This window comes from Salvelinus fontinalis, chromosome 4 (assembly GCF_029448725.1).
Source record: "Salvelinus fontinalis isolate EN_2023a chromosome 4, ASM2944872v1, whole genome shotgun sequence".
Classification (NCBI taxonomy): domain Eukaryota; kingdom Metazoa; phylum Chordata; class Actinopteri; order Salmoniformes; family Salmonidae; genus Salvelinus; species Salvelinus fontinalis.
The window spans coordinates 35282564-35525184 of record NC_074668.1 but is presented as its reverse complement, the minus strand read 5'-3'; the positions used below and the strand labels follow the sequence as shown (position 1 = coordinate 35525184).

Sequence of the window (242621 nt, the reverse complement as noted above, 5' to 3'; positions counted from 1 at the left end):
CATGAGGTGATGGTGGCAGATGAATGGCAAGACAATGGGCCTCCAGGATCTCGTATCTCTGTGCATTCAAATTGCCATCGATAAAATTCAATTGTGTTTGTTGTCCGTAGCTTATGCCTGCCCATTCCATAACCCCAAAGCCACCATGGGGCACTGTGTTCACAATGTTGACATCAGTAAACTGCTCGCCCACATGACGCCATTCACGTGGTCTGCGGTAGTGAGGCCAGTTGTACCTACTGCCTACATCTCTAAAACGATGTTGGAGGTGGCTTATGGTAGGGAAATTAACATTATATGCTCTGGTGGACATTGCTGCAGTCAACATGCCAATTGCACGCTCCCTCAAATCTTGTGGCATTGTGTTGTGTGACAAAACTGCACATTTTAGTGGCCTTTTATTGTCCCCAGCACAAGGTGCACCTGTGTGATGATCATGCTGTCATGCTTCTTGATATGCCCCACCTGTAAGGTAGATGGATTATATTGGCAAAGTAGAAATGCACACTAACAAGGATGTAAACAAATTTGTGCACAACATTTGAGAGAAAAAAGCTTTTGGTGCGTATGTAAAATTTCTGGGATCTTTTATTTCAGCTCATGAAACATTGGACCAACACATTATCTCTGAGCTGTACCCACTAAATCTATAAGCTGCCTAGAGTGACTGGGGAGGGTGGATAAGCTAAACCACTAAATTCTATGGTTGGTTTGTCGACTGGAACCCAAATCTTGTTTGCAGTGCTGTGCTCAGTCTTACCAGCATTGGGTTGAAAAACTTAGATACATTCATATTCCTCATACCACGCACACAGTATAGGCGACTACATTGAGCAGCCTGTGAAGGATGGCATGATAATGTCTTCTCTGAGAATTTTCAGGATTTGTTATTTGGTATTAAGGTGTAGTTTCTGTGAGTGATAAAGAACTATCTTCATATTGTTGACACTGAAGTGTTATTACCATAATTATAATTATTGAACCTTTGTTATTTTACTTTGCTACTACCAGTGTGTATGATATTGATCAGGCTGTTATAATGAATGTCTCACACAAGGAGCTGGCCAGAGATGCTGTGTTATCAGAGCAGTGCAGCTGGGGCTGGAGTGATAATTACGAGCGGATCCGGAGTCAATGCTGATCAGTGTTTCATTCTTTCTCTCCACACTGCAGCTGGCTGTGGACATTATCACTGATATTGACTTCATCCTCACTGTGGTGTCTCTTACCTGTGTGTATGTGTGTGCGATAGTGAGAGTGGCGGGGTTGTATGAGGTAAGGTTTATAAAACACATTCTGTTTCTGTTCAGTGCCTGAACTAAGCTACAGGACTGTTTCTCTCGCACAGACTGGAATATGATCCGGTATTCATCCGTTGTCATTGAGGAGTTTACCACATCACTCACCGTCTTAATTAATAAGTGCATCGTCGACATCCTCCCCACAGTGACTGTATGTATGTACCTATCCCAACCAGAAGGCATGGACTACAGGCAACATCCGCACTGAGCTAAAGGCTAGCGCTGCAGCTTTCAAGGAGCGGGACACTAATCCAGACACTTATAAGAAATCCCGTCAATACAGGACCAAGATAGAATCCACTACACCGGCTCTGACGTACGTCGAATGTGGCAGGGATTGCAAACTATTACGGACTACAAAGGGAAACCCAGCCGCGAGCTGTCCAGTGACGCGAGACTACCAGACAAGCTAAATATTTTCTATGCTCACTTTGAGGCAAGCAACACTGAACGATGCATAAGAGCACCAGCTGTTCCAGATGACAGTGTGGTCACGCTCTCCGTAGCCGATGCGGGTAATACCTTTAAACAGGTTAACCTTCACAAGGCCGCAGGGCCAGACGGATTACCAGGACGAGTACTCAGAGCATGCACTGATCAGCTGGCAAGTATCTTCACTGACATTTTCAACCTCTTCCTGACCCAGTATGTAATACCTACATGTTTCAAGCAGGCCACCCAGCTAGCAATGAGGAATTGGCCCAGAAGTGTCCCTCTTCTGGACGGCCGGAACTGATTGTATTTTCTTATCACAAACAATGAGAAAATATGTAAAAATAAATAATGAAATGTTAATTATATAAAGCAGCCCGTGTAATCATCTGCCAGAGAGTAGCCCCAATCGGCCAAGGCCCAAATAATACATTTGGGACAGATAACTGACACAGGAATTGGCCCCATATCCTAGCCATAAATAATACTGCTGAAAGCGGCCCAGACTCGGGCCACAAGACGTCGGCCGAGTCTGACTCTCAGCCGAGTGCCCCGACTCTCTGCCGGAATCCACTGTGCTAGCTGGGCACCATAGTCCCTGTGCCCAAGAATTCCAAGGTAACCTGTCTAAATGACTACCGCCTTGTAGCACTCACATCTGTAGCCATGAAATGCTTTGAAAGGTTGGTCATGGTTCACATCAACACCATCATCCCAGACCCACTCCAATTCGCATACCGCCCCAACAGATCCACAGATGATGCAATCTCTATTGCACACTGCCCTTTTCCACCTGGACAAAAGGAACACCTACAGTATGTGAGAATGCTGTTCATTCACTACAGCTCAGCATTCAACACCATCGTGCCCACGATGCTCATCACTAGGGACCCTGGGATTAAGCACATCCCTCTGGATCCTGGACTTCCTGTCGGGCCTCCCCCAGGTGATGAGGATAGGCAACAACACATCTGCCACGTTAACCTTCAACATGGGGCCCCTCAGGGGTGCATGCTTATTCCCCTCTTGTACTCCCTGTTCACCCAGACTGTGTGGCCACACACAACTCCAACACCGTCATTAAGTTTGCAGGGGACATGAAGGTGATGGGCCTGATCACCAATGACAATGAGACAACCTACATAGAGGAGGTCAGAGACCTGGCAGTGTGGTTGCAGAGAAGTATGAATCGCATATCACCGTAAATGCTGCAATGCTAATGCAGATGACAGATTGACCATGCAGCGCCTTTAATTGTCTGGCTGGCACCAAACTCCTTCACTGTGTACCACATGAGTCGCGTCATCCAGGCTAGCTGCATAAAGGCCTGTACCTAGAACGCTTTGATGGAAATAAATTAAATGAATACATTACGTTAACTGTCACTATTTTAGGACTTTGGCAAATCTAATGATTTTACATAAAAATAAAGACATTGATGCCATGAACTTTGAAATAAGTGTTGCAACATGTATTTCAAGCGATTCGCTGATTCTGTTGGACACATTTCCTACTGATAATTGTGAAGAACTGTTTTGGCATGACTATTTTCTGTGTAGGTTGGTCGATATACTTTTACTGATTTAATTGACTTTGACATCATTGAGCTTTACATGAACCTCACTGAAGCTATATTGTAAATTATAGTCTATTTGTAATCCCCTAAACAGCCCAAAATATGGAATTCTTTCGTTTTTAACAATGAGGTGACTTAAAATTGGTCGATGCAACAAGAACACACTGTGCTCACCTGGATCAGTTTATTGAGTGTCTCTCTCTGCATCCAACACTGAAATGGCAGCACATTATTGTCAACCTCCCTCTTGTTTCTGTGAATTCATACAGACAAATGGTGATGACACAGTGTTTAATTTGAGGCTAAATATTAATGCAAGGGAATCATACATTTTATGACCACTCTTGCTTTAGGAGCAAGTATACGAGATGTGCCTCATAGGTGTGTACTAAGGTGTAGTATAATGGTGTAGTATAATAAATCATGTGTGACACCTTAATTGCCACCCAAGGTATTGCTATTGATAGGTACCCATGTTTCATCCATCCATCAATCAATTGTGCTTCAGCCTTACTCTCAATGGAAGTGTAAATGCAACATGCTGCCTCTTCATTGGAACCTCCTTTGAGGAAAAACATTGAAATATAAATTTGGTAGACACGTCACCGTCCATCATTCGTGCTTCAATTGGAAATACTTGCCCTCTAAATGTTTTGCTCATTACACAAGATCTAAGCACGACTGTCATGGTTATTGGTAACACACACATAAATACATGTTAAATATGACAAAAAGCGTACACATTAAATCACGCACCTACGCACGCACGCACATATATATACACACAAGGCACGCCTAGCAGACACGCCAGTGCGCAGGGGAGATGCATTTATTTCATGCCCTTGCAGCAGTGGGTCGTCTGTCTCTGTTTTTGGATTGTTTTTCCCCTAAATTATTAACTGTGTCTTCTGTCATCGTGAAGAACAGATTATGCTCATTCATTCCAGAGCACGTGGGAATATATCCGTAGCTACGGGGCTGGTGAATTATAGCGTGCCTCTCCAATTGGCTTTGGTGAACGCAAGGATTCAGTTGTATTGGTGCATCTGCTGGGGAAGAGTGAGAGATGCGAAGATAATAATTGTACAGACTGAAGAACCGCAAGAAAAGCATTAATGGCCTAGTTTATATTGAGACGAGTCATACAGTGAGTGGGATTTTGTACCTGTGGAAATTACGAGGACGGATTTTGCGCCCCCTCGTAGTGTAAGAGGCTGTGGGAGGTTGTTCCCCAAAGTTGCGAACAGTTTTTTCCTCTCCCTATGGAATACGTAGATGCGTAATATGTCTAGTTTCAGGTGACTGTTATGTTTTTTTTTAAGTACTCTAAATTGGTTTCAACGGGGAAATATTATACACTCACGGCTAAGGGACCGTCTTAAAAGTGCAATCAGCAGAACCGAGTGTTCAAGTTATAAAGTATGAATAAGCCTATCATCTTCAGTAATTCCCCTATGATTTTTTTCTGCAGTGGTGGCAAGGGTAGGGGTGGGGGAGTTCTTGGCTGGGGGAGTTTGGGTGGGGGTTTAATAGAATGACCATGACAATGTCACTTCTGGTGATTTACAAAAATACATTCTACTTCAATATTTAATTATGTTGACACCATCTGAAATATAACTGATACGGGCCACTGCACTGTAGGGAGATGAGCAAGTTGTGGCTGTACGCTCATGGCTCTCATTCAAACCACTGCTCGCTCTGTTTGTTACAAATATATATGTTGTAACTTGCCATTTTTTTATTAAGTTAAGTCTAACTTTCAATACCTTCCTATCCATTTGAGCTACAGACCTACAAACAGGTGTGGTGGTTGTCTATACCTCTCGTATGAAAGGTAGAGCTTGTTGCAGACAAAATGCTGTGTGTGATGACGTAGTGCACATAATAAGAACTTTTGCAGCTAAATTCCTGTGTACCGAATAAAAAATAAAAGTTAAATGGGTTTCCATCGCAAAACCATCAACTCTACTGATGGTTTTGTTACAAAATGTTGCATTATAGAGCGAATGTGTCCACTCTGGCGCTTTAGTCAACAGCTCGCAGACATAGTGTGGGTATAGCCTACATGATGAAATTATTATGGACAAAATAGCAACAATATTTTTATTTGTCAAACGGCAGCCAAGCATCAATCATCATGTCACCAGAATAAGACCCTTGATAGTTATTGGAAAGGAGCATCAAGCTCATCACCGTGCACTTTCATCACTCTGTGAAATTTATCATAACTTACTGTATTTCATCTGTAGCATAATAAACGGCATGCTTTCCCAAGTCGTAGTAGGAGGACCACGCACCATATCATCATATGACTCCAAGTTTATTTCGATATGATGGTTATTTTAGAAATATTTGCAGGTAAAAGCATTTCCACTGCCATTTCTCGCATAATTCATTTTACAGACACAAAAAGGTCCCACCTTGTCTAGCGTATTTTGTTTTGTCAACATTTGGAAGGTTTACTGAGAAATTACAGTAGCTGTTTCCATCAGGCCTATCATGACTTTTATGTCATGGCACAATGTCGTAGGCACATTACCCAATCAACCCCTAGAACCCATGCCCTATGCACTTGTGGAGATTAAAGCTTGTGAAGATTGGTATACAGATGTAGGATCTGAATTTGAGCCAGTTTACTACAGCAGGAAAATAATCTTGCAGCAACAGGTAATGTGAATTATTATGTGTATTATAATAACTGGATATTTTTTAGTAGGGGTTGATACATTTTTCTTTAGGGCAAATCAAGCCTGACATTTTAAAGTGGAAATTACACATTTTAGAAGCCTTTTTAAACTTTGAATACACTACACGTTTGCGTTTCCTGCTGTGCAGGAAAATTGTTAGCCACAAATGAGTGATCAAATTAAGATCTACATCTGTAAGCAGTTTGTTTAAACTTCCAATTAGCCTATAAGAGGGCAAGTTGGATCTATTGCCATATTACTTACACCTGTCAAATCCACTCAGATCTCCACAAGTGCATAGGGTGTATGGGATTTAGGATTGGGCTGTATACCACTTACAGGAACATTTGGTGTGTAATACCACATTTCTAACCATATAGGATAGGCGACACAGTTCATTTCATGCAGAGACAAGCCAGCATTTGGGGTGAAGGGATTTAATATTGCAGAGTGGTAATCAAGTTATCAAATTTTATTTGTCACATACACATGGTTAGCAGATGTTAATGCGAGTGTAGCGAAATGCTTGTGCTTCTAGTTCCGACAATGCAGTAATAACCAACGAGTAATCTAAACTAACAATTTCACAACAACTACCTTATACACACAAGTGTAAAGGGATGAAGAATATGTACATAAAAATACATTACCTTAAATTTTGAAGTGTTAGTTTTCAAATGTGGAAAGAAGTGAAAGGCGCTCAACCAATGTGAGTAAAGGTGCAAAACAATTATTAGATCAGCATAGAAAACTAAAGGCGCAAAAGCTTGCTCACTACAAAAATATTTTTATTTCGGGCTTAATAAATGGCTTTCATCAAAACAATGACACAGATGGAATGGGCAAGTACATACAAGTACAAAGTGTGACCAATTTGGGTTTTATTTTGGGAGCGCTGTGCGAAAAAATCCAATAAAAAATTAAATGCGTAACAAGATTTTTCTGCAACACTCTTCTCTACATGGCTCAAACAAGACAGGCTGAAACCTCACCTGTCACTCAACAGGCAGGTAGCACACGGACAGTTTCTACACACTGCCTGTTTCTCTCAGCATGCACTCAACAGATTCTTCCAAAGCAGCAACGATACTGTTTTCCATGTTGCATCAAAATATGAATCCACATGTTTTCTCTATTATAATATTAGTTTGTTTATCTTGCTCTTTGCAAAACGAAAGTTAGTTAGTCTAAGGAAGCCGGTATGTGCCTAAAGCTAATCGCTAACTAGCTAGCTGGCTAGCTAAATACCCTTTAGCCAAATGCACTAGCTAAGGCAAAGCAAACGTTAGCTCTTGTACAGGTTGCTACCAGTGATGGTCTATATCAGCATGTTGTTTGTGCAATGACATGTTCTTAATCAGATAGCCTATTCTAAAATATTTGTCTAAATGTAACATCTATGCATCTATTCAAATGCTATTAAGGTCCCCTGAGAAACAATGACCAGCACTTTGATTCCTCCCCTGTCATTAGTCCTACCTGTTCATTTGTTGTCATGCCAAACAACACCAACCATAGAATTCGAATAATAATTATATGTCTATGATTCCAGCAGTTCACCCAAGTGTTTTGATCTATATCGCAAGTCAAATTGCAATATATTGTTGAAAAATCACAATTCGATTTTTTCCCCCATATTGCCTAACAACCTGGTTGCCTTACCATTATGCAAGCATTTGGTGGCACAGAAAGACAGGGAAAAGGATATATTCTTCAAGAGATGTGCTGCTAAAGCAAGTAGGATTCATATAGGCCAATGTAGGCTATATCTCAATCAATTAAAAATATATATTTGTCTGGTGCTCCTAAAATGTTTATGTTAGGAGCACCAGTGCTACCAATGGACATTCATTTCGAGCCATGAGAACATAGGTCATTGGGATAAGGGAAGACAATGAGCAAGGAAATTATTCAACCAGCAGTGCCAATGAGAGGTGTGGCTGTCAATTCAAGTAGGTCCACAGGGTAAGAGGTACCGTGGTCAATGGCTCCACCTAGTGGAATATATGTTAAATATGCGCTATATTGAAAATAATTTAAACCATCTGGATATAGAGCTACGGAAAATGATCTGTATGTGAACAAATAATCCCAACTGTAATAGCATAAATATTTGCAAAAAAATACAACGGTAGGAAGTTGGAAAAAATGAAAGGTGTACCTTTTCATAAGAGCGCTAAATTAACCCACCACACTTGTTTGTAGATCTGTAACTCATATGGATCGTGAGTTATTGAAAATAAAACCCATAACTGGAAATACACATATAAAATCAGTGCAATGGAAAATGGAGATTGTAATGGGTGGACTATGGATGAGGGAGGTCTGTGACCAAACATCAAGGGGGTTTACAGGTATATGTAATTTGGATAATAAAGTATTGAAAATTAGATATGTACTTGAACAAATAACCCCAGCTGTAATAGGATAAATATTTGTAGAAAATCAAAGGGGAGGAATGTAGAAAAAATAAAAGGTGTACCTTTCATAAGAGAGGCAAAGGAACCCAATGCCCTTGTCTGTAGTTCTGTTGTTTATATGGATAGGAAGGTATTGCAATTTAGACCTGTAACAAGAAATGCCTATAAAATCAGAGAAGTGGTGATCTGGAAATATTATTAATATAGTATGGATGAGGGGGTCAGTGACTTCACATGGATAGGAAGCTTCAAATATAGCACCCTTAGTAAGAGAGGTAACTAATTAAATGGTGCCTTCAGCGACTGGAGGCCCTATGCAGTGTGTGTAATCTTCATATAGGTCTAACCCTCCTGAATGGGAACGAATCCCCTTTTTTTGTTGCCTACACACAATCACCATTATTGCACTTTTGTGACGGTCCCTAAACCACGGAGCGCAAGAAAACAGTATATTGCCTCCTTTTTGGCTCTGTTAAGGGAAGATTTCGACTACCGGTAAAAACAAAAGATGTACCTTGCTCTCTACCATAATCTGATTCTAGATATATCACTCTCATCATCCTAGGACCTTCTATCGGAGAGCTATTGACGAGCAAACTCTGAATATAACAAATTTACTGCTGTCTATTGATAACGGAGGACTGTTTCGACCTTTCTTTCGCTAAATAAGGTTTAACTAATGCCATACTTAAAAAATAAAAAAGTGTTTACTTAGAGTTAAAAGAACTGTGGACTTTGACCCGTGTCAGAACAGCAGCAGCAACATTCACAGGAAACAAAACAGCTGCGAGGACAATCTTTGTGGAGTTGCAAATTGGTTTGTTGTCGCTGTCCATGGTGCTGATGTTCCAGGAATGGTGGAGACGCTAAGTATCGCCGTTATCGGAGCTCCCGGAGTCGGGAAAACTTCCATAATCCGTCAATTTATTCATAATGACTTCTCAGAGGTTTACACTCCAACCAGAGACAGGTATGTGTACAGACCCTCTGTAATTTTGAACGGTAACATGTACGACCTGAAGATTTTGGATGTCCCGCCAATTTCGTCGTTCCCCTCCAGCTCGAGCCAGGTAAGATAGAAGGTAACCTTCCATTTGGGTTTCGATTTTTTTTATTTAGTAAAGGGAATAGCATTCTCTAAGGGTTAGCGTCATTGTCTTTGATTTACCCTTTGTCAGAACCATTCCTATAGGTTTTCACAAACAGTTTTCAAAACTAAAACTAAATGTGGGCATCAAGTCCCTCGAAAATAGTTAGAGCGCGGAGACATTATGTTACCATCCATAAATGCACTGACAGCTCGCGCTGTTCTTCAAAGTAAACGCATCCTTTAGATTTTTTTTCATAATCCGATGCCATTTAGAGCAGTAGTTGCTATGGAAACTTGATTTATGACTTCAGTGGCAAGCCTAGGCTATAGGCTACATGATGTATTTGGTGTTTTAAAACACACACACACACACACACACACACACACACACACACACACACACACACACACACACACACACACACACACACACACACACACACACACACACACAATCTCTCTCTCTCTAGACTCCCCACTACATGACATTGCCTTTGCCTCAGGCACAAGGAAGGACGTTTATGTAATATTGAATGTATCCTTATGTTCTGCTTCTATGACTTCATAAGTACGTCCTTATTGGCTATTTGCTCCTAGACCCCTGACCAGAGCGCACCCAGCTGCCAAGCCTCAGGGCACATGAGCCTGGCCAGGGTGATGGAGACTGTCTGCCTGGCTCCTGGCAGGCCTGAGGGGAGTGATGTGTGCTCTTATCAGAGGATGGAACTGGAAGCACAAGTGCTTTGACTTTGTTAGATCTGGCAGACAGATTCACAGCCCATTACAACCCATAAGTGCTACAATTCCACATTGAATCATCAACTCTGAATAGATGGCAAATGGTTTAACTTACTGCTGCTAAAAACAGCATGCTTCAACATAATCACCAATGTATTAAGTGAGAAAAAGCAGACTTGGAGCTTCACTTAGTGACCTTATAAGCTATACCTCCATAAATACGCTCCTGGCGATAGCAGGGAATGTCAGATGAAACACCATAGTTTCAATTAAGCACTTTTTTCATTGACTGCCAGTGGTTTGATCAACATATTTTCTCAAAGCTGTTCTGCTTTCAGACATGACATGCACCAGTTTCCTGCTCTCTGTATCTCCTTGTCCTCTCCTCACCTTAGATGAGTGACATCAGCTCCAAATACAATAAGAGTACATCTCAATCAGGTCCTTGTGTCTGTTCTGTTCTGGCCCTGTTCCAGAGCGCTAGATGAGTGACATACACATGCATATACTAAAAAAGAGTGTGTGTATGTACATGATTGTAAGCGTGCTTAAGGGTGTTGCTGAATGTCTAATGAAATAGCTCTCTTGACCTCCTCACTGGTCCTCAGGAAGCCTGTCTTTTTTTCCCTCCCTGGTGTTGCCTGCTGGGGCTCTAAATGGGATCTCCAAGGTTACTACGGAGCTGGCTGAGACTGGCGTGAAGCACTGATCTTACTGATAGTTGCTATTTGTTATTTACTGAGGGAACGCATCGCAGCCATCGCCTCCACAGCAAGAACTGTATTTTTCTACACAGGGGAGCTGCCACTGAGAAAATGAGATCAGGCCATGGAGGAGCTGGTGCAGCCGACCAGAAAGCCCCCTGAAGTGGGCATGCACTGTGTTTCCTGTAAACATAGTCTACGATCCAACACACTGAGGAGCAAACAGCCTCAACCCAGCCAGGCACAGCCAGGCAGAGCCAGCAGGAGAGCAGGGGAGAATTCAGGATTCTTGCAGTGTCTAGGAGAGAGAAAGCAAAGAGGAGAATATGACAACAATCTCTTAGTATGTGTTAAGAGGTCTGCAGTGCACTTTATTTTCTCCAATCCACGGAGCGCAGCAACACAAGCAATCTGATTTAATTTGCTCTTTCTTTAGCTAAATGGCGCTTAACCCCCATTAGAGCACACATTCTGGCAAGTGCAAACAGCAGGGAGAAGATAGGACGGATCACATTATAGAGGCTGGGAGGTTGCTTGTGTATGTGTGTGTGTGTGTGTGTGTATGTGTGTGTGTGTGTGTGTGTGTGTGTGTGTGTGTGTGTGTGTGTGTGTGTGTGTGTGTGTGTGTGTGTGTGTGTGTGTGTGTGCCCATGTTAGATAGTGAATCCCCCCAGGCCCTCGTCACATAAAAACATGAAACGTCCACATCTGTTCTCTGACTCCTATGGTGTACGTAATGCTGCATGAGCATTGTTGCTCCATTTCACACATTACAGCAACAGGATTCATTACATCTGCCTATAGATTAGTCATATCAGTAAACACTTTTATACTTACATTTAGAATATCTCAGTTGAAATGGTAGGAATTGAGATACTTACATATCAGCCTCAACCTCTTCAGGGAGTCTAGTTTAAGACATCTGTATACAGTTTTTAACCAACAGACAGAGACAGCTCTACCAGTACTTTGTCTTAGGTATAGCCAGGGAAAGTCATTCGTTGAGTGCAACAAGAGCACTGCTATCAGGCAGATTGATGGTCAATTTCCTCAGGAATGGCTCTGAGAGCAGCAGCCGTACCATCTCCCCTTCTGTCCTCTGTGTTTTGTTCTATATTCCAGCCTCTGACCCACACTGGCTAGTCATTCTTTACTGACTGTGACGGGGTGGTGAGGCATTCCCGCTCTCCACTCCGAGCAAGCACTCTCCTCTCCTTTTTTTCCTTCCATATTTAATGAGCCAGCAGCTGGCCCATGGTGGGCTTCAGAGGGGAGGCTGGCTGGGTCAGGGTCACAGGACAGAGTGCTCTGGAACAGGGCCAGAACAGAACAGACACAAGGACCTGATTGAGATGTACTCTTATTGTATTTGGAGCTGATTGGATTAAAACACAGTGCCCTGCTGAAGGACTAGAGAGAGTAAAGAGACTAATAGAGATGAGAGCTGCTGCAGTAGAGTCTAATGGCCACCATAGAAAGACAGATTCACTAAATGAGTTTCCTCTTCCCCTACATGGTACCTGGGTGGGGAGGAAGATGAGTACTCCTCCATGCTTATGCAACGAGGCCAGGTTTCTGTTAGGTAATTGCGTGTTGTAAAGGATGTAGTACTGTACTTGTACTTTGGCTCTGGTCCATCATTTAGACTGAGGCTGTGCTTATTTAGGTCTCTTTAGGCAGCAAGGGCAGACGCCACTACATTATTTACCTTGGGGGACTCTGGTGGTAAAAAATAATTGATGTGCAGGCGGGGCTGCTGTCTGTGTTAATGTGTTGCTGTTTGCATTCTCAGAGCATCTGTCACAGTTTGTCGATAGGATTTGATGACGAGATGGACTTACCGTAAGCCTGATAGTGACAGTGTATCCAATTCCTATTTTTCCCTGTTCTTTTTTTCCATCTTCTCATAGTGTAACATATCACCATGACTTCCTCCCACACATGTTCTCTCTCTCTCTCTCTCTCTCTCTCTCTCTCTCTCTCTCTCTCTCTCTCTCTCTCTCTCTCTCTCTCTCTCTCTCTCTCTCTCTCTCTCTCTCTCTCTCTCTCTCTCTCTCTCTCTCTCTCTCTCTCTCTCTCTCTCTCTCTCTCTCTCTCTCTCTCTGCTCTCTGTTTTTCATTTGCTTATCTCTCCCCTACATATATGGAATAAAATGGATCACTTTTACTGTTCATTGCATCAGAGGAATCAAACATTTAGTCTTTTTTCTGGATACGCTCTCTTGGCCCTTTGTCAGCCTCTGCAGATAGGCTCTGTCACACACACTGGCAGAGTTGTCAGAGATGTGTGTGTGTGTGTGTTAAAAAGCCCGGGCGCTATCATCAGGCAGCTGGAGGAGACGACAGATCAATACCCAGTGGAACCCCAATGTTAATAATAAACCCTGTGAACACTCACAGGTGTAATGTGGCTCTCCCTTCTGTACAGCACATCAATAAGTAACGAGAAGCTCAATCCCAAAGGGAAAGAAGATGTTTTATTAACATTTCAACAGTGTCTGAGGTATGTCTCCAGTAATCATCCATTCACATTCATGACCATGTTCTCTACTCTCTGGTGTAAAAGTATTCATCTGACACCATTACCCTGCTATCATTGGGAGCAGTGGGATGCCAGCTCTATCAGGGCCTGGTAAAAAGTGACCAAGGACTTGGGTTGTCAGGCACTTGAATGGAACGGGCTGAGCTGCTGTCTTTTTGCAGAGGTTTCAAAGGACCAACTGGAGAAAGCAGTATACAAGAGCTCTCCAACCCGGTTCCTGAAGAGTTACCCCCCTGTAGGTTTTCGCTACAACCCCAGTTGTAATTAACCTGATTCAGCTTTTCAACCAGCTAATTATTAGAATCAGGTGTGTTGATAGAGGTTGGAGCAAAAAACCTACAGGATGGTAGCTCTCAAGGAACAGGGTTGGAGAGCCTTGCTCTATACACACACACACACACACACACACACACACACACACACACACACACACACACACACACACACACACACACACACACACACACACACACACACACACACACACACACACACACACACACAGAGTTTTCGTGTATTTACTTTATATCACTCCAGTCTTGAAGCTCCTTTCCACTGCCTCTTTTCTGTCTCTCTCTCTAGTGTTATCCTATACTATTTTAAGCATACCGAATATGGGGGTGCATTTAAAGCACCTAGATAGGGAGGGATGTGATCATGTTGCGTTATACTGCATATTGTCTATGTGGTACTTCTACTACTACTATGGTCAAGTCTTGCATTTAGGATGACTAAGTCATTCAGTTAAGAATTATGTAAGAAGAAGCAGGAGAGGAACACAGATATCAGCATGGGCTTCAAACTAATACATCATTAGCAGTAGATGTGATTGAATGTATGATAAAGTATAATGAAGCATATTTATTATTTATTAAAGAGGTTGAACGGGATCTTGAGCACTTACAAATTCGTAACATATTGTACGAATTGGAATTCGTAACATATACAGTTGAAGTCAGAAGTTTACATACACCTTAGCCAAATTCATTTAAACTCAGTTTTTCACAATTCTTGACATTTAATCCTAGTAAAAATTCCCTGTCCTAGGTTAGGATCACCACTTTATTTTAAGAATGTGAAATGTCAGAATAATAGTAGAGAGAAGGATTTATTTCAGCTTTTATTTCTTTCATCACATTCTCAGTGGGTCAGAAGTTTACATACACTCAATTAGTATTTGGTAGCATTGCCTTTAAATTATTTAACTTGAGTCAAACGGTTCGGGTAGCCTTCCACAAGCTTCCCACAATAAGTTATAGCTTCCCACAATAAATGAATTTTGGTTCATTCCTCCTGACAGAGCAGGTGTAACTGAGTCAGGTGGGTAGGCCTCCTTACTCACACAAGCTTTTTCAGTTCTGCCCGCAAATGTTCTATAGGATTGAGGTCAGGGCTTTGTGATGGCCACTCCAATACCTTGATTTTGTTGTCCTTAAGCCATTTTGTCACAATTTTGGAAGTATTATTGGGGTCATTGTCCATTTGGAAGACCCATTTGCGACCAAGCTTTAACTTCTTGACTGATGTCTTGAGATGTTGCTTCAATATATCCACATAATATTCCTTCCTCATGATGTCATCTATTCGGTGAAGTACACCATTCCCTCCTGCAGCAAAGCACCCCCACAACATGATGCTGCCACCCCCATGCTTCACGGTTGGGATGGTGTTCTTTGGCTTGCAAGCCTCCCCCTTTTTCCTCCAAACATAACGACGGTCATTATGGCCAAACAGTTATATTTTTGTTTCATCAGACCAGAGGACATTTCTCCAAAAAGTACGATCTTTGTCCCCATGTGCACTTGCAAACCGTAGTCTGGCACTTTTATGGCGGTTTTGGAGCAGTGGCTTCTTCCTTGCTGAGCGGCCTTTCAGGTTATGTCGATATACGACTTGTTTTACTGTGGATTTAGATACTTTTGTACCTCCAGCATCTTCACAAGGTCCATTGCTGTTGTTCTGTGATTGATTTGCACTTTTCGCACCAAATAATGTTCATCTCTAGGAGACCTTCCTGAGCGATATGACAGCTGCGTGGTCCCATGGTGTTTATACTTGCGTACTATTGTTTGTACAGATGAACGTGGAACCTTCAGGCGTTTGGAAATTGCTGCCAAGGATGAACCAGACTTGTGGAGGTTTACAATTTTTTTTCTGAGGTCTTGGCTGATTTCTTTTGATTTTCCCATGATGTCAAGCAAAGAGGCACTGAGTTTGAAGGTAGGCCTTGAAATACATCCACAGGTACACCTCCAATTGACTCATAATGATGTCAATTAGCCTATCAAAAGCTTCTAAAGCCATGACATCATTTTCTGGAATTTTCCAAGCTGTTTAAAGGCACAGTCAACTTGGTGTATGTAAACTTCTGACCCACTGGAATTGTGATAGAGTGAATTATAAGTGAAATAATCTGTCTGTAAAAAATTGTTGGGAAAATTACTTGTGTCATGCACAAAGTCGATGTCCTAACCGACTTGCCAAAACTATAGTTCGTTAACAAGAAATTTGTGGAGTGGTTGAAAAACGAGTTTTAATGATTCCAACCTAAGTGTATGTAAATGTCCGACTTCAACTGTACGACTTGCAGAAGAACAAAAAGTAATACTTATTTGCAGGACGTAACATATCATACGAAATGGATGACGTTTTCGGTGACCCGTTTTGGCTTGTGAGCGCTACTTTCAAAACTACTGGCTGAAATGATACAAAACCTTTATAATGCATCTTTAACACTCATTCTCCACTTCTTGGGTGCACTGTACTGAGGTGCTTAAACAGTAAAAGGAGATAACACCCTCTGGAAATAGGAATTGATGTGTTGGAAATGGAGGGTGGGTGGTTTACGAAAACGCTGAGACAGAAAGAGGAGAGATGGTAGAGGAATGCTGAGGATGTGTCATTTCTGATCCCTAGCCCCCGTAATTCCTCCTGGAAACAGACTGCATCAATCTGCAGGGAGAAAAGGCAATAACAGGAAACATGTACAGAATTGAATCTCCCTACTTGCTGCATTGTCTTCACGGTCAACCATTATATTTTTTGTCCTCCCTCTCCTCCTCCTCCTCATTCTCTCACTCCCACCTTTGTGTGTAATGATCTCGGTGCCACAGTGTTTGCCTCCATGGCTGATCGCACTCATTATCTTTCTGTGTGAGACTCTCCCTCTCTCACACACATATGTAGTTGTTTTGCCCTTGAGCTGTACTTGTCTATTCATGTTCTGTATTATGTCATGTTTAATGTTTTTTTTTGGACCCCAGGAAGAGTAGCTACTGCTTTTGCAACAACTAATGGGGATCCAAATAAAATAACAAAATCACACGCACACGCACACGCACACGCACACGCACACACACACACACAGACACAGACACAGACACACACACACACACACACACACACACACACACACACACACACACACACACACACACACACACACACACACACACACACACACACACACACACACACACACACACACACACACACACACACACACACAAACTCACTGGTGCTGCAAATCACTCTAAATTAGATTAAGGCAATTATTCCCTGTCGACATGGATATGTTACCATTGTCATCATTACAGCTCACATTGATCACTATCTGCTCTCGGATTCTGCCCCATTACTGCATCTGATTCCCCACCAAAATAACTTATTGACAAACTCCCTGTTTAGACCTATCTACAGAATACAGGATACATTTAGATTACTCCTCCAGTGTTATCCTGTTGATTCTCATTACTGCAATTATATTCAGATCTCCTTGCCATATTGATTTCTTATAGTCTGTTTAGTAAGCTTGTGTTGGGGGTGAGTGAAGGGGAATGCTTGTGCATTGCGCCATCTCACCAACTCCTCCACCCACTGCCTGTCAGCCTGGTGGGGCTCAGTCCAAGGGTTACATTCACACCCTGTTTGTTCATCCATCGCTCTACCCTTCCCTCCCCTGTCCATCCACCTGCTGCTCTTTAATCTCTCTACTTCTCTCTCTCTCCCTGAGAGACAGCGGTTTCTCCCTCTATACCTCCCTCTCCAATCACCCTCTTCCCTTTCGCTCTCCCTCCCCCTCCCCCCTCTTTCACCATCTCTCCTTCTCCCTCTCCCAGCTAGCAGAACCACTTATAGATTCAGCTCACACAGGTTAAGCTGGCGACATAGAGAGAGAATGAGAGAGCGTGTGAGAGGATGAGAGTGTGTGTGTGAGAGAGAGAGAGAAACAGAGAAAGCTGGAGGGAGGAGATTGGGTCACTGTGTTATGGCTGAAGCAATTGCCTCAATGGCCATAGCAAATCACTCCCATTGTGCTGTGTCTTTTAAATATTGTTAGCAAATCATTACTTTTCAATGAAAGCCACTGTTTGCCTTCCTGTCAGTGTGTACAGTAGGGCCTGTGTGTTTCTAGTGTTGCACTTGACAGGAGACTGGCCCTGTTCCTGCTCTGCCAAGGCTTTGTTACTCTGTTTTTTGCCTTAGCCACGTGCAGACCAGAGCAGTGTGCTGGGCCTGCATTTTGCACGAAGCAGGCAGAGTCAGACAACATGTTTTATAGCTTCAGCCTGGTTTATACCAGGACTATCTATCTGACTGACTCAGAGATGTCTTAAAGACCCATTTGACACCACACAATTTCAATTTCAATCTAGTGAAGAGAGCAAAACATCCTGAGAGCTTTTGAATAATTGAACATCCATCCTCTGTTAAAAAACCTGGTCAAAGAACACGCTAGATAGCAGCTATAAGCATATGGACTATCCTCACAAGCCTTACTGTTTTAGGGGAGATATGGGAACAGAACAAATGCCATTTGAAGATTTTATTTTGGTTCTTGAGATATAACTCATTAAATAAATCTGTTTCACCTGTCAGATCATTGGCAAGTGAAACAATATGTCTTCAATATCCTTCCCATCATTTGACCTTCGTGTGTCTGTAGTGAGTGATGTAGTTGTTTGTTTAGGGATCACTCATGTTTCCCCTCTATCTGTCTGTCTCTGTCTGTCAGGAGTGGCTGGACCTGCGTTGCAGAGGGGTGCGTAATGCCAATGCTTACATCCTGGTCTATGACATATGCTGTGTGGAGAGCTTTGAGTATGTCAAGATGATCCGCCAGCAGATCGTGGAGCACAGGTAGGGGGACACCAGAACACAGTGACACACATGGACCAGTTAGGTAAAACACATGATGAGAGATCCATTAAACGCCACAGAAGACCAGCAGTCATATATGAAACATCCAGCTGATCTGCTTGAAGGACTGCTGTGTCCTGACATCCATACAAGACCTCAGGAATGACAGCATGCAATCACACTGTCATATACATCAATACAAATACACATTCAATCTGTGTGAAAACAGTGACAAAGGAGCCACTTGTGGTTTTAATTCGGTAGTCTCCCCCTGCCCAGCATTCTGACAGCTCACTAATGAGGTGACATTTGTATTTGACAATGATGGGTGAGGGCGAGTACAAGGCGAGTGAAGTCCTGATGATGTAGAAGAGAAGAAGGACAAAATATCTCCTGTTATTCTGACTGTAGGCATCTGCACCTGCTACATTTGCATATTGATAGGAGGAATGGGTGGCCCTCATTTGTTGAGCTCTAAAGAGGTTCACCTCTTTGCAGCTCTGTGACGTAACCGGCCTTCAGACTGCAGAGCACCATTCCTTCCACTGTGCTTCTCCTGAGCTTCCATGAGGTTATCCTGATCTGGCCTGATCTATCCTGATCTGTCAGGCTGGGTGACTGGCTTGGTGACTGGCTTGGTGGGTGGGTGGCTGGCTGGCTGGCTGACTGGCTGGCTGGGTGTGGGGCTGGCTGGCTGGCTGGCTGGCTGGGTGGGTGGCTGGGTGGCTGACTGGCTGGTTGGCTGACTGGCTAGTTAACTAGCTGGGTGGGGGGATAGCTGGCTGGCTGGCTGGGTGGCTTTTTGGGTGGGTGGGTGGTTGACTGGCTGACTTGCTAGCTGGCTGGCTGGCTGGCTGGCTGACTGACTGGCTGACTGGGTGGGTGGGTGGCTGACTGGCTGGCTGGGTGGGTGGGTGGCTGACTGGCTGGCCCGTAGCAGAGCTGTCTGTTTATGGCCCATGACAGGACATGCATTATTTAGAGCAGAAAGGGATAGAGAGGGTAAATAGAGCGAAAACTAGAGTAGGAAAGAGACGCGAGGGAGCGATAACAGACTGATAGATATGAGAGAGAGGGATGAGAGGGAGGAAAGCATAAGGACATGTTGAGGGAGATAGGGATGATAGAGGGATGGATGCGTGTCCTCATGAATAAAATCGGAGTAATCGAGGTGTCATCCAGGCTCAGGTTATTGAGATTTGTGTGGGCTAGCAGAGCGGAAAGATGCCTGGGAGGAATTGCCCCTGTCTTTCTTCTGCTGCTTACTCCACCCACTCCAAAACAAACACACAGGAACACACACTATACCTCACCCAGAATAATCCCTGCCTTGTCAGTTTTCTGGCTGTTGTTGCTTCCTGACGAAAAGCCCATCCTTTGATGTAATTAAGCCTCTGACACACACACACACACACACACACACTCTATCGTCTAACCCACTGCTCCTGAGACCTTCAGGCCTGAGTGGGTATTTGAGAGGATAGCAGCCTGCTTGATGTTGGGATTAATGTTTTTTATCACCCTACAGCCTCATTACTAAGTTGAATATAAACCTCTCAGTGCAACTAGTTCAGAATGTGTTCATATGGATGTGTTAAGGTCTGTCAACCAATGCATAAGTCATCATCACATCTCAAATAGATGCAGGGTAATCTCAAACGTACAAATGAAATTGAGCTTTCTTGTTGGTCAAGTTGTTTTTGTAGTATTGTCAATTTCCCTTTCAATTCTTAAATATTTGCTAAACTATATGTCTTTGCATGAATTAATTATAGACTGAACAAAAATATAAACACATGTATAGTGGTGGTTTCATGAGCTGAAATATTTTTTATTCTTTCTATTTAATTTAACTAGGCAAGTCAGTTAATTCTTATTTACAATGACGGCCTACCCTGGCCAAACCTGGACGACGCTGGGCCAATTGTGCGCCGCCCTATGGGACTCCCAATCACAACCGGATGTGATACAGCCTGGAATCGAACCAGGGACTGTAGTGATGCCTCTTGCATTGAAATGCTATGCCTTAGACTTCTGTGCCTCTCGGGAGCACCCAATAAAGGATCCCAGAAAAGTTCCATATGCATAGAGAACTTGGCATTACGTCCAACCGGTCTCACAACCGTAGCCCATGTGTAACCACACCAGTCCAGTACCTTCACCTGCAGGATCATCTGAAACCAGCCAACTGGACAGCTGATGAAACTATGGGTTTGCACAACCGAATAATTTCTGCACAAACTGTCAGAAACTTTCGCAGTGAAGCTCATCTGTGTGCTCGTCGTCCTCATCAGGGTCTTGACCTGACTGCAGTTCGGCGTCGTAACCGACTTCAGTGAACAAATGCTCACCTTCTATGGCCACTGGCACACTGGAGAAGAGTGCTCTTCACGGATGAATCCCGGACAACAAAAACAATAGAATTTTATCGATGAAAATTTGAATGTACAGAGATACAATGACAAGATCCTGAGGCCTATTGTCGTGCCATTCATCCTCCACCATCACCTCATGTTCCAGCATGATAATGCATGTCGCAAGGAACTGTACACAATTCCTGGAAGCTGAAAATGTCCCAATTCTTCCATGGCCTGCATACTCACCAGACATATCACCTATAGAGAATGTTTGGGAAGCTCTGGATCGACATGTATGACAGCGTGTTCCATTTCCCGCCAATATTCATCAACTTCGCACAGCCATTGAAGAGAGGTGGGACAACATTCCACAGGCCACAATCAACAGCCTGATCAACTCTATATGAAGAAGATGTGTCGCACTGAATGAGGCAAATGGTGGTCACACCAGATACTGACTGGTTTTCTGATCCACGCCCCTACTTTTTTAAAAGTTATCTGTGACCAACAGATACGTATCTGTATTCCCAGTCATGTGCAATCCATAGATTAGGGACTAATTCATTTATTTCAATTGACTGATTTCCTTATATGAACTATAACTGAGTAACATCTTTGAAATTGTTGCATGTACAGATATGCATCTATAGGGAGGAGGTCAGAGACCTGGAAGTGTGTCGCCAAGACAACAACCTCTCCCTCAACGTGATCAAGACAAAGGAGATGATTGCGGACTACAGGAAAAGGAGGGCTGGTTACGCCCCCATTCTCATCAACGAGGCTGTAGTGGAGCAGGTTGAGAGCTTCAAGTTCCTTGGTGTCCACATCACTGTCATGACTGTCACGTGAGGATCAAAATGGGTCAGATCAGCTTGGCAATGAATGACAATAACCAGACCCTCTCTCACCCACAGAGGGGTGACATCTCACGCCCTGTTGTAAATCAAGGAGAGAGAATATCCCTCTCCAAATTCACACAGGAATGTTCCTTTGTCTACACAGACGTTTCCCGCTGAAACTCTAACACGCTCTAAAGCGAATACTGGAACAATATTTCTAAAATAGAAATTGGGAATGGTCAGAGGCGATCTAAAGAGTAATAATGTTATATAGGTTGTTATTTTGTGATGTCATTAAAAAGGTCATAAAGGAAATACTGTAACTTGAAAGTATATGCACTACATGTACAAAGTCTCCAACCTTAACATTATATATGAAATATGAACAATTATGAAAGTATTTTGTTACGATAGGAATGTGATTTTAGGAGCCATAAGATATAATTTGTCTCCTATAAACGTTGCACAGTAAGTAGCCACGCCCGAGTGAGGTCAGAGAGCGTGTCAGCCTGACGGAACCGTACCTTTCGTCCAGAGTGCATAAATGGATTGGTAAAGAAATTAACATTCAGACCAGAGAGGCGTGTAGCTGCACCTCACGTCCAAAGTAGTTTGAATTCTGAATATCAACACGAGGTAGAGACGATAACGTCACCTCCCGGACAATCACTGGTACAGCTGATTAGCTGTCCTAAGTAAAGTATCTAGAAAAGCAAATTTAAGTAGGACCATTCTACTACTCTTCAAACCAATGTATTCTACTACTCTCATCACCACTGAGAACCATCTACACGGCTGGCTAGCCTATATTTAAATACGCAGCTTCAGGAGCGAATGGAAAGTAGAATAAACTATGTAGTTCTGTTCAGGACTGCACGACAAGTCAACGGATAGAGGAGAGCAACAGTAGAAGAGACGGGTGGGGACCCTTTTGTGCAATGAAAGCATTACAAGTCCCAATCCAATATCCCTTTCTAAGTAGGCTTGGTTCTGACAGAGATACACGGCGAACGAAGACATTGCCATGTAGATATATTCATGATTTCTTACTCCAAATGGGCGGCGGTTCGTGTGCAAAATATATGATGACTATGAGAGTGGTTCCTAAAATGTATCAACGATTAGTGTCTCTTTCTCTCTCTCTCTCTCTCCCTCCCACTCCTCTCCTTTGTAACAAGCCGACAAATGTTGTGTCAGTCCGCTAGGGACCTTTTTATAATGTATTAAGTGTGTATGTTTATCCTGTGTTATCATTTAGTTAGGTAGTAAATAAATAATTAAACCAATTTGTGTAGTACTGAATCATAAGTAAGGCTGTTTTTTTTGCAGATGTTAGAGGTTATGAATAATACGTTGACTGTTTTATGGATGTGATAGGTAAAGAGTTTAATTCGGGAGATGCTAACACTTTAAACAACCGCTCTCGTGATGCCCCAAATTCCTAATGAGTTAATTGTTACATGATTAATTTAATTGGGTAACAATTAAACATAGTTAGTTGATTAGATAAATAACAGTCATCAGATGAATGAAAGTAAAGTCACGACATCACCACCAAACTATCATGGTCCAAACACACCAAGACAGTCGTGAAGAGGGCACGACAACGCCTATTCCCCCTCAGGAGACTGAAAAGATTTGGCATGGGTCCTCAGATCCTGAAAAAGTTCTACAGCTGCACCATCGAGAGCATCCTGACTGGTTGCATCATCGCCTAGTATGGCAACTGTTCGGCCTCCGACCACTAGGCGCTACAGAGGGTAGTGCGTACGGCCCAGTACATCACTGGGGCCAAGCTTCCTGCCATCCAGGACCTCTATAACAGATGGTGCCAGATGAAGGCCGTAAAAATTGCCAAAGACTCCAGCCACTCTAGTCATAGTGTCACGTTCCTGACCTATTTATGTTAGTTTGTTATGTGTGTTAGTTGGTCAGGACGTGAGGTTGGGTGGGCATTCTATGTTTTCTGTTTCTGTGTTGGTTTTGGGTTGCCTGGTATGGCTCTTAATTAGAGGCAGGTGTTTGGCGTTCCTCTAATTAAGAGTCATATTTAGGTAGGCGTTGTCACAGTGTTCGTTGTGGGTGATTGTCTTCCGTGTCTGTGTAATTGTTTGCACCATACGGGACTGTGTACGGTTTGTTCGGTTTGTGTAGTCTAAATGTCCTATTCGTGCGTTCTTCTTATTTTATGTGAGTTCGTCGTATAGGTTTGTCTACACCGTTTGTTATTTTTGTTAGTTTATTCAAGTTCGTGTTTTTTCGTTAATAAAAATGTCATTTCACTACGCTGCGCCTTGGTTCCCTCAATACTCCTCCTCTTCCGAAGATGAAGAGGAGAAGGACCGCCGTTACACATAGACTGTTCTCTCTGCTAGCACACGGAAAGCAGTACTCTGTACAGGTACCCCCTGTATATAGCCTCGTTATTGTTATTTAGGTGTTGCCTTTTTATTTTTTACTTTCATTTATTTAGTGAATATTTTTCTTGACTTTTATTTTTCTTAAAACTGCATTGTTGTTTGCGGGCTTGTAAGTAAGCATTTCATGGTATGGTCTACACCTGTTGAATTTGGCACATGTGACAAATACAATTACATTTTATTTTATTTGATGTTGCGTTTATGTTTTTGTTCAGTCTAAATTATATTTTTGTGTTTTGGGGAGGGAGTCTTTGTAAGTATGTGTGTCTGTCTGTGTTCTTCCATTAAATCGTTGCATTTTCAACTCAACATGCTAGCATTGAATCAAGGTCTGAGCTTATTGTTCACAATAGCATTACTGTCAGCCTCACTTGAATCATCACTGCTTTAGCCCAGGTTGCAGCCTGCCATACATCTTCCCAATCCAATGTTCTGTGAGAAACATTTCCCTCTACATTTAGTCTCTGCCGATACAAAGTGTGGAGGAAGGCTCCTAGGGCCCCAATGCTCTGATCCACCGCCACACACCTCCAATCCAGGCAGAGGAATCAACGCACACACACACACACACACACACACACACACACACACACACACACACACACACACACACACACACACACACACACACACACACACACACACACACACACACACACACACACACACACACACACACACACACACACACACACAGTAGACACTGCACAAGCCCCCGCACGCACAGAGACACACTCATACTGCAGAAATCCTCACACACAAACACCCAGTGACCACTCTGGAAGGTGTCTCCAGTCTCCCTGTCACGCTACTGACCTTCACAATGTTAAGAAGAAGAGGGGGGAGAATGAGAAGGCTGTCTTACTCACGAACCAGGGGACTCTTCATGTCAATGCAGTCACCTTTAAATTTGTATTCGTACACAGGATGTGTGGAGAATAGAGATTATGCGACTGGGATTTCTTTGCTGCTATTGCACCACATACAGTATTTGTTAGCTAACCACAGTATGCCTGTTTGATTGCAATTCTTTCTCACCTTTACCCTTCATCTCTCTATCTCCATTCCTTCCCGTGTCCCTGTAGGGAGGGCAGCAGCAGTGAGGTTCCCATCCTGGTAGTGGGAAGTAAGAGGGACCTGCAGCGCCAGCGCTTCACCCCTCGCAGGGCTGTCTCTGTACTCGTCAAGAAGACCTGGAAGTGTGGCTATGTGGAGTGCTCTGCCAAGTTCAACTGGCACGTGGTCCTGCTCTTCAAAGAGCTGCTGGGCATCGCTGTGGCACGCGGCATGAAACATAACCACACCCCAGGGATCCGCCTACAAGGGGCGCTGCAGAGGAACCGCTGCGCCGTCATGTGACCCAGTGGACTCCCCCCGGTGTAGGTTGAAGTTGCCCCTAGGCACTAATTTGGTGTCAGTTTCACTTTCCCCCCAGTGATGGCTAAGGTTAGGGTTGAGAAAGGGGAACATGATCCTAGATCTATACCTAAGGGAGACTTCACCCCGGAACAGTTCCTCCTCACCTATGTCAGAGCCATAAGAGCCTCACAGTCACACCTCAGGGAGAATAATAGGTATATGGAGAAGATGACTTCAATGTAAACGGCTGGAAAACACACCGAGGCCTCCTGCTTTACAGAGCTGATTTTCTTATGAGGTTTATGTGACTACTGCGCTGTAGCTACTAGGACTGACCTTTGGCCCAGTATAAGAAGTATATCTTTATCACCTATCAGAACACTCCAGTTCTGTCTCAATGTTCCTATTGAGAGAAAGGAAGAAGAGGAAGAGGATGAAGAAGAGGGTTTGTTTATGGATTTAGAGAAGTCGAGCAGCTACTTCACTTCCATAGCTCTGGTCAAAGTTACACACACAATTATCACCACACCACCAGGTGTGGTACTGAGCTCCCCAGATCACAAGGCAACAGCTCCTCATACTGATGGTTATCTGCTGGTTTGAGAGCTTGGGGGACTGTGTGCATCTAGTGGAAATAGGTACCATTACTAACATGACTGGATATTTTCTCTCCATATTAGCTTATACATGTGAAGGAATGCAACTTCTTTAAAAGTCTTCCTTTTTCAAACCGTGTGTCGTAGTGTCATGTGAGGTAGATAAATGCCCTAGCTGTCGTACTTGAAATTGCATTATTCTAATGGCGATAGATGTAGAGTAGGAAAGCCTAGGTTAGAGGGGGAGTGTGGTAACTGGTAAACATAGGTGAGTCAACAAGATGGATGGCCTACTCTTGGTTTACCACATGCACATCCTATGTGCAGAATAATACGAAATGCTCCGAGGCCAGGTTGAGTGGTACTGTAGCAGGACCAGAAACCCTTCTTTTTTTTTATTTTTAATTTTAATTTTTATCCCCTTTTCTCCCCAATTTTCGTGGTATCCAATCGCTAGTAATTACTATCTTGTCTCATCGCTACAACTCCCGTACGGGCTCGGGAGAGACGAAGGTCGAAAGTCATGCGTCCTCCGATGCACAACCCAACCAGCCGTACTGCTTCTTAACACAGTGTGCCTCCAACCCGGAAGCCAGCCGCACCAATGTGTCGGAGGAAACACCGTGCACCTGGCCCCCTTGGCTAGCAAGCACTGCGCCCAGCCCGCCACAGGAGTCGCTGGAGCGCGATGAGACAAGGAAATCCCTACCGGCCAAACCCTCCCTAACCCGGACGACGCTAGCCCAATTGTGCGTCGCCCCACGGACCTCCCGGTCGTGGCCGGCTGCGACAGAGCCTGGGGGCGAACCCAGAGACTCTGGTGGCGCAGTTAGCACTGCGATGCAGTGCCCTAGACCACTGCGCCACCCGGGAGGCCAGAAACCCTTCTTAAGACAATATAGTCCTCCAAAACGCACACACTAAGCAGTTAACCATTTGATGTCTTGCAGGTCACTTTTTTCAAGAATTTAACAAACACTCACTAATCACAGGAGGCTGCTGAGGGGAGAACGGTTCATAATAATGTCTGGAAAGGAGTAAATGGAATGTTATCAAACACATGGAAACCATGTGTTTGATGTATTTGATACCATTCCACTTATTGTCACTGATTGTGATTGTTATGAAATTGTAGTACTGTCACTCCCTCTTCTCATTTAAAGTATATTGTTTAGAGGAGGATGTGAGGTTCTCTTGCAGCAAAAAACACTGCAGTCGTTAATCCGCTACCTCCCCCCCTCCCTCCCTCCCTCCCTACCTCCCTCTCCTCGTCCTTTAGCTGTGTGTTTCTGATGAATACATTATATCCATGGTGCTCTGGGGCCTGCAAGGCGCTCTGGTGCAACCTGAAGAGGCAGTGGTATAGACATTAAATGTGAGGCGGGGATAGTGGGTAGGGGGTGTTTTTTTGGAGAATACGTGGGATGATTTTGAAATGCTTGTCATGTTATGCACAGGTTGATGGGCAGGGTTAGTGAAACAGAATGACAATGGAAGAAGAGAGAGGTAGTGACTTTGTTGTGGGGAGCAATAAGCTGCAGAGCACCTTGACCAGCCTGACAAGCTGTCTCCAACCACAGACATCCTGCACTAAACTAGAACACCTCACATAGAATGTATAAAACCTCCCTCCTCTTGGATATACCCAGACCACACACAAGGTAGGAGACACCCATAGCATACTATGTATTGGCATCCTACCACTCAAACACGCATAATACTTTCTGGAAATTTCAAAGCAATGTCTGAATTGTGCAATATATTTTTAATGTTTGAGAATGTGGTAAAAATGTGCCCTATGATTACAGACACCCTGTGACAATGTTTGCACTGAAAATGAGTACCTGTACTGTATATACGTACGTGCATCATTGATTTGCATGCTTTTGCTGCCAAGCCTGCAGGTCAGAGTTTAATTGCACTGGTGTAATTATGTGTAGCTGTAATTTATTTACCTGTGTGTACACTATCTATACAAAAGTATGTGGACATCCCTTCAAATTAGTGGATTTGGCTATTTCAGCCACACCCATTGCTGACAGGTGTATAAAATCGAGCACACCGCCATGCAATCTCCATTGACAAACACTGGCAGTAGAATTGCCTTACTGAAGAGCTCAGTGATTTTCAACGTGGCACCGTCATAGGATGCCACCTTTCCAACAAGTCAGTTCATCAAATTTCTGCCCTGCTAGAGCTGCCCCATATGTAATGCCAAGGAGTGTTGTAAAGCTCGCCACCATTGAACTCTGGAGCAATGGAAACGTGTTCTCTGGAGTGATGAATCACCCTTCACCGTCTGGCAGTCCGATGGACAAATATGGCTTTGGCGGATGCCAAGAGAACGCTACCTGCCCCAATGCATAGTGTCAACTGTAAAGTTTTGTGGAGGAGGAATAATGGTCTGGGGCTGTTTTTCATGGTTCGGGCTAGGCCCCTTAGTTCAAGTGAAGGGAAATCTTAATGCCAAAGCATACAATGACATTGTAGACAATTCTGTGCTTCCAACTTTGTGGCCCTTTCCTGTTTCAGCATGGCAATGCACCCATCCACAAAGTGACGTCCATAAAGATATAGTTTATCGAGATCGGTGTAGAAGAACTTGACCGGCCTGCACAGAGCCCTGACCTCAACCCCATCGAAAACCTTAGGGATGAAATGGAACGCCGACTGCGAACCAGGCGTAATCGCCCAACATCAGTGCTCGACCTCATTAATGCTCTTGTGGCTGAATGGAAGTATGTCCCAACAGCAATGTTCCAACATCTAGTAGAAAGCCTTCCCAGAAGAGTGGAGGCTTTTATAGCAGCAAATGGGGGACTTTGAATTAGATTTTGAACGAGCAGTTGTCCACATACTTTTGGTCATGTAGTGTATATGGTTATTATCAGAGACAGTCAAAATCAGCTGAGAGATGTGTGTGTGTGTGTGTGTGTGTGTGTGTGTGTGTGTGTGTGTGTGTGTGTGTGTTACATACCTCAGCAGCTGCATGTAGGCTCAGTTTTTCTGAAATTATATTTAAATGGTTTAGGCCTTTATATTAGGACTGGGCGCTGTGTTTATTTTTATTTTTAAAGAAAGTTTATGTAGCATCTGTATGAGATTCTATGGAGATAGCAATGGTTGTTTCTTGAGTTTGTAGCATGAGTGTCCACCCATTTAAACTAGACTGTTTGTGTGAGTGTGTCGTATACAACATGAAGGGCTACATTTCTCTAACAGAAACATCACTTGTATTTATTTTTTAATAGTACGTGTTAGATGTTTTGTTTTTGACTATGGTAAAATAAAATCTGTTTTGCACAATAATTGGCCTTTTTGTCTCTTCAGTCAGTGTTTTTTCATACGCTGCTTATATTATGCCATATGTCTCAATGCATCGGTTGTTGCACAGAACACTCACCAGTGATGCTACTCGAATTCTCATGAACGTGACAATGTCGCCACCGTGTGGAAAACAAGTGTCATATTGAAACGTGTGTATATCTTGGTAAATAAACTCAGCAAAAAAACAAATGTCCTCTCACTGTCAACTGCGTTTATTTTCAGCAAACTTAACATGTGTAAATATTTGTATGAACATAACAAGATTCAACAACTGAGACATAAACTGAACAGGTCCCACAGACATGTGACTAACAGAAATGCAATAATGTGTCCCTGAACAAAGGTGGGGTATAAATCAAAAGTAACAGTCAGTATCTGGTGTGGCCATCAGGTGCATTAAGTTCTGCAGTGCATCTCCTCCTCATGGACTGCACCAGATTTGCCAGTTCTTGCTGTGAGATGTTACCTCACTCTTCCACCAAGGCACCTGCAAGTTCCCAGACATTTCTGGGGGGAATGGCCCTAGCCCTCACCCTCCGATCCAACAGGTCCCAGACGTGCTCAATGGGATTGAGATCCGGGCTCTTCGCTGGCCATGGCAGAACACTGACATTCCTGTCTTGCAGGAACTCACGCACAGAACGAGCAGTATGGCTGGTGGCATTGATATGCTGGAGGGTCATGTCAGGATGAGCCTGCAGGAAGGGTACCACATGAGGGAGGAGGATCTCTTCCCTTTAACGCACAGCGTTGAGATTGCCTGCAATGACAACAAGCTCTCAGTCCGATGATGCTGTGACACACTGCCCCAGACCATGACGGACCCTCCACCTCCAAATCGATCCCGCTCCAGAGTACAGGCTTCGGTGTAATGCTCAGTTCTTCGACAATAAACGTGAATCCGACCATCACCCCTGGTGAGACAAAACCGCGACTCATCAGTGAAGAGCACTTTTTGCCAGCTCTGTCTGGTCCAGCGACGGTGGGCCTGTGCCCATAGGCAACGTTGTTTCCGGTGATGTCTGGTGAGGACCTGCCTTACAACATGCATACAAGCCCTCAGTCCAGCCTCTCTCAGCCTATTGCAGACAGTCTGAGCACTGATGGAGGGATTGTGCGTTCCTGGTGTAACTAGGGTAGTTGTTATTGCCATCCTGTACTTGTCCCGCAGGTGTGATGTTCAGATGCACCGATCCTGTGCAGGTGTTGTTACACGTGTTCTGCCACTGCGAGGACGATCAGCTGTCCATCCTGTCTCCCTGTAGAGCTGTCTTAGGCATCTCACAGTACGGACATTGCAATTTATTGCCCTGGCCACATCTGCAGTCCTCATGCCTCCTTGCAGCATGCCTAAGGCATGTTCATGCAGACGAGCAGGGACCCTAGCCATCTTTTTTTTGGTGTTTTTAAGAGTCAATAGAAAGGCCTCATTAGTGTCCTAAGTTTTCATAACTGTGACCTTAATTGCTTACCGTCTGTAAGCTGTTACTGTCTTAATGTCCGTTCCACAGGTCATGTTCATTCATTGTTTATGGTTCATTGAACAAGGATGGGAAACAGTGTTTAAACCCTTTACAATGAAGATCTGTGAAGTTATTTGGATTTTTACAAATTATCTTTGAAAGACAGGGTCCTGAAAAAGGGACGTTTCTTTTTTTGCTGAGTTTACATATGGTGCATTCATGACAAGTAAGTTATTTGCATAGAGCTTTCTATTGGTTAATTCTGATACTTTCCAAGTGGGAAACTATCTTTCTACAACAAATTTTCAAGTCAGAGTTTCTGAGTTACGAGTTGTCTTGAAAGCAGCAATAGGCCAGGGCTTATAGTACAAAAATTTCCCAAGGTCAAATAGGATTGCTTAAACTTGATTTAGAAACCAAACAATTCTAAATTATTCGCCAGATGATGGACAAATCTATAAACACATTCTACCTTCATCTGCCAAATGTCAGCATCTGTGTAGATTCTAATTTTGCATGTTAAATGTAAAAAAGAAACCACAGTAATGAAGTTCAAAGCAAATAACACACTTGCTATTGCGCCGACACCCCTAGAGGGCGTAGTTCTTCCTGACATCATTTCTTACCTCTATGTGTCAAAGTGATCACCCCAGCCGGAATAGACTTGTGTCCCCATGCGACTAGTTCATACATAATACATCCTCCTATCAGGCTGCAAAGGTGTCTGTTTTCTCTTTAACTCAATTTAATGTGGGGGCAGCCGAAAATATAACGTACTGTCTTAATAAAACACAATTTTACACCACTTCTGGATGTTGTGTACAGCAAGAGCAACCCATAATAGTCTAAACCCTGTCTAAACCGGTTCTACTAACCTATAAGGACCATTTTTAGGTCATACCAAGATAATTTTTCTATTTGGTTCTGAATTTTAATGCCCCTTGAAGTATCCCCAAAAATATTTAAAAAAAAACGTTTTGATGAAATTTGGCCTTATGCTATTAGCCCATACAAACACTTTGAATAACAGATTCACTACATTGAACAACAACAAAAAACAAAGGAAGTTTGTTCTGAAGTGTCCGTCATATATCTGAGAGGTATAAGAAAGATCAGGAAACATTTGTTATTTTTTTGACATGTATTATAAAAATATTTTGTTGTTGTTGTTGTTGTTGTACTTTTACTTTTTCGTGATATCCAATTGGTAGATACAGTATTGTCCCATCGCTGCAACTCCCCTACGGACTCGGGTGAGGCGAAGGTCGAGAGCCATGTGTCCTTCAAAACACAAGCTTGCCAAGCCGCACTGCTTCTTGACACACTGCTCGCTTAACCTGGAAGCCAGCCGCACCAATATGTCCGAGGAAGAACTGTCCAACTGGCGACCGGAGTCAGCTTGTAGGTGCCCGGCCAGCTACAAAGAGTCACTAAGGCAAGATGGGACAAGGAAATCCCGGCCGGCCAAACCATCCCCTAACCCGGATGATGCTGGGCCAATTGTGTGCCGCCTCATGGGTCTCCCGGTCACAGCCGGCTGGGACACAGCCTGGGATCGAACCCAGGGCTGTAGTAATGCCTCAAGCACTTAGACCGCTCCACCACTCGGGAGGCTTGACATATGTATTTAACCCCTTATTTTTGGCACTAAACGGTCTCCATATATACTGTATTTCAATTCATTTTTTTCAACTGAGCTTCAGACAAGTCTTGTGAGGCCTGTGGGCATCCTAGAGCAAAATCGACATGTACATGTTCTTGAGTCTTAACTTTGTGTGTAGCCCGAACTGTTTGAGTGGATTGAGATGCCTCCAATGCAAAAAACAGATATCTCAAACTGCAAATTTTTATGGCGATTTTTTAAATGCTAATTCGTTTTCGTGCTTTATTAAGACAGTACGCATATGTTCCCCGTTTTTTTTCAGAACCACGGCATTAAAACTAGATAAGGAGGAAACAAATGCCTTTGCTGTCTGAATGGAGGATGTTTTATGTACTCGATGGTCACTGATTTCAGCACCCAAAGAATAGCCCACAATTACACACGACATTGTTACGACATTAGCCTCTGTAATGTTCCCAATTTATCAGTTATTGCAAAAATATTCAGTATGTCAATATTTATCCCCCTCAAAAATACAAATACATTTTATTTGATCACAAGGTCATACAAAGGTACAAAAATGTATATGAAGAGCTTACATATATATATATATATATATATATATATATATATATATATATATATATATATATATATATAAATAAAAAAATGTAAGCTCTTCATATACATTTTTGTACCTTTGTATGACCTTGTGATCAAATAAAATGTATATATATACAGTATAAACAATGTAAAATATCAACAGAAATAGTTAGATACTAACTGATTTGTATATCAAGGTGGATTAGTATACAAGAAAGGAAAGGGAAAAAAGGATAGTCCCTTATGGCAGAGCATTAGTATTTAAAAAAACAGTAATAGATAGAGATCTTTTTCCTTTTTATACTGTCTTTGCTATTCCAGAACTACCAGTGGTTGTCCCAAAGGTAGCTATCAGTCGATCAGGACATACATACCGAACAAAAATATAAACTCAACATACAACTATTTTTTTTATATACTGAGATACAGTTCATATGAGGAAATCAGTCAATTGAAATAGATTCATTAGGCCCGAATCTATGGATTTCACATGACTGGGCAGGGGCGCAGCCATGGGGGGGCCTGGGAGGGTTTAGGCTCAGCCATTTGGAAGCCAGGCCCAGCCACTAGGGAGCCAGGCCCAGCCAATCAGAATGAGTTTTTCTCCACAGAAGGGCTTTATTACAGACAGAAATACTCCTCAGTTTCATCAACTGTCGGAGTGGCTGGTCTCAGCCGATCCAGCAGGTGATGAAGCCGGATGTGGAGGTCCTGGGCTGGCGTGGTTACACATGGTCTGTGGTTATGTGGCCGGTTGGACGTACTGTCAAATTCTCTAAAATGACGTTGGAGGCGGCTTATGGTAGAGAAATTAACATTAAATTATCTGACAATAGCTCTGGTGGTCATTCCTGCAGTCAGCATGCCAATTGTACACTCCCTCAAATCTTGAGACATCTGTGGCATTGTGTTAATAAACTGGACATTTTAGAATGGCCTTTTATTGTCTCCAGCACAAAGTGCACCTGTGTAACAATCATGCTGTTTAAACAGCTTCTTGATATTCCACACCTGTCAGGTGTGGAATAAGCTTAGAAATAAGTTTTTTGTGCATATGGAACATTTCTGGGATCTTTCATTTCAGCTCATGAAACATGGGACTAACATTTTACAAGTTTATATTTTTGTTCAGTATAGATACTTGTGTTATATTGGATGTTGCATTAAAAATACCATCCCAATAGCCTTTTCGTTTCGGGTACAACCAGAACATACACTTATTGTATAAAACATCAGGAACACCTTCATACTGTAATATTGAGTTGCATCAATGCTGGCCCATGTTGACTCCAATGTATCCCACAGTTCTGTCAAGTTGACTGGATGTTATTTGGCTGGTGGACCATTTTTGATACACAACACCCAGGAAACTGTTGAGCGTGAAAAACCCAGCAGCAGTGCAGTTCTTGACGCACTCATACCGGTGCACCTGGCACCTACTACCATACCCCATTCAAAGGCACTTCAATCTTTTGCCTTGCCCATTCACCCTCTGAATGGCACACATACACAATCCATGTCTCAATTGTCTCAAGGCTTACAAGTCCTTCTTAAACCTGTCTCCTCCCCTTCATGTACACTGATTGAAGTGGATTTAACAAGTGATATCAATAAAGGATGATTCATTTCACCTGGATTCAACTGGTTAGTCTATCCATGGCATGGGAAGAGCAGGTGTTCCTAATGTTTTGTACACTCCGTGTATGTGCATGAGTTGCAGTGTTATGTTGGCATTGTTCACATTTGGGGTCAACTTGGGAGTAGAATTTAGCCAGCTTGGTATTTGTGTAGTGACTTCTGTGTATCACTTTAACGTGTATAGCAACATGCCTGGTACATATAGAAGGGATAAAAAAAAGGTGTTTAAAATCCTGTTCCATAGTTGATCTCCGTGATTGTAGGCATGGACTGCCAGCAATTGATTTTTTTGAATACACAGCTGATAGACACCCTTTTGCATTTGGGGTTGGTTTTGAAGATATTCTTCAATATGGTGTGAGATGGTAGGCCTACCTGTGGAAATCATTTGTACATTTTTGGGACCAATCTCGGCTTTTAAGTAACGTTATTTAAAGAAATGTGCATTTCGAATATTGAACGTAGGGGAGAGCATATGACAGCTCTTAACGACGTGGCCATACAGGATTTTGATTCTATGATTGCCCATGTTACAGGTGTGACGAATGCCCTTAAATTACTTCGCATGCTTTTCCTTTTTGTTTTGTATTTTAAAATTGAAGAAATTGAAGAAATGGGCGGGGTTTACGACTTTGTGGCTGTGGTAACTAGTGACAACCAGTTCCTCCTTCGCATCAGTTTTCAACCTTCCCCTGTTTCCAGTGTAATGTGAAAGGGACGCCTAGTGTTTATCTCGCTCTCTCTGGTCTGGACCCTCCCCCGCACTCATCGGCGGTAGGTGTATATATGGGGAGAGCAGGATAGTGTTATTCGTTTGCGCGGTCCCTTGTTTATCCGGCTGCACACCGCAATCTGCAGCGGAGCTGAGGATGAGCGACCAGGGAAAGGGTTCGGCATCCACTCCTACAGGGGCCCTAGCGCCGGGGTCGGATACGTACAAAGGCTGGCTTTTTAAATGGACTAACTATTTGAAAGGGTATCAACGCCGATGGTTCGTCCTCAGCAATGGCCTTCTGTCGTATTACAGGTAAACACGCTGACACTAGTAGCGGAGCTAATTACAGTGTAATAACAGTATCAGCATGTGTAATAATATTACAATATATTTGTATAAGCCATAATTACAGGCTAACTACATGGTCTGGTATTGCAACTGCAAGTGTTAAACGAACACGAATGATGATGACAGCTACAGTACAGAGACAGTTGTGCCAACTTCTTGACATCAATTTAAGACAAACCCCATCATGTAACTTGTGTTGAAACTGTTCAGTGGGTGCTATTCTCACAGATAGCTAGCTAGGTAATACATGACATTATGCCAAGCCCTTTAAACTTAGCTAAGCAATGAAATCACTCTTTTAAAAAACATGTTATGTGTTATTTAGAATGTTCAAATCATGTACCTACTGTACAGAATGACAGAATGCAAGTGGCTCAGCTGGCATGAGCTAGCTGTCACTGAAGCTAGCTAGAAATGGTTAGCTCTAACCAGGTTTTGCATATAATGCTACACAGTAAAATCGCAAGAGTTAATTAAACTCCTATGGAGTCTAATTTAATGGTCCCACACCCATTTTGTGTTATAAGGGTACAAAGTCTTATTTGAATATTTCTTAATGTGTCACATTATGGAATTTTGCAATGTGATATCCAATCTCTTTTGGAATCCCACTAACAGGAAGATATCCAGCACTTTTACATCACCCACAACTTGTATTTAGAATGCCTGTCATAGGGTGCATTCGTAAATTGCCTCCAGTGTGTCAGTGTGCTCAGGGTCGTTTGTAAATTCAGAGTTTTGTCAGATTGTCTGTTCAGAAATTCAGAGCATTTCGCTCTCGGAGCGTTCAGAGCGCACACTGGACGCTCTGGCGGAAGAGTAAAGTTGATCTGAACATTCTGTCACTCACAACGGCAGTCAAGCACCCAAGCTAACTGGCTAAAGTTGGATAGCTTGCTAGCTACACACAGACACAAATGAGAGAACAGCTCACTCTGACTATTTAACTTGCCCTAGCAGAACTGGTTTGGCTGCTTTCATGTTATCTAGAGCGTTAGTGACTGTAACTGTGCTGCTGGCAACAATTGAATTACTTTAAAAAATACTTAACTGACACCGCGCAACACATGTTGAATTTTACCGTTCTTAAATTCATCAGTTATTCTGCGGTCTGGCACATTCAGATGAGATTGCTCTGAAATCGTAGTAGATAGCCAGAGTGAATTTACGTACATAGTAGTGAAGAAAATAGAGTATATGGAGACTACCTACACCATGTCAACTGGAACAACTATCTCACTAACGATTGCTAGAAAAAATTATATGTCTTAACTTTGTGTAGCATGACATAAAAAAACGATCAATGTACATGTGAAAACACAGATATTGAAACAAACAATTTGTAAATCAACCTGCAACAGAGCATGCTGGGAAATATAACCTCCCACATCTGCGGATAACTCCATAGATTGAACTCCCTGTCTCTGGTTACTCTAAATGGAGTTAAAAGTACTCCATCCCCATCAACTCCAGCTATCAACACTAACTCCAGAGAGCATATCACTCTCTCGAGGGTTAAGCTAAATCCCAGTAGAGTCAATTGAACCCACATTTTTTTAACACTGTGATTTCAACTGTCGTTGATTTACTGTGTAGCTAGGTATACGTGTCAAGTCTTTGTTGATACTGGAACTTAGTCTAGTAGGAATAAATGATCATGTATTCAGTTTAATGTTGGGCTAGCAAAATAATTAAATAATTATTTGGCCAGCTAGCTTGCTACTGTTAGCACAAATATAATTTGTTAGCAAGATAGCTAGCTCAATAACTAGTCTCCCTGTCACCACAGTTCTTCTCTGCCACCCAAATTATTTAGTTAGCTACATATAATACACACCCAGATGATTGCATTTAGAATTTAACAGAAATGCACTCCACTGTATGTTGTCCCTGGGAGCAAACAAACATTGACGTGTAGAATGCAAGCATCTTCTCTCCCCACAGTAAACAGGTGCCACCTGTGTGCTGCTTATACTAATAACACCTGTGGCTCAGGTGCTTCCTGAATCGGAATCAAGTTTCCTATGGGGGCTGGGCAGCCTTCTGAACAGGAGGACAGAGGGTAACAATGGAGGAGGAGGGTGGGGGAGTTACATGTAACAACTGTTGTTCACCCAACCCAATTTTACTGTGCTTAATTATTTAACAGAAAGTGGGAATATTCCTCTGAGGTCCTCCAAATGAGGTCCATCCAGAAACATCAGAGTTAAAAATGTTGACAATTTTGTTTGCTGTAGAAAGGGAGTGTAATTGGCTCCTAAAACCAGCGTAGGGGTTTTTAAGCCACTCAGTTTATGGGGTTCATGCTAGCAGGGTTTTGTCAAGGGCAGAGACAGCTCATGTGCTATATAGAGTATATATATATATAAAAATGTGTCACTTCAACCTACAATTATTTAAAGTCTCAAATGTTTGTTTTGACCTCACTGGAGGAAACAAGTACCTCTCCCATCAGGCCAAAATGTAGGCTAACTACCAGTAGTAGGCCTAGTGTCTGAAGGAGTCAGAGGGGATGGGGCCTGGTGGACACCAAACACATCTTAACCATTCTATAACATGCATATGGCCACACCTTCACACACAAAGAGCCCTGTTGTCCTTTTGCCAGTGAGTGAGGGGTTAGTGGAAACTGAGACAAGGGAGCCAAAGTCCCACTCCTGTTTGTGCTGATGGTGAAAGGAAAGAACTCTGTCCCCTCAGTCTTCCCTCTATTAATAGTCATTATGTTGGAAGGTGACTGCTGTCTGATGTAACGGTAGCCTGTCGACATCTGAGCACAGAGGCAGTGGAGCGCACAGGTTCCCCACAAAAGAAAGCCAGAGTAATGCCCCCCTCATCTCCTCTCTGCCAGGCAGAGCTCTCTGTGTGTGTCTGGCTGGAGGCTTTGTTTGTGCCTGCCTGCATGTGTAGAAGCTGTCTGTCTGCCTGTCTGCATTTTAAAGGGGTTCTAAATTAAAGCAGTAGCCCCTAACATGCCAATTATGTGTCTTCTCCATACCTGGAGGTTCTTACCGTACCTTTGATGTCTCCCACTCTGATGTACCACCATGATTTGCAAAACATCATTGGCTCAGCAGCACTGAGGTGGAGGCATTGCATGCATCACTATGTCTAGGCTCACTCCCACTCCCTTCATCCCATCCCCCCTTTCTCATTATTCTAGAGTCAAAGAGGGGAAGCAATGTTCTGTGTCAGTGCTCCAGTAGGTTGCAGCTGTGTCACCCTGTTTTAGAGAGATGTAACAGACATAATTCTCTATGTGGCTGCGGTCAATTTGTACCATTGAAACATGCAGTGTTCCAATCATGGATACTTCATCTGCTCTGAGCAGCAGTCAGTTCCCTTTTTCTTGTTTGTGTTATGTTTTCATGGTATTACTGTGTCAGACATGCATACTGTGCAGGCCTATAAGTATGACTGTAGTATGACTACGCAGCATTGATTACATGACAAGTTGTAGATGGATGCACGTTTAAGCCAGAATGACTCACTTCACAGGCATCACAACATGCACTGATCAGTTGTTGTGGACTATGCAATCGATTTTGTTGCCCTTTTCAAAAGCAGGGATGACTAGTTATCCCTAAAGGGTGAGTCGATACCCACTTGACCAATGTCACTCGCTAATTTGACCCCAATGATGTTCAATGATCCCCGTTTCCCAGCCTAGTTGTACCAAAGTCAGGGCTTGGTCGAAAAAAGCTGGTAGTGGCTGTGAAAGGCCAGTAGCGGACTATAATCTCTGGTCTGCAGCGTAGCTGACACATGACACACTCAGCATTTTGAGCCAGTTAAAATGTAACGGGGGTTTATAGAGATGCAACGTTTCACTTGCTCCATTGACTCGTCTTTGGTCTGACACGGCATCTCTGCTCAGGCTGCAGCCTCTCTTTTCCTCCACGTCAGCCTCCTTCCCCCACCATCTTCTGGTGTTCTACTCACCAGGCGGGTAGTGTAAATCACTGAGGTAAACAAGCACCATTATCTCACGGCAATGTGTGACATGGCCTCTTCCCTCCTCTTCTCCACCTATTTCATTTTTCATTTCTTAATTGACTTTTCCTCCCGGCTTTAACACGCTCGTCACAGCTTACTCACCTCGGAGAGGAAATCCGACTGAGTGATTTAGTAAAGATTACAAGACATTAGTCTGGAGCCCTGCTATCACTGCCTTCCTCAGACAGAGGCAGGTTCTGGGCTAGAAATGATGGAGAGGGGGAAAGGAGGGAACCTGTGATCTAACCACATTAATGGGCTCCTTGGGCTCAGCACCAGGTCACTGAATGTGTGTGTGATAGAAAATGCACAATATGAAACACTTGGAGGTATTTAATATCCTCAGCTTCATTTTTTCAGCAGGTCATGTCATACTGTACGTGCCTTGGTGTGCTTGTCTCATGTTTTCATTAGGCCTACTCTCTCCCTCCTTAGTCACTACATGTCCCTTAGTGTTTTCCTCCTATCTCTACTTGTATAATGTGCTGTGCTCCCTTCTAACCATGCTGTATATTTCTCACTATCTTTACTCCTGTGTGTGTGTGTCTATCTGTAAAATGTATCTCCTGTGTGTTTGTCTCTGTATAGGATATCTCCTGTGTGTCTGTCTCTGTATAGGATATCTCCTGTGTGTCTGTCTCTGTATAGGATATCTCCTGTGTGTCTGTCTCTGTATAATATATCTCCTGTGTGTCTGTCTCTGTATAATATATCTCCTGTGTGTCTGTCTCTGTATAGGATATCTCCTGTGTGTCTGTCTCTGTATAGGATATCTCCTGTGTGTCTGTCTCTGTATAATATATCTCCTGTGTGTCTGTCTCTGTATAATATATCTCCTGTGTGTCTGTCTCTGTATAATATATCTCCTGTGTGTCTGTCTCTGTATAATATATCTCCTGTGTGTCTGTCTCTGTATAATATACCTCCTGTGTATCCTGTGTGTCTGCTAATGCCTGTGGCAGCCAGTCTCTCTAGTGTGTTGAGACGCTGTTTTGTTTCATTACACGCCCCAGATCGGTGGATCTGTGTTTTGTCAGGATGTGTGGTGCTCAGGGGAATGACAGGTAAAATCCCCTTAATGCTTAACCAGCAAAGCACTACACAACACAACATACAGCACCTGCTGGCCCTCGCACTCCCTCTCTATCGGTCACTCTCTCTTCCCACTCTCTTTACTGTCCCTCCCTATCTTTGATTCCTCTCTGTCTCTCCTCTCTCTGTGGAATTCCATGGTAACGGAATAGCACCTACACTCAAAACCATTGATTTCAAAGTTTAACAAGGCCTACTTTTAACAATTTATGCATAACATTTTTCAAAAACACATTTACTGGAAATATTGTACAGATGCAAAGTTTGGTAACAGAATTTTAGTAAAATCTCCCACATTTACAAAAACTCTGCTTTGACACGACACATTGACTTTAAACAAATCTATTTTGGTTATTGAACTACAGTAAGTGAAGTGGATTTACAACCGCTAACGGAATTGCGATGACGGAATTTCATCATTGTTACCTTAGAAAAGAAATGCATAATTATGGATAGGTATGTCATTCTCTTCACAGTGATGTATCCTAAATAGGTACACAAAGGTATACATATGCAATATCCTCCTTTGCATGTTTGGGTATTATTCTACACACTGGTTATGATTTTAATGAGCTTTGCCCCCAATCCATATTTGGTTGGTCCAGACCTGACCAAATCTGAACCAATCATAGACGTCTATGTTTCATAAGTTTGGACATCAAAGTACAGCACGGTAGAGTACAGTAGAGAACAACACCGCACAGTACAGTAGAGTTCAGCACAGTACAGTAGAGTTCAGCACAGTACAGTAGAGTTCAGTACAGTACAGTAGAGAACAACACCGCACAATACAGTAGAGTTCAGTACAGTACAGTAGAGTTCAGCACAGTACAGTAGAGTTCAGTACAGTGCAGTAGAGTTCAGTACAGTGCAGTAGAGTTCAGTACAGTGCAGTAGAGTTCAGCACAGTACAGTAGAGTTCAGTACAGTACAGTAGTCTTCAGTACAGTACAGTAGAGAACAACACCGCACAGTGCAGTAGAGTTCAGTACAGTACAGTAGAGTTCAGCACAGTACAGTAGAGTTCAGTACAGTACAGTAGTCTTCAGTACAGTACAGTAGAGAACAACACCGCACAGTGCAGTAGAGTTCAGTACAGTACAGTAGAGTTCAGCACAGTACAGTAGAGAACAACACCGCACAGTGCAGTAGAGTTCAGTACAGTACAGTAGAGTTCAGCACAGTACAGTAGAGTTCAGTACAGTACAGTAGAGTTCAGTACAGTACAGTAGAGAACAACACCGCACAGTACAGTAGAGTTCAGTACAGTACAGTAGAGTTCAGCACAGTACAGTAGAGAACAACACCGCACAGTGCAGTAGAGTTCAGTACAGTACAGTAGAGTTCAGCACAGTACAGTAGAGTTCAGTACAGTACAGTAGAGTTCAGTACAATACAGTAGAGTTCAGTACAATACAGTAGAGTTCAGCACAGTACAGTACAGTAGAGTTCAGCACAGTACAGTAGAGTAGAGTTCAGTACAATACAGTAGAGTTCAGCACAGTACAGTAGAGTTCAGTACAGTAGAGTAGAGTTCAGTACAATACAGTAGAGTTCAGCACAGTACAGTACAGTAGAGTTCAGTACAATACAGTAGAGTTCAGCACAGTACAGTAGAGTTCAGTACAATACAGTAGAGTTCAGTACAGTACAGTAGAGTTCAGCACAGTACAGTACAGTAGAGTTCAGTACAGTACAGTAGAGTTCAGTACAGTAGAGTAGAGTTCAGTACAATACAGTAGAGTTCAGTACAGTAGAGTAGAGTTCAGTACAGTACAGTAGAGTTCAGTACAATACAGTAGAGTTCAGTACAGTACAGTAGAGTTCAGTACAGTACAGTAGAGTTCAGTACAATACAGTACATTTGTGTACTCAACTCTAGTGTGCTCTGTTGTGTACTGTTCTGAACTCTACTCTACTGAACTATACTCACATTTTCTTTACTGAACTCTGCTCTATTGTAGAGTACTGCAAGGGTCTGCGTTTTTCACATAATAAATATCTTGTTGCGTTTTGTAAACGCAGCTCTAAAATGCTTCTTATTGTAGTTTCTGCTCGGCATCAGACTCATTTTGTGCTTCAGTTGCGCTTTTCAATTCAGATGAGAATTCACAAACGGCATTCATTCAGGAGCCAGCGCTTTGACTAATGTCTAGCTACTTTTCCTCTGGTTCTTTTCTTGGTGTTGCCAACTTTTCTTCAGTAAAATGCATTAACTTCAAGGAAAACATTAGGAAATGTAGCTGGCTCCATTTTTGTCGTTGTTGTTGTTGTACTTTTACCCCTTTTTTGTGATATCCATTTGGTAGTTACAGTCGTTTCCCATCGCTGCAACTCCCGTATGGAGTCAGGAGAGACGAAGGTCAAGAGCCATGCATCCTCCAAAACACGATCTTGCCAAGCTGCACTGCTTCTTGACACACTGCTCGATTAACCCGGACTCCAGCCGCACCAATGTGTCGGAGGAAATACTGTCCAACTGGTGACCGAAATCAGCTTGCAGGCGCCCGGCCCATCACAAGGAGTCACTAGAGCGCAATAGGACAAGGAAATCCCGGCCTGCCAACCCCTCGCCTAACCTGGACGATGCTGGACCATTTGTGCTCCGCCTCGTGAGTCTCCTGGTCATGGCCGGCTGTGACACAGCCTGGGATCGAACCCGGGTTTGTAGTGAGGCCTCAAGCACTGCGATGCAGTGCCTTAGACCTCTGCGCCACTCAGGAGGCGAGCTCAGTGACTTTCAATGTGCCACTGTCATAGGATGCCACCTTTCCAACAAGTTAGTTCGCCAAATGTCTGCCCTGCTAGAGCTGCCCCGGTCAACTGTAAGTGCTGTTATTGTGAAGTGGAAACGTCTAGGAGCAACAACGACTTAGCAGCGAAGTGATAGACCACACAAGCTCACAGAACGGAGCCGCCCGGGCGCTGAATCGCGGAGTAACGTCAGCACAATAACTGTTCCTCGGGAGCTTCATGAAATGGTTTTCCATGATCGAGCAGCCTCACAAGTCTAAGATCACCATGCTCAATGCCAAGCGTTGGCTGGAGGGGTGTAAAGCTCGCCGCTATTGGACTCCGGAGCAGTGGAAATGCGTTCCCTGGAGTGATGAATCACGCTTCACCATTTCACTATTCCGACGTACAAATCTGGGCTTGGTGGATGCCAGGAGAACACGACCTGCCCGAATGCATAGCGCCAACTGTAAAGTTTGGTGGAGGAGGAATAATGATCTGGGGCTGTTTTTCATGGTTCGGGCTAGGCCCATTAGTTCCAGTGAAGGAAATCTTAACGCTACACCATACAATGACATTCTAGACAATTCTGTGCTTCAAACTTTGTGGCAACAGTTTGGGGAAGGCCCTTTCCTGTTTTAGCCTGACATTGCCTCCATGCACGAAGCGAGGCCCATACAAAAATGGTTTGTCGAGATCGTTGTGGAAGAACTTGACTGGCCTGCACAGAGCTCTCACCTCAACCCCATTGAACACCTTCGGGATGAATTGGAACGCCAACTGCGAGCCAAGCCTAATCGCCAAAAATTGGTGCCCGACGTAACTAATGTTCTTGTGGCTGAATGGAAGCAAGACCCCGCAGCAATGTTCCTACATCTAGTGGAAGGCCTTCCCAGAAGAGTGGAGGCTGTTATAGCAGCAAAGGGGGGACCAACTCCATATTAATGCCCATGGAATGAGATGTTCGATGAGCAGGTGTCCACATACTTTTGGTCATGTAGTGTATGATGGCCATGTATCGAATTTGCAAAAAATACCTTGCTTTTTCATTGTAAGCTAATTTACTTGTGTAGCTGCCAGCCAAATAGCGAAATGTAACTGTTAGTTGTCAGGGGTCTTTATATCAACATTATTGTGTTTTGAATGATGTATTTCTAATAACTTTTAAGGCTTTTTCTAGTATGTGTTTTCTAAGACCCCTTTTCCATCTGTTTGATCAGAAATCAAAGCACTTGCTTATTCCACATTTTTAGTCTGGAAAATATTTTTTTGTATGCCTTAATTAAAAAAAAAAAAATAGACTCTTTGCTTTCATTTGACACCAGATTTTATATGTTCCTATGGACTTCAATTTTTGGTGCTTATGGGTCCTTTTACATGGAAATGACCGTTCTCTCTCTTACTCTCTTACTCCCCCATCTATTTCTGTCCTTATCTCTCTCTCTCAGCTTCTGCTGTGCCTTGACTCTGTAATTCCTGGGCCGTTGCATGGCCTTGCCTCCCCACAGGGCAGAGAGATCAGCATGGATCTTGACTTGCTCATCAGCAGACTCACAGTGGTGTGACCCAGTTATAGCTGGAGCTCTGGGCCGCTGGTGCTCGCTGTAGGCTGGGCTGTTGACTAACACTTCTCTTCCTGTGGCTTTGCATGACTGTGTCCCTATCCGGCCTAAAGTGGAGCCAGGGAAAAGTTTCCCCAAAGTGCTTGTTTAGGATGAGCTTTACCTTTTAATCTCGGAACCCAGAACTAAATCCTACGTGTACGCTGGCCGGCTACTCATGGCTGGGGTAAACGTGAGAGACTAGCTTTACGTAGGCCAAAGTTGAACCAGTTGGAGCAGTGATGCTGAACTGATCCTGAGGCAGAGCTTAGAGACAGGAACTCTAAACTTTCCTCAGAGCCCAAAAGTGAGTTTTCGGTCATTTCAGGACAGAGACCCTGAATATGATAGTGTTCAGTTAAGGCCTGCCAATGTCTCTGGTGGTGTGTGTGTGTGTGTGTGTGTGTGTGTGTGTGTGTGTGTGTGTGTGTGTGTGTGTGTGTGTGTGTGTGTGTGTGTGTGTGTGTGTGTGTGTGTGTGTGTGTGTGTGTGTGTGTGTGTGTGTGTGTGTGTGTTTGTTGGTGCAATTGGCAGAATACTGCTGTGAGAGCTGGTTCTGGCAGTGGGGGCCAGGGGTCAATGAGGATGGATGTTGGGGACACATTTCGCTACACACACACACACACACACCACAGGGCGTGTGTTGTATTAATCCCTCAGAAGCTGCTTGAGCTTAGCTGTTCTCACCATTACAGGAGGTCAGTGATCTGACATATCACCAGGGAACTGCAACAGATACTAAGTAACTTATGTCTGGGACTTGGACAACGGTGTACAACCAGATAGCCTACACACAGCCCATCCCTTCCCTGTGGAAATGTCTGTTGTGCTCTGAGTGTGTTCACATTCAAATGCGCCTTATTCGGTTGCTGAGGATAAAGGCTGTGAGCTGTCACTGATCTGCTGCTCTGCTCAACAGCTTGTCTGCCCTCAGTGAGGGGTTAGACAAACACCCTGGTCCTACCACACGACCTAAGAAATACTAAGAAGACTGAATTATCCCAAGACAACTATTTGTTTGGTTAATCATATGACTCTTCTTCTGAGAATTTTAAAGATGTCATTCACCTCTGTCTGTTCTCTGATGATAGGCCAGCAGCTACAGTTTGCTCATACTAATGATGATTATTGTAAATGTGGAAATGAATTGGTCCAAGCAAGGCAATTCTCTTCCCGTTTCTCTCTCTCTTTCTCACTGTCGTCTCTCTCCCTTTTTCTCTCTCTCTCACCCACCCTTTTTTTTCTCTCTCTTTCTCTCTGTCCTTTGTCCTCAGTGTTATTCATTGTTTGGTTTTGTCCATTTATAGGGGCTTGGAGTCACACAATGGCCTCGTTATCCAACATTCTGTGGCCCAATCAAAGTGCAACACTAGTTCCTCTGCCCAGGACACACACAGTCACTCCCTTAGCACAGCCACCAGAACATGTCGAGTGATTGACGATACTGTTCTCTAGTTTGTGTATGTTTGAATGTGTACACATACACCGTGCTGGCTGTATGTGGAAATATGTGCAGTGTGCACATGCTGGGGACAGAAAACACTGTTACACAGAAGGATAAAATGGGCTAGAGACAGTAAGCCAAGGAAGGCTCTTGACTGTTTCATGCCTTTCAAAGCCACTATCTTTTAACTTCCCACTGCATGTGTTCCTATTTCTGTCTCTATCCCTCCGCCTCCTCCCTGCCCTGCTTGATAGCCTCTTCCCGCCTGTACCTGTACCTGAGCCTGTACCTGTACCTGAGCCTGGCCACATCGCCACATATCTAAATAATGAGGTGTTTTGTCATGTTTATCAAGCCACAAGTATGAAGCGACTGCATACAGGAAGGACATTTGCACTTCAGTGTCTAGTCAGACATACAGTAGGCTAGTGGTAGAGACAACGCATTAAGATTTCACTACTAATCAGCCTTTCTCTCTGTTTCTGTTTTTGTCCCCGTCTCTGTCCCTGTGTTTCCATATCTGTTTCTGTGATTTGTTCTGTGATTTGGTGTATCTGTGTCTCGTCTCTGTCTGTCCCTGTGTCTTTTCCTGGTCTCTGTCTGTCTCTGTGTCTTTGCCCCATCTCTCTCTGTCTCTGTGTCTTGGCCCCGTGTCTCTGTCTGTGTCTTGGCCCCGTCTCTCTCTGTCTCTGTGTCTTGGCCCCGTCTCTCTTTCTGTCTGTCTCTGTGTATTGGCCCTGTCTGTCTCTCTCTGTCTGTCTGCGTCTTGGCCCTGTCTCTGTCTCTGTCTGTCTGTCTGTGTCTTGGCCCCGTGTCTGTCTGTGTCTTGGCCCCGTCTCTCTCTCTGTCTGTCTCTGTGTCTTGGCCCCGTCTCTCTGTCTGTCTCTGTGTATTGGCCCCGTCTCTCTCTCTGTCTGTCTCTGTCTTGTCCCCGTCTCTCTCTGTCTGTCTGGGTGTCCCCCTGCAGGACTCAGGCAGAGATGGCCCATACATGTCGTGGCACTATCAACCTGGCCACAGCCCATATCGACACGGAGGATGCCTGTAACATTGTCCTGAGCAGCGGCGGTCGCACCTACCACCTGAAGGCCAGCACTGAGGTGGAGCGCCAGAGATGGGTCACAGCGTTGGAGCTGGCCAAGGCTAAAGCCATCCGCATGATGAACGACCAGTCTGGTAAGAAGACGTGTTGTTTAATAATGTTATGATGATTTAATATAAAGGGACTTCCCGCTGTGAGTCCTGTATTTGTATTTCATTATTTAGACCATCATTGTAGAAGAGAGTTTACTTTCAATTTGTTTAACTAGGCAAGTCAGTTAAGAACAAATTCTTATTTACAGTGACAGCCTACCTCGGCCAAACTCTCCCCTAACAACGTTGGGCCCATTGTGAGCTGCCCTAAGGGACTCCCGATCACAGCCGGTTGTGATACAGCCCGGGATCGAACCAGGGTCTGTAGTGACATATCTAACACTGCAATGCAGTGCCTTAGACCGCTTCGCCACCCGGGAGTCCTAAGAGGATAAATAAAGGTGAAGTAGATAGATTACTTTGCAAAGGAATGGGAGAAGGAGGTTATATCATTGTTTACAGAGAGCGGGCTTATGTATTGTGTGTCTTGTTGACAGGTATGTTAGTTTAGTTGAACAAATTCACAGTCGGTTAAAGGTATGTCACTCACTTTATGGTCCAACATGTTCAGAATGTCACTCTGCCCCGACAGACGGGCTATGCTCTGGTCTCCAGTGTCCACTGGTATTTGTGCCGGACGTTTTGGTCAACAATCTTACTAGAAAACTCTTTGGGGTCTCCATTGTGGCCACATGGGGGCAGTGTGGTCCTCTCTCTCAATAAGGAGGTTGGAACGTGGAAGACAGACTACTACTGTATGCTGCTACCGTTACCGTGAGAACCAGCCGCTCATTCAGTCTCTTGACAACAGAACTCTCTCCTTTCCAAAAGGACTCATTCTTGTTGCTTGTGATTGGTGTCTGTGGTCAAAAGGCTGTGGGAAAAGCCTGGGAGGGCCTTTCTTCACATTTAACCATGACTGGCAGTAGCCCAACCCCTGCCTGCTCTAGTCTAGTCTACTAACTACAGTGCACAGTGTCCCTAGAAAGACAGGCTATATATTCCCCTGACCTCCATTTTAAAGTCAGCTCTCTAATTTTAGAGTGATCGCGTGAAACGGGGAGAGAGGCAGGGAGGGAGAGAGAGAGAGAGAATGTGAATACAACTTATCACTTATCACTCACAATTAGACAGGCACAGGTTTGAAAAAGTTTTAACTGTGTGTTTTGTGTGTTTACAACATTAGGCTCTACCCTGTGTGTTTGTGTAGCCAGCCCTGAGTGTTTGTCTCTGAGTGTGTCTAGTGCATAGGTCCCCTCAGTCTCAGGTGTGGTAATGGAGCCGTCTCTGCTGTCTGTCTGTCTGTGTCTGTCTGTCTGTCTGTCTGTCTGTCTGTCTGTCTGTCTGTCTGTCTGAGGCTGAGCCCAGGGTGGGTGGTGAGTAGTAGACACCAACACAGCGCTCCCCTGTAGACTCATTAACCAGGCAGGAGAGGAGAGCCAGTGAAACTCGGCGCGCGACACACACTCTTAGAAAATAGGGATCCAAAAGGGTTCTTCGGCTGTCCCTAGGAGAACCCTTTTTGGTTCCAGGTAGAATCCTTTTTGGTTCCAGGTAGAATCCTTTTTGGTCCCAGGTAGAATACTTTTTGGTTCCAGGTAGAACCCTTTTTGGTTCCAGGTAGAACCCTTTTTGGTTCCAGGTAGAACCCTTTTGGGCTCCATGTAGAACCATCTGTAGAAAGAGTTCTACATGGAACCCTATAGGGTTCTACCTGCAACCAAAAAGGGTTATTCAGACGATTCTCCTATGGGAACAGCCAGAGAACCCTTTAAGGTTTTTCCTTAGAGTGCACAAACATACACACATAGATAGAGACCCACACACAGATATAAAATCAGTGGTCAGTTTATTAGGTACACCCGATTAGTACTGGGTCGGACCCCCCTTTGCCTCCAGAACAGCCTGAACTCTTCGGGGCATAGAAACGTTGGTATCAAGGGACCTAACGTGTGCCGGGAAGACATTCCTCATGCCATTACGCCACCACCACCAGCCTGTACCGTTGACACTAGGCAGGATGGAGTCATGCTTTTTACGTCAAATCCTGATTCTGTCATCAGCATAACGCAACAGGAACCCGGGATTCGTTGGACGAGGCAATGTTTATTCACTCCTCAATATTGTCCAGTGTTGGTGATTGTGTGCCCACTGGATCAGCTTCTTCTTGTTTTTAGCTGATAGCGGTGGATCCCGGTTTGGTCGCCTGCTGCAATAGCCCATCCGTGACCAGGACCGACAAGTTGTGCGTTCCGTGATGCCATTCTGCACACCACTGTTGTACTGCGCCATTATTTGCCTGTTTGTGGCCCGCCTGTTAGCTTCCATGATTCTTGCCATTCTCCTTCGACCTCTCATCAACGAGCTGTTTTCGCCCACAGGACTGCCACTGACCGGATGGTTTGTGTTTGTAGCACCATTCTCGGTAAACCCTAGACACTGTTCAAGTTCAGTCAGGAAGGCTGGTCTGATTGGCTTGTCACTTTTAAGTCATCTAGTAAACACATATAATTCACATCTCTTCCTATCTCACTCATCAGCATAGTATTTATATAGTAGTGTTTATAATAATAACTCATCAGTATAGTATTTATATAGTAGTGTCTATAATAATAACTCATCAGTATAGTATTTATATAGTAGTGTTTATAATAATAACTCGTCAGCATAGTATTTATAAAGTAGTGTTTATAATAATAACTCATCAGCATAGTATTTATATAGTAGTGTTTATAATAATAACTCATCAGTATAGTATTTATATAGTAGTGTTTATAATAATAACTCATCAGTATAGTATTTATATAGTAGTGTCTATAATAATAACTCATCAGCATAGTATTTATAAAGTAGTGTTTATAATAATAACTCATCAGTATAGTATTTATATAGTAGTGTTTATAATAATAACTCATCAGTATAGTATTTATATAGTAGTGTTTATAATAATAACTCCACAGCATAGTATTTATATAGTAGTGTTTATAATAACTCATCAGTATAGTATTTATATAGTAGTGTTTATAATAATAACTCATCAGTATAGTATTTATATAGTAGTGTTTATAATAATAACTCATCAGCATAGTATTTATATAGTAGTGTTTATAATAATAACTCATCAGCATAGTATTTATATAGTAGTGTTTATAATAATAACTCATCAGTATAGTATTTATATAGTAGTGTTTATAATAACTCATCAGCATAGTATTTATATAGTAGTGTTTATAATAATAACTCATAAGCATAGTATTTATATAGTAGTGTTTATAATAATAACTCATCAGCATTGTATTTATATAGTAGTGTTTATAATAATAACTCATCAGCATAGTATTTATATAGTAGTGTTTATAATAACTCATCAGTATAGTATTTATATAGTAGTGTTTATAATAATAACTCATCAGCATAGTATTTATATAGTAGTGTTTATAATAATAACTCATCAGCATAGTATTTATATAGTAGTGTTTATAATAATAACTCATCAGCATAGTATTTATATAGTAGTGTTTATAATAATAACTCATCAGCATAGTATTTATAAAGTAGTGTTTATAATAATAACTCATCAGTATAGTATTTATATAGTAGTGTCTATAATAATAACTCATCAGTATAGTATTTATATAGTAGTGTTTATAATAATAACTCATCAGCATAGTATTTATAAAGTAGTGTTTATAATAATAACTCATCAGCATAGTATTTATATAGTAGTGTTTATAATAATAACTCATCAGCATAGTATTTATATAGTAGTGTTTATAATAATAACTCATCAGCATAGTATTTATATAGTAGTGTCTATAATAATAACTCATCAGTATAGTATTTATATAGTAGTGTTTATTTATTTATTTATTTATTTATTTATTTATTTAACCTTTATTTAACCAGGTAGGCAAATTGAGAACACGTTCTCATTTACAATTGCGACCTGGCCAAGATAAAGCAAAGCAGTTCGACACATACAACAACACATAGTTACACATGGTGTAAAAACAAACATATAGTCAATAATACAGTGAAAAAAAAAAATAAGTCTATATACAATGTGAGCAAGTGAGGTGAGATAAGGGAGGTGAAGGCAAACAGATATATGTATAAATAAATAAAAATATAAAAGGCCATGGAGGCGAAGTGAGTACAACACAGCAAGTAAAATAAAAACTAAAAAAAAACACTGGAATGGTTGGTTTGCATTGGAAGAAAGTGCAAAGTAGAGACAGAAATAATGGGGTGCAAAGGAGCAAAATAAATTAATAAATAAATACAGTAGGTAAAGAGGTAGTTGTTTGAGCTAAATTGTAGATGGGTTATGTACAGGTGCAGTAATCTATGAGCTGCTCTGACAGCTGGTGCTTAAAGCTAGTGAGGGAGATAGGTGTTTCCAGTTTCAGAGATTTTTGTAGTTCGTTCCAGTCATTGGCAGCAGAGAACTGGAAGGAGAGGCGTCCAAAGGAAGAATTGGTTTTGGGGGTGACTAGAGAGATATACCTGCTGGAGCGCGTGCTACAGGTAGGTGCTGCTATGGTGACCAGCGAGCTGAGATAAGGGGGGACTTTACCTAGCAGGGTCTTGTAGATGACCTGGTGGGTTTGGCGACGAGTATGAAGCGAGGGCCAGCCAACGAGAGTGTACAGGTCGCAGTGGTGGGTAGTATATGGGGCTTTGGTGACAAAACGGATGGCACTGTGATAGACTGCATCCAATTTATTGAGTAGGGTTTTGGAGGCTATTTTGTAAATGACATCACCGAAGTCGAGGATTGGTAGGATGGTCAGTTTTACAAGGGTATGTTTGGCAGCATGAGTAAAGGATGCTTTGTTGCGGAATAGGAAGCCAATTCTAGATTTGACTTTGGATTGGAGATGTTTGATGTGGGTCTGGAAGGAGAGTTTACAGTCTAACCAGACACCTAGGTATTTGTAGTTGTCCACATATTCTAAGTCAGAGCCGTCCAAAGTAGTGATGTTGGACAGGCGGGCAGGAGCAGGCAGCGATCGGTTGAAGAGCATGCATTTGGTTTTACTTGTATTTAAGAGCAGTTGGAGGCCACGGAAGGAGAGTTGTATGGCATTGAAGCTCGCCTGGAGGGTTGTTAACACAGTGTCAAAAGAAGGGCCAGAAGTATACAGAATAGTGTCGTCTGCGTAGAGGTGGATCAGAGAATCACCAGCAGCAAGAGCGACATCATTGATGTAAACAGAGAAGAGAGTCGGTCCAAGAATTGAACCCTGTGGCACCCCCATAGAGACTGCCAGAGGCCCGGACAACAGACCCTCCGATTTGACACACTGAACTCTATCAGAGAAGTAGTTGGTGATCCAGGCGAGGCAATCATTAGAGAAACCAAGGCTGTCGAGTCTGCCAATGAGGATGTGGTGATTGACAGAGTCAAAAGCCTTGGCCAGGTCAATGAATACGGCTGCACAGTATTGTTTCCTATCGATGGCGGTTACGATATCGTTTATGACCTTGAGCGTGGCTGAGGTGCACCCATGACCAGCTCTGAAACCAGATTGCATAGCGGAGAAGGTGTGGTGTGATTCGAAATGGTCGGTAATCTGTTTGTTGACTTGGCTTTCGAAGACCTTAGAAAGGCAGGGTAGGATAGATGTAGGTCTGTAGCAGTTAGGGTCAAGGGTGTCCCCCCCTTTGAAGAGGGGGATAACCGCAGCTGCTTTCCAATCTTTGGGGATCTCAGACGACACGAAAGAGAGGTTGAAGAGGCTAGTAATAGGGGTGGCAACAATTTCAGCAGATAGTTTTAGAAAGAAAGGGTCCAGATTATCTAGCCCGGCTGATTTGTAAGGGTCCAGATTTTGCAGCTCATTAAGAACATCAGCTGACTGTATTTGGGAGAAAGAGAAATGGGGAAGGCTTGGGCGAGTAGCAGAGGGGAGGGCAGTGCTGTTGTCCGGGGTAGGGGTAGCCAGGTGGAAAGCATGGCCAGCCGTAGAAAAATGCTTATTGAAATTCTCAATTATAGTGGATTTGTCGGTGGTGACAGTGTTTCCTATCTTCAGAGCGGTTGGAAGCTGGGAGGAGGTGTTCTTATTCTCCATGGACTTTACGGTGTCCCAGAACTTTTTTGAATTTGTGTTGCAGGAAGCAAATTTCTGCTTGAAAAAGCTAGCCTTGGCTGTTCTAACTGCCTGTGTATATTGGTTTCTGGCTTCCCTGAAAAGTTGCATATCACGGGGGCTGTTCGATGCTAATGCAGAACGCCATAGGATGTTTTTCTGTTGGTTAAGGGCAGTCAGGTCAGGAGAGAACCAAGGGCTATATCTGTTCCTGGTTCTAAATTTCTTGAATGGGGCATGCTTATTCAAGATGGTGAGGAAGGCATTTTTAAAAAATGACCAGGCATCCTCTACTGACGGGATGAGATCAATATCCTTCCAGGATACCCCGGCCAGGTCGATTAGGAAGGCCTGCTCGCTGAAGTGTTTCAGGGAGCGTTTGACAGTGATGAGTGGAGGTCGTTTGACCGCTGACCCATTACGGATGCAGGCAATGAGGCAGTGATCGCTGAGATCTTGGTTGAAAACAGCAGAGGTGTATTTGGAGGGCAAGTTTGTTAGGATGATATCTATGAGGGTACCCGTGTTTACGGAATTGGGGTGGTACCTGGTAGGTTCATTGATAATTTGTGTGAGATTGAGGGCATCAAGCTTAGATTGTAGGGTGGCTGGGGTGTTGAGCATGTTCAAATTTAGGTCGCCTAGCAGCACGAGCTCTGAAGATAGATGGGGGGCAATCAGTTCACATATAGTGTCCAGAGCACAGCTGGGGGCAGAGGGTGGTCTATAGCAGGCGGCAACGGTGAGAGACTTGTTTTTAGAGAGGTGGATTTTTAAAAGTAGAAGTTCAAATTGTTTGGGAACAGACCTGGATAGTATAACAGAACTCTGGAGGCAGTCTTTGCAGTAGATTGCAACACCGCCCCCTTTGGCCGTTCTATCTTGTCTGAAAATATTGTAATTGGGGATAAAAATGTCTGAATTTTTGGTGGTCTTTCTAAGCCAGGATTCAGACACGGCTAAAACATCCGGGTTGGTAGAGTGTGCTAAAGCAGTGAACAAAACAAACTTAGGGAGGAGGCTTCTAATGTTAACATGCATGAAGCCAAGGCTATTACGGTTACAGAAGTCATCAAAAGAGAGCGCCTGGGGAATAGGAGTGGAGCCAGGTACTGCAGGGCCTGGATTCACCTCTACATCACCAGAGGAACAGAGGAGAAGTAGGATAAGGGTACGGCTAAAAGCTATGAGAATTGGTCGCCTAGAGCTACTAGAGCAGAGAGTAAAAGGAAGTTTCTGGGGGCGATAAAATAGTTTAAAGGAACAATGTACAGACAAAGGTATGGTAGGATGTGAATACAGTGAGAGAGTGAGAGAGATCTTGTCTCTAGAAACATCATTGAAACCAGGTGATGTCATCGCATATGTGGGTGGTGGAACTGAGAGGTTGGATATGGTATAGAGAGCAGGGCTAGAATCTCTACAGTGAAATAAGCCAATAAACACTAACCAGAACAGCAATGGACAAGGCATATTTACATTAAGGAGAGGCATGCTTAATTGAGTGATCAATAAGGGTCCAGTGAGTAGAGGTTGGTTGGGGTCGTGGCGATCCAGACAGCTGGCCGGGTATATGGCTATCGGTAGCAGCATAGGATGGAGGTCTGTTTGTAGATACCTCGTGCGTTTCCGTCGGTAGGTTCCGTGTAGTGGGGTTTTGTTCAGATAGCAGCCGATAAGACAGCTAACGATTAGCGGGCCTCAGATGAGCGTTCAGGTAACGTCGGGACGGAGGTGCCGGTTGGATAAATCCCTCGGGCAGATAACGTCGGCAGTCAGTCGTGAAGGCCCGGTGGGGTTCCGTATCTGCAGCAGCAACAAAAGAAACGGGTCCGGATGGTGATGGAACTCCTCAGCTGGCTAGCTCCAGCATGATTTGAGTTTGCTCCGGGGTCGACGTAAGCCAATAGTCACACGGTATGCAGCTAGCTAGCTGCGAAATCAAGGTGCAAGTGTCCAGAGCCTGCGGTTGGAATCCGGGGAAACTGAGAGAAAAAAAAAGGCCCGGAATGCTCCGGTCCGAGTCGCGTTGCACAAAAGTGCCGGTAGATTATCGAGCTAAAGGAATAGCTGATGACCGCAAAACGTGGGCAGCTGAAACACCAACGCTAGCCAGCAAACCGGCTAATTTCGGGGCAGCTACAGATTAGCTTCTGGCTAGCTATCGGAGTAGCTTCTGGTTAGCTTTCAGGCTAGCTTCTGAATTAGCCCCTGGCTATCTTCCACGATGGATTTTCAGATTGAGGTAAATAATACTTATTGTAATTGGTGAAGCGGGTTGCAGGAAAGCTTTTGCAGGAAAGCTTTTGTAGTTGAGTTCTTGGATAATAAAATAAATAAAAGATATGTGAAGAAAAGGTGTAAATATATATATATATAGGACACGACACGACAATACGGAAAAAGACGTCTGAACTGCTAAGCCACCTTATAATAATAACTCATCAGCATAGTATTTATAAAGTAGTGTTTATAATAATAACTCATCAGCATAGTATTTATATAGTAGTGTTTATAATAACTCATCAGCATAGTATTTATATAGTAGTGTCTATAATAATAACTCATCAGCATAGTATTTATATAGTAGTGTTTATAATAATAACTCATCAGCATAGTATTTATATAGTAGTGTTTATAATAATAACTCATCAGCATAGTATTTATATAGTAGTGTCTATAATAATAACTCATCAGTATAGTATTTATATAGTAGTGTTTATAATAATAACTCATCAGCATAGTATTTATAAAGTAGTGTTTATAATAATAACTCATCAGCATAGTATTTATATAGTAGTGTTTATAGTAATAACTCCACAGCATAGTATTTATATAGTAGTGTCTATAATAATAACTCCACAGCATAGTATTTATATAGTAGTGTTTATAATAATAACTCATCAGCATAGTATTTATATAGTAGTGTTTATAATAATAACTCATCAGCATAGTATTTATATAGTAGTGTTTATAATAATAACTCATCAGCATAGTATTTATATAGTAGTGTTTATAATAATAACTCATCAGTATAGTATTTATATAGTAGTGTTTATAATAATAACTCACCAGCATAGTATTTATAAAGTAGTGTTTATAATAATAACTCACCAGCAAAGTATTTATATAGTAGTGTTTATAGTAATAACTCATCAGTATAGTATTTATATAGTAGTGTTTATAATAATAACTCACCAGCATAGTATTTATATAGTAGTGTTTATAATAATAACTCATCAGTATAGTATTTATATAGTAGTGTTTATAATAATAACTCATCAGCATAGTATTTATATAGTAGTGTTTATAGTAATAACTCCACAGCATAGTATTTATATAGTAGTGTTTATAATAATAACTCATCAGCATAGTATTTATATAGTAGTGTTTATAATAATAACTCATCAGCATAGTATTTATATAGTAGTGTTTATAATAATAACTCACCAGCAAAGTATTTATATAGTAGTGTTTATAATAATAACTCAGCAGCATAGTATTTATATAGTAGTGTTTATAATAATAACTCACCAGCGTAGTATTTATATAGTAGTGTTTATAATAATAACTCATCAGCATAGTATTTATATAGTAGTGTTTATAATAATAACTCCACAGCATAGTATTTATAAAGTAGTGTTTATAATAATAATAATAACTCATCAGTATAGTATTTATATAGTAGTGTTTATAATAATAACTCATCAGCATAGTATTTATATAGTAGTGTTTATAATAATAACTCCACAGCATAGTATTTATATAGTAGTGTTTATAATAATAATAATAACTCATCAGTATAGTATTTATATAGTAGTGTTTATAATAATAACTCATCAGTATAGTATTTATATAGTAGTGTTTATAATAATAACTCACCAGCATAGTATTTATATAGTAGTGTTTATAATAATAACTCATCAGCATAGTATTTATATAGTAGTGTCTATAATAATAACTCATCAGCATAGTATTTATATAGTAGTGTCTATAATAATAACTCATCAGTATAGTATTTATATAGTAGTGTTTATAATAATAACTCATCAGCATAGTATTTATATAGTAGTGTTTATAATAATAACTCATCAGTATAGTATTTATATAGTAGTGTTTATAATAACTCATCAGTATAGTATTTATATAGTAGTGTCTATAATAACTCATCAGTATAGTATTTATATAGTAGTGTTTATAATAATAACTCATCAGTATAGTATTTATATAGTAGTGTTTATAATAATAACTCATCAGCATAGTATTTATAAAGTAGTGTTTATAATAATAACTCATCAGTATAGTATTTATATAGTAGTGTTTATAATAATAACTCATCAGCATAGTATTTATAAAGTAGTGTTTATAATAATAACTCATCAGCAAAGCCGGTATTTATAGGGTAATGTTTACGCATGGGCGGTATACCGTATACTGGGGTATTTTGAAATAGCCCCGGGATGGTTTTTCAATACCGTTGAAACTATTTATTTTAAGATTTTTTATTTTTACATTTTGATATTTATAGCTACTTTTTAAGTAAATACCTGCAGTCATCTTGTGAAATACGTTAGGAGATAAAGAAGATTGCCTTCTTCATTTCCCCTGTCACATAATGTTTCATTATGAAGATTACCTGTAGTCCCCAGTCACTTGGTGTTTGTTTACAAGCACACAACGTTGAGAGACCTGAGCCTTGAAAGTCACTCACTGTTGTGGAGCACGCGCCAGGCAATCTAGTTACAGTTTGGAATTCACAACTAAATGTTTGCCAGCTAGATATCTTATAACTATTAACTGTTTAAAATGTGCTAAATGCTCTGCAGTAGTGCATTGGTTTGCTAATTTAGTAGCTAGTTAGCTATCTAGCTAAATGGTTAGCTTCTTTCAAAATCAAGTTTAGCTTGGTTAACGCAGAGAATCCCCTCCTGGATCAACAGCCTTGCTCTCTAATATCGTTGTGTATGCAGCAAACTGAGTAGCATTTTTTAGCTACTTGTATAACTTTATGAGCTGGGATATCTATCATGCAAATACTTTAGGTCAGAGACTGTGTCAAATGTTCGCAATGCGCTCATTAGCATTTAGTTAGCATTCTCTATGGGATTTTACATGTACTTGTTAGCATGACTATCCTTCAGATTACAAAGGTTCAGTGGGGTTTGAAAATAGCGACCCTTGCGTTCAGTGCCGGTATTACTGAATATCCTGGTATGGCACAAGGTCGGTTTGGCAATCTGGATACCGCCCAAGCCTAGTAGTGTGTATAGTGTTACCTCAGCACCGCAGGTATCCATGGTAGTTGTTCTAATGTTACCTCATCAGCTTAGTAGGTATTTATATGGAAGTGTCATAATGTTACCTCATCAGCATAGCATCAAGTCTCTCCTCCTCCTGTACTATTAACAAGCATACGGAATGTCAATCACCTATTAACTTCAGCCTATGAGCATTGCACACTAAGGCAATTCCACCACGCTTGTTGATTAACCTATGGGCTCACTCGTGCAATAAACACTTCCCTTTCTTTCAACCAATGGGCATGAATCTAGGAGAGTATTTATATGTCAACTCAAACCTTGTGTCTCCTACTTGCTTTTTTGTAGCAACAGTCTTTCAACGACCTTCCACCTCCCCACCAACTGAAGGCCCGTCATTGGATCATCGTTCTCCCAGCGGGAGGGTTTCGATGCCAGCTGCCTAGCATAGGGCAACCTGTCATCAGCATCTGGTTCTGAGGAGCGTTCCTTGGAGACGAGGCCTACCCCAAACTATTCAATAATATTCCAGATTATATTCGGTCTCTGTTGTCATTCAGTTAAGTCTGTCGCTCTGCTTTGCTTTATCTCGGCCAGGTCGCAGTTGTAAATGAGAACTAGTTCTCAACTGGCCTACCTGGTTAAATAAAAGTACTTGATTGAAATATAGAGACACAGAGTCAATGGAGTTGGCTAGATTTATGTTGATCCACTCTACCCTGGGATAGATTGAGACAGAGGGAGGCGAGATGGGGGTGTGGATCAGTTTGTGTTGAGCTTTTATAATGTCCTTGAGACAGCCTTTCCTTTTAGAAGAGCAGTGTGCTAGACAGTTAGCCAGATGCCCACTCAGACTCAGGAAATTCATAGTGAACCAGTACTGAGGAGAGGGCCAGGGCCAGTAGGTGAAGGGTACTCTTCATAGCACTAAATGGGATATTGTAGCCTGTGTTGAGTATGATAGATGTTTATCTCCTCAGGGGGACTATGCAATAGAGCTGGGACGATAAACCGGAAATTATCCATACCGACTGATATCGATAACAAGCCTCAAGGAGGAATGTAAGGTTTAAAATCCTCCTAATATAGGCTATTGGAACAATAATAACCCCCCCCCCCTTACCTTTTTTAAATGTATTTTACCTTTATTTAACTAGGCAAGTCAGTTAAGAACAAATTCTTATTTTCAATGACAGCCTAGGAGCAGTGGGTTCAGGGGCAGAACAACAGATTTGTACCTTTTCAGCTCAGGGATTTGAACTTGCAACCTTTCAGTTACTAGTCCAACACTCTAACCACCAGGCTACCCTGCTGCCCCTTTAAATGAGCCATGAACACAACCAGTCATGTTTTCATCTGATTACCTTTGCACGTTCATTAAAAATAATTCCAGCACCTGAACAGTGCACTGTGCACCCTTCAACGTTCCTTCAGTTTGTAAGTGACTGAAACAAGCCCACCAGAGGAAGCATCCGAGCGAGCAAAACACTCCTCTGTCTTACATGCCATAGTCTTTTTGGCCAGACAGCATCAGATCCAGATCAACCTACAGTGTGTTAAACAAATAGGATTTCTCTTTCTTTCTCTGCCTCAATGCTGCAGCTTCATTTCAATTGTCACGTTTCCAATCATATCACAAGAAAGTGGAGTATGAGGGGGCCTTAAGCGCAGACATTATATAAAAACACATTACTAGTATAACATTTTTTATTTTATGCCCAACTCACGAGTCCACTTGATGATCTGAGGCCTAAGGCAATTGCCTCTTCTGCATAATGGTAAGTCCACTACTGGTAGTAATACTTATATAAAAAAGTAACTTGTGTGTGTGTGTGTGTGTGTGTGTGTGTGTGTGTGTGTGTGTGTGTGTGTGTGTGTGTGTGTGTGTGTAAGCGTGCAACGTGTTTGGATAGTTCTCTCCCCAGCTCCCATATGCCTCACTGCCTCTAGAATGATGAGTTAACACAAAGACCTGAGGGCCAGAGAGACACACACAACCATGGAGGAGTAAACATACTAAATCAGTGTGTGGGAATGAGTAACCGTGTAGGAATGAGTAACCGTGTGGGAATGAGTAACCGCGTGGGAATGAGTAACCGCGTGGGAATGAGTAACCGCGTGGGAATGAGTAACCGTGTGGGAATGAGTAACCGTGTGGGAATGAGTAACCGTGTGGGAATGAGTAACCATGTGTGATTTAGCGAGAGAGAGTTGTTTATCAACGGTAAATTCAAGACATGGCAGCTGAAAGTATTATGTCATTAGGTGCTCTAAGAACGTCATGTTGTGTGTTTAACTATACAGGGCAGGTATGTTTTCTTCCTTCACACACCACCTCTCTCTGTGTCCCAGTGGTGCTGTTTGTCAGATCCTCTCCATCTCCTGACAATCTCCTGAGGGGGAAGGAGCTAATGCTTAAACACACCACACAAACACACACAAAACACACCAACACACACACACACACACACACACACACACACACACACACACACACACACACACACACACACACACACACACACACACACACACACACACACACACACACACACACACACACACACACACACACGCAAACCACACACACACCTACCTCCAATACTGTGTGTGGATCCATATACCATTGAGCTGTGATCATGGACAGACTCACAGGACCACAGTAGCTCCTAACTGAAGTCAATTTAACTGAAGTCAATTCCTCTTTTCCACTTGATTAATCTGTAATTAGTGACAGAGCTGCTGCTCTTTCTTCATTAACAGAGTCATGTTTGCCGTGGTTGAACAGCACTAATCCTCTAGAGCACAGGTGTCAAACTCATTCCATGGAGGGCCGAGTGTCTGCGGGTTTTCGCTCCACCCTTGTACTTGATTGATGAATTAACATCACTAATTAGTTAGGAACTCCCCACACCTGGTTGTCTAGGGCTTTATTGAAAGGAAAGACCAAAAACCTGCAGACACAAGGCCCTCCGTGGAATGAGTTTGACACCCCTGCTCTAGAGGTACAACTGGCTGTTACGGCTAATAAATCTCTATGTTATGTAAGCAGCCAGCAGGGGACAGTGTTTCTCCTCATACAGCCCCAACTCAATGCATTTCTCACTTGGTTTGTTAACCAATATGAATTCAATGAGAAATACAGTAAAGAAAATATGTAGTAAAAAAATTATAAACCAGGTTAAATAAAACATGTATGAGAAATTGTGCAGTACAGCAGTGGGCAGTGAATCATGGTAAATGGAATATTGCTATGTTATAAACTGGGTGGTTCGAGCCCTGAATGCTGATTGGCTGACAGCCGTGGTATATCAGACCGTATACCACGGGTATGACAAAACATTTTATTTTTACTGCTCTAATTACGTTGGTAACCAGTTTATAATAGCAATAAGGCACCTCTGGGGTTTGTGGTATATGGCCAATATACCACGGCTAAGGTCTGTGTCCAGGCACTCTGCATTGCGTCGTGAATAAGAACAGCCCTTAGCCGTGGTATATTGGACATATACCACACCACCCTCAGGCCTTATTGATTAAATATATGGTATAACACTGTGTTAAATGGAAATTCCGAGCAGAGCTGTGACAGAGCAGCTCCTGGCCAGGTGCCTTCCTTCCTGTATCTTTCCATGTAGCTCCTTCAGTCCTCTCCTCACTGCTGGATTAGAGTTGCTGTATCAGACTAATGGAGGAGCTGCCGAGAGGAGACATTCGATTGGCCTGGTTTAGGTGGAGGGGAACAGGAACAGGAACAGTCAGGTGGCAGACACACAGAGGAGGCTCTCCCTCCATGGATGCCTCCCAAATGGCACCCTATTCCCTATAGTTCCCATATAGGTCTCTGGTAAAAATAGTATACTATATTGCAAATAGGGTGCCATTTGGATCGCACCCTCTCCCTCCATGTGTGCTCTGTCCAGCTCAATGTGGGAACAGAGTTATGTGCCTCTCAGTGGATCACAGTGAAGGCCATGGCCATGCATTGATCTGACTGGCTAAACGGAGATGCTCGGTACACTATGTCGATACGCTGTGTCAATCGATACTGGACACAAATCTTCTGTATGTGAATAGGCTGTGGTGCTGCTGCTGTTGTGTGTGATATGTTTTTGCATTTGGTGATGTGTGTGAGCATTTGTTTTTTGCAGTTGCCGGTGTGTGCGTGTGTGTGAGGGATGTAAGCTGGTGGAGTTAGTGAGTGATTGATGGCTGTATTGAAGCTGGTGGCTGAACTCAGCTTTATGGGATGACTTTGTCCCTACCTCCCATGGCTATCACTGTCCACACCGCTGTTTATCTACACCCCTTGTCTGTTAGAACGGTCCCATGAGATGGGAAGCATCCATCCATGCCACCCCCCCTTCACATACTCCCACAGTCCCACCATGTCTATGCTCACTCCCTCCCTCCCTCGCACCACAGTACAGTAGGCTACATCCTTCCCTCTTTCTCCCTTCTTGCTTTCATCTCCTCTCCCCCCACCCCACCCACTGAGGAGGCTGGGTGGGTGGGTAGAAGTGTATGGTAATTCTCTGTCCATGGTCCTGAAACTTAGAGCGTATCGAAGGGATCAGTATTGGGATTGATTAGGAAAGCCTGTTGGAACATGCCTCACTGGTTACCTCTGCTTTACCCCTCCCTCTCTCTCTTCCTCCCTTTCCCTCCTTTCTTCACTCCCTCCCCGGTCTCCTCTCCCCGACCGTCTCCCTGCTTTCTTTCCCCACATTCGCTCTTTCACCCTCCCTCCCTCCCTCCCTCCCTGTTTCTCTTGTTTGTGGTCTCTCTCTTTCTCTCTCTCTCCCACTCTCGTTCTTTCTCAGTAAGTGGTTTACTGGGAATCTCACTCCGAGGGGCTCAGTCCTGAATGGAATCACCTTCTTATGCCTTTTCCAACTCATGCTCCGTACGTCTTCCCAATTATCCCATTCCTAAATAATTCCTTTCTCCCACGTGGACTGGACTGGACAGAGAAAAAGGCAAGAGCCAGAATTCAAGCACATTTAAACCTGTGAGTAAGTATAGCTTTCTCTCCATTCAACTCATGCTCAGAGGGATAAAGGCTTGAGGAATAGTTGGGGTTAGTTATTCATTTGTGTGAGAGTGCTGAGTACTGCTGCTATTCAACTGTCTCAACATGCACAGGCTTCATTCATATACTAAACGGATGAACCTGAGTTCTGCTACCAGATGTTTTTGTTAAGATGTTGAAATGCCAGAAAGATTAGTTGCTGTACCTGCGCCAAAACTCCAGTAGTTTTCCTTATAAATCAAATCAAAGTTTATTCGTCACATACACAGTTTACAGTGTACAGTGTATTTACACAGTATTGTGATATTAACATATTGTGAGGTCCCTGGCAATTCCCAGCCCTAGTACCAGCTAGCATGTTTGTCTACTTGGAAGCTGTGGGAACGTATGTTTTTGGTATCCCATTGGTTCTGGGAACAAAGCCATACGTTTCCTGACCGGTAAATCTGAATGTTTCTTTAACATTCTGAGAACAGAACTGAAAATGTTTTACCTGTATGGGAACGTACATTTTTAGGTTGCAGGAAGATTGTGAGAACGTTTTACAATAGTTCCCTGAAAGTTTTATTAACATTCTGCAAACATGTTTCAATAAGACATCTAATATCACTGCTAGCTTAGTTGAACTGTTTTGAACTCCAAGCACAGATAGGACACTTGCTTTGGCATTAATCATGCAAACACGTTATAGCACAGCGTCGGTTAGGTCCAAACCTATGATCTTCTGTTCTCTTTCCATGGAATTAGTCCACTGCGCCACCAGGTTGGAGCTAGCATGCCATGTTTTTTTTACGCATACAAAGCTGTTCATTTTAGTCCATTTAAACAGACCCCATTTCAAAGGAAACAAGCACTCATTAAGATCAGGTGTGGCCAATTAGTGGGAACGGCAAACACACCTGAACACACTTAACAATCGGATAGAGTTTTGTTGACGCTGAGAATGGAATGTTTATGTATTTAAATAACATTCTTAGAACGTTCTTTGAACGTTAATAATCTTTTCTTGTGGTTCTTATGAGAAGTTTTCTTAATGATCTGAGAACATGACTTTAAATAGAACCATGAGGAAACCTGCAGAAAATGTTATGCTGAAGTGCTGAAGTTCCCTCAGAAAAATGTTGTTTCTTAACGTTCTCTGAACATTCTGAGAACATGAATTTAAATAGAACCATGAGGAAACCTGTAGGAAATGTTATGCTGAAGTGCTAAAATTCCCACCTAAGAAACATATGGTTCTCAGAACGTTATGTGCTATCTGGGTATCCTGCACCATTCCCAGAATGTTGTGGGAAGGTTGTATGCAAAATAACCATAGGACAACCACGCTCTCACCAAGCTCTAAGAAACATATGGTTCTCAGAACGTTATGTGCTAGCTAGCTTGTGTGTGTATGTAAATGAGAGAAGAACAATTAACATACATTTGATAAATATCTGTGTTTGTTTGTTGTGTGTATTGTGCTCCATTTTGTAGCTCAGTGCTTTATTTCAGCTTGTTTCATAAGTGTGTGTGTATCAGTATGATTATGTTGTGTCTAGTCCATTTAGTTTTAGGTTTGTAGGCTTGGGCAGAGACACACACAGGCATGGGTGTGGATCCATGCTTGGAGACGTGGGTGTTTTGTATGCTGGAATAGTGGCCTCTCTGTTTTAACTGATCTCTTGGGACAACTGCATGCCTCGCCACCACACCTCACCCCCCCTCTTTCTCTCCGTCTTTTCCTGTTCTCAGTTGTCTCTGTGCTGTAGGGAGGGTGTCTGTCTGTGAGTTTGAAGCTGTGCTGTCACATACTGAGTCTGACCTTTCTGAACCAACACATTCCCCAGATGAAAGCACAGAACTCCCTGACCCACTGCACTGACATGCCAACCTCTCTCTCTCTCTCTCTCTCTCTCTCTCTCCCATCCCTCTCTATCACCTCCTCCCTGACCTCTCTCTCTCCCATCTCTTTCTCCATCACCTCCTCCCCTGACCTCTCTCTCCATTTCTCTCTCCTCCCTCGCTTCCCTCTTTCTCTCCTAACCCCTCCATCCAACCCTCCCCTCTTTCCAGTCTATCGACACTTCCATCTTTCTCTCACCCTCTGCTCTTTCTCCCACTTGCATTCTTTCAAATACAGTACGTCTCTTTTCCTCTTCTGCTCAATATCTCTGTTTTTCACCTCTCTCTCTCTCTCTCTCTCTCTCTCTCTCTCTCTCTCTCTCTCTCTCTCTCTCTCTCTCTCCTCTCTCTCTCTCTCTCTCTCTCTCTCTCTCTCTCTCTCTCTCTCTCTCTCTCTCTCTCTCTCTCTCTCTCTCTCTCTCTCTCTCTCTCTCTCTCTCTCTCTCTCTCTCTCATCACATTCAGAGGTGACACAGGGCAGACAGTGTCCCAGATATTTAGCACCAGTGGTTTGAATGGTCTTTAAATATGCCCCATCGGGGGAAAGAGCTGCCTGGACTGGACAATGATGGCATTCCAGTCCATCCCTTATCACGTAGGTACAGGGCTGGAGCCATACTCATAAATACAAGAGCCACTGTACGGCTGTCTCTGTTCCTGTTCCATTTTACACGGATGTGCATTAGAGAGAGCGGGGGGGGGGGGGGGGGGGGGGGGGGGGGGGGGTGTTATCTAAGCATTGTGCGTTCTGTGCTGTGTATCAGTCTTACTGAATAAGACAACCACAACCAGTCTATGGTTTAATGGCTCCGGTAACTATGTTAATCACTGCACAAACTGCCAGGGAACAATGTGTGTGCTTTGTTCAGGCACAGTAACGTTACAGCATTCAGTACACTGGTGATATTGTGTGGGGCTTTTCTGTACTGGGATTAGTGTCTTCTGTATGGATTGAGGGTGTCCAATGAGGATCTGTATGCTGCTGCATGAAAGACAAATCCATTGGGATGCAGAATGAGCGTTTTGTGACCCAGCCAAAACACACACATACACACACACACACACACACACACACACACACACACACACACACACACACACACACACACACACACACACACACACACACACACACACACACACACACACACACACACACACACACTTATTCACATTGGAGAAGAGGATTCTCAGTTTCTGGTGGGAACAAAGAGGGAAGAAGTGTTTTTTGTTTCTCTTAAAACAGTTAAACTTCTGAACTCCTTAAACTTTGGTTGATGACAGACAGCTGTTGTTTTGGGGTATTCTGATTTGCTCTGGTTTCCTTCCTAATTGGGTTGTTGTCCCGTGGTTTATCTAGATCAGTTGTCATCTGCAGCTGATTACCCCCCTCCCCTCAGAAGCCTAGGAGCATGTGTTACACACTGGAACTGTGCATGCTTTAATCAGTGCAGATCACTGTGGCAGGTCCCTGCCACGCTCAAATGGATGATGAGAAGGGAGTGCGGCTGATAGGGAAAAAGGTCGGTGTGTGTACTTGCGTGTATATAATGTTCATGTGAAAATTATATAGTCTCGTTTGCCTCGTTTGTTAAGTGCGGTTATGTGAAATTGCCTAGAGTTTAACAGCTTTTCTTTATAAAATAACACATTTTGAGTGCTGTGCTGCAGATCTGAGTGAGTTTACCGGTCCAGTTCACATTTATTCCCCTTGACTTTTCATCCTGTCATCTACTACAGTCCCCCCTGCCCGGTCCCTCATTAGCATGGCAGGCCAGTGGCAGGGCTTGGAGCAGGCAGCTTACCCTGACCCACCTGGCAGCCATCCTGGCATCAGTTGGCCCCTCTGACAGGGGGACGGGACAGGGAGGCAGGGGGACGGAGGCGGGGGACAGGGGGCAGGGGTGGGAGTCTGTATGGGTTCCCAAAGCGCCTCTCCTTTGTCTCCGTGGCTGGGGGCTCTGACTGTCTGTCTATCTCTGTGATTTAAGACACATCATAATGTTTCAGGTCCCTGATGTTGAAGTCTGTCTTGAATCTTTGTCTTGTGTATTCTCATGTTCAGTAAGATCAGACAGTTGCCTATCCTGCCAGTTAGTTATTTGCTTTAAGTTACTCAGTGATTCTCTGTTTGGCTGGCTGGCGATCAGCTATGCCAGTTGGGTGTTGTGCCAAGGCTGGCATTCTGGGGCTGGAGGCCATGGAGGGGTTTGATACTGATGGGAACAGCACCTTTAAATGGTACCCTGTTTCCAAATAGTGCGCTACTTTTGACCAGGGCCCATTGGCTTTGGACAAAAGTTGTGCACTATGTAGGGAATAGGGTGCCATTAGGACACAACTGAAAGCAGCTTCATAAGGTCTGCTTTCCTTCCCCCTCACCAGAAGAGGGCAAACCTGGCACCAGGCTGACAGTGTAGACAAGGACCTGTTCTGTCCTTCTTTCTGTCACCTCTCCTCGCTTTCCCATAGTCCTTTCTGTTAACTGTCCTACTTCCTGTAGTCATTGTAGTACATTTTTTTCTCAGTATGCTGTGTGTGCTTGTGTGTTTCTCAGTATGCTGTGTGGGCTTGTGTGTTTCTCAGTATGCTGTGTGGGCTTGTGTGTTTCTCAGTGTGCTTGTGTGTTTCTCAGTATGCTGTGTGTGCTTGTGTGTTTCTCAGTGTGCTGTGTGTGCTTGTGTGTTTCTCAGTATGCTGCGTGGGCTTGTGTGTTTCTCAGTATGCTGTGTGTGCTTGTGTGTTTCTCAGTATGCTGTGTGTGCTTGTGTGTTTCTCAGTGTGCTGTGTGTGCTTGTGTGTTTCTCAGTATGCTGCGTGGGCTTGTGTGTTTCTCAGTATGCTGTGTGTGCTTGTGTGTTTCTCAGTGGGCTTGTGTGTTTCTCAGTATGCTGCGTGGGCTTGTGTGTTTCTCAGTGTGCTGCGTGGGCTTGTGTGTTTCTCAGTGGGCTTGTGTATTTCTCAGTGGGCTTGTGTGTTTCTCAGTGGGCTTGTGTGTTTCTCAGTGGGCTTGTGTGTTTCTCAGTATGCTGCGTGGGCTTGTGTGTTTCTCAGTGTGCTGTGTGTGCTTGTGTGTTTCTCAGTATGCTGCGTGGGCTTGTGTGTTTCTCAGTGTGCTGTGTGTGCTTGTGTGTTTCTCAGTATGCTGCGTGGGCTTGTGTGTTTCTCAGTATGCTGTGTGTGCTTGTGTGTTTCTCAGTATGCTGTGTGTGCTTGTGTGTTTCTCAGTGTGCTGTGTGTTTCTCAGTATGCTGCGTGGGCTTGTGTGTTTCTCAGTATGCTGCGTGGGCTTGTGTGTTTCTCAGTATGCTGTGTGTTTCTCAGTATGCTGTGTGGGCTTGTGTGTTTCTCAGTATGCTGCGTGGGCTTGTGTGTTTCTCAGTGTGCTTGTGTGTTTCTCAGTATGCTGCGTGGGCTTGTGTGTTTCTCAGTGTGCTGTGTGTTTCTCAGTATGCTGTGTGGGCTTGTGTGTTTCTCAGTATGCTGCGTGGGCTTGTGTGTTTCTCAGTGGGCTTGTGTGTTTCTCAGTATGCTGCGTGGGCTTGTGTGTTTCTCAGTATGCTGCGTGGGCTTGTGTGTTTCTCAGTGTGCTGTGTGGGCTTGTGTGTTTCTCAGTATGCTGTGTGGGATTGTGTGTTTCTCAGTGTGCTGTGTGTGCTTGTGTGTTTCTCAGTATGCTGCGTGGGCTTGTGTGTTTCTCAGTATGCTGCGTGGGCTTGTGTGTTTCTCAGTGTGCTTGTGTGTTTCTCAGTATGCTGTGTGTGCTTGTGTGTTTCTCAGTATGCTGTGTGTGCTTGTGTGTTTCTCAGTGTGCTGTGTGTGCTTGTGTGTTTCTCAGTGTGCTGTGTGGGCTTGTGTGTTTCTCAGTGTGCTTGTGTGTTTCTCAGTATGCTGCGTGGGCTAGTGTGTTTCTCAGTGTGCTGTGTGTGCTTGTGTGTTTCTCAGTGTGCTTGTGTGTTTCTCAGTATGCTGTGTGGGATTGTGTGTTTCTCAGTGTGCTTGTGTGTTTCTCAGTGTGCTGCGTGGGCTTGTGTGTTTCTCAGTGTGCTTGTGTGTTTCTCAGTATGCTGCGTGGGCTTGTGTGTTTCTCAGTATGCTGTGTGTGCTTGTGTGTTTCTCAGTATGCTGTGTGTGCTTGTGTGTTTCTCAGTGTGCTTGTGTGTTTCTCAGTATGCTGCGTGGGCTTGTGTGTTTCTCAGTGTGCTTGTGTGTTTCTCAGTGTGCTGTGTGTGCTTGTGTGTTTCTCAGTATGCTGCGTGGGCTTGTGTGTTTCTCAGTATGCTGTGTGTGCTTGTGTGTTTCTCAGTATGCTGTGTGTGCTTGTGTGTTTCTCAGTGTGCTTGTGTGTTTCTCAGTGTGCTGTGTGTGCTTGTGTGTTTCTCAGTATGCTGCGTGGGCTTGTGTGTTTCTCAGTATGCTGTGTGTGCTTGTGTGTTTCTCAGTATGCTGTGTGTGCTTGTGTGTTTCTCAGTGTGCTTGTGTGTTTCTCAGTGTGCTGCGTGGGCTTGTGTGTTTCTCAGTATGCTGTGTGTGCTTGTGTGTTTCTCAGTATGCTGTGTGTGCTTGTGTGTTTCTCAGTATGCTGCGTGGGCTTGTGTGTTTCTCAGTGTGCTTGTGTGTTTCTCAGTATGCTGTGTGTGCTTGTGTGTTTCTCAGTGTGCTGTGTGTGCTTGTGTGTTTCTCAGTGTGCTGTGTGGGCTTGTGTGTTTCTCAGTGTGCTTGTGTGTTTCTCAGTATGCTGCGTGGGCTAGTGTGTTTCTCAGTGTGCTGTGTGTGCTTGTGTGTTTCTCAGTGTGCTGTGTGGGCTTGTGTGTTTCTCAGTGTGCTGTGTGGGCTTGTGTGTTTCTCAGTGTGCTGTGTGCAGTGTGCTGTGTGTGCTTGTGTGTTTCTCAGTGTGCTGTGTGGGCTTGTGTGTTTCTCAGTGTGCTTGTGTGTTTCTCAGTGTGCTGCGTGGGCTAGTGTGTTTCTCAGTATGCTGCGTGGGCTAGTGTGTTTCTCAGTGTGCTGTGTGTGCTTGTGTGTTTCTCAGTGTGCTGTGTGGGCTTGTGTGTTTCTCAGTGTGCTGTGTGGGCTTGTGTGTTTCTCAGTGTGCTGTGTGCAGTGTGCTGTGTGTGCTTGTGTGTTTCTCAGTGTGCTGTGTGGGCTTGTGTGTTTCTCAGTGTGCTTGTGTGTTTCTCAGTGTGCTTGTGTGTTTCTCAGTGTGCTTGTGTGTTTCTCAGTATGCTGCGTGGGCTTGTGTGTTTCTCAGTGTGCTTGTGTGTTTCTCAGTGTGCTTGTGTGTTTCTCAGTGTGCTTGTGTGTTTCTCAGTGTGCTTGTGTGTTTCTCAGTGTGCTTGTGTGTTTCTCAGTGTGCTTGTGTGTTTCTCAGTGTGCTTGTGTGTTTCTCAGTGTGCTTGTGTGTTTCTCAGTGTGCTTGTGTGTTTCTCAGTATGCTGCGTGGGCTTGTGTGTTTCTCAGTGTGCTTGTGTGTTTCTCAGTGTGCTTGTGTGTTTCTCAGTGTGCTTGTGTGTTCCTCAGTGTGCTTGTGTGTTTCTCAGTGTGCTTGTGTGTTTCTCAGTATGCTGCGTGGGCTTGTGTGTTTCTCAGTGTGCTTGTGTGTTTCTCAGTATGCTGCGTGGGCTAGTGTGTTTCTCAGTGTGCTGTGTGTGCTTGTGTGTTTCTCAGTGTGCTGTGTGTTTCTCAGTATGCTGCGTGGGCTTGTGTGTTTCTCAGTGTGCTTGTGTGTTTCTCAGTATGCTGTGTGTGCTTGTGTGTTTCTCAGTGTGCTTGTGTGTTTCTCAGTATGCTGTGTGTGCTTGTGTGTTTCTCAGTGTGCTTGTGTGTTTCTCAGTATGCTGTGTGTGCTTGTGTGTTTCTCAGTGTGCTGTGTGTGCTTGTGTGTTTCTCAGTATGCTGCGTGTGTTTCTCAGTGTGCTAGTGTGTTTCTCAGTGTGCTGCGTGGGCTTGTGTGTTTCTCAGTGTGCTTGTGTGTTTCTCAGTATGCTGCGTGGGCTTGTGTGTTTCTCAGTATGCTTGTGTGTTTCTCAGTGGGCTTCTGTGTTTCTCAGTATGCTGCGTGGGCTTGTGTGTTTCTCAGTATGCTTGTGTGTTTCTCAGTGGGCTTCTGTGTTTCTCAGTATGCTGCGTGGGCTTGTGTGTTTCTCAGTATGCTTGTGTGTTTCTCAGTGTGCTGTGTGTTTCTCAGTATGCTGCGTGGGCTTGTGTGTTTCTCAGTATGCTGCGTGGGCTAGTGTGTTTCTCAGTATGCTGTGTGGGCTTGTGTGTTTCTCAGTGTGCTTGTGTGTTTCTCAGTATGCTGTGTGTGCTTGTGTGTTTCTCAGTGTGCTGTGTGTGCTTGTGTGTTTCTCAGTGTGCTGTGTGTGCTAGTGTGTTTCTCAGTACGCTGTGTGTGCTTGTGTGTCTCTCAGTGTGCTTGTGTGTTTCTCAGTGTGCTGCGTGGGCTTGTGTGTTTCTCAGTGTGCTTGTGTGTTTCTCAGTATGTTGCGTGGGCTTGTGTGTTTCTCAGTATGCTGTGTGTGCTTGTGTGTTTCTCAGTGTGCTGTGTGTGCTTGTGTGTTTCTCAGTATGTTGCGTGGGCTTGTGTGTTTCTCAGTATGCTGTGTGTGCTTGTGTGTTTCTCAGTGTGCTGTGTGTGCTTGTGTGTTTCTCAGTGTGCTGTGTGTGATTGTGTGTTTCTCAGTATGCTGCGTGGGCTTGTGTGTTTCTCAGTATGCTGTGTGTGCTTGTGTGTTTCTCAGTATGCTGCGTGGGCTTGTGTGTTTCTCAGTATGCTTGTGTGTTTCTCAGTATGCTGTGTGTGCTTGTGTGTTTCTCAGTATGCTTTTGTGTTTCTCAGTGTGCTTGTGTGTTTCACAGTATGCTGTGTGTGCATGTGTGTTTCTCAGTATGCTGCGTGGGCTTGTTTGTTTCTCAGTATGTTGTGTGGGCTTGTGTGTTTCTCAGTGTGCTTGTGTGTTTCTCAGTGTGCTTGTGTGTTTCTCAGTGTGCTTGTGTGTTTCTCAGTATGCTGTGTGTGCTTGTGTGTTTCTCAGTATGCTTGTGTGTTTCTCAGTGTGCTTGTGTGTTTCTCAGTGTGCTTGTGTGTTTCTCAGTGTGCTTGTGTGTTTCTCAGTATGCTGTGTGTGCTTGTGTGTTTCTCAGTATGCTTGTGTGTTTCTCAGTGTGCTTGTGTGTTTCACAGTATGCTGTGTGTGCATGTGTGTTTCTCAGTATGCTGCGTGGGCTTGTTTGTTTCTCAGTATGTTGTGTGGGCTTGTGTGTTTCTCAGTGTGCTTGTGTGTTTCTCAGTGTGCTGCGTGGGCTTGTGTGTTTCTATGTTTGAGTGTGTGTGTGCATTTGTATGTGCGCTATGCACATTCAGTAATTGCTAGCTGGGATGACTCATGTTCCCAGTGTATTGACTGGCAGCTGTATTTGCAATGTGCTTCAAGAGGCATAAATATGAAGTGTTGTGTCAGCCTGTAATTGCCAGATCATCAAGTCGATACATTCCACCCTGCAATAAAGCGGCGCTAGGCTCAGGCAGGAAGCAGTCACTCTCTGCTCCAACACTATGGTTAATTAAAGATCCTCAACTTCCTTGTGATGACTGGCTTATTATCGCCATAGGAGGAGATCAGACAATAGGGAGAGGGCAGGAGGAATGGAGATCTTATTTCAAAGGTAATCATGACGGTCATTTCATTTATAGTAGGAGGCATTACTTCTTGGTCAGCATCAATCTAAAAAAGAACATAAAGAAGATTTTTTTTAAATGCGAAAACATTCATTTGGCTGCCACCACCATAACTACTGTCCTCTTTAAAATTGGCCATCGCCCAGAGAAAGTTTCCTCCATAATTGCACATTTCTTGTTAAAAAAATGCTCCCTTTTTCTCAGAGAAAAATGTTAACCCCTTTGAACTGAGACACTTCGGTGGGTCTAAAACTAATGAGCACCAAGTATTTGATTTGATTGGGGCTGTGAGGAGAAATGTCTGGGTTTTATTTCCAAACGCAGTAATTGGGCTAATGAGAATGTTATTTAACAAAGTTTAAATGTCCTCACTTTGGTTATAGTCTGTGTTTCAGGCCGACTGATCTAGAATGCTGTGTTCTCTGCTCTCTTGTCTGGTTTACATCACCAGGGTTCTGGCGGGGTGAATAGGGCATAGCTATGCCTAGGGTTGCAAAGCTACAGGTCATTTACCAAAGTTACCAGAATCTTCAGTAATTTTGGTAATTAACAGAAAATCTATGGAAATCTATCTTAACGTTGGTCATTTATACTTTAATAAAACATTCATATATAGTATTCATTTTATAGTATTCAACTGCCACCAGCTTGACGACAAAACATTGGCAACAAATACATATTGACATAGTAAAATAAAACAAATATATATATTTTATGCTGAAACCCTCATATTAAACACCAATGGTATTCCCTAAATGTATGGTTTATATTTAAGATAATGTATTACAGCTTTGTCATTTGATTTTTTATTTAAAAATCCTCTTATTTAATTATTTCATAGATGTTACATGTGATATGGCCAGAGAGAAAGCCTGAGATAATTACAGACACCTGTGATAAACTGAAGTACCTCAAATGGCCACTAGATGTATTGTGATAGATTACATAAAATCCTTGAAAGATACCAAAATTCTGGTAATTTACTGGTAAACTTGGAAAGTTTCCACCTTTGCAACCCTAGCTACACCCCATTGGACTGGATGTGTTTACAGTAGGCTAACAGTAGGGTAATGCAGTATGACAACAGTGATAATAAAGCCTAATTATGTTATTTCATTGCAGTGTGTAGGCTGCTGTCTATTTAAGCAAAAAGGCATTGTAACCCTCTGTTAAAGGAGATCGTTAATTATTAAGGTCAAGTGTGATGTTAATGGAGGTAGCTGGCTTTCCTCCCTGTCCTCGTGGTACAAGCCTCAGGACATGTGCGTTCTGCACACCAGAACACACTTTCTCCCTCAGCACAGTGAGAGCCACCAGCACCCAACAGCACCGTCCGATCTCTCGCTGACACTATTACAGCTCTGTGTTCACAGCTCCTCTTTTCTCACTTTAGGCTATTTGAAATGTGGCTGCAGAATTTCTGGCACTGTGGCCAGAAAAATAACTGTCACTTTTACATTTGTTTCTTTAATCAAGCGAATAATACTAAATTCACCAGCAGGCAGCCTGACAGCCTCAGTACACTACACAGCCATTCCCTCCTCCTTGGGTTGAGAGAGATGTGGCGTAAAATACAATTATAGCCACAAGGGTCCAAGCAAATACTCTATGCATTTGTGTGTGAACTCTCCCTGTTCCTACACCCCCTCTCCCTGTTCCTACACCCCCTCTCCCTGTCCCTATAACCCCTCTCCCTGTCCATAGAACCCCTGTCCCTGTCCCTATAACCCCTGTCCCTATAACCCCTCTCCCTGTCCAGGGTTCTCCCCATAGAATGTAAGAGGGGTGCTGCGCCACCTTGTGGACTGGCTGCACCACTATGTAAAAACAAAGTACATGTTTTAAAAGATGTATATTTTCCTGCACCCCCTCTCCCTGTCCCTATACTACCGCTCCCTGTCCCAACACTACCTCTCCCTGTCCCTATACTACCTCTCCCTGTCCCAACACTACCTCTCCCTGTCCCTATACTACCTCTCCCTGTCCCTATACTACCTCTCCCTGTCCCTATACTACCTCTCCCTGTCCCTGCACTACCTCTCCCTGTCCCTATACTACCTCTCCCTGTCCCTGCACTACCTCTCACTGTCCCTATACTACCTCTCCCTGTCCCTGCACTACCTCTCCCTGTCCCTATACTACCTCTCCCTGTCCCTATACTACCTCTCCCTGTCCCTGCACTACCTCTCCCTGTCCCTATACTACCTCTCCCTGTCCCTATACTACCTCTCCCTGTCCCTGCACTACCTCTCCCTGTCCCTATACTACCTCTCCCTGTCCCTGCACTACCTCTCCCTGTCCCTATACTACCTCTCCCTGTCCCAACACTACCTCTCCCTGTCCCTATACTACCTCTCCCTGTCCCAACACTACCTCTCCCTGTCCCTATACTACCTCTCCCTGTCCCAACACTACCTCTCCCTGTCCCTATACTACCTCTCCCTGTCCCAACACTACCTCTCCCTGTCCCAACACTACCTCTCCCTGTCCCTATACTACCTCTCCCTGTCCCAACACTACCTCTCCCTGTCCCAACACTACCTCTCCCTGTCCCAACACTACCTCTCCCTGTCCCAACACTACCTCTCCCTGTCCCAACACTACCTCTCCCTGTCCCAACACTACCTCTCCCTGTCCCTATACTACCTCACCCTGTCCCAACACCACCCCACCCTGTCCCAACACTACCTCTCCCTGTCCCTATACTACCTCTCCCTGTCCCAACACTACCTCTCCCTGTCCCAACACTACCTCTCCCTGTCCCAACACTACCTCTCCCTGTCCCAACACTACCTCTCCCTGTCCCAACACTACCTCTCCCTGTCCCTATACTACCTCTCCCTGTCCCAACACTACCTCTCCCTGTCCCAACACTACCTCTCCCTGTCCCAACACTACCTCTCCCTGTCCCAACACTACCTCTCCCTGTCCCAACACTACCTCTCCCTGTCCCTATACTACCTCTCCCTGTCCCAACACTACCTCTCCCTGTCCCAACACTACCTCTCCCTGTCCCAACACTACCTCTCCCTGTCCCAACACTACCTCTCCCTGTCCCTGCACTACCTCTCCCTGTCCCTCTCCCTGTTCCTACACCCCCTCTCCATATCCATCTCCCTATACCCTTCTCCCTGTCCATCTCCCTGTCCCTATACCCCCTCTCCCTGTCCATCTCCCTGTCCCTATACTACCTCTCCCTGTCCCTATACTACCTCTCCCTGTCCCAACACTACCTCTCCCTGTCCCTGCACTACCTCTCCCTGTCCCTCTCCCTGTTCCTACACCCCCTCTCCATATCCATCTCCCTATCCCCCTCTCCCTGTCCATCTCCCTGTCCCTATACCCCCTCTCTCTGTGTCCATCTCCATGTCCCTATACCCCCTCTCCCTCTCCGTCTCCCTGTCTCTACACCTCCTGTCCCTACACCCCATGTCCCTGTCCCTACACCCCTTTTCCCTCTCCCTTCACCCCCTTTCCCTCTCCCTTCACCCCCTCTCCCAACCACCTTCAGGATATACAACTTTCTACCATGATGCCCTACAATACAAGTCTACTTTAGAGCAGCACATGTAGCAGCGTGTAAAATATCCAGATTGTTGCATATGTGCACAGGTACAAGTAACACCAGAGATCTTTGTCTCAGTCAGGAACCTGCTGTCAAAGCATTTTACTGTCCATTTTACAGACAAGCACTGTTTTTTATTTTATTTTATTTTAAATTTTCTTCCCTGTTTCGTGATATCCAATTGGTAGTTACAGTCATGTCTCATCGCTGCAACTCCCGTACAGACTCGGTAGAGGCGAAGGTCGAGAACAGTGCATCCTCTGAAACACAACCCAACCAAACTGCACTGTTTCTTGACACAATGCCCACTTAACCCGGAATCCACTTGCACCAATGTGTCAGAGGAAACACTGTACACCTGGCGACCGTGTCAGCGCGCACTACGCCCGGCCCGCCACAGGAGTCGCTAGTCCGCGATGGGACAAGGACATCCCTGCCAGCCAAACCCTCCCCTAACCCGGACGACGCTGGGCCAATTGTGCGCCGCCCCATGGGTTTCTCGGTCGCGGCCGGCTGCGACAGAGCCTGGACTCGAACCAAGAATCTCTAGTGGCACAGCTAACACTGCGATGCAGTGCCTTAGACCCTGCTCATGGTGTTTCCTTCCCAAAGGCAGCAGCAGCAGCTTGAGCAGAATTCAAGTGGATAACGACCACCATAAAAAAACTATGCTCATTAGCGATTCTCATTAGCGATGCTCATTAGCTCATTTGGACTGAGACAACATTGGCTGCTGTTTCGAGGGCAAAAGAGGCCATGATCAGAAGACAGCCAAGCTGGTGTAAAGGCATGTGTGTGTTACGTTATCATTGGGATACGTGTGTGTATCCATGTGCATCGCTGTAAGTGAGACTCTTCCCCTTCTTCAAGGTGCCCACACACATGCACAAACACACACACGCACGGGGGGAGAAATCCGTGCGGTGGTTAAGATCACCTTGGAATGGGGATGCAGCACACTGCATGAACCCTTGGCAGCCGTATCGAAATGATCACCTCCTCCCTTCCAAACACTGTGTGTGGAGCAGAGCATGCTGCCGAGGAGAGTAGCCGTACAGTAAACCTAGTGTCATATCTCTGCTATCACATCTCTGCATTGACCTTGCCCTTTCTAGAGAATTGCGCAGTGGTCTGATAGCTGCTTTTTGTCTCTTCAGGAAAGCTGGACGAGGGAGCGAGGCAGAGAGAATAACAGAGACGTGAACGGTGGCAGATTGTTTGACATGTACAGTACCAGTCAAATGTTTGGACACACCTACTCATTCAAGGGTTTTTCTTTATTTTTACTATTTTCTGCATTGTAGAATACTAGGGAAGACATCAACACTATGAAATAACACACATGGAATCATGTAGCAACCAAAAAAGTGTTAAACAAATCAAAATATATTTTATATTTGAAATTCTTCAAAGTAGCCACCCTTTGCCTTGATGACAGCTTTGAACACTCTTGGCATTCTCTCAACCAGCTTCATGAGGTAGTCACCTGGAATGCATTTCAATTAACAGGTGTGCCTTGTTAAAAGTTAATGCGTTTGAGCCAATCAGTTGTGTTGTGACAAGGTAGGGTTGGTATACAGAAGATAGCCCTATTTGGTAGAAGACCAATGTACAACGTAGAAAATAGTAAAAATAAAGAAAACCCTTGAATGAGTAGGTGTGTCCAAACTTTTGACTGGTACTGTATGTCCTTGACTGTAGTTTCCACATGGGGTTATCTCATCGTCACCCACACACACACCTGCACATGGTGGTAGTTCTGTGAAGTGCTGTCCCTGTGCTAACTGCACAGATTACAGTGAACTATTGACTTATGCCGTCAAGCAGAGAGGGCTCTCTCGCTCCTTTCCTCCTCTTCTCCTTTCCACTCGCTCCACTGCATTGAGAAGAGCATGTGGATGAGAATTTGTTGTGATGTGAGTGTCTGCGCAGCGTGAGTGTGTGTGTTTGGGTTTGAGAGGTTTTCAGAGAGGAAGAGAGCCAGCGCTAGGAGAGGGAGGGAACATGAATGCAAGAGGGGGGGCACCTGCCTCACTCCACTTGTCATTGTGTGCGGGAGTTCAGGCGTGTGTGTTTGAACAGTGTGTGTGAATGTGTGTGTGCGTACGCTGCAATGCTGATTAAGGAGAATCGCTGCTGCCTCCGCCCCCCCGCGCCAGGATGATGTAGCGGCCCAGGGCAGTGTCGCGTCTCGGGAGCGCCAGGCCTGCGGAGCAGAGAGGAGAGAGAGAGGGGGATGAAGGGCCGGGGCTGCTTGGAGCCAGGGACAGTCCACTCCTTCTGCAACTCGGGCTGCCTCGGTAAACTGAACCAGGGTCAGTACAGCAGCTACAGCTCAGCCTCAGGAGGAGACAGCCTCAACACTCCTCTCACTCCACCCCGAAGGAAAAACTCAGCCTGCCATCTCCTCCACCTCGTATGCCTCGGAGGTATCCATCCATCTGTCTGTATTGCTCCGGTGCGCTCTGGCTTTTGTCTTTATCCCGTGCTGCTTGTGTCCGGCTGCAGCCTGGCCGGCGTTAGGGCTCTGGATCATCCTTCTCCTACATAGCAGCAGCAGATTTGAGATGGGTGAACCTGGGTTTATTAGAACACACCTACCCCTCCCTCTCCTCTCTCCCTTCCTCTCGCTCCCCCCTACCTCCCCACCACTCTTCCTCCACTCCATCCTCCCTTTCTCTTCCCCCATTCACTCCCTCTGTCTTCCAGCTGCTTCACCTTGCATTTGAATGTAGACGTGATGTAATATTTGAATTTGTAACTAGCTAGTCCCTAGCTGTGCATATCTGCATGCCATAGTTGTGTCTGTGCATGTACAGTATAGAGTGTAGAGCATTAATAATACCGGTAGTCCTTATGACATTGGGGATTGTAAAAATGCAAGGTCCTGCGGTCCCCTGGGTCCTAGAGGCCCTCGCAGCAGAGTCATAGAGAGGATGACCACACTGATGCAGTTCAATGCGGAGTATGATACTGCACTAAAGTATAGACTAACTACTGTATTAATCTATAGGCTACTGCATTTTGATGGAGGTCAGTTTAATTATGATTAGTAAGTGTGAAAAACATGCAATAAGTTATTGTTAGGGGATTGTACGTTTCGCACAGCAATTTATCAGTCCAAGGTTATATTTGGTTCTTAGTTTTCCATGTCAGCGGTGTGCCAGAGTGTGTGTGTGACTGTTAGTGCAGGCCTGAGTAACTAACTAAGCATTGTTTGTTTGGTCAGTGAATGTGAGGTAAAGTGATGGGAATGAACTCCATTCATGTCCCACATCACTGGAGTTTACAGTCTGTTTCCAGTGATGTGTTGAGTGAGTTGAGCTGTGGTTGCAATTCTGTCAGTTAAAGTTTTTTATTTTCATTGTCATCATTTGGTCCTTTGTTTGGTCAAAAATGTTTCTCTCTTTCTCTCCCATACCTCTCTCTCCCCCCTGGAGGCAGTAGTGATGGCTTAGTAGGACTGCTGTGTGCTCTGCCCTGGGCTCTAAGTAGTCTCTACTTTTCCCTTTATTTGTTCACCTAGTTGACTTTGGAGGCCATGTCAGGACTCACGAAGACAAGCTTACACACACAGAGTTTTGAATTGCTATCCTTGTGTATTGATTCCCATCCAAAATCCAATTTTCCCTAACCCCACCATAATGCTAAACCTAACCTTTTTTTAGCTAGGCAAGTCAGTTACAAACAAATGGGAACAGTGGGTTAACTGCCTTGCGCAGGGGCAGAATGACAGATTTTTACCTTGTCAGCTCAGGGATTTGATCTTGCAACCTTTCAGCTACAAGTCCAACACTCTAACCATTAGGCTACCTGCTGCCCCTAACCTTAAAATCTCTACGGGATTGGTGTCCTCCCCGCGGGGCGGTTGAGCTAACTTAGGCAAAAGTGATTAGCATGAGGTTGTAAGTAACAAGAACATTTCCCAGGACATAGACATATCTGATATGGGCAGAAAGCTTAAATTCTTGTTAATCTAACTGCACTGTCCAATTTACAGTAGCTATTACATTGAAAAAATACCATGCTATTGTTTGAGGAGAGTGCACAATTATGAACATGAAAATGTATTAATAAACCAATTAGGCACATTTGGGCAGTCTTGATACAACATTTTCAACAGAAATACAATGGTTCATTGGATCAGTCTAAAACGTTGCACATACACTGCTGCCATTTAGTGGTCAAAATCTAAATGGTACATTATGGCCTTTCTCTTGCATTTAAAAGATAATGGAACAATATATATATATATACAGTATATATATATATATATTTTACCAGATCTAGTGTGTTATATTCTCCTACATTAATTTCACATTTCCACAAACTTCAAAGTGTTTCCTTTCAAATGGTATCACGAATATGCATATCCTTGCTTCAGGTCCTGAGTTACAGGTATTTAGATTTGGGTATGTCATGTTAGGTGAAAATTGAAAAAAAGGGCCGATCCTTTTTACCCTAACCTTAATTGTAACCCTAAACCTAACCCCTAAGCCTAAAATAGCACACACACACACGCACGCACGCACACACACACACACACACACACACACACACACACACACACACACACACACACACACACACACACACACACACACACACACACACACACACACACACACACACACACACACACACACGCATAAACAGGAGAAAATGTGTGTGTGTAGGCCTATCCTATATGTTCACTTCACACACATCTGTATAGGATGTGTCAGATGCCTCAACCTGCGGATGTCAATTATGATCAATAGTTGAACTCTCCTGCTGCTCTCCATCTACTATAGATCCAGCTGAAGTTGTGCTGAATTCCAATGTGGGTGCCATGATCCATGTTATATTCAGTCCATCTTCCTAACTGCTGTAGCTGGACCATAATTATGGGCAATGTTTTGTGAAGCCTGTTCCTGTTATGCAAATCCAAATCTGGACAGCTGCAGCTGAATTAACTGTTGCTAGCCCCTTGCGCGTTTTAAATGTACATTTGAGTTTTTGCTTTTTGTGCTTCAGAACTCTCTATGCACAAAGAGTACATTGAACAATTTCCACCAATTACATGAAATAACCCGGTATATGGTATAAATGGTATTTCGCCCATGTCTAGACTGTAGTATACTGTAGTGTTTTTGTGGACATTACTGTAGTATTAATTAAAGTGTTTTTGTTTTATTATCTTTGACATATAAGTGCAGGCTTTCTCCTTGAGGAAACCTACTGGAGAAATACTTAAAGATTTTCCATAACCTGTACGTAGGTAGGTAGGTACTGTAGGACAGGGGTCTGAATGGAGAGTTCAGTGCTTCTGCTCTTTTCTATAACCTGTATGGAACACAATATGGTCTATACTTGGTATGTAGGTTTCACACTTATGGGTGGCACAAATTGGGATATGGGGGAGGGGAATGAGCAGGGTATATGCAAATTAAAATAATAGTTCAAATGATGTAGTATTTTTGCAGACTAGTGTCTTTACAGATATTTCTGTAGTATTTATTAGTGTTTTTTGTGGATAATACTTTAGTACAGGGTTAGGCAACCCTGTTCCTTGAATGCCGGGTACTGTAGAATTTTGTTCCAACTAGTCACCACACCCAACCTACTGAGCTAATTGATCAGTTCAGTGATTGCATACATTCAACACACATGGTCTTCCAGGTCGGTTAAATCAAACACATGAAGTGCCTGCGGCACTCCAGGACCAGGGTTGCCTACCCCTGTAGTATTTACCATAGTATTCTACAGTATACAACATAATTCTAAAGGTACTACACATGATCGAGGGATACTACAGTGTGTAGTATAGTATTCTACAGTATACTACAGAATTATATAGTAAGTACTGTAGTGTTCTATAGTAAACTGTTATATTTTTTAATGAGCGTGCCCTACAATGCAGTGTAACTGACACTCAGCTACAGTCTTTGCATGCATTTCCCTTCTGGTCTCTTTAATGGCTGTCTGTCATTGGCCCTGTCATCATGCAGCAGCAGAACCCTACAGCACCACTGTGGGTCCCCAGTCTCCAGTCCAATCCTCCCACGCTTTCCCTTCCCAGCATGCACTCTCACGAGGACGACCAGGTGCCACTGAGGTGCTGAATTTGCATTTGGAGGAGGAACACTAATTAATGTCCATGCCTCCAGAGCGTGGGAGGCAGAGCACAGGGCAGTTTCCCCTCACAGTCTCTCTGAAGCTGTGTCCCAAATGGCACCCTATACCCTGTATAGTGCTCTGATCAAAAGTAGTGCACTATATAGGGAATAGGGTGCCATTTAGTACACAATCGGGATGTGCTGTGGATCGATCCACAAACTTGTAAAGCCTGCTACACTATGCCAGGCAGGAAATAGAATATCACCCCTCTGTCTAATAAACATTAATCTAGATTTATTTCAGTGTTTTATTTTTAATATTTTTGCTGATCTTTTGCTCTATTGTAAGATGTGAGTTACGTGGCCCCTTGCTCACCAAACCCTGGGTTTGTTCTTATATCGTGTTCAATATTCTACTAGAAGTGTACTGCAGAGGGTGATGGGTTGCTCTGCACAGTTCCTAATTTGGGCGCTGTGTTACTGGGTTTAACCTGCCGTCTCCTCCATTTGTCTTCACTCGATGCATCTCAGGGGTGCCCAGCAGACAGTTAGCAATTACTGCTCAGGATTACACTCTCGTCCCACCCCAGGCCCAGAACGCACCGCTCGCACACTCCTTTCATCCATCCTCTCCACTATCATCTATCTATTCACTCACTCTGATGCTCTGTCTCTCTATCCCATCCCTCTATTCTCTTTCAATCTCCCTCTCTCATTTTACGTTTTACATTTGAGTCATTTGACAGACGCTCGTTTCTAGTGTGACTTACAGTTATGATTTATGATTTTTATTCGGATCCCCATTAGCTGTTGAAGAAGCAGCAGCTATTCTTCCTGGTGCCCACACAAAACATAGAACATGACAAAATACACAACACTAATGGACAGAAACAGCAACAAACATTTCAACTAAGAACACTACGACTAAAGAACGCTATGACTCAAGAACACTACGACTAAAGAACGCTATGACTCAAGAACAATATGACTAAAGAACAATATTTTTAAAAAAAAATTATAGTGCATTTAACTTAAGATGGCTAGGTGACGGTCACATATCACAATTGTAGTAAGTCAATTTTTCCTCAATAACGAAGTTGACTGAGATGTCTTATTTGAGATACTCTTTGAAGAGGTAGGGTTTCTCTCAGCTCCCTGTCTCTCTCTTCTCCTTTCTGCCAGTGGCGTGATGAATCTGACTAACACACACAGGTACTAGTCGGCACTAAATATAACCTACTCTCCAGATTACTTGGGTACGTATTACCTACCAAGGCACCATTTCTCCATCCACTGCCTCCTGTAACCTCAGGTGTGCGTGTGGTTTGGGATGTAAGCTGGATGAGGTAAAGTACCCTTCAGCTTGAGTCTCTACTTGGTATATATGCAGCTGAGTGGAGCTGAGCTCTGATATTATTTCTGAAGTGGGATCATTGTAATGGGTTTTCTAAAAAAACACGGCATTGAATACCAATTAGTGTCACTGCAAATGTTATTTGGTACTGTATCGTTAGCTTTTATCTGATTTATGCACCGAAGACATTATCTTTATCATGATGATCTGTTAATAATTATCATCTCATTATTACCTTATCATTATCACCTGTCAGTGTGATAGTACCGCATCACTCTGCCAATTACACAGCCTCTCTCTCCCTACCTCTCTCCCTATCTCACTCTCTCTCTGTCAGACCAGAGATGGACAGACCAGGGAAGGGATAAATGAGCACTTTGCATGCTAAAAAGGATGTGTAGGGAATGGGAGGTTTGAGGTTGGGGCAACCTAGTCAGATACAGTGGGCTCCACAATTACCGGCAGTGCACAAACACTTTAAAAAATATAAACAATATAATTATAGAGATAAACTCAAAATACCAACATGTGAGAAATACAGTACTTTATTAATGTTTCAGTGGAACCCAGGAAAATCATTTGTTGATTTAATTAAAAATCAATGTCCTCCAAATTAAGGTTTCACAATTAATGGCACCCTTAAAGATTATTGTAAATAACATCTACCAAAATTAAACCAGGAATTCAATTCCACTTATTTAAGTTTATCTTAGTCTTACAGTACTATATTGAGCCATAAAAAATATATATCTGCCATAAAAAAATGAGGTACCACTCATGCAATATCCCTTTGTCATCCAACACCATAAAGGAAACAAAAGAACTAGAGGTTCAAAAGAGACAGATGGGCATAGACCTTCATAAATCTGGTAATGGCTACAAGAAGATCCACAAACGATTGAATATACCACTGAGCACTGTCAGGGCATTTTGTTTTTAAAATGTTAAAGATATGGAACAGTTGAAAACCTCATGGTTAGAGGATGCAAATTCATTTTGCCCCCCAGGATAGGGAGGAGGATGGTGAGAGAAGCAGCAAAATCCCCAAGAATCACTATGAAAGAATTGCAGGCCTTGGTGGCGTCTTGGGGTCACCAGGTTTCAAAAAGCACCATCAGACGCCACCTCCACAACCACAGGCTCTTTGGAAGGGTTGGTGGCTTCCTTTTTAAAATGCCTTTCCCTTTGTTTGATATTCAATACCAATTCCTCTGCAGGCCTACATTTTTGATAGATGATCAGTCATGATAATGACTTTATGATGCTGAGATTCTTACTGGGCAACGATTCTTTCCTTCCTCTTTCCTTCATCGCTGGCTCACTACCAAAACGAGTTCACTTTTTTGAAATCACTAGAAACATTCCAGCCTTAGTTCTACATCCTAGTGTGAAAGCTCTCATTAAGCAAATAATAGTCTACCAGTAATACCCCTCTGGGATTTTATCCCATGAAACCATTGTTTCTGTTCCCAGCAGGTATAGCCTCTCCCAGTAGCTGTGAGGTGAGTGTGGCAATGATGTTAAGGTGGGTTGACTGTTATTATGAGATGCCAGGATTCAGATTGCATGCCTGAGGTTCCGGAAAGGCAATTAGTAATGCAGACACCCTGCTGTAAGCAGATCCTCCACTAAACAAATAGGCCTAGTTCTTGGTGCATGTGACAGTTTATTTTTAAGTTCCATTACTTGGCTGGTGAACTCCTTGGCAGAATGAGGGTGAATAATGATAGCAAGTCTTCGCTGCAGAGTTCCTTTACTTTACCTGCTCCTAACTTCTGTTACATTCAAGAGTTCCTAACTTACATGCCCCAAATCACCTGTCCCAAACGTATAGCTCCGCTTTTCCAACACCTCCGTTAGTGAGTGGTAGACAATAATAGAGGGTTATCAGTGACCTACTAACAATCACGCCAAAGCAATAATTGCTCTAGACCTAAAATTATCCTCTCTATATAGCAACAAGGACAGTTCAGATTTAATACATTTATTGTCTGCTCATAAATGATTTAAGAACATACCCTGGCCATATCCTGTTCCTGATGGTCTATGTATTCCTTCCCTACAGCCCCACTCAGGCCTCTCAGTCCAGGGGGGCTTTGGGACATCCTGACTTTATCCTGCTTGCGTCGCTATAATTTCAGCCTGTTTATACAGTGCCTTCGGAAAGTATTCAGACCCCTTGACTTTTTCCACATTTTGTTACGTTACAGCCTTATTCTAAAATTGATTCAATTGTTTTTTCCTCATCAATCTACGCACAATACTCCATAATGACAAAGCAAAAACTTTTTTCTTTTTTTTTGCTAGTTTGTAAAAATACAAAAAATGGAAATATCACATTTACATAAGTATTCAGACCCTTTACTCAGTACTTTGTTGAAGCATCTTTGGCAGCGATTACAGCATTGAGTATTCTTGGGTATGACGCTACAAGCCTGGCACACCTGTATTTTGGGAGTTTCTCCCATTCTTCTTTGCAGATCCTCTCAAGCTCTGTCAGGTTGGATGGGGAGCATTGCTGCACAGCTATTTTCAGGTCTCTCCAGAGATGTTCAGGTCCGGGCTCTAGCTGAATCTCTCAAGGATATTCAGAGACTTGTCCCGAAGCTACTCCTGCACTGTCTTGGCTGTGTGCTTAGGGTTGTTGTCCTGTCGGAAGGTGAACCTTCACCCCAGTCTGAGGTCCTGAGCGCTCTGGAGCAGGTTTTCATCAAGGATCTTTCTGTACTTTGCTCTGTTCATATTTGCCTCGATCCTGACTAGTCTCCCAGTCCCAGGGGCTGAAAAACATCCCCATAGCATGATGCTGCCACCACCATGCTTCACGGTAGGGGTGGTGCCAGGTTTTAATCCAGACGTGACGATTGGCATTCAGGCCAAAGAGTTCAATCTTGGTTTCATCAGATCAGAGAATCTTGTTTTTCATGGTCTGAGAGTCTTAAGGTGCCTTTTGGCAAACTCCAAGGGGGCTGTCATGTGCCTTTTACTGAAGAGTGGCTTCCGTCTGGCCACTTTACCATAAAGGCCTGATTGTTGGAGTGCTGCAAAGATGGTTGTCCTTCTGGAAGTTTCTTCCATCTCCACAGAGGGACTCTATAGCTCTGTCAGAGTGATCATCAGGTTTTTGGTCACCACCGTGACCAAGGCCCTTCTCCTCCGATTGCTCAGTTTGGCCGGGCAGCAAGCTCTAGGAAGAGTCTTGGTGGCTCCAAATATCTTCCATTTAAAAATGATGAAGGCCACTGTGCACTGTCAACTGTGGGACCTTATATAGACAGGTGTGTTCCTTTCCAAATCATGTCCAATCAATTTAATTTAAACAGGTGGACTCCAATCAAGTTGTAGAAACATATCAAGGATGATCAATGGAAACAGGATGCCCCTGAGCTCAATTTCGAGTCTCATAGCAAAGGGGCTGAATACTTATGTAAATAAGGTATTTCTGTTTTTTATTTGAAATACATTTGCAAAAATGTCTAAAAACTGTTTTCACTTTGTCTTCATGGGGTATTGTGTGTAGATTGCTAAGGATTTTTTTGTATTTAATCCATTTTAGAATAAGGCTGTAACGTAACAAAATGTGGAAAAAGTCAAGGGGTCTGAATACTTTCCGAAGGCACTTAGCATTGTGGATCAGGACCGCAGACATTGCTGTCGTGGCAGCCATGCCATGCCATTCCCCAACCATGGCCAGTGCCAAGGCATACCCTGCTGCCCCATAAAGAGAGGAGGATGAGATGGTGTTGATGTTGGAGTGTTTCTTCGGTGTTGGATTCTAGGGGCTATATTAATCCCCTTCATCCTACCTGGGGGGATGGCTCTGCTCTGCCAACTTTCCACTCAAGATGTCTCTGCTCAAACCTGACTTACTTGACTTAGGCCTTATCCTCTTTGCCCACTTTGGAGCATAGGACATCCATCATGGTTCTCCACCTCACTCTTTTCCCCGCTCTACCCTGCTGTATCCTATAGTATTATATAGGCTATACTATAGTAGGCAGTGAGTCTCTCCATAGTCATGCCTCACCAAACATAGACCTATTATTCCCCTTCCGTCTCTGTGGTGCCTCCTGCCCTAACTGAGCCTAACTACTCTAACGTGGGCTAATTCAATTCCAGGTCTGGGAGATTGTCATGCGTAGGGTTATTCTGGGTTCCAGTCTTTGTCACTGCTGGGTGGACTGTCTAGCTCTGCCTGGTTTTGTCTTTTCCTTTGGCTGGACAGTTTTGTCTCTCTGTGCTTCTGCACACAGCGTGGCCATTCAGCAAGCTCACGCATTACATCACCTGGTCTGCACAGTCAGTCACTGTGTGTCTAAACTGGTTCTGCCTGCTCACTGGTCACTGCCCACTGGGTGAAGATGGCGGTCCAAGGGTGCAGACATGGTGAGAGTCTTCGTCTTTCTTTTCCTGTCTTGTGTTTCCTCGCACTGCCTACTCTCTTTTCTCTCCTCCCTCTCCCTGGACGTCTCCTCTTACAAATAGGAGGGTTTGTCTTCCCATCTTTAGGGATTACTGGTGGACAATTGATCAGCACGAAGAGAGACGTCTTGTGTTGTCATTGTTCAGTCTCTTTAACACTACCAAACAGTTAGGAGCAGAGTTATTTTTGTGGTCGATTTTGTGACTAGTCATATGTTGGTCTTGGTTTGTCATGATTGCCTTTTGTTGTGGTTGCCATTTCTTGTTATTTTTTTGAGGAGACTGTCTGTTGGTAGCATGTCATTCTGCCAGATCAGATTGTGGTAATTGCCAAGGCTCCAGACTGTCAGCAGACATACAGCCCCCTGGCCTGTGACTGAAACTGAGTCGCTTTAATACACTTACTGCCTGGTTCTCACTGCTTATGGTGCTGCTGCCTGTCTCTATGTAGAAGTAGAAACGGGGTAGCAGCGCCTTCCAGGCTTTGTTGTCAGTAACGTGTGCATGTGAGGGCTGCTGGGTTTTGGCGTCTCCGGCGTGTTGTAAATGTGTTTATCAGTAGGTTTGGTCACTTGCTCTGTGAGGTCAGAATGAGCTGCCATGTTGCTAGTGGGAGTGTGGAAGTGTAATTGCCTATGTGACATCTTCCTCTGCAAGCTAAATGGACACTTTCACACCAAGTGACATGCTTTGGACATTCTAGGGCTAGGCTGTGCATGATTACTCCGTGATATAGCAGAGATTAAGATTAGGAGGAGAAGACTAAGAGAGGAAGAACAGAAGAGGACTGACAGACAGAAAAGTATGTCGATTCTGGAATAGTTTGTTAAGAAGGGAGAGTGAGACCACAAGAAATAATACAAGTAGTAGGGACAGGAAGCTAAGAGAGGATAAGGGTGGTCGACGAAAAGCTGAAATACCTTCAGAAATGATCTGAATGTAACTGTCAATTTAACATCATTCTTCCATGTCTTCCTGGAACCTGGGGTGATAGTATGTTTCCTGATACTTCTGGATGGATTCTAGGCTGAATCAACAACCCCTTGATCCTCGTGTTGAGAGAATCTTCGCTCCTTTCAGAAATGTGAAAGACCCTCCTGTCTACTCAATAACCTGCCAGAGCTGTAGAGGCTGTTTTCCAAGGCTCCAAAGTCCAGGCAGTGGAACAAGGGCTCTAGTGTTGAGGGTGATGATACCTTACCTCAGGTTTTAACTTACTCCAATAAGTCACATGTCTGCTGTGAAAAGGTTCATTTTAGTTCCTATACATACAGTACTGTAGCTTGTAACTCAAAACACACAAATGTGCATGAACCCACTGCCACTGCTATAATGCACACATTACCAACACATAATACCGTAAATATGATTTCTCTGTTACGATTGTCCAACTTGTTATGTTATGCTTAATATAGTACATATCATCTCCAAACCAATTTCCATAATAGTAAAATCTGCTGGCATGCAGACAACAAACACACTGTCACTTTGTGCACCTTGGCTTAAGAAAACAGTGGAGAATAAACATTTAAAAAACATTAATAAACATGAATTGTTAAGTGCCTTGCTCAAGGGCACATCAAAAAAAAATTCACCTTGGGGATTCAAACCAGCGACCTCTCGTTTACTGGCCAACCCTCTAACCTCTAGGCCACCTCTGATTTGCCTCAATAAATCATCTGTTCTACCCTGACATTTAAAGGGTGTGTGTTTGTGGAAACGCATGTTCTTGATGTGGTTTCTCTGGAACAGATAGGCTAATCAGCCTCTCTCTGATCAAGTCATATTTTGTTGCCCTAAGGTTGCTTTACTTTATATCTTACTCTTCATGATGGTGGCCACCACCAGGGTCATTGCACTGACTGTTAAATCCATCCGATCCCAGAGGATTTCCAATAACGCCTGGGTGGGCTATATCGGGTTCTGTGTATGACCTGGTGGGTATTTCTGTCCCCAGTGAGAGTGTGTATAATGTTCGGACAGACGCTGACACACTGTTCTCATATGTTCAGAGTGGCCCTGAGTAACCTCTCCACTGTTGCCACACTTCACTACGACAGAAGTCACCACTGCAGCAGAGCAGAGGCCCACGGAGGGAATGGAAGACTGCCTCATGTAAATACCCTGACTCGGCTTAAATACATTTGTTCTGCTTCCGATGGATTCACCATTGTCTGTCTCTGGAATGGGGCCATTAAGAGAGAGATGTGTGCGTCTCGGTCTGATTGTGTGTTTGTCTAAGTCTGTGTGTCTGCATGTGTGCTTTGTGTTAGTAAGTGGAAGTGAAACTGGAAACCAGCTGTAAAATCCAGCCAAAGATCATAGCAATTAACACACATTTTATCAGTGGAAGTTGTTACTATTAAATTTCATTTTTATATTATATCTGAATCTCTTCGTGGTTAAGTCATAAATAACCCTGCGTATTTTTGATGCAAACCTGTTCTTCTATCCGTTCCGTGTGTGTGTGTGTGTGTGTGTGTGTGTGTGTGTGTGTGTGTGTGTGTGTGTGTGTGTGTGTGTGTGTGTGTGTGTGTGTGTGTGTGTGTGTGTGTGTGTGTGTGTGTGTGTGCGCATACGTTTGTGTACCTCTTTTGGAATGTGATGAATCTGTAACCAAGCAGAGCAATCAGTCGACCATAGATTTGTCTCATTTAAGATCTCCAATCATATATTGAGGGGCATCCGTTGGCTGCCTGTCTGAATGAATTTAACACAGACTCTACTGCTGGTGAGCCCACTGCACTGTCCTCCATTGTATGTGTCTGTAGTATGTCATCCATGACAAATGACATGTCTTAGAGAGATCAATAAAGGGAGATGGAGTCATGAGTTCATGCAGCCCATGGGTATTGGGCTTAGAATATGGATTTTACATTTTAGATGAATTGATTCCAAATAGCATTCAGTGGATCATGTCTTGCTCATGTTGGTCGGTTTGTTTGTTGTCTGTCTCTCTGGTGAGCACCCTGCAACCCCATTTCCCTCCTGTATTCCAGTCTCTTCTTATCTGACCTCTGACCTCTGACCTTCCCTCTGTAGATGACTCAGGGGACGAGGAGCCCACGACCCAGTCGGACCGCAGTGAGGGGATTCAGGGCACTCTGAAGACCCTGATCAGCAAGCTTGATGACCTCGGCACGTGTAATGACCTAATCGCCAAGCACGGGGCGGCCCTGCAGCGCTCTCTGAGTGAACTCGAGGCGCTGAGAGTCCCCGTGGAGGGAGGAGAGAAGGTCAAGGGCGTCAACGAGCGAGCCACCCTCTTCCGCATCACCTCGAATGCTATGATCAATGTGAGTAGTGAGACTTAAGGGTTCTACACATCTATCCAACTATAGCTAACCAACTATGGATGATACGTTAGGTCGTTTATTCCCAACTCAGACCAACCTCTACACGTTGAATAAGGACCAACTACGAGTGACTATGTCCAGCGGCAACCAACTGACGCTACACACCGGGCAAATTGTTTCCACAACCGTCCATAGACAGTTGGGTTGGCTGTAGTTGGGTAGATGTGTAGAAGCCTTTACATGGCAATGGTTAGGCCTACTGTGTGAAGGGTGACTAGCATTCTCAGTGCTATGGTATGATAGATGTGACAGGAAGGACACAGGTCAGCATTGTGTATATTGTAGTGGTCGGCTTAAGATTCTTAAATGCTCTAGCAAATGTGACGAGAAAGGGAAAAACTTCTCAGGTGGTACCTCTTTCTAGCACTGACGTATTGTTTACAGTATGCCACCCATCCAGTTACAGTATGTTAGATATGTGCAGGGGTGTTGTTAGCATCGGAACTAGCTGTTCTGTTGCTATTGTCACCGTGACCACAGAGAGTCATTTCCATTGGCCAAGTGGTATTATAGTGGACTAGAGGGCAGAGGAGAGGAGAGGTCGGTACTGAAGGAGTGATACCGGATCAGGGCTGGTTGGGGAGGACAGGAATAGTCTTGCCCCAACCCCAAACCTCCCTGGACCCTCCCAGCCCAGAGACCTGAGCCCAGAGAGGAATCCCAGAGCCCCCTCTACCTCCACAAGACAGACATGCTCCTACAGGGGCCAGACGCTACACAGACAATCAGAAAAGGTTTGTGTGTCTCTTCTACTCCTCTGCTTGGCTTTGATGTGTTTGACAATAAATAGCCTTGTTTTGTCTGGGCCACAGACTGCTATTTCTGTGGTGATGGGTGTCTGACACATGGGGAATGTTCCCATAACATTGGTCACTGGTAGGTGGGATAGTGTAGCCAGGGCACATGTACATTTGACATTTTAAACCTGGCTTGAACTGGCTTGAAGCTTGAACTGATACTGTGAGTAATGATGGTGTGGGTGTGTTTGCTCAGTTGAATGAGAATCAACCAAGTAATCCACAGGAGTTCAGCCCCATTTAGAGTGTGCTAAATATGTGTGGAGAAGTCTGCACTTTTATCACGGATTTTGTAGTCGTCACTCTAAAGGATGAGCTTTTTTTTCCTGCACACAGTTAATTACTGTTTTAATTAATTGGAGTGGGAACTGAAAGTTACTGGACAGGCAATAAAACATGCCCTGTTGGATTTCCTATCTCTCACTGTTAGATCTGGAGACGGTGTGGGGAAAGTGCTGCTTCAGGTTGGTTTATGCAAAGGAAGGGGGAGTAGAGAGCCTAGCTATTTGGTCACAGCTACAGTTGTTGTACCCTTTTTGTTTGCATTAGCATTTGGCTTGTGATGCAGGTTGATATTGACACTTACATCATTTAGCAGGCACTCTTATCCAGAGCAACTTACAGTAGGGAGTGCATACATTTTCACATACTGGTACCCCATGGGTATCGAACCCACAACCCTGGCGGTGCAAGCGCCATGCTCCACCAACTGAGCTATACGGGACCATATGTCACCAACACTGTCCTTTTTCTTCACTAACTTGGGGGTTGGAGGTGGTTGAGCGATGTTGGTCTGACCCTGAAGAGAAGCTTGGGCACTGGTTCATTTAGGGGTGATGTAACTCCTCACGTGTTGTGTGCCAGTGGGGAGGCCTGTGGATTGGTGTGGCTGCTGTGTCGGTGAGGTGGCACAAGTGTGTGTTTGTGTGTTTGAGTTGTTGCGTGCGTTTGCACAAGTTTGCAATGGGTTCCCCTTTCCATTTAATGTTATCTAGCCATATGAAACCTCGAAGGAAAGTGACACTCACCCAATCGGGCTCATTCTGTAAAGTGAATCAGGACATTTTATTCAGCACTGACTAAAATATGTTAAACCTGCTTGATTTTCATCATTATTCTTTTCACTACACTTCAGACATGATATTCCCCAACCGGAAGTTATATGCAGCAGTCTGTTTAAAAAATAGATTCAGCAGAAAAAATGTGGAAGCAAAGTCGGGTTGAAGTTGAGATTTAGTTTCATATGTGCCTGAAGAGCAGACGGAAGTAAGTAGCTCCGTCACATGATTCACTTTCAGTCTGAATAGTAAAAACAGTACACTTCATACTTGACTGCTGAAGGTAAGAGGCTGTTATTTAGTTACAATAGGCTAACCCTGCTTGTCATTTGGCTGTGAATTGTAAAATCACTGAAACACTGAGTTTACACTTCTGGTTTTGGTGTCAGGTCATCAGCAAGTAAGTAGCCTAGTCCGAACCAGAACAGCCCGCAAAGCAGGAGACCTATTTCTGTAGCATGAGGCAGCTTGATGTACAAGACCACGCCGTGGACAGGACGTGGGACTCGGGCTCGTTGCTTGTCAGTTAGGCTAACGTGCAGCTCTCTGATTCATTCATGTGATAGGCTATACTGTTAGATCTAAACTCGTAACATGTTGATTGGTTGCGTGCACAACGCAGCACTTCAAAATAAACACCCTGTACATTCAGATATATTTTTACCAAAGCACCATGTAGGTTAATGGTCTCCTAGTTCTGCATCTCTATTCTAAATGGTGGTGGGTTGGTGTGAAATATTCTATTATTTTGAGCTACAGGCTCAGTGGGGGGGATATATAGAACCCTGACATGTCCCTGTTCCCTCTGTCTGAGGCCGATATGTCCTATCTGTGGAGCCCACTGATCTGAGAGGACACAGATTATCTGTGCTCTGTGACACGCGTGGCCCTCAGCTACACACCACAGCCAGAACGATTGCCAAGTGGTTTCAGCTAGCCAATGGCCTGTGGCACCGGGACCAAAGAGGTTTTTAATGGGTGAATGCTGAACAGGATGCTGCACTGACTGCATAACAATGTGCTCATAGGATCAGAGCACTCAGTGGTTGTGTAGATTTGAGGACAAGGAAGTCCATGGATGGATATACAGTATAGACAGGTTTGTCAGGGTAGACTGTTTAGGCTAGTTGTTTGACCTTCACCCTGGTACTTACTTGGGGAAAGAGTGGTAGCCTGCAGGACTGACGTGTTTCTGCTTTCTCCACGGTTTTCTTAGTGTCCCATTGACCTCCCAAAACATTCTGTGGTCAGACATGATGTAGTTGGGGAACATGCTGACACATTCTACTTGTATGTTTTGAGCTATAATAAGATCCCTGTTTCGCCAATAATGCCAAGACCACAGTCGTAACTCAGAAGACCTTTTATGACTTGCCCTGAGTTCACTTTCTTTTATCCAAGGGTTTTGCCTGTGGATAAACGTTCCCTCTCTGATGTTATAGTGTGGAAACTCAGAGCCTGCCCCTAAGACATGATTTAATATGCACACAGTAGCTGACACTCATGAGAGAGGTGAAGAGATATAAGTCGTTCTCAAGATGTTGATGATAGTGTTAACGGTGGTCTAAATACTGACAGTAGTCATGTTTAGAATACATTTTATGATAAAACAAACATCAGCTTAATTGGAAAACTGATTTCCTTCCACCAGTCAAGAAAAGACCTGGTAGCCTTAAACATCTACAAATCCACAAGATAAATATCCTTGTGTGCATATGTGACTCTTTCATGATTACATGCCTCTACTCCTGATCTTCTGTCTGACATCCCGTGTTTGATGTGTGTCTGGGTGCTATGTTGTGTTTGTGATGATTAGGCGTGTCGGGACTTCCTGGACCTAGCGGAGACCCACAGCAGGAGATGGCAGCGGGCGCTGCAGTATGAGAGAGAGCAGCGTATTCACCTGGAGGAGACCATAGAGCAGCTAGCCAAGCAGCACAACAGTCTGGAGAGAGCCTGGAGAGAGGCCCCCACACTGTCCGCCAACACGCCCAGCGCCCCCACCACAGAGAAGGGTAAGGCACACAGTCGGCCCCTTAGTATTGCCCCTTAGTCCTTAGACTAACAGAACTCTGTTTATTTAGAGAAATAGACCATCTTGGGGAAATATGAAATTGTAAGCCATGTCAGATGGTTTTGAATTATATTGTCTCTGTAATTAGACAGGAAGATACATTTCTCATGAGAGTAGTATTCAAATGGACACAATCACTCCTCACCTTTCCTTTGTGATAGCCATTCTAGGGTAAAAGAGTAAGCCGTGTATCACACAGGAATAGATATATTATATTTTGTCAATCTGAGGTTGTATTGAAGTTGGAGTTTCTGCTTCCCTTCTCGTCTGGAATCAAGTTCAGTTCTTAGTTAGCCTACAGGGACGTTACCTATTAAATACTAATGTTCTTTATTAATCTCCATGAGCATTTGATTAGCTACCCAACCTTCCTTTCCCCTCCACAAATCATGTGACTACTGCTGCACCAGTATAGAGCAGGGTGTGTGTTACATATTGCTTTACTGTGTGTGTGTTTGTGTGTGCTTTTGTGTGTGTGTTCTCTCTCTCAGTAGGGAGTGAGAGGCTGCAGAAAGGGGAGGCGAGTGATGAAGATGAGGATACAGAATACTTTGACGCCATGGAGGACTCCCCTGCCTTTATCACAGTGACCGCCACTGAGAACACACAGCACAGGTCAGTCTCACCCTATGGCCTGTACAGTACACTCAATGGCTGGCCAACGTCTGCTTTTCACATCCACCTCAATGGATCATGGCAGTTTAGTTTGGTATTAGTTGAGTATAACACGGATTCGGTGTGAATAGATTGTGATAAATACAAAGACTGGATGTCTTGATTGTGCCTGTCGATGAATTCTGTAGTGTTTACACCAGAACATCTGTCAAGCCCCAGAGCCACACAGTACACCTCATATTGCCTGTGTATGACTCATTCCTTTCATCAGCAGCTCAATAAACCACCAGTGCTAAAACTTCAGAACCTCTTTCCCTCTCTGTGCTCACAATCTATCACACACACACACACACACACACACACACACACACACACACACACACACACACACACACACACACACACACACACACACACACACACACACACACACACACACACACACACACACACACACACACACACACACAATGACTCATACCTGTTGTACGGTGGCAGTGTTGTCTGTCTGCAAGCATCCTTACCTGTCTGTTTTTAATGAGTGTCTGTCTGTCTTTACTGGACTGGCTCTGGCACTATTAACAGCTCAAGATGTTGTTGTCTCTATGATAAAAGACAGCTCATTCCCCTCACTGCTCCTCTACTAGGGAATAAACCACGGCCCGGCCACTACTCTGTTTTGGACTTATTCTTTCATCTCCAAAATACTTTGGGTTTGTTATGTGTCTCAGTTGAAGAATTAGGGTAGTTGTTTTTTGCTGCCCTGTTTTACCAGAACACCTGTTGAGACACTATTTACACATATTCCTTTCCCCGTGAGGAGAATAAAATGTTTCTATTTCCCAGATACATATTCTGCTGCTCCTCTCCAATCAGAGACACATCTATCCACCTCTAACATAGCAGCTCAGATGCGCATCTATCCACCTCTAACACCTCAGCTCAGACACACATCTATCCACCTCTAACATAGCAGCTCAGACACACATCTATCCACCTCTAACATAGCAGCTCAGAGACACATCTATCCACCTCTAACACCTCAGCTCAGACACACATCTATCCACCTCTAACATAGCAGCTCAGAGACACATCTATCCACCTCTAACACAACAGCTCAGAGACACATCTATCCACCTCCAACACAACAGCTCAGACACATCTATCCCCCTCTAACACAACAGCTCAGAGACATCTATCCACCTCTAACACAACAGCTCAGACACACATCTATCCACCTCCAACACAACAGCTCAGACACATCTATCCAGCTCCAACACAACAGCTCAGAGACACATCTATCCACCTCTAACATAGCAGCTCAGACACATCTATCCACCTCTAACACAACAGCTCAGACACATCTATCCACCTCTAACACAACAGCTCAGCGACACATCTATCCACCTCTAACACAACAGCTCAGAGACACATCTATCCACCTCTAACACAACAGCTCAGAGACACATCTATCCACCTCCAACACAACAGCTCAGAGACACATCTATCCACCTCCAACACAACAGCTCAGAGACACATCTATCCACCTCCAACACAACAGCTCAAGGACACATCTATCCACCTCCAACACAACAGCTCAGCGACACATCTATCCACCTCCAACACAACAGCTCAGCGACACATCTATCCACCTCCAACACAACAGCTCAGCGACACATCTATCCACCTCCAACACAACAGCTCAGCGACACATCTATCCACCTCCAACACAACAGCTCAGCGACACATCTATCCACCTCCAACACAACAGCTCAGCGACACATCTATCCACCTCTAACATAGCAGCTCAGAGACACATCTATCCACCTCTAACACAACAGCTCAGACACATCTATCCACCTCCAACACAACAGCTCAGCGACACATCTATCCACCTCTAACATGGCAGCTCAGAGACACATCTATCCACCTCTAACATAGCAGCTCAGAGACACATCTATCCACCTCTAACATAGCAGCTCAGCGACACATCTATCCACCTCTAACACAACAGCTCAGACACATCTATCCACCTCTAACATAGCAGCTCAGAGACACATCTATCCACCTCTAACACAACAGCTCAGACACATCTATCCACCTCTAACACAACAGCTCAGAGACACATCTATCCACCTCTAACATAGCAGCTCAGAGACACATCTATCCACCTCCAACACAACAGTTCAGACACATCTATCCACCTCTAACACAACAGTTCAGACACATCTATCCACCTCTAACACAACAGTTCAGACACATCTATCCACCTCTAACATAGCAGCTCAGAGACACATCTATCCACCTCCAACACAACAGTTCAGACACATCTATCCACCTCTAACACAACAGTCAGACACATCTATCCACCTCTAACACAACAGTTCAGACACATCTATCCACCTCTAACATAGCAGCTCAGAGACACATCTATCCACCTCTAACACAACAGCTCAGACACATCAATCCACCTCTAACACAACAGCTCAGAGACACATCTATCCACCTCTAACACAACAGTTCAGACACATCTATCCACCTCCAACACAACAGTTCAGACACATCTATCCACCTCTAACATAGCAGCTCAGAGACACATCTATCCACCTCCAACACAACAGTTCAGACACATCTATCCACCTCTAACACAACAGTTCAGACACATCTATCCACCTCTAACACAACAGCTCAGAGACACATCTATCCACCTCTAACACAACAGCTCAGACACATCTATCCACCTCCAACACAACAGTTCAGACACATCTATCCACCTCTAACACAACAGCTCAGAGACACATCTATCCACCTCTAACACAACAGTTCAGAGACACATCTATCCACCTCTAACACAACAGTTCAGACACATCTATCCACCTCCAACACAACAGCTCAGAGACACATCTATCCACCTCTAACACAACAGTTCAGAGACACATCTATCCACCTCTAACACAACAGCTCAGAGACATCTATCCACCTCTAACACAACAGCTCAGCGACACATCTATCCACCTCTAACATAGCAGTTCAGACACATCTATCCACCTCTAACATAGCAGCTCAGAGACACATCTATCCACCTCCAACACAACAGCTCAGAGACACATCTATCCACCTCCAACACAACAGTTCAGACACATCTATCCACCTCTAACACAACAGCTCAGACACATCTATCCACCTCTAACACAACAGTTCAGACACATCTATCCACCTCCAACACAACAGCTCAGACACATCTATCCACCTCTAACACAACAGTTCAGACACATCTATCCACCTCCAACACAACAGCTCAGACACATCTATCCACCTCTAACACAACAGCTCAGACACATCTATCCACCTCCAACACAACAGTTCAGACACATCTATCCACCTCTAACACAACAGTTCAGACACATCTATCCACCTCCAACACAGCAGCTCAGAGACATCTATCCACCTCTAACACAACAGTTCAGACACATCTATCCACCTCTAACATAGCAGCTCAGAGACACATCTATCCACCTCTAACACAACAGCTCAGAGACACATCTATCCACCTCTAACACAACAGCTCAGCGACACATCTATCCACCTCTAACATAGCAGCTCAGAGACATCTATCCACCTCTAACACAACAGCTCAGCGACACATCTATCCACCTCTAACATAGCAGTTCAGACACATCTATCCACCTCTAACACAACAGTTCAGACACATCTATCCACCTCCAACACAACAGCTCAGACACATCTATCCACCTCTAACACAACAGCTCAGACACATCTATCCACCTCCAACACAACAGTTCAGACACATCTATCCACCTCTAACACAACAGTTCAGACACATCTATCTACCTCTAACACAGCAGCTCAGAGATATCTATCCACCTCTAACACAACAGTTCAGACACATCTATCCACCTCTAACATAGCAGCTCAGAGACACATCTATCCACCTCTAACACAACAGCTCAGAGACACATCTATCCACCTCTAACACAACAGCTCAGCGACACATCTATCCACCTCTAACATAGCAGCTCAGAGACATCTATCCACCTCTAACACAACAGCTCAGCGACACATCTATCCACCTCTAACATAGCAGTTCAGACACATCTATCCACCTCTAACACAACAGTTCAGACACATCTATCCACCTCTAACACAACAGTTCAGACACATCTATCCACCTCTAACACAACAGTTCAGAGACACATCTATCCACCTCCAACACAACAGTTCAGACACATCTATCCACCTCTAACACAACAGTTCAGACACATCTATCCACCTCTAACATAGCAGCTCAGAGACACATCTATCCACCTCCAACACAACAGCTCAGAGACACATCTATCCACCTCCAACACAACAGCTCAGACACATCTATCCACCTCTAACACAACAGTTCAGACACATCTATCCACCTCTAACATAGCAGCTCAGAGACACATCTATCCACCTCTAACACAACAGCTCAGCGACACATCTATCCACCTCTAACACAACAGTTCAGACACATCTATCCACCTCTAACACAACAGTTCAGACACATCTATCCACCTCTAACATAGCAGCTCAGAGACACATCTATCCACCTCTAACATAGCAGCTCAGAGACACATCTATCCACCTCTAACACAACAGTTCAGACACATCTATCCACCTCTAACACAACAGTTCAGAGACACATCTATCCACCTCTAACACAACAGTTCAGACACATCTATCCACCTCTAACACAACAGCTCAGAGACACATCTATCCACCTCTAACACAACAGTTCAGAGACACATCTATCCACCTCTAACACAACAGCTCAGAGACATCTATCCACCTCTAACATAGCAGCTCAGCGACACATCTATCCACCTCCAACACAACAGTTCAGACACATCTATCCACCTCTAACACAACAGTTCAGACACATCTATCTACCTCTAACACAGCAGCTCAGAGACATCTATCCACCTCTAACACAACAGTTCAGACACATCTATCCACCTCTAACATAGCAGCTCAGAGACACATCTATCCACCTCTAACACAACAGCTCAGAGACACATCTATCCACCTCTAACACAACAGTTCAGAGACACATCTATCCACCTCTAACACAACAGCTCAGAGACATCTATCCACCTCTAACACAACAGCTCAGCGACACATCTATCCACCTCTAACATAGCAGTTCAGACACATCTATCCACCTCTAACATAGCAGCTCAGAGACACATCTATCCACCTCCAACACAACAGCTCAGAGACACATCTATCCACCTCCAACACAACAGTTCAGACACATCTATCCACCTCTAACACAACAGCTCAGACACATCTATCCACCTCTAACACAACAGTTCAGACACATCTATCCACCTCCAACACAACAGCTCAGACACATCTATCCACCTCTAACACAACAGTTCAGACACATCTATCCACCTCCAACACAACAGCTCAGACACATCTATCCACCTCTAACACAACAGCTCAGACACATCTATCCACCTCCAACACAACAGTTCAGACACATCTATCCACCTCTAACACAACAGTTCAGACACATCTATCTACCTCTAACACAGCAGCTCAGAGACATCTATCCACCTCTAACACAACAGTTCAGCGACACATCTATCCACCTCTAACAGAGCAGCTCAGAGACACATCTATCCACCTCTAACACAACAGCTCAGAGACACATCTATCCACCTCTAACACAACAGCTCAGCGACACATCTATCCACCTCTAACATAGCAGCTCAGAGACATCTATCCACCTCTAACACAACAGCTCAGCGACACATCTATCCACCTCTAACATAGCAGTTCAGACACATCTATCCACCTCTAACACAACAGTTCAGACACATCTATCCACCTCTAACACAACAGTTCAGACACATCTATCCACCTCTAACACAACAGTTCAGACACATCTATCCACCTCCAACACAACAGTTCAGACACATCTATCCACCTCTAACACAACAGTTCAGACACATCTATCCACCTCTAACATAGCAGCTCAGAGACACATCTATCCACCTCCAACACAACAGCTCAGCGACACATCTATCCACCTCTAACACAACAGTTCAGACACATCTATCCACCTCTAACACAACAGTTCAGACACATCTATCCACCTCTAACATAGCAGCTCAGAGACACATCTATCCACCTCTAACATAGCAGCTCAGAGACACATCTATCCACCTCTAACACAACAGTTCAGACACATCTATCCACCTCTAACATAGCAGCTCAGAGACACATCTATCCACCTCTAACACAACAGCTCAGACACATCTATCCACCTCTAACACAACAGTTCAGAGACACATCTATCCACCTCTAACATAGCAGCTCAGAGACACATCTATCCACCTCTAACACAACAGCTCAGACACATCTATCCACCTCTAACATAGCAGCTCAGAGACATCTATCCACCTCTAACATAGCAGCTCAGAGACATCTATCCACCTCTAACATAGCAGCTCAGAGACATCTATCCACCTCTAACACAACAGTTCAGCGACAAATCTATCCACCTCCAACACAACAGCTCAGAGACACATCTATCCACCTCTAACACAACAGCTCAGAGACACATCTATCCACCTCTAACACAACAGCTCAGACACATCTATCCACCTCCAACACAACAGCTCAGAGACACATCTATCCACCTCTAACACAACAGCTCAGAGACACATCTATCCACCTCTAACACAACAGCTCAGAGACACATCTATCCACCTCTAACACAACAGCTCAGACACATCTATCCACCTCTAACACAACAGCTCAGACACATCTATCCACCTCTAACATAGCAGCTCAGAGACACATCTATCCACCTCTAACACAACAGCTCAGACACATCTATCCACCTCTAACATAGCAGCTCAGAGACACATCTATCCACCTCTAACATAGCAGCTCAGACACATCTATCCACCTCCAACACAACAGCTCAGGGACACATCTATTCCCCTCCAACACAACAGCTCAGAGACACATCTATCCACCTCTAACACAACAGTTCAGACACATCTATCCACCTCTAACATAGCAGCTCAGAGACACATCTATCCACCTCTAACACAACAGCTCAGACACATCTATCCACCTCTAACATAGCAGCTCAGCGACACATCTATCCACCTCTAACATAGCAGCTCAGAGACACATCTATCCACCTCTAACACAACAGCTCAGAGACACATCTATCCACCTCTAACACAACAGTTCAGACACATCTATCTACCTCTAACACAACAGCTCAGGGACACATCTATCCACCTCACAAGAGTACTTGTGAGTGTATGTGTGTTCCTGTGTGTGGTCAAAGCATGCCTGTGTGTGTGTGTTTGTGTGTGTGTGTGTGTGTGTGTGTGTGTGTGTGTGTGTGTGTGTGTGTGTGTGTGTGTGTGTGTGTGTGTGTGTGTGTGTGTGTGTGTGTGTGTGTGTGTGTGTGTGTGTGTTATTGTTAAGATGATGTTTCTCCCTCTTCTAGGCATTCTCAGAGTAACCTAAGTGGAGCGAGTGGAGGCCAGACCAATGACTGGAACCAGGAAAATGTGAGTGTCTTTTTCCTCCAAACAGTTCTCAGTAATAATCCACATGCCTGTCCACATCTAGGCTTTATACTATTCACCTTTGTCACTGTGTGTGAAGCTATCACAAACTTTGGCATGTTTTCTACACACACACACACACACACACACACACACACACACACACACACACACACACACACACACACACACACACACACACACACACACACACACACACACACACACACACACACACACACACACACACACACACACAGGCATGCTTTGACCACACACAGGAACACACATACACTCACAAGTACTCTCTCTCTCGCCATCATTTCTCTGGATCTTAATTACCAGTCAGACATCTGTTTTTCCAATTCTATCTCTCTCATTCTCCTCTTTTATTCCGTCTCTTCCTCCCTCTCTTTCTCTCTTTCTCTGTCACTCTACTTCCAGATGGGGACTCACTGAGTCCCTGACAAGCTAAGATCTACAAAGTTAGAGATCTACTGTCACGGATCCCTCCGGAACTTTCATTATGCACACCTGTCCCCTGTTCCCACTGATTAGCACTTGTATAAGTGTGCCCTTTGGTTTCCATTGGACTGTCCATTATTGTTACAATGTCCGTTGGTACCCTGTGTTTTTGTTACGTGTTTGTTTGGTCTTCATGCCCTTACATGGCACACCGTAATTTGGGGTATAATAAAAAACCCTATTACACATTCCTGCGCCTGTCTCCCGAATAATATATACCAACGTGACATCTACACTGACAGTGACAGACGTTTCTCTCTCTCTCACTCCTTCCCCATCTCTCTCTCCTGTCCCATCTGTCTCTTTCTCTCTCCCTATCTCTTCCTCTTTCTCTCTCCTTCCTTTTTCTCTCTCTCTCTCTCTCTCTCTCTCTCTCTCTCTCTCGCTCTCGCTCTCTCTCTCTCTCTCTCTCTCTCTCTCTCTCTCTCTCTCTCTCTCTCTCTCTCTCTCTCTCTCTCTCTCTCTCTCTCTCTCTCTCTCTCTCAGGTGTATCCTAGCTGTAATGATTCAGGGAAGGAGCTGCAGCCCCTCAGAAGGAGGAGGAGCCACATCCCAGACAAACCCAACTACTCCCTCAACCTGTGGAGCATCATGAAGAACTGCATCGGCAAGGAGCTCTCCAAGATCCCCATGCCTGTGAGTGTGTGTCATGCTTGTGTCCATGTAGTAGAATGAGCCTGGGTGTGAGTGCAGTGTCCTTCCGGGCGCCGAGCGAGATGGCTGCCTCGCTTCGCGTTCCTTGAAAAATATGCAGTATTCTGTTTTTTTATGTGTTATTTCTTACATTGGTACCCCAGGTGATCTTAGATGTCATTACATACAGTCGGGAGGAACTACTGAATATACGATTAACGTCAACTAACCACCGTTCCTACCAGGAATATGACTTTCCCAAAACGGATCCAGTGTTTTGCCTTCCACCCAATACAATGGACCTGATCCCAGCCGGCGAAGCTACTCGACGCCGTAAAAGGGGAAAACGTAGCGGTCTCCTGGTCAGGCTTCGGAGACGGGCACATCGCGCTCCACTCCCTAGCATACTACTCGCCAATGTCCAGTCTCTTGACAATAAGGTCGATGAAATCCGAGCACGGGTAACTTTCCAGAGAGACATCAGGGATTGCAACGTGCTCTGCTTCACGGAAACATGGCTAACTCAAAAGACGCTAACGGAGTCGGTGCAGCCAGCTGGTTTCTTCACGCATCGCGCAGACAGAAACAAACATCTTTCTGGTAAGAAGAGGGGCGGGGGGGTATGCCTCATGATTAACGAGACGTGGTGTGACCATCATAACAACACTCAGGAACTCAAGTCATTCTGTTCACCTGATCTAGAACTCCTCACAATCAAATGTCGACCGCATTATCTACCAAGGGAATTCTCTTCGGTCATAATCACAGCCGTATATATTCCCCCCCAAGCAGACACATCGATGGCCCTGAACGAACTCTATCTGACTCTCTGTAAACTGGAAACCACACACCCTGAGGCTGCATTCATCGTAGCTGGGGATTTTAACAAGGCTAATCTAAAAACAAAACTCCCTAAATTCTATCAGCACATCGATTGTCCTACCAGGGCTGGCAAAACTCTGGACCATTGTTATACTAACTTCGCGACGCATATAAGGCCCTCCCCCGCCCTCCTTTCGGAAAAGCTGACCACGACTCCATTTTGTTGATTCCAGCCTACAAACAGAAACTAAAACAACAAGCTCCCGCGCTCAGGTCTGTTCAACGCTGGTCCGACCAATCTGATTCCACGCTTCAAGACTGCTTCGATCACGCGGATTGGAATATGTTCCGCACCGCGTCCAACAACAACATTGAAGAATATGCTGATTCGGTGAGCGAGTTCATTAGGAAGTGCATTGACGATGTCGTACCCACAGCAACGATTAAAACATTCCCAAACCAGAAACCGTGGATTGACGGCAGCATTCGCGTGAAACTGAAAGCGCGAACCACTGCTTTTAACCAGGGCAAGGTGACCGGAAACATGACCGAATACACACAGTGTAGCTATTCTCTCCGCAAGGCTATCAAACAGGCTAAGTCCCAGTACAGAGACAAAATAGAATCGCAATTCAACAGCTCAGACACAAGAGGTATGTGGCAGGGTCTACAGTCTATCACGGATTACAAAAAGAAAACCAGCCCCGTCGCGGACCAGGATGTCTTGCTCCCAGACAGGCTAAATACCTTTTTTGCCCGCTTTGAGGACAATACAGTGCCACTGACACGGCCCGCTACCAAAACCTGCGGGCTCTCCTTCACTGCAGCCGAGGTGAGTAAAACATTTAAACGTGTTAACCCTCGCAAGGCTGCAGGCCCAGACGGCATTCCCAGCCGCGTCCTCAGAGCATGCGCAGACCAGCTGGCTGGTGTGTTTACGGACATATTCAATCAATCCTTATCCCAGTCTGCTGTTCCCACATGCTTCAAGAGGGCCACCATTGTTCCTGTTCCCAAGAAAGCTAAGGTAACTGAGCTAAACGACTACCGCCCCGTAGCACTCACTTCCGTCATCATGAAGTGCTTTGAGAGACTAGTCAAGGACCATATCACCTCCACCCTACCGGACACCCTAGACCCACTCCAATTTGCTTACCGACCCAATAGGTCCACAGACGACGCAATCGCAACCACACTGCACACTGCCCTAACCCATCTGGACAAGAGGAATACCTATGTGAGAATGCTGTTCATCGACTACAGCTCAGCATTTAACACCATAGTACCCTCCAAACTCGTCATCAAGCTCGAGACCCTGGGTCTCGACCCCGCCCTGTGCAACTGGGTCCTGGACTTCCTGACGGGCCGCCCCCAGGTGGTGAGGGTAGGTAACAACATCTCCACCCCGCTGATCCTCAACACCGGGGCCCCACAAGGGTGCGTTCTGAGCCCTCTCCTGTACTCCCTGTTCACCCACGACTGCGTGGCCATGCACGCCTCCAACTCAATCATCAAGTTTGCGGACGACACTACAGTGGTAGGCTTGATTACCAACAACGACGAGACGGCCTACAGGGAGGAGGTGAGGGCCCTCGGAGTGTGGTGTCAGGAAAATAACCTCACACTCAACGTCAACAAAACAAAGGAGATGATTGTGGACTTCAGGAAACAGCAGAGGGAGCACCCCCCTATCCACATCGACGGGTCAGTAGTGGAGAAGGTGGAAAGTTTTAAGTTCCTCGGTGTACACATCACGGACAAACTGATTTGGTCCACCCACACAGACAGCGTTGTGAAGAAGGCGCAGCAGCGCCTCTTCAACCTCAGGAGGCTGAAGAAATTCGGCTTGTCACCAAAAGCACTCACAAACTTCTACAGATGCACAATCGAGAGCATCCTGTCGGGCTGTATCACCGCCTGGTACGGCAACTGCTCCGCACACAACCGTAAGGCTCTCCAGAGGGTAGTGAGGTCGGCAGAACGCATCACCCGGGGCAAACTACCTGCCCTCCAGGACACCTACACCACCCGATGTCACAGGAAGGCCATAAAGATCATCAAGGACAACAACCACCCAAGCCACTGCCTGTTCACCCCGCTATCATCCAGAAGGCGAGGTCAGTACAGGTGCATCCAAGCAGGGACCGAGAGACTGAAAAACAGCTTCTATCTCAAGGCCATCAGACTGTTAAACAGCCACCACTAACATTTAGCGGCCGCTGCCAACATACTGACTCAACTCCAGCCACTTTAAAAATGGGAATTGATGGAAATTATGTAAAAATGTACCACCAGCCACTTTAAACAATGCCACCTAATATAATGTTTACATACCCTACATTACACATCTCTCATGTATATGTATATACTGTACTCTATATCATCTACTGCATCTTGCCATCTTATGTAATACATGGACCACTAGCCACTTTAAACTATGCCACTTTATGTTTACATACCCTACAGTACTCATCTCATAGGTATATACCGTACTCTATACCATGTACTGCACCATTGCCTATGCCGTTCTGTACCATCACTCATTCATATATCTCTATGTACATATTCATTATCCCTTTACACTTGCGTGTATAAGGTAGTAGTTGCGGAATTGTTAGGTTAGATTACTTGTTGTTATTACTGCATTGTCGGAACTAGAACCACAAGCATTTCGCTACACTCGCATTAACATCTGCTAACCATGTGTATGTGACTAATAAAATTTGATTTGATTTGATTTGAGGAGAGGTGTGGAGAGCAGGCATCCCAATAGGCTGCTATTTGGGACTCATCCGAAATGTGCTAGTCAATGACAAAACTCTTGTAACCACTGCCGTCTGTCTGTCTGTCTTTCTCTCTGTCCGCCTGTCTGTCTACAGGTGAACTTCAACGAGCCCCTGTCCATGCTGCAGCGGCTGACAGAGGACCTGGAGTACCATGAGCTGCTGGACAAGGCGGCGCGCTGCGAGAGCTCCCTGGAGCAGCTGTGTCTGGTGGCAGCCTTCTCTGTGTCCTCCTACTCCACCACTGTCCACCGCACGGCCAAGCCCTTCAACCCCCTGCTGGGGGAGACCTACGAGCTGGACCGCCTGGAGGACTTCGGCTACCGCTCGCTGTGTGAGCAGGTACACACAGAGACAGAGATAAATTACAATATTACGCTGAGACAAACACACACACACACACACACACACAGGAAAATACTCCATGTATCTGCAAATGGCATTTAGTGCCTCTACAAAACATACAAGCCATGATAATACACAAAAAGTACCAATCATTGACATACTATAAGCTAGAGCAGTGATATTCCTTTGAGCGTGTAAATAACCCCCCCCCCCCCCCCCAGGTGAGCCATCACCCCCCAGCAGCATCTCACCATGTGATTTCTCAGCGAGGCTGGACCCTCTGGCAGGAAATCACCATAGCCAGCAAGTTTCGTGGCAAATACCTCTCCATAATGCCTCTGGGTGAGTTGCTGTATATTCAGCATGTACTGAGCACTGTCAACACACACTCTATGCAAATAAAGGTCTCATGACTGTGTACAGTGGCCTCTAATTATAGGGACAGTGAAGCATGTTTTCTTCTTTTGGCTCTATACTCCAAAAGTTTGGATTTGACATCAAACAATGACTGTGAGGTTAAATTGCAGACTTTTTATCCACATCGGGTGAACCGTTTAGAATTGACAGCACTTTTTGTATATAGTCAGTCCATCATTACATCATTCCATGACAGTCCATCATTACTTTAAGACATGAAGGTCAGTCAATCATGAAAATGTCAATAACTTTGAAAGTGCAGTCGCAAAAACCATCGAGCTCTATGATGAAACTGGCTCTCATGAGGACCGCCACAGGAAAGGAAGACCCATAGTTACCTCTGCTGCAGAGAATAAGGTCATTAGAGTTAACTGCACCTCAGATTGCAGCCCAAATAAATGTTTTACAGAGTTCAAGTAACAGACACATCTCAATATCAACTGTTCAGAGGAGACTGCATGAATCAGGCCTTCCTGGTCGAATTGCTGTAAAGAAACCACTACGAAAGGACACCAATAAGAAGAAGAGACTTGCTTGGGCCAAGAAACACAAGCAATGAACATTAGACCGGTGGAAATCTGTCCTTTGGTCTGATGAGTCCAACTTGTATATTTTTGGTTCCAACCGCTGTGTCTTTGTGAGACGGAGAGTAGGTGAACGGATGATCTCAGCATGTGTGGTTCCCACCGTGAAGCATGAAGGAGGAGGTGTGATGGTGTGGGGATGCTTTGCTGGTGACACTGTCTGTGATTGATTTATTTAGAATTCAAGGCACTGTCACGTTCCTGACCTGTTTTATGTTATTTTTGAATGTGTTTAGTTGGTCAGGGCGTGAGTTGGGGTGGGCATTCTACGTTTTGTGTTTCTATGTTTAGGTCACTTGTAATTAGCCTTATATGGTTCTCAATCAGGGACAGGTGTTTGACGTTTTCCTCTGATTGAGAACCATATATAGGTTGGCTGTTCACACTGTTTGTTTGTGGGGGATTGTCTTCCGTGTCTGTGTATGTTGCACCACACGGGACTGTTTCGGTTTGTTCGTTCATGTATGTAGTCTGTTCCTGTTCGTGCGTTCTTCGTCTATTGTAAGTTCTCAAGTCAGGTCTGTCTACATCGTTTATTTGTTTTGTAGTTTCTTCAAGTGTTTTTCGTGTTTTCGTTTTCGTCTTTCAATAAATTCATTATGTATTCACAACCCGCTGCATTTTGGTCCTCCGATCCTTCTCTCCTCTCCTCGTCCGAGGAGGAAGAACTAGACACCCGTTACAGGCACACTTAACAAGCATGGCTACCACAGCATTCTGCAGCAATACGCCATCCCATCTGGTTTGCGCTTAGTGGAACTATAATTTATTTTTCAACAGGACAAGGACCCAACAGATATCCAGGCTGTGTAAGGGCTATTTTACCAAGAAGGAGAGTGATGGAGTGCTGCATCAGATGACCTGGCCTCCACAATCACCCGACCTCAACCCAATTGAGATGGTTTGGGATGAGTTGGACCGCAGAGTGAAGGAAAAGCAGCCAACAAGTGCTCAGCATTATGTGGGAACTCCTTCAAGACTGTTAGAAAAGCATTCCAGGTGAAGCTGGTTGAGAGAATGCCAAGAGTGTGCAAAGCTGTCAACAAGGCAAAGGGTGGCTACTTTGAAGAAATATTTTGATTTGTTTAACACTTTTTTTGGTTATTACATGATTCCAAAATAAAGAAAAAACCCTGAATAAGTAGGTGTGTCCAAACTTTTGACTGGTACTGTGTATGTATATTAAAGTAGAAAAAAGGTTAAGTATTTGGTCCCATATTCATAGCATGCAATGACTACATCCAGCTTGTGACTCTACACATTTGTTGGATGCATTTGCTGTTTATTTTGGTTATGTTTCAGTTTATTTTGTGCCCAATAGAAATGAATGGTAAATAATGTATTGTGTCATTTTGGAGTCACTTTTATTGTAAATAAGTATATAATATATTTCTAAACACTTCTACATGAATGAGGATGCTACCATGATTACAGATAATCCTGAATGAATCGTGAATAATGAGGAGTGAGAAATATACAGATGCACAAATATCATACCCCTCCAAAAATGCTAATCTCCCCTGTTATTGTAATGGTGAGAGGTATGATATTTGTGCATCTGTAACTTTCTCACTCATCATTATTCACCCGATATGGATGGAAATACACAAAAATGTAAGTTGCCAGTCTGTACTAACCTCATAGTCCTTGTATGATTTCAAATCCCAAACTTTCGGAGTATAGAGCCAAAAGAAGAGAAGATGCTTCACTGTCTCGATAATTACAGAGGACACTGTATATATGTTTATAGGTGGGAACACCAGCATCTCTCTGTAGGTCAGGCCTCTGAAACCCAGGCAACCTCAGCATCACCTCTGTCCTCCCATTCCCTCCCACTCACTCACTAAACCATAGATGGAGAGCAGTGTGAAAACGAATCTAACGACCCCTGTGACAGATGCATAAACTCTGGCTGTGCCCATGGGTCTCTAAGGCCCTGATAAATGAGAGATGAATAGATCCCATAGATTTGATTGATACATATCCTATAACATGAAGCCGTGTTATCCATTTGAACTATACAGATTATCCTCTTGTATGTTTATTGTAATCCTAGTGAGATTTAAGTAAGTCAAGTAAGTCATATGTGACAACAGACTGAGTCCCTGCCTCTCTCTCTCAGCCACCCCTGTGTCATCAGGCCAGGTCTCTGCAGGTTGGACTGACCTTGTTTATAAATGACTCAAAATAAGAACCAGAATATCAACCACAATACATGTTGCCTTGCTACGGTGTTGTCACTCTTTCTCTGACTGCATTTCATCCCCTCCACTCCATCTCTCGATTATATCTCAATGTTCTCTCCTTTTTTGGCCTTTCCCCTCTCTCCCCAGGTGCCATTCACCTGCAGTTCCACTCCAGTGGGAACCATTATGTTTGGAGGAAGGTAACCTCCACCGTGCACAACATCATCGTGGGCAAGCTGTGGATTGACCAGGTCTGTCTACTAACTACATCATGGCTCTTCTCCCTCCTCCTCCCATGTTCTTACCTGTCCATGTCTCTCTCCTACTCTCCTCTTGTGTTCTCATTGTCTGACCCTGTGTGTGTCTGATTCAGTCAATATCCATGTGTCCTGTATGCCAGCCCTCCATGTGTAAGAGGTATCTATCATCTATTGTTTCCTATTTTCATCCTGTAGCTGTTTGTAATGTAATCCAGGCTGGTGGAGTTAGTATTGTGTGGAGGCAGAGGTCAATGGCAACAGAACAGAACAGAACAGCACACAAATAAGCCTGTTTGTGGTCTCTGATGTTTTCTCTGCCTTTCATTTCTAGTAACACCCTCCCCTCTCTCTGTGATGACTCAATTACAGTCTGTAACTGTCTGTCTGTTGGTCTGTCACATCATCTGTCTGTAGTACTACTCTGTACTATGTACCAGCCCCTCACTGGAATAGGAGGAGGAGGAAGACAGGGGTCAGGGAATAAACTCTAGCGAGCATATGATAGAATTTGGCACACTCACAAACATCCTCTCAGCAGTCCCTAAAGCACACCTTAGTGTCAATTATATAGAGCTTTCTAGTAGAATCTCATTACATCCCTGAGGGGGATGAATGTAAAGACACTGTTCTGATACAGCTGTGGAATGTTCTGACCATGACTCATCGTTTTTTTCTGATTGCTATTGATGCTAACCAGAAATTCTACCTCCTATTCCACCCACCTCTTTTGTCTTCCATCCCATTCTATCTTCCCTTTTCCCTCTGTCTTTATCGCTCTCTCTCTCTCTCTCTCTCTCTCTCTCTCTCTCTCTCTCTCTCTCTCTCTCTCTCTCTCTCATTCTCTCTCTCTCTCTCTCATTCTCTCTCTCTCTTGGGGCAGTCAGGGGACATTGAGATAGTCAACCACAGGACCAAGGAGACGTGCCAGCTCAAGTTCTCCCCCTACAGCTATTTCTCCAGGGATGTCCCACGCAAGGTACATGTCACCACCATCACAACGCTCTAATCAGCACTGGCTGAAACCTGACCGCGGCAGGATGAGCTCATAGGCTCGGCTGTCACACTGTTGTGTGCTGCCCCCTGCTGGATAATACAAGTGAATATATCATTTTTGAATGGACTATTCTTTCAAAATAGTTGTTAATAATGAACTATAGTGAGGGATATTGTATTCATTTCTACAAACGGAATGATACATTTCCTCTGTGTGTGTGTGTGTGTGTGCTGTCCAGGTGACAGGGGTGGTGTCAGACAGTGGAGGGCAGGCCCACTACATCCTGTCTGGCACGTGGGACGATAAGATCGAGAGCTCCAAGATCGTCCAGAGCAGCAAAGGGGGCAGCGGCTCCGAGGGCAAGCAGAAGACAGTCTACCAGACCCTGTCCCCCAAACTACTGTGGAAGAAATACCCTCTCCCGTAAGCACTGCCCAGCCTGCCCAGCCTCACGCAGTAAAACACTACAGCAGATAACACAGATCACCATTTAATCCAACAACACAACAAAGATTACTACATTATAGAGCACAGATCAACCTAACCGCTCTCCTCTATCTCCCACCCACCTCCTCTCTTTTCTCTCTCTCTGTTAGGGATAACGCTGAGAACATGTACTTCTTCTCGGCGCTGGCGCTGACGTTGAATGAGCCGGAGGATGGGGTGGGGCTGACGGACAGCCGGCTGAGACCGGACCAGAGGCTGATGGAGGCGGGGAGATGGGACGAGGCCAACTCTGAGAAACAGAGACTAGAAGAGAAACAGAGAGCTGTGAGGAGAAGGAGAGAGGCAGAGGCCACAGATGCACTTGATGACGGTAAGACACAGTGAGAGAGGGAGGGCAGGGTGGAGAGAGAGAAAGAGGCAGTGGAGAGTTGACAGAGAGAACAACTGACAGAGAGAAAGGAGCAGGGTAGAAAGGGAAAGGCCTTTATTAAGTCCAATAACTTTGAATCATTCCTCCCGTCCCCTGACCTTTATGTAAATGCTATGACAAGAACAGTATTACCTGGAGTGAGACAGATGAGAATTGAAAGTGAAGAGCTAATGGAGGCTACTGTAATCCTGGTTACATTGTTAATGTCCAGTGCTCTGTGTAGCTGTGGGACCTAGGCTTGGCCGTATTTTGATGTGCCCATGACGCGTCTCTCTTTTCCTCCCTCTGTTGGTGGTCAGAGTGTGATTATGACGACTCTGGTGAGTGGGGGTTGCCTTGTGTCCCCCCGTTGTGCATCACCCTCTCCCCCACACCCCCATCTTCTTTGTGTTGACCCTCCCCTCTGTGGCCTGCTAATGGCAGCGTTCCAGGTTGTCTTTTTGTGTCTGAGATTACTATATCATATTAATGTGGCCCAGAGACCTTAAACACTTGTCCAGATGTTTAACGTGTCTGGATCATCCAGGTCTGTGGAGCATCACTGCAATAAAGACAACCTGGAACTGAAATGGATCCTTTATATGAGGTCTGCATGTTGACTGACTCCCTAGTACCCACTCTTCCTGACTATGACCCAGGAAAAAGACACCCAGTCTTTTTCCTGCTGCCATGCGCCTCTTTCATTCAGACTTGACTTGGCCCTCCTACGGCTGTACTGTTTCTGAGCCAGAGAAACAGACCTAGAGGTGTGTGTAATGTGTGGGAGTGACCTGACCGTAGCCCACTGTATAAGTGACGCTTGTGTCTCTTCCCCCCAGGCCGGGAGTACGAAGGCTTCCAGCCACAGTGGTTCCACAAGAGGACGAACGCCATCACTGGAGAGACAAACTTTGTGTACAAGGGTGGATACTGGGAGGCTAAGGACAGTCAGGACTGGAGTATGTGCACTGAAATCTTCTAAGCCTCGACCACACCCATCCTACCCCCTCACTGGACTCACCCAGGCCCATGAGACTGCTCTACCACTGGCCCTGGAGGAAGAGGGGTCTGGGTGTGGACCTCTGTGTGCAACTGTGTACGTCTCACACACTCACAATACAGTTTACCTCCCCACGGACACACACACTTCATCTGTTTTACAGAGTCAAAGCAGAGAAGGGGCCTTCTATAGGTCCTCCCTGACAACATAGCACTGAGCTGTATGGGGGGGTGTAGGGATGTGAGAGAGAGGAGAGATTGAATACCATAGAAAATGGACCCAATAGAGATGTCCAAAATAATCAGGTGCTCCACACGCGCTACCCACAATGCACTATTCCTCTGCTCAGTACATCGTTTTTTCTGGGTTTTAATGATTGAATAGCAACCCATCTAAATCAGTCCTCTATCCTCTCTAACAGACCGACAAACAAAAAGAAGGCCACAGAAGTTTATAGAAAGACAGTATACTTTAAAAGGATGGACATTTATTTTGATTAGAAACTGGTATCGGAAAGTGTAGGTAGGCAGTAGGCACAGACTCCAACGCTTGAATTAGTTCTTCATCTATGTCCGTCTGCCTGGTAAAGAACTTAAGTTCCCTCTGTTCTTTTCTCCATTGCAGGAGGAACCAGGTTTAGACCTGCGTATAACCGTATTGAGCTCAGACCGTAACCAACGTGGTTTGACAACCAGAGTATTTTTCCAAACACAAACTGGGTATATTGTGATACCTCCCAAACACAGTCACACTTCCACTCCACTGGTAATTGAAGCTTTGTCTATTGAGGTAAATAAGCACTTTTCTTTGTGGGTTTCCACAGCTTAATGCATATCCGTGTTGATGTCGAGGAGACTCCAGCCTGGGCACTGCACACTCACCCAGTCCTTTGGTGCTTAACCATAGAAACACATACACTTCTATTGTGCAGTGAGTCATTTAAAGGATATAAATGGCATTGTAGCTAGAACCTGCACACCAATTACTTGTCCCAAAAACAGATCCATCATCCCACACATGAATATCTAGGCAGAGTGTGAATTTTACACCACAGTGTATAGTTCTACAGCCTATATGACAGATCAGAGCCTGCTCTGGACCTGTAGTTGTATTCCTACAGAACTGTCTGATGTTGCTATAGCGCTGAAGGAGGCCCATGGTGGCTACTGACAGTATATTAGCATCTTAACACAGACAGACAGCATGCTCCTCAGGCCTCCCATAGCATACCACTGTTCAGCCAGGGAGGGATGCTAGTGGAGACACTGACTCCCAGGCACTGACCCAGGTTCACCTGAGCATAAACCTAGTCCTAACTCCTAGTGTTGAAGAGCTGTGGACAGGCTGATCTGGGATCAGCTGGTGAAGGCACTGTCAGTCTTTTGCCTTTAAGAACTGATTTGTGCACTACATGTCTTAGGTGACAGGATTCTTGACAAAGTGTTAGTATATTTTGTAATTACTGTTAGGAATGTAGTATTTGGGCTGGAAGTATTGTACCCACTGTCTGGCCTTTTGTGTGAATATTTTGTGATAACAAGATAATAACAAGACAATAATATGATTATAAAACAGTTCTAATAATAATCGGAACAATAAGTAATGTTTATAGTTGGAATCTGAAGTTTTAATGAAAATGTACTGTTACTGTACCTTTTAATTTAAATTGATCCAGCCAGTTAGAAGTTGATTCTAACTACCGCCCACAGTTTGGTTGCAGATTTAATGTTTTGTATTAATAGAGACTTACTCTCACACTGAAAATTATTTTTATACAAAGTTCTTGATATTGGCATATTGTTTACTTGGTTTAGATTTGCAGTTCACAAACAAGCAACCACATCTGACAGTGCCCCTGATGTGGCCCATAAGGTTTCTGAGGTCAGTTGTTACAGAGATCTGGTATGTGCTCTGGAAGGAAGTGGAAGACACACAGAATACCATCCTCAGCCCAACATATCTGCCTGGACGGCTAGAGGGGTTGCTGGGGGTGCATACAAACTAGAAAATACTCATCAAGCAACTGCTGAATGTAATGTGAACCGGGAAAATGTGAAGGTTTCAACTGTGAGATAATAATTATCCCCCAATCACTTTCATGTTCCCAACTGTTTTTCATTTCAACTCAGAGTAACCCTCCTCCACCGGAAGCCTATAATATAAGGTCTCAACGGGGCAGAGAATTAGGTTGTTACAAGCACATTCTGACCAGGCACTTACTCTCTTTAACCCCGTGAACAACAGCCTCCATTTTCTGCACTATTTATGTTTGGTTCCAGTTGATCTACTTTGTACCCATGACCTTTCAGCAGACACACAGGCACTTATACATTAGTCACATAACCATAACACACTCACACATGTATAAGTACTGACCACATTGGCGAGAACAGTACATTATTAGTGGAAGAAATCAAGGGGTACAGCAGGATGACATGGTTCCCCACATTGGAATGAACTCTCACTATTCTGGACCCAATCACAGTAAGGGGTTTTATATATTGTAAATGTGTCATTGTATAGACAATACTACAACGGCATGTACAGTATTACTGGGCGAGAAACAGTATTGAAATGTGGGGAAGAAAGAGTATGATGTGCAGGGCAAGTATAACTTTTTTTCTCAATCATCAACTCCTTATAGATTTAGATGTTTGAAATAGAATGAGTTTTATATATGAATATACATATATTATACTTTGAATGATAATAAACACATCATACATTTTAATCATTTATTTTGAATATCCAAATGACTTGACCTCAAAGATGGGTGGGTGTGGGTTGCTAGGCGCCCCAGCCAGGGGCTGTGTAAGAGACTGATTAGTAGCAATAGTGATGATGTTTAGATTATTTATTCATTCATGACACTTGTTGGGGTAAAGAAGATGTTCATCTCTGCTCTTTGCAGAAAGGAAAAACTGAACAACCAAAGCATCTGTGCAGTGTACTGTAGCCTAAAAGACTCTTTACCTGCCTTCCTAATGACATCATCTTTTTCATTTTACACACACTTAATCCAGTATGGTTTGATTTACACAACAACACTTAATCCAGTATGGTTTGATTTACACAACAACACTTAATCCAGTATGGTTTGATTTACCCAACAACACTTAATCCAGTATGGTTTGATTTACCAATCAACACTTAATCCAGTATGGTTTGATTTACCCAACAACACTTAATCCAGTATGGTTTGATTTACCAATCAACACTTAATCCAGAATGGTTTGATTTACCCAACAACACTTAATCCAGTATGGTTTGATTTACTCAACAACACTTAATCCAGTATGGTTTGATTTACCCAACAACACTTAATCCAGTATGGTTTTATTTAGCTTTAATATCTATGCTTTGTTTTTCTTTCTTTTTTTCTCATCATGGGTGCCATTGTCTTTCATTTACATACTGTATTCGTATATATGCGCAATAAGAAATGTGTGTATCGCAGATACACATGTGTCTTTTGTTTTGTGCTGCTCTGAGGCAGGATTATAGTAATGAAGACCTGGTCATACCTGGTCTGAATTAAACCCTGCGGCACAGTGGACTCTGTGCTGTTTGGACTCGTTCTAATACAGTGAGAGCCTGTGTGACCCGTATCACTACTAAGGACCTGGTACTGAAGGAGTGGGTGGAAGGACGGAGGTGAGCAGGGTCCGGCCTTACCATACTCACTTCAACCTCACTCACACACGCTCATATTCCACACACACTATCTCATACATATGCACCTCTGTTCAGGTGTAACTGCAACCGGGGTTGGTCTTTTATAATTGTGTTTTTCCCCCTTAATTTATACACATGTAACATTGTCTTCAAAAGAAAGACACAATGACAAACATGAGATAATAAAGGTGTTTCTGTTGAAACTGGATGTGTGTCTGTTCAATGTTAGCTTTGTGTAGTTTAGCATTACAGAGTGATTGAAATTTGAAGGTGATGTTAAGCTTTAGCGGAAACCGCATCCATGGTAAACACTGCACATTTCGGCTCAATCGGATAGTTATCGCGGAATCTGTAAACTTCCGCTTTAAAGATTGAATTGAGCCCTTAGGTTACTTAGCCGTAATAAACGTGCAGCTAGCTGTACAAACTACAGTTCTGATAGACGAGGAATGAAAGAATGTAGCTTAAAACACTCCAATGAAGCCTTTGCAGAGCAGTGGCGCTCCGACTCCCGCTGTTATCACCAGAGGGGGAAGCGTGCTGTGATGTGCGCCTCGCCTAGTCGCTCAGTTTGAACGGTTCTTATTATACAGTTTGAACGGCTTGGCTTAGACCCGGGTGGGGGAGCACTGTTTGAAGGTTGCTTGGAAACCCAAGCAATGCTCGTGTCAATCAAGTCAAGCTGGAAAGGAGTCTACGAACTTTGTTTCATACCATTCAGAAAGTAAGTCTTGAATTTATGGTTAAATTTAAACAATGAGAAGAAACAATTTATGCTGCTTATGTTTTAAAAATATGGGCTACCTGGCTGTGTAGTGTAAATGTGAAATGTAAAGCTATCGAGAAATATTATATGTCACATTATAGTCTTATTTGCGCATTATGCACACTGTTCATTCAAATGTACATATGCATTGACTTTTCATTAGAGTGCATGAATTCTAATGGAACCACCATCAAATCAACTCAGCTGGATGCTTTATCAGATGTGGTTTTTTTTTAACATTCTTGAAACATTGGAATTTGTAATGCTGTTTCCAAATTTTAAGCCTACAGGACATCTTTTCTACTCGGTCAGTGGAAGGAATTCCACAATCACTGTAAACTACAAAGTGTAGTTTTGAATGTGAGCTGGCCATAATGCCACCAGAATGTATTGGCTTCTTTGTGAAAGGAAGCTCAGCAGCCTTAAGGTCCCCAGTCAAAGACTCTGGGTGTCCAGAGCAACCCATGACCAACGACAACCCCCACTCACCACCACCAACATCACTTTGCTGTTAGGTATTCGAGAATGTTGTGTCTGTATTTCTGAGTGTGTTTCACAGGAAATGGCCGAGGGCAGTTTTGAAGGGACGGAAAGAGATGCTGCAGAAGACACAGACGAGCTTCTTTACACTGGTCAGATAATGTCTATAGATACTTCAGACTGAATTTCTCTACCTGTCTTTCTTCCTACTCATTCTCATTCCTTCTCTTCTCTCTGGACTAAACCGTTTCCTGTTCCCTATATGCCCTCTGCTCACTCAGACCTGGATGAAGACAGCAATGCCCCTGTGCCACAGGATCACTGTGACCTCCTCCTAGATGCCATCGATGCCCAGCTGAGCCGCCTGCAGGTCAGTGTGCTGCAGCCTTCCTCAGCGTTTCACAGGGTTCCAGACTCGCAATCCTCTTTTTGTTAAGTTTGTCTTAAAGGCAGAGTGCAGTCAAAAATTAGATTTTTCCAGTGTTTCCACACTATGAGGTTGGAATAATATTGTGAAATTGTGAAAATTATGACAATGCCTTTTTAGTGTAACAGCTGCTTGAAAAGACTGCCTGAAATTTCAGCCAGTTTTGGTAGGATGGAGTTTTGGATAAATGACAATAGACACAATGAGGAATAGAGTTCCAAACCTCTCAGCCCAACAGCTAGTTTTCAGTTTCCCCCTCCCCACTCAGACCACTCCTAGACAGTCCTAACAAAATTATTGCTTGAGAAATTGCTCTGCTAAGAAGACATTTTTGTTAATTTTTTAAATTTTTGATTGAAATCACTCACAGTAAGGTACTGAATAGTTACCCATAAATGATTTGATATTGAGATAAAAACGGCTGCATTGGACCGTTAAAAGTTGTACCATTATGAGTAGCTAAATGTTCACAGGTGCAGAGCCATAGCAATGGGATTGAAGGTATCTTCAGAAAACATGATTGCCTCAATACAGGTATGTTGTTGTATGTAGTTTAATTTACTACAGCACATCTTGAGTGATACTTTTTGTCTAATAGTAACTCTCTAGTATTTTAATATCTTTATTGCTATCATGCTCTGTTTATTATAGCTCACCTTAGCAGTAGCCAGTCTGTGAGCAGGGATACAGGACTGGGAAGTACCATCCCCACTAACGACACCCCCATCTCTTGTCTTGGCGTGGTACGCTCTGAGACCAGGGACCTATCTTCAGGTGAGAATGTTACATGTGAGAATGTTACAATCCAGTCCTTACAGCCATTGTAACTTGATCCCTTTTAGAGTGTGAGGATTCTGGAATGATCAAGAATCATTTGCCAGAACTGAGCAACCAATACCACAGCATTACCATTAAGGAGAGAACCCTCAGAAAAATAACTACTGGATATTAGAACTCACTGTCCTTTACAGAGACTCTTCTACCCTGACCCTCACCCTACCCACATCACATGACCCAGCCTCTCTCCCCTTCACTGACCTGGACCTTGGTTTAGCCTGGATGTCTCTCACTCCTCTCCCCTCTGCTCTCCCCTCAGTGAAGAGCTCAAGAGAACGGGTGGACCCTGCCGATCAGGAGGAAGAGGAGCAGAGGACAGTTGAAGTGATGAAAGAGGAAGAGGAGGGTGTAGAGTCCCGGAGGGAGCAGTGTCACTGGAGGCTGGAGAGGCTGTTGGGGGCTTATGCCTGTGGAGGAGGAGGGTTAGCAGGAGAGCTGTGCCCCCCTCCAGAAAGTGTCTGCACAGAGGACTTTGCCATGCGCTTCAGGGAGGAGATGGTGGTGAGGCTGCCAGACAGGACCAAACAGAGACTGGCCAGAGACTGGAGTAACAGCCTGGGACAGTCCTTTGGAGAGGAAGAGGCTGAAAGGACAGCATCAAAGCAAGCAGGTGGTCTCACTGCTGCTGGGGGAGAGGTTGTGGATAGAGGCATGGGTTATACAGAGCTTCCCCATCACATGGACAAGCAAGACCAGGAGAGCCAGGCTCATCACAGGCATGGAGAGAGGAGAACTAGCTGGAGTGGAAACCTAGGGGCCAGTGAGAGCCACACAAGAGCACCACAGAGGCTTAGTGGTCTTAGCAGGAGTGAATGCTGTCTTCACTCTCTAGTGACTTCACCAGGGGGTGATATACAGCTGTCAGTAGAGACATGTTCACAGTCCTTTGGGTTACCCCAGCCTGCCACAGGTGAGGGGCTGACATCTTCCTGCGGTGAGTCTAGTGTCAGAGTTGGCGGTAGTCATTTGAGGGGAAAGGGGACAGTACTCATAGAAGTTAGTCTTATACTGTAAGGCCTCTCACTTATTTTGTTCCTGCATTATAATACTGATGCTTCTGTCTGTTTCCACTGGTGTCAGTGCCTGGTCCTCCCAGCACTAGCAGTGTTCATACAGGGGTTCTCATTGAGGCCTGTTCCAGTCTGGAACCTGAGGGAACCAAGGAGAACAGGAACCATGGTGCTAGAACCACCACCAGACACCTGGCAGGTACTCTACCACACAGAACATCTACTATTTTAGCTCATACACTCTACCCTATGAATTAACATGGCTACATGTTAACGATATTTGAAGCAAAAAAAGTCAGCCGTCTCTAACAGTAACTGCAGCCTCTTCGTGTCTCCCCCAGGAGTGCCTGTGTGGAATTTTGACACAGTGACCATTGACAGTGACCTGGACTCAGTACGCACAGAGAAGGTCTGGCAACACATCCACAGCAGGCCAGGTGAGAGGCAGGAGCTAGGGGCTATGACCACCATTCAGAAGGGAAATGAAGTAGTTCACATTATTAAGATCTGTCTTACGTCACCATAGGATACCACTCAGCCCTTCAGTCTGTCAGCCGCATGGATGGTCTCGGCACTGACCAGAGTGACTATGACACACCCACTCTGGAGCCAAGGAATCTCAAGTTTACTCCAGGTAAGACTTTCAGGACTAGGCCTGATTATTGAATGATATTATGCCACTAACTACGCTATAACCCAATGTGAAAGTATATTTCTGTGTTTGTTTGTCCTGTGCTTGTGAAGCACTGAGAGCTAGCAATGGAAATGTGACCAGTGACAGTCTACCTCTTCGTAAAGCACGCAAAAGCAGAAGAGACACTCACAGGTAGCCTTCACTGAATCAACAAAATGATGTGACGTCAGTCTCCAATACAATCTGACTAGCCATTCTTTGTTTCATATCCTTCTCTATTGTATCTGTCATCAGGTATGTGCTCTCTGTGGATGATGATTATGAGGACACAGATGAGGGCTGTGTCCGCTGGCGGAGGAGACGTAGGCCTGACAAGGACACAGGGGGACGTGTGTGTACGGTGAGAGGTGGCACAATAACCAACGATAACTCCTGTGGCAGACAGTGAAGCTTTATGTCCATTGACTCTTAGTTATGGGGAAAGCCATCTGTTGATTGATATGCTTGTTAACACTTGTTCACTCCATGTGAGCAGTTATTCTCCAGCTGAGATGTGTAAAAACAGGCCTCCTGATACTTTGTCTCTCAAACCCCTGACTCCACTCAGCAGAGGCCTGGGGGTCGTCTGGAGGAGGTGAGGTCAGACTGGCTACAGATGGAGGAGGAGCTGGCTACCCTCAGACAGGTGAGAGTCTTCCCACTCTACTCACCTCTCCTGATATTTCCTGACATTCAAGTATTATGCTAGGGATATGTGAGTTTTGTGTCTTGTTGTCTGTGTGTAGTTATGTTTGTTTGTGTTTTAGAACTGTGAGAAGGAGGAGAAGAGACTGAGGATGAAGAGAGCTCAGCTGTGTGAGACTGAACTGACCCTCACTGACCTTCTTCAGAAAAGAAAAGTACAAGACAATAACTTCCATATTGTGACTAGTTCCTTGTCCTGTGAATCCATGACAACGGCAAACACTGAGATGTGCTGTGTTTTGTGTCCCAGCATGCCATGCAGGAGTGGGAGCAGCTGCGTGCGGGGGCAGAGCAGATGGAAAGGGAGGGGAGGAGTCTGGAGGCCAGCCTGAGCGACAGCAAGGCAGAAGCAGACAGCACCAGGTATCCACATAATCAACCCTGTTACTGCACTGTATCTCTTTAAACAGAATACAGTTTGCCAAAACAATACTATTAGGAACAGCTTGTACTGTCTACAATACCTATTCTATACTCACCTCTATAATGTCCATTGCTGATTAGGCTGTATTCACAGTGATGTATTGAGTGTATTGTAGTTCTCAGCTGCGCCGGCTGCAGAGGCAGAGGGACTCCTGTTTGCAGGAGGTCAGGGATCTGAAGGAGGAGCTGGCTGCTCTATGTAAACACAGAACTGCCTTAACGGATGGGATCTGCATGGACAGGGTAACACATGCTTTTTCTAGCCGCTTGACCCCCCCCCCCCCCCCTCTATTACAATCAAATGATTTAATTATTACCATTTCATGCCCTCTCTCCCCTACCTCCTCCCCACTGTATCAGAGAGTGACCAGTGTCAGTATGTCTGTCCTTGAGAGAGAAGAGTTGGACAGACAGCTGAACAGTGCCAAGACAGAGCTGTTTTCTGAGCAGCGGTGCTCTAGACTCAAACTGGACTCTTTGCAAGAGGTACAGCATTAGACTGGTGCTCAGAACATGTTACAGTGATAGTCACTGCTTTGAATGTGTTTGAATTTGTCTCTCTGCATGTGTCAGAAGTTGGACGAAGCTCACGAGGAGCTCCAGCGTGTAACAGAGGAGGAGAAGTTACTGAGGGATAGGTGTGCATGTCTGGAGGAGAAACACAGACTGAAACAGGAGGAGGAGAAGGTACCATCTACACCTGTCTACCTTATTATTACCTTTTATCATAACCACACCTCTGACCCTCGATCTGTATTAAGATCTCACAGTCTACCGCTCTCTCCCATCCTCTGTCTCGCAGGCAGTGGAGGTGCAGGTGTGTGAGCTACAGAAAGAGCTGGGGGAGAGTGAGAGCAGGGTGGAGAGGATAGTAGCCCAGAAGGAGCTGCAGCTGCTGGGGTTCCAGGAGGAGAGGAGTGCCTTGCAGGCAGAGAGAGATGGGCTCCAGGGGGAGCTCCGTAGCCTGAGGAAGCTGCACAGCATCTCCCTGAGAGAGACCCAGGAGCAGGCACTCACGCAGACGGTGTGTGGGCTGGGTAGTCCCTAGTACACAGTGTCGATGGATGAGTCAGCTTGACTGTGCGTGTGAATGTCCGAATTCCATCTTATACCAGCTCTCACCCATTATAAATGTGGGTAACTCACAGTGTGCATGATAGCGTGAAAGCATATGTAGTTAAATGTGTATGTGTGCAGTATGTAAGGGGTGGTTTTGTTTGTCTCCTTTAGCAGCGAGAGCTGGAGCAGCTGAAGAAAGTGTTGGCTTTGTCTCATGAGAAACACATCCAGCAGGTGAGAGGCTCCGTCAACTGGGTTTATTTAACATTAGAAAGATCCCCATATTTCCTTTATGTGTTCTATCAGATTCAAACATTTATGTTGCTCTTGCTGCTGTGTGTCCAGGCTCATATTCAAGCTGAAGAAGAGAAAACCGTTTCTCTCAGAGAACAGGCCCTGTCTCACACACAGCACACTGAGTCCATACAGAGCTGCATCCAGGTCCGTATCTCAGGCTTTCCTGCCTCTGAAAGAATCACACCATACTGTTCCTGGGTCAATTTCACAGTTTCCTTTGCAGATGAAGGAGAAGGAGTGGTGGAAGCTGAGGGAGGCTCTTAAGGAGCAGAAGGAGGTGATGAGGAGGCGAGAGGAGGAGCTGTGTGCGGAAGCTCAGGAGATGGTATATACTCCTACTTCCTCTCTCTCCTTTTCTGTCAGATGTGATGTAAAACAAATGTGATAACAGTACCTGTTCTCTGCCTTAGATGCACGGCACCATAGAGCGTGAGAGGAAGAAATGGGCGGTAGAGAAAGAAGCGGCTCTACAGTTGCAGTGTGGGATACTGGAGGAGCAAGGCCGGGAGGCTCTGGAGAGAATGAGGGGAGAGACTGAGAGAGAGAAGAGGAATGCCTTGGCTCTTCAAAGCAAAGTGGTAGAACTGAGGACAGTAAGCAGAACCAAGATAGGGCGGGAGGTAGCCTAGCAGTTAGAGTGATGGGTCAGTAACCGACAGGTTGTAGTTCGAATACCCGAGCCGACAAGGTGAAAAAGGCACTTAACCCTAATTGCTCCAGGGTCACTGTTGATAGCGGCAGACCCTGGCCATGACCCCTCTCCGATGGTGTCTCAGGGGGAGTTGAGATATGCAAAACTACACATTTCCAATTCATACTTGAACATGTGTGAAATAGAGATGTCATTCTTCTCTCCCTCCCCTCTCAGAAAGTGCAGGAGCTGGAAAGTGAGGGCCTTGTGCAGCAGAGTGAGCAGGCGTCTGCTCTCGCTGCAATGCGTAGGTCCCTGAGAGAGAAGCACCAGGTTGAGCTACAGAGACTGCGCAGGCACATGGAACAGGTGATGACAGGCGACCACCTTATAAACTAGCATCTGGAGACGACTACATACAGTGTATAGTTTCCAGCAGGGGCGCAACTTTGGTTTTAGAAGTGGGGGGAACTTAATTTGTATTATTATTATTTGTATTTGTTTTATCCGGTCAGATAAACACAGATAAGCCTACCAGACCGCTCGGAGGTGTTTGCATGGTCCTAAAGCACACCGTTGCCTTGTTGTTTATCACATTCCAATGATACAACTGGGGGAGACAAAAATGCAATTTCAGAATGTGGGGGACATGTCCCCCCCCACCCCCAGTGAAAGTTGCACCCCTGGTTTCCAGTGTATAGTTGACATGGTGAACTAACTGGGCTGTGGTCGTAGGAGGGCGAGAGGGAATCGTTGAAGCTGGAGCAGGTTGTCCAACAAGCAGAGGAGGAGGCTGGTAGACTGCAGGTGCTGCTGGGGGAGAGGGAGCACATCCACAAGCAGGCCACAGCCAGGCTGGAGCAGCAGCACAGACACTGGGCCCAGGAGATGGGGGCAGAGTGTCAGCATCTTCAGCACCTGCTGGAGCACAGTGGGGCCGTAGGGAGCTCCGTTCAGCTCCCACACAGGTACTCTCTCACACAGACACAAACACACACACACTCATATTCTCTCTCATACACATACAGAAGCACACATTTCATTATCAGCATATGCATTTGGATATAACACTGTGTATTCTAATATTTTGGTGTTGGTGCTCTATATTGGTGTTGTGCTGCAGTCCTACGGTGGCCCAGGCAGTGCAAACCCTGCAGGTCCTCAGAGAGCAGTTGCAGCAGTCAATCAGCCAACTACAGCAGGAGCTTGACTTACAGAGACGCAGCACTCAGCAGCTGAGCCGGGACAAAGTGTGTTCAGGACACACTCACTAAAATAGACACAAATGCACACAGATACAGCCCATACAAACATGCTTACACTTCTGTTGCGTTACACATGCTGTTAAGAATCACATTTGCGTGCTTTAGGAGCGGGAGTTCCGTATTCAAAGGGAACAGATGGAGACGGAGAGACAGCAGGCTCTGGACTCACTGAAGGAGACACTCATTCAGGTATTGATCTCACTGTCTTTGTGTGACACACACACACACACACACACACACACACACACACACACACACACACACACACACACACACACACACACACACACACACACACACACACACACACACACACACACACACACACACACACACACACACACACACACACACACACCGTGTACAGTCATATGTTAACGTTGCAGGAGCACATTGAGGAGCTGAGCGATCTGCAGCAGGCCCAGGTGCGGGAGGAAGGAGACGAGACAGGAGGTTTGGCTGCGTCCCTGCGCAGGCAGCTGCAGGCCAAAGACCAGGAACTGCGCCGGATACAGAGGAGCATGGGACAGTGGAAGGAGCAGACCACTGCGCGCCTGGCACGCAAGTTTGAGGAGGAGTTGACAGCCGAACTGGAGAGGTGTGTAGCGTACAATCCCACACTATTTACACAGAGTAGACTTTTAAAACTTTACTCACTTTTGGCCCTCATCCTTATTTTTTTCTGATGAAGATGTGCAGGCTTTGAAAAGGTTGTATCATTAACTGACTTTGGGAAGTGTTCTGTTGTGTTCAGTGTTTTCACTTTTGCCACTCAACAGGTGCAAGGCAAAGGTGTTAAAGGGGAGGTAACTGACTTTACCATTTTGAGACAGCATGTCTAGACTAAACCTAGAGTCTAACTCACTAACTAGTCGTCCCATTCTTCTTACAAATCATCATCATCATCATCATCATCATCATCATCATCATCTCAGGGGGGGTTGAGATATGTAGAGCAGTTCTGTTCAGTAGTTTGTACACTGTAGAGCAGTTCTGTTCAGTAGTTTGTACACTGTAGAGCAGTTCTGTTCAGTAGTTTGTACACTGTAGAGCAGTTCTGTTCAGTAGTTTGAACACTGTAGAGCAGTTCTGTTCAGTAGTTTGAACACTGTAGAGCAGTTCTGTTCAGTAGTTTGTACACTGTAGAGTAGTTCTGTTCAGTAGTTTGTACACTGTAGAGCAGTTCTGTTCAGTAGTTTGAACACTGTAGAGCAGTTCTGTTCAGTAGTTTGAACACTGTAGAGCAGTTCTGTTCAGTAGTTTGTACACTGTAGAGCAGTTCTGTTCAGTAGTTTGTACACTGTAGAGCAGTTCTGTTCAGTAGTTTGAACACTGTAGAGCAGTTCTGTTCAGTAGTTTGTACACTGTAGAGCAGTTCTGTTCAGTAGTTTGAACACTGTAGAGCAGTTCTGTTCAGTAGTTTGAACACTGTAGAGCAGTTCTGTTCAGTAGTTTGAACACTGTAGAGCAGTTCTGGTCAGTAGTTTGAACACTGTAGAGCAGTTCTGTTCAGTAGTTTGTACACTGTAGAGCAGTTCTGTTCAGTAGTTTGTACACTGTTAGCACTGCTGTGTTTATACAGTGTCATTAACCATCAAAGTTGCACATTAGTTATGCTCTGTCAGGAGAAGATATTTCCTACAGACTATCTATAATATCTGGGTATGTTTGTGTTGCAGAAAGGCACCTAAGGCACAAGAGGAGAAGCAGAGGAAGCTGGAGAAACTGGAAGGGGAGATGAGACGCATTACTGGGGTAACCATCACCATATAAGACCTGTTTTTTTGTGCTTAGTTTACTGGTTGCTGGTTAAGGCTGGGGTTAACAGAATGTGCAGTTAAAGTAAGGGTTAGGGTTAGCACGGTAGGGCAAAAAGCGTGACATATATATTATTCAGTTGGATAAAAGTATTATTTTGAGGTAGGTAAACTAATTGATTAATTTAAGGCCTAGGTTCAATCAGATCAAGCGTAGCTGATGTTTTGGCAGATTGAGGTGTCAAATCGGTAAGCGCTGCTCATGGTCATTGTCACGAAGCCACACCCGTCCCACTCGCGTTAGAATTTCAGAGCGAGCGTGTAGGCTATATAGAAATAATGACGCTCAAATTGAAAATCATTAAACGAAATAATGAGGATTTCTATCGGCCTAATCAAGGTGTAGGTTAAATCACACATTCCAATGTCCGATCTTGTAAACACGGCTGCATGGGATTCCTACTAATGTGAATCCGTGGCAATGTCTGCTATAGGTATAACGCCGGGAGCCGCTTGTGGACTTGACAGGTCAACCTCAGGCACGGTCAAAGCACCAGCTATGTAGGTGTTGGCTAACGCAAATCGGATTGAATCTAGCCCTAAATTAAATAAACATTATTTTGAGTTGGATGAAATTATTTTGAGTTGATGGAATTATTATTTTTGATTTGGGTAAATGTATTATTGTGAGTTGGATTAAATTATTATTAAATTAATCAATCAGTTTATTCCAAAATAATAACTATACAAATCAAAATAATTTCATCCAATTCAAATGACCAAACTCGAATTAATCAATAACCTTAACCCTAGAAATAACCCTAACCCTAGAAATAACCCTAACCCTAAAAATAACCCTAACCCTAGAAATATCCTTAACCCTAGAAATATCCCTAACCCTAGAAATAAACCTAACCCTAGAAATAAACCTAACCCTAGAAATAACCCTAACCCTATAAATAACCCTAACCCTAACCCTAGAAATAGCCCTAACCCTAAACTTAACCTCACCTTCATGTCCACACCCCTCCAACTTGGAATGCAATTCTCATCAAATTAATGGGAAGTCTGAAATACCGGACAAATGTAAATAAGTCAGGACATCAGAAAGGGTCTGAAATACAGTACTGCCCTGAGAAGAATTTGACATCTGGTAACCATAGAGGCTACTTTAGGGCCTAGATTGAATCTCTCCTTCTCTTCTCCTTTGTCTGTCTCTAATCTCCAACCGTTTGCTCTCCTCTCCCATCTCCCTGTCTCCTGTTAGGAATGCACTGACTCTGGAGCTCAGCAATCAGCCTCCTCTCCCTTCCTCCACATTGGGGAACCCCCTACCTCCCCCGGGTCCTCAGACCTGGCCTCCTTCAAGCTACTGCGTCACCTCCAGAGCCGGGTCAAACAGCTCCGCGCTGAGAACCAGGCCCATGCCTGCAGCCCCTCTCAATTGGGCAGGACCCCTCTAGGCAGGGCCCCAATGGAGCTGGCTGGGTCCTACCTGGAGACGGTGAGTTCCACCTGCCAATTGAGTGGGCAGGCAATGACATCCTCTGTCCTATTAATAGTAATAACTTAATAATAATAGTATTAGTAGTATATAATAGTATAATAGTAATAATAGTATTTGGGGTCCTGATTTAAATGAAGTGCTACTTACAAAGGCATACATAAAACATTCGTAAAGACTTCATAAACACTACATAAATGGGTCACGAATGATCTATAACTGTATGTCATGCTCTGTAAAGGATTCATAAATGTGGCATAACTCTGTGGCATAAACACCAATGACAAATGTGACATAACCCACTATGCCAAATATGACATAAACCAGTGCTTATTAAAAGCTTTATAAATAATATTAAATTGAGGCTTCACAAAGCATCTCCAACCTTGTCATGTCATACTCTAAAACATTTTTAGCAGGGCCCAACCTCTTTCCCTCTTGGGTGTGTAGCCAATATTGGACCTTACCCCAAACCTTCCTCAAAATGCTATGCTGCAGGATGACACATGCTCCACAAAGTGCAGTCGTGGTAGTCACATTACACCAGGCACAACTTACTTTGATGAAAGCCCCCAACATAAGGAATGGAAAGTGGCTTTCTCCTGGGACCAAGTTACATCTTCCTCACTTCACAAACATGCACAGTCACACACAACAATATAACTTGAGCCATACTGTGCGCTGCTGGACTCAGTCAGGTCTTTGTCACATTCACCCTCTCCCACTGGAAGATCAACCACAGAGAGTCCAGGTTGTATTCAAGGGCTAGATTCTATCAGATCCGCTCTAGCCGACACCTGGTTGTTTTGGCGGTGTCGGAGGGGGAACTGCGTTAGAGCTGTCAAATCCACAAGCTGCTCCATGTATTATACCTAAAGCAGACCTTGACATTGGCTGTACAGTTGAATTAAGATAAATCTGCTGCAGCCTTGTTTACAAGTTTGAAAACTGGAATGTGAGATCTACACCTCGATTAGGCTGATCCTCATTATTTAGGGCGACAGGTAGCCTAGCGGTTAGTGTGTGGCAAGTAAGTGAGAAATCTGTGAAAAGTATTTCGATGTGCTCTTGGCAAGGCACTTAACCCTAATTTGCTCCAGGAGCTCTGTACTACTATGGCTAACGCTGTAAAACAACACCTTTCAATACACCTATCTGGTGTGTGACAACTAGTTTTTTTATTTCCTCGTTATTTTGTTTAATGATTTTCAATTTGAGTGTCATTAGTTCTATATAGTCTACACTTTCCCGTTCTGAACTTAACGCGAGTGGGACAGGTGTGGCTTTGTGACAATGACGAGCAGTCACTCACCAATTTGACAGCTCTAACACAATTACACCTCCGACACAGCCAAAACACTGTCTTCTATCGCGGGTTAGTGCTTCATCTGAATTTAGGCCTAAGCCCTGGTCTCATGGGAACAGAAAAGGAATACCTGGTTGTTATCCCAAACTTGGCTCTGACACACAAACACTTTGCTGGTCCATCAACCCATCCAAATACCCCTCACACCCTGTGGCCTGTGGATCATGAGAGAATCTTCGTAAAAGGGCAGAATGTTTGTAACATATTTGCAGCCCGCAGGCTAAATTCAGCCTATGGACGATTTTAATTCTGTTACTCAGAACACATGCAGTGCTGTGAAAAAAATATAACTCAGCAACATTTGTGGCTTTTCAAGCATGAACTGCTCGTTTCAAGTCATGCCAAAACATCTCAATTGGAATTAGGTCTAGACATTCAGAACGTCACATTTATTGCTTTTTAGACATTTTCATGTAGACTTGATTGTGGATCATTGTCTTGTTGCACGACACAGCAATGTTTCAGCTCACAGACGGGTGGCCTGACATTCTCCTGTATAATTCTCTGATAGAGCACAATTCATGGTTCATTCTATTAAGGCAAGTCATCCAGGTCCTGAGTCAGAAAAGCTTCCCAAACCATCACACTACCACCACCATGCTTGACCGTTGGTATGAGGTTCTTACTGTTGAATGCAGTGTTTGGTTTTCGCCAGATATAATGGGACCCATCTTGTCCAAAAAGTTACACTTTTGTCTCATCTGTCCAAAGAAATTTTTTTCAAGAGTCTTGATGATCATCCTGCTTCCAGGTGCTTTTTGGCACAATGAGTCCACATTTTGGACGAGATGCATTGCATTATTTCTGTACATAAATGCTTTATATCATAAGACGCTGTACTTACTTTGAAGTCAGACACCTTCTGTTATTCATAACACCTACATAAGGCTTAATGTCGTAAACATTGTTAGGCCGCCCATCATAGAAACGTTTTACGAGTATGACATGACAAGGTTATGGGTCTATAATCTATAGATCGTCTCATCTAGCTTTGTGAAGCCTTTATTAAGCAGTGCTTATGTCACTCTTTAAAAAGCACTGGTTTATGCCATATTTTACAAAGTGGGTTATGTCACATTTGCCATGGGTTGTTATGCCACATTTATGAATCCTTTATAGAGCATGACATACGGTAATAGATTTTTACCCATTTATATAGTGCTTATGAAGCCCTTATTTCATCAAACCAGTGGTGTAAAAGGGTCTGTACAAACACAAGTCTCAATGTCAACAGTGACGAGGCGACTCCGGAGTTGGATCCCGGAGCATCCCGGAGTTGCCTTCTCACTGTTGACGTTGAGACTGGTGTTTTGCGGGTACTATTTAATGAAACTGCCAGTTGAGGACTTGTGAGGAGTCTGTTTCTCAAACTAGACACTCTAATGTACTTGTCCTCTTGCTCAGTTGTGCACCGGGGCCCCCAACTCCTCTTTCTATTCTGTTTAGAGCCAGTTTGCGCTGTTCTGTGAAGGGAGTAGTACCCAGCGTTGTATGAGATCTTCAGTTTCTTGGCAATTTCTCGAATGGAATAGCCTTCATTTCTCAGAACAAGAATAGACTGACGAGTTTCAGAAGAAAGTTCTTTGTTTCTGTCCATTTTGAGGCTGTAATCGAACCCACAAATGCTGATGCTCCAGATACTCTAGTCTAAAGAAGGCCAGTTTTATTGCTTCTTTAATCAGGACAACAGTTTTCAGCTGTGCTAACATATTTGCAAAAGAGTTTTTTCATAATCAATCAGCCTTTTAAAATGATAAACTTGGATTAGCTAACACAACGTGCCATTGGAACACAGGAGTGAAGGTTGCTGATAATGGGCCTCGGTACGACTATGTAGATATTCCATTAATAATCAGCCGTTTCCAGCTATAATAGTCATTTACAACATTAACAATGTCTACACTGTATTTCTGATCAATTTGATGTTAATTTAATGGACAAAAAAAAAAGTATATATAAAAAAATGACATTTCTAAGTGACCCCAAACTTTTGAACGGTAGTATATTTTTACTTTTACTCAAGTATGACAACTGTGTACTTTTTCCATCACTGTGTAAAACATGCTTCAGTGTATTGTTGTGTTGGCATGGTTTATGATGTGTTACTAAGGAGAAATAATGTGTGTGGTGGGTGACATTTTTGAAAAGTTAAAATGCAGTTTTAAAAGTATTCTCTGGAGTAATAGGTATATTCTATATGTACTTCTTATCCAATCAGATTACACCATCCCAGGAATGCACCCAGTTTTGGAGTCGTTCCCGTTCCAGGACAGTACAGAGTGAAGGACTGTGAGCTTTGCCAGATGACGTGTGTGTGTTTGTAAAATGAATTACTGGAGGACAGCAATCTCAAATCATTTCAAGGTACTCCTGAAAAGGATGACACTACATGATAGGGTAAATGGCCTCAAGGTCAAAATGGGTTAAGTTGACATTCTTCTGCCTTTGGAGGAATTAAGTTTTACTGCTAGGCTAAAGGTTGGGGACTGAGTGAATGTTTGATGAACCAACTGACATGTCTGCATAGTGCCTATTCCGGAGCTGTGACTCTTTAGGCAGTGGGATCAAGCTGAAATTAGGACCATTTGAAGAAGAAAGTAATCGTGTGTCAGTTTCTTTCTATGTTGCAACAGAGCTATTGTAATTATTATGCTCAATGTACACTCACAGGACAGTTTATTGGGTGCACCCATCTAGTACCAGGTCGGACCCCCCTTTGCCTCCAGAACAGCCTGGATTCTTTGGGGCACGTTGGAAACGTTCCACAGGTATGTTGGTCCATGCTGAAGCAATGGTGTCATGCAGTTGCTGTAGACTGAACGGCTGTACCATTGGCAACTGGCAGGATAGGTCCATGGACTCATGCTACTTACGCCAAATCCTGACTCTGCCATCAGCATGACGCAACAGGAACCAGGATTTGTTGGACCAGGTGATGCTTTCCACTCCTCAGTTGTCCAGTGTTGGTGATCGTGTGCCCACTGGAGTGGTTTCTTCTTGTTTTTAGCTGATAAGAGTGTAACCTGGTGTGGTCGTCTGCTGCAAAAGCCCACCTGTGAAAATGATCGACAAGTTGTGCGTTCCGAGATTCCGTTCTGCACACCACTGTTGTACTGCGCCATTATTTGTCTGTTTGTGGCCCGCCTGTTAACTTGCACAATTCTTGCCATTCTCCTTCGACCTCTCATCAACGAGCTGTTTTCGCCCACAGGACTGCCACTGACTGGATGTTTATTGTTTGTCGCACCATTCTTGGTAAACCCTAGACACTCTCGTGCCTGAATAGCCCAGGAGGGTGGCCGTTTCTGAGATACTGGATCGTCCTGGCACGGACGATCATACCACGCTCCAAGTCGATTATGTCACTGGTTTTCTCCCATTCTAACATTCAATTGAACAGTAACTGAATGCCTTGATGCATGTCTGCCTGCTTTATATACCAATCCACAGCCACGTGATCCATTTTCGTGAATGGGGTGGTGTACCTAATAAACTGGCTAGTGAGTGTATACTTCAGATTGCATGATCGTTTTTATTTAGAAAGACATTTTGCTAGGACCTGGAATAAACTTTAACTATTTAACACCTGTGATGTTTTCATACTGTATGTACTGTTGTCCCTTTGGCATTAAAACATTGTACATGAACACCATAAGCAATAAAGAATTTATTTAGAAACAGATAAAGTTCAACTAGCCACTCAACTAGCCAGTGTTTCTGTTAAGGTGCATATGAGAGGATACAATCAAAGTGTACAATGATGGTGAATTTTAGTACATTCATTATTTTTCACATTATTGTAGGAAGACCAACAAAGCTGTCTTTCCTACAAAGCAAACTTTCAGCAAACTTTATTCTTGAATGCGGAAACAAGGACCAAACCACCTTTAAACAGTAACCGTTCTTAAAACCATAACCCAACTAGGGCTAAAAGATGAGTATAAAACTTTCATATTGACATTATCAGAGCTCAATGCCCCTTCTTCCCTTTGAATAAAGTCGAATGAATTATATCCTTGTCCTTTGAATACCAATGCATTGGCTAAGCACAGATCATATTTACTTGCATTTAATGTAACTACAACAAAACAGAGACTTCTCCAAATAGGCTAAACAGTCTGCTATGAAACAGTTGTTACATTAGAGGTAGAACATAAGGTACTAGACAATTCCCAAACATCAGAAACTCTTGACGTGTGTTGCCACTGGTCATAAAGCTTCAACATAGACATTTAATTTAAGGGATAGTTCAGGATGTTGGCAATGAAGCTCTTTTTCTACTTTCATGCTAGCTGATCCCAAAGACTTTCAGTCTTTTGCGCTAACGCTAGTTAGCATTGGCTCATGAAACTACCTCTATCTTCCTTCATACTGGACGCAGACATAAAAATGGTATCCACGAGTTCATCTGAAGTAGATAAAGATCTTCATTGCCAAAATCGCAAACGATTCCTTTAAAAGGATGCCTTCAAAAAATTACTGTGGCTTTGTGGTCCTTGCTATAATTTTTAAAGTTACATATTTTCCTGGATCATAGTAGGTCATTTTTCTAGTTACCCAGAGTCAGATGAACTCATGGATACCATTTTTAAGTCTCTGCATGCAGTTTGGAGTTCATTATAGTTAGCATATCGTAAGTTTAGCACAATTGCTGTAAGTCTGCAGGTACAGTAGCCAGCTCCTCTCAAAAGCAGGGAAATAGACCTAGCTACTCCAAAGCTGGGTGTTTGGTAATTTATAGCTTTACAACATTTAATCAATATTTTAATGATTTTATTAATTTGACTGATAATCATAAGAAACGAGATTCACTTCCTCATTCTGTTCCGTTGTCGCATAGAGATCACAACGTTGTATCTGTCTCAATGGCGCTGCCCGTACACTAAGACGACATAATGGGACAGATACAACGTTATCTCTATACATCTTTGTGCGACAACGGGACAGAATGAGGAAATGGATTGAATATCGTTTCTAATTATCAGTAAATATAACTCATTTATAAAATATTGATTACCATGTATAGCTTTGTAAGACTATACAGTGCCTTCAGAAAGAATTCATAACTCTTGACATTCCATATTTTGTTGTGTTACAGCAGGAATTTAAATTGGATTAAATTGATTTGTGTTCCTCACCCATCTACACACAATACCCCATAATGACAAAGTGAAAACATGTTTTTCAAAATGTTTGCAAATTGATTGAAAATTAAATACAGAAATATCTCATTTACATAAGTCTTCACACCCCTAAGTCAATACATTAAAATATCCTTTGGCAACAATTACAGCTGTCTTTCTGGTTAAGTCTCTAAGAGCATTGTACATCTGGATACTTGTACAATATTTGCACATTATTCTTTTTTAAATTCTTCAAACTGATTTAAGTCCAAACTGTAACTAGGTCACTCAGGAATATTCAAGGTCGTCTTGGTAAGCAACTCGTGTATATTTGGCCTTGTGTTTTTTAGGTTATTATCCTGCTGAAAGGTGAATTTGTCTCCCAGTGTCTGTTAGAAAGCAGACTGAACCAAGTTTTCCTCTAGAATTTTGCCTGTGCTTAGCTCTATTCTGTTTCTTTAATCCTAAAAAAATCCCTAGTCCTTGCCGATGACAAGCATACACATAACATGATGCAGCCACCACCATGCTTGAAAAGAGTGGTAAGAGGAACAACCTAAAGAGGATTTGCCCCAAACATAACATGTTGTATTCAGGATATAATGTTCATTTCTTTGCCACATTTTTTTTGTTGCAGTTTTACTTCAGTGCTTTATTGCAAACAGGATACACATTTTGGAATCTGTCATTTAGGTTAGTATTGTGGAGTAACTACAATGCTGTTGATCCATCCTCAGTTTTCTCCTATCACAGCCATTAAACTGTTTTAAAATCACCGTTGGCCTCACGGTGAAATCCCTGAGCGGTTTCCTTCCTATCCGGAACCTGAGTTAGGAAGGACCCCTGTATCTTTTTGGTGACGGTGTATTGATACACCATCCAAAGTGTAATGAATAACTTCACCATGCTCAAAAGGATATTCAATGTCTGCTTTTTTATGTTTTTACCAATCTACCAATAGGTGCCCTACATTAGAATCTTTGTTTGAAATTCACTGCTCGACTGAGGGACCTTACAGATAATTCTATGAGTGGGGTACAGAAATTATGTACCGGTAGTCATTAAAAAATGATGTAAACACTATGATTACACATAGAGTCCATGCAACTTATTATGTGACATTTTACTCTTGAACTTATTTAGGCTTGCCATAACCAAGCGGTTGAATACTTATTGACTCGGCTTTTAATTTTTGTATTAATTTGTAAAAGTTAAAAATATATATATAATTCCACTTTGACATGATAGGGTATTATGTGTAGGCCAGTGATACAAAATCTCAATTTAATAAATTTTAAATTCAGGCTATTTCACAATAAAATGTGGAAAAAGTCAAGGGGTGTGAATAATTTCTGAAGACACTGAAAATGACCAACAACACCCAACTTTAGAGTAGTTAGAAGGTCTATTTCCCTGCTGTTGTGAGGAGCTGGCTACTGTTCTACCTGGAGCAGAATATGTGAGCTGAGGAGAGCAGTCGCTCTGGCACTCCTATATTATTTTTATTATGTCAAGGCTGTAGCCTACAAAGAAATACATTGTGAAGCATTTGCGAGTGCAACACTAGGCTGGTAGGGACATAAAGCGCTCAGCATTTAAACAACATTTCGTTGTATTAAATCATTATAGCCTATAAATTGTGCATATAGGCTGTGACTTACTTAGAATGAAATACAAATTAAATGAAAAATGCCTTATTAGACTCAGTGCCTTTGAATTAATTTTTAGAAACACGAGATTGGCCAGTCTGTGGCTTCAGGCTCATGCGATGGTGCCTGGAGAGCAGGCCAGCAGCAGAGAATATCCTCTCCGCAGTTGCAGAGCCACTGGGATGCTAAACACCCTTTTGGCCACTCTTGCCAGGCTGGGCAGAGATGTATTTATTTGTATTAAAAAAAAAAGTATATATAGGTAGGCCTAAAGGTTCAGGCAAAATAACCCAGTCAAAACAGAAAGCTCCTTGAAAGCGGGAATATGCCAGGCCTATTGGGCCAAAATCAATGATGGCATATTGTATAGACAATAGAATTTTTTTACAAAACTTAAGAGATCTGATTTTGTGTTTATAAATACTTTTCTACAATGACACACTTTGCCAGCTACCCACCTCGTTCCTTTCTGTAAGCATGTGCACATAGTAAGTACACCATCATGCTTTTGGGATACGTGTCTTTTCAGATTCCACAATGATTCTTTAGTTGAGGACACTACATCACTGCACTCCCTTTCCTGCTCCTCATCTTTGTAAGTCACCTTGATTTTGCACCTGTGTGTTTTATCAGTTTCTTTATGAAATTATTTAGTGAACTCCATGACAGTAGCTAAAGCAAGGATATATAGCAGCACACAAGTAGCCTACAAATGCATGCTGGGCCAGGCATGTCCTGAGCTCGTGAAGTGAGCGCTATTGGAGAGAGAAGGCTGACGCTCCAGCCTTTGGGAATCTCGTTCCATGCTCCAGTCAAATGGGCACGCTCAGCTCCTCACTCCACTCAAGCTCCGCTCACATACTCTTACCTGGAGACTTCCAGCAAAAAAGATAATGACATGCTAACTTCCATCATCTCCAAACTGCACGCAGACATAAAAATGGTATCCATGAGTTCTTCCCACCCTTGGTAAGTAGAAAAAACGACAACAAACCCAACATTCATTTACGTTATGATGCAGTCACGACCACAAGTCTATTTTGGACGAGACTCAGTTTATTTACACGTTGTAGTCAATTTTGACAGTATAATAAATGTTTGACTCATATTGATGACACACAGGGCTGTTTTCTAAATGAGAAGTTGTTTTTTAGAGGCAGTTGCTCTTTAAATCCAGTATTATCTAACTGTAGCACAAAGAAAGTGGGTACTTGCCCTCTTTTGGCCAAGTGGTATACATGTGCCATGCTGCCCAACAGCCTGGTCTTGATCCAAAGCAGACGTTCATGTCACTGTGAAGATTTTGGCGCTGTCTATGCAGTTTTTTCTGTCTCTCCATGGCTTCTCTGAGGGTCCAACCAAGTGAACCAAAGCTGAGACCTGTAGCTACTCTGGGCATTCCTGATGCTGGGTCTCAAAAGCCCTACATCTCCATGTCCTCCTCTCCAGAGCTGTGGGCCCCGGCCACTGGGCTGCAGTACAGAGGGGAGTACGTCTCCCCTGGGGGGTTTGTGAGGGGAATCTGAGGGGTAGGGGCACTGGGGGTCGGGGGTTGCCTGCTGGTAGTCTGCAGCTTCCTCTGCAGGGAGTCTTTCAGCTTTCGAGCCAGCGCATCCTCTGGGAGGCGCCATACTACCAGCTCCATACAGGATTGGCTCCTACGGGAACAGGAGAGAAACAGGTGAGACAACGGGACTGAAAAAGAGAAACAAATAGTGGACACCTCCCTAAATTCTAATGTTTATTCACTACTGGCTACCATGACAGACGGGTCAAGGTTCAACACTAACTTTTCCCACTGTTGGCACTGATGCTACCAACTTTTTCAGTTTGTTCACACCAATATTTTAAATAATTGTTTTTAGAATTATTATGTGCCTGCATTCCATACAGAACCAGGCTAATAATGACTAGCCATCTTTTAAATGATCATACCCTTGAGTGCTTACATTGATTTGGATAGATTTACTGTAACAGCAAAGAAAAGAGATTATTGTAACAATGTGATCAATATACACTGCTCAAAAAAATAAAGGGAACACTTAAACAACACAATGTAACTCCAAGTCAATCACACTTCTGTGAAATCAAACTGTCCACTTAGGAAGCAACACTGATTGACAATAAATTTCACATGCTGTTGTGCAAATGGAATAGACAAAAGGTGGAAATTATAGGCAATTAGCAAGACACCCCCAATAAAGGAGTGGTTCTGCAGGTGGTGACCACAGACCACTTCTCAGTTCCTATGCTTCCCGGCTGATGTTTTGGTCACTTTTGAATGCTGGCGGTGCTCTCACTCTAGTGGTAGCATGAGACGGAGTCTACAACCCACACAAGTGGCTCAGGTAGTGCAGTTCATCCAGGATGGCACATCAATGCGAGCTGTGGCAAAAAGGTTTGCTGTGTCTGTCAGCGTCATGTCCAGAGCATGGAGGCGCTACCAGGAGACAGGCCAGTACATCAGGAGACGTGGAGGAGGCCGTAGGAGGGCAACAACCCAGCAGCAGGACCGCTACCTCCGCCTTTGTGCAAGGAGGAGCACTGCCAGAGCCCTGCAAAATGACCTCCAGCAGGCCACAAATGTGCATGTGTCTGCTCAAACGGTCAGAAACAGACTCCATGAAGGTGGTATGAGGGCCCGGCGTCCACAGGTGGGGGTTGTGCTTACAGCCCAACACCGTGTAGAACTTTTGGCATTTGCCAGAGAACACCAAGATTGGCAAATTCGCCACTGGCGCCTTGTGCTCTTCACAGATGAAAGCAGGTTCACACTGAGCACATGTGACAGACGTGACAGTCTGGAGACACCGTGGAGAACGTTCTGCTGCCTGCAACATCCTCCAGCATGACTGGTTTGGCGGTGGGTCAGTCATGGTGTGGGGTGGCATTTCTTTGGGGGGCCGCACAGCCCTCCATGGGCTCGCCAGAGGTAGCCTGACTGCCATTAGGTACCGAGATGAGATCCTCAGACCCCTTGTGAGACCATATGCTGGTGCGGTTGGCCCTGGGTTCCTCCTAATGCAAGACAATGCTAGGCCTCATGTGGCTGGAGTGTGTCAGCAGTTCCTGCAAGAGGAAGGCATTGATGCTATGGACTGGCCCGCCCGTTCCCCAGACCTGAATCCAATTGAGCACATCTGGGACATCATGTCTCGCTCCATCCACCAACGCCACGTTGCACCACAGACTGTCCAGGAGTTGGCGGATGCTTTAGTCCAGGTCTGGGAGGAGATCCCTCAGGAGACCATCCGCCACCTCATCAGGAGCATTCCCAGGCGTTGTAGGGAGGACATACAGGCACGTGGAGGCCACACACACTACTGAGCCTCATTTTGACTTGTTTTAAGGACATTACATCAAAGTTGGATCAGCCTGTAGTGTGGTTTTCCACTTTAATTTTGAGTGTGACTCCAAATCCAGACCTCCATGGGTTGATAAATTTGATTTCCATTGATAATTTTTGTGTGATTTTGTTGTCAGCACATTCAACTATGTAAAGAAAAAAGTATTTAATAAGAATAGTTAATTCATTCAGATCTAGGATGTGTTATTTTAGTGTTCCCTTTATTTTTTTGAGCAGTGTATTTACTGCAGATTTTAAAGTACCACATGTTCTTTTCTGCGGAATCCTCGAGAGCAGAATTTGAAAAAACGATACTTGATACCAAAACGATACCATAGCAACAAAAAAAAGAAAGTGGGAAGAAGGACTGTGATTTCATTTTTTTAAATAGAAAAACAACAAAATGGGATGTTATAAGTCCATAACAATGCTTAAACCACATCAGGGGACAATTTTTTTAGGTTTGGGAAAAACTTCAGACATTTAGATGTTTTTGTGTAGTTACCCTTAAATTCAGGTTCACACCAGCCAGACAGTTGTGTTTGCTAGTGGTGTTTCTATAGCATACTTGTGATGGAGTTTTCAAAGCAAAAGGCCACTGGATTGATGCAAATAATTATGATTTGCCAGTGCCAACTGAAAGCTACTGGCATGGATGAGAAAAATACTGTCCCAGTCAAGATCAGACAGGAAAGCGAATGATACGTGCATAATTTCAATAGCTGGTGATTTTATCTTTAATTTACAGGCTGAGCAAGTAGCCTATACAGGGTTCATACAGACATTGGCAAGTCAAATTAAAAGAACTTGAGGACTTTTTCAAACACTTAATTGTTATTTTCAAGGGCCTAAATTGCATATTTAAATGGTGTAATAGACTATAGAAAATAATAACCCCCCTCCTTAAGGTGAGTATGTATTACCATCAAACCTTGCAGGTAGGTAGGTACTTGAGTTAAATGTTCCTCTGAGGTGGGGGATGAGAATGAGAGGAGTACTTACACAGACTGGGCCACAGTGTGGGGGAGAATGTCACTGATGCCACGCTGAAGCCCCTCCCTCAGACTGTCAGACATCACCAGCACTGGCCGCCTGGGTGCAGGCTCCACATCCAGGTCATCATCATCATCCTCCAGACTGATCCTGACAGAAATAGATTAACTTCACTGTATGACAGAGTGTTTATGCAGAGTGTGTAGTGCACGGTGAAGACAAAACAAATGGTGGTAATGCTAATACAAGTTATAGTCAGTAACAATGCACATTGCAATTATGATGAGTTATGGACATTAACAGAACTGGAATCTCCCACATTGCCCTCATAAGGTTCTCATAGCTAACCTTTCCTCAATCTCCTGCAGTCTTCTATGAGCAGACTCCACCTCGATGCAGGAGCCTTCTGCTTCTGGACGGACCAGACGGGAGGGAGACCCGGATATGGGCAGCCCCAGGTTCTGAGTCCCCAGGCAGTGCTGTGGAGGTGCTTGGCTGGCTGATTCAGGTAGAGGGGGGCCGTTGTTGCCTGGTGGCCAGATCTGACACACATTATGGCTGAGGTCATCCAAAGGATCACATCCTGCATCTCCCATCAGCCTCCTCTTTTTGGCACTGCATCCTCTGGAGAACAAACACATATTGATTTGGAGTAAATCATTTGTCCTTTGAAACTAACATGCGCAGCAGAATAAACACTGCTGTTCATTTTATTGATTTTTCCTATTCTTAACTCACTCGTCATCTGTTCTCCTCCTGTGCTTTCTCAGGCATCTTCTCTCCCAATTCCTGAAGAAATAACAATAAATGTAATGGCAACATGCTAGCAGGTCTGAGTCTTGCAAATCTCCTGCAAAGCACATGGTTGTTACATCTGTGTGTATTGTGCAGCGCTCCCATCACTAGACTCTACTTACGTGCTTGGGGGCGACACTCCCGGCAGGTGTTGACAGGTATTTGCAGGGCCAATATTGATCCCCATTTCAGGGACATTGATTAAGCCAGGGAATGAGTACATGGCAGGCAGAAAGCCCAGCTCGCTGCTCATGGGGCAGGGATGATGCTCCTGGTTTATTTGAGGTGGAAGGGTTAAACAAAAGCCTCGATGGTAGATGAGCAGACATAAACAAGGACGATAAATTGAGTTCTCGAAGGCCAACTTAGAAAACAGAAATAGATTATTATAAAAATGAACAATTTTACAGGCACGTGTGTAGCTGTCAGTAATGAACAGTTGGATATAGCTAAGTAAGATGTTTTGGTACAACAGGCATAGCTGTTGTTTTGGTCACCAATCCATCATAACAAATATTACTGTTAGTTACTGTACCTAATGTCGACTCAGCTAGCTACTAACGCAGAATCTTGTAAATTGTCACTCTTCTAGTCTAGCGTTATGGTAGAGTTATAAAGTTATCAGGTCCTGACATTTAACTAGTTTGCATAACGTAGACAGCCACAGGGTTAGTGCTGTATAATATTTGGTAGCTAGTTAGCAAGCTTGCTAAAATTACTACCAACGTTTGCAAGCTAGCGGATTCAGCTGGCTAGCTGCCTAGCAAACTTAATTTGACAGGAATAAATGCAGTCTTTAACATTACATAACGGTAGCCCTTCATAATCAGTAAATAATGGCTTGCCTTGCTCTTCTGCAATATATTCGTCTTGGGCTATGTATGTATGTATGTATGTATGGATAACAAGCTAACTAACTAACTTAGGTAGCTAGCCAGTTAGCAATAAGCGTACCCGCCCCCTGCCTGTTATTGTTGTTGCTTGTTGCCATGTTGCAGTTCGAACGCTTGAACTTCGAACGCATGAACGTATTTAGCTAACAAACATACCTGTATAACTTTAACTGCGTTTATCTACCTCTTTATTTTCGCTGTCACATTTTCAGCTTTTCTGAGAATAAATTGAATGAATGCAGTGAAGTGAGGTGCTAAGAACCACAAATACAATGCGCAACTGCTGATGAAGAATCTAATGGAGCAAAAAAGTCGTTGAGGTTCTAGAAAAAATTGAGCATGCGCTTCTGAGACGACAGGTCACTTGACACGATCATGAGAGCGATGTCGACATAAAATCAAGTTAAAAGCGGTCTCTCCTCTTGTCTTCACGACAAGGTCGCTCTACAGGTAAGTGACATAGATTTTGATCATTAAGAAGATGAATAATGTGTGAAATGTAATTTTAGGATTAGTTAATATATTGTCTATCAACAACAATAGGGTAGGGATGGACAGCCGAGTAAACTCAACTCTGTTCATAGAGATTTATGGACGGGTTTGAGTTTACTCAGCTAACGTTAGGTTAGACACTTATTTTCACTATAGCTAGTTGGCTACTGTACATGAACATCTATTGATCTATTTTTTTTTTTAACCTCTCTAAGGTTGGTCAAAATGTATGCCCTGTACATTGTGAGTGGACTGCTGGCACTGGTAGCAAGCGAACCCTGTGGTAACTATAATTTATCCCAGAAACACAATATTACAACACCTGATTGGTGAACATTTGCTTTTCCGTGGCAGTCTCTGTCTTGGCTAGCGGACTAAACTCCACTCCATGGTGAAGGAAGTTTCTGATGAACTTCACCAACGGAGTGGAGCCGATGCAGGCTTTGTGGTAGCTCAGATTACATCGATTTGCTCAAGGTCAATATAAATAAATAACTTATGAAACGCCCACCTGTTTGTCCTCTGTAGTTGCATGCCTTTGTTTGTTGAAATCCATACGTTTCATAAAACGTTAATCAAATACAAACACCGATTGTTGCTCTAATGGTGTTTTCACACTTGGTCCCTTTCAGACAATTAATTGTGTGCAGTGTAAACACTCCAAAGGAACTGACACCCCAAAAGAGCCACTTAAGCGAACCGACCTGAGACCATCTCGAAAGGTGGGCTGAGTTCGGTTCGCTTGAATTCCTCGGTCAGGTTCCGTTTTTTAGGACAATGTGAACGCAACGCACCGCAGGTTCGTTTGTCATTTCACGCACCACACACTAGACTACTGCTTACCGTTTCTCTTGCCATAAATCCCCACGTTAGTGACACAAGAGAGAATATGCTGCAGGTTCACGGGAAGAAATGTGTGCTGTTTTTTGCATATTGATTAGCGATTGTCAAGGACTCACAGAAACAGAAATGCCTAAATGTGGAGTTTAGTTCATATTTTTTGTTTGCAATATGTGATCTATAGACAGCTTCATAAACTTAATTGATTATGGGGTTTGAATAGTGTGTGAAGACAACATTTGGACAGAATCACAACATTGGGTACAAAATAAGTTCTAGCTTTAAAGGGGCAGTAGCCTACCTTGGATGTACAATTTTCAATTACAGCATTATTTATTCTGCAGTTATTGTATTGCTATTTATTCTGTTAGCAATAACATGTACATGTTTATACTATCTTCTGATTGCATGTAATTAAAATATGGAGATAAAATAATTGTAATCTATTAGCTTCCAAAATGTAAGTAGGTGTATCTAGCTGTCCATAACACATTTTGATTGAATAGCTTGTCCTGCACTTTGTGCATTGAGTGATTGTTGGAAACAGATATTGGTTATTTTCTAAACATAACAATGTGAATGCAAGAGGACTCATTTCACAAAATGGGTAAGGTGAACTGGCAAAATAGTTGAGTCCTCATTCAAGGGCAGCGTGAATACAAAATATGTTTTATATTTTTGGGCATATGCCAGTTAAATCTCAACAAGGAAACAGTCGGTGGTGGTATTTCAGTAACATTTATTTGTGGGAAAAAGTATGGATTTCAGAAAACAAAGGCACGCAATTACAGAGGACAAACGGGTAGGTGGGTGTTTGATGTACTTGTTTAAAAAAAAAAAAGTATTGAATCGATGTAGTCTGAGCTATATTCCGTTGCAACGTGGACTCAAAGCATTCCGTATTATTCTGTACATACATCTGATACACTATTTAGTATATGTTAGGGAGTAAACTTTATTTATAATGAGGGTTACATGGAGAAAATCGAACCTCTGAAATGAAAATGATGGCCCTCCCTTCATCTAAATAAATTTGACCTAAACCGTTTCTGAATGCTTTGGGGGGGAAGAACAAGTGATCTTCCCCTATACCCAAAATAATAATAATGAGAACATGCCTACCGTTTACCCTCACTTCTTGGACGGACAAAAACCTGTGATATGCAGTTTTAGAAACGGTTCTTCGTCCTGTAAGCATTACATGGTAAAGCAGGAATTTTGATAGCCAGATAGTTGTGGGTTCGCAGACCGCCTTGGACAAGAGGTAGGGGTGAAAATATCTCCTTTATAGTAAAAGCATTGCATGAATCTATCGTATTTACAGGTCCGAGAAAAAAAATATTTTATAAACATTTCACGCAATTCTACGTGATTGTATATATTAGCGGAATATTTTAATACCATACAATTGACCGGAATTACAGGCTAAGAATGGACAGAGAGAGGCCCATGTGTTCATGTTATATTTCTCCAATGCCAAATCAATGTGTGTTTGCAATAAAACTGTCCCTGTTCGCAAATAATTAAATCTGAGACGTCATTAGGAATCTGAGCATGGTTCTTTCAAAAGTTGCGTCTACCTTACCACCCCAGAAAGAGTAGGCCTACGGACGCAGAAAAATGCAAGCTTTAACTGCTGGCTACTCTTCTTTTGTGGCTTAACCCAACCCATCGGAGTCATGTCTTTCCCAGGTATTTTACAACTTTTTTTTAGTATAAAGTATCGCAGACCAAAGCGTTGTTATAGATCACTTTATATAATTGGAATAAAATTATCTTATTCCTTATTTTAAGCTAACAAGGGGTAGACCTGTGCTTTAAAAAGAAAAATAGTAAAAGGGTAGGCGGATGGCATACCCTCTCATGCCCCCTCAATTCGAGTCTTGGTTTTAACATAATTAAAAGCCCTTCACTGACACGAGGTGGGCTATAAAGAGTGCGTGGTGGTTGGAGGAATTGACCCACAAATCTATGGATATAGCTGCCTATAGCCTAATACAACTGTCAAACAGGTAGGCCTACCTCTTATTTCTTAAATAGGAAGAAATAAGCTCCAACACAAAGCCCTCTTGTTGTTAGTAAAGCCTAATTAAAATGAAGACAGTTTTAAATTAATTATGCCTACCCAAATTTGCCTACTTTCAGTACCATGAGCAATCCATTTCTGATTGATTGTGCCGCTAGTGCTATTGAAGTTTCAGGACCACAGTTTAAGTTACTCGAATCATTAACTCTGATAAATATATTATGGGCAAGAAACATATTGACTTTAATAAAATCAATAATATACTTAACAAAAATATAAATGTAAAGTGTTGGTCTCATGTTTCATGAGCTCCAATAAAAGATCCCAGACATTTTCCATATGCACAAAAAGAAGCTTATGCTTATTTCTCTCAAATGTTGAGCACAAATGTGTTTACATCCCTGTTAGTGAGCAGTTCTCCTTTGCCAAGATAATCCATCCATCTGACAGGTGTGGCATATAAATAAACTGAGTAAACAGCATGATCGTTACACAGGTGCACCTTGTGCCGGTACAATAAAAGGCCACTCTAAAATGTGCAGTTTTGTCACACAACACAATGTCACAGATGTCTGAAGTTGAGGGAGTGTGCAATTGGCTTGTTGACTGCAGGAATGTCCACCAGAACTGTTGCCAGATAATTTAATGTTAATTTATCTACGATAAGCCACCTCCAACGTCATTTTAGAGAATTTGGCAGTACGTTCAAATGGCCCTACAACTGCAGACCACGCCAGCATAACCACGCCAGCCCAGGACCTCCACATACAGCTTCACCTGCGGGGTTGTCTAAGACCAGCCACCCGGACAGCTGATGAAACTGAGGAGTATTTGTCTGTAATAAAGCCCTTTTGTGCGGGGAAATATATGATTGGCTGGGCCTGGCTCCCCAGTGGGTAGGCCTGACTCCCTAGTGGGTGGGCATAAGCCCACCCATGGCTGGGCCCCTGCTCAGTCATGTGAAATCCATAGATTAGGCCCTATTGAATTTATTTCAATTGACTGATTTCCTTATTTGAACTGTAACTCAGTAAAATCATTGAAATTATTGCTTGTGGTGTTTTATTTTTTTGTTCAGTATAATAGTAGCAAGCTATCAATGTTGACCTCCGGTCTTCCTCATCTTTGCGCTTTCCTTCTCAAACTAAACAGAACATACGCTATGGCTAGTCCGCGCGCAAAAGTGCAATGTTTGGACTAGGCCTAATAAAAAAATGATTTACAGAAGAAACCTTTGACTCTCCTCCTGAACTGCCACTGTAGCCCTACCCAGCACAGCCAATGATTAAGCAGCACTCAAAGTTTTTGATCAGCAAAAGCAGAGCAGAGCAGAGCAGGGCAGGGCTCAGTGTAATGCAGCCCAGTTTCATTTACACCATACCAGCAGCTCTCTTAAAAATATAACTTTGCTCTGTGCTTCTGAGTATGCACTTCGTAGGCTATGGATCATTTGATTTAAAGCACACTAAAATGCCCAGCGGAGAATCAGAGATTGAGAGGTGGCATTGGCCACACATTTATTTATTTATATTTATACACACACACTACTGGTTAAACTTAGAACACCTACTCATACAAGTGTTTTTCTTTATTTTTTTACTATTTTCTACATTGTAGAATAATAGTGAAGACAAACTATGAAATAACACATGGAATCATGTAGTAACCAAAAGGGTTAAACAAATCAAAATATATTTGAGTTTCTTCAAATAGCCACCTTTTGACTTGATGACAGCTTTGCACACTCTTGGCATTCTCTCAACCAGCTTCACCTGGAATGCTTTTCCAACAGTCTTGAAGGAGTTCCCACATGTGCTGAGCACTTGTTGGCTGCTTTTCCTTCACTCTGCGGTCCAAATCATCTCAATTTGGTTGTCGGGGGATTGTGGAGACCAGGTCATCTGATGCAGCACTCCATCACTCTCCTTGGTTATACAGCCTGGAGGTGTGTTGGGTCATTGTCCTGTGAAAAACAAATGATAGTCCCACTAAGCCCAAACCAGATGGCGTGCCTTATTTTAAATAAATCACAGGCAGTGTCACCAGCAAAGCACCCCCACAGTATCACTCCTCCACCATGCTTTACGGTGGGAAATACACATGCGGAGATCATCCGTTCACCCACACTGAGTGTCACAAAGACACTGCGGTTGGAACCAAAAATCTCAAATTTGGACTCCAGACCAAAGGACAAATTTCACTGGTCTAATGTTCATTGCTTATGTTTCTTGGCCCAAGCAAGTCTCTTATTGGTGTCCTTTTAGTAGTGCTTTTTTCCCCCAGCAATTTGACCATGAAGGCCTGATTCACACAGTCTCCTCTGAACAGCTGATGTTGAGATGTGTCTATTACTTGAACTCTGAAGCATTTATTTGGGCTGCAATTTCTGAGGCTGGTAACTCGAATGAAGTTATCCTCTGCAGCAGAGGTAACTCTGGGTCTTCCATTCCTGTGGCGGTCCTCATGAGAGCCAGTTTCATCATAGCGCTTGATGGTTTTTGCGACTACTTGAAGAAACTTTCAAAGTTCTTGAAATGTTCCGTATTGACTTACCTTCATGTCTTAAAGTAATGATGGACTGTCGTTTCTCTTTACTTATTTGAGCTGTTCTTGCCATAATATGGACTTGGTCTTTTACCAAATAGGGCTATCTTCTGTAAACCCCCCTACCTTGTCACAACACAACTGATTGGCTCAAACGCATTAAGAAGGATAGAAATGGGCTGATGGTGAAGTAGACATACTTGGTATTCATATCACAAAAGATAGAAATAAGCTTTCCACAACGAATTTCAATAGAAAACTTGTAAAAATAGACAAGATCCTGCAACCATGGAGAGGTAAATACCTGTCTATTTATGGAAAAATTGCCCTGATTTAACTCCTTAGTCATATCGCTGTTTACTCACTTATGGCACTGCCTACTCCTGATTCGTTTTTCTAATCATATGAGCAAAGAATATTTTGTTTTATCTGGAACGCTAAACCAGACAAAATAAAACGTGCCTATCTATATAATGAATATGAATTGGGTGGGTTGAGATTATTAAATATAAAAGCGCTAAACCTCTCTAAAAGCTTCACTCATTCAAAAGTTTTATTTGAACCCTAAATGGTTCTCAAGTAGATTAATAAGTGTTAAAGGAATTTTGATTCCTGTTTATCAACCAATTCAATTAACACACTCTGCCCATAAATAAGAATTTTGTAAGATAATTATCAGCATTAAATGGACAGAAACCAGTCTTAAAGTCAATCAATAGCGTTTATTCTCGAGAGTACTGATCATAATACATTTTACATCAGGTTATATAATAAAGATGATGTCATAGGTTTTAATGTCCAACCTCCTCTCGGATACAATGGCAATACAGTTCGAGTTCTCATTACTGTCTGCCACCTGTTAAACTATCTACAACCAACTCAAGGTCTTTCCCCTCCCTGGGTAGAGACATCATTCTAGCCTGTCTGAAGACAAACCCATTCTTTCTGACAAGGAACACATAACATTCAACATTTATGATTATAATAAGGTTCATTAGTAGTATTCTGTTTAGTTATAATTCTAAGTCAAATGTATACATATTTTAGTCATTAAACACAAAAATCCCATAACAATAAGAAAAGCTCATCCATTGTTTAAAAATGGCCTTTTTGCAAATCAAATCAAATTTTGTCACACACATGGTTAGCAGATGTTAATGCGAGTGTAGCGCAATGCTTGTGCTTCTAGTTCCGACAATGCAGTAATAACCAACAAGTAATCTAACCTAAAAATTCCACAACTACTACCTTATACACACAAGTGTAAAGGGATAAAGAATATGTACATAAAGATAAATGAATGAGTGATGGTACAGAATGGCATAGGCAAGATGCAGTAGATGGTATAGAGTACAGTCTATACATATGAGATGAGTACGGTAATGTAGGGTATATAAACATAAAGTGGCATAGTTTAAAGTGGCTAGTGATACATGTATTACATAAAGATGGCAAGATGCAGTAGATGATATAGAGTACAGTGTATATACATATGAGTAATGTAGGGTATGTAAACATTATATGAAGTGGCATTGTTTAAAGTGGCTAGTGATACATTTTTACATAATTTCCATCAATTCCCATTTTTAAAGTGGTTGGAGTTGAGTCAGTATGTTGGCAGCGGCCACTAAATGTTAGTGGTGGCTGTTTAACAGTCTGATGGCCTTGAGATAGAAGCTGTTTTTCAGTCTCTCGGTCCCTGCTTTGATGCACCTGTACTGACCTCGCCTTCTGGATGATAGCGGGGTGAACAGGCAGTGGCTCGGGTGGTTGTTGTCCTTGATGATCTTTATGGCCTTCCTGTGACATCGGGTGGTGTAGGATTCCTGGAGGGCAGGTAGTTTGCCCCCGGTGATGCGTTGTGCAGACCTCACTACCCTCTGGAGAGCCTTACGGTTGTGGGCGGAGCAGTTGCCGTACCAGGCGGTGATACAGCCCGACAGGATGCTCTCGATTGTGCATCTGTAGAAGTTTGAGTGCTTTTGGTGACAAGCCGAATTTCTTCAGCCTCTTGAGGTTGAAGAGGCGCTGCTGCGCCTTCTTCACAACGCTGTCTGTGTGGGTGGACCAATTCAGTTTGTCCGTGATGTGTAAACCGAGGAACTTAACTTTCCACCTTCTCCACTACTGTCCCGTCGATGTGGATAGGGGGGTGCTCCCTCTGCTGTTTCCTGAAGTCCACAATCATCTCCTTTGTTTTGTTGACGTTGAGTGTGAGGTTATTTTCCTGACACCACACTCCGAGGGCCCTCACCTCCTCCCTGTAGGCCATCTCGTCGTTGTTGGTAATCAAGCCTACCACTGTAGTGTCGTCCGCAAACTTGAGGATTGAGTTGGAGGCGTGCATGGCCACGCAGTCGTGGGTGAACAGGGAGTACAGGAGAGGGCTCAGAACGCACCCTTGTGGGGCCCCGGTGTTGAGGATCAGCGGGGTGGAGATGTTACCTACCCTCACCACCTGGGGGCGGCCCGTCAGGAAGTCCGGGACCCAGTTGCACAGGGCGGGGTCGAGACCCAGGGTCTCGAGCTTGATGACGAGTTTGGAGGGTACTATGGTGTTAAATGCTGAGCTGTAGTCGATGAACAGCATTCTCACCTAGGTATTCCTACATGGCAGATTGCCATGTCTCATTTTCGATTAATTGAAAATGATACTTTTTTCAACGTATTTCTCTTTTTCAAACTACCATTGCAGAGCTGGCTACAATTTAAATTTCACCCCCCTGAAAGGAGAGAACAAATATTATGGCTGAACTCAAATGTGCTGGTTGATAAAATACCTGTATTTATGGGAAAGATGTTTGAAAAGGGTATTTTGTTCTTAAATGATTTTGTAAATTGGTATGGTAGAGTTATGTCCTTCATGGAGTTATCAGAATTGTACGGAAAGGTCTGCTCAATCCAAGAATACAACCAATTGATTACAGCATTACTCCAAAAATGGAGGAGGCAGGTGGCAGCGGGAGGAGGTAGGGAACTGGCCTGTCTGCCCAATATAAAGGATCAAAACTGGCGGCGGAATAAAAATAGCATAAGTAGGAAAGTATACCAGTTTCATTTGAGGACCAGGATGTTGACAACTGTGCCATACAGATTGCAAAATAGTTGGAAAGAGATTTTTGATGTACCGATTCCATGGTACAGGGTGTATGCGTTGATATATAAAACAACGCAAGATTCAAGACTTGTGCTTTTCAACTAAAATTATTATATAGAATTCTTGCCACCAACAAAATGTTGAATATTTGGGGCATAAAATCATCGAAGCTCTGTAGATTTTGTTGTGAGGATAAAGAATCAATAGACCAGTTATTTTGGTATTGCCCTCAGGTAGCCAGTTTCTGGTCTCAGGTTCAGGAATGGCTGAAAAAGCATAGCATTGATCTAAAATTGACCCTAGAAATAGTACTGTTAGGAGATCTGGAGAGACCGGGTCAGTCAATTACTAATACTCTTAGTAAAAGTATTTATCTTCAACTCGCAATCTGTGGATTATATTCAATTAGATAGATTGAAATTGTATGTTAAACATCACAGCATAGTTGAAAGATATGTGTTGCGTAGAAACCCGATGTGGGTGGCCAGCAGAGATAGATGGGATGGGCTGAGGGTTGGTATATGGAATTGGAGACAAGTGGGAGTGGAGTTGCTGTGTGGGAGATAGAATGATGGTCAAAGAAAAGTTTTAAAAATAAAAAGTACATTTGAATGGCACTAAGTGGAAGTGTTTTTACAACTAATGCCGGTTTGCCTGAGGCTGATGCCGTACAGGTGTTTGTACACATGCATATATACACACACTCTCAAATAAACACATACAAGAACAGACACATCATCAAATGTATTGATATAGTCCTTCTTACATCAGCTGATATCTCAAAGTGCTGTACAGAAACCCAGCCTAAAACCCCAAACAGCAAGGAATGCAGGTGTAGAAGCACAGTGGCTAGGAAAAACTCCCCAGAAAGGCTAAAACCTAGGAAGAAACCTAGAGAGGAACCAGGCTATGAGGGGTATCCAGTCCTCTTCTGCCTGTGCCGGGTGGAGATTGTAACAGAACATGGCCAAGATGTTCATAAATGACCAGCATGGTCAAATAATAATAATCACAGTAGTTGTCGAGGGTGCAGCAAGTCAGCACCTCAGGAGTAAATGTCAGTTGGCTTTTCATAGCCGATCATTAAGAGTATCTCTACCGCTCCTGCGGTCTCTAGAGAGTTGAAAACAGCAGGTCTGGGACAGGTAGCACGTCCGGTGAACAGGTTAGGGTTCCATAGCCGCAGGCAGAACAGTTGAAACTGGAGCAGCAGCATGGCCAGGTGGACTGGGGACAGCAAGGAGTCATCATGCCAGGTAGTCCTGAGGCATGGTCCTAGGGCTCAGGTCCTCCGAGAGAGAGAATTAGAGAGAGCATACATAAATTCACACAGGACACCGGATAAGACAGGAGAAGTACTCCAGATATAACAAACTGACCCTAGCCCCCCGACACAAACTAATGCAGCATAAATACTGGAGGCTGAGACAGGAGGGGTCAGGAGACACTGTGGCCCCATCTGATGATACCCCCGGACAGGGCCAAACAGGAAGGATATAACCCCACCCACTTTGCCAAAGCACAGCCCCCACACCACTAGTGGGATATCTTCAACCACCAACTTACCATCCTGACACAAGGTCGAGTATAGCCCACAAAGATCTCCGCCACGGCACAACCCAAGGGGGGGCGCCAACCCAGACAGGAAGATCACGTCAATGACTCAACCCACTCAAGTGACGCACCCCTCCTAGGGACGGCATGAAAGAGCACCAGGTAGCCAGTGACTCAGCCCCTGTAATAGGGTTAGAGGCAGAGAATCCCGGTGGAGAGAGGGGAACCGGCCAGGCAGAGACAGCAAGGGCGGTTCGTTGCTCCAGAGCCTTTCCGTTCACCTTCACACTCCTGGGCCAGACTACACTCAATCATATGACCCACTGAAGAGATGAGTCTTCAGTAAAGACTTAAAGGTTGAGACCGAGTCTGCGTCTCTCACATGGGTAGGCAGACCATTCCATAAAAATGGAGCTCTATAGGAGAAAGCCCTGCCTCCAGCTGTTTGCTTAGAAATTCTAGGGTCAATTAGGAGGCCTGCGTCTTGTGACCGTAGCGTACGTGTAGGTATGTACGGCAGGACCAAATCGGAAAGATAGGTAGGAGCAAGCCCATGTAATGCTTTGTAGGTTAGCAGTAAAACCTTGAAATCAGCCCTTGCCTTAACAGGAAGCCAGTGTAGGGAGGCTAGCACTGGAGTAATATGATAATTTTTTGGTTCTATTCAGGACTCTAGCAGCCGTATTTAGCACTAACTGAAGTTTATTTAGTGCTTTATCCGGGTAGCCGGAAAGTAGAGCATTGCAGTAGTCTAACCTGTTGAGGATGGGGGCGCTGTTGAGACTATTTATGCTAATTGGGTAATTTTTGAAACGGCTTCCCACAAAATCCTTGATCGTACAATATGCATATTATTATTATTATTATTATTGGATAGAAAACAGTCTATAGTTTCTATAGGAGTTGAAATTTTGTCTCTAAGTGGAACAGAGCCCATTCTACAGCAATTTCCCTGACATGGAGTCAGATTTCAGAAATGTTGGCCACTGTTCTGAAGTCAGTTAAAAGGGCACTGTTATTGCTATGACTATACGGACACTTCTTACGTCTTCCCCTGGATGCCTTTACGTGATGACGATTCCAATGGGGTCGATTGCGCGTTCACAGGCACTACAAATGAAAAAACCCTGTAGCTAGCAAGTCTTTTCTTGGTGCGTAACGCGCGTGGAGGACACCGAGCCGCTCCTGTTCCAAGCATTAGTTTAGCCTGTTATATTTCTCCGGTCATCTTTTCACTCGTTATAGGAGTTAAAAACATCATAAGGTAGTTAATTTAAAGCGTTTTATAGCAATTTATATCCGTTTAGTGCGATTTTGGGACATTTATTTTTGAAACGATGTGAATAGCCGGGCACGCTTTTCAGTTCATCCCGAACGCAGTTGGCATTTCCACATGGCAAGAGGACAGCTTTCCACCAAAAGACGATTACTCCCAAGAAAGGATCCTTTGCCCAAGATACTGATGGAAGAACAGCTCATAGTAGGACATTTTTATTATAATAAATCGTGTTTCTGTCGAAACATTTTAGTGGCTTAGGACGCCATGTTTTTTGACGTAGCTTTGCTTGGCGCAAACTGTATTGAAAAGTAAGGATAAATTAAAAAATGTAATTCCGCAATTGTATTAAGAATTAAATTGTCTATCAATCCCTGTCCACCCTATATTTTTTAGTCACGTTTATGAGTATTTATGTATAAGAGTAGATCACTGTCTAAGTGGCGCAAGGACATTTTCTGACCAGCTGAGCTACATTTCACATTGTCTAACCATGATTTTGGTGGCTAAATATAAACGTTTTCGATCAAACTCTATATGGATTGTGTAATATGATGTTACAGGAGTGTCATCTGAAGAATTCTGAGAAGGTTAGTGAAAAAATTAATATATTTTTGGCGATGTTGACGTTATCGCTCACTTTGGCTAGAATCAATGCTGGGCTGCTATGTGCTATGTGCTATGCTAATATAACGATTTATTGTGTTTTCGCTGTAAGACACTTAGAAAATCTGAAATATTGTCTGTATTCACAGGATCTGTGTCTTTCGATTCGTGTATGCTGTGTATTTTTACGAAATGTTTGATGATTAGTAAGTAGGTAAACACGTTGCTCTAAGTAGTTTTTCTATTCCATTTGTGACGGTGGGTGCAATTGTAACCTATGCCATCTACCTGAAATATGCACTTTTTTCTAACAAAACCTATCCCATACCATAAATATGTTATCAGACTGTCATCTGATGAGTTTTTTTGTTGGTTAGGGGCTATAAATATCTTAGTTTAGCCGAATTGGTGATGGCTACTGGTGTTGGTGGACAAATAAAAGATGGTGGATTATGCTAATGTGTTTTTAGGTAATAGATGTACATCTTTACATATTGTGTCTTCCCTGTAAAACATTTTAAAAATCGGACATGTTGACTGGATTCACAAGATCTGTGTCTTTCATTAGCTGTATTGGACTTTAATGTGTGAAAGTTAATTATTTTAAAAAAATATTTTTTTTGAATTTCGCGGCACTGGATTTTCAGTGGGGGGGGGGGGGGGGGTGCCGCTAGCGGCACGCTGATCCTAGACAGGCTAACCTAGAAGTAACAAAAGCATGGATAAATTTTTCTGCATCATTTTTGGACAGAAAGTTTCTGATTTTTGCAATGTTACGTAGATGGAAAAAAGCTGTCCTTGAAACAGTCTTTTTTTTTTATCCCATTTTCTCCCCAATTTTCGTGGTATCCAATCACTAGTAATTACTACCTTGTCTCATCGCTACAACTCCCGTACGGGCTCGGGAGAGACGAAGGTCGAAAGCCATGCGTCCTCCGAAGCACAACCCTACCAGCCGTACTGCTTCTTAACACAGCGCGCCTCCAACCCGGAAGCCAGCCGCACCAATGTGTCGGAGGAAACACCGTGTACCTGGCCCCCTTGGCTGGTGCGCACTGCGCCCGGCCCGCCACAGGAGTCACTGGAGCGCGATGAGACAAGGATATCCCTACCGGCCAAACCCTCCCTACCCCGGACGACGCTATGCCAATTGTGCGTCGCCCCACGGACCTCCCGGTCGCGGCCGGCTGCGACAGAGCCTGGGCGCGAACCCAGAGACTCTGGTGGCGCAGTTAGCACTGCGATGCAGTGCCCTAGACCACTGCGCCACCCGGGAGGCCCCTTGAAACAGTCTTGATATGTTCGTCAAAAGAGAGATCAGGGTCCAGAGTAACGCCGAGGTCCTTCAGTTTTATTTGAGACGACTTTACTACCATCAAGATTAATTGTCAGATTCAACAGAAGATCTCTTTGTTTCTTGGGCCCTAGAACAAGCATCTCTGTTTAGTCCGTGTTTAAAAGTAGAACGTTTTCAGCCATCCACTGAGGTATCACGATCTCTTTCAATAATGGCAGGAATGGAGGAGGTCCTTATCCTAGTGAGATTGCGAAGGCGAACACCGCTATGTTTAGTTTTGCCCAACCTAGGTCGAGGCACAGACACGGTCTCAATGGGGATAGCTGAGCTGACTACACTGACTGTGCTAGTGGCAGACTCCACTAAGCTGGCAGGCTGGCTAACAGCCTGCTGCCTGGCCTGCACCCTATTTCATTGTGGAGCTAGAGGAGTTAGAGCCCTGTAATAGTGCCAGACATGCACACAAACATATACAGTTGGCATTGCTGTTATGGTTTTAGTTGTCCTTGATCTCCTTTGTTTTAAATTCATAATTATTTTATATATATTTTTTTTCCATTGTTTGCTGTTTTCTTCTGTCTTTTACTTTTTTCTTGTTGTTGGTGCATTGGGGGGTTCTTGGGGCAATGGAATTAATTGTATTTTTTTTTTCTTCTTGGGGGGGGGACTCGAATGGTTGAGGGACAGCTATTGGGGAACTGTGGGGGGGATCTTGGAGGGTTCAGGTTTTTTGGCCTCGTGGTAGATCGGTCAACATGCCCTTGAGCGGGACATTGACCCTGGATGCTTCTTTGTGTCGCTCTGAATGGGAATCTGTTGGATGACTGGTATGATGTAGTTGTTGAGCGGCTTCACTGCGAGTATATTGTATGTTTTGAATAATCAATAAAAACATTTTTTTTTTTAAATATATAAAAATAAAATAAAAATTCCACAAATTAACTCAAGGCACACTTGTTAATTGAAATGCATTCCAGGTGACTACCTCATGAAGCTGGTTGAGAGAATGCCAAGCGTGTGCAAAGCTGTCATCAAGGCAAAGGGTGGCTATTTGAAGAATCTCAAATATAAAATATTTTGATTTGTTTAACCTGTCTAGCCCCGGGGTGCCGCTAGCGGCACTCCTCCCACATTCCACTGAAAAGGCAGAGTGAGAAATTCAATTATTATTTTTTTTAATATTTAACTTTCACACATTAACAAGTCCAATACAGCTAATGAAAGACACAGATCGTGTGAATCCAGCCAACATGTCCGATTTTTAAAATGTTTTACAGGGAAGACACAATAAGTAAATCTATTAGCTAAACACCTTAGCAAAAGACACCATCTTTTCTTTGTCCACCAACACCAGTAGCTATCACCAATTCGGCTAAACTAAGATATTGATAGCCACTAACCAAGAAAAAACCTCATCAGATGACAGTCTGATAACATATTTATGGTATAGGATAGGTTTTGTTAGAAAAATGTGCATATTTCAGGTAGATATCATAGTTTACAATTGCACCCACCGTCACAACTAGACTAGAATAAATACATAGAGCAACGTGAGTTACCTAATTACTAATCATCAAACATTTCGTAAAAATACACAGCATACACTAATCGAAAGACACAGATCCTGTGAATACAGACAATATTTCAGATTTTCTAAGTGTCTTACAGCGAAAACAAAATAAATCGTTATATTAGCATACCACATGTGCAAACATTACCAGAGCATTGATTCTAGCCAAAGAGAGCGATAACGTAAACATCGCCAAAATATATTAATTTTTTCACTAACCTTCTCAGAATTCTTCAGATGACACTCCTGTAACATCATATTACAACATACATATACAGTTTGTTCGAAAATGTGCATATTTAGCCACCAAAATCATGGTTAGACAATGACAAAAGTTGCCCAGCTGGTCAGACAATGTCGTGCGCCATATTAGACAGTGATCTAGTCGTATACATAAATACTCATAAACGTGACTAAAAAATATAGGGTGGACAGCGATTGATAGACAATTTAATTCTTAATACAATCGCTGATTTACATTTTTTAAATTATCCTTACTTTTCAATACAGTTTGCGCCAAGCGAAGCTACGTCTAACAAAATGGCGTCATAAGCGATTAACATTTTTCGACAGAAACACGATTTATCATAATAAATTGTTCTTACTTTGAGCTGTTCTTCCATCAGAATCTTGGGCAAAGAATCCTTTCTTGGGTCTAATCGTCTTTTGGTCGAAAGCTGTCCTCTTGCCATGTGGAAATGCCCACTGCGTTCGGCATGAACTGGAAACGTGTCCAGAGATTCAAAGTGTCTCAGAAAAAAATGTCCCAAAATCGCACTAAACGGATATAAATTGCTATAAAACGGTTTAAATTAACTACCTTATGATGTCTTTAACACCTATTACAAGTAAAAACATGACCGGAGAAATATTACTGGCTACACTAATGCTTGGAAAAAGAGCAGGTCGGTGTCCACCGCGCGTCCGGCGCAGCTGGAAAAGAGTTACTACCTACACGTTGATCTGATTTATAGAGGCTGTGATTGCGCAATCGACTCCATTCAAATCGTCATCACGTAAAGACATCCAGGGGAAGACGTAAGCAGTGTTAGTATCCTCATAGCATTCACAGCGACCTTTAAACTGACTCCAGATCAGGGGCCAAGATGTGTGAAATCTGACTCCATGTCAGGGAAATTGCTGTAGAATGAGTTCTGTTCCACTCAGAAACAAAATTTCAACGGCTATAGAAGCTAGAGACTGTTTTCTATCCAATAATAATAATAATATGCATATTGTACGAGCAAGAATTGAGTAGGAAGCTGTTTAAAAATTACACGATTTCCAGAAAAAGTGACAACAGCACCCCCTATCCTAAAGAGGTTTAATATTTTTGGGGTTATTACATGATTCCATATGTGTTATTTCATAGTTTTGATGTCTTCACTATTTTTCTACAATGTAGAAAATTGTCAAAATAAAGAAAAATCCTTGAATGAGTAGGTAATCTAAAACTTTTGACCGGTGATAGATAGATAGATAGATATATATATATATATATATATCTATCTATCTCACCGGTAAAATACGTTACAAATTTACAGTATGTACGATATGTTACGAATTTGCAAAACGTATGATATTTTACGAATTCCAATTAGTTGTTTCTAACATCAGCTTAGGGGTTAAGGATGGGGGTTAATGTTAGTGGAAGGGTTAGTTAACATGCAAAGTAGATAAAAAGTAATAAGTAGTTGCTAAAATGCTAAAGTCCATGATGAGTTTCGAACACGCAACTTTTAGGCTGCTAAACGTTCCCGCTATACGCCCACCCATTCACCCTCTTTTTGTTATACGCCCACCCATCCACTATCCTCTCATTATACGCCCACCCATCCACCCTCCTCTCGTTTTTGCCTTAATTAGGGATAGGCGTTCCGTCAACGGTACAGTTGTAAATCATGCATCGCACATTTTAGAGAAACAGCAAATGTCGGTGCATGTAAGTGTCTTATATCGGCTGAAAGCTTAAATTCTTGTTAATGTAACTGCACTGTCCAATTTACATGAGCTATTACTGCGAAAAAATGCTATTGTTTGAGGAGAGCTCCTTTATCAAACCGCGATAGGTTTGATAAATTCACCTCTGAAGGTGAAATGTGTACTTATTTATCATCCCAAGGGTCCCAGAGATAACATGAAGTGTCGTTTTGTTAAAATCATTTTTCATATCCTAAAAAGTTCTATATAGCATTCACGATCAATTTTGTTTTTCCACTCGTTCAATTTGCAAAGGAAGGAATCTGAAAATCGAACCCTAAACGTTGTTTCAACCAGTCAAATTACGATGGTATTTATTCCTCAGAGATCCTAGAACGTAACCAGACTTCACTATATCATTAGGTGTAGTATATCCTATCCAAATCAGAGAGCAACGCATTCATGGCGTGCCGATGACAGGGGTGGTCTTCACTTGATTGACTGTAACTGTGTCAAGTAAGCACCAATTGGGGTCAAACAAAGCTAGCTAGATAGCCAATGAACTGGGCTTTACGGCAGTATGCATATCTGGGGTATCTGCTAACCTTGTGCAACAGCAAGGCTTTTCCTTTTCTGACAAAAATTGCAAGAGTATGGAGAGTTATGAAGATGTTGAATTTACAATATGGCTATTAATACTGGAAAAGCTAAATCAAAGTCCAAGTATACAGATTTGATATTCTTGCAGAAAAATGTAATGTAAATGTGTTCTTCACGATTTGCCCAAATGTACCTGGGTGATTTCACACTAAATGCAGCTTGCTCATACTTATGAGTCTTATCAGTCTGAAACTTTGCACATACACTGCTGCCCTCTTGTGGACACCATCGGCACCAGAGTGATAACTAGATTTGGGACCTTTCTGTGGTGGTAGAATTATTATTATTTTTTTAAGTGTTTTTTTTTTTATTTTATTTTCTTCTACAAGATCTATTGTGTTATATTCTCCTACATTCAATTCACATTTCCACAAACATCAAAGTATTTCTTTTGAATTGGTACCAAGAATATGCATATTCTTGCTTCAGGGCCTGAGCAACAGGCAGTTAGATTTGGGTATGTCATTTTAGGTGAAAATTTAAAAAAAGGGGGCTATCCCTAAAAGTAACCTATCATACTAATTTGATTGTCTCAGATTTACATTTACTATGTTACGTTTAGTATATGAGACCAGTCTGCGATTCCAGAAAGCCTGGTCTCTGCTCCACCCAGGTTGGTGAAGTTCATCAGAAACTTCCTTCACCTGAGTTTCCTCACGAATGCATTTACTCAACACTAGTTATTTGAAGCGCCACTGGGAAAATGACAGAGTTGGTTTGGCGTGATGCACCGATACAAATCAAATCAAACTTTATTGGTCACATGCAGATGTTAATGAGAGTGTAGTGAAATTCTTGTGCTTCTAGTTCCGACAGTGCAGTAATATCTAACAAGTAATCTAACAAATTCACAACGACTACCTTATACACACACAATGTAAGGGGATGGAATAAGAATATGTACAGTTGAAGTCAGAAGTTTACATACACCTTAGCCAAATACATTTAAACTCAGTTTTTCACAATTCCTGACATTTAATCCGTGTAAAAATTCCCTGTCTTAGGTCAGTTAGGATCACCACTTTATTTTAAGAATGTGAAATGTCAGAATAATAGTAGAGAGAATTATTTATTTCAGCTTTTATTTCTTTCATCACATTCCCAGTGGGCCAGAAGTTTACATACACTCAATTAGTATTTGATAGCATTGCCTTTAAATTGTTTAACTTGGGTCAAACGTTTCGGGTAGCCTTTCACAAGCTTCCCACAATAAGTTGGGCGAATTTTGGCCCATTCCTCCTGACAGAGCTGGTGTAACTGAGTCAGGTTTGTAGGCCTCCTTGCTCGCACACGCTTTTTCAGTTCTGCCCACAACTTTTCTATGTGATTGAGGTCAGGGCTTTGTGATGGCCACTCCGATATCTTGACTTTGTTGTCCTTAAGCCATTTTGCCACAACTTTGAAAGTATGCTTGGGGTCATTGTCCATTTGCGACCAAGCTTTAACTTCCTGACTGATGTCTAGAGATGTTGCTTCAATATATCCACATAATTTTCCTCCTCATGATGCCATCTATTTTGTGAAGTGCACCAGTCCCTCCTGCAGCAAAGCACCCCCACAACATGATGCTGCCACCCCCGTGCTTCACGGTTGGAATGGTGTTCTTCGGCTTGCAAGCCGTAGTCTGACTTTTTTATGGCGGTTTTGGAGCAGTGGCTTCTACCTTGCTGAGCGGCCTTTCAGGTTATGTCAGTATAGGACTCGTTTTACTGTGGATATAGATACTTTTGTACCTGTTTCCTCCAGCATCTTCACAGGGTCCTTTGCTGTTGTTCTGGGATTGATTTGCACTTTTCGCACCAAAGTACGTTAATCTCTAGGAGACAGAACACGTCTCCTTCCTGAGCGGTATGACGGCTTTGTGGTCCCGTGGTGTTTATACTTGTGTACTATTGTTTGTACAGATGAACGTGGTACCTTCAGGCGTTTGGAAATTGCTCCCAAGGATGAACCAGACCTGTGGAGGTCTACAATTTTTTGTTTGAGGTCTTGGCTGATTTCTTTTGATTTTTCCATGATGTCAAGCAAAGAGGCACGGAGTTTGAAGGTAGGCCTCGAAATACATCCACATGTACACCTCCAATTGACTCAAATGATGTCAATTAGCCTATCAGAAGCTTCTAAAGCCATGACATAATTTTCTGGAATTTTCCAAGCTGTTTAAAGGCACAGTCAACTTAGTGTATGTAAATTTCAGACCCACTGGAATTGTGATCCAGTGAATTATAAGTGAAATAATCTGTTGTTGGAAGAATTACTTGTGTCATGCACAAAGTAGATGTCCTAACCGACTTGTCGAAACTATAGTTTGTTAACAAGGAATTTGTGAAGTGGTTGAAAAACGAGTTTTAATGACTCCAACCTAAGTGTATGTAAACTTCCGACTTCAACTGTACATATAAATATGGATGCGCGATGGCCGTGCGGCATAGGCAAGATGCATTAGATGGTATAGAATACAGTATATACACATGAGATGAGTAATGTAGGATATGTAAACATTATTAAAGCGACATTATTTAAAGAGACTAGTGATACCTTTATTAAATCAATTTATTAAAGTGGCCAGTGATTTGGGCGATGCAGTTCCCTTACCAGGCGGTGATACAGCCCGACAGGATGCTCTCGATTGTGCATCTGTAAAAGTTTTAGGTGACAGCCAAATTGACGCTGTTGCACCTTCTCAACCATGCTGTGTGGGTGGACCATTTGTTTGTCTGACGTGTACGCTGAGGAACTTAACTTTCCACCTTCTCCACTACTGTCTCATCGATGTGGATAGGGGGGTGCTCCCTCTGCTTTTTCCTGAAGTCCATGATCAAAAGTGTAATTTTAGATTCCAACAGGCTCTGCATTTCAGGAATCACAGTAGCAATTACTCCTGGTATACTGTTAGATTATTTAGCCATTTTAAACATTTTATAAAATAAAGTGTAAATTCTATTCATTTTTACATGTAGTAAAATTATGTGAAGCAGAGTGGAAGTTATATTATGTCAGGCACCTGATGCAGACCCATGTTTGGAAAGTCTGTTTATTAATATGTTCCTTTGGATATTATTTGGATATCCTTTTGTCCTATTATAAGAAGCAACCCCACGGACAATTGGCAAAGTAAAGTACATTCAAATGGAATTTCATTCAACGGTCGCAACAGACGGTAAATGTACTTGACTGTTGTCCAAGGGACAGCATAGGAATGTCGGGTAAGAGTTGGTAAACGTTGATCCACTTCATCCACTGCAGGACTTTTCAATGATTTTGCAATGAATTGTTTGATGTGTCTGAATAGATAATGCACAGCCCCTCTTGTTGAACAAATCTACTGTGATGAAAATAATCTCACTTGTGTCATGCCACCTGATCTGTTAAAGTTCTGTAATTTGATGCACATAATTGATTTCATGTTGCTAAGGCATTCTTACCAGTACATCAGTCTACCACCATACTATTGTTAGCTCCTGGGAAAACCCACTGGCACTGGCATCACAAATCAAATCAAATCAAATTTTATTAGTCACATACACATGGTTAGCAGATGTTAATGCGAGTGTAGCGAAATGCTTGTGCTTCTAGTTCCGACAATGCAGTAATAACAACAAGTAATCTAACCTAACAATTCCACAACTACTACCTTATACACGCAAGTGTAAAGGGATAAAGAATATGTACATAAAGATATATGAATGAGTGATGGTACAGAACGGCATAGGCAAGATGCAGTAGATGGTATAGAGTACGGTATATACATATGAGATGAGTACTGTAGGGTATGTAAACATAAAGTGGCATAGTTTAAAGTGGCTAGTGGTACATGTATTACATAAAGATGGCAAGATGCAGTAGATGATATAGAGTACAGTATATACATATACATATGAGATGGGTAATGTAGGGTATTATATTATATTAGGTGGCATTGTTTAAAGTGGCTAGTGGTACATTTTTACATTTCCATCAATTCCCATTTTTAAAGTGGCTGGAGTTGAGTCAGTATGTTGGCAGCGGCCGCTAAATGTTAGTGGTGGCTGTTTAACAGTCTGATGGCCTTGAGATAGAAGCTGTTTTTCAGTCTCTCGGTCCCTGCTTTGATGCACCTGTACTGACCTCGCCTTCTGGATGATAGCGGGGTGAACAGGCAGTGGCTTGGGTGGTTGTTGTCCTTGATGATCTTTATGGACTTCCTGTGACATCGGGTGGTGTAGGTGTCCTGGAGGGCAGGTAGTTTGCCCCCGGTGATGCGTTCTGCAGACCTCACTACCCTCTGGAGAGCCTTACGGTTGTGGGCGGAGCAGTTGCCGTACCAGGCGGTGATACAGCCCGACAGGATGCTCTCGATTTGTGCATCTGTATAAGTTTGTGAGTGCTTTTGGTGACAAGCTGAATTTCTTCAGCCTCCTGAGGTTGAAGAGGCGCTGCTGCGCCTTCTTCACAACGCTGTCTGTGTGGGTGGACCAATTCAGTTTGTCTGTGATGTGTACACCGAGGAACTTAAAACTTTCCACCTTCTCCACTACTGACCCGTTGATGTGGATAGGGGGGTGCTCCCTCTGCTGTTTCCTGAAGTCCACAATCATCTCCTTTCTTTTGTTGACGTTGAGTGTGAGGTTATTTTCCTGACACCACACTCCGAGGGCCCTCACCTCCTCCCTGTAGGCCGTCTCGTCGTTGTTGGTAATCAAGCCTACCACTGTAGTGTCGTCCGCAAACTTGATGATTGAGTTGGAGGCGTGCATGGCCACGCAGTCGTGGGTGAACAGGGAGTACAGGAGAGGGCTCAGAACGCACCCTTGTGGGGCCCCAGTGTTGAGGATCAGCGGGGTGGAGATGTTGTTACCTACCCTCACCACCTGGGGGCGGCCCGTCAGGAAGTCCAGGACCCAGTTGCACAGGGCGGGGTCGAGACCCAGGGTCTCGAGCTTGATGACGAGTTTGGAGGGTACTATGGTGTTAAATGCTGAGCTGTAGTCGATGAACAGCATTCTCACATAGGTCCAGATGTCCAGATGGGTTAGGGCAGTGTGCAGTGTGGTTGCGATTGCGTCGTCTGTGGACCTATTGGGTCGGTAAGCAAATTGGAGTGGGTCTAGGGTGTCCGGTAGGGTGGAGGTGATATGGTCCTTGACTAGTCTCTCAAAGCACTTCATGATGACGGAAGTGATTGCTACGGGGCGGTAGTCGTTTAGCTCAGTTACCTTAGCTTTCTTGGGAACAGGAACAATGGTGGCCCTCTTGAAGCATGTGGGAACAGCAGACTGGGATAAGGATTGATTGAATATGTCCGTAAACACACCAGCCAGCTGGTCTGCGCATGCTCTGAGGACGCGGCTGGGAATGCCGTCTGGGCCTGCAGCCTTGCGAGGGTTAACACGTTTAAATGTTTTACTCACCTTGGCTGCAGTGAAGGAGAGCCCGCAGGTTTTGGTAGCGGGCCGTGTCAGTGGCACTGTATTGTCCTCAAAGCGGGCAAAAAAGTTATTTAGCCTGTCTGGGAGCAAGACATCCTGGTCCGCGACGGGGCTGGTTTTCTTTTTGTAATCCGTGATAGACTGTAGACCCTGCCACATACCTCTTGTGTCTGAGCTGTTGAATTGCGATTCTATTTTGTCTCTGTACTGGGACTTAGCCTGTTTGATAGCCTTGCGGAGAGAATAGCTACACTGTGTATATTCGGTCATGTTTCCGGTCACCTTGCCCTGGTTAAAAGCAGTGGTTCGCGCTTTCAGTTTCACGCGAATGCTGCCGTCAATCCACGGTTTCTGGTTTGGGAATGTTTTAATCGTTGCTGTGGGTACGACATCGTCAATGCACTTCCTAATGAACTCGCTCACCGAATCAGCATATTCTTCAATGTTGTTGTTGGACGCAATGCGGAACATATTCCAATCCGCGTGATCGAAGCAGTCTTGAAGCGTGGAATCAGATTGGTCGGACCAGCGTTGAACAGACCTGAGCGCGGGAGCTTGTTGTTTTAGTTTCTGTTTGTAGGCTGGAATCAACAAAATGGAGTCGTGGTCAGCTTTTCCGAAAGGAGGGCGGGGGAGGGCCTTATATGCGTCGCGGAAGTTAGTATAACAATGATCCAGGGTTTTACCAGCCCTGGTAGCACAATCGATATGCTGATAGAATTTAGGGAGTTTTGGTTTTAGATTAGCCTTGTTAAAATCCCCAGCTACGATGAATGCAGCCTCAGGGTGTGTGGTTTCCAGTTTACAAAGAGTCAGAGTTCGTTCAGGGCCATCGACGTGTCTGCTTGGGGGGAATATATACGGCTGTGATTATGATCGAAGAGAATTCCCTTGGTAGATAATGCGGTCGACATTTGATTGTGAGGAGTTCTAGATCAGGTGAACAGAATGACTTGAGTTCCTGTGTGTTGTTATGATGATCACACCACGTCTCGTTAATCATGAGGCATACCCCCCCGCCCCTCTACTTACCAGAAAGATGTTTGTTTCTGTCGGCGCGATGCGTGAAGAAACCAGCTGGCTGCACCGACTCCGTTAGCGTCTCTTGAGTTAGCCATGTTTCCGTGAAGCAGAGCACGTTGCAATCCCTGATGTCTCTCTGGAATGTTACCCGTGCTCGGATTTCATCAACCTTATTGTCAAGAGACTGGACATTGGCGAGTAGTATGCTAGGGAGTGGAGCGCGATGTGCCCGTCTCCGAAGCCTGACCAGGAGACCGCTACGTTTGCCCCTTTTACGGCGTCGCGTAGGGTCGCCGGCTGGGATCAGATCCATTGTATTGGGTGGAAGGCAAAACACTGGATCCGTTTCGGGAAAGTCATATTCCTGGTAGGAACGATGGTTAGTTGACGTTAATCGTATATTCAGTAGTTCCTCCCGACTGTATGTAATGAAACCTAAGATCACCTGGGGTACCAATGTAAGAAATAACACACAAAAAACCAAAATACTGCATATTTTCCAAGGAACGCGAAGCGAGGCGGCCATCTCGGTCGGCGCCGGAAGAGGTGACCAGGGTAGACTGACTATGAGCAGCCTGTACTTTGTCCTAGTATGAGTCAGTTACATCAAGGTGACATTGGGAGAAGTCATGCTTAACGACACAAATTGGCTGCCTTGTGAAAATTAATTTGGTTATTAAGTTGCTGATGTCTTTGCTTTTCTTTGTGTATGATTGCTGAAACAGTGATTGGAGAAGTCATGCTTAAGGACACATTGGCTTCCTTGTGGGAATTCATGTGGTTATTATGTTGCTGATGTCTTTGCTTTTTCATATGATTGCTGATACAGCACAGGAAACACTGGTTGTGCAATGCTTTGACCTAGATTAGAGTCTGAGGATCTCAGTTAGCACACAGCTAGTCTTTTGTAATCTTACTGTAGGTTTATTAGTCACATCTCTTACAGAACATATCTTTGTTAACATTGGAAGTTATTCATCTTGTACTTTTGCTATAATGTACTGTTGTTTTTGCTTTAACCCATATTATGTGTCCAGATCCTATAGGATCGGAACATAGTGAGCTGCTCCTCTCACTCAATAAGAAGCTGCTGCGCTCTCTGGAGGACCAGGAAACATTCCCTAATCCCAGTGTGCACCTGGCCCTGCGTCTGTCCACTCACCACAACCTTGGCAAGGAGAGTGATCACCTGAATGCACTCAAAACAGATTTACACAATGACATTGAGAGGTAAAAGGTCATATTTATAAAGCCCTTTTATTGCACATTTCTAGATGGCATTGTGCATTTCATGCTTGATAATGACCTAGTTGTGCAAACGTCCTTTTATGTAGTCAATGGCTTCAAAACTACCTGCAGTGCATTTGTATCCAGTTTCTGGTTCTGTATTTACGATTGATACTTTTGAGATTATATTGAAGTATCTTTACCCATCATAACTCTCCTGTATCTTCCCCTTACCCTATATATTCTGCTCTCAGCTCTCTGGCTAATAGCCAGCCAGTGGTGGGTCTCCTGGCCCTTTACACTCTGGCCCTGAAGGCCTCCTGCTATGATCTCAACACCCTGACCTTCACCGTCAACCAGAGGAGCGAGACCCTGCTGACTCATCTCAAGAGACAGATGGCACTGGAGAAAGAGCACATCACCTGTAAGCCTCCTCATTCCTTCGTCTGACCCGTACCATCTTTGTTAATGCTCTATAAAATTTGCCATCATACTTTATTTGTTCTCAGTCGCTGTTACTATTTAATTATTTTATCTGATATGTTTTTGTGTCCATCTTTCTCTCCTGCAGTCAGTCACCGTCCTCTGACAAATTACTACCAGTACTCTCTAGGCGTGCTGGCACTGTGTGTGAGTGGAGTTAGAGTCAACTCTCACGTGAGCAAGAAGCTCGTCGGGGCAGTAGACCATGGACATATCAAACACGGAGACTCCGATTGCATCGGTAAGTGTGACCACGGAAATCCAGGAGCATCTCCACACTCCGATTCTGTTTTCCTACAGTTAAAATGTATTTCCTCACACTGGCTCCCTCCAATCAGATTCTCTATAGGTGATTTCATGGAGATGATGCTAAACCCTCGCTTCATCCCCTCTCTTTCTTTAGACACGTTTGCCATGGCTGGAATGGCCCTACAGTGCCTGAAGGAGTCTGACACTCAGGTGCAGGATGCGGCTCTTGACAAGGCCCTGGGCGTCATCAAGCAGAAGCTACTGGACTCCCGGCGGGCTGATGGTCACATGGGAAATGAGTTCAGCACAGGCCTGGCAGTGCAGGTTAGGACTGGGTCACTTCCCCCCTCTAGGCCTACAGTGCCTCTGGAAAGTATTTAGACCCCTTGAGTTTTTCCACATTTTGTTACGTTACAGCCTTATTCTAAAATGTATTAAATAATTTCCCCCTCATGAATCTACACACAACACCCCATAAAGACAAAGCAAAAACAGGTTAAGACATTTTTGCAAATTTTCTAATAACAAAAAAAATCACATTTACATAAGTATTCAGACCCTTTACTCAATACTTTGTTGAAGCACCTTTGGCAGCGACTACAGCCTCGAGTCTTCTAGGGTATGACGCTACAAGCTTGGCATAGCTGTATTTGGGAAGTTTCACTAATTTTTCTCTGCAGATCCTCAAGCTCTGTCAGGTTGGATGGGGAGCGTTGCTGCACAGCTATTTTCAGGTCGCTCCAGAGATGTTCGATCAGGTTCAAGTCCGGGCTCTGGCTAGGCCACTCAAGGACATTGAGACTTGCACTGAAGACACTCCTGTGTTGTCATGGCTGTGGGCTTAGGGTTTCATCAAGGATCTCTCTGTACTTTGCTCTGTTCATCTTTGCCTTGATCATCCTGACTAGTCTCCCAGTCCCTGCCACTGAAAAACGTCCCCACAGAATGATGCTGCCACCACCATGCTTCACCGTAGGGATAGTGCCAGGTTTCCTCCAGATGTGACGCTTGGCATTCAGGCCAAAAAGTTCAATCTTGGTTTCATCAGAACAGAGAATCTTGTTTCTCATGGTCTGAGAGTCTTTAGGTGCCTTTTGGCAAACTCCAAGTGGGCTGTCCTGCCTTTTACTGAGGAGTGGCTTCCGTCTGGCCACTCTACCATAAAGACCTGATTGGTGGAGTGCTGTAGATATGGTTGTCCTTCTGGAAGGTTCTCCCATCTCCACAGAGGAACTCTAGAGCTCTGTCAGAGTGACCATCGGGTTCTTGGTCACCTCCCTGACCAAGGCCCTTCTCCCCCAATTGTTCAATTTGGTCAGGCGGCCAGCTCTAGGAAGAGTCTTGGTGGACTCCAATCAAGTTGTGGAAACATCTCAAGGATGATCAATGGAAACAGAATGCACCTGAGCTCAATTTCGAGTCTCATAGCAAAGGGTCTGAATACTTATGTAAATAAGGTACCTGTTTTTTTATTATTCATTTGCTAAAATTTCTAAACTTGTTTTTTGCTTTGTCATTATGTGGTATTGTGTGTAGATTGCTGAGGATTTTTTATTTAATCCATTTTAGAATGAGACTAATGTAACTAAATTTGGAAAAAGTCAATGGGTCTGAATACTTTTCTAAGGCTCTGTATATCAACCTGTGTAGCATTTACATGTCTGATTGGAGCAATATAAGCATTTCCTGGTGTGTCCCTGTGTCCCAGGCCTTGCTGGCTATGGGCAGCCAGGTGCAGGAGTGTTCTACCTCAATGGAAGCTATGAGGTCAGATGTGAGGAAGGGAACATATCGCAACCCCATGGCCATGTCACAAATTCTGCCTGCCCTCCAGCAAAAGACCTATCTGCAAGTCAAGGGAAAGCAGTGCCGCAATGAGGATGGCAAGTGCTGCGTTATCATCAAACCCAACAGTGGTCAATCTGTTTTTGAGGTGTGATCCTCCTCACTCTTACTTACTGCCTCTGCTTTGTTGGGTTTTCCTCTACAGACAGCCTGGTCCTGGAAGCCAGGCAGCCAGTGATGGTGTTACAGAGCAATACCAAAGTAGCCCTCAAGTTGGAGGTGGTCAAATCACATGGGGCTCCTGATGTCTATTCTGTTGACGTGCCAACGGGCACCTCGTTGGTTTATGCCCTTGAACTCCTTCAAAAGAAGAACATTGGCTTCACGTGAGCTAATGGGGCGCTTTTATCGTTATTTTGGTTGATATGTTAATCAAGTTCCAAATCGATACTTTATGGAGAGCTAATTTGTCTCATTTACATTGCTACAACTCAGAAAACGTTGTAGAACTTCCCAGTGTGGTGGTGAATAGCTTAGTGTCATATCACAAGTTTAACATGATGAACTCTCCTCCTTGCTCCCTCTGCCTACACTGCAGGTTTGAGAAGGAGACCAGCCTGTGGGGACCCTTCCTGAGCGTGGTGAATGGGGAACGGGCTCGACAGACCGACCGTAGATACTGGCGCCTCTCCTCAGACGGCAACGCTCTCAGCCAGGGTGAGAACAGAGGGTTATATGGCATAGGAAACACATACACAAATGCACATGCAAAATACACAACTTTCCTATGTCGTTACTAGTTATTGCTCAACAATACAATGAATGCCTTAATTGCTTTCATCCAAACATTGATTTCCTTCCTACTGTGACTAAAGATCAAACAATGATTTGGTTTCTCTCATTAGGTATCAACGACTTCAAGATTGAGATGGCTCAAAAGATCACCCTCGAAAACACCAGCTACTGAGAATCAAGATGTTTGAAGCACAGTGATTGAAAAGGTGTCATGTCAAATTATCTGATGTGAAAGCAATACAGCACAACAATGTGATTTATAGTGTCATGTACTAGGATATTTTAGAGTAAAAAAATTGTAGAGATCTTAGGATTCTCAAAGGTTTGCAACAACTTTTATGAACTTGATTAATTTCCCCAGTGAATATGAATAGTTAATTTTAGACTCATGACTTTCTTCACTTTTACCTCTATGGATTAAAAACACATTGTGAATTAACATTTATAGAGAATATAATTGCCTTTTTATACTTAACATTTCATAATCATTTTTTGTTAATGTATGGTTTAAACGTTTTGCATTTAAATAAACAAGATAAACCTTTGGCTATATTTGTCTGCTTTATTTCTTCATTTTATCAGTATTGTATTGAGGGTTGGGGTGGCCATTGTTTCCTAAAAGAAATAGGCTAAGCCTACTCTCCAGTCATTTGTATTAGTAAATCATTCTGATAAAGTGGAGGTGAGAATGAAATTAAAGTCAAATTACCTCACATCACCCCTGAATTTCACACATAGCTTGTAATTTATCCAGGATTAGATGTCAACAGCAGGTGGCAGGAGCTATGTCAAAAAAGCTTGTACCACTTGTACAAGTGGAAATGCAGTATAATAAGAATGGTCTACCCAAAGACCAGTATGGTCTGCCTGTCCAAAACATCACTAGTTACTACAGACACAAAGTAAAAATTGGCTTTATTGTATTTTTTCCCCCTTAAAACAAAAATGTGGTTTTAAGGTTAGGCATGAAGTTTCAAATCAGATTTTAAGAAGAGAAGTTAACCAAGGTATCATTACTCATTGTGTATTTATTCTTCACGTATTGTTCCCCCCCAAAAATGTCCCTGTTGGGAAAGGCCTGTAAGTAAGCATTTCACTATTAGTCTACATCTGTTTACAAAGCATGTGGCAAATTTATTTTGATTTGAAATTGTAGAAATAGGCAGGGTTTAGCTATTTGTGGCTGAGTTAACTAGTGATGACCCAAAACATCCAGTCTGAAGTAAAAGGGCCTCCTCTGGAGAGGTCTGCTGCATGATTCTCCACCCCCGGCTGGTCTATTGCTCTGAGGGATGTAAGGTGTCTGTTTTGTCGAAAGTAGTAGCTCCCTTGCTACCTGGTGCAGTGCCATTAACCTCAGTCCACCCTGGTGGTTGATGTGTGCAACCACGGTTGTGTTGTCTGTCCGCATCAGTACGTTGTCCACTCAGTACTGGGAGGAAGTGCCAGAGTGCAACGTGAATTGCCTTTACGTTGATGTGAGCTGTTGTCCATGGTGCTGATCAAACACCATGGACCCCTTACTGGTTCAAGACTGCTCCCCATCTCTGTAGGGAGGTGTCTGTGGTCAAAGTCACCCGGGTTGTGAACTGCGCCTAGGAGAACTGTACTGGGAGAAGTGCTAGGCGCCACCATTGTATTGCTCTCCAGCAACTCATTGAAATTGTCTGTGTTTGTCCCTCCTGGGACATAGATTGTGTCTGTTGTACAAGCGCTGTATTGACCACATGTGGAGCAAGCCCAACGGTACAGCATCGACTGCAGCAGCTAGGAGGCCTAGGAGCCTCTGACTCTCTTGCAATGTCACCTGTTTTCTCAGTTTGAATGTTGAAAGACAATTTGTAAAAAATACCAGTCTTTCTGGAGAGTGTTACTCACATGATTTGAGTGTCCAGTGTCAAACCCAGGAAGTGCACACACTGAGTGGGGACCAGAGAACTCTTTTCCAAGTCCATCGTTAGTCCCAACTCCCAAATGACGCCATGGATGTATGTGCCAAAGCTTGGCTTTGTGACCCTGCACATCGTCTATGTAGTTCAGGACCCTGGCCTGAAGGGGGGCTAGCTGTGCTTATGCGCTCGAAACTTTAAAACATGTTTTTTGAAGGTGAATATCAGGTATTTTCTGTGTGCTATCATCATAGTTTGCAGAGAGGCGTTCCTGCAGTTCCTTCTGATAGAAGGCCAGTATCATGGTTGAATTCCTAAGCCTAGCGGCTGAAACAGCGATGTCCTGTGTCCTGTGTAGGAAGCTATCAGATGCCCTGTATTGTTTGTTAGGCAGCTCTTGGTCTGAACTGTGACAGAGAGAAGCAGGCAGAACAAGCGAAGCAAATGATTTGTTCATACAGAACCAACCTCCTCTGCACCATGAACCGTAGCCAAGCGAGTGCGTATGCTTGGCATGGCAGGGGTTCTGTCATTTGGCGTGCTCTAAGTGCATTGGAGCTCATGCACACAGTGTTGCCAACTCATTTTCAGGGCAAGTTGCTAGAGGCAGGGTGATTTGTTGCTAAATGACGTTGTGATATCATTGCGTGATAACGTAAAACTGCGTCATTACATAGAATACACAATAACTTTACTCAAATTGACTGGCCATCTCGGCGAAAAATATGATTTGACATTTGTTCAGGTAGAGACTCCCACTCTTTTCTGTACTTCTGGCTGTACAATTTTGATTGAGACATGTTGACTGATGTAAGTTCTGTTCAAAATCAAACATTCGTGACCAACTATATTCATTGGGTTTGGCTCGTCGAACCCGTACTACTGCTGCAGTCAGCCAACAATGATTTGCAATTTGCTGAAATTGCTGCTGGCCTGCTGCTGCCTGTGCATGAGCTGGGCGCCTGTTGCTGACGTCACTCACAATGCACTTTTGCAGCCAGGCACGTGTGTTGTGACTGAGTGTGTGACAGAGAAAATCGTTTTTGTGTCGTTTAGAGGGGGAAATGCACGCATTTTAGCGTTTGAGTCACTTTTCAAAAGTTGCTAAAAGTTCTTTTTTTTTTTTTTTTTAAGTAGCAAAAAAAATTGCTAGGTGCTGTTTGACAAAAAAGTTGCCAGGGTAGTCTGAAAAGTTGCTAAATCTAGCAACAAAATTGCTAAATTGGCATCACTACATGCACAAAGTCTTTGAACAACGGGATAGATATCGGTCTTTGAAGAACTGAATTAATCGATCTTGGATGTGGATGCCATTGGCAGTAGGTGAGCGATGGTGTTTATTGGGTGGTGGATCACGAGGGAGACCCGTCATTCGACGTAGAGCGTTTGGAATGATCATTGAGCTGTGTGGCAGACTCATCTGATGAGAATCCTGAGGCTCCGCCCCAAAGCGCAAGTGGAGATTTCAATGCTCTTGGTTAGAATTTCTGACAGTGAGTTTAAGAGCTGATATCCTGTGCAGACGCTTGAGCATGTTCAGCTCCCAAGCAAAGAACGCAAGGTGCCTGCAGGCTACAGACCCCCAAGGCTCCTTCAGTACCCTCATGGGAGTTATATGTAGTCCTACGATCACCACTTGAGCCTGTCTTCACTTGAGCTATGTGATCTCTCAGTCAAGACCTTTCAGCAAAGCCTGTTGGAGAATTACATGAACTTTCTACCCATCCTTCATGCCTGACCAGCAGAAGATGGATCTAAAGCAGTGCTTCGGCCAAATCCAGCATTCTTACCTAAGGTGCTTTCATTATAACATGCTAACCAGACCTTAATCATAGCGGCATTTCACCCTCTTCCCCACTCCTCACAGGAGAGTTGTGTGCATACACTTTGCCCAGTTAGGGCATTGAGTGCCTATCTTGCTGCAACAACAACTGTTCATCAAACAAAACAGCGTTGTGTGTGTTATGGGGAGAACACCAAAGGGTGCCGTCTCGAAGCAGAGACTGGCACATTGGATTACCAATGCAGTGTCAAAATCATACGCTGCAGCATGTAGACCAACTCCAGATAGCGTAGTAGAACACTCCACCAGAGGTATGACTACTTCATGGGCCTCCCTGGACTCTGCAAGTTGGATAACACCCATGACTTTCATGAGGTACTACAGACTCAATGTTATGTCCACACCATCAGTGGGGCCTGTAGTTCTGGACACGGCACACTCTCTCAACCCAGATAAGTGAGTGTACTGTAAACCTTGTGCATAGTTACTTATCAGTGAGATGGATGTTCTATACAGAGGTCATCCACTCTTGGTGCTGTTGCACCCAATTGAAGCCTCATTTTGTAAGTTCTAGCTTTTAGCTTGCTTGTGTATACCGATGTTTACCACAGTTGAAATTCTGTGTTACCCTGTTGGGTAATTATATTCTGTTGCATGCTGTGGTGGATACAAGGGCGTCCTAAGGACTCATCTGGACCCAGTTAAATGGTGAGTTATCCCACTCTGTTGTCCGTACAACCTCTTTGGTACAGCATCTGCAATATGTTGTTTGGCGACCCATACGAAAACAAAAGAGAACATTGGGTTACGGATGTAACCTTGGTTCTCTTAGTAGAGTAATGGGTAGCCAAGCTTTCATGTCATTCCTCCACCTCCGTGGGGTTCAAGTGAATAGACAATATGTCACACCACACTGCCTTTTATTATGACCGGTAAGATAGTTACAGTAAGGGTGTGGCGTGACTGTAAATATCTTTGGTATGAAGCATCTCAATCACATTGCGGGAAGGAGTTCCCGTTACTCTTCTCAGAGAACCAAGGTTACATTCGTAACCCAATGTTATTAACGTTGAGCTTGAAAACGCTCATAATCTTCCTGCCTCAGACAACTTGTAGAACAGCTAAGTGCGTCATCAGATGCTTTTTTCCCCTCCCGCGTCACTTTATACACAGAAGATCTCCACTACATATAGAATCACAGTGTTTATCTGCTTCTCCATGACCACCAATAACTTCGCAACGAAGTTGAGTACAAATACAAGGTTGCCAATGCATTTGCAATTGTTACAAACAAGCAAAGGATTTTTAAAAATTTAACCTGGAATCACTCCAGTAAAAGATAAATAGCCTACCAACTGCATAGGTTATAGGCCTATACATTTCAATGATATTGAAATAAAGTTAATGTTCATTCAATTTAGTTTTATTTTGCTATTTGGCTACCGTCTAATATTTGCCTCAATATATTTAATGATGGGTAGACTAGCATTCCTTTTGTAAATGATTTCTTAGCACATTTTTTCCCTATTTTCCTATAACGTTTTGACAGACAAGCTGTCTTCATCAGGGTATAATGACAAACACTGCGGGGTGACTCGTTTATATAGTGTCAAAGGACACACACGTGTCTGTAATCATGGCCGGGTGTGGCCTGATTTCATTGGTTAACTCTCAGATATAAAAATAACATACTAAAAACATGAATGGATAGCATACGATCATGGATACAATTTGGCTACATAGGCATACAAACATTTACAATAGCAAAATCACAATAATCACCAGAATGGCTTCAAATCAAAGTCCACGTTGAGACTGAAGGGAGCAAGAGTCTTTAAATTAAAGATCCAGGCAGCCTCTCGTTTTAACAATAAATTGTCGAGGTCACCCCCTCTCCTAGGGAGGGTGACATGTTCGATGCCGATATAACGTAGAGACGAAATCGAATGGTTTGCTTCCAAAAAGTGGGCCGCAACTGGGTTAGTGTTGATAAAACGTTTACTGTTGACAGGAGAACAAGAGGAGACAATAGGACGAGGTGGATAATTTTATAATAAGGCCGTTTAATCACATGTAAAGATATCTTAGTAAAATCTTGCAGCAAGGCTCTTTCTTTCTGATTCTTATGGAACCGTCCGGAAAAGAGGGTAGTTTCAACAGTTGTACAGTTTTATATAGACAACAAGCAAAGTAGGTTGATCTGCGAGTCTGGCCTTCCGATTGGTCGATCTGGGTCTTGGGTAGTCCTGAACAGGCCTGGTCTCCACGTTCCATTGGTTCCTGAGATAGTTCTTTGTCTTGAGCTCCAACCTTGTGTTGTGTGTCTATGGTTATCATGGGGGAGGGGAATTATGTGTGTCTGTAGTTGGTGTCTTAATAAGTCCAGCATATGTCCAAGAGAAATGAGGAGTATGTGTATTTTGTATAAAATATGGCTTATGTTGAAATGTAGTTATTACTAGTTTCCAGTCTCTATTACAATTTCTTACATTAGTCGAGTTTTTGCACCTAATGGTGCTACGGTGCTACGGTGCTCCGAGATTCGTACTTTTAATTTGCGCTTTGTTTTACCCACATAATTTTTACCACAAGGACACGTTGTAAGATAAATAACTGCCTTAGTGGAGCACGTGATAACACCTTTGATTGAGATCTGTTTCCCTGTTTGGGGGTGTTTAAAGGATCTACATGTATAAGTGCCATTGCATTGAGCACAGCCATTACACTTGTAGTTTCCATCCAGTAGGGGCGCAAATAGACGTTATGCAGGGATAACTTGGGGTGGTAAATCAGAGTTTACCAATTGAACTGATCAATTGAGGGTCGGAAAACACATTACCGATACTGTCATCGGAGCTTAGAATATGCTAATGTTTAAACGATTCCCTTAATTTGTTCAGAGCACTTTGAATAGCGCGTCGTTAGAATGCAAGAATGCTTGTTTTTGCGAGACAGTCCTTGAAAAAGATCATGTCTCGAGGTTTGTTTTGAATTTTCTCAATGGCAATATTAATCTGACCATTTTTTGTACCCCCTCTCCATGACTTTTCTTTGCATCTCAGCCATATTTCTTTCGAAATCTGATTGTTTTTGGAAAATTCTTTTGATTCGACAGAATTGGCTGTAGGGCAAACTGTTTTTCAAGGGAAGCGGGTGACAGCCTTTGATCTGAAGCCATTCTTCTGATTTTTGATATTGTACATTTTTGTAGGCCTATGTAGCCAAATTGTATCTATGATCGTATGCTAGCCATTCATGTTTTTGGTTTTCAAATTCAATTGATTGGCCATGATTTGGAAAGGCACATCTGTCTATATAAGGTTCCACAGTTGACAGTGCATGTCAGAGCAAAAACCAAGCCATGAGGTCAAAGGAATCGTCCAAAGAGCTCCGAGACAGGACTGTGTCAAGGCACAGATCTGGGGAAGGGTACTAAAAAATGTCTGCAGCATTGTATGTCCCCAAGAACATAGTGGTCTCCATCATTCTTAAATGGAAGATGTTTGGAACCACCAAGACTCATCCTAGAGCTGGCCGCCCGGCCAAACTGAGTAATTGGGGAGGGGCTTTGGTGAGGGAGTTGACAAAGAACCTAATGGTCACTCTCACAGAGCTCTAGAGTTCCTTTGTGGAGATGGGAGAATCTTCCAGAAGGACAACCATCTCTGCAGCACTCCACCAATCAGGCTTTTATGGTAGAGTGGCCAGACAGAAGCCACTCCTCAGTAAAAGGCATATGACAGCCCGCTTGGAGACTCTCAGACCATGAGAAACAAGATTCTCTGGTCTGATGAAACCAAGATTTAACTCTTTGGCCTGAATGCCAATCGTCATGTCTGGATTAAAACCTGGCACCATCCCTACTGTAAAGGCAGTCTATTTCGTCCTCCTCATCGGACGAGGAGAGGCGAGGAGGATCGGAGGACCAATGTGCAGAGTGGTAAGTTTCCATGATATTTAATATACATGAAAACAATACACGATACAAAATAACAAACGAACTAACCGTAACAGTCCCGTGTGGCACAAACACTGACACAGGAAACAAACACCCACAAACCAAACGTGAAACCCCGGCTGCCTAAGTATGATTCTCAATCAGGGACAATGACAGACAGCTGCCTCTGATTGAGAATCATACCAGGCCGAACACAAAATCCCAACATAGAAAAACACACATAGACAACCCACCCCAACTCACGCCCTGACCATACTAAATAAATACAAAACAAGGGAAATAAGGTCAGGAACGTGACACCTACCGTGAAGCATGGTGGTGGCAGCATCATGCTGTGGGGATATTTTTCAGCCCCTGGGACTGTGAGACTAGTCAGGATCGTGGCAAATATGAACAGAGCAAAGTACAGAGATATCCGTAATGAAAACCTGCTCCAGAGCACTCAGGACCTCAGACTGGGGCGAAGGTTCACCTTCCGACAGGACAACGACCCTAAGCACACAGCCAAGACAGCGCAGGAGTAGCTTCGGGACAAGTCTCTGAATGTCCTTGAGTGATTCAGCTAGAGCCCGGACTTGAACATCTCTGGAGAGACCTGAAAATAGCTGTGCAGCAACTCTCCCCATCCAACCTGACAGAGCTTGAGAGAATATGCAGAGAAGAATGGGAGAAACTCTCCAAATAAAGGTGACAAGCTTGTAGTGTCATACCCAAGAAGACTCAATACTTTAATCGCTGCCAAAGATGCTTCAACAAAGTACTGAGTAAAGGGTCTGAATACTTATGTAAATGTGATATTTCCGTTTTTTTGTGTAATAAATTAGCAAAAAAAAAAATTGAACTGTTTTTGCTTTATCATTATGAGGTATTGTGTGTAGATTGATGAGATTACAATATAATATAATACATTTTAGGCTGTAATGTAACAAAATGTGGAAAAAGTCAAGGCTCTGAATACTTTCTGAAGGCACTGTATCTATAGCTCAAACACAGACCAAATCTAAGCTTACCTTGTAAAATGTTTGGTGAAAATATTGTGTAAAATAAACATTTTGACTCTCGGGACTGGTGATCAATAACCGTAGGTCACAGGCAGACAAATAAGATATCCTCAAAATCTGTGGTGCCCTGGCTTTCAGCGTGTATCAATGTATTCCGTGTTTATTCCGTTTATGCTTCACAACGCTAACCGGAAAGTAGGTAGCAGGCATCTTGAAATTAGGTCATCGGCTCGGCCTGGCCTTATAAATTCGTATGCCCATATATGGTAATAAGTCATATCTAAGATTTGACTGAACCGATCAATAGCCAAAATACTCAGCTTTCTGCAGACGCCCTGCTTTTGCAGATAGGGGCTACCGTTCTCATACCAGACCGAATTGAATTAAAAAAATCAAATAGGGTCCCAAAATATGGGGACTTTACATTTAAGAGGTTAATTTCACTTGTAAGCTTCATATACCAATGTTTTTAATTTAACGCAGTTGAAATTGGTTCAGTTTCACAGCCGACCAACATCCAAAATATTGCTTATGAAACGTGGACATCGGTCCCACGATCAATGGATCGGACTCTTTGGAAAGTATCTCCAATAAAAGGGCTTTGGTATTTTTGTATACTATCTAATTGAAGCACTTCAATGGGTTGGATTTCATATTGATAGGTAGAAACCCGACAATAAATGACTGTATTACTATAGTCAAGAAAATGTGGTCATGCGAGTTGTTGATGACATTATTCTATTTATTTTTGTTTATTAAAAAAGAAAAGAAAAAAAAAGGCCAGGATGATGCAGGAAACGTTAGTGAAGTATTCACAAAAATAGTCATTAATATTTAAAACAAGCAATGGTATACCTAATTGGTTAATTCAAAAAATATGTTTGCCTATTAGAGAACCTAATCTGATCTCAAAATGTGCTTGTCTTGTCTGGCCTAATAAAAAATATATGTTTAAGTAATATCACTGTTTTTGAAAGTTTGATAAAGGGGTTCTAACAGTTGGGATCTTAACAAATGAGAAAATGATTATAGTCCTACCTGTAAATGTCTTGACAGTTTCGAACGACAATGACCTTGGCTAAATGCTGTCTTGTTGTCCTCTGATGTGTACTGGGGATCAGAGGGTTTGTGAGATGTTTGTGATGGCTGGTGTCATCAAAGGGCAGTAAATGCCCTGTCTGGATCTCTGTCTGCTCACGGCATCATTTCAAACCAAGAGAAGCTAGAGGAAGGAGGCTAGTTGTTGCCATCTTCCTATTGTCTTTACTTTCAAGGTGACTTAACGCTATAGTGGATACACCGCTTCAGTCAAAATGGTAGGCTTGGCACGGCTCGTCTTTTGCGCGCTACTCGTCTGCTTTTTCAGGCTCGGCAGTTCGGAGAAACTGTTGCACCATTCCCGGCATTACAAGAGCTCACCCGAGTCCAGTTTAGGATATCTGAAATCGTACCATCCCCATAGGTACCCTCTCTACATGATGCAGCTGTACCGCTCCATCAAGACCGCAGCCGATAACAGCCCCTCTCCACACGATTCTGATTCAGTCCTCAGTCTGATAGCAAAAGGTACGTAAAGTATTGATTTCAATGAATTGTGTTAGGCATATGAAAACTTGAACACTATTGACAACATTCCCAGAGGATCCTTATTTTGTTACATTTGTTTGCCATTTTCAATTGGCTTTCCAACATTATTTTATGCATTTACCACGCCTATTATGTATTTAACTTGCTACTTTTTGGACCAATACAGACTGGCGCGTGTATTGTAGTCTTATATGATGATGTAATTTGACCTGTAGTTCAAGCAAGCGTCCGAACCAGTCCACAGATCTCTTCAGGCTTGTCCTCTCCATCACTGCCAGGCACTTTGGTTGCAGGCTGTCTTATCTGTGTTTATCAGATCCTCCTTTACAACCCAGAAGTGTCACAATGGTTATTCGGCTTTAAAGGGTTTTTCTGTTTTATGTGAGCTGGTGTGTGTATTAGCCCCACAGACGTCTGTGCAAATGGCGGTTGAATACACATCCTGCTCTGTCCTGTCTTCCCTCTCCCTCCAGCGCTTTGACATTTTGTTGAATGGTTTGGCTAGTTTATGGTGAAGTCTGCGTAAAGTTTGTCTTGTTGATTGCGCACTGACTGTATACAACTGGTTTGCTGACTTTTGTTAGTTTTTTCCAGGATGCCATCAAGAGGGTGAGAAATGGACCATCACTTTCGACATGTCCTCCATCTCTGCGAGTGACGAAGTCCAGCTGTCAGAGCTTCGGATCAGACTACCAGCGTTCTCCACCTCCAAGCATGTCACATTAGACATTTATCACTCACGAAAGCAGGACTGCGAGTCTGACGCTGAGCTGTGCAGCGAGGAGCGCCATCTCTTGGGCAGCTTTGGCGCATCGCCCAGTGACACCAGGTCTCAATGGAACGTGTTCAATGTGACAGCTCTGCTCAAATATTGGCTGCACCAGGGAGACACAGTGACGCAAAGCCAAGAAGCAAGAGTCCTTGTGATAGAGAAAGAACACGAGAGTGGGGCACCGGACGACGGAGAGGAAATTGACATGGCCTACATCGGGCATCTTACGCACAGGAAAATGAAGGTTCACCATCCGACAGACCAACGGGTTATGATGGTTGTCTTCTCCAAGCACAACCTGCCCCGAGATGGCGAGAGCGCACCCACTCTCATCCGTACTGTGGAGCACTCCAAATACGCAATTCTGGACCAAGTCAGCCGTGAAGCTCAAGGGCGACGCCACAAGAGAAACCGAATGGAGAGAGTGCGGATGGCCGGTGGAATTGCAGCTAATGCTACTGGGTCAGCGGGTGAAGCTGTCCAACGCCCACTCTGTCGGAAGATTGACATGTGGGTAGATTTCGACCAGATCGGCTGGAACGAGTGGATTGTGTATCCAAAGCGCTACAACGCCTTCCGCTGCGAGGGCGAGTGCCCTACTCCGGTGGATGAATCTTTCAGTCCCACCAACCACGCATACATGCAAGTAAGATCTAAACATAAAACAACACTTTTTATATTTGGTTTAAGTTCCTAATGTGCATTTATGTTCAGTGGAGCTTTTCGTAAAGCTTATTTTCTTTTTGTGTTTTTCAGAGCCTGTTGAGATTGTACCATCCGGATCGCGTGGGTTGTCCGTCCTGCGTGCCCACGCGCCTCAGCCCGCTGTCCATGCTGTACTACGGGGACGAAGACTTGGTGTTGCGGCATCACGAGGACATGATCGTGGAGGAGTGTGGCTGTCACTGATACCCCAGCCACATCGGGCCCGCAACCACAAAGACTATTGTGAAAACACTTATTTAAAAGGCTTCACTTGGAATATATTGTGCGCCATGGAATGACTTTTGAAGGTTTGGTGTCCATCTACCTTAAGTTGTTTGTGGTCGTTATCACAAGGAAGATCAATTTCTTTGCTATGGTCCTTACTATATCTTATTCTATCTAGGCCTATGTCATGATCTCAGCTGGAACCACAGCATTCCATATTAGAAGATTTGTCCATGGTTTGAACCAGCATGATAAAGATGTACTGTTATTTATTTGAATATTTTAAGAATAAAGACTACCCACTTTGGGTTTTACTTTTAGGCTATACGTTTTATATTGTGTTTGTCAGTGTTTTGTAATTTTCAAGAAGTGAAAGAAATATGCTGCCAAAATAGTGCCTTAATTGTTATGATTATTTTGTATTTTCACGCATTAATTAATCCTTTATTACAATATATATTTTTGTACATACAATGAAAAAATAAATATATTAAAGCATTTTACTCCGTTAATCGAAGTGACATTTATTGATTTAATCCTCTAAATAAGTGAGCGAACTCTAGGACATTACAGCATCATCTTCGCCTGAACTTTTGACTGTCTTCTTGATGTAATTGACTGAAAACCAATAGTCTACACGAGGCTAGCACAGCCCTGACCAAACCTAATCTGTTCTGAAGCAGTCATGATGAACTGTACAAGACAAGTGTGTTTATGGCTTTTCGAACCAGTCACTTGTGAACAGCTTTACCACCCTCACCTCAAATCCACATCTATTTTATAGTATTACTGCTCAGATTATGGGAAGTCGTCAGTGCCCCTCGCATAAAAAGGCCAAGGCGAGCAATTTCCTAGTTGATTGCGTTCGAAGCAGCGGGTAAAGGGAGCAAATGAAAAGAGCAACAGGTAGGAATGGAGGGGTCAAGATAGGGTTGGTGATTGGATTAAAGAAAAAAGTGTTTTTTATTTTGGGGGTGCCAGTAATCAAGAGTGACAGGAACGGGGGCATATAGACCCCCTAACAAGAGCAGAGTGGAGTTAGTAAAGCTGTGTGCAGGAGGGGTAAAGTGCAAAAGGTCCATCAACACCTTCACATTTCCCTGCCCTGAAATTACACCTATCCTTAGTCTCTCTCTTAGCAAAAGGAATGACACACTGCCCTCACACACCATTTCAACCTGTGTACCAACTACTCAGAGGCAGGTTGAATTACAAAACTAAGCTGTTGATGTTATTTAAGCAAGTACAGCCTAAACTAAAAGCAGTGTGATCACAGACAGTCAAGAGGTCAAAGCTGAATTCAAGGCTATCATCAATGCTGTATTAACTAAAGATGAACTAATGCAGATTAATAATCACTCTTGCCTCTGTAACAAGCCATGCTGACAAATAGTATAGCCATTTAAACCGTCTGTTGGGGTGCAGAAGTCTGTCATGTTGTTCATTGGGTCCTACTGTGGCAGGAGTCATTATAGGGCCTGGACCCTTGACTGTGTTTGTTCATACACTAGGGCGTGGGGAAAGGGCTCAGTGGGTTTCCCATTAGTGAAGCAGCTTCAGGACAGTGGCAAGGAGCCAGGTGTCACAGATTCTCTAGCACGTGTTGATTCTCACAGACTAAACCCTCATTAATAACCCTCTTCTGTTGCCCACCACACCCACAGCATCCTAGTGGTCAGCTCATTATTCAGTCTAGTTTTATTTATTTTAACTAGGCAAGTCAGTTAAGAAAAAATTCTTATTTACAATGACAGCCTACCCCAGACGACGCTGGGCCAATTGTGTGCCGCCTTATGGGACTCCCAATCACGGCCAGATGTGATGCAGCCTGGATTCGAGTGGGTTAATGGGTGGGCTAATATTGATTCTACATCGGGATTAGAGCCAACTTGTGACCATTAATTACATTGATGTAACCTAAATATTGTTTTGCAATGGCGGATGGATAGCAGCCTTATTTTTATTGGTGCAGATGTACAAAGAGAAAAGATTGAGTGTGACAGTGTGCATATGATGTTGTGTGCTATTGAATTTTGAGGGAGGAACAAACCTTGGTTCCTGCTTGGCAAGTAGGGAAACTGTCAACCCTACAGTGGATGGGAAGAATGAAGTGCTAGACGTGACAATTTAGGAAATGTCTGCTCTGATCTGACTGGACCTGATATCTGCTTTAATGCCACAACTAGTTGGACAGCAACTCACAGCCAGGTGTTATCACAGTCGCATATGTATGTTACTCACTAAGGTACAAGATTTGGTTGAAACTTACATTGGGATTGATCCGAAGACGGAAGAACCTTTTTTTAAATTGAATTATCTTTAAATAAAAAAAATTATAAAAGCATCTCATGTATGTTTAAAAAAAGACTGGAACCAATTTTTTTATTTTTTATAATCACAATTCAAGTTATTTCATTTAGAGCCAATATGCATCATATATACCTCTGCTTATGTGCAGAGTACAGACAGACAGTGTAGCTCTTTGATGAGAGGAAGGACATCATGGTGTGTAATGATTACCGCTTTTCAGGCTGCTGGTTCTGGAATGTTATCAGTTGCAGGAGGGAACTTCCTGATGAATTCCACTTAGGTCACTCCTGCCACACTACAGATGCTGGAAATGTACAGCTTTCCTTCACAGAAGAACGGGAGCGTGCCAGTGGATTTGTAGCTGCAGCGCTGATAGCCTTTGATGGATGTGAACAGCAAACATCAAGTTCAACCAGTGCATTTTGATTTCGAGCACACACAAAAAAAGTAACATCAATTAGGTATAAATTGGCTGATGGCTTCATGTACATGTCTAATGAAACGTTTCAGGACCAGATAGGCTAAATTGTTAACTCATAATAATGAAATGTCATCCTATGTGAACTCAAGAACAGTAGGCCTAAGTGTTTTATGATTACTTTAAAAAACTGTCTTTTTATTTATTTGTATTTTACTAGGCAAGTCAGTTAAGAACAAATTCTTATTTTCAATGACGGCCTAGGAACAGTGGGTTAACTGCCTTGTTCAGGGGCAGAACGACAGATGTTTACCTTGTCAGCTCGGTGAGTCAATCTTGCAACCTTTCAGTTACTAGTCCAATGCTCTAACCACTAGGCCACCTGCTGCCCCTGCTATATTACTGGTGGAATAACCATTTCTTGGGTCATTGGTTTGTTTTCTGTCAGATACAAAGTGTTTTTCTTGAAAGGAACATGTATTGCAGTCGGTCAACCCATTTACCACTAGATTAATGACACTTGCCAGATAACCCGAAAGTGCTCAAGGGTTTGACAGAAGCAATCCTTTGATCCTGGAATACACATAGCCTACTCATTCTATCCAACTTCCTTTGTGCACTAGTTACTTTTTAGGAAACAAGTCTACTACCAAATATGTTTTATTTTCTTTATTGATTCTTCTTACAAACCATGTGAAAATGTTGTTTTTTGTCTCAAATTTCTCTCTCTATATATATATTTTTTTTTACATTCCTTTGTATGACAATCTTTTTATATGCAAAAATTAATAGTATTTTGAAGGCAGTGAAGTGTGGATAACCCATGATAAGATTGCTTTGAGTGGTAAAATAATTTTAAAGAACGAAAGAAATTGAATCTTTACCTCCACACCACTCCTCTGGAGCAGTCTTTTTCAGTGTTGCTGCTGGCTCCACAAGAGAAAGGCCCCAGAGGTGAGTCAAGAGGGTAACACTTCATTCACACGCCTGAACCACCTTTGAGTTATTTTACAGTAACAATACAACTGATATTTAAAGTTAACAAACTGCAACTAATGGACTCATCTGTAAACACAGAAGGTGACAATATTGTAGCAAGTCTGGGTGGGGGATTGGTTGGACCTCTTCTTCAGCATCATGGTAGTAAGTGAAGTTGTTTCACATCCCTCTTGAATGCTCATTCCACCAACAGTTAGATGTCCATTTCAAACTGTGCATCGTCCCCTTCACAAATACACACACACACACACGTGTTAATTTATTTATTTCCTACTCACCTTAAATATTTGTAGCCTGGCGGGCAATACTAACATAAGGGTAAATATTGAAACTTAAAAATGACCTGAACCCCATTAGGTACCAGTCAATCTGAACATTTGATCTTATTTCACTTATTAAATACCATTATATATTTTCCATAAAACTAATACATCTCGTATGACTGTTTTCAGGGAAGTTTTTTTTGGCACATTGTAATGCCTGAGATAAGAGTAAATAGTTGGCCTGCCTGACAGGATCATGTTCTTACCAGTGCTTTTGTCAGCAGGTGCAGTGATGTTGTTGTTCAGTGGCTCACTGTTATGGGCCTTTACATTGTTGATGTGTTTGGAGGGTGGGCTGGTGACCCCTGGAATGTTGGGGAGAGAGCACGGTGGAGTCCTGGCCAGCGGGGAACTGCGGCACTCCAGCAGGAACTTCCGGTCGTAGATGATTCTTGTACCTGAGGGGAGAGGAGGGTGTTTGATGGAGAGATGTTCATGTAAATTTAATGGATCGAACAGATCGTACATTGGCGCACAATCCCACCATATAGGACTAGTACTCATCCTGTTCTGCAGTCAGATTTGGTTCAAAGCCTGCAGCTAAACCACATACACCGCAGGTTGTGCAATCTTGGTTAAACCATACCTGAAATTTTGCATAATTTGGTCAGATGCCTTATTTGTTTTACGTAGTCTGTCCATGAGAGATTAGGTACAGTGCCTCTTTCTCACGTGTGAGCTAACAGTTGTTCTGAAACACTGAGGTGTGAAGTGTGAAGTGAAAGCCCTACATACATACACTGAACAAAAATATAAACACAACATGCATCAATTTCTAAGATTTTACTGAGTTACAGTTCATATAAGGAAATCAGTCAATTGAAATAAATTAATGAGGCCCTAATCTATGGATTTCACACGACTGGGCAGGGGTGCAGCCATAGGTTGGCTGCCAGGCGTGTAGAGTGGCCTTTTATTGTACCTAGCACAAGGTGCACCTGTGTAATGATCATGCTGTTTAACTTCTTGACGCTAGGGGGCAGTTTTCTTTAATATATATTTTTTAAATAACGTTCCCAAGGTAAACAGACTATTTCTCAGGTCCAGATCGTAGAATATGCATATAATTTACAGATTAGGATAGAAAACACTCCAAAGTCCAAAACTGTCAAAATATTGTCTGTGAGTATTACAAAACAGATTTTGCAGGCGAAAACCTGAGGAAATCTAACACAGATTTTTTTACATTTGTGTTTCATTTCTGTCTTTCTTCAATTTAAAGGGGTATCAACCAGATTCCTTTTCCAATGGCTTCCTCAGGCTGTGACCAGGCTTTAGACATAGTTTCAGGCTTTTATTTTGAAAAAAATTAGCAAGATTTTTCAAAACTAGTCAGGTGTCCTTTGATTAGTTCCTGCGCGCGAGAGCGGTAGCTCTCCATTTTCTTTCTCTCTTTTATTGAATAGGTAACGGTCCGTTTGAAATATTATCGATTATGTATGTTAAAAACAACCTGAGGATTGATTATAAAAAACATTTGACATGTTTCTACGAACATTACGGATACTTTTTGGAATTTTCGTCGAACGGAACGAGGCTGTAGTTTTCTGAACATGAAGCGCAACCCAAATCGCGTTTTTTTGTTATAAAAGTAATATTTATTGAACAAAAATAACATTTATTGTGTAACTGGGAGTCTCGTGAGTGCAAACATCCGAAGATTATCAAAGGTAAGCGATTCATTTTATTGCTTGTCTGACTTTCGTGACCATGCTAATTTGGGGCTAGCTGTTCTAGCATTGATTGATACACTCACAAAAGCTTGGATTGCTTTCGCTGTAAAGCATATTTTCAAAATCTGACACGATAGGTGGATTAACAACAAGCTAAACTGTGTTTTGGTATATTTCACTTGTGATTGCATGATTATAAATATTTGTAGTAATATTTTGCGCCCTGCAATTCAGCGGTTGTTTAGGAAAATGATCCCGCTAAAGGGATCCGTAGCGCAGAGAGGTTAATCAGCTCCTTGATATGCCACACCTGTCAGGTGGATGGATTATCTTGGCAAAGGAGAAATGCTCTCCAACAGGAATCTAAATACATTTGTGCACCAAATTTGTGAGAAATAAGCTTTTTGTGCATATCGAACATTTCTGGGATTTGTTTTTTTGCGTTTATATTTTTGTTCAGGATAAATAATAAATGACATTTGAAAAGTGCTTTTCCTTACAACAACCTCCAAGTACATAAATCAACATACCGCCCTAATTATTTGCTATGCATGTGTATAGTTTAATCTGATGGTTAATCAAACCGAGAGCGATGCCAGATATCCCAGATAATACCATAATCTACATCAACAAACTCAACCGATAGCCTACAACAAATTAACCTTTATATTAACACGAAATAAAACTAATGGCATCAACATGATTGCACGAATCCTTGACACAGATATGTGCAAAAACTGTTCTGTTTGTACTGTCCTCTGTGCCAATCTGCCCACAGAGTAAAGTCACTGATATCTGCTCACAAAATGGTGGTTCAATGCAAGCTATTTCGGCCAGCTGCTTTCTGTGCCAGAATTTCCCACATGATAAGTTGCCCAAAAGGAAAATCCTCAGCAAAAAGGCAGAGGAGTCATCTGTGGGATCCCTCAGTGCATTACCCCTCTTAACATTGGATTGATATAAGAGGTAAACTGGATGGCGGGTGCGTCCTAAATGGCACCATATTCTCTATATGGTGCACTACTTTTGACCAAAAGTAGTGCACTATGTAGGGTATAGGGTGCAATTTGGGACGCAATCACCAGCTCACCACCATATCAACACACACATATACTCAGGAAATTAAGCCTAGACAGAGTAGGAAAGCAATGTTATCCATCATATCTTGCTTTTAATTGCATATTTTAAATGACATTCAATGCATTTCAAATTATAAATGCATTGAAAGTTATGTAAATTATGAATTTCAAATTGTATGTCACATTTGTTAATGGTGTTTCTTGTGACAGAGGGTTCAATGGCAGCTGCTGAAAGATAAGAAACTCCAACATGATCTGGCAGGTTCTGCTAGTGCGTTAATCATCTCTGAATCAGTGTTGAACCAACGCCTTAGCTGTGACCATGTGAAGAGGGAGGAAGTGAAAGGCCTCGTGTGGAAATGCTTTAAACAGATCACGACAATCAAGACAAGCAACAAGTAGGGAGGCAGGTAGCCAGTAAGCCTAGTGGTTAGAGCATTGGGCCAGTAACCGAAAGGTTGCTAGATCAAATCCCAGAGCTGACAAGATAAAAATCTGTCGTTCTGCCACTGAACAAGGCAGTCAACCCACTGTTCCATAGGCCATCATTGTAAATAAGAAATTGTTCTTAACTGACCTGCCTAGTTAAATAAGAAAAGTGTCCTAGCCTACATATTTATAATTAAATTGAAAAGGGCATGCAAACAAGTATGTTTTCTGGAGATGTTTTTAAAATGTCAGATACTTAAACACTTCAGATAATGTCCGGTTCTTTAACTTTGCAATGTGTCTAGCAGTGTTGTAGTCAAACCACTAAACCACGAGTCCCAAGGCCCCTTTGCTCGAGTCACGAGTCCGTATGGCTGAAGTCCTGGTCCAAGTGCTCAAGTCTGAGTGATGATTAGGGGGTTCATTAGGGGTTCATTAAACATATTTGATATTTTGGTTACTGATGTTTTTTTGTTTGCTCGTATTTCTGGCTTGCTGACTCGAAGCTCGTCTGTTGCTACTAGATTTGTGCCTCTAGATTTGCCTCAGATTTAGTAGAAGTGCGGGGCTGCCGGGAAGATTTTCATGTGAGAAATTAAGTATCGCAAATACTTTCCTCCTGTTGCCAAATGGTCATAATAGCCTGCAATAGCCTATAAAACAAATAAGTCCTTCATACACGTAATTAAATGTTCAATAGTTATGTAAAATCAGTAATGATGTTTTGAAGGGATGAATGGTCGTTAGAATGAATTGGCTATTGCACCTGACCAGATTATTATTTGCAATAATTGTAACAGGCTCTCAGCTACTCTTTTGTAATCACTGACTGATATTTGTGTAGTTATTTATTGCAGAGTGAAAAGTAAAGGGAGACTTGTCTGAACCTGGCTATGGGATGCAGGGGGGAAAGTGGGAGGGTAGACAGACTACTTTTCAATACTCAAGGGGAGAGAGACACATAGCTACACTGTTGTTTTACTCTTAAACTCAATACTAGTGTTTTCAATTTCATAAAGCAGTTTGCCTTTAACGGGGAAAAGCTAAATAGTAAGAGGTTGACTGACTGGTGGTTATGAGGAAGCAAGTGAGTCGCTTGCGTGATGTGTAGACTATGATTGGAGACAGAGCCTGCCCACACTCATCGCTTGCTCACAAGCTGATGTAGGCTGTGTCCACCCTACTGCTAGAAAACACAACTATCGCTGCTCTGCGCACCCAGTGCTGCTTATTTTCTGCTTATCATAGTAGCCTATCCAGTCCAAGTGCAAATACAAGTCATAGGAAGGCGAGTCCAAATCGAGTCACAAGTCTTTAAAATCGGAACTCGAGTCATGGACTCATGTACTGCAACGCTGTTTCACACCATATTGAAAGGACTAATGTTGCACAGATCCAAGTGCCTCCTATGAAAAGAACATGAAAAAGTTGAATGTAAGAAATGTTACATAAGCCTGTCAAAAAACACAAGACACCTGCATTTACAAAGCTTTACCTATAGATGAACAGCCTTACCTATGGATTGTGACTACATGAAATGGGGTACCAGTCTACTCAGTGACACCCACAGAACACAATTGTGAAGAGTTTACACTAATATTAGTGTCATTACTCTTACTGTGGAACTGTCACTATCCAGCCTATTGACAACCCTATTGCACTGTACAGCCTTATGTATGGATTGTGGATCCATGAAATGGGGTATTAGCCTACTCAGTGACACAATTGTGTAGTTAACACAAATATTAGCGTCTTAGCTAGTTCTTATTGCAGGACTCTGATCCCACTGTGAAATGAGCCACATTAGCTCACTCACCAGTCTACATAGTTATGTTTAGTGTGTGTCACTGAGTAGAGTGACACCCCAGTTCACGGATCTACAATGCATAGGTAACTGCAATATAAATGTTCAATACACATAGTAGGTTGATTTCACACAAATATTAGTGCCTTAGCTATGTCTTATTGCTGGACTCTGAAACCACAGATGAAACATAGGTATGAGGACCGTGGTGGTGCACGAAAAGCTAAGCTAACGAGCTAACAAGCTGATGATGCAAATAATGGCACTTGCCAGCTGAAACAAAAACAACAGTCACTGTATGCAATGCAATGAGGCATGAGCATATCGCTGGCTAAAGCCTTTGTCAGTTTACAACATTGCACCACAAACATTTTTTGCTACATACATTTGTTTGATTGCTAGACAGGTGTCCTTTGTCTAGAGGTTTGATAACCCTATCGAGATTTATGTTATGGGTACCTGCACAGCTCGAGCGCATGGCAATCAGGCTAACAATCGAATCATATCCCGTTGAGTTAGCTATAACCACGTCATAAACAGTTATGCTTTTACATATTACATAGCTATAACATAGACATATAACTAGTCCTATAAAGGCTAGCTACTAGCTATAGCTAGCTACCTCCAGGTGTTGTGCTGAACAGAGTTCCCCCGGGAGTAGTGGAGTAGTCGTTGGGCATGTGCGAGGCGTCGTTTATGGTCACCCGCCTGGTCGGAATGGCCTTGCTAGTAGTGGTCTTCTGACAGCCCGTAGACATCTTCAAAACACAGGGGCGTTTGCTAATAACTACAAATTGGACAACTTAGCTAAATATCTTGGACCTGAAAAACAACAAAACAAACAACGTGCCCTGTTGCTGCTTCCTCAATTATTTGCTTTGGGTCGTTAGCAAGCTAATTCCTAAATAAAAACAAATACTTTATTTTGTCATAAGTGCAAATAATGTTGTATATCTAAACTAATCACACATTCCCACACGCAGACCGACAGACCAGGTTCTGTAGGACCTTAGTAGCACACGTTCTTCCACTCAACACGCACTCAAAAAACAGACAGGAAAGAGCTGCTCTAAGCAGAGAATTGACATTACGTCTCCCCCTACTGGTGGATGGCTATTTCTTCGTCGGTGGGGTTTATCGGCGGTTGGCATCCAACATTATGGTGCATTACCGCCTCTTACTGTACTGGAGTGTGGGCCAGGGACAAAGAGAAACTAAACCCAAAATATTTGAGACTATATCTAATGACGTTCTAGGTTCTACTCAATATACTCTTTAAACTAATTTCCTGTATCCCCTTCTCCCGCATACTAGATTTCAGCCTCTCTTTCCATCTGATACTGCCCACACTGCAGCAATACATGCTCCACGTTCTCTGTTTCCTGGCAATAATCACACTTTCCTGTTGGATGCTTTCCAATCAAATTTAAGTACTTATTCAACTGGCTGTGTCCCACCCTTAATGTTGTAAAAATAGCCTCCTCTTCTGTCCCTTCCTGCCATCCTCCCCTCTCCAATCTTCCTCTGTACTTTAAATAAATGCCTGCCCTTAGTTTCTCTATTCCACTGCTCCTGCCATCTCTGCACCATCACTGTCCATATCAGGCCTTTTGCCTACGCCTTGCTCATTGAAACGACAACATCCCCACTTCTAAGTGCTTGTGATCGGCTATGAAAAGCCAACTGACATTTACTCCTGATTATTATTTGACCATGCTGGTCATTTATGAACATTTGAACATCTTGGCCATGTTCTGTTATAATCTCCACCCGGCACAGCCAGAAGAGGACTGGCCACCCCTCATAGCCGGGTTCCTCTCTAGGTTTCTTCCTAGGTTTTGGTCTTTCTAGGGAGTTTTTCCTAGCCGCCGTGCTTCTACACCTGCATTGCTTGCTGTTTGGGTTACAGCACTTCGAGATATTAGCTGATGTACAAAGGTTTATATAAAATAAAATAAACTTGATTTGATTTGTTTAGCCAGTACATCAACTGCCTTGTTCACCTCCACATGGGCTGGACCCCAAGTAAATCTTATCTGTATATCCATCCATTTAATCCTGCCATGAGTTTGTAGCACCTCATAAAGCAGGTCTTGTCTGCTACGTGACCTAACGGACTGGAGACTCATTAACACTGCACATGAATCAGAGCAAATAACTACTCGGTCTGGCTTGACTATCTCCACCCACTGCAAAGCCAACAGTATAGTCATTAGTGTAACGGATGTGAAATGGCTAGCTAGTTAGCAGTGGTGCGCGCTAATAGCGTTTCAATCAGTTACGTCACTCGCGTTGAGACCTTGAAGTAGTGGTTCCCCTTGCTCTGCAACGGCCGCGGCCTTTGTGGAGCGATGGGTAACGACGCTTCGTGGGTGACTGTTGTTGATTTATGCAGAGGGTCCCTGCGTCGGGGCGAGGGGACGCCATAAAGTTAAACTGTTACATCAGCTCCGCCGTATATACAGCCAGCTGATCTGTAATACATTTTCTGACTTCCACCCCACATTCCTGCACTATAAATGCTGACCCAGTAGGTCCTGTCCTTGGATCGTTTGAACCATTTGTGTATATGGCCACAAAATCCTGATACACAGTATCAAGACTTCTCTTCAACAAATCAGATGGATCAACACCCTCCCCAACACCCCCCCTGTCTTTCTGAAGTCTCTCTGACACTTCTAGATCAACTACTGGCTATGGTGGATTTACAGGAATAGCTACCGTTGGACTAAACACCCTTCCATACAGTCCCATCTCCTTCGCCTGGGTATTACCCACCCACCCAAAGCTTGAGTTCTGTCTTCGCTTATGTTCCCAGCATGCCTGGAAAATCCATTTTGCACATGAGACATCCCTTGTCCCTGTAGGTTGACCAAATAATTAATTATCAGCTGCTGTCTCCTAATCTGCAATGGCATATCCCCCACTCCACCTGTAGTACAGCCACTGTGGATGGCCGAACGCCCCACTACATATTCTGAGTCCTTGTCCCTGTATGACATCTAGCCTTTCCAATGTACGGGCTGCCAAACCATACGCTATACTTCCATAGTCTACTACAGATCGGATCAATGCAACATACATGGTCCTCAATGAGGAACACCCAGTGTCAAAGTATACCCCACGGAACCTGAAGGCCCCCACCCTCTCCAAATTTCTCCCATTAACCTCAAGCATACCTCATCTACCACCTTCCTCCTTGTAAAGAACACTGTCTGAGTTTCTTTACAGAGAACCTGAATCCCCACATTAATGCCGCTTCACCTCATCAATTGCTTCCTGTACCTTCCTGACCATGTATGGCACATTTCGTCCCCTCTTCCATAAGGCCCCAACATCTGCAAATAACGACCTCCCAATATCCGGCTGTACCTGAGAGTAAACGTCATTGATCATGATTGAGAACAACAGAGGACTAATCACGCTCCCACCGTTATCCACCAGGTAGCTGCCTGATTGTGACTTTCCCACCCTCACCTGGATAGACCTTCCAAACAGGAAATCCTTTATCCAGTTGTACGTTCTTCCTCCTACCCCCATAATATCAAGCTTGATTAACAATCCCTCCTTCCACATATTACACCTTCTCCACATAAAAAAAGACCGCTACAACAGTCCCCTTGTTAGTTTCTCTTCCCTTCCTGAACCCACTCTGATGTGGTGATACTAGCCCCCTGCTCTCCAGGAAGTAAGTTTGCCTCTCCATAATCATACGTTCCCTAATCTTACATACATGAGGTGTTAAAGTTATTGGCCAATAGCTTGTTGGCCTCTTTGGGTCCTTCCCTGGCTTCCGGAGTGGTACCACTACTGCCGCCTTCCAAATGCCTCACTGTGTTGTACAACACCAATACCTTATACAGTGCCTCATCACTAAGATGGGCCAACATAACATAGCACACCTCATCTTTCCCAGGTGAGGTTAACCCAGCCTTACCTATTGCCCTTTTTACTTCTGCCATGGTAAATGGTTCATTCAATGGATAATTTACATCCTCCCTCCTATCCAGCACTCCAAGATGCTCCTCTCTTGTTCTCTCTCTCCCCCTCCTCTGACAAATTTGCCGAACTATGCACTTCGACAAAGACTTTCGCCCTCATCTCTGCCTTCTCATCTGTTACTGCCACATCCTTCCCACTCGTCAACACTGGATAATTCCACTCCCTTCTGACCCCACTCATCCTCTTAATCATCCCCCACAGGTGGGGTAATGATCACTCCCTACTGCCGACTCCTCACATACCTCCCACTCACAGATTCCTGCCATCGCACTAGATACCAGAGTGAGGTCCAAGGCAGACTCCTTCCCTGTGGCTACATCAATCCTGGTCCCTTGGCCATCATTCAGACACACCAGATCTTTAACTTCTATCAGATTTTCCATCTCTTGACCATTTCCATCCACCCGGTTCCCCCCCAGAGCATGTTGTGGGCATTCAAATCCCCACATATGACCTCCACCAACTCCTAGGTCCAATACCTGACATGGATTATAGTAGTTCACTACCACTATCATCCCTCCTCTCAACCATACCTCTACATATTCCTGTTCAATACCTCTGCTTAGCATCCTGTAGTGAAGTCTTTGCTTCATGAAGGTGGCACCCCCCATATCGCTGCCCACCTGCCCCGTAATCCCCAGTCTAGATGCTCCTACCCATCTCTCCCTTGAACCTGTATCTCCCTGGACCTGGACCACCCTAGACCTGGACCACCCTCACTGCCTCAGCATGACACCCTTCTCTCCACTCTCACTTGTTGCACCTCCACTGCCTGCTTCATAGCCTCACACCCACTATATGTCACACTATGAGCACCCCCACAGCTGCAGCACTTTGGTTGTACACCATCCCCACACGCATGCTCCCCTCCACACCTTTTTTTCTCTTTACAGGCTTTTGCCACACGCCCAAACCTCTGGCAGTTATAACATTTTAAAAGCTTCGGTACATAAAGCACTCACATAAGAACTCAAATATCCTATGATTATTTTATTTGGCAGTATCCAGTCCTTGAAGTGTAACACAATAGACGGACTATCTACCCTAACTCCACCCCTTGTTACTTGCAATCTTTGAACATTCACTATAACGCCTCCTCTCAAATTGTCGCTTACCTCTTTAATGGTAACACTCACAGGCACTAGTGTTATCACCCCTTTAATCCACTGCATCCCTGCTTGATCACTCCAGCTGCTCGACAACACCTTACACTTCCCAATTTGCTTCACTCAGAGCTTTTTCCCTCTGCGCCATTTCCTTACAGAACACCAAGTTCCCATCTCTTAACACTTTAGCATCACAACCGTCAACCTTATCGGACTCATCGCCCCAACTCCCTTCCTCCCTAAACTTCAGAATCACTTTTGCTCCTCCTCAACTCCATGCTCCCCTCACGTCTTTTATTGCCTCTCCTCGGCACTTTATAACTCCGAGCTGCCGCTAGCGTTGGAAACTGTTGCTCCCTTCAAACTTCCCTTTCTCCTTTCTGTCTCCATAGACCTCTCACTCCCCTCCAAACCCCTACTCCCTTTCTCTCCCGCTTTCTTATTCCCGCCTTTATTTGTACCAATATGTTTCATACTTGCTTCACTTTCTGCTCCATCACTATCTCCTACCATCTCTGACCCAGTCACAGCACAACCGTGCCGAACCGCTGCCATACCGAGTAAAATTTGATTGTTTGTTTATCAACGATTGAACGCTAGCCACAGCTTTCCAAACAGTGATCACTGGTCCACGAAAACAAACTCTCGCGTCCCTTTGTGATTTTACGCTCCTCTCTCTGCCATCAATCACACTCGTCACCTCCCGAAATTCGTCTCTATTTGTAAGATCTTCTTCTTCTTTGATGAGGTCTAACTGCGGTTGGCATCCAATAATGTTGCATTACCGCCGCCAGACTGGACTACAACACCCTTATGCTTTGCTCGAAATGTTATTTTTTATTTTTAACAAATACCCCACACTCACAAAAAATGACATAACAATAATAAAAAATAACACCACCCTACTCCATTATTTAAATATATTTAGTCCTACCTCAGGTCAACAACCTGAAAGAATGGGACACTACCACTTAGCACACCCTGTAACTGTTCTGATGTCAAGTCTCACACACCCAAATACCTCTCTGCAGCTGCCACCACAACCTCAATTGTCTGCGACTTATGTTCCATCCCTGCAGAACAGCTGATAACCATTGCTGTAAATGCTAAAGATCCAATCTTACAGAAATGTATACCACTTGTTGGCCTATTCCTCTGTACTGGTACAGATCTACTACTCACACCACTCCCCTCACGATCCCTCCCCCTTGACCCATCTTCGACTTTCTTCACCGCCTCAGCACATTCTGCACTACTCTAACCCTGTAAATCTCAACGTGCCTCTCTCACATGGGACATTTCTGATCCCCAGCCCCATGGGCACCCCTACAATTAACACATACCACTACTTTCCCCAATGCTACACATTCCTGCTAACACATGCCCATAAGCTTGTCACCTGTAACATCATAATGTATTCGGCACAAAGGCTTGTACAGGATAACTTATATATCCTAACATCACTTTGTTGGGCAAAGAATCATCAAAACATCAAAACTCAAAAGAACAGACAATGACTCTTCTGTTTCACCACTCACGCCACCCTGTCTGCGTCACACCAAACGACGAGCATCACAAACCTCTGGAATCTTCCCCTTCAGTTGGTCAACTTTTACATTTACCGCTACCCCAGTAATCACTCCTTTCAACGGCACCCTTTTCTTGAGAGAAAAACAATTCACATTTCTTGCCCCTATTCGTTTAACGCGGAGCACCTTCTCCCTCTGATCAGCAGAAACACAAACAATTATCACCAGACCACTTCTGGTTACCTTCACCGATTCCACAGCACCCAACTCTGTTTTCACCCACCCCGAAACCACAAATGGATCAGCCAAAAGGCAAGGGTCCACTTTTTCCAAAAACTTCACTCCTACTGTCAGACTCATCTTTATCCTGACCCTCGGTGCAAGCCTCGGGCTCTGAGACCTTCACTACACCTACTGCCCTCATTCACTTCAATTTCTCCTCCTGTCTTCAGCTAACTCTGTGTACACTTTCTACCATTCTTCAACAAACATTCTCCCTTTTTTCTGCCATTCTTAACTGACTCAAGCTCACACTCTTCCTCCCTCTCTCTCTTAGTCCTCCTCTGCCTCTCTTTTTCCCTCCACTCCTCCTCCGTATTCCAAGTATACGTCTCCTTATGATAATACTGCACTTCTCCTGACATACATCTTGTTCTTGCCTTCTCAAAGGATGCCATTAAACCGGCTGATACAATCTCTGTACAATTAACACAAACCCCGTGGGATGTAGCACTCAACAGTGCTAAGCTCCTACCCATTATTCTCGAAATACACAATTAAATACTACAACCCCTGAAGATTTTCCCAGCAGTTCACTTAAGCTTGGCTCTTCAACACCATTACTCATTAAATCTAACAACAATCTCTCTCTTCCGTCCCATATTGCTGACACTGAAATAGCACGTTTTCCACTGTCTCCATCTCCTCCTGACAGTGATCACACCTCCCAGTCAGATGTTTTCGCCACCAATTTCAATGTACTGAGCCTTGTGTGTGACACTTTCCTCCCTTCTCTCTCGACCTGAGGACCTCCCTGCCTCCACCTTTTCCTGTATCGTATACAGGTGTCTTCCCTTTCCCTCTCTGCTCCACAACTCTTGCCATTTGTTTGTAACCACTGTTCTTTTTAACTCCTTGGGTTCTGCTTTACTGATTGACATTTCAATATCAACATTAGGATGTTTGAGAGCCTGCTTGGCGAGAAGATCCACCACCTCATTCCCGTCTACTCCCACATGAGCCGGTACCCAGAGGAACATCACAAATATCCTCGTCTGTCTCACCCTAAACAGGCCCTGCAAAATCTCAATCTTGTCTTCTCTGTGACACAAATGAATTTAAGCTCATCGGTACTGCACATGATTACCCTGTCTGGCCCACACCCACTCTTCAGCCAAGAGTATGGCCAGCAACTCCACTGCGTATACGGATAAACGATCCGTTGCTCTTTTGGTCACTGCCACCTTAAATTCAGGAACACTAAAAGCTGCACCTGTCCTCCCTGTTTTATGGTCCTTAGATCCATCAGTGAATATATTCAAGACAGCACAGTACTTGTCACGTTCCTGACCGGTTTTCTGTTATTTTGTGTGTGTTTGACGGTCAGGGCGTGAGTTTGGGTGGGTAGTCTATGTTGTGTGTTTCTATGTTTGTTAAGGGTGACCTGATATGGCTCTCAATTAGAGGCAGGTGGTTTTCATTTCCTCTGATTGAGAGCCATATTAAGGTAGGTGTTTTCACACTGTTTGTTTGTGGGTGGTTGTCTTCTGTGTCAGTGTCTGTGTATGTTACGCCACACGGGACTGTTTCGGTTTGTTTGTTCGTTCGGTTTTTGTGTAGTCTGTTTTTCCTGTTCGTGCGTTCTTCGTTACATGTAAGTTCTTACGTTCAGGTCAGTCTACGTCGTTTGTTGTTTTTGTATCTATTCAAGTGTTCGTCGTGTTTTCTGTTTTGTTTATTAAATCATCATGTCATATAACAACGCTGCGTCTTGGTTCAATCCATGCTCCTCCTCTTCGGATGAAGAGGAAGAGGAAAGCCGTTACAGTACTGAGTTCTTAAATGTTCACTTAAAACATTTACTCGATCTACTCTTTCCTCACCAGTTCTTACCCTGTCAAGCAACCCTATGTCTATCATTGGCTGAGGGAGCAACCAAGGTGGGATAGTAGGAAGAGGGTATGAACTCCTTCCCAAACAGTCCTATCTCTCACCACGACATTACCTATCCACCAAACATTTGTATTCAGATCTCATTCATGGTCCCAGCACTCTAGAAGTACTTTTTTTTTGCAGGATGTGTAACCTTCTGTCCTTGAAGATTAACCCAATATGTCATGGTTAGTTGTTGTTGTTTTCAACTTTAAACGCCATCTACCCCAACTCCACCTCCAGCTCTGCCAACAGGGAGGTCCTGACTGCTCTACAACATATTCTTAGAGCTTGAGCCTGGATTACAGCTAGCTTTTTAAAAAAAGGAGCGAGCTGCTGATCCATATGCTACACTGCTATAGTCCAGTGACGACCTTGATAGCGCTATATATAAAATATTCAAGACCATTCTATCCGCCTCCCACGCCATTCCTGACAGGCAACACATCACATTCAATCATTTAGTACTACTCTGTTAATATGTTCTGCCCATGTAATCTGAGTGTAAAACCTGACCCCCAGAAACCTAAACACTCCCACCCTCTTCAGATTCCTCCCATACAGCTTTAGGCATATTTCCTCCCCAACCTTCCTTCTAGTAAAAAACAGTCTGTGTTTTCTCAACTGAGAACTTGAAGCCCCACTTGAGGGACCACTGTTCAACTTCTCTGATTGCTTTCGGCTGTAAGACTATGGGGAATATTGCTCCCTGTCTTCCACAACGCCCCGTCATCCGCAAACAATGACCTCCCAGTATCTGGTCTCACCTGGGAGAATACATAATCAATCATAATGGAGAACAACAAAGTACTAATCACACTTCCCTGGAGGGTACCATTATCTACCTCATAACTTTCTGACATAGAGCTCCCCACCTTCACTTGTATTGTCTAAAAATAAAATCCTCCAACCCCCATGCTATCCAATTTGATGAGCAGGCCCTCCAAATCATATCATAGGCCTTCTCTACATCGAAGAAAACACCTCCTTATTTGCTTGTGCCTTACGTATGATTGACTGTAGACACAGTACATGATCCATCGTTCCCCTGCCTTTCCTGAACCCACCTTGATCTGATGACATTAGGCCTCTGCTCTCCAGGAAGTATGTCAGCCTTTCTGTTATCATCCTTTCCATACGTTTACAGACATGAGATGTCAAAGCTATCGGCCTATTACTTGATGGATTAGTAGGGCCTTTCCCTGATTTCCGTATCGGCACCACTACTGCCTGCTTCCAACTGTCAGGCAGCTTTCCTTCCTGCCACACCTTATTGTAAAGGCCCAATACTTTCCCCATTGCAGTGTCACTGAGACGAGCCATCATGACGTAACACATCTCATCCTTCCCAGGAGATGTTACCACAGCTTTAGCTATTTCTCTCTTAATCTCATCCAACATAAAAGGAACATTCAATGCATCCTCCACCACCTCTCTCTGATCCAGGATCCCTGGATGCTCTCCTCTGACCCTCTCTTTTCCACGCTGTCCCTCATCCTTTAAATGCTTTGAGCTGTGGACTTTCACAAATGCCTGGGCTAACATCTCTGCCTTCTCTATGTCTCTCACTGCAACAGTCTCCCAACTTTTCAGCACAGGGAGATCCCAATCTACTCTGACCTCACTTATCCTCTTAATCATCCCCCAAACCTCTTCCACTGGAATAGTCCTCCTAGCTGTCCTCTTAGCTGTCCTAATGGTCCTACTTACTACTGCTTATGCTTGTTAATACTGAATCATGTGCTGATAGTTATGGGACCTTTTCAATGTCCTGAAAGCCCTGTTATTAATTTTCAAAGCTTTTCAAAGCTTCGCTGCACTCTTCACTCCACCAGGGAACTGCATTACTCTTTCTCCCCCCTGTACCCATAGGAATCCCCTGCCTTCTCCCTTCTCCCCCTGTACCTATAGAAATCCCCTGCCTTCCCCCTTCTCCCCCCTGTACCCATAGGAATCACCTGCCTTCCCCCTTCTCCCCCCTGTACCCATAGGAATCACCTGCCTTCCCCCTTCTCCCCCCTGTACCCATAGGAATCACCTGCCTTCCCCCTTCTCCCCCCTGTACCCATAGGAATCACCTGCCTTCCCCCTTCTCCTCCCTGTACCCATCAGAATCACCTGCCTTCCCCCTTCTCCTCCCTGTACCCATCAGAATCACCTGCCTTCCCCCTTCTCCCCCTGTACCTATAGGAATCCCCTGCATTCTCCCTTCACCCTGTCATGACGTTGCCTGTTTAGGTACATAAAGCCCATCCCCCTCTCCCTGCCTCCTACAACCCAGGCTGTGGTCACAGAGAGATGTCGTAAATTCCTGAGAATCTCCTCATGGCCAAACAGTATTAGAGATAGGGTAAACTTTCAGGACAAATGGGTTTCTTCCACCTCACAGAACTTGAGGTACGAACAGATTTCATGTTCCGGAAAAAGTATAAAAGATCGGTGAAGAGTCCAGCTATTAACATGTCCGTTTGTCCCAATGTGGGAAACTCATGGGAGACGGTGTGGCTACATTGCCATACCGCTGTTTATATAATAACCTCAGATATGAGGTTTACATCTGTTTGTTGTATAAAATGAATGAGTGAGTATGATACTGTTTGTATAATTGTGTAATATGATTTTGGACTGTTTAATGAAGAAAAATACAAATCCCTTTTGATTTGAACTAAATCCAAGGACCGCCCCTAAGCCCAGTTAGGGTCAGATATCCTGGGACAGCCCCTTTCTGCTATCCGAATAAAAGCCCAACTCTGAGAAATTATCAATAGACCATCTTTTTCTCCATAGGAGGAGAACGAAGGTTAAGTACCATTGCTGAATCTTTAACCATACCACGTGGTTAAACTCTTAGACGAATAAGAACAAGTCTTTGATATTGACTACTAGTATGCAGCTAGGAATTCGGTATCATTGAACGCGAAGAAAGACAACCGCCGAAACATCCATTCTATAACGAATGTCACTCTGAACTATCCACAATAACCAGGACAGAGACAGAAGGAACTCCAACAGAAACAAACTTTTCTCCAGCGGTGAAGACGACACACCGAGCGTAAATATATATACAGTGGGGCAAAAAAGTATTTAGTCAGCCACCAATTGTGCAAGTTCTCCCACTTAAAAAGATGAGAGGCCTGTAATTTTCATCATAGGTACACTTCAACTATGACAGACAAAATGAGAAAAAAAATCCAGAAAATCACATTGTAGGATTTCTTATGAATTTATTTGCAAATTATGGTGGAAAATAAGTATTTGGTCACCTACAAACAAGCAAGATTTCTGGCTCTCACAGACCTGTAACTTCTTATTTAAGAGGCTCCTCTGTCCTCCACTCGTTACCTGTATTAATGGCACCTGTTTGAACTTGTTATCAGTATAAAAGACACATGTCCACAACCTCAAACAGTCACACTCCAAACTCCACTATGGCCAAGACCAAAGAGCTGTCAAAGGACACCAGAAACAAAATTGTAGACCTGCACCAGGCTGGGAAGACTGAATCTGCAATAGGTAAGCAGCTTGGTTTGAAGAAATCAACTGTGGGAGCAATTATTAGGACATGGAAGACATACAAGACCACTGATAATCTCCCTCGATCTGGGGCTCTGCGCAAGATCTCACCCCGTAGGGTCAAAATGATCACAAGAACGGTGAGCAAAAATCCCAGAACCACACGGGGGGACCTAGTGAATGACCTGCAGAGAGCTGGGACCAAAGTAACAAAGCCTACCATCAGTAACACACTACGCCGCCAGGGACTCAAATCCTGCAGTGCCAGACGTGTCCCCCTGCTTAAGCCAGTACATGTCCAGGCCCGTCTGAAGTTTGCTAGAGAGCATTTATATGATCCAGAAGAAGAGTGGGAGAATGTCATAGGGTCAGATGAAGCCAAAATAGAACTTTTTGGTAAAAACTCAACTCGTCATGTTTGGAGGACAAAAAATGCTGAGTTGCATCCAAAGAACACCATACCTACTGTGAAGCATGGGGGTGGAAACATCATGCTTTGGGGCTGTTTTTCTGCAAAGGGACCAGGACGACTGATCCGTGTAAAGGACAGAATGAATGGGGCCATGTATCGTGAAATTATGAGTGAAAACCTCCTTCCATCAGCAAGGGCATTGAAGATGAAACGTGGCTGGGTCTTTCAGCATGACAATGATCCCAAACACACCGCCCGGGCAACGAAGGAGTGGCTTCGTAAGAAGCATTTCAAGGTCCTGGAGTGGCCTAGCCAGTCTCCAGATCTCAACCCCATAGAAAATCTTTGGAGGGAGTTGAAAGTCCGTGTTGCCCAGCAACAGCCCCAAAACATCACTGCTCTAGAGGAGATCTGCATGGAGGAATGGGCCAAAATACCAGCAACAGTGTGTGAAAACCTTGTGAAGACTTACAGAAAACGTTTGACCTCTGTCATTGCCAACAAAGGGTATATAACAAAGTATTGAGATAAACGTTTGTTATTGACCAAATACTTATTTTCCACCATCATTTGCAAATAAATTCATAAAAAATCCTACAATGTGATTTTCTGGATTTTTTTTCTCATTTTGTCTGTCATAGTTGAAGTGTACCTATGATGAAAATTACAGGCCTCTCTCATCTTTTTAAGTGGGAGAACTTGCACAATCGGTGGTTGACTAAATACTTTTTTGCCCCACTGTATATTGATTGCAGTTGTTCCCGAATGAGTGAGCGTTCATGTGTAAGGATTAGCATGTCAATTGTTATAATTATGGACTCTGTAGTGACTTCTTAGTCGAACGCAATTTTCCCTTTGTCTAACAAGCTGCCATGCCGGTTCAGCCCACTAGGGCATATTTCTCCCATTTCATGTAACCATTTTAAGTTTGTTTGTTTGTTTGTGCATTTCTGTGAATTACTTAGTTAGTAATAAATAAATGATTTAAGACAATTGATGTATGGATGACTCTGTAACGGCGGTCCTCCTCCTCTTCGACCGAAAAGGAGGAGTATTGAGGGAACCAAGGCGCAGCGAAGTTTGAACACATATTTATTTAAACGAAACACGAACTTGTATAAACTAACAAAAATAACAAACGGTGTAGACAGACCTAAACGACGAACTTACATAAAACAAGTAGAACGCATGAATAGGACAATTAGACTACACAAACCGAACAAACCGTAACAGTCCCTTATGGTGCAAACAATTACACAGACACGGAAGACAATCACCCACAACGAACACTGTGACAACGCCTACCTAAATATGACTCTTAATTAGAGGAACGCCAAACACCTGCCTCTAATTAAGAGCCATACCAGGCAACCCAAAACCAACACAGAAACAGAAAACATAGAATGCCCACCCAACCTCACGTCCTGACCAACTAACACACATAACAAACTAACATAAATAGGTCAGGAACGTGACAGACTCATAGTGAAGACTGGGTTCGTGCAACAATTTACGACGTTTGGAATGAGACTAACGTGAGGTAAAAATAAATAAATCATTAATCAGAAGACTATTGATCAGATATGAAAATATCTGAAAGGTTACATTGGGAAATTATGACTTTGTAATCTGACTACTTTCCCTGGTGCCCTCGAATTCATAGTTAATTAGTTACGTTATTAATCAGTTGATTGCTAATAACTAATTACAGGAATCTTTGATGTAAACTATAAGTCTTCAATTTAATGATAGCAAAGACACGACAACCCATAGGAATCCCTTGCCTTCCCCCTTCTCACCCCTGTACCCATTGGAATCACCTGCCTTCCCCCTTCTCCCCTCTGTACCCATAGAAATCCACTGCCTTCCCCCTTCTCCCCCCTATACCTATAGGAATCCCCTGCCTTCCTCCTTCACCCCACGTACCCATAGGAATCCCCTGCCTTCCCCCTTCTCCCCACGTACCCATTGGAATCACCTGCCTTGTGGCCCCTACTTTCGCTCCTCTTATTCCATCACTTACTATTTCTGGGGCGGTAGATAGCCTAGTGCATTGAGCCAGTAACTGAAAGGTTGCTAGATCGAATCCCCGAGCTGACAAGGTAAAAATCTGCCGTTTTGCCCCTGAACAAGGCAGTTAACCCACTGTTCCTAGGCCATCATTGTAAATAAGAATTTGTTCTTAACTGACTTGCCTAGTTAAAGGTTAAAGGTTATATCTGAAGAGATCCACCTGCAACAGCCCCTGTTCACTCAACTCCTGAAACTGACCCCATTCCACTTTCCTAAATATCCCTCTCCTTATCCCATTTCCTGCAGTATATTTCACCCGCATTCCTATAGTACACATGATTGGGTAGTGATGACTACTCCTTGTAGAATCCTCCCATACCTTCCAACTACAGTGCCTTCGGAAAGTATTCAGACCCCTTGACTTTTTTCACATTTTGTTACATATTCTAAAATAGATTAATTAGTATTTTTTTTCCTCATTAGTCTACAAACAGTTATAAGCAAAAACGTTTTTTAATAGATTTTTTTTTAGCTAATATAAATATATATTTATATATATATATATATAAAAAACTGAAATACCACAGTTACATAAGTATTCAGACCCTTTACTCAGTACTTTGTTGAAGCACCTTTGGCAGCGATTACAGCATCAGTCTTTTGGGGGGTATGACGCTACAAGCTTGGCACACCTGTATTTGGGGAGTTTCTCCCATTCTTCTATGCAGATCCTCTCAAGCTCTGTCAGGTTGGATGGGGAGCGTCGCTGCACAGCTATTTTCAAGTCTCTCCAGAGATGTTTGATTGGGTTCAAGTCCGGGCTCTGGCTGGGCCACTCAAGGACATTCAGAGACTTGTCCCAAAGACACATTGTCTTGGCTGTGTGCGTAGGGTTGTTGTCCTATTGGAGGGTGAACCTTCACCCCGGTCTGAGGTCCTCATCAAGGATCTCCCATTACTTTGCTTCGTTCATCTTTGCCTCGATCCCGACTAGTCTCCCAGTCCCTGCCGCTGAAAAACATCCCCACAGCATGATGCTGCCACCACCATGCTTCACCGTAGGGATGGTGCCAGGTTTCCTCCAGATGTGACGCTTGCCATTCAGGCCAAAGAGTTGAATCTTGGTTTCATCAGAGAAGAGAGTCTTTAGGTGCCTTTTGGCAAACTCCAAGTGGGCTGTCATGTGCCTTTTACTGAGGAGTGGCTTCCATCTGGCCACTCTACCATAAAGGCCTGATTGGTGGAGTGTTGCTGAGATGGTTGTCCTTCTGGAAGGTTCTCCCATCTCCACAGAGGAAGTCTAGAGCTCCTTCAAAGTGACCATCGGGTTCTTGGTCACCTCGACACAATCCTATATCGGAGCTCTACGGACAATTCCTTCGACCTCATGGCTTGGTTTTTGCTCTGACATGCACTGTCAACTGTGGGACCTTATATACACAGGTGTGTGCCTTTCCAAATCATGGCCAATCAATTGAATTTACCACAGGTGGACTCCAATCAAGTTGTAACAACATCTCAAGGATGATCAATGGCATCAGGATGCACCTGAGATCAATTTAGAGTATCATAGCAAAGGGTCTGAATACTTATGTAAATAAGTTATTTCTGTTTTTTATTTTTTAATAAATGTACAAAAATGTCTTAACCTGTTTTTGTAATGTCATTATGGGGTATTGTGTGTAGATTGCTGAGGAAAAAGTTTTATTTAATCAATTTTAGAATAAGGCAGCAACGTAACAAAATGTGGAAAAAGTCAAGGGGTCTGAATACTTTCCGAAGGCACTGTACATCTGCCTTCCAACTACATCTCGAGTAAGATCCAGAGCAGATTGAGTTCCAATTACTGGGTCAATTCTGGTTCCCCGACCATCATTAAGGCACACAAGCCCTTTCTCGCCCAAGAGTTTCTCCAACACCATTTATATCAGTCCGTGCCCCTCCCCAGAGTGTACTGTGGGCATTACAATCCCCAGACCACATCACCCGTCTCCTATCTTGACCTTCTACACTCCCAAGAGCCATCAACTCTAGTCTCTTACACAGGTTGTAAAAGTTCACTATTACCAGATCCCCTCTCCCAATCACACAACTACCACTACATATTCCTGCTCAATTCCCTCTCCCATGTTACTTGGATGTAAAATGTCCAAATTGGAAAATAGTATGGTTAGCCTGCGTTTAGACAGGCAGCCCAATTCGGATCCCTTTTTCACAAATTGGTCTTTTGATCAATCACATCACATCTTTTCAACAGATCTTTTTCAGAGCTGATCTGATTGGTCAAAGACCAATTAGTGAAAAAAGGATCAGAATTGGGCATCCTGTCTAAACGCAGCCTATGCGAGCTTGAGCCAAACTGATTTAGGTGGTATCAATTAATTAAGAAGCATAATGAATGTATAATGTACGTATGTCTGGTCTGTGTGGTCATACAGATTATATGTTTTAATAGTGCAGAGGGAGAGATAGATGATCAAATGTCTCAAAACAAAAACTTGAGTTTTATATGTGCGCTCTTTCTCTTGCTCGTTCTCTCCTTGTCTTTGAATGTATGTGTTCTTGAAAATGCTAGAAATATTATAGCTATACGATGAAGAATGCAATGCTTGGGAAAATGGACCTATTCAGTATTCTGAGCTACAACTCATTTCTCAATGCCAGAGACAGTACGTTTCATGCTATGAAAGAATACCCCGCTGTGAAAACGTCAGAGCCATTGAAAAAAACAAGCTTATACTGCCATCTGGTGAAATGTACTGATATTGTTCATGTACAACTAACAGTGTAAAAAAATACATGGATGGACTCGTCTCATACAAACTCATACACATAAAAACACAAGAACATTTCATTTCTTTATTATTTCGTAAATGATTTGAGCTGGTGTACAGGGTAAATTATCTATAGATGTCTTCGGATTTCATTTGATTAAAAGGCTTGTACATGTATATATTTGTCATATTTGACCTCTCAATAACAATATAAAAGCAAACAAAACAAGTTCAAATACGCACAAGGCCCCTATTTTCCCCAGGTTGCAGGCATTATCCATAACTCAACAGTCTCTTGGTAGCTATGATGCTAAAAGTACATCCATAAAATAACTATAATCCCACTGACAAGTAAGGGTGCATAGCATTCTAAGTAAATATATATTTCCGTATATTTTATACATATTCATTTATATTAAAAACATTTTCTGTGCATGTGCGCAGGTGCATTCCTTAGTATTGAGTAATATGCTATTGCATGAATAATGTCTTCAATCCATTTTAAACGAGTATACACGTGTTCTCTAGTTTTTGCAACAGTTAATATTTTTGCATGAACTTGGTTTATGTCGTCACCTCCATGGTCTGAAGCTCTATCGAGTCCTCCCTCTCCTTGACTCCACTCAGCCTGTCACTGTGTAGAAGGAATCCTTAGAACTGGCTCAATCTCTTTTTGGTTTTAGGGAGCGGGGATGGAATGGGGGTGGGTGGTGTTGAGGAAAAATACCATTAAAAACCCCAGCCTAGCCAGTGAAGCCACTATGTTGTCTCAGAGAGTTGTCTAACTAACCCTCTACAACCATAGATCTTCATCGCCCAGTCTGCTTTCCCTGTCTACCACCTCCACAAGTCTCCAGCCCCAACCCCATTACATCCAGACTTAAAGACTGTAGGCCTACACTGTGTACACACAAACGACCAGATACAGAAACCAAACTAAGAAGCATAATGAATGTATAACGTATGTATGTCTGGTTTTCGTTAAGCTCTTACTGAGCCAACCTTAAGCAGTCACATGGAGGTGCTTCACCATTCCTCTTTCTGTTGCCCCCGTAGCTTTGACCCAGTCAAGGTGTGATCATAAACATGATATGTTTTAATGGTGCAGAGGGAGGGGATAGATGATCAAATGTCTCAAAACAACAACTTGAGTTTTATATGTGTTCTCTTTCTCTTGCTCGTTCCCTCATTCTGATTATGCATGGATGGGTTATATGGACGACATATCTATTCATATGTGTTCAGTGTTATACCGTTTCTTTAACAACAACAGATCCTGAGTTCAATAGATAGACTAAACAGTCTGGCGTCTAGCCTACCTAGTCAACTAATATGTACAGAACCTTACATTCATTACCTGTGGCTACAGAGGCTGATAAACCATGGGCCTGGACTGGAGACTAATTTCAATGTCTGAGTATTATTATTGCAGAGGGTTCGTTCATATACTCTCTGGAGTGTTTGAGGCAAGTTTTCCTCCGATATGAGCAATGTAATGTATCAAGATCCGTTACGATACAATGCCAAGAGGATGTACAGCATTACATCTGATCTACATGATGTAGTATGGTATACTGTTCTGAGGTAACACTACTGTAAACCACGTTTAAATCAGGTTAGGGACCGGAGAGCCTCGGTTTAATGTCCACCAATAGTGTCATATCACCTTCACACCCATGCCAATTCACCGCCCTCAACCCTGCACTGTCATTTGTCAATCTCTGTCAGTCTCAATTGTACTTACAATCAGTGGACTCATTACACACACACACACACACACACACACACACACACACACACACACACACACACACACACACACACACACACACACACACACACACACACACACACACACACACACACACACACACACACACACACACACACACACATGCTCGCATACACACACACACGCACGCACACTTTAGAATTTCTCCTTAGAATTAAATATGAATGCCATTAAGGCTTAAAAGAACAATGAGTGGACACTTTTGGATGGCTTGCATTAACCTCAGGGAATGGCTATTCCTTGCCACCCAACCTTCCAACACACACAATCAAAAACCAAACACTGTTGGGACTGGGAAAAAAACATTTGAAGAAACCAACTCTCCAATAATGCAAACCAGTAACTCAGTCCACTAACTTGTCTCCTTTGTCTACTTTGTGCAACCAACATGGAAGTGATTTATGTTCCATGCAGGTCAAGTGGATAGCAGGAGGCTTATTGGGGCTCTGGCATCTCTCCTAATCAGACAGTACATCTAAGGTAAAAGTAGTTAGAACGCCTATACCCCCCCCCCCCCCCCACACACACACATTAAGACCTACTCTTTCGACCAATATTATTGCTTTCCTTAAAACAAACACCAGACAATACATTTCTGATGGGAAAATGGGTAGGGGTGTACAGACATCAGAAGAGGGGCGAGAGGAAAGGAGACAGGTTTTTGGTGGGGTTGTGTGGGCTCACAGTTGTGGGTCAGTATTACAGTTTCTTATCACAGTGATTGGTGGCTGGTTGTCTTCGCTAGTCTACTGAGAGTTGCCAACAAAACAAGCAACACTTACAATCCCAACACTTTCAAATCTCTGTAGATACCTACCTCTCCCTGACTGACTATCACATGTAACCAGCTTAACCAGTGCTACATTATTACCTGTAGTGGTGAAGTTACTTCTTTACCCTTATCGAATGACGGGTAGATGCTGAGATGATCTGTAAACCCTCTTGGATATATCCTGTGATATCAGACTGACAATCTGTTGCTGTGTGACAAAGACACATCAGAGGGGAGATGCTACGTTAATTAGGGGGACTCTGACCCCTGCTGGTAAAGAATAGAACTGCTACATAATATCCACATTGAGAGGGACAGAACAGGAGTGCTGCATCTACACTGAAAGGCTGAGGGAGTGGAGGGAGGCAGGGCAGAGTGTGCAGTGCAGGGAGGATGGGGTGTGAGGATGGGGTGTATAGATGAATGAGGTGGGTGGGCTGCATACATACAACAGATGGTGGTGACAGGATCCGCCAGACAAACTGGACTGTAGCTGCACACATATAGCAGGGTAGGCGAAAGGTCTATCCAACGTTCTCATGATTGCTCCAGCCTTTACTCCAATTACATTCACCCTGGAAACCCACAATCCACTCCAGGGAGGTTGGTTGTGGGGTTGGGGAGGAAAGTCAACACAGAACCTCCTCTTTCTAAAACACAAAGAACCGTGAAACGTCTCTGAAGCCAATAATGCCCTCTAGGTGAGATGACGACAGCAAAGGGAGGCAGCACATCAAAATCACAAAAATCACAAATAACCGGACACACAAAAATGGACAGATAAAACAGGCAGAACGACACAAATGTTTGTTTTGTTTGTTCTCATACCCACCAGATCTCAAGATATATAGAACATATACCCATAGAGTTAACCAAACAAGAACACCAGAGCAGAAGAATAGTTTAGGTGTTTGAAACAGCAGCATCATTAGCATCACATAGGGTTATGGTGACATAAAACACAGGTAACACTCAGTCACGTAGCATTTCAGTGCAGATAGAATGTACAACACCAATATCCTAAGTGTAGGCTACTGGAGTGGGACAGTGAAGGGCTGAAACCAGCCTGTGATGTATTTAATATATTTTTTTTGCTGGAAGAGTCTGTTCAGTGTGACAGGGAGGGAGAGTGACCTGTTGCCTAGAGATAATTCAGAGTATTTTGACAGTCTCCCTTTTCAGAAGTTTCACAAACAAACACTGCCCTGTTTCTTTAGAAAAGGGACGTATGACATATTCACCTTGCCCTACACCCCAACATGGCCTCCTATCCCATACAGGAGTGATCCCCCCCCCCCCCCCCCCCCCCCCCCCCCCCCCCCCAACCACCCCCACAACCCCTAGTACTGTAGTTAAAGACAGGCCATGCGCCAGCAGTCATTCATGCTGATACATATAACAGGAAGCACGTTTTGGTTGCTATTTTTTTGTTGTCTGTTTGGTTTTTGTTTTATACGAAATCATGCTCCTAGCCTAGTAGTTGACGTTTTTGGATTGTTTCTTTTTTTACAAAGGTAAGAAAACTACGAGTAAATCCACTTGGTTCTCGTGATCATCGGCCTTGCCGTGGTGGTTGTTGTTATTATGAAGTTAGTGTTTTGTTCGTTCCAATCTCTCTTCTTTTCTCTCCATTATTCTCCTCCTCTTCATTCCTCCTGTCACCTGCCGCCGGTCATGTGTCTAAGTAGGATCGTTTTGGTGTGGGGCTCAAATCCTGGAGGGAAAGAGAACAGAGGTTTATATGGAGCAAGGACAAGGTTCCCATCAGTGTGTAGAGAATCAGACCAAACAGTTCTGTTGGATCGGCATGCAGGGTGCAGAAATCAAGAACCCAGAAACGAATCAGTAAATGTGAGTAGGCATACCTGTCTATAAATACATACGCATACACAGCCAAAACACGGTCAGAGCTTGTCTTACAACTGTCCTTGGATAAAGAGAAAATTTACCGCAACCTTCCTTTCAAGCATGGAAATAGGGGACTCTAGATACCAGAGTCTTATACACTGAGTATACAAAACATTAGGGACACCTGTTGAGCGTGAAAAACCCAGCAGCGTTGCAGTTCTTGACACAAACCGGTGCGTCTGGCACCTACTAACATACTCTGTTCAAAGGCACTTAAATATTTTGTCTTGCCGATTCACCCTCTGAATGGCACACATACGCACGCAATCCCTGTCTCAATCGTCTCAAGGCTTAAAACCCCCTCTTTAACCGTTTACTGCAGTGGCTTAAATCAGGGTCACACAGAGTGTTTCTTGGTAGTCTTAAACAAATCCTATTTGAAACAAAAGTATACACCTCACACACATATGTATGGTCTTGAAAGAAAGAAGACATCTACCGTGCCAGCTATAGAGTTTAAATGTATTCAATTATAAGTTTGCATCCCGATATTACACTTTATATACATCACATAACAAAACTGTAGAAACCGTTTTTTCTGTGTAATTTTTTTCCCTGTCTATTAATTATGAAAAATATTAATAACATTCTCCCCATGAGGCCACTAGGTCATATGACGGCAGGAAAGGGCTACCCTGTCTCCTCCCTTTCATCAACATGGATTGAAGTGGATTTAACAAGTGACATCAATAAGAGATGATACCTTTCACCTGGTCAGTCTATGCCATGGAAAGAGCGGGTGTCCTTAATGTTTCGTAAACTCAGAGTATACAGTATCTACTGCTCTGGGGCGCTCTATTTCTGCTACTTTAAGAAGGTGTTGTGCATTGTCAGTCAAGTATGTTATTTTAACAATTCACTGGTCTGTTTATCAGCGCACGCACACACGCACACACGCACGCGCGCACGCACACGCACGCACACGCACACGCACAGTTCCTCCAGATAGTTTAATTTGAAAGAACAACTGGCCTGTCAACTTTGACCTATGAAAGCATGCTGGATCCCCAGCACCCTTTGATAGTGTAGAGCCACATGCAATGCCATCTGTAATAGCTCAAACAGTCAGCACTAACAGAAACATACTGCATGTAGCTAGACCTACTGTAAACCCAGTCAGACATGTACAGCATTAGTACTACGGCAACACATAAGGACAGCCACTGAACCGCCCCTTCACACCCTGCTGAATACCCACTGTAACACAATCTATACACACTGACCACAGAATCTGCTGTAGTTTAGACTCTCCTAAGACAGTATGACAACAGCTGTCCTATACATCCAACTGTACTTGACACACTGATCCTCATCTACAGCAAAACACTACACACAAATATACTATCTTATAAAGCCATATGTAAAGAGGCATCTGGGTAAGAAGATCAGGAGGTCCGGTCAACCTTTCCTATTTCATTATTTTCTGATGGAACATCTAGAAGTAGATAGGGGGAGATAGGCGATGACGAGGACAAAGAGAGGAATGTTTAAGGGCATAGACAGGAATGGTCGAGTCGGGACTCATACCTCTGTTGCCGGGGGATATGTGTAGTACAGAGTTGAGAGCGTTACCGCTCAACTAGACTTGGTTTTAATATTACATCTGAATCTACTAAATCAATGCCACCCCACAGTCATACAGTAACATATTAATGCACAGTAGTTGCATCAAATGCCAATGATATAGTTCAAGCCACATCAAATGTCACTCTGCACTGCAGTGCTACAATTAGCTAAATGTCATTAGTACTGAATTACTGTAACAACATCAGGCCTATTTAATCCAGACAGAGAGTTAGGATTAAATGGAGGAGCCCGAACCCAGGTGAGAGGTCTCAGTGGGTCAGTCAGTCCCGTACCTGCGGGGACATGTCGCTCTGCCACTCTGTCTGCATGCTTCCCTCACTGCTTTACTCTCCGCAGACTGGCACATTTCACTATCTGAGCACCCTTCTTCACATCCACAATATCAGGCTACATCAGGGAGGGTGGGGGGGAGCAAGGGGAGAGCCAGGGGCGGAGGTAAAGGAGAGGAGGGACAGAGACGGGTGGAGAAGAGGATGAGAGTAGGAGGGAGAGGAGGGACAGTGACAGGTGGAGGAGAGGATGAGAGTAGGAGGGAGAGGAGGGACAGAGACAGGTGGAGGAGAGGATGAGAGTAGGAGGGAGAGGAGGGACAGAGACAGGTGGAGGAGAGGATGAGAGTAGGAGGGAGAGGAGGGACAAAGACAGGTGGAGGAGAGGATGAGAGTAGGACAGAGAGGAGGGACAGAGACAGGTGGAGGAGAGGATGAGAGTAGGAGGGAGAGGAGGGACAGAGACAGGTGGAGGAGAAGATGAGAGTAGGAGGGAGAGGAGGAAGTAGAAGTGAGGGAGAATTAGTAGGAAAACAAAAAGATGTGGAGGACAGAGAGGGAATCAGGAGAGAGGGAGAGAGTAGGGAGAGGGAATCAGGATAGAGGGAGAGAGTAGGGAGAGGGGATCAGGATAGAGGGAGAGAGTAGGGAGAGGGAATCAGGATAGAGGGAGAGAGTAGGGAGAGGGAATCAGGATAGAGGGAGAGAGTAGGGAGAGGGGATCAGGATAGAGGGAGAGAGTAGGGAGAGGGGATCAGGATAGAGGGAGAGAGTAGGGAGAGGGGATCAGGATAGAGGGAGAGAGTAGGGAGAGGGGATCAGGAGAGAGGGAGAGAGTAGGGAGAGGGGATCAGGATAGAGGGAGAGATGGAGGAGGGAGAGGGGATCAGGAGAGAGGGAGAGAGTAGGGAGAGGGAATCAGGAGAGAGGGAGAGAGTAGGGAGAGGGGATCAGGAGAGAGGGAGAGAGTAGGGAGAGGGAATCAGGAGATAGGGAGAGAGTAGGGAGAGGGGATCAGGATAGAGGGAGAGAGTAGGGAGAGGGGATCAGGAGAGAGGGAGAGAGTAGGGAGAGGGGATCAGGATAGAGGGAGAGATGGAGGAGGGAGAGGGGTTCAGGAGAGAGGGAGAGAGTAGGGAGAGGGAATCAGGAGAGAGGGAGAGAGTAGGGAGAGGGGATCAGGAGAGAGGGAGAGAGTAGGGAGAGGGGATCAGGATAGAGGGAGAGAGTATGGAGAGGGGATCAGGATAGAGGGAGAGAGTAGGGAGAGGGGATCAGGAGAGAGGGAGAGAGTAGGGAGAGGGAATCAGGAGAGAGGGAGAGAGTAGGGAGAGGGAATCAGGAGAGAGGGAGAGAGTAGGGAGAGGGGATCAGGATAGAGGGAGAGAGTAGGGAGAGGGGATCAGGATAGAGGGAGAGAGTAGGGAGAGGGGATCAGGATAGAGGGAGAGAGTATGGAGAGGGGATCAGGAGAGAGGGAGAGAGTAGGGAGAGGGGATCAGGAGAGAGGGAGAGATGGAGGAGGGAGAGGGAGCAGTGGCACAGTGTGTGAGAGGTGAAAGATATGGACGAGGTGAAGAGGTGTATGAAGAGACAAGGGTGGAGAGGAGAAGAGGTTAAAAGTGACAATTGAGGTAATGAGCGAAGCGAGAGAGTTGACGGGAAGACAAGAAAAGGAGAGGAAAGGAGACAATTCAAGAGAGGACAGATAATAGAAAGACAGCCAAGCCAAGAGAGATGGGGTGGGGGTTGGAAAAACAGACAGGAAAATAGAAAAGAGAGAAGCATCAGAAACATTGACATGGAATAGAGTACTGCAGTTTGGAGGGAGCACACAGTCACAGTTAATGGACTATAGAGACTTTGAATGGAGGTGGGCAGAGAAGACAGATAGACAGTCAGTCAATGTGGGTTACTGAAGGGGAGAGAAGGGACCTCATTACATTAGCACATCAAGAGCAACCAGCCAACACCGAGACATTCATATCAACTGGAGAGAAAGAGCCATCCATCTATGTACTGACTGGAGACAGAGCAGATATCAGAACTGACTGCTGTTATGAAACCTGGAAGCATTAGTTTGTTGTTTCAGCCAACGCAGAGAGATAGTGCAAGCTATCAGAGCAGGATGCAGTTGTGGACATTTTGGATGGTCCTACATGCAGGTCAGGATGGAGAGGGTGGACATGATGGGGGAAATGAAGCACAGATGAGTAATGCTTGCAAGTTGGATACAAAGTACAGCATGAGGACACTCACACAATCAATATTTTTTTCAGTTTCTTTGTAGCTAGGAGGTTGGGGAATGGCAACACAGGTTGATCCAAATGACAAACACACACACATCCCATTCACACACCACAGTCCATGCAGGTTTAGCCCACTGTGGTCTACTTTGGACTAACAGAGGAATCTATACTGCTGATCCCAGCACAGTAAAGAGTTTGTAGTTCCCAGCTACACCCTTGTCATCTTCTCTAGTGGTTGATTGCTACATTGAGTCCCTATATAAATTCAGGAACGTTTACAGATTGACCCTGATGGGCCCTGTGTGGTCCAGTTAGTCTCACCCCACTTTAACTGTGAATCAATGCTCTATTTATGACAGATGAATGAGTTTGTTTAGAGTCTCAGCCTCTTGTACAGTAGCCCAGGTGAGTGTGGCCCGGCTGATGCAGGTCAGTGGCCCACCTTGCTGCTCAGGACGGCGTAGTTCATGAACTGCTCCGCCTCAGCCTCCAGCTCATCCTGCAGAAAGCCATCCACGCTCACTGACCGCTCCTGACCCCCCTCGTCACCTGAGCCCTTCCCCCTGCGCACCACCTTCCGTACAATCTGCACCGCGTGTGCACGCACACACACACACACACACACACACACACACACACACACACACACACACACACACACACACACACACACACACACACACACACACACACACACACACACACACACACACACACACACACACACACACACACAGGGGAGGAGGGAGAGGGGGATGAGAGGATGAGAGAGGGTGGTGGGAAAGAGAGCTTAAGAAGGAGAGATTGGTACTCTATTGGGTTCTCTGTGTACCTCCCTGTGTACCATTAAGGAACATAATGTTCATTGTAAAACACTGTCCTGGTTATATGTATCCTTATCAACCCCATCCTTACTAAATCTACCACCCACAACCTTTCAACCCCATCCTTACTAAATCTACCACCCACAACCTTTCAACCCCATCCTTATTTAATCTACAACCCACAACCTTTCAACCCCATCCTTACTAAATCTACCACCCACAACCTTTCAACCCCATCCTTACTAAATCTACCACCCACAACCTTTCAACCCCATCCTTATTAAATCTACCACCCACAACCTTTCAACCCCATCCTTACTAAATCTACCACCCACAACCTTTCAACCCCACCCTTACTAAATCTACCACCCACAACCTTTCAACCCCATCCTTACTAAATCTACCACCCACAACCTTTCAACCCCATCCTTATTTAATCTACCACCCACAACCTTTCAACCCCATCCTTACTAAATCTACCACCCACAACCTTTCAACCCCATCCTTACTAAATCTACTACCCACAACCTTTCAACCCCATCCTTACTAAATCTACCACCCACAACCTTTCAACCCCATCCTTACTAAATCTACCACCCACAACCTTTCAACCCCATCCTTACTAAATCTACCACCCACAACCTTTCAACCCCATCCTTACTAAATCTACCACCCACAGCCTTTCAACCCCATCCTTACTAAATCTACCACCCACAACCTTTCAACCCCATCCTTACTAAATCTACCACCCACAACCTTTCAACCCCATCCTTACCAAATCTACCACCCACAACCTTTCAACCCCATCCTTACTAAATCTACCACCCACAACCTTTCAACCCCATCCTTACTAAATCTACCACCCACAACCTTTCAACCCCATCCTTATTTAATCTACCACCCACAACCTTTCAACCCCATCCTTACTAAATCTACCACCCACAACCTTTCAACCACATCCTTATTAAATATACCACCCACAACCTTTCAACCCCATCCTTCCTAAATCTACCACCCACAACCTTTCAACCCCATCCTTATTAAATATACCACCCACAACCTTTCAACCCCATCCTTATTAAATCTGCCACCCACAACCTTTCAACCCCATCCTTATTAAATCTACCACCCACAGCCGTTCAACCCCATCCTTATTAAATCTACCACCCACAACCTTTCAACCCCATCCTTCCTAAATCTACCACCCACAACCTTTCAACCCCATCCTTACTAAATCTACCACCCACAACCTTTCAACCCCATCCTTATTAAATATACCACCCACAAACTTTCAACCCCATCCTTACTAAATCTACCACCCACAACCTTTCAACCCCATCCTTACTAAATCTACCACCCACAACCTTTCAACCCCATCCTTATTAAATATACCACCCACAACCTTTCAACCCCATCCTTACTAAATCTACCACCCACAACCTTTCAACCCCATCCTTATTAAATATACCACCCACAACCTTTCAACCCCATCCTTATTAAATCTGCCACCCACAACCTTTCAACCCCATCCTTATTAAATATACCACCCACAACCTTTCATACAGCAACTAAACATGACTGTGACACCTGTGAGAGCATGACAGGGATCATTTTCCCATGTCGTGATTACAGTCATGACATTGGAATAAATCAAGGCATAATGATGAATGTGATGGTTCTTGATTATCAATTTAATAATCATTTCTATGAGGATGAGTGTAGTGAGTTGAACATGAATATTAACAGGGGAGAACTGGTAGATAGGCCACAGTGCAGGGCTGTAGAGTAGAGAGAGGCATGCTGGGATAGATATCTGACCTTCTTGGTGACGATGTTTCCGTGCTCGTCTGTGAACTGCTCCTCGCTCACTTGTTCCCCTGGGAGATCCTTGGCCTCATCACCCTACGGGACAGACAACATGTACTGAACATCACTAAACAATACTGTCATACTGAAATACACATGGTATACTGTACCGCCACACACATCTGCTCATAGATTAATGGCAAACGCATCAACAGCACACACTTCTACAGTAAGGAGTCCAAACCCACATACTCAACATTAACATTACAAAAGGGACCAGTCAATACTACCAGAAAGATTGGATCTAAATACTTGATTGGCCAACAACTTTTGCACAGACATCAGTGCCACACCTATGAGTTTGTAAGTATGAATTGGGGAGCGACTCAGAGAGAAAACCAGGAGTCAGCATACAGAACGAAAAGAGTGCTGGAATCTAGAGCACTTTAAAATAGCCCCCCAGAGTGAGTCTCATCATTTTGCCACTGTCACCAACCCCAAACCAGAGAGAGAGAGAGAGAGAGAGAGAGAGAGAGAGAGAGAGAGATAGATACGTACATGGAGATAGTAACTGGTCAGGGGATCACTAATGGGACTGCTGTGGTGTTAGCACTAATACAATCAGAGTTGATGAGGTTCATGATAATACAACTATTATTCCTAATAACATTGGAGGCGCCAGTACAGTTATTTATAAGATCAAAAGGTCCTGCAGTTAAAACGATTGAACACAGCGCCATGGCTGAAGCCTGCCCTATCCCCCACAATCCATAGAGGAAGGAGTTGATAGAGTTATTAAAGGTGTTGAGACCAGGAGAGGGCTGGAGGGAGGGGTTAGAATAGGACCATGAAGATGGTAGAGAGATTAGAGACTGAGTTCATAGGTTTAAACACCATTCACAGCTCAACAGCACGTACAAGGTCTGCACAGTGTGTCTACAGTCTAAATGGGTCTCAACTGTAGGTCTATGGTCACAGCACGTACAAGGCCTGTACAGTATATATATCTACAGTCTAAATGGGTCTCAACTGTAGGTCTATGGTTTGACCATTCTTAGTTTCGTCCTTACCTCCCTCTGTTACTATTCTATCTCACCTGGTGGAATACGGTATGAACAATATGATCCAGACAGTTGCTTGAAAATACTTTAAAACTAATGTTGTTGTTGCAGAGTAGTTCTATCATGCATCCTGTATATTCATCATCTATGCACAAGTCAGCATACTGTATGTGTGAGTTAAAATTCTCCAATTAACAACATTACTTTCATTACTGATGCCATTACGGATAAATTGCATTGTCAGAAGTTAATGCGGTAAACAATCAGAAATAGGTTTCTCTCCACCTTCTCCACTCGCCTCGACCCTGACGAACATGTCCCCTTGTCACAGCCAAACATTAAATCACCTCTGAGCTTTACAAATACACACGCACACACCCACATGCACACGCACACACACACTGCAACCATCTGCTTTCCACCTCACTGTTTGCTACACTCTCCTTCATTATTTTGTTCCATTGCCAGTCAATTCTCTCTCTCATCCTCTCCCCCCTCCCTTCTCTGTTGGGTACCTTGAGAATGACCCTGCGGCGGACCACCCGGGTGGTGACGTTCTCCTCTTCGTCGGCCATGCCCTCGGCCTCGCCCAGCTCACGGTCCAGCGCAGCGTGCACATAGGTGAGCACAGAGCGCAGGGAGCCGCTGGCTATATGCATCACATTCTGACCGCTGATCACCAGGAAGGCCAGCAGCACAAAGCTGAAGAGCAGCTCAGTCACCAGGGCCCACATCACTCACAGCCCCTCCAAGCTTCTACCTCTGCAAACTCTCAAAGCAACCCAGCAACCCAGTGGAGCGCACGACACACCCACTCTCACACACCCAACTACACGCCCACCCACACACACTAACACAGACACTAACACACACACGTCTGTGCAGGCTCTCGCCGACTATCCACGACCCTTCTCTCCGTTTTTCTGGGGCAGCAGCTGCACCCTTAGGCCTTCTCTCCTCTCAACAGGGCTGGCGCCTTGTCCTTCTTTCTCTCCCTCCGTTTGTGTCCCTTCTTCAACAAGCTCTACTCCACTAGACCCTGTTCCCTCTTTCCCTGGCTCCCTCTCTCTCTCCGTCTGTCAGCTGGTCAGTAGGAATGGCTGCAACCTCGGGAGGCTTCTATTTCCTCTCCCTCTCTCTCTCTTTCGTTCCTTCGCTCTCTCTCTCTCCCCTCCGTGCTTTCAAAAACAACCCTCTCACCCTTCACCCCTCGCTCCCTCTCTGTCTCCCAGACATGTGATCTGTAGTCTGTAAATACTTCTGGCAGCTCCAGAGAGGAGCTCTGCTCTGTCAGGCTGAGCGGCTGAGAGTGAGAATAACAGACTTGCAACCTGACCAACAGGCTTCCCTCAGGTAATCACACTACAGTATACTCCCTCAGGTAATCATTGTATACTCCCTCAGGTACTCATAGTATACTCCCTCAGGTAATCATACTATACTCCCTCGGGTACTCATAGTATACTCCCTCAGGTAATCATTGTATACTCCCTCAGGTACTCATAGTATACTCCCTCAGGTAATCATACTATACTCCCTCGGGTACTCATAGTATATTCCCTCAGGTAATCATACTATACTCTGGTACACACAACCATACACTATACTTCTACACTTATATTATTATATTACTTATTCTCTATGGGCAACATTGTAGTTTGTTCTTACTGTTCCAACACACTGGCAGTCCCAATATAACCTGGCAGTCTCAATATAACTTCCTTCCAGGGATAGCCCACAGAGACTGAAACAGCCCCTTTTTCCCTCTCACTGCGTCGCAAAGTTGAGCTGTCCTTTGGGGTGCTCTGGTGCAGTGCCAGAATGCTAGATGCCACGTGTGGTGGGCTGGGATTGGGTATCTGGTGACAGGGGCTGCTATTTTTGGCTTGACAGGCTGTTTGTGCCCTTCTTGGGCCTTCTGTTTGTATGCGCATGTGTGTGAGAGGAGAGGATAGTGGGATTATGGTACATATAATCTAATTCAGTTATAGCCTTCTGTCACTGGGTTTGGACTGTAGTCATACAAGTCCTACTGTACAGCATTTACATTTTAGTCATTTAGGAGACACTCTTATCCAAAGCGACTTACAGGAGCAATTAGTGTTAAGTGCCTTACTCAAATCAAATCAAACTTTATTTGTCACATGCGCTGAATACAGCAAGTGTAGACTTTACGTGAAATGCTGACTTACAAGCCCTTAACCAACAGCGCAGCTCAAGAAGAAGAAAATATTTTACCAAGTAGGCTAAAATAAAAAGTAATAATAAAAAGTAACACAATAAGAATAACAATAATGAGGCTATGTACAGGGTGCACCGGTACCTAGTCAGTGTGCAGGGGTACAGGCTAGTAATCTGCACACGCAGGTGGGGGTGAAGTGACTATGCATAGGTAACAAACAAACAGCGAGTAGCAGCAGTGTACAGGGGGGGGTCAATGTAAATTGTCCGGTGGCAATTTTTATGAGTTGTTCAGCAGTCTAATTGCTTGGGGGTAGAAGCTGTTGAGGAGCCAGGCTGTGATGCAACCGGTCAGGATGTGAGAAAGGGCGGTGTGGAGTGCGATTGAGCTTGCGTCATCTGTGGATCTGTTGGGTTGGTATGCGAATTGGAGTGGGTCTAGGGTGTCCGTGAGGATGCTGTTGATGTGAGCTATGACCAGCCTTTCAAAGCACTTCATGGCTACCGACGTGAGTGCCACGAGGCGGTAATAATTTAGGCAGGTTACCTTCGCTTCCTTGGGCACAGGGACTATGGAGTTCTGCTTGAAACATGTAGGTATTACAGACTCGGTCAGAAGGAGGTTGAAAATGTCAATGAAGACACGCGACAGTAATCCGTCTGGCCCAGTGACTTTGTGAATGTTGACCTGTTTAAAGGTTTTGTTCACATCGGCTACCAAGAGAGAGTTATCACACAGTCATCCAGAACAGCTGGTGCTCCCGTGCATGCTTCAGTGTTGCTTGCCTCGAAGCGAGCATAAAAGGCATTCTGGTAGCCTCGCGTCACTGGGCAGCTTGTGTCTGAGGTTTCTCTTTGTAGTCCGTAATAGTTTTCAAGCCCTACCACATCTGACGAGCGTCAGAGCCGGTGTAGTAGGATTCAATCTTTATTTTTTTTTAATTTTTTTTAAATTTTTATCCCATTTTCTCCCCAATTTTCGTGGTATCCAATCGCTAGTAATTACTACCTTGTCTCATCGCTACAACTCCCGTACGGGCTCGGGAGAGACGAAGGTCGAAAGCCATGCGTCCTCCGAAGCACAACCCAACCAGCCGTACTGCTTCTTAACACAGCGCGCCTCCAACCCGGAAGCCAGCCGCACCAATGTGTCGGAGGAAACACCGTGTACCTGGCCCCCTTGGCTGGCGCGCACTGCGCCCGGCCCGCCACAGGAGTCGCTGGAGCGCGATGAGACAAGGATATCCCTACCGGCCAAACCCTCCCTACCCCGGACGACGCTATGCCAATTGTGCGTCGCCCCACGGACCTCCCGGTCGCGGCCGGCTGCGACAGAGCCTGGGCGCGAACCCAGAGACTCTGGTGGCGCAGTTAGCACTGCGATGCAGTGCCCTAGACCACTGCGCCACCCGGGAGGCCAGGATTCAATCTTAATCCTGTATTGACGCTTTGCTTGTTTGATGGTTCATCTGAGGGCATAGAGGGAGTTCTTATAAATGTCCGGATTAGTCTCCCGCTCCTTGAAAGAGGCAACTGTAGCCTTTAGCTCGATGCGGATGTTGCCTGTAATCCATGGCTTCTGGTTGGGATATGTACGTACAGTCACTGTGGGGACGTCATCACCAATGCACGTATTTGTAACGGCAGTCTAAGTCGTCCTCCTCCTCAGACGAGGAGAGGCGAGAAGGATCTGAGGACCAATGTGCAGCGTGGTAATTTTCCATTATTTAATTAACACAAAACAAGACACTATACAAAATGACAAAACACACTAACCGTCACAGTCCTAGCTGGTGCAGACAAAACACAAAGACAGGAAACAACCACTCACAATCCCCAACACAAAACAAGCCACCTATATATGATTCTCAATCAGGGACAACGATTGACAGCTGTCTCTGATTGAGAACCATATTAGACTGAACACAGAAACAGACGAACTAGACACACAACATAGAATTCCCACCCAGCTCACGTCCTGACCAACACTAAACAAGAAAAACACATAAGAACTCTGGTCAGGACGTTACAGTATTGATGAAGCCGATGACTGACTGAGGTGTTGTATTCCTCAATGCCATTGGATGAATCCCGGAACATATTCCAGTCTGTGCTAGCAAAACAGTCCTGTAGTGTAGCAACCGCGTCATCTGACCACTTCCATATTGAGCGAGTCACTGCTACTTCCTGCTTTAGTTTTTGCTTGTAAGCAGGAATCAGAAGGATAGAATTGTGGTCAGATTTGCCAAATGGAGGGCGGGTGAGAGCTTTGTATGCATCTCTGTGTGTGGAGTAAAGATGGTCTCTGATTTTTTTCTCTGGTTGCACATGTGACATGTGTCCCCGGCCACTAGGAGCACCGCTTCTGGGTGAGCATTTTCTTATTTTCTTATGGCCTTATAGAGTTGGTTGAGAGCGGTCTTAGTGCCAGCTTCGCTTCGTGGTGGTAAATAGACGGCTACGAATAATACAGATGAGAACTGTATCTTGGTAGATAGTGTGGTCTTCAGCTTATCATAAGGTACTCTACCTCAGGCGAGCAATACCTTGAGACTTCTTTAATATTAGACATCGCGCACCAGCTGTTACTTGTCTTACCAGAGGTAGCGTCTCTGTTCTGCCGGTGAATGGAAAATCCCGCCAGCTCTATATTGTCTGTTTTTTCGTTCAGCCACGTCTCGGTGAAACATAAGATGTTACAGTTTTTAATGTCCCGTTGGTAGGATAATCTTAATAGTAGGTCATCAATTTTATTTTCTAACGAATGCACGTTGGGAGTTTACTCGCTTGCCTCTGGCTTCTCAGAAGATTCCCCGATCTGCGTCCCCTTTCCCCGCGTCTTTTCCTCACGCAAAAGGCGTGGATCTGGGCCTGTTCCAGTGAAAGCAGGATATCCTTCTTGTCGGGCTTGTTAAAGGAAAAAGTTTCTTCCAGTTCGAGGTGAGTAATCGCTTTTCTGATGTCCAGAAGTTATTTTCGGTCATAAGATACGGTAGCAGCAACATTACGTACACAATAAGTAAAAAAAGAAGTTACACAAACCACACAAAAAAAAAAAAATAGCACAATTGGTTGGGAGAATGTAAAATGTCAGCCATGTTCTTCGGCGCCATCTTAGGAAGGGCACATCTACAGATTTTAACCTAGCCAGCTTGGGGATTTGAACCAGCAACCATTCGGTTATTGGTTGGCCCAACGCTCTTAACTGCTAGGCTACCTGCCACCCCAATAATAAGATGGGTTTCCCACTCACCTGCTGCCTCAGGCGTACGTCGTCCCAGGTCTGCAGCTCTGGCACCCTGTGAGGGAACCCCAGGCCCTTCTCAAACGGCTGGGTGCCCCTGAAGTGCCCACGCAGGAGCTCAGAGTGCCCCATGTCCCGCACCGGCTGAAGCAAGGCCTCCTGGGACACGCGGGACTGACTGGGGTCCACATCCATGGCAGCGCGCACTGATGACATCATTGAGTCCATGGCCTGCCTGGGTTTTGTTGTCTGTGAACCCAACCAGGCCTGAGTGTGGTCAGTGATAGGTTGCCAACCTGGACCCGACTGCTCCTGTAGATAGGACAGTAAAGAGCCACCACCTCCGCCACTGCCTCTACTACCACTGCTGCCACCACTGGACCTAAGGAGGCAGAGGATGAGTGAGAATAGAAGAAAGGAGGAGAGAGTTGAAGAGAGGTGGAGAGAGAGGACAAGTGAGAGGAGAAGAGACAAAGGAGTGAAAGGAGCAGAGAGAGGCCAATGTGTGTCAAATGTGTGTGTCAAACAAAAGCTGACTAATAGTCCTTCATAGACACTCTGTTACTAAAACGAAATATTGTATTATTAGGTTAGGAAACATGGCAACATTGAAGTGTCCTAAGGCTCAGTTGTCTCAGAGGTGAGTGTCTGGACTACCCCCTGTCTGGCCAGTACTGTGTCCAGCTGAGCTGCAGACTGACTTAGGTCTGAGGACACACTCACCTGTCTCCATTACGATCAGCCACGCGGCTCAGACCAGGCGACTTGCTCAGCCGGGTGTGCACTCGCTGCTGTTGTCCTGCAACAAGAGAAAGCCCTTCCTCTGAGCCTGTCCCTCCTCCTCTTCCTCCTTCAACTCCAGCTCCATCTCCACCTGCCAAGTTGCCTCTGACCGCTGCTGCCTCTGACTTCACGACTTTTGACCCTTGACCCTTCTCCAGACCATTAACGTTGTATAACATGGCGGCGATGGTGCCTCCGAACGAAGAAGGGGTGGCAGGGGTGGCTGTGCTGAACGAAGCAGGGGTGGCAGGGGTGGCGGTGCTGAACGAGTCAACAGCCCCCATCTCTGAGTTGTCTTCCACCAGCTCCATGGAGCCACTCAGCCCCCCTCCCTCTCCGCTAGCCCTACTGCCCGGCCGGCCCAGGCTCCCGTACGGCAGCCCCAGCAGCCCCTCCGAGTCGTCAGCATTGCTGCACTCCAGTGAGGAGTCCTCCACGGCCACTAGGGAGGGGATGTTGCCCGAGGGCCACACCTGCACATCGGACATCTCCATGAGTGTGTCCTCCTCTGTGATGGCCATGGGAGCACACTCCAGACTGGAGACTTCCTGCCAGTAGGGCTCGTTGCCGAGCGGAGAGGGCAGGCTGTACTGCATGGAAGGAGGGGAGAGCAGCTCCTCCTGCAATACCCCGTAACCTGGAGCGACACACAGAGAGGCACACTGACACGGGCCCCCCACCTTGCTTCGCCACGCCTCGCCCCCCACCTTGCCCCACCAGCCCTGACAGGGACCCCAGGGGGGGATGTGCCCCTGCCCAGGAGCAGGGCAGCCATGGGGAGATGGCAGAGGGGGAGCCCAGGGGGCAAGGGGGGAGAGGGGGAGAGGAAGGGGCCAGACAGTGGGAGCTGAAGAAGAGGTGCAAGGAGCTAAGGGCGAGGGAGCAAGGGGGGCTTCGGGAGAGGGGGTTGACAAACCAGATCAAGCCAGATCAGCCAGCACTGACAGTGAGAGCAGCAGCGGAGGCAGCAGCAGACACACAGCCAGAGCCAGACAGAGAGCCAGACAGAGAGCCAGACAGAGAGCCAGACAGAGAGCCAGACAGAGAGCCAGACAGAGAGCCAGACAGAAAGAGAGAGGTCTGCTGGTGGCTGGTGCTGCTCCACTGTCTGCCACCTATAGGTAGAGGGACAGGAGTTACTGCCTCTGCCCCGAACCAACCTGGGGCTGGGACACACACCTGCCCGCCTGGGACACACACTTATACACACATACACATGCCATACACATGTCGATACACACACAGACTTACCCACACCCACACACAACCTCTCCCATACACACACACACACACAAAACCAGGCAAGTTAAATATTCTAGACAGGCTGAATAGCATGCATGCAGGCAATCTCGTTATTCAACACACTCACACACACTTTCACCCACCCACCACCACAGACATTAGAAAACAAATAACATAACCACATACACAATACACAGAAATACACACAAAGACACACTTACACCACACATACACACACATGATGATATACAGTTTCATTTCTTATAGCTCACTGCAAGCATAGCTGCCCCAAACCTCATTTTTATATCAACAGGGAATCTAACTTTGAGAATTTGCTGCATATGATCCATGAACCTTTGACTCAAGTCACTCCAACAACACCTATATTTGGAAAAAATTAATTTCTTGCCTGGTAGCATGGAGAGCTTTGACTTTTAAACATGCAGTGATGTGGTACAGTAAGCATGGTAGGTTCTCTTTAGATGCTAGAAAAACTATCCACTAGGAAACTGTCTGCAGGTGTACATGCAACCATCATGTTGACTGGAGTATGGAACAGACCCAGATACAGTCAGCACAACAGACAGCATCTGAACAAGTGGACGGTGCCAAAGCTGCTTTCTGAGTCTGCTCTCTTCCACACTAACTCACATTTCAGTATGGTGTACTTAATAGCTACTGTATGAGAAATGACCTGAGAGATAGCCAAGTAAATAAAATGTCAAATTCAAGGTCAGATGGCTATAGATACCACAAATAAAAAAACTTTAAAAACTATTGTGCATTAGCTACTGTACTTCTCTGCTAATACATTACCAAGAATGTATATTAATGAATAGATATGACCATGAGTAACATAAAGATACAGTATTTTGAATCAGCCAAATAAACCCAGTAAAGAATGGATATATAGTCTATAAAGTGGTAGAAATGAATTGATTATATACTGGCATGAACTGAGAGAAGAGTATAGATTTAGCAAGAGGTAGAAAAGACAGGAGAGATGTGGAGGGAGGGGTGAAGTGAATATTTGTGTGTGTGTGTGTGTGTGTGTGTGTGTGTGTGTGTGTGTGTGTGTGTGTGTGTGTGTGTGTGTGTGTGTGTGTGTGTGTGTCTGTGTGTGCGGGACTGCGTATGCGTGTGTGTGTGAGCGGGCGGAAGAACACTATGTGTGTGTGTGTGTATACATGAGAGAGAGAGGTGCAACATGAGTCATTGTTGGCACTAAGTTATGCTGAATGTGCAGTGGGTATTAGTGACACCAGCTGGCCTCCTGGGCCTCTCATCTCTCAGCCTTAAATGACAGCATAACCTCTCTGACATCCCACTCAGAAGGTCAGAGGACTATGTGTACGTGGGTCATAAGTTAAACACATTTACGTTAGGGTGGCAGGTAGCCTTGCAGTTAAGAGCTTTGGGCCAGTAACCGAAAGGTTGCTGGTTCAAATGCCCGAGCTGACTAGGTGAAACGTCGGTTGATGTGCCCTTTAGCAAGGCACTTAACCCTAGCTGCTCTGGATAAGAGTGTCTGCTAAATGACTAAAATATTAGTGGGACACATAACAAGTATCCTTCAATATGCATCCTTCATAAACAAGTATCCTTCAATATGCATCCTTCATAACAAGTATCCTTCATAAACAAGTATCCTTCAATATGCATCCTTCATAACAAGCATCCTTCAATATGCATCCTTCATAAACAAGTATCCTTCATAAACAAGTATCCTTCAATATGCATCCTTCATAACAAGCATCCTTCAATATGCATCCTTCATAAACAAGTATCCTTCAATATGCATCCTTCATAACAAGCATCCTTCAATATGCATCCTTCATAACAAGCATCCTTCAATATGCATCCTTCATAACAAGCATCCTTCAATATGCATCCTTCATAAACAAGTATCCTTCATAAACAAGTATCCTTCAATATGCATCCTTCATAACAAGCATCCTTCAATATGCATCCTTCATAAACAAGTATCCTTCAATATGCATCCTTCATAACAAGCATCCTTCAATATGCATCCTTCATAACAAGCATCCTTCAATATGCATCCTTCATAACAAGCATCCTTCAATATGCATCCTTCATAAACAAGTATCCTTCATAAACAAGTATTCTTCAATATGCATCCTTCATAACAAGTATCCTTCATAAACAAGTATCCTTCAATATGCATCCTTCATAACAAGCATCCTTCAATATGCATCCTTCATAAACAAGTATCCTTCATAAACAAGTATCCTTCAATATGCATCCTTCATAACAAGCATCCTTCAATATGCATCCTTCATAAACAAGCATCCTTCAATATGCATCCTTCATAACAAGCATCCTTCAATATGCATCCTTCATAACAAGCATCCTTCAATATGCATCCTTCATAACAAGTATCCTTCATAACAAGTATCCTTCAATATGCATCCTTCATAACAAGTATCCTTCGATATGCATCCTTCCTAACAAGTATCCTTCATAACAAGTATCCTTCAATATGCATCCTTCATAACAAGTATCCTTCATAACAAGTATCCTTCGATATGCATCCTTCCTAACAAGTATCCTTCATAACAAGCATCCTTCAATATGCATCCTTCATAACAAGTATCCTTCATAACAAGTATCCTTCAATATGCATCCTTCATAACAAGTATCCTTCGATATGCATCCTTCCTAACAAGTATCCTTCATAACAAGTATCCTTCAATATGCATCCTTCATAACAAGTATCCTTCGATATGCATCCTTCATAACAAGTATCCTTCATAACAAGTATCCTTCAATATGCATCCTTCATAAAAAGCATCCTTCGATATGCATCCTTCACATAACAAGTATCCTTCAATTTACATCCTTCACATAACAAGTATCCTTCAATTTGCATCCTTCACAAAACAAGTATCATTCAATATGCATCCTTCATAACAAGTATCCTTCAATATGCATAACCCCAGTAGATAAAACCTCTTAACAGTTCCACAAGGTTTAAGACTTCCAGCTGATGAGCTTTCTTTAAACGTGTATACATTACTCTTTAGCCAGTAGGGTGAGGATGATTCATGTCACATAAATATCATGGTATTTGTTTGGAATACCACCTTTTAAGGTTGTGTGTGAATGATCTGAACCCTTATAGTAGCTGACAATAGTGTCTCCTGGTGATCAATATGGTTCTACTGTACATGGTTTTAGATTGTCTGTTCGTGTCTCTGACAATCTAAAAGACCATCTAACATTTGTGTGATTCTGCCATCCAGTCTTGTTGCCAGTCCTTCTCTCTCTCTATGCGTGTGTGTCTGTGGGTGGTATCACTCCCATGGTCAGTTGAATGGTGAGGTGGGGCGGTGACAGAGAGAGAGAGAGAGGAGGGCATGAGGGAGGGTATTCGTGGGGAATGAACGTGGTGGCCTGGCCCTCCTGGTAAAAAAGACAAACACTGTAAATATTAACAAACTGGCTGAAGCTCACATACACAGAAAGAGAGTCACAATCACACACCGACTGGAAGAAGGGACACAGTGAAATACTCAAATGAAGACACTGAAGACACTCATAAAAGACAACAATTTAAAACACAGACATGTATACACACAAATATACTTACACACATACACACTCACACACCAACACACATGGAACAGAGAGACTGAATGGAAGGGTCTCATGAACACACTCCCTGCAAATATGAGTTGTGACAGAGGGCATAGATACTACATCCCCTAATTCTGGAGAGACTCAAAGACACAGGACAAACACACATACACACAAACAACTGATCAACAACATGTCCCAACATTCATACATGAACAGAGCAGTCAAAACACATGGTTAAAACGGGTTCAGGGCCTTTTTACCCCCACAGAGAACAATATACAGTAGAGGATGTAAACATGCAGACTAAACGGTCGGGTCATTCCCCAGCATGCATGCCATGCAATATCAGTCTGATATTAAAGCAGCTACAAGTTTCAGAGGCATAAACAGCTCCCAGACTACATCTCCCACAGGCCACTGCTTCTGACACATCCTCATTCCAATACTTCCATGCAAGCATATAGGAGGTGAAAGACAATAGTGGGCCTCATGCACATGTAGACAGGCAGGGGGGGGGGGGGGGGGGGGGGGGCAGGGAGGGAAACAGAGAGAGGGAAGATAGGAGGGAAGAGGACAGAAAGAGAAAGAGGAAGAAAGAAAGACATGCACAGAGAAAAAGAGAGATAGACAGAGATGGGGAAAGGAGGAAAAGAGAGAGAGAGATGGACAGAGAGAGTGATGGAACAAGGGACACCTCCCTCTCCCGGGGGTGCTGAGCACACAGTGTGTGAGGAGGTTTGGTCACAGAGCAGACGGTTAAAAAGGTGGAATTTTCAAGAGCACAACAATAAAGAGTAATAAAAAAAAAACTGGTCATCAAAATAAAGATGAGGGCCAGAGGTCAACATGAGGTCGGAGGGCATGAGTTCAGAGGTCGGAGAGGAGGAGTGAGAAGGAGGAAGAGTAGGGCGGCCAGGCTGCAGATGACATGTCCAGAGAAACACAAAGAGAGAGGGGACAGAGATTCAAAAGGAACAAGTACGGGGATCCCAGAGGGACACACAGTGCACCGAATGGAACGACCCCCGGTCTGAAGAGACTCGTACAGCCCCATGCACACACAGGCAGAGAGCGTAACATTACCCTTATAGAAGCCTAGCTGGATTCAGTTCAGGCCTCCCGAGCCTCGCTAGTATGACTAAATGGAACTCATTGCTTTTACGGAGTTACAAATCATGCGTCTTAGACTCAAACCACTAGAGTTAAGAAAGGGGATTGAATGTCAAAATCACTAAGAGCCAAACGTGATGAAAATAAGGAAAAGACAAGAACAGGTCGACTGAAAGGTACAGTAAGAAGAATGTAGTTCTCCATAATTTCTATTCTAAATGGTAGAATAAAAAAACATTTGTTCCTATAGATATAGGAAGACAGTGCTGCATGCATCCTACCTGGGTTAAAAATAGAATATGGAATCTAATTGCGGTCTCCAGGCTTGGATTCCCACTTCAGAATCTATTGTAATTTTCAATTCATTTGATTGTGAAGGTTAATTAGGGGACCAAGGGAGTTTTCACCAAGGGAGTAAGCACCTTCCAGACTGACATTCAGTCAGAGAGTGAATCCTCATTCTGTACCATCCCCTGATGTCAAATACTGGCCTACCTACGTTCTACATCCTCTGTAAAATCAGGAACAAACTTATCAGCCATACTATCATTCATTACTCCAAAAGATAAATCATAGATCTCTTGAAAATCCTTGTTGTAATAAACATAAACAATACCATGTCTAGAGGTCAGGTTGGTATTGTCCCGTGAGAGTGTGACCACCTTGTTACACAGACAGCGTCAGAAGAAAGAGCTTTGGGAGGCAGACTGGACAGGTGTTAGATATCAGAGTCACTGCAGCTGTGATCTGACTGAGCATCTCCCGTTTGTCCCTTTGTCCATCATGGTCATATCTATGCATGAGTTACATCACCTGTTATTGCTCCAGTTTGCACTGAGGGGACCTGGCACCTGCTGTGATGACACATGAGATAGTGGGGCACAGAGCAGACCCAGAAGAGAGGCCACAGCACTCCAGTGATGGTCAGTCCAGTGCAGTTTTTTTTTACACCAGTCCAGTGGTGAAACTGGAGTCAATCTGATGTATATCATGCATGTGTAAAATAGTAAACCATGAGTAAAAGTAGTCAAAGTTTGAGAAATGACCACTGGAAGCAAAGCCAACTGCAGTATGCTTGAAGCAAAGACTACAGACTGAATTCATGTATGGAAATGCTTGTTTTTTTTACAGACACATAATATCCTGCACGATATCTCACATGGCCTATGTAGGCAGATTGTGGTTTAAATCATGTTGGATAAAGATGAACATCATGAACTCATAGCCAAAATCGTACTTTATAGGATGTAATAACATAAACCTGTCAAATACACAGATACGACACAGTAGTAACTTACGCACTGAATACAGATCTAACAAAATATACATTTGGCAAGCATGAACAGAATCTCATTCAACACACCATACAGCTGACTAACACAGCATTTCAGTAATTTTATCTATTTCTTTTTAAATCATCAACTTTCCTATTGCTAACAACTTCATCAAACACACATGAAAACAGATGTTTCTTGAGGTTCCAATTGATCTTTAAATACACTATATATATAAAAGTATGTGGACACCCTTTCATATTAGTGGATTCGGCTATTTCAGGCACAGCAGTTGCTGACAGGTGTATAATATCGAGCACACAGCCCTGCAATCTCCATAGTCAAACATTGTCAGTTGAATGGCCTTACTGAAGCGCTCAGTGACTTTCAATGTGGCACTGTCATGGGATGCCACCTTTCCAACAAGTCAGTTCGTCAAATTTCTGCCCTGCTAGAGCTGCCCCGTTCAAATGTAAGTGCTGTTATTGTGAAGTGGAAACGTCTAGGAGCAACAATGTCTCAGCTGCGAAGTGATTGGCCACACAAACTCACAGAACGGGACCGGCAAGTGCTGATGTGCATAGCACGCAAAAATCGTCTGTCCTCGGTTGCAACACTCCCTACCGAGTTCCAAACTGCATCTGGAAACAACGTCAGCACAAGAACTGTTCATCGAGAGCTTCATGAAATGGGTTTCCATGGCCGAGCAGCCGCACACAAGCCTAAGATCACCATGCGCAATGCCAAGCATTGGGTAGAGTAATGTAAAGCTCACCGCCATTGTACTCTGGAGCTGTGAAAATGTGTTCTCTGCAGTGATGAATCACGCTTCACCATCTGGCCGTCCAACGGACGAATCTGGGTTTGGCGGATATCAGGAGAACGCCACCTGCCCGAATGCATAGTACCAACTGTAAAGTTTGGTGGAGGAGGAAAAATGGCTGTTTTCATGGTTCGAGGTATGCCCCTTAGTTCCAGTGAAGGGAAATCTTAATGCTACAGCATACAATAACATTCTAGACAGTTCTGTGCTTCCAACTTTCTGGCAACAGTTTGGGAAAGGCCCTTTCCTGTTTCAGCATGACAATGCCCCATGCACAAAGCGAGGTTCATACTGAAATGGTTTGTCGAGATCGGTGTGGAAGAACTTGCCTGAACACCTTTGGGATGAATTGGAACGACGACTACGAGCCAGGCCTAATCACCCAACATCAGTACCCGACCTCACTAATGCTTTTGTGGCTGAATGGAAGCAAGTTTCCGCCATAATGTTCCAACATCTACTGAAAAGCCTTCCCAGAACAGTGGAGGCTGTTATAGCACCAAAGGGGGGATACAACCCTAAATTATGCCCATGATTTTGGAATGAGATGTTCGACGAGCAGGTGTCCACAAACTTTTGTGTATGTTAAAGAATTATCTCTATTTCGATCTATACTCTTTTTGGTAGGCTCCGTTCATTTTGCTTAAATCCATATACCAGTTGCATCGGCCATTTCAGTGGAGAGATAATCCTAAAATGTAGCTGGCACTATTAGACAATATTGTGATGCTGATTGAAGGCTCTACAGGTCATTGATACATAGTACTCAACCACAAACAAGAGAATATATCTGAGTCAGGCTTTAGAGGGGCACCACAGAGGCAGTTGTTATCTGAGTGTCTTGAGCCCTGGTCCAGGTTGCTGCGTTTCACATCTGTCGAAATCTCAAGTTTATGGCAATAGCATATAGGACTTTGACTGAGGATTGGGGCAGGATGGTGATGGTGGCAGCAGAGGAGGAGGAGGAGAGAGAGAAGAACTGGTAGGGTATGGTGGTTGGGGGTGGGAGAGGGCTGCATGGGGATGAGGAGAAGCCTTACCATTGGTCAGGCTGGGGGAGATGGGGTCGCTCTCGTTGTGTCTGTGTCTGCTTGGCTCCCGGGCCTGCCTCCCTGCAGGCTGTGGCCCCTGGCCCTCCAACATGTTTACTATGTCCATCCGGTCAATGCTCTTCAGAGCTGTGCACAAACTCTCCACTGTACATAGGAGCCACAAGAGAGAAAGAGAGACAGAGAAAGGGGGAGGAGAAAAGAATAGAGAGAAAGAAGACAGAGACGAGAGGCAGGAAAATGGGAAATGGACCGTTAAATAACAGACAAGGAAGTGGAAGATATTATGAGGAGAATAATGACATTGTTTACCAGTACCCTGACAGACCCAGGTTTGACCCAGAAAATGACAGTTAACACAATGTTAATATAAGGTACAGCATAGAGTAGACAAGTCTCTCAAGCAAATCCAAGAGCCAGTGCAAGACTGTACGGTGGGTGAGTGGAGATGATGAATATAGGATAAGAGGATGCACAGGAAGGATCCACTGACCTATATGGGATCTCAGGTACTTACTATTGGCTCTCTTGCCCTCACAGGTGGCCCATAGGCTGAGCAGGGCAGAACTCTGCTCCAATAGGGAGTTAGGATTCTCCACACGGATCTTATTAATGTCATCTACACTGAACTGTAGCTCCCTCGCCAGCTCTGGAGAGACAAAGGTGGAGAGACAGAGGCAGGGAGGAAAGGAAAAGCAGCCGCAAGCCATTAAAACTGATACACAGACTCAGACGCCGACACAAGCACCAAACACAGGCACGAGACACAGACACTCATTCCACTCACTCACCAGCCCAGCTCAGTCCCAACTGTTCAGCTATCAAAGCCATCTTCAGCTCTGTCTTTTCCATGGCACTCATTGATGCTGCAGAAACCAGACCACAACTGATACTTTAACATGAGAAGTTAATGTACAGTTGTGATTATTACTGCATGAAGGGGCACATGGAATGTGAACGTGTTCATGTGGGGTATGTCATTGTCTTATGTCAGGTAGCTTGACTAAGTCATCTGCACTGATTGAGGGACGAGCGTCGTGTAGGAATGACGCCACCTGTCGGAAGACAATGGTGGTCTGTATGGGGTATCATAGGGATGGGATGGGAGGCACCTTTACCCATGGCAGGCTCATTCAGGGCGCTGTATCTCTCTCGCAGGGCTAATGGGGTCAGAGTTCGCCTCCGGTCTTCACTCCCAGCAGCCTGTCAATCAAACATAAGCAAAAAGCCTCTGGAATATATAATTTGTCTCAGATCTCACAAGTTTCCAAAATTAAATATGTGTTTGTGTATTATAAAATAAAAGTGAAGTGCTTTTCAAAGCACCCCAAAAGCATTTTTTTTAGGCCTACCTTGATACACAGAGGCATGGTAATATTGAGGTTGCACAGCACATGTTGGCTGTCTTCGTACTTGGTAGACTTTCGCAGGAAGGACAGGAATCCGGAGTGATCTTTGCTACTATCTCTCACCTTGAAGGAGAGAACCGAGCAAAACAGACAAGAGATATTTTCAGTGTGAGAGGGAGACCCAGAGAGGAGGGAGTAATGGAGAGAGGAAGGAAGACAGAGAGGGAGAGTTAAACACCTTGACAGAGACGGGGAGTCTATTGTCTCTGAAGGCCTGGAAGCTGAAACAGCGAGGCTGCTGGGTAGCCTTCCTCACTGGGACCAGGTTCCCAGAACACTCCAGGTGCAGCGGCATACCCTCCATCACCTGAGGGGGAGGACACTAACTTTAGACACAGTGGCCATGTCCGAATACCCGTACTAGTGTACTACATACTTAAACTGTATACTATGCACTCATTGTCACATGCTATTTTGCACGTACCGTTTAATAAAAAGTATGCAGTATGCCATGGTCGCAACGCAGTAGCGGCTCCTGAC

The 242621-nt window shown here is 43.8% G+C and overlaps 8 protein-coding genes across 39 annotated transcripts in view; 5 read left to right on the top strand and 3 right to left on the bottom strand.

Annotated features, from left to right (window-relative positions):
* Window positions 1–4835: 4835 nt before the first annotated feature.
* LOC129853633 (ras-like protein family member 10B) lies at window positions 4836–29512 on the top strand. The gene is made up of 3 exons (XM_055919890.1): window positions 4836–9489; window positions 18508–18632; window positions 25334–29512. Exons 1-3 carry the CDS (start codon window positions 9274–9276, stop codon window positions 25605–25607), a joined length of 615 nt encoding a protein of 204 aa, XP_055775865.1. The 5' UTR covers window positions 4836–9273; the 3' UTR covers window positions 25608–29512.
* Window positions 29513–35486: 5974 nt separating this feature from the next.
* On the top strand, window positions 35487–120055 carry LOC129853631 (oxysterol-binding protein 2-like). 4 transcript variants are annotated; one of them, XM_055919886.1, is made up of 15 exons: window positions 35487–35864; window positions 47734–47942; window positions 92326–92579; window positions 96311–96509; window positions 97060–97183; window positions 104712–104775; window positions 105784–105933; window positions 109632–109877; window positions 110102–110222; window positions 113215–113318; window positions 114208–114303; window positions 114560–114744; window positions 114918–115138; window positions 115498–115518; window positions 116017–120055. In XM_055919886.1, exons 1-15 carry the CDS (start codon window positions 35707–35709, stop codon window positions 116157–116159), a joined length of 2295 nt encoding a protein of 764 aa, XP_055775861.1. In that variant the 5' UTR covers window positions 35487–35706; the 3' UTR covers window positions 116160–120055. The 4 variants fall into 4 exon arrangements, with proteins under 4 accessions (XP_055775861.1, XP_055775862.1, XP_055775863.1 ...); XM_055919887.1 differs by lacking the exon at window positions 115498–115518 and having other exon boundaries at window positions 35488–35864; XM_055919888.1 differs by lacking the exons at window positions 35487–35864; window positions 47734–47942 and adding an exon at window positions 79455–79838.
* A 379-nt stretch (window positions 120056–120434) lies between these two features.
* si:ch211-102c2.8 (trichohyalin) lies at window positions 120435–136635 on the top strand. 6 transcript variants are annotated; one of them, XM_055919880.1, is made up of 31 exons: window positions 120435–120576; window positions 121178–121250; window positions 121380–121468; window positions 121999–122059; window positions 122177–122299; window positions 122622–123296; window positions 123443–123571; window positions 123714–123809; window positions 123899–124006; window positions 124117–124198; window positions 124301–124406; window positions 124614–124691; window positions 124813–124905; window positions 125001–125113; window positions 125290–125416; window positions 125534–125659; window positions 125747–125860; window positions 125976–126197; window positions 126404–126466; window positions 126578–126673; window positions 126753–126854; window positions 126940–127122; window positions 127398–127529; window positions 127896–128128; window positions 128284–128410; window positions 128531–128614; window positions 128812–129023; window positions 129205–129231; window positions 130105–130180; window positions 131450–131686; window positions 135271–136635. In XM_055919880.1, exons 2-31 carry the CDS (start codon window positions 121181–121183, stop codon window positions 135343–135345), a joined length of 4059 nt encoding a protein of 1352 aa, XP_055775855.1. In that variant the 5' UTR covers window positions 120435–120576; window positions 121178–121180; the 3' UTR covers window positions 135346–136635. The 6 variants fall into 6 exon arrangements, with proteins under 6 accessions (XP_055775855.1, XP_055775853.1, XP_055775851.1 ...); XM_055919878.1 differs by having other exon boundaries at window positions 120435–121250; window positions 122622–123272; XM_055919876.1 differs by having other exon boundaries at window positions 120435–121250; window positions 124617–124691.
* A 4189-nt stretch (window positions 136636–140824) lies between these two features.
* On the bottom strand, window positions 140825–146098 carry LOC129853630 (coiled-coil domain-containing protein 117-like). 2 transcript variants are annotated; one of them, XM_055919884.1, is made up of 6 exons: window positions 146008–146098; window positions 145081–145322; window positions 144902–144952; window positions 144512–144787; window positions 144173–144313; window positions 140825–141482 (listed from the first exon to the last, which is right to left on the bottom strand). In XM_055919884.1, exons 2-6 carry the CDS (start codon window positions 145209–145211, stop codon window positions 141248–141250), a joined length of 834 nt encoding a protein of 277 aa, XP_055775859.1. In that variant the 5' UTR covers window positions 145212–145322; window positions 146008–146098; the 3' UTR covers window positions 140825–141247. The 2 variants fall into 2 exon arrangements, with proteins under 2 accessions (XP_055775859.1, XP_055775860.1); XM_055919885.1 differs by having other exon boundaries at window positions 145081–145229; window positions 146008–146093.
* Window positions 146099–146210: 112 nt separating this feature from the next.
* On the top strand, window positions 146211–175253 carry tcn2 (transcobalamin II). 2 transcript variants are annotated; one of them, XM_055919882.1, is made up of 10 exons: window positions 146211–146301; window positions 146559–146626; window positions 171202–171394; window positions 171646–171815; window positions 171963–172115; window positions 172278–172447; window positions 173832–174006; window positions 174114–174294; window positions 174507–174625; window positions 174814–175253. In XM_055919882.1, the coding sequence occupies exons 2-10, from the start codon at window positions 146569–146571 to the stop codon at window positions 174873–174875; spliced, it is 1281 nt and encodes a 426-aa protein (XP_055775857.1). In that variant the 5' UTR covers window positions 146211–146301; window positions 146559–146568; the 3' UTR covers window positions 174876–175253. The 2 variants fall into 2 exon arrangements, with proteins under 2 accessions (XP_055775857.1, XP_055775858.1); XM_055919883.1 differs by having other exon boundaries at window positions 173832–174010; window positions 174118–174294.
* A 9236-nt stretch (window positions 175254–184489) lies between these two features.
* Window positions 184490–187082, top strand: LOC129852782 (nodal homolog). The gene is made up of 3 exons (XM_055918439.1): window positions 184490–184900; window positions 185516–186339; window positions 186450–187082. The coding sequence occupies exons 1-3, from the start codon at window positions 184648–184650 to the stop codon at window positions 186600–186602; spliced, it is 1230 nt and encodes a 409-aa protein (XP_055774414.1). The 5' UTR covers window positions 184490–184647; the 3' UTR covers window positions 186603–187082.
* A 2923-nt stretch (window positions 187083–190005) lies between these two features.
* On the bottom strand, window positions 190006–196731 carry LOC129853627 (eukaryotic translation initiation factor 4E-binding protein 2-like). Its single transcript, XM_055919874.1, has 3 exons — window positions 196281–196731; window positions 190880–191071; window positions 190006–190575 (listed from the first exon to the last, which is right to left on the bottom strand). The coding sequence occupies exons 1-3, from the start codon at window positions 196414–196416 to the stop codon at window positions 190544–190546; spliced, it is 360 nt and encodes a 119-aa protein (XP_055775849.1). The 5' UTR covers window positions 196417–196731; the 3' UTR covers window positions 190006–190543.
* A 20315-nt stretch (window positions 196732–217046) lies between these two features.
* LOC129853625 (ankyrin-1-like) overlaps window positions 217047–242621 on the bottom strand; it is a 192295-nt gene continuing 166720 nt past the window's right edge. For 12 of the 22 annotated variants that reach the window (XM_055919851.1, XM_055919854.1, XM_055919852.1 and 9 more), the window contains 12 exons: window positions 242320–242448; window positions 242085–242204; window positions 241845–241935; window positions 241524–241598; window positions 241250–241381; window positions 240724–240879; window positions 231575–232271; window positions 230861–231233; window positions 224378–224461; window positions 222178–222321; window positions 219490–219604; window positions 217047–217436 (listed from right to left, as the gene is read on the bottom strand). In XM_055919851.1, coding sequence (XP_055775826.1) covers window positions 219533–219604; window positions 222178–222321; window positions 224378–224461; window positions 230861–231233; window positions 231575–232271; window positions 240724–240879; window positions 241250–241381; window positions 241524–241598; window positions 241845–241935; window positions 242085–242204; window positions 242320–242448 — 2073 coding nt within the window. In that variant the 3' untranslated portion in view covers window positions 217047–217436; window positions 219490–219532. Of the gene's footprint in view, window positions 217437–219489; window positions 219605–222177; window positions 222322–224377; window positions 224462–225941; window positions 230840–230860; window positions 231234–231574; window positions 232272–236996; window positions 237394–240723; window positions 240880–241249; window positions 241382–241523; window positions 241599–241844; window positions 241936–242084; window positions 242205–242319; window positions 242449–242621 lie in introns of those variants that run through there. The other 10 variants (XM_055919853.1, XM_055919872.1, XM_055919873.1 and 7 more) reach the window with 8 other exon arrangements.

Excerpts from the sequence above, each read along its gene's own strand:
- LOC129853633 (XM_055919890.1), top strand. The coding sequence starts at position 9,274 with ATGGTGGAGACGCTAAGTATCGCCGTTATCGGAGCTCCCGGAGTCGGG. Across the intron at positions 9,490-18,507 it reads TCCCCTCCAGCTCGAGCCAG|GAGTGGCTGGACCTGCGTTG; the intron begins GTAAGATAGAAG and ends TCTGTCTGTCAG. Across the intron at positions 18,633-25,333 it reads CAGCAGATCGTGGAGCACAG|GGAGGGCAGCAGCAGTGAGG; the intron begins GTAGGGGGACAC and ends GTGTCCCTGTAG.
- LOC129853631 (XM_055919886.1), top strand. The coding sequence starts at position 35,707 with ATGAGCGACCAGGGAAAGGGTTCGGCATCCACTCCTACAGGGGCCCTA. Across the intron at positions 96,510-97,059 it reads CGCCCCCACCACAGAGAAGG|TAGGGAGTGAGAGGCTGCAG; the intron begins GTAAGGCACACA and ends TCTCTCTCTCAG. Across the intron at positions 114,745-114,917 it reads TGGAAGAAATACCCTCTCCC|GGATAACGCTGAGAACATGT; the intron begins GTAAGCACTGCC and ends TCTCTCTGTTAG.
- si:ch211-102c2.8 (XM_055919875.1), top strand. The coding sequence starts at position 121,004 with ATGTATTGGCTTCTTTGTGAAAGGAAGCTCAGCAGCCTTAAGGTCCCC. Across the intron at positions 123,572-123,713 it reads CACCACCAGACACCTGGCAG|GAGTGCCTGTGTGGAATTTT; the intron begins GTACTCTACCAC and ends TGTCTCCCCCAG. Across the intron at positions 126,198-126,403 it reads AGCAGGCACTCACGCAGACG|CAGCGAGAGCTGGAGCAGCT; the intron begins GTGTGTGGGCTG and ends TGTCTCCTTTAG.
- LOC129853630 (XM_055919884.1), bottom strand. The coding sequence starts at position 145,211 with ATGAGCAGCGAGCTGGGCTTTCTGCCTGCCATGTACTCATTCCCTGGC. Across the intron at positions 144,953-145,080 it reads GGAGTGTCGCCCCCAAGCAC|GAATTGGGAGAGAAGATGCC; the intron begins GTAAGTAGAGTC and ends TTATTTCTTCAG. Across the intron at positions 141,483-144,172 it reads CACACTGTGGCCCAGTCTGT|GAGCCAATCCTGTATGGAGC; the intron begins GTAAGTACTCCT and ends CTGTTCCCGTAG.
- tcn2 (XM_055919882.1), top strand. The coding sequence starts at position 146,569 with ATGTATGCCCTGTACATTGTGAGTGGACTGCTGGCACTGGTAGCAAGC. Across the intron at positions 171,395-171,645 it reads TTACACAATGACATTGAGAG|CTCTCTGGCTAATAGCCAGC; the intron begins GTAAAAGGTCAT and ends TTCTGCTCTCAG. Across the intron at positions 174,007-174,113 it reads GCAGTGCCGCAATGAGGATG|ACAGCCTGGTCCTGGAAGCC; the intron begins GCAAGTGCTGCG and ends TTTCCTCTACAG.
- LOC129852782 (XM_055918439.1), top strand. The coding sequence starts at position 184,648 with ATGGTAGGCTTGGCACGGCTCGTCTTTTGCGCGCTACTCGTCTGCTTT. Across the intron at positions 184,901-185,515 it reads CCTCAGTCTGATAGCAAAAG|GATGCCATCAAGAGGGTGAG; the intron begins GTACGTAAAGTA and ends AGTTTTTTCCAG. Across the intron at positions 186,340-186,449 it reads CCAACCACGCATACATGCAA|AGCCTGTTGAGATTGTACCA; the intron begins GTAAGATCTAAA and ends TGTGTTTTTCAG.
- LOC129853627 (XM_055919874.1), bottom strand. The coding sequence starts at position 196,416 with ATGTCTACGGGCTGTCAGAAGACCACTACTAGCAAGGCCATTCCGACC. Across the intron at positions 191,072-196,280 it reads GTTCAGCACAACACCTGGAG|GTACAAGAATCATCTACGAC; the intron begins GTAGCTAGCTAT and ends CTCTCCCCTCAG. Across the intron at positions 190,576-190,879 it reads ACCTGCTGACAAAAGCACTG|GGGACGATGCACAGTTTGAA; the intron begins GTAAGAACATGA and ends GTATTTGTGAAG.